The sequence below is a fragment of the Ambystoma mexicanum genome, chromosome 7q, assembly GCF_040938575.1.
Source record: "Ambystoma mexicanum isolate Mex_15411 chromosome 7q, UKY_AmexF1_1, whole genome shotgun sequence".
Classification (NCBI taxonomy): Eukaryota; Metazoa; Chordata; class Amphibia; order Caudata; family Ambystomatidae; genus Ambystoma; species Ambystoma mexicanum.
Genome location: NC_090941.1, coordinates 827,417,316 through 827,705,673, shown reverse-complemented (window position 1 = coordinate 827,705,673; position 288,358 = coordinate 827,417,316).

Here is a 288,358-nt window from a genome sequence, read left to right as displayed (position 1 = left end):
CATCTTCAATTGAATACCGTCCTGGCTCAGTGTCATGATGAACATTTTTGTTCCAGTCATCGTTTTTATTTTGCTATTTTTCTGTGTGTGCTAAATGGACATACGATGTTGGGCAAAATGTATGACCAGTTCAACAATGATGATGGTAATAATGGGCAAATCACAAATGGTAGCAACCATGATAGATGCTCAAATACAAACTGGGGAGTCAAATCCTCCAAAGAATCACCTGTCAGCTGTATATCACCAGCATGGGGACAGAGTAGATAACTTATACCACACAACCATTAAAGAGCCACGTGAATTGCAATGGTACAAGGAGGTGTGGGTGGACCTGGATGGGGATGGGGGAATATACATGACCTGCACACCTGACGAATACGCCAGAAGAGGTCAAAGCTTACGATGTGTTTGCAGGGCTTGGATGCCAATTAAGGGGACACTTGCATGGGATGAAGCAGTGCAAGAAGCAGAGTACTATTGAAATGAAAACAACAGTAAGGATTAGTTTGTTACTTTAGATTTAACGAAAGGGGGGAATGTGTGGGAGTGAGGGGTCGTTTGGGCCGCCCTCACACATTCTGCATGTTATGGACCACTTGCTCGTGTAATAATGGGGGACGCCTCCATTGCCGAATGCTAATATTAGCATAAGTGTGGCTATTGCGGCACACACTTGGCATCCATTTTGTGTGCCCTCGACTCCATCTTTGGACTATGCCTCACTTCGATAGTACGAAAAGGCTTCTCTCCCCTCTGCAGCACCGTGCACGGCACGCTCACGGCCCCCACCTTTTCTGCTCTGTCTGAAAGCTTCACAGCTCCCTTTCTCACAGATGCGCCGGGGATATTTGAAACAAATGACCTAATGTATCATCTCACTCTTCCTCTGTGATCACTGTCCTGTGTGCGAACCGGCTCAAACCATGCCTTGTAGCTCATCCATCTCCACAAAACCTGCCCCTGCTCCTTTGCCCCCGATGTTGGAAAATTACTGCTAATGTAACCCTGTGTCCTTCTATGGTATTCTCTTGATGTATCAGAAGTGTGACCCTGCTATGCAGCCCACCCGACATTGCCCCCAATAAACCCAGAACACTGTCTCAGTATATTGTGCCCTAAAACTAACACATGTCATTACAACTACCCATTTGCCTTGATGTGACAGAACCACCCAGTCACCAAGGTTATCATTGAGCACAAGCCCTTTACGCCTTGTACCCCGTAAAAGTCCCAATGAAAGATGGTATAATCACATGCATGTAATTTATAGGTTTTCTAGATTTATTCAAAGGTATACTAATGATCATTGTTTCAAAAAAGGTAGCTGGAGCTCCTCTCCAGAAACAACAGGGCATGATAACCTGTTCTGAGGTGAGAGTTTGCAGCACACACTTTTTGCTCACTGTGCCTTTCACAGATGGGAAATATCCATTTGCATATCAGTCTTTGTCCCACCCACATGGGCAGTCCAGCACCGAAATGCTATGGCAATTCTTCTCTGAACAAGAGTACCAAAAGCAACCCCATACACGTGTTTCAGCCTTGTTGGGCCTCATCAGTGAGGTGAAGCTTTGCCTCTCTGAGCACAGTGAGCAGGGAGTCCACGTCTGGTTGCCCCCAGGTAACTCAGGGTGACCAACCTCAAGTTCCTTTCAAATATTTCAAAAAAGGTAGCTGGCGCTCCTCTCCAGAAATTGTTTATTGTATGTATAGTGGTAGTTTTTCATGCTAGCTTAGTTAGTGTCTGCCCTATCTCACCGTGACCTAACCTGCACCCCGTAAGGGCACTGGCAGATGGACCTTGTGACGCTCACCCTCCCGCCAACTGAGCAGTTAATCTGGAGAACACAGCACCTAAGGATACATATGTTGCTCTGCTCACCACCAATCCTGAACTATTTTAATCCCTTGGATTAATGATGGCACTGATGATGCTTTTTCCCCTCATAAATTCATAAACAATGATCATTGTACTGTTTGCCAGAGCGATCTCGAGGCAGCAGAGTTCCCTGGATGTCAACTTTATATAAACTTGCTAAATCTTGCAACCTGTTCTGTTATTCTCATTCCCCATTGGGGTGTCTTGTATTGTTTGGATATGCATGTGTAAGTCGGGGAGTGAGCCTTTAAAAGACTGTGGATAGTTATAAAGGCCCATCGATTATTGTATGCTAGAGAAAAGTATTTGGGGCAGAAATTTGTTTCTATCCTTTATATTTTTCTCTAGTATACAATTGTTTATTATTCCCACTAGCATAACACAAAATGCTGATGGAATCTTATTGAGTCTAACTACTTAATTGAGAAAAGTAAAGTAGATGGAGTCTATAAGATTACAATTATTTTGTTCTATTTTTTAACTGTGAAAGGTGGTTCCTAAAGGAACCTTTTCTTGGTGTTTTTTAATGTTTTTTATTTTTTATTTTTGCAGAGGAGAGGTCAGAAAGTAAGGTGGGGAGGGAGATGAGGGAAGAAGCACCAAACACAAATATGAAGTGGCAGGTGGACTGGGGAAGATGTTGTGTGTGTATTACATCTAAGGTATGGGGCAGTGTCTCACATGCTCCTTGATTACAGATTCAAAAACACTTCACAATTGCTCCCCCCTGCAGAGTGGTGTGTTGCACTTTATACAACGTACTGTTGTGTTCGAAAAAGATATGGATCAACAGCGTCATTTATTGCTTGCAAGGTAGCTGTGAGATTTTGTGTCCCACAGAAGTAGGCTGTGTGGTTACAGTATCGGTTGAGGAAGATGAGGGGGAGGAAGACAGCCTAATACTTCCTAAGAAAGGAACAGCCTTTCTGAGAGCATTGAAGTAGTTGGATTTGGTGTGGTGGCACATGGAGGTGGTTCCATAGGAGGTCTGTTCAGGTTGCCCGCGATTGAATGCACTCAATGTATTTCACTTTGGTAGCTTTAGCCTTTGGTACATTCCCAACAGTGGTAAAGAACTGCCGCACCCATGATTCTCTCTGGGTGCTAGAGGTAGGCACTTCCTCTACCTCATCTTATTGGTCCTCTTCATTGTTTTTTGAAGTACTACACTTCTTTTTTTGTGCAGGTCCTCCAGCTGGTGGTGACAGTGGTGGTGGCTCTTGGGGAGGAGGGATGACAATAGCTGATGCCATTTTAAAGTTGAAAAGCAATTTAGCTAATATTGTTCCAAGTATGTGCTGCGTGCTTGATTGTTAATTTATAGTGAGTAAGAATAGGTGTTGGAGCTGTGCAAGGGTACATTGTGAACTTCAAAGTGCCTACATCAGCAGAAAATACAGTTATGAACTGTTCTCCAAGCACAGACCCGTTCGCAAAGTTCAAATATGCTCATGAACGTGTCATCATGCCACCACGTGCGTGTGGTCACGTGACACTGACTGGAAAGTCTGCGATGACGGCATACGTTCGCAGACAAACATAAAACCAGTAGAAAAAGTTGCAAAAAGTGTATAGAAGTGGTCAAAATGATTCTAGAAGGTGGGGAATGGTAGAGTTGTAAGGTCAAACTCTGTACATTGGACAAAATGTTGCTATATTGGGGCAAGTATTATATTAGTGAGTTGTAGGAAATTAGCGTGCACTGGTAAAAAGCCATAAAATTCACTAAACAAACTTAGTTTAAGGGATGTTATGGTTAAGTTGCACTAATAAAAACCGATGAAATTCACTGAACAAGGTATGTTAAAGGGACGTCATAGTTAAGTTGCACTAATAAAAACCTATGAAATTCAATTAAAGAACTTTGTTAAAGGATGTTTACAGAAGTACATACTTTAATGCAATAAGTAGTTCATGATTGGTGTCCCAATCACCCCTAACATCTTGTTTCCAACATTATAAACTCAACCGCTTGTAGGGATTGTTTATTATCATGTATTTAATATGTGATATCATCAGTGATGTCATCAATGGCATGTGTAATGTCATCTTTTAGGTCCTGGGTGTTAGTCTTAGCAGTGCATATTGGCGGTGAAATTTATGGCTGCTTAGCTTAGCATAATTGGCAAATTTCTAGGGGTTTTCGATTTTACTTGCAACCATAATGTCCCTTTAACAAAGTTCATTCATTGAATATATAGTAGTGAACGTGCAGTTATGGCTAAGTTGCTCAGCCGATAGAAAGATCACTTTTGGGTGACTTATAACTTTCAACGAATCCTTGCCAAACCATACAAAAAAGTATATGGCCACCTCAAATTGATTTTGCAAAGTTTGTTCTTGTTTTGTCCAGGGGGAGCAAAGATATAGGTGGGGTTCCAGCATGTTTTAAATTCTCATAGACACAATGGAAAAAAACTGGCTCATGCCTACAGCCACAACCGATGTACTGATTTTCCCCAAACGTGCACGAAGAGCAACTTCTTGGTCCTGAAAGGTCCTGAAAGCATACTTTTGTAAATTTGGTGTACATTTGTTGAGTAGTTTTTAAAAAAATAGCAAAAGGTAGGTAAAAAAAAAGGTGTGATATCTGAGTCCTGTCCACTGACCCATTTTCCAGATTCGGAGTTCGCAGGCACCACTTGACCAATCGAAAGGGTGTCTTGGACGTCAAAGATGCACGCTGATTGGATGTTCAAAAACGTGAGGTGCGTCATAATCTTTGAAACATTTTGGATCTACAGACCGCTGCTGTTGTCCTTGGAACACGCAAAGAGAAAAACGTCTGTACATTTCATTTGGGGTTATTTTGTGGCTGAAAGAGGGCCTGCAAAGGGTGGGGGAGTGGTAAAAAGTTGATTGCAAGATGTTCTTTTAGGTGAAAAAAAGTGGTGCATGTGTCACCGGGTCTGCAGTCACTTTTACTGTTCGCAGACATCATTGGGTGTGGAGAGGTTCTGGATGAGTCTTGTTATTTGAAGGTGTTTTGAACGCACTTGTTATCTGGTTTAATTATATTGTGGTGGTTGTGCGGCCATGCCCCCAAGAATCAGGACACTGGCCACAGCCATAGTAATATGTGCATAGTCATTATAGGTACTGTAGGGGGAGTATATAATATGTATAATATGGTGAACTGATATAATTGAAGTGTATATGGTATTTATGATTGTAGCCCCCACGTCCAGGGGGAACAAAGTTATAAGCCACCCAAAAAGTGTTCTCCCTATGGTTTGAGCAACTTAACCATAACTACAGGACCACTACCTCAGGCCCTGAAATATATATATATATGTATATATATATATATATATATATATATAGGCCCAAATAAATTTGTGATAGCTGAGTTTGGTCCGCATACTCATTTCCATGTTCATTTTGTGGATGGGCTATCAGATTGATCCAGCAGGCAACGTGATGTCCGCAGACATCGGACGCACCCACTGACTGGACAGTGAAAAACATGAGGTGCGTCAGATTTTCTGAAATGCCTGCCATGTTGGATTTGCAGACAGTGTCCGCAAACATCACGGTAGAAACATATTAAAAAACATAACATTGCACTTGTGAAACAATCTCTGTGGAGGTAAGGGGTGATGAGAATGGGATGCAATATGGCCTTTAAAACCCTCAAAATTGGTGTTTTTTTTTAATCTGCAATGTCTGTGAACAGTCTGGATGTCCCGGGCTGTCCTGTGATGTTTGCTAACATCTGAAATGTTCGGGGACATCTATGCCTATTTCTGCACTACAGGGTTGGTGAAAAGCAGTTTTTCGAAGGCTTATGATGTTGGTGCCACTTGTCTCTGAATGGTTCAGCATAGTGGGGTTCTGTTGTCAAGAGGGAGGGGGGTCCAAAATATTTTAAAGGCTTATAAATGTGGTGCCATTTGACGAATCCGGACAGAAGTTTGCAAAAGGATTTTAGACCTAGATATGAATGTTTCTGCAATGTTTGGTGGGATTATGTCAGGAGGGGTCAAAATTAGAGGGGGGTCTCAACATTTTTAGATGGCTTATAACTTTGATGGCGTTTGACGAAAGTGGAGAAAAGTTATCAGAAAGATTATATACCCAACCTTGCATGTTTGTGTGAAGTCTGAATGGATTTTGTCAAGTTGGGGCTACGGTTTATGACTATTCTATGTAGGTACATTTTGCCACTTTTCAAAAAATAAAACATGGGCGGATTTGCAGCAAACCCATGCAAGGAGCATTGGCAAGGACCTGAAAGCATGGTTTTGAAAATGTGTCAGTGTTTTATTTTGTTTTAAATTGTCATAATGTAGGTACAAAAAAAGTGATATACCACTGGTGACTGAGGAATAGCCTGTGGCCATGGGCAGTAGCCAGATTGTCTGGGCCATTATTTATTTAGTTATTTATTTATTTATTTATTTATTTAAATGTATAAAGTGCACAGGCGGCCCTGTGGCATTGCAGCTTGTACAGTACAGCTTACTTAGTTACAGTGGAGATCATACATTATAGGCATCATCATTTTTGGATGGTCCCCTTTTTGGATGCACGGCCTGCTGCCATGAGAATGCAATGAGAGTAAAGTCTGGAAAATTCATTTGGGGTTATTTTGTGGTTGAAATAGGGCCTGCAAAGGGTGGGGAAGTGGTAAAAAGTTGATTACAAGCTTTTTTTAGGTGAAAATAAGCAGTACATGTGCCGCTGAGTCCGCAGTCAATTTTACTGTCCGCGGGCTTCATTGGGTGTGGGGAGGTTCCTGGTGAGTCGTGTTATTTGAAGGTGTTTTGAATGGACTTGTTATATGGTTTAATTCTATTGTGGTTGTTGTGCGGCCATGCCCCCAAGAATCTGGCCACTGGCCATGACCATAGTACTATGTGCATAGTAATTACAGGTACTGTAGGGGCGTATATAGTATTTGTAATATGGTGGACTGATATAAGTGAAGTGTATATGGTATTAATGATTGCAGCAGAATTGAGGATAGTGCTTATGGAATCTGTGTTTGTTTCATTGTGAAGAAAACAAATAGGATAATACTGGGTATGATTACTTAGTTGCATATGGTAATTAAGGTGGACTCACTGGTTCTTTTTCTGTGATAAAATAACATTATAATTTGTTGAACAACCTAGTTTAAAACTGTTAATTGCATACCATTGTAAATATAGATTTTCTTTCAACCCTCATAATTTGTACATTGTATGTACTATGTTTGATACAAAATCAGTGTGTGTTACACTGTTGTATTGACATGAAGTAATCATTGGGTCATTGGGGAAGAAAATCCATAGTGGATGAAAAAAGAACTACTGTAATTGCACACAGTTTTTAGCATTTACATAGTTTTAAAGAATGTACATGTTACAAAACAACTGTGGGTGGCAGCATGGATATATTATGTGAGTGTAAGTGTGATAGGATGTTAGTTTGAAGTGTGTTGTAATTAACGGTATTAGATACCTGTTGGAGTATTCTAACTATTTTGGACTTTACAAAAAGTTTTGCAGTAACAATAACTGTGATGGCATATTTGAAGTGTATTACAATGAATAGTATTTTTAAGTAGTTAGATACATGTTGGCATATTTTAACTGTCTTGGATTTTAAAATTACTTTTGTATGATTATGTATGTTTTTAGATATACCTTGGTCTATTCTAACTGCGTATTGTACTATACTTTAGTGAGTACATTTGGGTTGAAGGCATTTGTTAGATTTGCTGGTAACCAATGTTTTGGAGTAACAAAAGTGTTGTTACATTCAAACCAACCACTTATTTATTTGACATATGCAGTGTAGTGGCCTGAAGTGGTAATGCCACCGGTGTGGTGGATAATGCCTATTGCTGTGCAGGTTTTCTTGCCAAGAGATATTTGGCCATGTGTACAGCTAGCGAGAGTACAGTTTTTGGTACATCTGCATTGTATTTTAGAGGGATTAGTATGACATATTGGCCATGTGAGTCTATTTGTATCCTGCAACGATTACATTTCAAAAAGGGCATACTATGTCATGATTTGCATTCTGCAGAAGCTGTTCAAATGTTCAAAAGAAAGGATTCATAATTTGGTATGGAAACATACACACATCATTCATTAGGAAAGTCCGCTTGTGAAGCATGGTTGCAGAGATTGCATATATGTTTCATGTGTATATGAAATCTGGAAGACTTCATGTATAGGGATGTATTGGTCTATAATACTTCTAATAAGTATATTAGGAATTTTTGTGGATTTTCCTGTGTGTTTATGATGGATTTTACCATTCTTGTAAAGTAGTCTAATTCTTGCCTTATTCATGGAATTAAATAGCGCCGAAAAATGGCCACTTGCGTTCAAAACGCACGCAAGCACCCATTTGTCAATTCATGGAACACAATGCGTGGGGCTTACCCGAGACTTGCGCTGAATCCCCGCAAATCCAAAACATTACTGCGACACCACGAATGCCTTGCGCGAGACTTCCAGCGAAGGTGCATAGCATCTTGCGCAGTCACCTAAAAGGGGGCGGAACACCTGGAATTAGGAACAAGTGAAAATGTGGCTGTATCATGGGAAGTACCACAGTAAAATCCTTGCAACGCCCATATGCACGCTAAGAACACATATTCATGGAATCAAGCAGTGCATAAGTGTCACTGCGCATGGAAAACAATGCATAAAAAGGATGTGCGAAAAACCAATGCACGTAAACAGTTACGATGAATGTACCTTTATCGCAACAGTGATCGTGGGACACTGCAGGAGGAGGATAGCCAGGGCCCACATTTTTTTTACCCAGGACCAGCCTTTTTGGGAAGCCTGATGATCAGGTCTATGGCAGGTATAGGTTTCCACCTCATATCATATTAGACTTGGTCACGGAGTGAGAAGATGACCTCACATCACCCACCCTGTACTCCCAAGCACTGAGCCCCTTTGAGAAGGTGCTCAATGTACTGCATTTATTGGCCACTGGGTCATTTCAGCGGACAACTGTCATAGTCGTGGCATTTCACAGCCAATGCAGTCACGCTGCCTACACCAGGTTTTGGCAATCATAGCTGCACGGCCCTCAGTCCGCAGGCACATATACATGCCAAGAACACCTGCAGAATGGCAGGCCGTGGTCCAGAACTTTTACAGGGTGGTACACTTCCCTAAAGTGCTTGGTGCAATTGATTGCACCCATGTGGCCCTACGTCAACCTAGGGCCACAGAGCACATTCATCGCACTCGCAAGCACTGGCATGCCATCAATCTGCAGGTTGTATGTGATGCCAAGGGAATTATTACCTCTGTATATGCCAACTATCCAGGGTCCACCCATGATAGTTTCATGTTGAGAATATCACCCCTACACCGGGCCCTGGAAGTTAGGATGCATGGCAACATATGGATCATTGGTGAGTACAAATGGCCCTACAAATGCATGCATGTCTCACACAGACAAAACCACACCACTGACAAACCATGTCACCTCCACAGGGGACAGTGCCTACCCTCTGAGCACCTACATGATGACACCAATACGGAACCCCACCACATCACCCCAGGTAAGATACAACGCAACCCATATTGCAATTTGGGCCATAGTGGAGGGCCCATTTGGAGTTCTAACGTCACACTTGCGCTCCCTTGACAACTCTGGTGGTGAGCTACTATATGCACCACCAGTAGTGTGCAGAATCATTGTGGCAGCATGTGTCCTGCACAACATTGCAACACAGTGTGGCATACCGGTGGACATGGTAGTGCCCCCACATCCCCAACCACATGCACGGAGGCTACACATGGGAGGGGAAGGGCACGTGGTGAAGCTGCCTGTACCCAGCTTGTGGCACCACTTTTCACCTAAAATCCAAACCATGTGGAGTGCACACAGCCCTGGCACATTCCAGGTGACAATCGATGATGAAAAAGGGACAATCATCTGTCTCAACCTTACCACCCTAATAATCTGTCATTGGAAGTGCTACATTGTGTGCATCCCTTAGAACTTAAACTAACTGAATCTGGTGTGCACAAAAGGAACACCTGGAAGATGGAGAATTTCACTAACACCATGCCAAAGTACACATCTAAATGCTGGTATGTCACCTAAACCCTCCCACACTTGGTTTCACCTGTTTGATACACCATGCCATGGCATGCAATGTCAAAAGAGACAAAGGGCCTCATTACGAGTAGCCCAGTAAAAGCAGGTTCATTACCGGCATGCCGGAATGAGCGGGTCCGTGCTCGTATGAACCCGCTAATAGCGGGTGATTACGAGTGCGCGAGCACGCCCGTTCCCCCATGCCGGTAATGGCAATACCGCCATGTGGCTAAAGGCCCTCCAACCCCCCTATACAGGCATCGCGGGACCCGCCCATTGCGGTACCGCCTTATACCAACCCCTAAATACCGGCATGGTAATACCACCATGGTAATACCGTGTTCGCAAAAAACAGACCCGGAAATTACATCATCGCTCAGGAATGGGATATGGGCTGGTGGCCGTCTTTAAAAACACAATCCATTGCCATCCTCCCCAACCACCAGTCCATTTGTGTTGTGCTGTGCCAGAAAATACTCAGGATGTCCAAGGCAACCAGGAAGATGACCCCCCGGAAGCGGAAACAGCGTTTCTCTGACGCTGAGCTTAATATGCTGGCAGACACCCTGGCCAGCATGCAGACATCATCAGGTCTAACGACATGAAGCATGCTGCCCAGATGAAAAAGAAGTAAATCTGGCAGGAGGTTGCCCAGAGGGTGTCGGCTGTGGGAACCACCCCACGGACTATGCATGACTGTCGCAAGCGGTGGGACGACCTCCGCCTCAGGGTGAGGAACATCCTCGCAGTCAACAGGAGGGCCGCCATGGCGACATGTGGGGGGCCACACTCAACAGCGAAGATGATGCCATGGGAGGAGACAGCCAGTTCATTCATAGATCCCGAGTCCATAGAGGGATTCGGAGAGATGGAGATGGGCGCCGCATCATCCCCAGAAGAAGGTGAGTGACCCAGCACATCCCTGTAGGGTAAACCATGATGTGGCACAAGTGACGTGGAAGTGAGACTAGGCAAGGCAATGCATGTCCCAGGCCCACATCAACATATCCAGTCAAGAATGCGTGCCACACCCTGCCAAACTCAAATGCATGCTGAGTGCCAATCCCAATCCCAACACACGGGCAATTTGACTCAACCGTGCCCATGTAACTCACCACACAGACACCATATCAATGCCATGCATTTATTGCCCACATGCCCCCTAAGACCACCAAATGCCACACCCTTGTAATAATTGGATGCATGAATGTATGAACATATCACAGCGCTATAGAATATCGCTGCCATGTGACACCATCACTGATGACCTGCATCTCTTCTATCCCCCAGGCACCGATGAAGAAGATGGCAGGCAGGACAGGGGAGCAAGGGCATATACATCACTGCAAGGGACAAGGGCCACTGCCACCCCCCCAGCCCGAGAAACTGCCCAGAACAACAGGCAGCGTGCCAGACCGAGCAGAAAACCAGCAGGAAAAACCTGCAGCCAGTGTGGGCCACACACATGGAGTCGAGCAGCAGCCACCCACAACAGTGGGAGGTGTTTCCGTTCCCACACCGCCAACCACCACTGATGTTGCAGATGCTGATGTGGACAACGAGGGTGACACAGTCGTGTCCCCCACACCCACCCCAAGCCCCATTACCACCCCCCCATACAGGGGCAGACAGCAGCGACAATCCCTGCCTCCACGACTCTGACCTCGGAGAGTCCGACATATGGCCCTTCGAGGAGGACAGTTCCCTGGACGTGGGCCCCACGCAAGCGCCATCCACCACCATGGCTACCACCACCCTAGCTACCACCAACTTGGCTACCACCACCCTGGCTACCACCACCCCGGGTACCATCACCCCGGCCACCAGCACTCCCGCTACCAACTACACCTTTGAGGCTCGCCTGTCGAGGGTGGAGGCACGACAGGAGTCGATGCTAGACCTACTGCGGCAACCTATTGCCGATGGGAAGGACTCCATGAGGGCCATCGCTACATCCATCGCTGCTAACACTGCTGCCGTTGAGGCGTCCACAACTGCCATAAGGGAGTGTCTGGGGGCAGTTACGCAAGCCCTGATGTCCAACCTGCCTCAAATGCAGCGCCCACACCTTGGAGCAGGCCTGGGACCGGTCACTGACACATCCACTGCTACGACCCCTTCGACCTCAGCCCCCTCCAGACCCACGCTGATGACCCGGAGGAGTGCACGGCGCTTGGCATGCCACCCCCGGATCCCAAAAAGGCAAAGAAGTAGAGTGGCCAGACAATGCCGTTGGACAAATGGACGTTGGTCAAGGGAACAATCTTTGGTGTACATTTGGGGACATTTGGGGTTTGTAGGGTGGGTGAGGGAGTTCACTGGGGTATTTTTGGGGTTTGTAGGGTGGGTGAGGGAGATCACTGGGGTTGTAAGGGGAACGTTTACATTATTACGTGTCTGAAAAATACACCCGTTGTGTGCAAGAAAATCAATGGCTGGACATACTTCATTTTGTGCATGTACATTTACTGTGTGATGGTGTACAGTGGCGAACTTCAAACAAAACAAGTGTGCCTATCCCCATTCAGCCAGTGTGTCGCTGGCACATGACTTTCATGGTCCCTGCGTTTCAGAAGTATTCGTGGATTAGTGCTTGGCGTATAGCATGGCCATCCGTGCATCACATACTAGCAGGGGGGCTCCTTCGCCTCCGTCTCCATCCCCTTCACCCTCACCCGGCCCATGCATGTCAATGTCAGGTGGCAGTGGTACATTCCTCCGGATGCACATGTTGTGCAGCATGCGCTGGCCATGGTGATCTTTGCCACCTTCTCAGGCCTGTATAGGAGTGCCCCACCAGACCTGCTGAGGCAGCGGAACCACGCCTTCAACAGGCCAAAGGTCTGCTCAATCACAACACGGGTACAGGTGTGCACACGATTGTACTCCTCCTCATGGCTGTTCTGCGGGTTCCGCACAGGGGTGAGTAACCACGGCCTCAAGGGATATCCTCCATCACCTGCAAGCAGACACAAATAGGCGTGTGTGACCCTGAACTGCCACCTTCAGGGAGCACAGTCATGGCGGAAGCTATTTGGTGTGGGCATGCACATGTCCCTGTACGCATGCAAAGATGTTACCTAGATGCAATATATACTGTCATGAGGTGTGGTAGTCTGGATGGCGTTCAATAGATGATGCAGGGTGTAATCATGCATGCTGAGGCAGATGTGCAGTGCTATTGCAACAATGTTAAGCCACCAATGCATGCTGTTCATTCTCCACTATGCATGGTCACACTGTCAACATTGTCACAGTTGCCATCCTGTTCATTCATGTATTGCTTGCCATCAACATGGTGGCCTGGTTGTGCCTCTTACTTGTTGACATCGATATGCATTATTTGTGATATGTGGCCGAGTGATGTGTCATGTTCCGTTTGAATGGTTCAGGTCAGCAGTGTTTAGCTCTGCATGCATTCTCCAATCACCGGCTATTGCTACCCAGGTGCAGTATTCCCACCCCCCTTTCCCACCCAGGTGCAGTATTCCCCCCCTTTCCCACCCAGGTGTAGTATCCCCCCCCCTTATGCATTCCCACACATCAGTGCCCCGAAGCACTGCCATGGGACGGTTGTGCAACTCACCAAGCAGCCAGGTACGTGGTCCAGCATGTCACTCCATGTGATGGGGTAGCGTGGAGTTACGCAGTGCCATGGCACCATGTGTTGATTCAGGAAATCGGGCACAGCAACGTGTGATGATCCTGCTGGAGTCACATACCATTTGCACATTGATGGAGTGGTATTGCTTGCGATTGCGGTACAACGCCTCTATGGCATGGGGGACAACCAATTCCACATGGGTGCAGTCGAGTGCACCGACACAATTGGGCATGCCTGCCAGTGCACGGAAGCCTACTTTGGTGTCTGCTATCTCCTGGGCAGTCCGTGGTAGGGATATGTGGCTGCTTGCGTGCTTCAGGAAGGCATCCAGCACTTGGTTCAAAATTCGTGAAAATAGTGGCTGTGAAATGCCATGCAGCTGGCCCACTGTGTGTTGATAGGTGCCTGTGGCCAGGAAGTGTAGCACAGACACCACCTTTAGTAGCGGGGGGATGGCAGTGCTTATTTCAATGAGGCTGGCAATGTCGTTTTGTATCACGTCCACTATGGTGGTGATGGTGTCACGGTCCGACCGGTACAGGGTGTGGTTCTGCTCAGGGGTTAGGTTGAAAGGGCTGGGTCTGGTGCGAGGGATTGGTGGTTGCCTACGAGGCACTGCTGCCTGCGCTGGTGGTAATTGCTGAGCCTGTCTCACCCTCCTTCTCCTCCTGCGTCTCCTCTGTGCTGCCTTTTGTTGCTGCTGTAGTTGTTGTTGCTTTGCTGTTGTTGCTGTAGTTGTGGCAGTATGGGCATTTCCTCCAGCACCATGATTGCAACAGCTAGTGGTAGCATTTTGGTGTTGGAAGGGGTGTGGTGTGTGGGTGTGCTCATTTTATACTGGCCCAGCCTCCATTGACTCCACCTGTGGGGATTGTGTGCACCTGTGGCAGTTATCTTGTATCCTGATTGCTGTTTGCGGGTGGTCCGCGATGCCTGTATGGCCGGCATCGTGCAGCCCGTGATTACCGGCTTTCCAATGCCGGGATTTGCATGTTTGCGTGGGTTGGGATTTCCCCCTATTACCGGCATGCAGGTATTTGCTCCCTGAAGGGGCGCGTGTATGCGCCTATGTGCTGCTAATACCGGGTTTGCGGGTCGGAATACAACGGAGCGGTAAACGATGCCGGTATTAGCATATCGGCATCGTTTTTGCCTTACCGCCAACCTCGTAATGAGGCCCAAAGAAATGGCCAACACATAACACTACTGTCACAAAGCACTCAACGATCAATGGAACAAGTTCCAAAATAACTCACTCTCGCACAACAAAATAATAATGTACACAAGAACATCGATTGGCCAGTACAACATACCAGAAACACAGGACCCAAGAGTGAATCTGTCTGACAGTGACCAATCATAATTGCACATGTGCCTCAATGTGTCGTAACTTGCACATGGCACCCTTGTATTTTCATGTGGCACTGCTAACTAAAGGAGGAGGGAAGCGCATACAGCAGGAAGGCTAACAATAATGGAGATAGGCAAGCCAATACATGAAGCTGGAACATGAACAAAGGATGGATCTCAATGTCCAAACAAAAAGGGTTGCTAACCATGCATTGGACAGACAATCATGAATCCCAATAGGGGTATATACACAGGTCGGACTTGAGACTGCCCAAAGATATAATGGAAACCCAATACCTCTGTGTGTAAGTTACTTTTACACGCTGCACTCCTTGCAAGCCCGTGGAAAGGAGAAGCAGGAATGGCATATGTGGATGCCTTCGGATGCCTCACAAACCAACACACTGTCACATAAGTGCACAATAGACAAAAAACAAGTAAAAATAAAATAAAAAATGCCCATGGTGCACTGGGAGGGTGGGTACCCAAGATGGAGGAGATGCAGGGTGCACATATCAATACCCACATGTGTGGATGTTGAGAAGAAAAAAAAGCTCCATGGCTTAATGGGCAGCACAGCTAGCATGGATCAGGAGACCTCTCACTGCTGTCACCACCCCCTGGTGTAGCATCAGAATGTGGTAGTGGTAAGGGAGGATCACCACGCATAGCCTTGGCCTGGTCCTCTATGGCAGTGGCCATGCTGGACTGAGATGATTGCATCTGCAACATGTCTCGGAGGTCCCTATGCAGCACCTCACGGAATGCACAAAGTTCCTACTTGATGGTATGAGTCAACTGTTGAATCTGCTGTTTAGGACCGTCTACTGTGGGCTGCCTCGAGTGCTGCCAGTGTAGTTTTGAGGGACCTATACTCTAACCTCAGGGCATTCCTGTGGGCCCGACCCTCTGCAACCAGGGATACATACAGATCCCTCAGATCCGTCCATGGGCTCCTGTTGCTTGCCTCCATGTGCAGCCTGTGTGAGCGGCATGTGGACTGCAACACCTACAGCTGGTGCTCCATCTGTCTTTCTGAGGGGGGGCATGGAATTGGCCACCCTATCCATGCCCTGAGCCAACATCTCATGTGAAGCACCATGTTGTTGTGCAACAATATACATGGACTGCTGCCACAACCGGGAGTCAATACTGTATAGTGTGACCCTGCAGCCATAATCACCACAGACAGACATACCTACACTGACTGTCCCTATGAGGGGTCGCCCCCCTTCAGATGTTTGAGATACAACAGCACCCACACTCGATGCACTCACCTGCGACAGCACAGAGGAATCAAATTCAAGTTCCCCACCAGAGCCATAGGTATCATCAGAGGCAGACTCATACTGAGTCAGGCCCGGGATGGACTGTAGCGCCAGTGGTTCATCATGGGCTGCCACACCACGTCCTACACTGGCACTTGTTTGCGGATCAGTATCCTGTTCCTCCTCCACCTCCTCATCTGCATCCAGTACCTCATCACCTGCACATGGACAGAAAAATACATGACAACCCATGTAAATAGCATAGCCACACACATAGGCATCACAATGTTGTCATGCAACACATTAACCTGCCATGTCACAAACTCCTGCACGTACACAGTGTCAATGGAAGGGAAGGGTAGCATGAAAGCGGCCATGGACATGGATAGAAGGGCTCACTATCACATGTAGTGCATGGTGCACAGCAACTGCTTCACACACGAGCACCTGACTGGCATAGTTCAGTCACCAACATCACTGATGCAAATACACAGATGCCACATAGCATAGTCATGCCTGAACTGTCTAACTGCATGAGATGGAACTTGCTCACTACTGTCCCAGAGCCATGTACAATGGATGTGACATGACATGACATGTAATTCACAAACTCAAAACACACAAGTGTCACAAGGTGCAATGATGCAAGGGTAGTGGAATAGAGTGAAGCCAGACACACCCATCCCATGAGGCCAGGTCACATTGGCATCACACAAGTGAATAGGCACAGTGAAGGATAGACCTGGGGTTGGAAGTGGGAGTGGGCAGTGCAGTACATGGGAATGGCATCCAAATAAAATCCAACTACGTAATCAGTAATGAAAAAGCGGCGGGCTGGTGGCAGTCGAAGTGTAAGTACAGACATCAGGTGTTAATTCCTGGTGGTGGCTTGTAGGGATACAGCCACCGAGTGCAGGGGATGGCAGGGAGGCAGTGCATGGGTTCAACTGGTGGGTCAGAGGCCCATGTCGGGGATCAGAGTGTGGGCAGGTGACTAGTGCATTCTCTCAGTCATCCCGGACTCCAGCAGGTGGGAGGAGGAGAGAAAGCACAACACATGAGGAAGCATCAGAAGTGCCTCCAGACCCAGAGAAGGTTCACCTCATTTCCATTGAGGCAGGGGGGCTGTACCAGAGGGAGGTCCCAGTCAAAGATAGACATTAACCTCCAACTAATTGCTATGAGAAGCTACTGACCCTGAGGGAGTAGGAAAGGATGATTAAAGACCATGTGAAGGAAGCGTATTTGGAAGATGGAGTTGAAGGAATTGCAGCCCCAGGACCCTTAAGGCCATGTGGACAATGCACAGTGTTTGGAAATTAACAGTCGTAGCCACTGGGAGCCAGTGCCATCATCACAGTCCTAGGGAGATACAATACCTGGCCCCAAGACAAAAGGACAATTCCCACAGTCCAGTTCTGGATGAGTTGCAGAGGGAAGACAGTAGAAGCACAAAAACCTTGGTAGAGGCCGTTGCAGTAGCCGCCCATAAAAATTACCAGTCCGATGGAGACAGTGAGTTGCTTGGGGAAGGAGAGGAAAGGAAGAATACCTCTGAGGAGGTGCAGCTGGCAGGGTGACATCTCAGAGACATCAGAGATTTGAGGAGAGAAGGCGAGTGTGGAGTGGAAGATTATCACGGGCTATTGGCCGTCACAGGTTGGAGCAGGAAGAGGGCCAAGAAAGGCTGGACAGACAGTGACATGGAAAAAGTGAGCCGGTGTGGTGATGAGGATTGTCACGGTGTGCAGCACATCGTTCGTATGCAGTCTGCAGGACAACAAGCATGTGTCAGTCCACTATGACATGGTTCACTTATGGCAGTCATGTAAATGCAGGCAGAACTGGCAGACAATCAATACAGTTCATCCAAGCAACATACACATGTCCTGGACGCACACGCATCACCATTCACTGGACATTCTCTCATGGCAGGTCTCCCATGGCTTGGATCTGCTCCAAATCAATCATTTCACTAATGATCTCTTCATGTGGAGTGAGTTCATCGTCCTCTCGTGGTGACACACCTCCAGTCACCAGAGTAGAGGCGTAGGCGGCACCCAGCTTAGCTTTGGCTCAGCACCAGAGGTCATTCCAATGCTTCACTGCTTCAGGAGCTGTGCGCCTCTCATTGCCCAAGACGTTGATTAGATCTGTGACGTGTTGCCAGTGGGCCATATGCTTGGCAGGTGTATATATGCTCCCTGCCCGCACAAGCATGTCACATTCATGTTCCCGCATGTAGTCCACGAGGATCTGGAGTTCCGCATCACTGAATGTGTGGGTCTCCTGTGCCATGCCTTGGGTTTGAGCCTGTTCCCTACTGCACGCTTTGACTTCTTGCAAGGTCGTGCAGACCCTGAGTTGCTGTGACCACTTGTGTCAGTAGGGGCTGGAGCACTGGTGGACTGGGATATGGCAACAACCACTGTTGCTGGGACAGTAGGTTGCCCTTGCAGGCTTCTGTACCTGGGTGCTGGTGCCAAGACCTTTCACTGCACACCTCTTGCCCTTAGAGACAAATACATCTGCCCTAGGGTCTCTGTGGACCTGGGCCAGGACAACTACAGGCCTGGCTGGGTGACCGTGAGCCTGGGCGGTGGTTGCTGCAGCTGCCACTGAAGCTTCCTTACCATGGCCAGTGTGTACAGCAGATGGCAATGCTGCTTCAGGACCCTGGGAGATGGTGCCAGGACCTTTCACTGCACATCTCATGCCCTTAGAGACAAGGACATCAGCCCTTGGGTCTCTTTCGGCCTCGGCTGGGACCACTACAGGCCTGGCTGGGTGACCCTGAGCCTGGGTGGTGGTTGCTGCAGCTGCCCCTGCAGCTTCCTGATACTGGCCGGTTGCGACAGCAGATGACAATACTGCTCCTGGAACCCGGGTGCTGGGGACGTCAGCATCAGCTGCATCACCCCGACCCTGTTCGGTGGGGGGCATAGCTCTCCCTGAATGGCCTCCAACACCTCAGTGACCTCAGCCACCTTGTCCACCTCAGCACCCTTCCCACTCATGGCACTGATGGAATGGTGCAATGGGAGGTGCAGCTATCAATTGTCCTGGGCAATTTCAGTGAGGGGGCAGTGTACGTGATGTTAACCGATGTTGACGTACCAGTGTGCTCCTGCAATGCTCAAAGTAACCCCTGGGAAAAATAAACAGGCTGCGTAATGCACAGGCACCCTGAGAATGAAAAAAATGTGTATGCAACTCCTCGGTAGCACACGTGAAAAAAACAAACATTACGCAATATGCTGAGGCACCCAGCAACACAAAAAATGTGTACGTGAAGGACACGTAAGGTACTGTGATGTTAAGAAAGGGTGTACACGACACACAGGGACACCCACAGTACACGCGTGTTTGCGGAGGCAAATCCCCTACCAAAACAAAAAGCTTGCACTGTCGCAGTAGTGAAGAGATCACGTGGAAATGAAGTCTGCACGTCCGTCCGCTATAATAACTCGCACTACTTTATCCCGATCCTGAACGCCATGCCCAACATTCACGGTGTGTCATGTAACTTGCGCGCTTAGGCCCTTTCCTCTGATGTCACGCTAATGTGCTGTTTCCAAACGTGCAGAGTCACTCTGTTTCCGGCTACCCACACGAGTAACACTGAAGACCCAACCTCCTGCCATACAGCCCATTTACCTGTCTCCAACTGCCCTTAGTTTCATCCTACGAGCCATCTGCTGCTGCCTGCCCACTGTGTGTGCCTGCCACCCACAAACCCTGCAATTTCATTGCCTGCTATCCAGCCATTGCCAGGGACTCTGTCATCAGAACTGCGACCACCTCTACTGATCCAGAAGACTCCCAACATGCCAGACCACTGCTCCACCGTCCAGCCCCAGGATCAAGTTACTCACCCACACCTGCCTCAGGGGTTGCCATGTCAGAAGCAACATTATCCGGCAAGTGGCAACCCCGCGGCAGTGAGGCAGAAGCCGTCAGCTTCAGTGCCAGAGTTGACATCCTGGTGGAGCAAGTCCTGGGGCAGTATGATGCCCACTTCCACGGACCAAGACAAGTCGGCAAGATCTGGGCCGACTTTGTAGGCACCATGAATGCGGAGGGGGTGGCACCCCAGGACTACCACCATGTCCACAAGGCCAGGACCCACTACAAGGCCTGGCGCTTCCTCCAGGCTGGTGTGAACCAAGGGGGGGCACCGGGGCCCGTTGAACACCACTGACATGCAGCTCCGGGAGCGGTTTTAACCAGCACTGCAAGCCCAGCTCTTGGATTTGCAGCTCCACATGATCCCGGCTGGTAAGTGCATGTTGATGTGTGGTAGGAGTGTGCACCTTGACTATATTGCAGGTATTAATCCTGTATCCCTTTACTCCTTTGCCTTGTACTCAATGGTTCACTGTAATGACCTTCTTGTTGTTGTAACTACTGTCTTGAAGATACGCGCCCAGTTGCCTCCAGGCCTGGCTTGTGCTATACAAATAAAATAAATACTAAATACTAGTATGCCTCTTGTATGGATGTCTGTGTGAATGTACAAGACAGTGCTGCATGTCTGTCCATTGAGGCATGTGTGCTACCAATGGTGTTACTGATGCTATGTATGATGTGATACAGCATGTAACAATGTACATGTGGTTGTTTGCAAGTGTCTGAGACATGGCCGTGTGAGAGGTGTGACACATGGGTGCTATCATCAACATCATAGACATGCATGGTGTACATGTGCATGGGTCTGAGATGTGACTGTGTGACTGGCCACCAGTCCGGGATGGATAGAACTCGAGCATTTGAATGTATGCAGTACTCTTGCTGCCTGATGGACGTTGAGGGGACACTGATGTCATAGCTCCATGCACTGCTTCTGGGCTGTCAGGTGATGTGTGTGATTGACTTGTGTATGTCCCATGGTACAAGTGAGGAGCATGCACAATTTGTATGTGCTCACAGTGCCTTGTCCAAGGATGTGATTGTCTGTTGTGAAGGACAGACATGTAAGTGAATGTATGTACATTGCATGTACCTGTGTGTTGTGAAGGCTGATGATGGTTGTGACCTTTGTCAGTGTACTTCAAGTGCATATGTATTGTGCAAAACACACATAGGGGCAGTACCCTGATGCTCGTCTTCTATGTCTCCTTATCCAGAGTGATGTTGGAAGAACATGGCAGAGAAGGTGCTGTGGAGCAAGGCAAGAGGGATGCCTCCATCAAGCCCAGATGCAAGGCCCAGTCACGCTCCCAGGTAATTACATCTTCGGGGATCGAGGAGACTGGTGCCACGTCAGACACATCAGCCGCAGCTGCTGAGGGGAGGTCCAAGAGGGCAAAGTTGGTCATGAACTCCTCAGCAATGGGAAGGGACAGTTGAGCTTGCACAGGGGCAATCCAGTGCAGAGGACGCTGGGGAGGCATCCAGGTTGGTGGGGGTGGAAAGGAGGAGGAGGCCGCATCAGCCCAGTCCATGGGGCCTGGCGCGGGTGATGAGGTGGGTGTGACTGGTGACTGGTGCAGTCCAGACTCAGGGGCAGGAGGCAGTGTAGGTTGCCATGGAGGTGCCTGTGCCTAATACTGCCACTGGGCCCTGCGCCTGCACCAGTATGCACCTGCAGGCATGCCCCAGGCCGGACCCATCCACAGGTGGTGAATGTTTCCACACAACCGGAACACCAATACCTGCGGATGTCGCCATTCGAGACAGGGTGGAACCGGTGCTAGCTGCTATTGCGAGGCTTAAAGCCACCATTCGTGATGATGTGCAGGCTTACGGTGGAGGGCTTGCACATCAACACAATGAGGTCTGGCGTCTCCTGAACTGGCTAGCTCAGTTCCTGGTCTCAAATTGGGAGCGTGGGCTGGCCACTTCAGTGACCCCCTCCTCATCTTCCTCCTGTGTGAGCCAGTCGTTCTCCCTGATGTCTTCCAGCCCAGATACCACCAGGGCCCCCTGTGCACCTGTCCCACCCCCAGCGGCCCATCTGATGGAGATCACATCCCTGCCAGAGTCAGGAGTCGATCTAGGATCAGCCAAGGTGGTTACCAAGACGATCCAGCCTACGACAGGAGCTGTGGCAATGGAGGGAGAGCAGTCACCAAGTATCAGGGCACGTGCACAACGGCCCCGGGTGTTGTCATCATCCCAGAGGCTGTCCTTAAGGAGCAGGCACCGGGAAATTTGGCAGCAACAGATTAGTGGAGGAGGCTACAAGACTCAGGGCATACCATCTCAGAGATTCAGGTATCGGGCATCAGGCAGGATGCCAATGTGGACTTTCGGCAAAGGATGTCTTCCGTGTTGGAGCGTTTGGGGCAGCAAATCAGGGCAGAGAGGCAGCGGGGACAGGATGTGAGACTCACCATAGAAAGGGCAGAGATTACACTGTGTCGGGCAGAGAGGTGGGCTGAGGTCCTCGAGGATACTTGCAGGGAGTGGGAGGGGATGGAGAGGACCATGTTGGAGTCCATGCAAGCCCTCGCGGAGAGAGCAGAGGCCCACCTAGGGGAGTTGGATCCAGTGTTTGATGATGCCCTGGCTGAAACATTGAGGGAGCATGGTTAAGAGAAGGACAAGCCGGCTGCCTTTGCAAATAGTTCTTTAGAAATAGGTTTCCATTATTTTTTGATAATTTTGAGTTTTTGGACTATACTTCACTTTTTGTTCATAGTTGTTTGTGTTCGATTTCGCTTTTCTTGATTTTATAATTTGGAGTTCTATTTGGACTTTTCTCCATTTTTATTTGTACATAGTTTACTTGTGGTTTGTATTTCTTTTAATTAACATGCCAGAATGGATTATTATTTTGGAACACTTTTATGGACATGGATCTATTTTCGGACTTTTATTTTTTCATGTACATCATTGCAAGTTTTACTTTTGGACAATTGAACATTATTTTCATTTCTTATTTACATATTTTTAATTTTTATTTATTTGCATAATCTAATTTATTTTGATTACTCACTCTAATTGCTTCTCTGACATTTTTTGCACATTTTTCTGATTTGTTACTCAGTTTGGTGTCCCTGGTAAGGACCGTTGTTGGTCTTGTGTGAGCTTACCTGCATGCATGTGTCATGTTTGCTATCCATTTGTGTGGGGCATATACACATGTGGATGACCAGTGGATGTGTGTGAATAGGGAGTTTTTGTGTGCTCTGTGAAGTGTCATTTGCTTTCACATGTGCAGCATCACTGTGTATTGGTCCTCACTGTGTTTTGGGGGGTTCGGAAGGGGTGACTGATTGGAGTGTAACATGTTCACAATATTTGACCAGGATTTGCTTAATGAAGTGTAACGCAATGTTTTGCTTTGACCATCACTAGCATGGGTTTGTGCTGTTATCATTGTCTCTAGTGTTGTTGTGCATCTTGCACATGCAGACAATTTTGCCGTTAATTTGTTTTTACACATCACCAGACCAATGCAGCAGAGTTGGTGGGTAGCGCACTGTCTGATTGCCATGTACTCAATCAAAACTTGAGTCATTCCTCTTTCATTGTGCTTTTAGTACTCCTCTGCTTTGATGAACTCTTGTCTGAATCTGAATTGGTCACCTGGATACCGTCAGAACTTGTCTAAAGGTCACCTCACCCACCACTTGCACGCCAGCACTGCCTCCCTGGCATCCAACAAACTGGACTGCTTTTATGTATGCCACAGACACTTGCCGCCACTTCACAACTGCTGACAACACTTAGGCTTGCACTTGACACCAACTGCCCCCCACCCTTTACTCCTTCCCCAATTCCAATGCCTTGGCGCCATCTCAGTGGCACCTGCCCTAACAAGTTTGTTGTCTCTGTCTTCCCTGTCTTCCCTCTCCACAGACTCTTCGGGCCTTTGGGCACTTGTGTATATGTACATTATGAATGACATGTCATTTGATTACATGTCATGGCATGTAATTCACACATGGGAGGAACAGTGATGTGTTCATTAGGTTATCTGTTCAGGTAATGTCGGCTCATTGAGTCTCAGACCATGACATGCCTGGGCAGCTTCTGTTCATGTGGCAAACATTGAGGGTGCTTACAAATCTGTCACTGTGTGACTATTTCTACATGGGGATTATTGAGATGACTTTGTCACATGAGATGCAGGGCCACACTTTACCATTCACTTGTGTGATGTGTATGTTGGGATATGGTTGCAGACAGCAATTGTGTTTGAGCAGCTGTTACACTCAAGGATGTGGCCCAGGTGTCTGCTTTTGTTTCTGATTGCAGTTTATATTTTGACCAGGAGGTTCAGAGTGGTGTCACTACATGGCAGTCAAGGTGCTCGACACACCATAGATGGAGTTAACATGTGCCACCATGTCAGCATCCAGCATGCAAGTGATGTCCGGTCTGGAGGGGGCTGCCTGCAGGGTGGCCTCATGGTTGATTGTGGCTGGGGTGTCCCATGTGTTGGGGGCTGCCTGCAGGGTGGCATCACGGGTGATGGGGGCTGGGGTGTCCCATGTGGTGGGGGCTGCCTGCAGGGTGGCGTCATGGGTGATGGGGACTGGGGTGTCCCATGTGGTGGGGGCTGCCTGCAGGGTGGTGTCAAGGATGATGGGGGCTGGATGTCCTATGTAGTGGGAGATGCCTGCAGGCTGGTGTGATGGGGGCTGTGGTGTCCCATGTAGTGCGGGCTGCCTACAGGTTGGGGTGATCGGGTCTGGGGTGTCACAGGTGTTGTGGGCTGCTTGCAGGGTGGAGTGATGGGGGCTGAGGAGTCACAGGTGTTGTGGGCTGCCTGCAGGGTGGGGTGATTGGGGCTGGGGTGTCCCATGTAGTGGGGACTGCTTGCAGGCTGTCGTAATGGGGCAAGGGTGTCCCATGTAGTGGGGGCTGCCTGCAGGGTGGCATCACAGGTGATGGGGCTGGGGTGTCCCATGTGGTGGAGTCTGCTGTCATGATCTCTGCTTCCAAAAGATCAGGACTTGCCCGACTCCCTTGGAAGCAGACCCATAACCCCGGTTCCGAGTGCCAGCCAGTCCCAATTGGGACCTTTTGGACCCTGTCCTGGCGCCAGTGGCACCAAGCTCATAAAGATGCCCAGTCCCAGCACTGGAAGCGCCGGGCTCATAATGCTTGGGTGGACTTACCTGCAGCAGACCATGCTGCTTACTTACCTGCCAGTTGAACCTCTGATCCTCTTCTGTTTGGGACTACTTTTCCTGTTGGGTGGGGCAGGAGCCACTCCCTAGGTTCAGAACACTGGAACTCTTCTGGAAAGCAGGAACTCTTTTCTTACCTAGGCGTGGCTGTGGAAGGAGACACCTAAGCACTACAGGAGGCTATTTAAACCACACCCGATGGATGAATCTTGCTTTGCGTTATTCTGCATTCTCTGCAGCAGAACGCTCATCGTGTCTTCTGCTTCTGATCCTGGGCCTAAGGGAACAAAGGCTTACCATCCTGGAATTCAGTCTTCAGCAGCACCTGTAAAGACAAAGAAAGAACAGGTTAGCACAACGGTCTTCAGTGGCAGCGCATCTCTTACCTGGTCCATCGGCTGTCACCAACGCCTCGCGCTGCATTCCGGCATCTGAAAGACAAAGGCTTACCTACTCTTCGCATGCTCCGGAGGTCTTCGCACTGCATTCCGGAATCTGAAAGACACAAGCTTACCAGCTCTTCGCACACTCCGGAGGCCTTCGGCGCTGCATCCCGCATCTGAAAGACAAAAGAAGGTGCGTTTAAAGACATTGGGCAACTTTATTACTCACGTGCCATTACTCCTTCCCACGCCAAATCCAGTGGGTATTCCAGCACCCTTCAGCTTCTCTAAAGCTCCGAATTTGTACCTGCAAGATAAAAGGGACAGTTAGTGCGCATCGTGAAGCAGGCTACAAGCTCTTACTTACGTGCTTCCAGGCGCTTCTATTCCTCACGCGGGTTCGATCCTCAACTCTCATCAGCCCGCCATCCGCCATCGCCGGAACCCTGCAAATCAAGAGATATCATTACAAAAGACTTTTAAGACATTTGAAGTGCCCAGAACTTACCGTTCGTGCAGTTAACGACGGACAGCAGTCCTCTGAGGTCAAGAGGCCTGCACCCTTATCCAGTGAAGAAACTGGTTACGGCACCCTGCCCCGAGGCAGATGGAGAGCTCGGCGTTCACTTACCTAAGGTGAGGGCGTTAACCTTTGGGGTTCTACAGGAGAAGAGAAAGGGAAGAGGAGAGAGGCACCCAATAACCCCAGTTCATTAATCCCATATTTTCTATCTGCAGACATCTTACTCTTCGAGTCAGACATACAGTGCACAGAGGTCCAGCCCAAAGAGCCAACCGTGTGTTACACATCACCTTTGAAGATACGGCATTCACCCAGTCAAGACCGGCGCCTCTGCGGGAATCAGGTGAGCGTTACAGAACGCAAAGCCTACCGCAAAACTCCCACCCAGGCGCTATGGAAACCTCGGATACCGACCAGCTAGCCCAGTTACTTGGGGAACTAAGAGCAGAAGTGCATGCAGCCCGTCAGGAAACGAATGCTCTAAGAAGGGAACTGATTATTTCCAAGGAGCGAACAGACGATCTCGCTAGACAATTGCTACAGTCACAAGTCGGACAAACTCTGTTACCCGCATCAGGGGCAAATCTTCCTTCAACATCCTCTACGAACCCAGTGCAGATCAACCTACCTGGGAATGTACCTCTGGCTCCGCCCGAACGATTTTCTGGTGACCCAAAGAGGTTTGCAGTATTTATTAATCAGTGCCGGTTGCACTTCTTATGCCGGCCAGCAGCCTTTCCAACTGATCAAGCTAAGGTAGCTTTCGTGCTTTCGTACCTTAGTGGCAATGCGGCAGACTGGTTGCTCCCTCTAGTTAATCAAGATGATCCGGTTCTCCATGATTTTCAAGCTTTTCAGCTCAGTATGGAAAAACTGTTTGCAAGACATTCACAGGGGCAGGCCTTGGACAATGAGCTCCTTTCATTGCGACAGGGTAATCAAGACCTTTTGGCTTATATTGCGTCTTTCAACAGACTGATAGTGGAAACTCGATGGCCTGAGGACAAAAGGATTACGCTGTTTTATAGAGGTCTACGTGGAGAGATCAAAGATGTGTTAGCCCAAGTAGTGAATCCCCCGCAAGACTGTTCGGACTATATTGACTTAGTCGTTCAAATTGACCACAGACTGCAGAACAGGAAGGCCGATCGTTCCAAGTTTGATGCTCGAGTATTTTCCAAACCACCAACTCCTACCAAAGGAGTAGACTCCGGGGAACCCATGCAAATAGGGGGCCTGAAAGGACCACTAACACAAAAGGAGCGGGAAAGGAGAAAACAGCTGCAATTATGCCTCTATTGCGGAAACTCGGAGCACTTTCTTCGAGACTGTCCAGTGAAACCAGCCAAGAAGGCAGTAGGAGCTGCAGTTACCAGGGTCACAAACTCTGAGCAGGGAAACGACCTCGCCCGACAAGAATAGAGGTCCTCTTGCCGAGCGTTAAAACCAGTTCCATGACCTCGCATTTCGTGATACCTATGGTCCTCATTAGCCCTGAACATCCGGATCGATTACATGCGATTGAAGCTTACGTCGACAGCGGTGCCATCGGCAATTATGTGGATCATGAAATGGTTTTGAGGATGAATCTGACTCTTTGTCCAAAGGCTGTAAAGGACGTCATTACTACGGTGGATGCTACGGAGATAGCCTCCGGACGAGTAACGCATACCACCCAAGAAGTGACGCTAGTAAGTCAAGATGGACACCATGAGAAGATCGTGTTCGATGTGATCAAGGCCCCTCAGTTCCAGATTATTCTAGGAATTCCTTGGTTAGAGAAGCACAATCCTCAGATCGATTGGCGAGCAAGAACGGTTCAGTTTCCAGAATGTGTCTCTACTTGTCACCCTCGACCTGGTGTTGCACTGGCAGGAATTTCCTCGGAGGCTCCCCAGTTACCTCCTGAATACCTAGAATTCCAAGATGTTTTCCGGAAGGATCAGGCTAACTCTCTACCTCCTCATAGGTCTTATGACTGCCAGATAGACCTGATACCTGGATCTACTCCTCCTTGTAGTAGAATTTATGCCCTCACCGAGCCTGAGAATCTTCACCTCCGACAATACCTGGATCAATACCTAGCGAATGGGTTTATTCGTCCTTCCAAGTCCCCTGCTTCCTCAGCTTTGTTCTTCTTTCCAAAAAAGAAGGGGACCTTAGAACTTGTATAGATTATCGCGCCCTGAACCAGATCACCGTTAAGAATAGATATCCGTTACCTTTGATCCCTGAACTCCTGGACCAAGTCAGAAAAGCATGCATATATACAAAGCTGGATCTTAGAGGAGCCTACCACTTGGTACGAGTAAAAGAGGGCGATGAATGGAAGACGGCCTTCCGCACCAAGTATGGGCTATTTGAATATCAGGTCATGCCCTTCGGACTTTGCAATGCCCCGGCCGCCTTTCAATATTTTATGAACGATGTCCTCAGAGAGCTCATAGATGTGTGTGTTGTTGTTTACATTGACGACATCCTCGTTTATTCTTCATCGGAAACTGAACATCGGAAACACGTGAAAATGGTCCTCGAGAGATTGCGTCAACACAAACGTTTCGCTAAGTTGGAAAAATGTGTTTTCAACGTGACTGAAGTTGAATTCTTGGGATTCATATTATCACCTAGCGGAGTGCGTATGGATTCAAAGAAGGTTGATGCAATTCTCAAATGGCCATCGCCATCCTCCGTAAAAGGTGTTCAAAGCATGTTAGGCTTCGCTAACTTTTACCGCAGGTTTATCCCCGAATTCTCTCGATTAGTCCAGCCCATCACCGCCTTGTTAAAGAAAAACAAACGTTTTGAATGGTCTACCGAGGCGGAACAAGCTTTCCAGAATTTGAAGACTAGATTTATCTCTGCACCGATCTTAAAACATCCTCGCCCAGAACTCCCCTACATCGTTCAAACTGATGCTTCGAGCCTTGCCATGGGGGCAGTTCTATCACAAAAGGACCCAGTAACCAATCAGTTGCATCCCGTGGCATTTTGGTCCCGCAAATTCTCGCCTCCTGAAATCAATTACACTATTACTGATAATGAACTTCTAGCTATCAAGTCCGCCTTTAAGGTATGGCGGCATTATCTTCTGGGGCCCGACACACCGTTACTGTGATTACAGATCACCGAAACCTGCAATATTTGAAAACCGCAAAAGCTCAATCCTCTAGGCAACTCCGTTGGGCACTATTCTTTGCCGAGTTTGACTTCATGATTACCTATCGACCTGGTACAAAAAACGGTAAAGCTGATGCCCTTTCTCGGATGGGAGTGGAAGAACATTTGATCAATCCTAAACCTGTACCTATCATTCCCGAACAAAGAATTCTAGGTGTAATCGCCACACAATCCATAGAGGAAGTTAAGGATAAAGCCAGGCTACTGGTAACTCCAGCAGACATACAGAATTGGCATCTGCAGGGAAAGGACTTTACGGTGAAGGACAACCTATTATATTTCCAAGAACGGTTATACCTGCCCAGCACAGATTTACAGAAAAAGGTAATCTCTTGTTATCACGATTCTTTAATGGAAGGACATCCCGGTATGACCAAGACCTCGGAAAAGATCAAGCGCTACTTCTGGTGGCCGTCTTGGAAAAAAGATATCAGAGACTTTATAATGTCCTGTGGAGTATGCGCCCAAAACAAGAGTCAAAAGGAAAAACCAGCCGGTCTCTTACGCCCTATTGACATCCCGCCTCGCCCTTGGTATACGCTTTCTATGGACTTCATCACCGATCTACCTCCATGCTCCGGATACAATACGATCCTAGTAATCGTGGACCTATTCTCCGAGATGGCGCATTTCATTCCACTCAAAGGCTTACCAACAGCAGCAACTCTGGCCCGAGAATTTCTCAAAAACATTGTCCGACTGCACGGTTTTCCTTCAGTTCTAATTTCGGATCGAGGTAGTCAATTTATTTCTCATTTTTGGCGAAGTTGCTGTCGGTCGGCTCAAATTGATGTGAGACTTTCGACCAGCCACCACCCTCAAACCGATGGACAAACCGAGAGGACCAATCAAACTCTGGAACAGTATTTGCGCTGCATGCTACAACAAACTGAAAAAACTTGGAAAGATATCCTTTGGATAGCCGAATATGCCTACAATAACTCTGTCCACTCGGGAACTGGGAAGACCCTGTTTTTTCTTTTATACGGTAGTCACCCTCGAACCTCGGAGTTGGATCCACTCCAAGATCTTGGAACACCAGCAGTAGACCACCTGCATTCTACAATCACCCAAGCCTTTAAGGAAGCCGTTTCTCACCTTCAAAGGGCTAAAGAACAATACAAGAAAGGAGCAGACCAACATCAGAAGAAAGCCCCCCAATATCAAGTAGGAGATCAAGTCTGGTTATCCACCAAATATCTACCTCTAAAAGGACCACGCACATTCAACCCAAGATATCTTGGTCCCTATTCCATCACTACCATAGTAAATCCAGTAGCGGTCAAGTTGGACTTGCCCCCTCACATGAAGATACATCCGGTCTTCCACGTCTCTCTATTAAAACCCGTGCAACCTCAAACCCGACTAACTACATCTCCAAAACCTATTCTAGTTGATGGAGAACTCGAGTTTGAAGTCAAAAGCATCCTGGATTCCAAGATCTCCAAATCTAAACTATTTTACCTGATTGACTGGAAAGGCTACGGTCCCCAAGAAAGATCCTGGGAACCTGCAGAATATGTCAACGCGCCTCGTCTAATCAAAAGATTTCATTGAACATTTCCTAACAAGCCCAAACCCCCGGAGAAGCCCGGTTTGGCAGGGGCCTTGAAGGGGGGTGCTGTCATGATCTCTGCTTCCAAAAGATCAGGACTTGCCCGACTCCCTTGGAAGCAGACCCATAACCCCGGTTCCGAGTGCCAGCCAGTCCCAATTGGGACCTTTTGGACCCTGTCCTGGCGCCAGTGGCACCAGGCTCATAAAGATGCCCAGTCCCAGCGCTGGAAGCGGCGGGCTCATAATGCTTGAGTGGACTTACCTGCAGCAGACCATGCTGCTTACTTACCTGCCAGTTGAACCCCTGATCCTCTTCTGTTTGGGACTACTTTTCCTGTTGGGTGGGGCAGGAGCCACTCCCTAGGTTCAGAACACTGGAACTCTTCTGGAAAGCAGGAACTCTTTTCTTACCTAGGCGTGGCTGTGGAAGGAGACACCTAAGCACTACAGGAGGCTATTTAAACCACACCCGATGGATGAAAAGTGCTTTGCGTTATTCTGCATTCTCTGCAGCAGAACGCTCATCGTGTCTTCTGCTTCTGATCCTGGGCTTAAGGGAACAAAGGCTTACCATCCTGGAATACAGTCTTCAGCAGCACCTGTAAAGACAAAGAAAGAACAGGTTAGCACTACGGTCTTCAGTGGCAGCGCATCTCTTACCTGGTCCATCGGCTGTCACCAATGCCTCGCGCTGCATTCCGGCATCTGAAAGACAAAGGCTTACCTACTCTTCGCATGCTCCGGAGGCCTTCAGCGCTGCATCCCGCATCTGAAAGACAAAAGAAGGTGCGTTTAAAGACATTGGGCAACTTTATTACTCACGTGCCATTACTCCTTCCCACGCCGAATCCAGTGGGTATTCCAGCACCCTTCAGCTTCCCTAAAGCTCCGAACTTGTACCTGCAAGATAAAAGGGACAGTTAGTGCGCATCGTGAAGCAGGCTACAAGCGCTTACTTACGTGCTTCCAGGCGCTTCTATTCCTCACGCGGGTTCGATCCTCAACTCTCATCAGCACGCCATCCGCCATTGCCGGAACCCTGCAAAACAAGAGATATCATTACAAAAGACTTTTAAGACATTTGAAGTGCCCAGAACTTACCGTTCGTGCAGTTAACGACGGACAGCAGTCCTCTGAGGTCAAGAGGCCTGCACCCTTATCCAGTGAAGAAACTGGTTACGGCACCCTGCCCCGAGGCAGATGGAGAGCTCGGCGTTCACTTACCTAAGGTGAGGGCGTTAACCTTTGGGGTTCTACAGGAGAAGAGAAAGGGAAGAGGAGAGAGGCACCCAATAACCCCAGTTCATTAATCCCATATTTTCTATCTGCAGACATCTTACTCTTCGAGTCAGACATACAGTGCACAGAGGTCCAGCCCAAAGAGCCAACCGTGTGTTTCACATCACCTTTGAAGATACGGCATTCACCCAGTCAAGACCGGCGCCTCTGCGGGAATCAGGTGAGCGTTACATCTGCCTGCAGGGTGGCTTCATGTGTGATTGGGGCTGGGGTTTCCCATGTGGTGGAGGCTGCCTGCAGGGTGGTGTCACACGCAATGGGGGCTGGGGTGTCCCATGTAGTGAGGGCTGCTTGCAGGCTGGGGTGATGGGGGTAGGAGCTGGTGTAGAAAAGGAGCCAAGTACCCCCTCTAACTACCCCAGCCTTATTACCTATAGAGTGGGAACCAACGTATGTGGTGTATGCGGAGCAATTAAACCAGCAAAGAGCAGAGCGTGGACTCTGTGCAGTACCCATAAGAGTACCAGAACCTAAGAGAATCTGGGAGGCAAGGTACCCATTGAGAAAACTGTACCTGCATGCAAGACAATATGATGGCCATTTGAATGAGATTTCTGAAGAAGCAGAGCAAAGGAAAGGCAAGGATGAATGGTGACGTCACATAGAGATGACGCACACAGAAGAGATGCAGAGACTAGAGAATGCAGATATTCCATAAGGCATCAAGAAAGTACCAAGGATAAGTGATATCTTGGGATCAAGGTGAAGAAGCTTATGTCACAGACACAAAATGAAGACATTAAGCCAGTTTAAAGGTGTACAGATGTCACAGAAATGCAAGCAGCAAAGTAACCTTGAAAGCTAGCTTCAAGCTTTATAGTAAATAGATCACAGCAAGTGCCAATATATATATAGATGCATATGGCCAAATAAAAGATTGATGGTTCCACTACGCATTATAAAGCAGTGCTGAACATGAACAAGAAGGCCTCACTTCAGCGTGTCGCAGTTAAAAACATGTTTAATACAAATAAATCTCAGAAGAAGGAGTAGGATGAGCCAAGAAGCCAAAGTCCGATCAAACAGGAATTGGCTGACATTGGATACAAAGGAACAAGAGGCTTGTGTTCAGAAGGCTTGAGCAAAACAAAAGACGTCAGAGGACTATTAAAAAATAATATCAGATCCACGAAAAGGCTCGATTTCATGTTGTCCAGTCCCGTGGAAGGAAGACATTGAACGATCAAGGTGGTCACACCTACGCACAAGGGCAGGCTGTGCCTTCACTCCTTAAAAATTCTCAGAGCACAGTACAAACTCAAGGCCAAACTTCAAAACACTAATTGACAGTTGATCATTGAGGTGATGATGGATTGATATATTAATTGGTGGAAGCTAGTGTTTAGATATGCCCACAAGGACCTGGATGTTCAGTCTGAGTGCTGCTAGACATAGGTGGAAAAGTACTGACGGGGGTTAGAAGCCAACCAATTATAGAGGACCGTGTAATTAAGGGTTCTATAGTTTGTGTAGCCAATGGAACGTTGTGTATTTAGTGACAGTCATAGTGGCCATTTTGAGGGGAGGGCTTAGTTGCCCCACCTGATGTTAAACACCCCATCACTTTCCTTCACGGTTATATACTGATATGGAACTATACTTAGATATCCACTTAGAGCCTATCACTTTCCTTGATAAGTTTTTGTAGTTTTTGCCACGTACGTAATGACGCAGGTTAACATGTCACTGATGACGATTTTATGCAATATAACGTCAGTTTCCACTAAGATGCATTGAGTAAGAGGACCGAAAGAATGCTGATGTTCGTGGACTCACTGTTTTATATACTGGAAGGTAAGCCTTCCATGGGGAAGAGAGAGATAACGCATGTGGTTCTGAGGGAAGCCTTTCTATGGAGAAGGAAATAAGATGGTCAGATTTAAACATGCCTGTATCTAAGGCGTCAGAGCGACTGGCACAGTCAGACCAACCTAGGGGGCAACTCCATGGTCAGAGGGGGAGTTGCCTCCTTATGTAAGCAGGTTAAGATCATTGCCAGTTAGATGGCGATGTGGCAATATTGTCCCTACAGTGGACAGACAAATGATGAGAGAAGAGAATGAGTTTGGGGCATCTCGGTTTCCGTTGTTAGAAAAAGGAGGGGCCATACCACAGTATATACCATGCCCCCAGATGGACAAGGATAATTTGAGTGTAAACTCCCAATTTTAACTTATGGTGCTTGGAAATGGATACATGAATTAGGAAAAATTACTGGAGGAAACACGTTGGCTATAGGGTACATTAAGGGTCTTTTAATCGCCATACTTAGGGAGAGAGCTGATGATGTGTGGACAAGGGAAGGGTACCCTGTTGTGACTACAGTCAGCACTGCTCATGATGGAGCAGCATTCAATAACTATAGAGCAGCAGTCTGGAAAGCGCTTCGAGTACTGTATCCAAACATGTCTGATATGTAATGACAAAAAAGATGAAGGAAGGAGATGCTGGTTTATATTCAAAATTTTCAGGAATCTTGGGATTTGGAAACGCACGAATCTTGGGGAAAATCTATACCCGTGTTCTATCATATATTATGCCAAGGGATACCAGAACCAGTACAAAAGCAGCTCAAGTAGTTAGTGGCGATAGAGGCTAAACCGTGGTCGGAAATTCAACTGACCATTGCGCAATTCTACAGACTCTTGCAAGAAAAGAATTGCAAAAGAAATGATGCTCGCAAAGGCGAGGGGGCAAAGTTAGTGCAGAAAAAACTGTCCAAATATGCCATTGAAGGGGCAATATTGACCAGCGTAGATGGATTGAACTCACAGCAGACAATGAGCATGCCACAAGTGAATAATCAAAGGCAGTTTGATCAAAACAATAGTGGATATACTCCACGAGGAAAGGGATTTTGAGGACGAGGTTGGCAAGGTTATCAAGGGAATTGGCAGAATAATCAGGGAAGCTTTCAGAATAATCAAGGTGGGTTTCAAAATATGCAGAAGGGCAATCAGAGTATGCACAATAGGAAGGTTGGGAGACCACTGCCTATGTGTTGGACCTGTGGAATGACAGGGTACTTTTCTCGCACATGTAGAAGTCAAGGAATGGTGCAAAATAGCCAGTTTCCAAGAGGAGGGCTGTCAAATCCACCTGCATATTTGCAACAGAATGGAGATGGATTTGCTCACAATCAAACCGTGCAACAGCAAGCGCCGAGAGTACAGCAAGGCTTGCAACCACAGCAGGTAGCAGTTGATCTGCCACAAGGAGTCGCAGCAATCACCTATCCAGCTTCAGCAAACCACGAACACAGGACAGTTAATGACTCCTGGAATAGGGGATGTCCCTGCCAATGGAGGGAATCCATTCACGAGTACTGGGATGAGGATATACCCGTAATAGTGCAGCTCACTGGGAGACCTGATATGTTCAATACTATCCGTGATGCTAAACCCTTATGAGGAACCAACAGTGGACGTCAGTATAGAAGGCAAACATTTTTTGTTTTTAGTAGACACGGGTGCAACACGCTCATGTATACAAGAGGGAACATTTTCAATGTGTGGCAATGCCATGAATACTCAGTGGTTCACAGGAGCCACAAGCAGAGTTCCTTTCACTGAAGAATTAACAGTTTCAATAGGAGAATGTGACATGAAGGTGCCACTGCTATATTCGAGGCAAACACCTTTCAATATATTGGGACGAGATCTAATGACTAAGTTGAATATGCTATGCGGACGACACCCAGCTCATTTTCAGGCTACCCTCGGCCTCCTCCTCTCCTTCCCTCATCTCTGACTGTCTGTCTGCCATCCAGGAATGGTGTGCCGCCAATGACCTCTGCCTTAATGCTAGTAAGTCTGAGATTCTACTCATCGGCACACCCACTCCCTCCTTCCCTGTAGCTCTCTGGCCAGCCTCGCTTGGCCCTCTTCCCACTCCTACCTGCAAGGCAAAAAACCTTGGGGTCATCTTCGACTCCACACTCTCCTTCTCTCCTCATATATCGGATGTCTCTAAGAAGTCACACTACCAGCTGCACCTCCTCAGAGGTATTCTTCCCTTCCTCTCCTTCCCCCAGAAGCTCACTGTCTCCCGAGCCCTGGTTCTCTCGAAGCTGGACTACTGTAACAGCCTCTATCTTAATCTGCCTGCCTCCACTCTCCGCCCCCTGCAACTCATCCAGAACAGAACTGCAAGACTTTTCCTTGGCCTCAAGCCCAGGGACCGTATCTCTCCAGGACTGAAATCTCTACACTGGCTCCCAGTGGCTGCGAGGATTAAGTTCAAAACCCTCTGCATTGTCCACAAGGCCTTCAGGGGCCTGGGGCCTAAATACCTTCAACTCTCTCTTCCTAAATATCTTCCTTCCCGAGCCCTTCGCTCATCCATCTCCAACTCCCTCAGGGTCAGCCTCTTCTCAAAGCAATGAGCTGGGGGTCGATCTCTCGCCGTGGCATGGGCCTCCCTCTGGAACAGCCTTCCTGCCTCCCTGAAACTTGAGGAGAACCATCCGGAAGCACCTCAAAACCTTCCTCTTTGCTTCTGCTTTCTCTCTCCCCTGCTAAATTCTCGACTGAATCTGCACCAAATCTGCAACTGGGCCACTCTCACCGACCTAGGTCCTGGGCCCAGCCACTCTCCTCTTGCACTGCCTCCCTGGCAACCTCTGCACTGAGGGACTGTCTCTTTATCCCTACAGCCCCCCCTTTCCCAGCACTTGTCTGCACTTACCTTGCACTTGCCACCAGCTGGCCCTATTTATTTACTTTATTCTACTTACTTGTACTGCACTTCCCCCCTCTCCTTCCCCTTGCCCTTCTCCCGTCCCCCTACCCCTGCACTTGCGCGGTCTGAATGACACCTGGCCTAGTACGATCGTTGTCTGTCTTCCCCTTGTTCCCCCCTCCCTGCCTCGTCGCGCCTTGAAACACTTGTGTATAGGCGCGTTACAAATACCATATCACATCATATCATAATATGACAATCTCGTTCACTGATGAAGGTATAGTGTGTTCAATGCCAGGAATGCATTATGTAAACATGTGCGAAATGATTATGGCATATGCAGGACAACTGGCAATGAGAGCAATTCCATTAGAACCAGAGGTTTTTCAGTATGGGGTACGCATTCTGTTGTCAGGCTTACCAGGCCTAGCAAGCAGACCAATGAGAACTCCAGATTAATTTTTGTTTAGACCAAGAATACCTATGCTCGAAAAAAAAGGGATACGTTTTTGCCTTAGAGATACAAGCAGCCATAGTGCGAGGGGAAATGGCTTTGCTTGATGGACATGATGATGAAGGAAAACAATGGCGCACAGTATTTGCCATTGGGGAGGGTAACAGACTCACTGACGTCACTGATGAAGATCTGTTTGGAGATCATCCATCTGATGAAAATGTAATATTCGAGATGTGAATTACTTATTGGGTAAGAGTAATTAAAAGAGAAGTCCCTCAGAAAATGATGATAGCACAAACACGCCCCAAGTATTTTGATGAAGATATGGCAAAAGTGCCAGTTTCATTGTCAACCACTGGCCCCTATGATGTAGGCCTACTAAGGGGGGTTGGAGAAGTGAAGATTAAATTGAAACCAGGAGCAATTTTACCTTGAGCACTACAATTTCCCATGTATCGAGAGGCAGACGACAACATTTTTAAGACAATTTCTGCCATGATGGATCAGAGTATCTTAGTGACGTCAGAGTCACCTTGTAATTTGTCAGTGTACCCTTTGAAAAAAAGTAAGGGGGGATTGTGCCATCTAGTGCAGGACCTTCACCCAATAAACCAAATAGTAGAGGCCGAGTTCCCTCTAGTTCCAAAACCGTCTATGATCCAATGTAATATACCTGTTGACGCACGATATTTCACTGTGAAAATGCATTTTTCTCAATCCCATTGCATAAAGACTCGCAGGATCTGACGTCATTTACTTTTAGACAAGCTCGCCTGAAAAGCACTTGTTTACCCCAGTGGTATTGTGAGTCCCCAACAATTTTCAATTGAGTCCTTCAGATGGATTAAAGCAATATCGCTTTGGAAAGTGTTGTGTTGCAATACGTGGACAAAAATTTAGTTTGCAGCACCTCAGAAGAAAAGTGCAGACAGATGCGATTCTGTCCAGCCGATGATTATACTTGCTGAAAAAGGATATAAGGTTGACAAAGAAAGGTTACAGTATTGTCAACAAGAAGTGTTGTACATAGGCCAATTGATTTTGCATGAAGTAAAAAAGGTTACTCCTGAAAAATCTGAAGTCATTTTAAAAACAGCCAAGCCACACACGATAAAACAGATGCAGAGATTTTTAGGATAATGTAACTACTTCAGAGCATGGGTCTTTGACTACAGTTCATCCATAAGGCCCCTATTACAGGCCCTAAAGAAAGCCCAGGCAATGCAAGAACATTTTTTGTGGACAGAGGAGATGGAAGAAGGGTTTGTTTGACGAATTGAAAAAAGCAATTTGCACAGCTCCAGTTTTACGGATTACCAAATATTCTGAGGAATTCTTCTTGTTTTCACATAGAGATGGTACTGTTATGACAGCGGTCCTTACACAGAGAACCATGTTGGAGTACAAGCCCCTTGCATATTACAGTACAATCTTAGACCCAGTGATGAGAGGTCATTTTCTGTGTGAAAAAAGTTTAGCAGCCGCCGCGTTCGCCATAGAGAAGGCTGCAAGCATAGTAATGGGATGTTCCATGAAGTTATTTGTTGAGTATGCACTATTTGCCATTTTAGAAAAACCAAAAGGCACACTGACTTCTGAAAGGGCTTCTGGCTATGAGGTAGTCATATCAAATCCAGCGATTAAAATAGTTTGATCTGAAATAGTGAATCCTGCCATGAGCCAATGACAGTGGGAGAGACTGTACATGATTGCGTGAACTATGAAAATGAGCTGCCCAGAATAAAGGAGAATGCATTAGCAGGGGGAGAGATTGTTTTTATTGATGGTTCCTCAAGGATCAATAAAAGTGACGGACAGAGATATACAGGTGTCACTGTGGTAACACACACAGGTAATGGGGAATTTTGGGTGCTTATTAGTACTCAATTGCCATCTCATTATTCAGCACAGGCTGCAGAATCATTAGCGTTGATACTCGCGATCGAGACTCACACAGACCAGGAAGTAACAGTATACAGTGACTCTGCCTATGTGACTTCAACAGTGCACGCAGGATTAGCAAGTTGGAAAAGGAGGGGCTACCTCTGAGCGGATGGCATGCCAGTACAACACGCCGCTTTGTTGGATAGGCTCATTAAGGCACTACAACTCCCAGTAGGCATTGGAGTAGTTAAATGTGCAGCCCATACTAAAGTGGCAGATTTTATCTCATGTGGAAATCAAGCAGCAGACGCTGAAACCAAGCGATTACAGATAAAGAGATGATGAATGTTGAGACTTTTGATGTGAATGAAAACATTATTATTATGATGACTATATCTGAAGGGTACAACCACTTGAAAACACAGTTAGTGGAGGTCCAGGGGGAAGCACCTCAAGAGGAAAAGAATTTGTGGACGCGAAGAGTGTGTTCATTAAACCCCTCTGAAGCATTGTGGCGACAAGACAGCACCGGTAAACCAGTGATGCATGTAGCCTTATTAAGGATGGCGCTGGAACAGCTACACTACCCTGCGCATACAACTAGGGAGAATCTCACTGTAACTATTGCTGAGGAATGGTTTGTGCCAAGTTTTATGGAGTATTTTGCATTTTTTATAGTGAACTGTATTGTGTGTCAACAATTCACGGCTGGGCATACACTGTGCACAGTTAGGGGAGTCATTCCGAGACCTAATGGCCCTTTTCAGCACTTGCATATCAACTATGTCGACATGATACAAGTATGTAATCGATATAGATATCTGATCGTTGTGGTGTGTCCTTTCTCAAGATGGATAGAAGCAGGTCCATGTACACACACAGACTCTACCTGTGCAGCAAAATTCTCAGTGCAGGAAGTATTTCCTAGATGGGCAGTATGTTAAGTAATGAGGTCGGATAATGGTCCTCACTTTGTGGACCAGATATTTGAACAGATCAGCTTGTTGCTTGGTATAAAGCACAAGTTTTCTTCAGCTTATCATCTTATTTAAAGAAATAATAGGCAAGTTGAAGGTTACCTTGAAGAAAGGGTGGTTGCATTGCCTACCACTGGCATTATATGCTTTAAGGAACCAACCATGTTCTGACCATCATCTCACACCCCACAAAATAGTGACAGGGAGATGAATGAGAACCCCCCCAATGCCTCCATCCAGAGGTAGAAGTGATGCTCAGCCAACAGCAGAACTGTTAGGATTGGAATTACATGATTATTTGAACTGTATGACTTCCAGTATCTCTGTCATTTCAGGACGGTTGCAGAGACAAGGGTTTAGAGCAGTACAGAACACAGAAGGAGATGCTTCAACAGACCAATCTGAAAGACTTTGGGTTCCCCAACTATTCCCAGGACATGCGCTTTTAATCCGCAACCATGTAAGGAAAAAGTGGACAAACCCCATTTTTTTGCAGTCCGTTCATTGTGGAAGACATCATGCCGTCTGCTGTCAAAGTGCAGGGCAGGCGTGCTTGGATCATCTTGGGGGACGTTAAAATCTTTGCTGGAGAGACTCCTCTGCATACACCCCTATATGATGAGGCAAGAAGAAGCATTGTGAAAGAAGCACAGCACGTGCAAATGAGATCTATGACAAGGAAGAAGGACGCAGAAGCTGACAAGTAGAAAGACAAAGAATTCATTGGACTGTGGCTTGATTCGGGACACTCCTTTTAAGTCATTTATAAAAGGGTCAAGGAAAACTAGCTCAAACACTCTGTGCTGCCATTTCAGAGTGAAAGAAGCTCTTTTTGTTCTTAAAGCCACAGTATCTTATTGACTTTGGACTCAGGCATGCTTAAGCCTTGTTAAGAAGAAAAGTGATAAGAAGTTATAAACTTTGGACTGAGGCATGCTTAAGCCTTGATAAGAAGCGGATTATGCCAGATGTTGATCATGGACACAGCAATTGGAAAAGGGTACAATACCCAGATTCATTTGACACTGAGTTCCTGTTTGGATTTACCTATGGTGTTACACAGTAATGACCTTTCTAGGCTCATTCTTACCTATTTCAAGTTAATGCTGCACGCTTACCCTTCGCTGCTGGGGAGAACCTCTCACATTCCAGCTTTTTTTACAAACTCCTAAGAATGAAGTAGTTATAAGAAGATTACTCATAGTCATCACTGAACAATTCTTGCAGCTACCTGAGTACAATGAGGAGAGTACAAATGCCCCTATCACACAAAGCAGCCACCCACAGACTAGTTAGTGTGGTGTTCTTTCGTCTGATTGAAGAGTATCCGCACCTTGTTGGGAGGCACACTGATCAGCGCACCTTTCTAAGGGATCCAAGATACACTGCAAATCTGAATGTGATCCTGGAAGGTATCATGATCCAAGTGTGCATCTATTCTGAGTGAAGTCACAGGTCGGTGTAGAAACTTTCCTTTGAGGGACAGATTGGAAGGTTGCTGACAGAGAAAGACTTGTGGTTCCTGCTGAAAGAGAAATTCAACATGTCATTTGGGCTGAGGCAGATTTGAGGCATAGATTGGGAGATAATCTATGTCATTCAGCTTGTTTAGACTTACTGAGGTAAGTTTTCCTCACACTAAAGAGACGTCTACAGCTCGAATGATGAAAGACTGATTCCAGAGACACAGAGAAAGTTGTTTTTGTCATTCAGTAAGCAGACAACTGATCAAGGATGAGTTGCTGAGTCAAGACAGCAGTTTCAAGAAGCAGTTCACAATGCTGATGTATTCAAGTTTTAAGGTTTTCCTTCCTTATGTAGTCAAGATGGGAAACTTAAGAAGCAATATCATTCTACCGCATGAGGAAAGGCGCTCACGTTGTCCAAGAAGTAAATGTTGTAGGCTGACGTATCACTGTATCATCTAGACTTGCATTGTGTTCATAATCGTACTGCTTTCATTGACTGTGCGAACAGCATTGTATATTGGTGCACATGGAGCTAACAGTCCTGTGCATGTTTCTGAGCAGAGAGAAAATGTACGCATGGCAACAACTAGGGAACCCAGAATCTATGTAGTCATTATTGTTACAAAGAAAGATGGCAAATTACCTGAGCTTGAGATGGATGTTACTAACAATCGTTCACAAGTGAAGAGTGTCACAGAGCTTATTTTTGGATGCCAGAGACAAGCTCGGCAAAGCAGGCAAGGTAAAGGGTTGATAAAAGGTAAGCCTACACAAGTAATACATGCAAATACACCTGGTCCAGTGACAATTGACCCAAAAGCAGTTTCAAAAGGAAGATCCCAGATGGAGATTATGTGAGACATTAACATGCCTAAATGGGCTGCTGAGCAAATGAGACATTCTGAACTTTCTCCTACACAGGGAACCCAGACGGATGTTCCTGTGATTAATTCAGTCAGAAGAAGATATGTTGATACACTTCATGATATGATTATGGAAGCTAATATGAAAAGGATGAGACCTAAAAGAAGCACACAGGAAGATAATTATGAATTAAATGATTACCTGGACAGCATGGCCCACTGGAAATAACATATGGTACCACTACATGAAGGAAGTTGGGAGAACAACTTCAAAGAAGGAATGCTTCGTATGCGCACTCCTGCCATACAGCATAGGGAAGTCGAAGATCTTCATAGCTGTTGAAATAGATGTTCACACTGCTCATTGTCTTTCACACGTAGCACTTTGCAAGACCAGAGGCCAGTTCATGGGAAGTGGTGCTTCTCTCAAATGGGCAACTGAATGGACAGATCCAGATGAAGACGATTATATTCAAGATATAAAGACAAGAAACAATGCAAAGACAAGGAGTATTCTTTTCAGATATGAAAAACCTGGAGTAAAAGGAGCTGAAATCAGAAGCGAAGTGAATAAAAAACTGAAGACCGCAGGAAAATCGGCAGACAATATTTGAATTTGGAAGAACAGAGGTCAGATGCAGATCAGTGTTATTGCCAGATAATTGGGGAAAAGGAGTTCTGACCTGCAGAGCCTGGATGGTAACTAATCATCCTGAATCCACTATCTTAAATCTTGGCAGATGATATTTGAATTTGGAAGAACAGAGGTCAGATGCAGATCTGGGGATCAGTGTTATCACCAGATGTATGGGGGAAAGGAGTGCTGATCTGCAGATCCTAGATGATAACTAATCATCCTGAATCCACTATTTTAAATGTACAAGAGGTGTACAAACTGTTGTGGCCAAGTCTTTCTAAACTACTGACATGGGTCAAAGACAGAGGAGGACCCTGCAAATAGTACCTTTGGAGAGCTCAAAGCTGTGTTTCAGAGGGAATGGTACAAGACAAGTTGGAGAAAATCAGAAGTGCGATCATATTTTTGATACATCAGGGATGGTACATGCAATAGCAGTAACCATGGATCATTATTGGGCTTGTGGATCCAAAGTCTACATAAGGCTACCTAAAGACTGGGGAGGAATATTCACACTGGTGAATGTCCATGTTCCAGCATTAGTGATTCCAAAGAGTGATCTGAATTTTGACAGTTTCCCAAAAGCAGATGCTTACCTGAGGAATAAGAGATCTGTGGAGCTGATAAAGAGGATGAAAAGAGATAACTACTTTTCAGTCAAATCAATAGAAGCCTTTGACACTATCCCATATGAACACAGACTGTTCAGCCAGACTTCTACGGTGTTCACTTTGATCTTTATGCCAAGAATCCAAGTTGGAGCAATACCAAGTGGCTTCAGATAACCAAATGGGAATTGCTGCAAACAATTAACACCACTCTAAAGGGATTCAATACAATCAGAGAAGAGATGAGAGCCATAAAACTGATGACTCTCCAGAATAGATACGTCTTGGACATGATCACAGCTATGGATGGAGGTGTTTGTGCAAAAATTGGAGAATCATGTTGCACATTCATACCTTCTAATGACGAGAATGGAACCTTGACAGAGACCATAGACATGCTGACAAAACTCCATGGCCAGATGATAGACAAAGTAGGAGACATGGCTGATGACAGCTGGTTTGGATCGCTCTTCTCTCGGGTTCCACAATGGATGGCAGATATGTTCAAGTTTCTTGGAGCCCTGATCATGTTGGTATTGCTTGGATTTTGTGTGATAAAGATAATAATCTCGCAGTGCAAGAAGACAGCAAAGAAAGATATAGGGATGAAGATTAGGATTGGTGTTGAACCAGGATGAAATCCCAGAGACCTGACAGATGAAGAAATCAGAGACTTTGTGAAGGCCAGTATCCATGCACCTGAGGGAACAAAGTACCCATACCCTAAGAACCATAAGAAATAGGTGGGAAGATGGATCTATTGCAGTCCAAGTGGAGAGTGCATGGTCATGACATGGAACAAGGATGAGCATGTGAAATCAGCAGGTTGTTTGAAAGGAATCATAAAGATATGGATTCCCAACAAACATTTGTAAAACCAGGATGTCTAGAGGTGAAGAAGGATGAGAAAGTGGTTGATGAATCACCCAGAGGGGGGAGTGTAGAGAATTATCCAAGTACCCCCCTCCAACCGCCCCACCCTTATTACCTATAGAGTGGGAACCAACGTATGTGACATATGCGGAGCAGTTGAACCAGCAAAGAGCAGAGGGTGGACTTTGTGCAGTACGCATGAGTGTACCAGTACCTAAGAGAATCTGGGAGGCAAGGTACCCATTGAGAAAACTGTACCTGCATGCAAGACAATATGATGGCCATATGATTGAGATTCCTTAAGAAGCAGAGCAGATGAAAGGCAAGGATGAATCGTGACATCACATAGAAAGAGATGACACTCACAGAAGAGATGCAGAAACCAGAGAATGCAGATATTCTATAAGGCATCAAGAAAGTACCATGGATAAGTGACATCTTGGGATCAAGGTGATGTCACGACCCTCAGCCCTGATCCCCACTGGCAAGCCCATTGGCCAGGTGGAATCAGGGCTCAGATCACTAATAAGGCCTGGCATCCACTTCTCAGGCCCTCTTGAGGCCAGTACTGGTGCCTTTGGTGCCAGGCTCATCAGTAAGGAAAGACATCTGCTTGAGGAACTACTTTATTTAGGCTTTCAGCCAACATGGAGGCATCCACATAGCTTGGGTCCTAGAACCAAGCTATGCGGTCTAGTGTTTTGGGTGTGGTGGCCTAGGGACTACTTTACCTGGAATACTTTACAGTGGCTATTTAAACCACACCCGAACAAGACAACACGCTGCGCGTTACTTTGCTTCTAGCAACTTGACGTTCAATGTGTCCAGCTTTCTCACGAGCGTGGTGAATTCCGAACCTGCATAAAAACCAAGAACATCGTTAGCAGCAGAATCTTACCTGCATTCATCATCCTTCACTGCTCGCAGCTCCTGGGCAGCTCTGTTGGTGGAGTTCACCACCCGGATCGAAGGACCTGAGAAAAGGAGAAAGACATCATTAAAGGAGGTAGTGGAGACATTACAACCACAAAGCGCTTAAAGACTTACCTGGATGGTTGCTTTTCGGCCGGCACAGCTCCGGAACTCCATAAGCGCTCCAAGCGGATACTCCGCGCTCCTAGGGAGATAAAAAAAGAGACTTTTAGAATAGAGAAAAGGCATGCAAGAATTACGACGCCATCAATTGCAATAAGACCTACCTGAAAGACACTACAAGGGCAGCAGTCAGTGAAGTAACTGGACCGCCCGCACCCACAAAAGACAACGCACCCCTGCCCAGAGAGCAGGATGGAGAGCCAACCGATTCCGACAACCAGGCAGAATCCCATCGACACCGAGACCACACAAGGGAATCTTTTGGAAGGGCACCAACGACCAACTGGCTGGGTGGCGTCCCCGTGGATACCAGGTGAGCGTAACAGGTGACAAACCTTATGCCACAGACACAGATGAAGACATTAAGCCAGTTTAAACGTGTACAGATACCACAGAAACGCAAGCAGCAAAGTAACCTTGAAAGCTAGTTTCAAACTTTATAGTAAACAGATTGCGGCAAGTGCCAATATATATTTAAATGCATATGGACAAATAAAAGATACATGGTTCCACTGCACATTATAAAGCAGTGCTGAACATGAACAAGAAGGCCTGACTTCAGTGTGTCATAGTTAAAAGCAATTTGAATTAAAAATAAAGCTCAGCAGAAGGAGTTGGATGAGCCAAGAGCCAAAGTCTTATCAAACAGGAATTGGCTTACGTTGGATACAAATTGTGTGAAGGAACAAGAGGCTCCTGTTCAGAAAGCTTGAGCAAAACAAAAGATGTCAGAGGACTATTAAAAAATAATATAAGATCCACGCAAAGGCTCGATTTCATGGTGTCCAGTCACGTGGATGTAAGAAATTGGATGCTCGAGGTGGTCAAACCTATGCACGCGGGCAGGCTGTGCCTTCACTCCTTAAATATTCTCAGAGCACAGTACAAACTCAAGGACAAACTTCAAAGCACTAATTGACATTGGACCATTGAGGTGATGATGGATTGATATATTAATTGGTGGCAAGTTAGTGTTTAGATATGCCCACTAGCACCTGGATGTTACGTCTGCGTGCTGCTAGACTTAGGTGGAAAAGTACTGAAGCCAACCAATTATAAAGGACCGCATAATTAAGGGTCCTATAGTTTGTGTAGCCAATGGTATTTAGTGATGTTCATAGTAGCCATTATGAGGGGAGGGCTTAGTTGCCCCACCTGATGTTAAACACCCTATCATTTTCCTTTAACCCTTCCTTCACTTTCCTTCACAGTTCTATACTGATATGGAACTATACTTAGATATCCACTTAGAGCCTATCACTTTCTTCAATAGGCTTCTGTAGTTTGCCACGTAGGTAATGACACACGTCAGCACGTCACTGATGACGATTTTATGCAATAAAACCTCAGTTTCTACTAAGATACGTTGAGCAAGAGGACCAAACGAATTATATTGTTTGTTGTACTCCCTGTTTTATATACTTCTTAATTAAACAGACTCCCTTTTTGCCAAATTACGTGAGTCATTTTGATTATTGATGTATGAATAAAATCTGCATCCCCATCCATCTCCAGTGTATTGCTACTCATCTTAAAGAGCTGGGCAACCCAGTTCACTGGGGTATCACTGGTGTTGTGGGCTGCCTGTCGGGTGGGGTGATGGAGCCTGGGCCGTCCCATGTAGTGGGGGCTGCCTGCAGGGTGGGGTGATGGGGGTTGGGGTGTCCCATGTAGTGGGGGCTGTCTGCAGGCTGGGGTGAAGGGGGATGGGTTGTCCCATGTAGTGGGGACAGCCTGCAGGCTGGGGCGATGGCGGCTGGGGTGTCCCATGTAGTGGGGGCTGCCACAAGGCTGGGGTGATTGGGGCTGGAGTGTCCCAGGTAGTGGGGGCTGCCTGCAGGCTGGGGCAATGGGGGCTGTGGTGCCCCATGTAGTGGGGGCTGCCTGCAGGCTGGCGTGATGGGGGCTGTGGTGCCCCATGTAGTGGGGGCTGCCTGTAGGCTGGGACAATGGGGGCTGGGGTGTCACAGGTGTTGTGGGCTACCTGCAGGCTGGGGTGGTGTGGGTGGGGGTGTCTAAGGTGTTGTGGACTGCCTGTAGGCTGGGGTGATGGGGGCTGGGTTGTCCGATCTAGAGGGGACCTGCATGCTTGGGTGATGGGGGCTGGGGTGTCCCATGTAGTGGGGGCTGCCTGCAGGCTGGGATCATGGGGTTTAGGGGGCCCATGTAGTGGGGAATGCCTGCAGCTGGAGTGATGGGGGCTGGGGTGTCCCATGTAGTGGGGGCTGCCTGCAGGCTGGGGTTATGAGGCTGGGGTGTCCCATGTAGTGGGGGCTGCCTGCAGGCTGGGGTGATGGGGGCTGTGGTGTCCCATAAAGTGGGGGCTGCCTGCAGGCTAGGGTGATGGGGGCTGGGGTGTCCCATGTAGTGGGGTCTGACTGCAGGCTGGAGTGATGGGGGCTAGGGTGTCACAGGTGTTGTGGGCTGCCTGCAGGCTGGGGTGATGGGGGCTGGGGTGTCACAGGTGTTGTGGGCTGCCAGTAGGGTGGGTGATGGTGGCTGGGGTGTCCCATGTAGTGGGGGCTGCTTGCAGGGTGGTGTCACGGGTGATGGAGGGTGGGGTGTCCCATGTAGTGGCGGCTGTCTGCAGGCTGGGGTGATGGGGGCTGCGGTGTCCCATGTAGTGGGGGCTGCCTGCAGGCTGGGGTGATGGGGGCTGGGGTGTCCCATGAGTGGGGGCTGCCTGCAGGGTGGGGTGATGGGGGCTAGGGTGTGGGTGTCCAGTCAGGAGGGGTATGTTTCCTGTGGATTTGTGCAGGTATCGCTGGTTGTTTTAGAGCTAATAGGGTGCAGACGATTTGTCTGGGGTGCAGACGGGGTACGCACTGAGTTTTCATGTGATTTGGTTGGGGTGTGGACGGGGTAACTGAAAAAGGTGCTTTTGCAAGCAGTTCATGAATTGCAGGCTAATAAATGTCCTTGCAGTCGAGTGTGGATACTTACTGGGCAGGAGCCCATGGTTTGTAAAGTTTGTATTCTACGGTTTTCTTTTATTTTCACATAGTGATTGAGGAATTGTTATAAAGATTTGAAGGATTGTTGGCGTACAGTACATAATGAGCTGCACGCTCATTTGTACACTGGATGGGTTGTTTGGGCAAAAGTAACATTTGGATGAAAATTTGTTGGGGAGGTTTTTTCTCTAAGGATTTCTTTTCCAAAAATGGTGTCTTCTACAATTTCATACCCTCGGCCATTATTGTCTACGGCAATTGTTTTTCATTGTTCTTGTTTATAAGCATCTTCATTGAAATATGGTTCAGTGCTGCTTGTGTGAATCCATTCACCTTCACAGAATTTTAAAAAGTTATCTATATTAGCATTTTATAAATACTTTTTGTAAAGTATTGAATCATTTAGTTAGTGTTTTCATTCTGTTTAAAATGAATATAAATAATGTTCTCTTTAGTAGGAATCCGCTGTCAATTACAGCTTTGAGGATTTATTATCGGCAGCAGTTTTTAAGGGTAGATTGTGACTTTTTAGCTGTCTTTATGTGATATTTAACACCTCTACAGTGGAATTTTCTTATGTAAAATATTTTTCTGGATTGCTTACTTTGGTAGATATAGTGTTAGGTTCATTAGTAGATCTGCTTTTGTTTGTACAACTTTTTTTAACTTTTAGTTTTGGCAAGAGGGGCCTTACTTTTTTAGTGCTGGCTGGTTTCGTTTTGTTGAGTGAAGTAACCAGCTGTTTGTTTTAATCTTTTCTACAAAGTTGTTTTTAGTAGGCATTCTATTCTGTCTTTTGGGAAAAGAAGAAAGTTTGCTTTTGAAAGTTGTGGAATGTTTATGCATGCATTTTTCATGGTTGTGTGTGATTGTACATATGAATACAGTGTTGTGTGATTGTGCAGTGGGGTGATAGGTGTGCTTGGGAAGGTTGTAAGAGTAAAAGGCTCTACAGGTGTGAAGGGCTTGGGTTAGTGAGGAGTGGTGGTATCATTGAATAAGTAGGGATATTATGATGTTCTGATTTAGTGCATAAGTATGAGGGTTGTGTGGGTGTAATAGAAAAGGGGGGAGGAAGTATAAGTATGCGTCCTAATGTGTGTTAGTGACTTGGAATACTCTAGGCTAATATATAGTGAAAGTACATTTTTACAATTAGAGAGATATACATGCTATATTAAAGTTCTTACTTTGTAGGATGTGAAGAGTGTTCTTTCTTCGTGAGCTGTATTCGTCAATCTTCTTTTTTATTGTAACATTTAAAGAACGTTAGTTTGTTGTTATGGTGAAGTACTTTTAGTAAGAGAGATTATTATTTATCTAGGTATGAGGTGTTGTTGGGAAAAATAGTTCATAAAGTTGTGATATGGTTGGTGTAGTAAAGTATGTTAACTATGTTCTTAGAATAATTGAATTATGACTATTGCAGTTTGCAACATTATTAGGAACATGGAAAAAATGGGTGTGTAAAAAAGATGCATATCTACCTCATTTGTGTGCTGGTGATTTTAATACGAGATTTGCTGTGTTTGTGGGGCAATGTATTTGTAATGTGTTGCAGTGTTTTTAAAGAATAGGGAAACTGTGGCCTAGTGGTAATGCAATGATGGATTGTAGTTGTAGCAGGTTTGGTGTCTTATAGTAGTGGTTGGAAAAGAACATTAGTTTATATGTAAGGTGAAGTTTTGTATATAGATACTTCGGCAGTATATATGTGTGAGCAGGTGAAGAATGGCACCACTATAAGGGATGTAATGGGAAATGTTGGAAAGTATGACATGTATATGGGATAAAAAAAGAACAATGCTGTGCATTTCAAAATGTTTCTTTTTATGAGCATTTTGTTAGAAGTAAAAAGAAATGCATGTGTGCATTCACAGCAGCACTGTGTGTAACTTTTTTTCTAAAAGAGAGGAAAAGCGGATGCAAACAATTTGTAGACACTTTTTAAATGTTACTTGGTGTGTGAAAGTTTAATTTGTTGGCAGTACATGTAAGTAACTGCCACTTGATGCCACTTGATGTGAACAGGTGCATAATGATGCAATACATGGCGTTTGATAGAGTAGTTAAAAAAGAGAATTTGCTTATTGAGAAGCTTATTACAAGGTATGTGGCAGCAACCCTGTATATACATATATTTGTCAAACTGTTGAAAATACATATTTTTATAAATATATGCATACCTGTACTATGTCTTGTTAGTTGCAGATGTTGAATCTGCAAACTGAATTCCTGTAAAGTTTCACAGTAGTTGTTGATGCAGGTGGCTGTGAGCAACAGGAGACATGTACTCTGAGATTTCAAGAGTACACATGTATGTTGAACTGTGATGACAGGTGTAAAGACTGGATGGGGTATCTGTACTTCTGCCTTCTATACGGTAGGGTAAAGACATAGGACAGCCCAGCCAGCACTCACAATTTGGTAGCCGTGAATGAGCAGCCAAGCTTAAGCTTTCAGGAGGTGATGCAGGCAGGTTCCTAAGTACCCAGTCTCCCACAAAGGAATGTCCACACACTATGTTAGGTGATAGCGCAGCTTCTTTATATAAAATAAGATTAAAGAATATATATACATTTAAATAATAACACTTTGTACTTGGACATACATATTCAAAGAATGGCAAATATATACACTCAATGTGTACCACACAACACTTAAATCCAGTAATAGATGCACTAACTGCAGACAGTTTTAAATAGGTATGTGAAGTCTTAAACAAGGTGTATCACACAAAATAGGCAACACATTCAGGTTAGTTTTGAACAGTGGCAGAATGTTTTCTTTAGACTAAATATACAATTCTGTGTGAAGATTCCCACACCTGGGCAACCTGTAATGGAAAGGTTAGGGAGTAACGTATCTTGTTTTTTACAGGCCAGTCCAATAATGTTCAATAACCTTCTGCTTTCTTTAAAAGGTTCTACCACCCCAAATGAATGTAGGCCAATGCCTACCAGCCCAATGCATTGCAAAAAGAGAACACATCTCTGAGGCCAGAAAACAAGCCCACTGACTCCCAATAAAAGAAACAATCTTATTCAAAGCCCTGACACTGACCCACAAGTACATCCACCTCACTGTTCCTGCATACCTATGACAAAGGATACACCCCGTTTCCACTACCAGGCCAACCAGATCACCGTACACCAACATGCTCTCGGTGCCACTAGTAAAAAAAAGTAAAAGCGGGCGGATCCAGCTTCCCTTATCTCGCGCCCTCTCACTGAAATGCCTTACCACCCACTATCTGTGGCGAGGCCTCCCTCACCACCTTCCGCAAAACGCTGAAGACTACACTCTTCACATAAGGCCAGACACGCCAGCACGAATACCTTTCATACTGTATTATATGACCAGAAGCAATATCTGTAACAACAGTATGTTTTCCTGTAACATTCACAATGTGTCAACAACCGATATCATGCCTGTACCATGTAACTAAGTTATTGCAAGTAACAGCGCCTCAATGCCCCTGGGCTGCTTGTGCGCTATATAAATGTAAATAAATAAATAAATCTTTGATGACAGATAGGTAACTATGCTATTTAGGGCCAATGCCCCTCTCTTCTGTCCAACATTGTAAATATTAGGAGTATTGTCTATTGAGCCAGCTAGGCTATTTAAGGCAAGTAAATTGGAAATAGGTAACACTGGAAACACTTATTTAGGGCAACATAGAAGATACAAGTATACTTACATTGCTCACAACATAATTAACACAGAATATATATTACTGACGTAGAATATAGGTTAGTAAAAGACCTTCATTACATTATAGATGGCTGTAGGCCTCAGAAACCCACAAAGGTTTAAAAGTGCTGGAAGAAAAAAACAAGTTATGTTTGCAACTCAAGAAAGAGAGTATCTGGGCAGAAGCTAAGTTACAATGATATGGCAACACCAAATAGCAGAATATGTTATTTCCAATGGTGTGACTCATAAAACGAAACTGGCATACAGTCAGAAAAGGTAAGATAGGAAAATGAACCAATCGAAAATCGGAGAGTTTATTCACGTCTTGAACACAGTGCTAAAAGTCTGAAGACATCATTTCTAGAAACTTGTTTTGTTCAGTTTTAAGGTTTGCGACATATATCTTGTGGTTCAGTGAAATTTGGGAAACTACCCAATCTTGCTAATTTGCATCCAAAGTCATGGCCGTCATTACAACACCGGCGCTAAACCATGGCGCTATTAACAAGGTTGGCGGGGCGGTAATTCCCCATTGAACATTGGACCTTCCCCATTCCCATTTTCGCCCCATAGGGCTCAATGGGACTGGGGAAGGCGGTAGGTACGGTACCACAAATTGCGGTACCGTACTTACCTCGAGAGTCCCTTTGCGGGTCCCTACTTTAACGGCTGGTCTAGACCAGCCGTTCAGGTCAGGTCCGGCAAATGGACCTCGCAGTAAGGCACTAAGTGGTTAACAGCGCCGCAGCCTTTTACGACGCCGTTAACCACTTAGCGCCAGGGTTGTTATGAGGCTCCATGTGTTTAGGATTCAGTTAAGTCCAATAGAAACCAAGCGATGTTTGACCTTTTAGTAAAGAGGGCCATTAAAGCTTACTGAAACATAAGGTTCACATTAGCATGCATGATTGTGCATTTCTTTTCATTGTATAAACCCCTGGTGTGTGCAGTACAAAGTTGAGATGTTCCAAATGTAGTCCCAGCCGGCTTCCCAAATGTCTCTCTTCCTTGCACAAAAGTATATATATTTCAGGGGATGGTTGAATGCAGAGATTTATGGCTGAGAAGTAATCAATTTACAGTACCTGAGAGGCCACAGGAGAACAGGATCCAAGACGAATCTGGGAACCCTGGATGACTCCTGAGGCTAGAAGATGATCTTCCTCATCACAGTACCTTTGGTGCCTTGGCAAGCGAAGTGGTGGTTTCTCGGTTTCAGTCAACATTTCCCTCAAAGGATGGACCCCCCCTTGGAAGAAGAAGCAACTGAGATGCTCAGTCCACGGGAAAAATTGAACCAAAGTTTTTTCTGAATTGCAGCAGTTCTACTCGGTATTAACCAAATTGTTCGAACACAATTGTTCGAATTACCTAATTGACCCGAAAGTCGAGGGTCCGAATTGACCTTTGCACAATTGACCGTATATATATATATATATATATATATATATATATATATATATATATATATATATATATATATATATATACAGATATATATATATATATATATATTTATTTATTTATATATATATATAATGGGGGGCAGCGGGAGGGTTTCACCCCGCATGTATGTAACAATTGACCTTCACAATTCGGTCAATTGTTCTCTCTGGATCAGTCCTTGGAAGAACATGGCAGCTTTTGGATTACATGAAGAAAATGCAGCAACAGAATTCTCCTCCAGCTGGGCTTCAAGGAACAGCTTCTTCTTGCTTCAGCTTCAACTACAGCTTCTGATCAAATTGGTAAGTGATAGGTTCCATGTTATACACATTGGTTACCATTCACTCAGGCTGAGCTGGGCTCAGTCAACCAATCACACAGAAGGGCATTCATGCAGGCAGGCAGCCAATCAGGCGCACAGGTATTCAGGCCATTCACTCCACCCAGACACCCATAACAAAGAATGTGGATTGGGGTAAGTAACCAGCCTTTCAGCACACTACACTGCATTCATGTTAGTTTCAGACATGGCTGTTTCAGTCATTGCATCAAACATAGAAGCCAGAAAACTTCACCTTCACCCCCGACCTCCAGCACACTCTCTCTTCCTGCCTCACGGCCATAAAAAACTGGATGTCATCCCACTTTCTTTCCCTCAATGCTGACAAGACTGAAGTGCTCTTCTTCCCTCCCAACACTCTCTCACCTTCCCCTCCTCTCTTCATCCACTTCCCCCCTTCCAATCTCCCTATCTCTACCCATGCCCGCAACCTTGGCCTCCACATTGACTCTTCTCTCTCCTTCTCCTCCCACATCTCTCTAACGTCTCGCACCTGTCGGCACCACCTCTTCAACATCTGCAAGATCCACCCCTCCCTCACCTTTCATGCTTCTAAACTCCTCATCTCCTCCCTAGTTTTCTCATGTCTCCTCTACTCCTCCTCTCTTCTCTTTGGCCTTCCTATCTCCCACCTGTCCCCCTTAAAATCCATCTACCACTCCTCCATCCGTACTCTATGGCTCCTCGGCCCTCAAGACTTCATGTCTACCTCACTCTCCCATCTAGGCTGACCCCCATTCCTCTCACAACTGAAATTCCATTTCCTCTGCCTTGTCTACAAATCTCACTATGACCTCGCCCCCCCTATCTTTCCTCGCTCCTCTCATTCTACTCACCCTCCCGCTCTCTCAGCTGACCTATATCTTCTCACTGTACCCCCTGCACCTTGTGCCTCCTCACACTTCCGCTCCTTCCAACTGCACTCCACTGGAACTCCCTACCTTTCCCCATCCGCTCTTCACCCACATACCCATCTTTCCGCTCCTCCCTGAAAGCCCTTCTTCTCCACTTTCCCCCCTGACTCTCCTTCCCTACTTCTTTCCCCCATGACCCCTCCCCCTTCAACCCCTTCCCTCCCCCTCCTCCTGATGCCCGTTTATTGGCCGCTGTAACTACCTGTGAGTGTCATACCACCTGGGAACACCCCCGCTCCTTTTGAGTAAATTGTTCTCCCTTTGAGTAAATTGTTCTATGTACTGTACCACTGGCTTGTTTCAAGCGTGTAAATATGCTTCTTTCTCATGTATTGTTGTTGTTATATTGTAAAGCGCTTTGGTGTAAAGCGCTATATAAACCCAATAAACATAAACATAAACATACCCATAACACAGAATGTGAGTACACTTCAAACTCCATTCACACAGGTCCCACACCTAGGGTGTACCCACAGCACACAGCAACTAGGAAGGCTCCAGTGAGTTTGACAGGAGGCAGCACCAGAGCCAAATATGGTATTTCCACCCAACAGCCAGTCAGGGGGAAGGAATAGAGCCAGGGCTCCCCAGGACATTTGGGAATCAAGGTAAAAAGCAATAGAAACCAAGAGGGACGAGACAGGGGAAATCTTGCCTTCTATCTTGAATCCATTGATTCCGATGGCAGGGCCTGATTATCCTAAAAATGGAGGACACTCAGAGCCACTGTTAAGTCAGCATGTAGCTACCACCAGCCCAGACCTTGCTCTGTGGGCAACACACAGGTGCCCAAAAACACACATAAGAGGTACAAGGGTGGATCCCCACTCATGGGCGCCATATGGGTATCCCATGGGCGCTGTTCACCAAAAGGAAAAAATGACGAGCTGCACTCCCAGTGGTTTAGGCTGTACCCAGGTGGAAGAAAACATACACAGAGAAGTGGTAGGACAAGGACTAGGATGTCCTGTCCCTCTGGAGGCTAGAGCAACTGATCTCCCACGAGATTGTTACCCTCATCCAGATAGTCAACATACCGTCGGAAAAGGCCATCTGCATTTTCATGACTCTTGCCTGGCCTAAGCTCAATGGTGAAGCGGTGAAGTCTAGCCCTTGCAGGCTAATGGAACACATGAGCAGTTTGGGGGTGTTCACCCTTCATCTGCATAAGCCACAGCAAGGGATTATGGTCAGTTTGGACCTTAAAGGCAGAATCTGTAATGTAAGGTCTAAAATGCCTAACCTGTTCTCGATCTGAAGTTATCAAGAGGTATTAGACTACTCCTCTCCTGTGGAAAGGCTTGAGCCTGTTGACATGAAATACCTCAGGGGCTACCCCAGGAACACCCATGTCAATGAGATATTTGACTTGAACAATCTTGGAGACTATCCTGAAGGGTCCAGTCTATTTATCTGCCAAAGCTTGAGGCTTGGTAGGCTCCATCACAAGGATCTCCTGATTCTGCAGTCCAATCCACTTGTGCAGCCTTAAGGTCATGCCAGTACTTTTTAAATTATTGCCTTGCCTTAAGCTTTGCTGTTGCCAGGCCCATCATCTGTGCCATCCTCATTCTGAGGCCTAACACAGAGTCCCCCACATGCTTTGCAGGACCTGGAAGGGTGGCTTCCAAACCTGCTCGTACTAAGGCAAGTGGCCCCTCACTGGATATCCTTAGAGGAGCTCAAATGGGCTGAAACCAACACTCTCTTGAGGCACCTCTCTGCAAGCAAACAGCAAGCATGGTAGGAGGGGATCCCATTTCCTCATTAGGGACTCTTCCAAAGCACCCAACATACCCTTGAGAGTCTTATTAAATTTCTCAACCAAACCATTGGTCTGAAGATGGTAGGTGGAGAACGTATAAATTACACCACATTCCTTCCACATAGCTTGCATGTAACTAGACATGATGTTGGTTCATCTGTCAGTCATCACCTCTTTAGGAAATCCTAAAGATAATGCAACAACAGCCAAACCACACAGACCCACAAGCAACAGCACACAACAGACTCGGACCCCAGTAACACACCAATATGCTTGGCGAATGGTGTTAACAGAACCAAAGCTTCCAACAGTACTTCACAGCTCCCGTGCTCTTCTCCAAACATGATCCTACTAACACACCTAACCTACCCCCCTTTGTTACAGATCCACCAGAGCACCAGCGGACCACTTTGGTGGTGATAGTGCATGGTACAAATATCCTTTAACATTAACATTAACAAATTCAACTCTGGTAAATATGTCCAGGAGAGCCCTGGCACCCACCTTGGCTGTTATGGTCCAATGGGGTATAGCCTCAGGGTACCTGGTGGCATGATCTACCAGTACCAGGATGAACATGTTTCCGCTTGATGTGGAAGGGTCTAGGGGACCAACAATGTCAGTGCCCATCCTCTCAAATGGTGTACCAACCAGTGGCAAATGGTGCAGTGGGGAAATGACACTGCATCCAGACCTGCCAGACAACTGACAAGTGGGACAGGTCCTGCAGTGAGTTGCCACTTCTACTCCCATTCTGGCCAATTAAAGTGGGCTGAGAACATTTTACCTGGTTTTCTTGGTGCCAAGATGACCAGCTAAGGGCTCCTCCTGCACCAACTGCAAAATGAAGGGCCTGGATACAATAGGTACAACTAACCTCTTCACTGCACCAGGTTCAGGCTGAGTGGGCTCACCGTAAAGGATCTCACCCTCCCAATAAATCTGGCCTGGGGTCTGGACCAGTTTTCTGAGAGCCCCAAGAGAGTGGCACTCTCTTTTACCCTTACATAAATCCACCCTAGAGGGCCCGTCTTCAGCCAACAAGCACTGGAGGTCCGTGTGATCCTCTGGGATGTGTACCTCTCCATGAGGAGGGTGCTCTGGCTCTTTCCCTCAGGAGTTGAGTCTAGGATCACCACTGGCCGTACCAACAGGTACCAGGAATGCGGGGAACTGAATTGGATCCACTGGGAGCCTACTTTGCAGTGTTTTTGGATGTGATTGTTGGATGGATGTGTGACTCTTTGTAAGCAGCTAAAAAGGGAGTGCTGCATGCGTAAAAGTAAAAAGGGCAGAAGGGCTGCCCTGTGCTATGGTGTCCACAGACATCACAGTAGTCTGCGGATCTGCATGCGAGAATCCAAGGCTTTTAAGATTGCTAGGCAAGGAAAGGGGATTGCGGGAACGGCGGACAGTCATGCATGTCCACAGAAATGTGGGATTAGCCATTTAGGTTTTGTGGGTGTGGTCTACAGGCAAGCAGTACAGTAAGAGTTATCTTTGTTGTGTGCAGTGAAGATGGCTATGGCTTTGAGGAAGCAGAGTGTCTGGATTGTGAGTGATTTTTGGATCCATTGGTTAAAAGTGTACTGTGAGCAGGGTGGATTGTGTGTGAATCTTGGATTTGAAGAAAATTAGGTTTCCTGGTATGGTGTTCAAAAAATGAAGTGGGCGTAATTGCTTCCATTTTGCCAGAGTACGGTTATTTTGAAGAATCCAGACATCATTGTAGTTCACTCTGGAGGGAAAAGTTTGGGCTATGCCATGATAGATTTTCTAAGTTAGTGGAATTGTTTCCACATTCGAAGATTGTTTTTTCTCGGGTAGCTCAAAGCCGAATGTGGAAACATTCAAATTTATGTTGTCCACAAATCGAGAAAGCAAGGCGCAATGTAAACAAAGCTGTATGTTCTTTTTTGCAGGATGTTGGAATGACATCACAATGAAAATATAGCGTTTTCAAACAGATGGAGTGCATTTGACCGATGTTGGAGATCAGATTTTTCTTTTCAATATCCAAAATGCATTGAAAAAGTTTTTGAGAATATGTAGTTGTAGTAAATAAAAATCAAAAACAGAAAAGAAATTAGAAGCTGTTTCTGTAAAAGTTAGAAAAAATAATTAATTTCAGTACAACATTTGTTAGTTCATTATATAAAACCCCAAAAATAAAAAAAATAAAGGGGTAATTGAGTCTCTAATCCAGCCAGGTCAGTGCAGATTTATGCTGGGTAAATCCACACGAATTAACCTCTGCAGGGTCCAGATTGCCCTTGACCGAGCAGCTGACATCTCGGACCAGTTGGCCCTACTTGCGGTCAACTTTGAAAAGGCCTTTGATTCGGTGGGGTTGGACGCCCTATGGGAAATCATGGAACATATGAGATTTGCGCAGCACTTCATGTCATGGGTCAAGCTCCTCTATACCCTCCCCGAAGCATCTGTATGTGTCAATTGGGAATCATCCAGGACGTTCCCGTTGGGCCCAGTGATTAGACAGGGCTGCCCCTTCTCGCCCATGCTATTCCTTCTTGCCATCGAAACCTCTTGCGATCAGGCTACGAACAGATACACAATGGACAGGGTTTGTCTGGCCAAAGGGAGGTGAGGAACGCATCTCATTGTATGCGGATGATCTCCTTATATACCTTAGCAAACCAATAATCTCCTGCCCGATAGTGTCCAGAACCCTCGAGAAATATCAACACTTTGGGGGACTCCGCGTAAACACACAAAAAACAATCTACCTCCCTGTTCTAACGGGGACAAAGTGATTCCAGAACCCTGCTCATACTCTGTCTCGATACTCGGCTTCACCTACCTGGGAATACGGGTTAGTGTAACACTGGATGACTTCCTCAAACTAAACCTGCAACCGGTAATGCAAAAGTTCGAGAATGATGTCTCACACTCTGGCACTCTCTCCCACTTTCACTACTCGGGAGGGCAGCACTGTTTAAGATGTTGGCACTTCCAAGATTCCTGCACGTCTTCCAAAATGTCCCACTCCCTATCCCTGCTGCAACATTCACAGACATTGACAGGAACCTATGCACATTACTCTGGAGAGGGAAACAACCTTGCATTGCACTAAAAACGCTCCACCGTTCGATGTGGGATGGGGGCATAGGACTGCCCAATATCTGTATATATTACTGGGCTGCACAGGCAGGGGTTGCAAACGAGTGGCTACATGGGGACCAAAGGCTTCCTCATACCCAGGTCGAAACAAGAGACACTGACTCTCCTTCCCCCTACATATACTATATGATTACAACAAGAACCTAAGAGGGGTTCCGAGAGGGTCCCTTCATATCCACTGTGTCTGGAAGGAGATACATAGACACATAGGTTGGGACGGCAGATCAACCCTGATCTAGCCCCTACGGCACAATACACACCTCCCCGAAATTCAGAGGATGGGTCACTTTGGAACCTGGGAGAAAAAAGGAATATCCACACAGGCAGATATCATTCACGTGGGGTGATTGATAGATTTTGAAACCTAAAAATGAAATTCGGATTACTACCTATGGACCGTTTTAGACAAATACAACTTACGCATGCTATCAACACCCAATTCCCGGGCCTTACCGACATACCCGCCTGCTCCCCCTGAAGACAAATGTCCTCCCAAACTGTAGTCCTTCCAAGGTTACTTCCACCCTCTACCTGGCAATCAATTCTTTTGGTTCTGGGGAACTCACACTTCAGAGAAAAATGGGAACAGGACCTGGGTGCACTGGAGGCTGAAGCATGGGTGGAGGCACTGATGTCACCACAAGAAATTGGCATTGACGCTAAACTACGACTGATACAGCTTTGAATCCTACACAGGTCATATTGCTACAGAACACAAATGGCCAGATGGGGGGTAATGACACTGAGTGTCTCTGATGCAGAAGGGCGGAGGGCACCTTCTACCACATGATCTGGGAATGTGGGGTGCTACAGGAATTTTGGACAATGTGTTTAATGCACCTCTCTAGAACAATGGGCGCCCCAATTCCAAGAGACCCCAAACTCATTCTATTGGGCATATGGGGAGAAGCTGACTTCACTAAATACGAAAGGACATTTCTGAGAGTGGCACTAGGGGTGCGAAAGAGACTAACGGCCGCCACCTGGAGCTCTGCAGATAAAATAAGCATAGACTGGTGGTCCAATGAAATGAATAGGTGTGCGTCCCTGGAAAGACAAATCTACACCGCAAGGGGGTGCCCCCGGAAGTTTCAGAAAATATGGGGGAAGTGGGAAGAATAAGCATTGAAACCTAGAAACTGGGCGAGCCCAGATATATCGAGCAGCCACCCTGTGTGTCGGACAATTCTTGTGCTCCTATTATGATACTCATTTTCAAAGGTTATTCTATGTGCCGCGATCCCGCTGATAGGACTCATAATGCTAATGTGTACTCCTGTTGTTTTCTTGTTCGGTAAAACAGAACAAAAAGAGTTTAAAAAAAAAGACATCCCATTCCAACACAATTTTGAATCCTGGACTCACGATTAGAAACCTTTCCCGGAATTAAGCGCTTTATAAAAAATAAAAAATAAACTGTTGTAATTGTAGCACCAAAACTATTGGCATTGCCAAAGCTTGTTTGGCATTGTCTAGAAATGTTGCACTGCCTTTCATCATTGGCCGCAAAAGTAGCCAGCCGTCTGTGTGTCAGCACTGGGCGGCAGACACCATAGCCACCCCTCATTGGTTGAAAAAGCTTTAACATGACGTCCAAGTCAGCAATCAAGTAATGTAGCTTTGCTGCGAGGTCGGGTGACAGTCAGCCTTCTAATATGCAGCCCAGAACCTGGTGACAGTGAAACAGATCCCTGCTAGTGACCCGCAGTGGTACTCCCTGAAGATATTGCATGGATGGGGACAATAAAGTAAAGATTGTGGGAAGTTTCCCGGAGATGAGCCAGTAAATTGCAAAGCAAATATCACATTCACCCCCTTCCTGTAGGATGAACTGAAGCAAAAACACAAAGAAAGCAGAGCACATCATGCGGAGAAAGATGGAGGATTAATGGAAGTGATCGGTGTGTCTGCTGATTCGTGCATTAGTCTAATATTCAGTAGGGGTAGGCGGATATAGACACGCAACTGTGATGCTCCCAGACAGCCACTCACACACACTCACCTGGCAACAGTGGCAGACAGCAGCTGCATGCACTAACACTGCAAGGCAGCACTCAGCCAGGCAGTAATCACTGGCATATGGCATTGAGGCAGGCAGCTACAAGGGCCTACGGCATTGAAGGCAGCACAGCAGTGAGGCAGGCCCGGCTTAGGCATGTGTCACAAACTCGGAGGCCTCATCCTCATGGAACAAGAAGAGCACATGGGTTCGCGTGCTGATCTTGACTCTGCTGCCCCCAGCAGTAAGAAGGGAAGAATAAGACACGCCTGGAACAAGTCAGAAGCTGGCAGAGTTCTATTGGCTGACTGGAAGCTGCATGGAAACATGTTTATGTTCCTGGTTGGTTACTGTGTTGTAGGAGGGCAGATCCATGGCAGCACAAGAGACTCATCAATCAAAACAGTGTATTTCTTGTCACCATTGTTCCAGACTCCAACCAGGCACACTGGGGTCAACAGTGATCACGTGTTCTCTGGCCTATGAAAGAAGAGCTGTGATTGGTTTCACTTTTGTAAAAGTTGCTAGGGGCAGAGCTGGGAGCAGAGCCAGAGATTTGCTCAATCAACATTAATTAATAATGCATTTTTTTTCTTGCCACCCCCGAAGCAGGAGGGTATGCGTCTCTTCTTGCCCGTGGCCCCAGGCACATGCCCAAGTAGTTTTTAGACAGTTACAACAAACACATCAACACGTTTTTCTACCCTGCACACTGACTAGCAAACACACCTAAATGAGCCTGTGTCCGCCCCCACTTCAAAGTGAAGGAATTATGCCCTCCCCCAGGATGGTGGCCCGAGGAACATGCCCCTTGTGCCCACCCATAAAGACGTCTCTGACTGGTCATGTGACTCCCCTCGTGTTACTGCCCATACTCATTTACAATGTCTGCACCTCTGTGGCAGCATTCCTACAGTAGTGTACACTGTAAGATGTCGGGAGTTCATTGTTACTGCATCCAGTTGGTATTGCAGGTCTGCTGTTCTGTATGGCAGGCAGTGCGCAGGTAATGACTGACTGAAGACTCAACATAATGTTTTATTTATGAGCTATTGTTTATTTGGCAAAACATGTGAAAAGAATAATATTTTTATAATTTGAATACATTTACGAGGATCAAGACTCACATGTTCATTGTTCCTCCATGCTGTTCAATGATCCTTGAAAACATGTTAACACTTGGCCAATTACCCTGAAGCTGGTGGCAGAGGAAAGTAGCTCTGACATTACATGCATGACACCATCAACAGCTCAGCCGTCTTCTTATAACTGCTGAGCTGTGGCCAGACCATTTTGATTTGATTCAGGTTCAGATATTCAGGAGAAGTACTGACCAACAAAAGATCAAAAAGAAAAATAACTTACTGTGAGACTATTTTTTCCACGTGATTAGAAAAGAAACAAAGATGTGGAATAAGCTTAGCCTTGATAAAGACAGGTGACAAGACAGGTGACAAGACAGGTGACAAGACAGGTGACAAGGTTGAAGCACGTGTTGTCATTTCGGTTATCTCTAAATTCTAACTAACCCATATGGTTTCTTTGGAATCACATGGAATACATAGTCTTGTGGAAATGTTCAAAAACGCTCGAGCCTCAGTAATTTAGAGAAAAGACACAATTTCCGAGACTGCCACCCCACATCTTCAATCCAAGTTAATTTGCAGCTATTGAGCTTCAGTATTTATGTCTATAGGCGGTGGGTAAGCTTATGTACACCTACCAAGGCAGCAGTCCGTACAGCGTTCATCTGTCTTACCGCAGCTGCACTCAGCTTGCCCCACACCTTTTTTGACCTAAGTTGAAAGTCATTTGTGTAAATGCATTGAAATCATTTCACACATTTAAAAAAAATCTTAGTTGGCAGTTTTTGTTTTAAAAATTCAGTTTATCATATCATGTTCAATATGGATGGGTCTTCATACATACTCAAACTGTTCTTCTGTCTTTCCCTTTTCCTTTCCTTTTAATTACTCTTGTTTGACTGCTAGAACTCCAACCCTGTCACACACCATTATTCCCACCCAAACTCTTATCGAAACCTTTGCATTCTTTTTTCTGCTTTTCTTTTGCTTTCCACTCCTCGTCTGTCCCTCAACTAAACCCTAATACTAATCCTAACCTGCCTCTTTTAGTGTTCCCTTTTATATTATTTACCTGTTAATGCTCTCCTGTTGCCTAAAGTCACTTTTCTAGCAAAGCTGAGAGGGAGGCTTTGGAATTTTTGGCCATCTCTTTCTACTGTCCATGATTATAATTCCTCTTTTTGCCATTAGACCCGTTGTGTCAGGACATAGGTCTAGCACCTTCCCAATCCACTGTACCCCTACATTATCACAGTTATCTAACATTATTGCAGATCCATTAACTGCCATGGATAGGCACAAACATGTTGTTCATTGGCATTGTTTTCTTTTCATGTACATCTATTGCCACTTGGCTATTTGTGAAGGATTGCCATCTAGCAAGAACAGGGAAGCCCTAGCTTTTTAAATTTGTATTAAATGATGAGGGTAATTCATCTTATGAAGGTTGTCTGCAAACCAGACACCCCTTACATCAAACTCCATGCTAATAGTATATTGTATCCTGATCTGCAGCCCCTACTTTCCCATGGCACTGGGTAGGTTCAGGGTCATTGTTGCCCTTTTTGACTTTGGCTGTAATAGGAAAGTCACTCCAGTGCAGTGCAGACATTGGATGCAAATATTCACCTCTGTTCCAAAATCACATAATTATGCTTAACTGAGAACCACACAGCACTATAATTTAATATAATATCTATACCTAGGTGTAACATCTCACTGCCATGCCCATTGACCCACAATAGGAGATCCCCAGGGAGCCTGGCTTCAAAGAGGCAATTCCTTAGCAAAGGCATGCCTCATAATAGGTGGGTTGCACACAAAAGGGTCTTTGAAGTGCAGTGATATTGGAGGGGGAAGTGTATGCAGACACATACAGGCAGAGCAAAGCCCACTAGAGAAAAGATGCCTCATTGTGTTGTTCTGTGGGTCTTGTCTTTCCTTGTTATCTCCTAAGCTTCCTGAACATCAAAGCTTTTGGGTATGATGCAAAAGGCACAGGTCACTTGTTATCTTAACCAGGAATGGACTCCTTAAATCAATTGCAGCTTGTTGGCTTTATAAGGAAGCCCTCCAACCCCTTTCTTTCATCCATTCATGAACTGAAAGAAGAATTCATTTGGAACTATTTTGGATGGGGCATATTGGTGATGAACTGCTGTTGGATCAAGACCTGCTGCTTTGCCAGCTACCCTGGCACCAAGGACCACTAAGGACCACATTGGAGGTGTAGGACTGCTGCACGTGTTAGCCAAATTCGCCCAGGTTAGGAGAACGAATACAAGAACTCATCTGTTTCCTGAGCCCCTGGATTGGGACTCAGAGGGCTAGAAGAAGCAAGGTTGCTGGTCTCCTGCATTCTACCATGTCAACCCTCATCAAACCATTGTTAACTTTGTTTGAACATATTTGAACCAACAGGACCAGTGGTGCTGCTTTTCGTCCTTCTTCGAACTGCTTTGAAACTCTGTTGCTTCTCCTTGAACTAGCTTGTTGCAGCTCTCTCCAAGCTGAGCATAAGATTTGCTCCGGCTTGAACAAGAATCCTGGTGCAGTGGAATTCTTCACAGCAGCACATATCGAACAGTACCATGAACCACCGGTATCTTTGCCGTCAACCCGCAGCTCTGTCATAAAACCGACCCTGGTGGCCTCATTTACCCCAATTTTTTGAACCCCACATAGAACCGAAACAAGCTTCATGTCAAAATCAATTCGATGTCTCCTCACTGCCTGGATCACCGTGACTTGCTGCTTCCGAACCTGGTTCAAACCTCTCACCCAATTCTAAGAAGCTGGGTTTGCCAAGAAAGTATCCATGTACTCCTGTGGGCAGTTGTCATTTTGTCAAACTATTGCACTCAAATCTGTAGGTGGACAGGATGGTGACTAAGTGTGGACAAACTTCACCCAAAAAAACCTATTTCACTGTTCAAAGATCTAAACATTCTTACATGTCAGAGGGTGCAACTCCCTCTGTTAATGGCTGGCCAGACATTGGCTTGCATGTAGAAACCTCTTGGGGGGGGTATGTTTCTGCACATTACAACTGTCCTGTCCTTTCACAAATGTTGAGGTTGCACCACCATCCACTCGATTATTCCCCTCGTCCTCAATTAGTGGTATGTCTTAATTGGGGACATATTTCATCATTTCTTCCTGTGCCACATCATCTGTGAATAAGGGGGATTTGACTATTGACATTAACTCTTTCAAAGGTGTGATGACCATGGACAGCCCTACGGCTGAGCAGTGCACCGGCGAATTCTACTCACTAAAAACATAAACATACCCTGGATAACTAAAAAGATGGAGTGAGAATAATTCTAGCCTGAAAAGGGTACAATATGAGTCTGCCCTCATCACCCCTCCCTCGCCCCCTGCGCTTCCACCCACAAAGCCCTATAGATTTGTTTGGTTGAGTGGTACCAAGAGAGAAAATGATCAGCAGGTAGTTGCACTTTTCTAACTCCCTGATATGAAGTTGAACGTTAAGGTTGCATTGCATTGCTTTTTTTACAATCAGGGTCGCATTGGCCCCTCTGCCTTTCAGCCCGTGGCCGGGCCGAAATCATCCCTGGGGCGTGGGGGCCGGTTTCTGGCCATTTCTTTAAAAAAGCTTTTCATCCTTCTTAAGTCGATAAATGAGTACCAACACATGTTGGCTGATATTGTATGTATATTTGTTCTATAAAAAAAGCTTAAGCGTAAGTGCTATACAATAACACATTATCATTTGGCCTTGGACGTCTGCTTGCATTCACAGTAATTTCTCAATATGGATCTATACACACAAATATTAATGATTCAGTAAGAAAAACTTTGTTAAAGGGACGTTATGGTTAAATTGTGCTACTAAAAACCTATGAAATCCAGCAAAAAAACGTTGTTAAAGGGACGCTATGGTTCCAAGTAAAACCGGAAAACCCCTAAAATTCGCCAGTTATGGTAAGCTAAGCAACCATAACTCACGCCACCACCGTGCACTGCTAAGACTAACACCCAGGGCATCAAACATGACATCACAAATGTCATTGATGACATCACTAATGACATCACATGTCTGGCTCCCCCTTTTTTCCTTTACTGACATATCTAGGCCACATGGTTTTGTTCAGTAACAGTCAGGAACTAAAAAATGAAAAGGTACTATATTTGTAGACTTATCTTTCAAGTATGTTCTTACAGTAATTCCCTTAGGGTCTAGTCACATCATATGAAACATATACATAGGGGAAGACACAGGCTTGAAAGACAGCAATCCTTTCTGTGCATGAAGATAATCAGAAGGGTTATCAGCACTTTCTCATAGTTCTGTTTTTTTTTTATTACTGTACTTTCCCTGTATATGCTCATATTTGTATACATTGTACTCACACTACTTTCCTTAGGGTCCAGTCACATTATGTGATGCATATACATAGGGTAAGTAGCAGCTTTGAAACAGAGCAATCATTTCTCTGCATAAAGATAATCAGTTACGTAATGAACACTTTCTGCTACTACTGCTGCTTTTTTCCTTACTTCATTTTCCCTGTATATACTCATATTTGTATGTGTTGTTGTCTCTTTTGTTTTTTTATCTGTAATAATGCAATTATGTAGTAAGTGGGTTTTATTAGCTACCTATTACATGGTTCACAATATGCAAAACTCTAATAGGAAAGCAGTTATCATTTCACTATTCAACATGGCAAAATTATGAATATTGCACCTCCATCATGCATGCTGCACACAATGCCTATGTTTCTACATGAGTAGCTTAGTATACTGGTTAGAACTTCATAATAGAATGCTATTTATATCAATGCATTGCTTAATGCACTAATTAGCTCATGATATTTATTCCAATGATCCTTGTCACTTTTTTGTCAACATTATAATAAGAATCCCTAGTACAGACTTTTCATGAAAAGTAAATGCACATGTGGTGTCATCAGGGATGTCATCAATTATATTTGTGATGTCATCTTTGATGTCCTGGGTGTTAGTCTTAGCAGTGCACGGTGGTGGCGTGAGTTATGGTTGCTAGCTTACCATAACTGGTGAATTTCAGGGGTTTTTGGGTTTTACTTGGAACCATAACATCCCTTTAATAAAGTTTTTTTTACTGAATTTGATAGGTTTTTAGTAGTGCAATTTAACCATAACGTCCCATTAACAAAGTTATTTTACTGAATTTCTTAGGTTTTTAGTAGCACAACTTGTACATGTAACATATTGAACACCCAAATAGTGATTTTGATGTCTGCGGACTGTGCGTATGTCCGCGGACCGGACGCGGACAACAACACTACCCAAAATACTCAGGGGGTATCTTAAATTGTTCTATCAAGTCATATAAACACTGCACAAGTTCAAAAAGCAGCATATAAACACATTATATGTAATAATAAATAAGAAGTGGAACCTATATATGTAACACATCAACCATCTATTTAAATACCATGGGCCTCATTACGACCCTGGCAGTAATTAATGGACATTACCGGCATGGCGCAACTAACGTGTCCGTGCTGGCCAGAAACCGTTAAAAGCGGTACATTACGACCTCTCGGGCACAAGCATTGCGCCCTGCCGGTAATGTAATCTGCGCCATGCTGGTAACGTCCCAAAAACGGCACCTATCGGCATTGCATGCCATGCAAGGTGCACTAGCGCCACCCTACCCACCGATATTAGCGATCACCGCAAATAGCTGTGACCGCTATTAGCGGTGACCGTAAAGAAGCGGATCCGGAAGTTGCGCCATCGCACCGGAATGGGAAAGAGCACGGCGGCCATCTTTAAAAACACAATCCATTGCCATCCTCCACAACCATTGCACATCTGACCCCGAGACCCGCCTCAAACCTTCACCCACATCCACCCATCGTCAGAATACCGAAAGTTGTTAAAAAAAAGTTGCGATCGGCTGCGGCAGGGGCGCTTCACTAGGGAAGAGCTTATCATGTTGGCGGAAACCCTACAGGAAAACGCGGACGTTGTATTCTCAACAGAAATGACCAGACCGGCAATAGCACGGAAGAAGGCCATATGGGACCTAGTCGCACAGCGGGTCAGTGCAGTTTGAACAACACCCCGCACCACAAGACAGTGCTGGAAAAGGTGGGACGACCTCCGGCTCCGTGTAAGGAGTATACTGTCTGCCAACAGAAACCTGGGCATGGCAACTGGTGGAGGAGCAGACTCACCGATAAAATTGCAGCCGTGGGAGGAGATATGTGCCACAACCATTGGCATCAAGAGCATCGAGGAGGTCGGAGAAATGGAGAGAGGAGCCCCCACATCAGGTGACGCAGGTAGGTGCCTCAAATCAAGCCATGCAAAACACTCTGAAGTCCAGTTTCATGGGAAGCACAATGTTGCCTAATAGGGTTAACGCAACACATCAGCAGAAGACTGCCTACAGGCATTATTGACCTATACCCTGTACACATGCAGTATGCACACTCTCACTGTAGGCACCCACATTCCTGCATGCTTCTCCCACCCAAAAGGGAGACAACCTGTATGTCACTGCCTCCAATGTGCACCATCTAGTTATCAAAATGATGGCAGTCATCACAATGCCTGCTTGTCCACAGACCCATCAATAACACTTTCCCTCCTTTGCTCCACACAGGCTCCCATTCGGACCTTGGCGAGGAAGACACTGGCACCACACCTTCCAAGAAGGCCAGGCCCAAAGTGACACCACACCAACCCTCCACCTCTGCTGGACCAAACAAACCCCCACAACAGCCAAAATCGATGGCCACAACACAGGCCAAGGCACCGATAAGCACCAAGGCAAGCAGCACGGTACCACCAGCAACAGACATCCAACAACTGGTGGCCACTGAAGGGACTGCGTCTGCAGGAAGCAGCACGATTGGGGAGACTGCTGCCATTGCAGCTTGCTCGGATAGTGATGTGGGGAATGATGATGTCGTAGAATGTCCCCCCACTGCCCACCCTCATTCCCCCTACCTGTCCCCATGTAGCCTGCATGATGATGGCATACAGGGGCAATCCCCTGATGACTCCTGGCCAGCCACTACATGCCCAGTGGAAGGTGTGGAGGAGGGGAGCAGCCCAATGAACACACCTCTGGCATATCCAATGCCCAAAAAAACCAAGAGTCGCTGGACCAAATCTTAACACTCCAACACCAACTGTCCTCACTCCTGACTCAGCATGTGGCCGAATGTGGAGGTGCAAGTGCGGAAATGCTAACATGTGCTGAGACTGTGAAGGCAGCCATACAATCCTCCACCAAGGATATCTGTGCCGAACTTGCCGCGGTGCGGCACGTGCTCTCGGAGCTTGTACAGACAATGAGGGACATGCATCCTAGTGAGCAGCCAAGTTCCTCCTCCGCTGCCAGTTCTGCCCCAAGCAGCCCCGTCCGCAGGTCGGCCAGGAAACTGCGGAGTACAGGCAGGGGTGCCCCAGGGGCCGGCAGAGGGGCTGACAATAGAGGCCGCCCAGTGGTACAATCCCACATTAGGCACTTCACCACAGGCATCCATGCACTTTTGCGGGGAGTTGAGGGGGAGGAGGGAGTGGGTGTGTTGGAGGGTTGAGGGGGGAGTGGGTGTGTTGGGGGCTTGAGGGGGAGGGGGGAGAGGGTTTGTTGGGGATTTGAGGGGGAGGGGGAGTGGGTGTGTTGGGGAGTTGAGGGGGGAGTGGGTGTGTTAATTGAATTCACATTTACAATACAATTTTTGCTTGAGCACAAATCACATGTGTGGACATTGCTCATTGCGTATGTGTGCTTTATTGGTGAACAGTCCACAGTGTGCATATCCCAGACACACACAGTGCCCCAATTGCCATCTCCATGTGACACCCCCCATCCATGTGTGCTAGAAACATTGGTTGATCAGAGTCTGACGCATGTCACGTCCCTCCTGTGCATCGCTGCCTCCCTGAGGTGCTGCCCCATACCCACCCTCCTCATCCTCATCGTCAGGTGGTTGCAGTTCAGCGTCAGGGGGCAGGGGCACATTCCGTCTGATGCACATATTGTGTAGCATGACACATGCCATGACGATCTTTGCCACCTTCTCATGGCGGTACAGGAGTGCCCCACCAGACCTGCTGAGGCAGCGAAACCGTGCCTTCAATAGGCCAAATATCTGCTCAATCACCACACGGGTTTGTGTATGTTCACAATTGAAGTCCTCCTCGTGCTGGGTCTGTGGGTTCCAGACTGGGGTAAGGAGCCACCTCTTCAGTGGATAGCCTGCATCACCTGTATGTGGGCAACAATGTATGTGCCACCATGGCATGCATTCATCTCTTACTTTGTACCACATTTACATGCACAAATGGAGTCACACTATGTGACCGGTATATCTGTATTCCTCTCATGGACTGTTTTGCATGCCATCAACCAGTGTATGCAGGGGGGTCCAGTGCCTTGTGAGTGCCCATCCACTGTGTAGTCCATGGCGTTTGTTTTGTTGACCTGGCAGGTGTCCAGTGATATCAATGCTCTCATCATGGCATCATTGCTGTCGGCCTCATGAATAACCCACTGAGCACTACTAATGTTGCTAGGCAATTTTTTGGGGCCTCGGTGTCTGCGTAGTGGTGTATTGATGTTTTTGTCCGTCATGTGCCTCCTTTGTGCGCAGTTATGGGGGACTGGCCTTTCAGTTGATGGTGTTTGGTGCCGTGTATTGGCTGAAGTCATTGCATGTAGGTGCATTTCGTTGAGGTCGATGTGGTCCGATTCGGTACAGTGGACTTGCAGATGGTTGTGTCATGGTTGGGACACACCTTCATTCACATGGTAGAGCTGCTTACATCGGGCATTATGTGTTCAGGTGTCAGTTGACGTTTGGGCTGCTTTAGGGTATGAGCTGGCTCCATTGCCTCTGGTACTCGCAGCCAGGTAAGGTATGCATTACTCCCACCCCGTTTCAGCCAGGTAAAGTATGCATATCTCCCCCCCTTTCAGCCAGGTAAAGTATGCATCACTCCCGCCCCCCCCCTTTCAGCCAGGTAAAGTATGCATCTCTCCCCCTCCCCCTTTCAGCCAGGTAAAGTATGCATCCCCCCCTTTCAGCCAGGTAACGTATGCATCTCTCCCCCCTTTCAGCCAGGTAAAGTATGCATCTCCCCCCTCCCCTTTCAGCCAGGTAAAGTATGCATTGATACATCAAACACCTACCCACTTCACATTTCCATGGCCATGACATGAGACTCACCGAGTAGCCAGGATCTTGGCCCTGCATGTCGCTCCATGTAGCGTGGTATTGTGGAGTTACGCAGGACCATTGAATCATGGGTTGATCCGGGGAATCGGGCACAACAATGTGTGATGATCCTGTTGGAGTCACATACCATTTGCACATTGATTGAGTGGAATAGTTTACGGTTGCGGTACGCTACCTCAATGGCATGTGGGACCACCAATTCCACATGGTTGCAATCGATGGCACCAATGCAACCAGGTATGCCGGCTAGTGCATGGAAACCCACTTTGGTGTTTGCGATCTCCTGGGCAGACCATGGTAAGGAAATGTGGTTGTCTGTGTGCTTGAGGAGGGCATCGAGCACTTGGATCAGCGTACGTGAGAATAATGGTTGTGAAATGCCATGCAAGTGCCCCACTGTGTGCTGGTAGGTGCCTGTGGCCAGGAAGTGGAGCACGGACACTACCTTCAGTAGGGGGGGATGGTGGTGGGTGTTTCAATCATGCTGACGATGTTGTTGTGTATCATGTCCACGATGGTGGTGATGGCGTCCCGGTCCAAACGGTACAAGGTGTGGATCTGCTCAGCGGTGAGGTTGAATGGACTGGCTCTGATGCGTGGGATTGGGGGCTGCCTGTGTGGTGGCATTGGCTGTGCTGGTGGGGCTTGCTGGCCCTGCCTTGCCCTCCTTCTCCTCCTGTGTCTCCTCTGTGCTGCCTGTTGCTGTTGTTGTTGTTGTTGTTGTTGTTGTTGTTGTTGTAGCACTTGCATTGCAATCAGGTCCTCCAGCCCCAACATTGCTAGTCCTATTGGAATCATTATGGAGTGTGACTGGGTGTGGGAAGGGGTGGGGTGTGCTCTTTTTGTACTTGGTGAGTCTGTATTGCCTCCACCTGTGCTGATTGTGTGCACCTGTGGCAGCTGGGAACACTGCACCTGGCCATTTACGGTGTGTCCGCGATGGCGGTATTTGCACCATGGTGGTAAGGTACTTTACGGCCTTCGCAAGGGCGTTAAGAGCATGTCCGCTTGACTCGTGATGTTCCCCAAACTGCGCCATGCCGCTATTTCCGGCATGGGGGTTCGCGTGCCCGCGCCCTTGGTGCTGTTAGCGGCACCATTAACTACGGTGCCGCTAATTGCACTTACTCGGATCATAATCGGACCTAACGGTAAGCGATGCCGGTAATCCTTTACCAGCATCGTTTTCCACTTACCGCCAGGGTCGTAATGAGGCCCCATATGTACTAAAATGGAATATACCAAAACAAATAAGATATGCCTCCAACATAATTACCTCACAGAAACTGCACAGCTAGGAGCAACAAAAGACCTACACAACAGTAAGAACACAATTTACCAGAAGCTAGGAAGTCAACTTCATTTTTCTTATATATTTCTAAACTTTCTGCATTAGGTACACTAAAAGTAATATATTTTTTATTTTTACACAGAAATGGGCAGTGCTTTGGAATGGCTTGAGGAAAAGTTTCCACGTGAGGAAAGAACTGAAGATAATGATACTAATGGTAGACACTTCTCTATGTAACCAAATTAATAATCATAACTTTATGTGTACTTAACATTTTTATTTTTCTTCACAGACCATACAAACATTGAGAATAATACACCTAACGACACCTTAGAACATACTCTGCACTGCATGGAAGACAAAATGGACATGCTAATGGAAAATTTCAATCTTTTGAAACATTTTGTGGAAGACCACATAAAAGAAAAAAATAAATATCATTGTCCCACATGTACCTGTTCCCCCTCTCCATGTCCCAGTCAACTATCCCCAAACCTTTCCCATCAAGAAAAACGTTACGATGAGACTTCCATCCCTTCATCTCCTCTCATCCATCCTCTCCAAACCCCTAATTCCCCTGTGTTTGTGTCAGTTTTTCTACCCCTCTCTTTCATAAATGTTATATCTGTATATAATAAAAACAAATATCAGATGTGTTTTAATTCAGTCGTTTGTGTCTTATTTTTTTTTAAAAAGGCAGTTAAGATGTACGCGGACAGCGTGGGTGTCCGGGATTTCCGCAATTAACCAAAATGGGGGTGTCCTACAGACACTACTCCCGTCCGTACTGTCCGCAAGCAAGATAGAACTGTTCTAAGAACACACTCGGTGTCCTAAATGTCAGCAATTAATCAAAATGGAGGTGTCCTAAGGACGCTATACCTGTCCGTACAATCCGCAGGCAAGTTGAAACTGTTCTTAGAACACATTCGGTGTCCGGAATGTCCGTAATTAAACAAAATGGAGGTGTCCTAAGGACACTATGCCTGTCTGTAGTGTCCGCAGGCAAGTTGAAACTGTTCTAAGAACACACTTGGTGTCCTGAATGTCCGCAATTAACCAAATGGAGGTGTCCTAAGGACACTCTACCTGTCCGTACTATCCTCAGGCAAGTTGAAACTGTTCTTAGAACACATTCGGTGTCCGGAATGTCCGTAATTAAACAAAATGGAGGTGTCCCAAGGACACTATGCCTGTCCGTAGTGTGCGCAGGCAAGTTGAAACTGTTCTGAACACACTTGGTGTCCTGAATGTCCACAATTAACCAAAATGGAGGTGTCCTAAGGACACTATACCTGTCCGTAATGTCCGCAGGCAAGTTGAAACTGTTCTTAGAACACATTCGGTGTCCGGAATGTCCGTAATTAAACAAAATGGAGGTGTCCTAAGGACACTATGCCTGTCTGTAGTGTCCGCAGGCAAGTTGAAACTGTTCTAAGAACACACTCGGTGTCCTCAATGTCCGCAATTAACCAAAATGGAGCTGTCCTAAGGACACTATGCCTGTCCGTAATGTCCGCAGGCAAGTTGAAACTGTTCTAAGAACACGCGCGGTGTCTGGGTTGTCTGCAATTAACCAAAATGGAGGCGTCCTAAGGACACTATGCCTGTCAGTACGGTACGCAAGCAAAATGGAACTATTCTTAGAACACCCGCGGTGTCTGTGTTGTCCGCAATTAACCAAAATTAAGGTGTCCTAAGGACACTATTCCTGTCCGAACTGCCTGTAGAGCATCTACGCACATGCGCACCACACCCATAAGTCTTACGAACATCCTGCCTGTCCGTAATTGTTCGTCTCACTTGTGTCGCATTTTTTATTAGTTTGAGGACCCGAAAACTGTACACAGAACAAACACGCGCATGCGCACAACCGTTACTGTACATTTGGTGTCCTGCGGACACCCGTTCCCTTCGTGGAGGTGTTTGCAACGTCATCATGTGACCGCACCCACGCTGAGCGTTTGTCCTGAATTGCAGACACTGTCTGGGTCCCCGAACATTTTTAAAGTACCTTTTCAGGCAATCCACAGTATTTTATAGTAACAATTCACCATAGCACATGTCCCACACAATGACCCTGACTTTCTACATACTTTTCAGGACCTTTTCAGCCTTTCTGGGGTGTTTTATCTGTCCGCGGACATCGCGGGTGTCCGTGAAGCACGCACCAGCACCCCTACAAAAGGCCACACCCCAGAGCTGATCTTCATTGTGCTTCTGGCTATCTTACAGAGCATTATCTACTTTGCCTTGCAATCTTCCAGATTTTGCTGCCTTTGCTGAAACCTGATGGCATCCATGGCTGCTCTTCTTCCACCTGGTCCTACGTCTGGATGAGCACCACCCCCACCCCCTCCACCACCACCACTTCCTCAAGGGCCTAAAGAGGGGAACAGGCGTGAGGATGTTGAAGAGGATGAAGAGGATGAATAGGTTGAGGTAGTAGAAATCCTACTACCAGCACTCGCAGTGAGTCTTGGGTGTGGTGGTTATTTACCATTCATGGTGACGTACCCAAAGCATGTGCGAACACGGTCACCTGCAACCAGTGCAAAATGGTGCTGAGTCGCGGGAGGCCTGGTTCGTACAGCTTTGGTACGACATTTATGAAGCGACACCTAAGGTGGTTACACGGCGGGTCCATTTGCAAGGTTGTACATTGTGATCAACGTAGTAGGTTGAGTTCCTCTACTACATCCTACGTTTCTGCTACTCTCACCACAAGAGACACTCCTGTGGGAGAGCGCATCCCTCCAGCTGCCTCACAGGCCATTCACAATGCTGATGATCCTTACCTTTCAAGGGTCACAGTTTTGTGTATGTACTGCGACGTAGTACTCTGCAGGGGGGAGAGACTTTGAAGCGCTTTCCGGACTGCGGTCAAGGAGCACAAGCAGACCTGCTACCTACCTAAGTGAGGCCCACCCTACATCTTCCTCTCTCCACCTGCCCTTTCTTATCCCTGTGGTTGGTGTCCCCTCCTTTACCCTCCTTTCCCCTCCTCTCCTAGTGTATCTTGTGTAAAAAAACAAAAAAATATAAAACAACATAAATCCCCCCCCAAAAAAGGCTCTTTTCAGAGCCACCTTTCACAGTCTAAAAATAGAATTGACAAATAAATGTAACAGGGCACTGGGCATTTTCAAGTCCGCGGACATCTACAATTTTGGGTGCTGCCCTATCAAAACCATTGCACTTTTCTCTGGGAGGAAGTGGTGGCTCTGAAAAGAGCCTTTTGGTGGTGTTTTTTGTGTTTGAAAAACTTGAAATAGTCAACACCTACTGCAACATGGATGGCTGTAATTCCACAAAAGGACTCAAGGCATTTTGTAAATTTTTCAGAAAAATCTGATTACCAGCATAAGTAAGATTGACTCCATCTCTGCGAAAAATGTATGTGCTATGAAACATAATGTTTTCATTGTGGAAAGAGGACATGCCAACATCTCTAAGAAAGGCACAAACAACCTTATTAACATTCCGCCTCACTTTCTCCATTTGTGGACCAAATGAAGAAGAACGCAGCCACATTTGTCTCTGAGCAATACGAGAAAAAATTACTTGGGAATTTGGAAACATGTCCATGACCTTCCCAAGTCCTTCTTTCATCGCAAATTGCAAAGAAATTCCTGACACATGTCCTAAACTGTTCCCTCCAAAATGAATTATATTTATGTCTGGATGAAGCTCTGTCTCCAAACTAGCACAGAGTGGTACCAAGTCCAACCACTTCATTCCACGCACTCCATGCCAGCGCACTTCCACATGAGGGCATCCAAGATCTGCAGCTACTCCACAGCGTTCTGCATGCACCTCCAACCAATGTATCCATGAGTCTCTCAAAATCCAGATAATCTGTTTTCTGAAACACACCGCCATAGCTAACTGTTCTTCTCTCAGGAAAAAGACTTTCTGACAAACTCTCTCCTTACACAACACACCCATTAAACTTTACTGTCCCATCCCTTGCTCAGCTCATTCTCATTTGCATGCCTCTCCACCCCAAAATCCCTGTGTGTAATACGCGGTATCTGCGGACAACACCCATGTCCGCGGACATATCGTAACTTGGACAGCACTTCTACCATTTCCATTTCACTCTCTGTTCCATTCCCTCATTCGATACAGCTAACCAGTCACATAGCAATCCACCAATCACATCCAAGACCTCTACATCTAACTCCATCATCAGAGTTCAGCACTTCAAATGTACTGTTGATCACTCTGAGTACAAGTCTCATATGATTGGAAAGCACCTACTACAAAAACTACTCTTCAAGTCTCCAACATTTCTACTTGCAGCTGCATGCATATGCAAATGCATGAATACAAACTACAGATGTTCATATTTTCTGCACAGTACATGTACAACTCTTATAAATGCATATAAACTGAGTAACTGCCACTTAACCTGTGTAGCCTCTAGAATGAATGTACTGTCATTTTTTCCATCTGCTATAAAAACTGCCACTTGCAAACCTTTTACACATACACATATCTAAAAAATGTAATATTAGAAGATGGAAGAAATAATAATATAATTGTGGAAAAACACTGAAGTGTGTCATAGAATTACACACAGCCAGTAAAAGGTAATGCATCTTCACACACTGACACACATAGACACTATAATTGAAAAGCTCCCAGCTGCAATAACACCACTACCTGTAAACCACATCCTACTGCTTTATTACCCATACCTTCATAAATGCATATATTCCATGCTTTTCTATACAGTTTCTGCCATTTACCTTATAAAAATTGCAAAATAAATATATCATTATTTCTTCTTTCTCCTAACATTCTATAACACAGCTTTAAAAAACCAAGTGCATTTCATACACTTAATATTCTACTCATTTGCAAAGCAAGTTGAAGTAACATAATGTAAATAAAATATAAAGTCTGCCCATAGTCAAATGAAACTGCATGCATACACTGTGTTCAGAAATCAAACAAGAATAGTACTACAAAGACATAAAAATGAACCTCTCAATTAACATCACTGCTATAAACATACAAAATTACTAACTTCTTTCTTTTACAATTGCAGTGAAGACCACTCTCCTGGAAAACAGCAACATCTGAACTGCAAACACCAACTCCAAAGAAACCTGCTCATTCCACAAAAAAAGCGTAAGTTCAATACTACCTTAGTTTCTCTGCCTAGTCTTTAAATCTCTCCACGATCTTGCTCCCCCTTATCTCTCCTCTCTTTCTACACTCCCACCCACTCCCTTCGCTCTACTGACCACTTTCTTCTCACTGTTCCTCCTTCCCCTTGTGCCACACCCCATTTCCGCTCCTTCCATCTCCGAGCCCCCCTGCACTGGACCTCCTTACCTCTCTCACTCAGCTCTATTTCTACCTTTTCCTCATTCCACACTTTCCTCAAATCTCTCCTTCTCCATTCCCCACCATGAAACCCCCTTCTTGCCCAATCCCCCTTGCCTTAACTCCTTAATCATCTCCCTCCCCTCTCCCCTCCTCCCATTCTCACCCTTCATCCCATCCATTTCCCTCCTCCTCCTCTTCCCCCAACCCTCCCTCTCCCTCACTTCTACTGCACTACTCTCCTTCTCCCCTTCAGTTTAATTGCTCTACTTACTGTTTTGTTGGTCTGATTCTCAATTGTAAATTGCTTCCACTGTTATTGTTATAATGTTAATTGTTATATGTATCCTGTTGTTGTTAAAATGTGCAGCTCTTTGGTGTAAAGCACTATATAAACTAAATAAATACAAATACAAATACAAATATTCTTCCTGTTACTCAAACACACTGTGTGGGTGATTCATGTAATGTGTGCTCCAAAAAAACAAAGATTTGTGCACCATTCTGCCCACAAATCACCATTTATCCATTTATTAAACAGGGATTAGCACACAGAATGGCACACAAATCTCAGTTTTTCGGAGCACAAATAACATAACTCAGCCCCTAGAATGTTAGTATTACAAAACAAAGAATTGTTTTAATTTTATACCATTTGATTTACTATTAGTGCTTATCCTCACTGCTAGCTCACTTTCTACTGTCATCTGAACTGCAGTATAGTAACACACAAATAGAAGAATAGCCGTCCCAACTAATTGTAGCTGCCCAATGCACAATCACACACCACCAGATACATCTTTACCATCATAGTCAGACACATACATTGCAAAACAGCCCAACACATACCTTCTTTTTTTTGTTTCAACAGACCCCACAGAATGCCTACCAGAAAGCAAGTCCGTAGAAAGCAACACAGAAATAGAGCAAATGAAAATAAAACATGTCCAAAATAGGCATCCATCTCTAGCAGAGTTTGTACAAAAAGTTCAAACAAAACAGCTAATACAGCCATTTAGCAAAACAAAACACTCTTCCAGTACAGAAAATGTGCCTCCTCTATCAAAATGTAAAAGAAAACAGAAAATGATTAACAAGAATGCAGCTACCACTACTGCTAAAACTGCTCCTATAAATCCTGATATACTAGTAAGTAACCATACCAAAAAAAGTATTTTAGCAAAAATGTTTCTTCACAGAGTCCTTCAGACTCTTATAAAAACAGGAGATAAATCATGCACAACCCTTAAAAACTACCGTAGAAAATGAATTTTATAAGATTTGATAGACAGTGCAATCCTTCTCAAAAGAAAGTTATTTATTTTAGTGTTAAACAAAATGAAACCACTAACAAAGCTAAGTACTAAATTATACTAAATTATAATAAACCGAATGTCAACAAAAATAACTGTGGAGGTGAAAGGAGTCACACCACAAGCACAGAACCATATTTTAATGAAGAAGCATACAAACAAAATCAAAAAAACACAATTGCCATACATAGCAGTGGACGAGGTTATGAACAACTTAATAATACCATAATGCAACAAGAAATACTGCTTACAAAAATATCCCCAGAAAACTCAGTATCAATTCTTCATTCGACTGAACCAGAACGTCCAGTATACAAATGGCCATGCACGTCAATGTGTAACATGGCCAAAAAATCTTTAAAATCTTCATGCCAGTTCCTCAATCAATATGTGAAAAGCAAAGACAAAATCAAAATAAAACTGCTATAAAATATGGACACCTGTCCAGTGTGCAAATACACAGGACTGCAAGGGCATTCATTGGCCTGCATTTCAGGACCTGTTTGCAAAAGCACCATCCATCATATCAAAATTATATCAACACATCATTCAACTATAAGAAATCTAGTCTATAAACTGTACTATGCTAAGAGTCCTGCTTTAGCACTAGCCAATTTAAATAACATTCTCCTACATGGTACAGCAAAAGACCTACTTGAAGAAATCGACTATATCCCTTAAAATCAGGAACCCACTTTCAAAATATGTCAGCTACGCAATTACTGCAAAAAGTGCAAGAAAAAGATGAGGTTTTACAATCAAGCATTCCAAATCTATTAGCAAACATGCGTGGTACTAAAGAGTACTCGTTCTGACGTCACAGAGATGTACGTTGTATGATAAAAAACCTTGGCCCACCCACTTAGTTTGTTACATTAAGTTGTGCAGAATATGCATGGGAAGATTTACATGATTTCCTACGCATATCAAACAAAAACGAAACATAGATATACTAACACCTGGAGAACTTTGCTCTCTAGATCCTGTTAATGTTTAAAGATATTTCCATCATCGCCTCATTGCTATGCTACACTTTATTTGTAATAAAAATGTTCCTCCCCTCAGAGAAGTGCAACACTTCTTTTGGAGAAAAGAATACCAAGCCAGAGGAGCACCAGATATCCACATGCTTTTATAGATTAAAGATGCTCCTAAATTTGGTCAAGACAGTGATGCCACTGTTTTACAGTTTATTGAAAAATATGCCACTTGTGAAATTCCATCAGAAGCCACAAATAGTGATCTTCATGCACAAATTGTACAATTTCAAAGACACAAATGTGGCAAATATTGTTGTTGCAAATACAAAAACAAAGGGAAATACTACAACAAATGCTGCTTTGGTTTCCGTAGACCAGTTACAGAAACAGGTAAAGTGAACAACTTCATGTCTTCAGTTAGACATAGTGTTAAAGGTAAATCACCTAAAAATACATATTACATAAAAAGAACCGAAGAAACAAAATATATCAATGATTACAATGCAATCATTGCCCTATTATTGAATGCAAACATAAATGTGCAGTACATTGCAGACAATTCCACTGCAGTTGCACGATATGTTACAGCCTACTTATCCAAAGCAGAAAAAATAGAGCTTCAAGACCTCTGGAATGACCTGTCATCAGACAAAACACTGTCTCAGAAATTGTACAGTTTGGGCATAAAAATGCTCTCCCATAGAGAATTTGGCTGCTATGACGCTGCAGATCGTTTAACTGGTACTGCTTTGTATGGAAAATCTGAAAATATAGTATGGCTAAGTTTAGGTCCTGCTAAATCTGGAAAAAGATTTCTCAAATCATATGACAACATAGAAACAATAGCCAAAAATGATCCCAACAGCCAAGACATTTTGAAAAACAATTTACTAGACACATACTACCCAAACAGAAGTACCACTTTAGAAACCACGTGTCTATACCACATAGCCCAAAACTTCACATACAAAAATAATATAAAACCTGATGAAAAAAAAGGTAGATACAGAGTGACAAATTCTGAAGGCAGCTTAGTAAAACTTACCAAACCAAGTTTAATCAAGCATATCACATTGGCCCTCATTACGACCCTTGCGGAAATCGGAAAACGATGGCGGAAATGCAATACCGCCATCGAATAGCGCTCGGTGCGACTATGACCCGTCACCGCAAAGTACGAAGCCATTAGCGACACCGTAGTGAACGCCAACGCTAACTGCACCAAGCACGCGCGCGCGCGCCATGCGAAACCGCAAACACCACCATGGCGCAAGGGTACGCCAATTCCGACCCTAGCGGACATGTACCTAACGCCATCAGGCATGGCGTAATGTACCATACCGCCATGGTGAGAAGTACGGCATCGCGAATCAACCGTAAACGGCCCCACTGAGTGCCTGTACACCGCTCCCTGCCCACAAAGTACAACTCCCCGTAGGTGCAATGAAGTCACAATGCAACCATTGAAATGTACAAGTCACCCATGCATGGCAACGAACAAAAGAAACACAAGAGGGGCCAATGGGAGCTGCAGGGCACAGATGGCACGAATACAGAAGCCATCCCAATGGACATGACCACAGTCCCCCACCAAGAAACGCACGCAAACACAGGCACCTGTGACCAGCAATATTCCGAGAATCACATCATTCCACCAGTCCACCTGGCTGACCGGCATCTGTTACACAAAACCCAATCCCCCGCCCCTGAGCATGACAACATTCAAACTGTCATATAGGCAGCCCCCATCCCTGACCTCACGGGCTTAGTAGGCAAACGCGCCCAGTACAGTACCACGCAACTAAACCCCGAAGCTGGAACCCAATGCAGATCTCCTCACAATACATCGCCCCCCAAATAGGCATATGCCACATCACTTGCAAAGAAAAACGCTACACGGGCCAAATCAGAATAGAAATTTTATGCACATCAAAGTCACCAAGCCCATACAGCCATCAGGCCATGAACTCCAAAACACTAATCACCATTGTGGGCTGCATCCGCAAGAAATGACCAGCCACTACTTGTGTGTCGCCCTGTTCCCCCATGGTACACAGAGCCACATTCACGTACGAAAAGGCAACATGGAAGCGCACAGAACCGCAGGGCCGTCCCAATGGGGAGGCACTAGTCCAGCTGAAAGGCCGAAATGTTGCTCCGAGCCACCAGTACTGCGTAAGGGCATGTGGGCCATTGGCGATCGTCCCATAAGATCGTAATGCTGCTCCACTGATTAACACGAAGCAGCAGGTGTCGGGAGTAAAACCCATCTGCAGGAGTGGCATACAGATGGCAGTGGCAAAAGGGGAGGAGATACCTGTCAACCAAAAGAAAAGAAAAAGAACAGAATGGCCATCAGAACTACATTCCAACAACTCACTTCAATGATCACACGAAATCCACAGCCATATGCATGCTAGCCCACTCCAAAGGATCATCACCACCCCAAAACCACTTGCGACTCATAACCATCTATATCGAGGTGCAAACACCATCACAAACGAGTGTACCTGTGCATGCGTCTGTCAAAACAGAATCCATCAGATGGGAATATTAACGTGCATGGACACAAGTGTCTGAGGGCGCGTCGAGACAGGGAGGGCTCAACAAGGCCAGATAGACGATGGTCCCACTATGGCAGCCCTGCATCACATAGCGTAGGGGAGGCGGATAGATCCCAAGAAGCCCTGTACATGGCAAACTCTGTATCAAATCACCTGCCCATGCATCCATTCATCATTCCCTCATCCCGGGATCAAAACGCCTGAATAATTACTCACATAACATTAGAAACATCCATTGAGTCTGTGCGTTATGCAGCCTGCAAAATCCACAGTGCCCCAGCCCGTAATTCCAGTGTTGTGAAGTAACATGTATTTGTGAACGGCCGGCCTCATCGCCCACGTAGCTATTGCGCATCCCAAACTATTCATATCAATCATTGCTTCCTCGCCATGGGCCCTGTCTCAAGGACATTGAACAATAGAACGTTATATTTGCAGTCAGACCTGTGGGCATCTCCTCGCCGCTAGCTGGAAACCGAAAGCGCCGCCCTTCGAATTCCTCATTTGCAACATCACGTCGAAAAGGCATCTGTGGCCGTTTGAAATCACTAATTATTCCATCGAGTGCGGCTGTGTGTGAAAATGGCAACTGCCTTCACCCACAAATGGGACGCCCCGCCCGTCGTTGCAACTCGGTACAGTGATGCATGAGGGCCCACCGTTACTCGAGTACTACGTTCCACTGACCCTTCACAAGTCTGTTCGCGACTGCACAGATAGTATGTGAAACAATGGGACCACAGCAGAATGAACATATCAACCAATCTTACACGGCCATCGGGTACAAATACATGATTGCAATAGCAAGATACCATTCCCCGAATTGCAGCGTTGTGCGCGGGACGTGCTCGGCCAAAGGGGAGAGCAGTTTGCACAGGTGGAATTAATCACCACAGGTGGAGGCCATACAGCCTGAAAACACATAAATTGCACAGCCAGTCTCCTCCCACAACCACACCGAAATGCTACCGGCAGGACTCGCGATGTTGGCCCTGGGGGACCTGATAGCACTGCAAGTGCTCCAACTCCAAGAAGAAGACGAACACCAACTACAACCAGCCGCACGGAGGAGACGCAGGAGGAGGAGGAGGCCAAGGCAGGGCCAGCAAGGCCCACCAGCACAGCCACTACCACCACGCAGGCAGCCCGCAATCCCACGCCTCTGAGCACATCCGTTCAACCTCACTGATGAGCAGATCCACACCCTCTACCGTCTGGACCGGGACACCATAGCCGCCATTGTGGACATGACACAGGCTGACCTTGTCAGCATGATAGATAGCCCAACCGCCATCCCACCCCTACTGAAGGTGGTGTCTGTACTCCACTTCCTGGCCACAGGCACCTACCAGCACACAGTCGGACAGTTGCATGGCATTTCTCAGCCACTGTTCTCACGGACACTATTGCAAGTGCTCGATGCCCTCCTGCAGCACGCAGACGACTACATCTCTCTACCACGCTCGGAGCAGGAAATTACCAACACAAAAGTGGGATTCCATGCACTTGCCGGCATACCGGGTTGCATTGGTGCCATCGACTGCACCCATGTTGAATTGGTCGTCCCACATGCCATGGAGGCCCAGTACCGCAACCGAAAACAATTTAATTCCCTGAATGTACAAATGGTGTGTGACTCCAACAGGATCATTACACATTGTTGTGCCAGATTCCCTGGATCAACCCATGATTCTATGGTCTTGAGGAACTCTACAATACCACGCTACATGGAGCGACACGCAGGGAACAGATCCTGGCTACTCGGTGAGTCTCATTACATGCATGATTATGTGGGGTATGTGAATTGGCAATGACCTGGCAGGAAGGGGGGGGGTGTCCGTACGTATCAATGGCATTCCACATCATACGTTTCTCGTCCACATACAGGTGATGCTGGATATCCACTGAAGAGATGGCTCCTCACACCAGTCCGGAACCCACGGGACCAGCATGAGGAGGACTACAACCATGCCCACTCACGTACCCGTGTAGTCATTGAACAGGCATTCGGCCTACTGAAGACTCGTTTCCGCTGCCTCAGCAGGTCTGGCGGGGCACTCCTGTACCGCCATGAGAAGGTTGCAAAGATGGTCATGGCATGTGTCATGCTCCACAACATGTGCGTACGTAGAAATGTGCCCATGCCCCCTGACGCAGAACTGCAAGCACCTGATGATGGTCATGATGAGGGTGGGGATGTGGCAGCACCTCATGGAGTCTGCGAGGCACCGGAGGCCCGTGACATTCGTCAGCATCTCATTGATGTATGCTTCTAGCACTCACGCCTGGTGGCTGATACATGGACACGGGACTCGTGGCACTGCGTGTGTCTGGGACATGCACAATATAGACTGTACGCCTATGATGGCCTAGTACACAAAGATCAATGTCCACACATCTCATTGGTTGATCGTGCACTTTTTATGGCATATGTGATGTCATGTTGAACACCCTATCGACCCGCCACCCAAGTGAGCCCAACACACCCCCTCCACCCTCCTACCTCCCCCCCGAACACCAGTGTCCAAAGATGCTCATCGTCAGTGGGCTGTCGCTATTGCAAGCCCCCTCTGCGGGTATCAGGGGCACCCCTGCCTGTGGAGCGCAGGTTCCTTCCAGATCTACGTTGGGGGCTGCCCTGGACGGAACTTGCAACGGATGATGTGTCTGCCTGCTCACGTCCATGCATGTCCCTAAGGGTTTGCGAGAGCTCAGTGAGCACACGGCGCACTGCGGCAAGTTCGGCACATACGTCTTTGGACGTCGCATGCAGTTCCCCCCTCAGGCTCTCGGTGCTTCTCTCCATTTGGACTCTCAGGCTCTCGGTGCTACTCTCCATTTGTGCCCTTAGTGTCTCTGTACCTCTCTCCATTTCTGCCCTAAGTGTCTCAGTTGATGTTTCTATGTCTGCCTTAGTGCCCCCACATTCATCGGCATGGTCCTTGAGGAGTGTGGCCAGTTGCTGCTGTTGTACGATTACCTGGTCGAGGGACTGTTGCCTCTGCTGGGCCATGGCCATTTGCGGGGGTGTCACAGAGGGGCTGTTGTCCTCATGTTGCCTTGCCACAGGGCTTGTGGGGGATGGCCAGTCGTCGTCTTGTGGGTGCCCCTGCGTGGTATCCTCATGTTGTACGGGATGGGACAGACAGGGGGATTGGGACAGGTCATGGATGGATCTGACTTCGACATCCCCGTTTTCTGTGTCCGAGCATGCTGCCATCAATGGGGTGTCACCTATGGTGCTGCTGCCACCAGAGGCAGTGTCTTCTGTGGCATCCATTGGGGGGACCTGTGGTGGTGGTGTTGTGGGCATGCTGGCTGCTGGGGTGCCTGTTGATGTTCCCTCCTCTGTGCTGCCACCTGATTTGTGCTGCTGCCGTGTCTTGATGCGTGCAGCTGAGGTGGAGGGTCTCTGGCCGTTGGTCTTGGCCCTCTTTGCAGGTGTGATGGTAGGGGTGTCCTGTAGCTCGTCGTTTGGATCGGACCCTGTGGTGGAGTAAAGGAGGGCGAGGGTTATTGATGGGTCTGTGGGAATTGGAATGGCATTGTATCACATGCTTTGGGGTGGTACCTGAGGGTGATTTGGGTCGGGGCCTTGGAGGTGCTTTAATTTGTGTGTGGAGTGAGGGTGCAGTTGTTTGGCAGCCTGCAGTTAGGGTGTGCCTGCTGCACGTGTAGTGCGTGTATTAGGGGTTTTTAATTATTTATGTATTTATTGTGGGTTTTAACGTGCGCTATCAGGCCGATGTGTGTGGACGTTCTCCTGGACATGTGTTTCTGTTGCACTATGTGGACGCATGGTACTTCACATGGATGGACTGTGTGGATTTGGCATTGTTTTATCTGGCCCACCTACCTGAATCTTCGGATGTCTGCACTCCTTTCTCCATCCCTCCGACTCCCTCTATGCTCTCCATTCCGATGGTGGAGGCACAGATTTCTTCCCAGGGGGTCAACTTGATGGGTGATTCAGGACCTCCCCCGGTGGCTGTGGCAATGTTGCGGTTGGCAGAGAGTATGCTGCGGACGCGTATCCGCAGGTCGTCCCATCGCTTGCGGCATTGCTGTGGGGTGCGGGGTGCGGTCCCCACCGCACTTACCCGCTGTGCCACCAGAGCCCATATGGTCTTCTTGTTTGCAAGTGCCGTTCTGGTCATTTGCGTGGAGAAGACGACGGCAGCATTCTCCTGGAGGGTCTCTGTTAGCACGGTGAGTGGACCTGCCGCTTGCGGTCGCACGCTTTCTTCGCTACTTTTCGCTACTTTTCCCATTTTTCTTGGTTTCGCTAGGGTGGGTGACGGGTTGGGGTGTGTTTCAGGGTAGTGATTTTAGTGGTTGTGTGGTTTTAGTGGTTTTATAGGTGTACGGCGGGATGTTTCCCGTTCCGGGCCCATGTTTTTACTTCCGTTTCCGTATATTTCCGGTCACCGTACTTTCCGGTAGGCGCACACTGCGGTGACCGCTAAGAGGGGTGGCGGTATTGCACCTAGGGTGCCGTACGGCGGCGGTGTGGCCCGTTTTGGGGTCATTTCCGCCATCGCGGACTTTGCACTTCCGCCGTGGCGTGGTGCTCGTGCCCGATGGGTCGGAATGGGCCGCACTTTGCTCCTTCGTGCAATGGCGGAAACGCTATTTACGCTGTGGCGCTCCGGTCAGTCACTTTCCGCCAGGGTCGTAATGAGGGCCATTGTCATTAATAACTCCTCAATATAAAGAACTATATTTCATGTCCCTGCTACAACTCTTTAAACCACAGAGCAAAGAAGAAGAGATACTAGATAATTATGACTCCTATGAAGATGCTTTCAAAGCAAATGAAAGCACTATAACTGATGTAAACGTTACACAGTACAAAAGAATATTGCACAATGAACAGCAACATGAAGAAGAACTCCAGGCCCAACTGGATAAGGACACTCCCGACAGTAGTCAACCTTCTGTAACAGGAAGCCAAGAACCACTGGGACAGCCAGTAATAGCAAATGAGGCAGAATTAGCTATGACAGAAGTAGAAAACACCATGTGTCAGTATGAAGATACAGAAGAATTAACTGTACTACAATCAAAACTAAACAATGAGTAGCGTAGCATTTTTCAAGAAGAAACAAAAGAAATAGCACATGGTGTACACCGTGAAAATAAAGAATGTATCTGCCAAAAATACAAACCTATGCTACTATACGTCAGTGGTGAAGCCGGTTCAGGCAAAACATTCTTAATCAAAATCATCAGCAAATTCCTTCAACAATTGACAAACAACAAACTGTCAGCTGTTGTAACTGCCCCCACAGGTTTAGCTGCCTACAACATAGGTGGTGTCACTTTACACAGATTAATACTCCTTCCAGTAGAACACCAAAACAAATTAGAATATTACAAACTTTCTACAGAAGCTGCAATTGAACTACGCAGAGTGTTAAAACAAATGAAAATGCTACTAATAGATGTGAGCATGGTCTCCAACCTAATGTTGGCTTTGATTAACCTCAGATTACAAAAAGTACTTAAAACAAAGTACGAAGAGCTTTTTGGAGGAAAACACATTATTGTTTTCGAGATCTTCAATTGACACCAGTGAAAGGTGAACCTATTTTTAAAACCTTAGGACACAAACTCTGCCGTAAAACTGTTGGCAGCATAGGAAATCTCAACCTTTGGCAACATTTCCAATACAGAGAATTAACAGAAACAATGCGACAGTCTGCAGACCTCACCTACGCCAACATTTTAAAAAGTATTAGAGTTGGTGTACTATCTCAAGAAGCAGAAGCAATATTAAAAACCTGGCACACCCATGCACTTTATGGCCATAACTCATGTGCTACTGATGTCATGGAACAATTAGCACACAAACATGTCAATTGTATATCCTTGATGCCAACTCTAGCAAGCTGTTCCAAATTCAATGAAACAATGTTGAAAAAAGAAATGCAACCAATAATTGAAATTTCTGCAACAGACAAACTGAACGTACATGGTATGACACTACCCATGTGTCAACAAGCCACAACAAGACTAAATACCTTAGAAAATTCACTCTCCAAAGCAGCTGGTTAGGAGAAAATATTAAAATTATCTTTAAACTGTAGAGTAATGCTTAAACGTAACCTTGACGTGGAGCAAGGACTAGTTAATGGAGCACTGGGTACAGTTGTTGGCTTTCAAACATACCCAGGTGACAACAACATTCAGTTTGTCAATATTCTCTTTGACAAACTTTCAGAAGTAAAAAGGATTGGGTGCTCAACAGCTCGATTCCTTCTTTTCAAAGACATGTATGTACGCAGAGAACAATTTTCTCTAACTCTAGCATACGCAGTCCCCATTCACAAATCACAAGGTCTTACCTTAGAGAAAGCATTGATAGATATTGGGAACATAGTCTTCAAAGAATGCATGAGCTACGTAGCACTATCACCCTTACGTACACTTGACGGTCTATTTCTAATCAACTTTGATGCAAGTATAGTAAACGCTGATATTCCTTGCATTTTAGAATACAATAGACTACGTTCACTATACACCCCATCTAAAAACATATCCTGTTCCACAAAAAGCAAAACATTGTAAAAGAAAACTACTTCAAACAGAAATGCAACATGATGTCACTACAAATCCTCCAAAGAGAGTAAAAGAAACAAATACTTCATTAATTAGTACAACCAAAGAAGAATCTGTTACTCAAAGTAACTCAGGTACTTCTTCAAAGAAGCAACACACACTCCAAAAAAATGACTTGGACACAGAACTAGCTGGTCCATTCAAATTTTCAAATATAACTGGTGTAAGTTGCTATGCAAATGTAGCAATGAATATTCTATTTCAATTGCCACCAATTATTGACAACATTTTCTTACACAGTACAGACCAATTGTGTTTGCAAATGTTAGTCCTTCATAGAAATGCAACCAACAATCCTGACAACACCTACAGTGTTCATGGAATAAGTCAGGAATTGGACTACTGGGCTGGAATGGTGAAATTAGTAAGTATATTCTAATAGAACACATAAATACTGCTGCATAACTGAACCATTGAAGCAAACATCTAACCATACACCACAATACAAAATGTTCACTTCCACGGATATGTTATACTACAGTGCTTGTTACCAAACTCTACAATCTTAATAACATGACGTAGCAAAAACTTCACATAAAAACTATACAAATGAAACAGTACAGAAACTGTAGATTTCAAACATTTGATAGATATTCAATTCTATGGGTGTGATCTATGGGTGTGATATGCTGCGTTGGTTGTGCCCAGGGCCTAGAGTCTTGGGTGTATGGCCTATGGCCTGCGGCCATGCACCTAAGACTCTAGGCCCTGCCCACAACCACTGCAGCATATCACACCCATGCTGGCTAATAACTTCAATGCTTATAACTTTGGTGGCCACAACCACCTCAGCATATCACACCCATGGTGGCTTATAACTTCAGTGCTTATAACTTCGGTTTTGGGTGTGTGGCCTTAGGCCACGCACCCAAGAGTCTAGGTCCTGGCCACAACCACCGCAGCATATCATACCCATGGTGGCTTATAACTTAATTATTTATAACTTTGGTCTTGGGTGCATGGCCTTAGGCCATGCACCTAAGACTCTAGGTTCTGGCCACAACCACCGCAGCATATCACACCCATGGTGGATTATAACTTCAGTACTTATAACTTCGGTCTTGGTATGGCCTACACCCTATGGCCAGTGGCTATGCACCCAAGACTCTAGGCCCTGACCACAACCACCGCAGCAGCATATCACACCCATGGTAGCTTATAACTCAGTATCACAACCATAGAATCAAACATTTTAACTATGGCATATAGTCAGTTTTAATGTCCGCTGACACCATGCGTGTCCTTACAACAGTTTCAACTTGCCTGCGCACAGCACGGATGGGAATACTATCCTTAGGACACCCCTCATTTTCACTAATTACGAACATCCCGGACAGCGCAGGCATGGCAAATACATCAGTAGCACCTGCCACCTAAACAAATACAGTATTTCACCCATCTCTTACTCCCCAAACCTCCCCAAGCACTCTTGCACACCAAAACACTCACCAAAACTGCATTTCACCTCTGTTCGCCGCCGTGCTGTCGGCGAATCCAAGATGGCAGGCTCATCGGAACAATCTGACACACATCACGCCTCACTCCAGCCAATCGGCGGACACATTGCGTGTCTGCGGACATGGCGTGAGCCGATTAACCAATCAGTGTCCTGCCCACGGAGCGAACAGGGAAGTGTTTTAGCGGAGCGGACATAGATATCACCCATTTTTTTAGACCTACTTTTTGATAGTTTAACAAAAAACTACTGTACGGATTTCACCAAATTTACAAAAGCACGCTTTCGGGACCAAGTTGATGCTCCTGCCGCAAATGTGGTGAAAATCTGTCCAGCTGTTTGAGCTATAGGCGTGCACAAAGTTTTTCCCCATTCAGTCTATGGGAAAAAAATAAATGTTGGCACCCCTCCTATAACTTTTCCCCCCCTGGACCAAACCTCACCAAACTTTGCAAAAAATTCAGAGTGGGCCATATACTTGTTTTGCAAAGTTTGGTGAGGATTCGTCCAGGGAGCACAAAGTTATAAGCCACCCAAAAAGTGCTCTTCCTATGGAAACAGCAACTTAACATAACTACACGGCCACTACCGTGGCGGTGTAATACATATGGTGATCCATTGTTGAATGAAATGTAGATCACATTAGTGAAATCATAAGCATATTTTACGTAGTGTCCTTAGTGACAATGCCATTTGATGCCACTTCCTGTTTTGTCAAGGGGTGAAAGGTTGTGTTTAATTGCTTCCCGGGATGGGATGTCACTTTGGGATGGGGTCATCACTTCCGGTGATGTCATCAGAGGTCAAGGGTTGTGAGGCGAGGGGAGTGCCACTTTTTTTTGGGTGACCGGGCCTATTTCTTGTCTCAGTCCGACCATGTTTCCAATAATGACTAAGCACAGTGAAGTATGGATGCCACGAAGATGGCTAATTTCCTTTACCTACTGAGTCCCTCAGCAGCTTTGATGGATTTCTAGGATTTATTTTTTCACCTGGTAAGATTGCGTGCCTTTTTCCCATTCTTACATGTGTTTTGCTGTGTGTGTTTAACATTTTTGTGTTCATAGACTGTGGAGCCTCACCTACTCCACAGGCATCATCTTTTTACTGTGTGTTACACAGCACCTTCAGTGCAGTGACACAGGGTTGTCTTTTAGACTTCCCAACTAAGACTCAATTTTCTGGGACTGACTACTGTCTCCCAGAACATATAAAGTTGCCATTAACTTTATTAGCCTCTGTAAAACCACAGACCCAGTACACCCTATCTTACATAGAGTACTGGTAAGGGTTAATACTTATCCCTTTTTGTCAGTTTCTCATGGAGAGTTGTTTCGCTCTCTTTTCATCAAGACTTGTCTGGTGGCAGTGGTAACTACCCTATTTTTCCTACCGCGGTTACCTGCTGGACCATATATGTTTTATTTCGGTTCTGGCTGGGTTTATTTGCCATTTCTTTTTGAAAATGTCTTTCTCGTGTTTTACTCTGTGCGCCAAACCAGGTTTGGTTCCTTTGTTCACCGTCTTTTTGCGGGCTTCTACGCAGAACCCCTCCTTAGGCGCCTGTATGTCTGGGTGGGACAGGATGTGAGCCAGGGTTTTAGGGCTCCCTGCACAGGGTCTCCTTGGAGACCCATGTCCCACTCTGATCTGATTGGCTGTGGTGACTGTCCCGGCAGGACAGCCACCCTGCTATGTGATTGACACCCTGGCTGTGTGAATGGGGGAAAACTGCATAAAAAGCAGGTGTCTGGGTCTGGAAAGGCAGAGTCGCCACTGAAACGAAAGAACCAATGAGGAGCTGACGGAAGAGGACCCCTACCATGACTGAACCACCCGGTGAAGCCCTGCTGCAGGTCCGAATCCGCAAACTCCAATGACAGAGAATATCCTCCAGGAATCTTCTTCCCCTGAGCTGGTGGGACCAACCAGTTCACCCAAACTACAAGCCAGGACTCCCTCCTCTGGTCGAATTCGCTGTACAGATCTACAGTGGGCCGGATAGCCAGGAAGGTCGGACCCTGCTTGGGTTTTAAGGAGCACACCTTTTATTTGTTGCTTTGCTCTGCTGCTGGTTTCTTCCCTAGGCAGTGCAGGACCCTCCATTCTTCCTACTTCATGACAGTCCGACAGTCACTTCAGGAACCGTGAGCCTGTAGGAACTGCCAGAAACATCTGCCTTAGCTACAGCTTCTTCTCCATTTAAAGGTACTGTGCAAATTCTGGTTGTTTGGTTTGTTCAGACATGGTGAAAGTGTGTGAAATCTTTCTCCAATCTGAGGGCTTGTCCTTCTCTACTCTCTAAACTAACTTTTCTGCCGACCAACTTCATCCGGAACTCTTGGCAAAGACTTAACCGCAAACTACCCTGAGCTGTGTGATCTTGAGCAAAAGACTTTTTTCCTATTGACTTTGGCCCTAAGCCGTTTTGAATTGATTCCATCACTGTAGTTCCTCTTTCTAGATTGCCCTGCTTACTTACCTGTTGGTGCTGTTCAATTTCTGCCTAACTTTGTCTTTCCCTCCCGTTTACATTTCTGGAGTGCCATTTAGCTCCCACTTCATTTGTGAGCTTAACTTGTCTGGAACCTATTGGGAGTGGTGTGGGGTATTAAGAGTGTGATTTTTAAACTGCTTTACTTTAGTGAACTGTTATACAATTGATTTATAAATAAATGTATATTCTTTTACTCAGAAACCGTGAGTCCGTGTTTGTTTGAATGATAGTAATTGCTGTCCTTTGTGTAACTATTGATACTGCTCACTTGCTCTTGAGATAAGTCTGGCTGCTCAGCCATCGCTACCACTTTTACTGTGTAATACAGGCTTGTACCAAAGGTGAATTTATACTGTCACTTGTAGTCTTAATTTTATGTGGTGTTCCCAAAGGGTACTGCATATAATTCTGCCTAACACCACATATGTCCACAATTGAGATTGTGTAATAGAGTGTAATAGATCCATGCTCTCAACGTTGTCTGTTTAATTCTAACTATACATGATAGGGAGATACAAACTACCACTTCAACATCCAATTGCCCCAGCCCTTGTCATGTTAACATTCGACCTGCCCGCACCCATTGAGAGTATTGATGAAGAAGCCCCCCCCTCTAAGAATAGGTAAATCACATGAAAAGTCCCCCTTTCTGAACGTTGATGTTGTTCTGGGAATCATAAGCATGCAATAAATTAATACAACAATAGGAAAAAAAGAGTGAGGAAGTCAGTAACTATTAGTCGTCTCTAAATAAACGTTCTATTTTTTTTGTAAATCTGTATAGCAAAGCTGTGAATGGAAGTATGATTAAATACATTCTTGTTGAACTTAGAGAACGTTGACCTCTAACTGCATTTCAAGTGGAGTGTGGACTTTTGTGTACGGCATGGCAGTTAAAAAAAAGATGGTTTAAAGAGCAGAAGTTACCATTGTCATGTATCGGGGGATTTAATTGACATTATGAACTGTGTGAAAAGAGATCAATACTAATTTATGAACATTGTCTGCATTGCCCAGGAAACATTTGCTGCATTGCTGGGAACTGACTCTATATGTCACAAATAATTTGAATTTATTGTTACCAGTTTTTAAATGTATCAGTTTTAATATTCTCATTAGCAAGGGCATTAATCCAAATTAAAGACAGATGGTAAAGTGCAGTCATTGCATGCAAGGTCACCTTCGGGAACGAATGAGGCAACCCGTTTGCCTACTTATTCAGGTTGTAAGGTCTAAAGGGAATAAAACAATCACGTTCTGAACTGGAGATAGAAAGTTAAAATTCAAGGAGGAGAGAAATAGTAGACGAAAATGAGGAATAAAGATAGGCACAGGGGAAGTATTTGATAAAAGGATTAAGCAGTTTTAAGAAAGAAAGAAAGAAAGAAAGAAAGAAAGAAAGAAAGAAAGAAAGAAAGAAAGGAGAGAGACAGGGATGAAGATATGACAGATCTGTAAATATAGAGTATGAAGAGATTAAGTGCAGCAGGGAGGAAGGAAGGAGGGATGGAAGGAAGGAAGGAAGGAAGGAAGGAAGGAAGGTAGGAAGGAAGGAAGGAAGGAAGGAAGGAAGGAAGGAAGGAAGGAAGGAAGGAAGGAAGGAAGGAAGGAAGGAAGGAAGGAAGGAAGGAAGGAGGGAGGGAGGGAGGGAGGGAGGGAGGGGGAGGGAGGGAGGGAGGAAGGAGGGAGTGAGAGAGGGAGGGAGTAGGAAAGACAGGAATGATGGGACAATGAAGGCACATATCTCTCACATCACTCAGACTTCACTGGAACAATACTGTGCTTCATATCAATCAAGTTATATTGGAACCATATCTTGCAAAGAAGTGTTTCACATAAAGTGCCTGATAGGGCAAAAAGGGTTAAAACTATGATTATTAGAAGATATATCAACAGATTTTGAGCTGTGAAAAGATACTAATACGTTAATTGAAGCAAAATAGACACAAGATATTTTACTAACCGAACAGCAGCCCATATATATGTATGCTACCTTTAGACTGAAAAGACCAAAAGCAGCCCATATACATTTATGTTGCCTTTAGACTGAACAGATGACAAAGATGGCCTATACAATTTATGATGACTTAATAGTTGATACAAACAGATGTGAGACTAATTGACCATGCCAGTTTGCCCTGAGGTGGTACATGGCATGATATATGTGTTGGTAAAATATTTGTCCATTGTAACTTGATTGATAAGAAGAAAGTAATGCGATTGAAATGACAGTGTTATATTGATAGCAGGTGCAATTGTCAGTGCTCTAATTTACATTGGACAGGATATAGATTGAATGTAGTCTGAATTTTGTAATAGTATTCCATTGTAATTAGGTACAAGTAAGGCAGTGGCCTATTGACATGATATAATACCATCACATTCACATAAGCAGTATTTTATCATTTAATGATTACCTGCCACACTAATACCATTAATAATGAACGTTTGTGAACACTTCTATAATATGAATGAAGGCATTGTAGACATTTTTCACCTTAGGCTTACCTCCTTAACACGTATGGTTTTCTTGGGCACAAGGGCAAATTGCCTTTATTGTACATTAGTCAGGCAGCATGGACCCATCAGTTGAATATCATCAGGATATTACAGAGAGCCTACGTTCTTCATCTGGACTGTCGATTGTACTCTCCTGCCCCCAAAGAATTCCCTTATTTTGTCTCATCACAAACATCTTTACACTCAGTTACAGACACTGACAGTCTACTCATGCCTCCAAAGAATCCTAAGTTGTATTTTTTGCAACTATTGTCTATCATCCATCACACGATCTTTACACACCCACTAAAACTTTTGAATGTACTATCCTGTCTCTGAACAATTCTATAGGGCCTCATTATGGGTCCGGCGATAACCCTGCCGTTGTTACCGGCGGGTTGCTGCTGGACCTGTAAACAAATTACCGACGCCTGACTTCCCGGTGCCAGCAGGCTTTTCCAAGTCTGGCATCCAGGAAGTCAGGCACCTGTAATTCCGTTAGTTCCCATTCCCATAGAGTGCCCTAGGACTCTATGGGAACGGGGACATGGGAGCACCGGTACCGGTGCTCCAGTGAAAACTCTGCAGGCGGGTGCTATCCTGCCAGGCACCCTCCCCATTAAATGGGAATGGGGAGGGTGCTAACAACAGGCCAGTTAATAATGGGCCCGTTGTTAGCACCCTGGTTTGCTGGCGAGACCCGCAAGCAGACTCGTAATGAGGCGGTAAGGGGTTGACGGCTCCAGCACCTTTACCGATGCCATTAACCCCTTACCACCTCACTTGTAATGACCCCCATTGTGCCATGAACATTCCAGAAGAGTTAAGTGAACTACTCAGCCGAAATGCGGATGTACCTTTTTTGTCAAAGACAACCACAGATAAGATATGCAAAGAATCGGTCATTACGAGTTTGGAGGTAGCCAAAGTCATGTCCGAGTCCGGGTTCTTTGAATGGGAACTTACTGGGTCATTCCAAACTTGGAGGACCCAGTAAGTCCCCATTCAAAATATCCTTCCCCATTCCCATTCGAGCCCCCATAGGGCTCAATGGGAATGGGGAGGGAGCTAATAACGGGCCGTAAATAATGGGCCTGTTATTAGCTCCCTGGTCCCTTAGCGGCTCCCGCTAAGGACGGCTGGTTTTACCAGCCGGCCTTAGTGGGACCTGCTAAGGGACCTCGGAATGCGGCGGTAAGTGGTTAACAACACCGGCATCCTTACTGGCGTCCTTAATCCCTTACCACTGCACTCGTAATGAGGCCCAATGTCTCCTTGCACTGGGAACAGGGTGAACCACGCTGCTCTGAGAACAGTAAATTATACAGACATGACGTAGAGTGAGGACCCATGTGTTTTCGCATACGTTACACAGGTCATAAACTATCTGTAATGCAACAACCGGAGCAGACCAAAAGTATATTTAAGGCCAACTGGCTGTCATATAAATTGCCCAATTTCTCTTCCACAGATAGTTGAACCTGAGACCGCTTGAAGCGAAATAAGCTCTTGTTAATGTTTGAATCGTGACTGGTGTTCTTTATTTATTTGCAGTAACTCAGATTCAGATTTACAAATAGCGCCCGGAACGTGCGGCCCATCTCGAATATGACCCATCGCTTTCTGAGGACAAAGTGGAGGGCTTGGACCAGTGCTGGTCTGATAACAACGGTGCCAGTAGGCTTACCATCGCCGCTCTTACCGGACTGGCACACTTGCAATGAGGCCCATAGACTTGTTATTCCCTGTCATCTTATCGGCATATTTGTGGAAACAGGTTAGAACCGTAGATGATGTACATGCAATTGGAGATACATGGGCTGCACTTGAGCTGTCAGACATAACAAGGAAGGCAGGAGAGAAACCTCCTCATAGCATACTGACATTACCTGACCATATTGTGAACAAATGGTTTTTGTCTCTGGTGCCCGAAAAAAGGATCATTTGGGATAAATTGACCGCCTGCATGCAAGCGAAGACAGAAGGAGCCACATAGGATTTTAACAGGTTCGAGCAAGTGTTTTTGGATTTCAGTGGCCATGTTTTGAGTACTGAACCAGGGAAGAGATTGTTTGTTGATATATTTGTATGTTGGATATTGGTTGACATTCAGTCTCAAATCACTGCCTCTGAAAGTGTATGGCAGACTAAGTCACTATCTGAAATTCTGCATATGGCCCAGTGTTATGAGAATAGAGTGAACAATGAGAAGGAAAAGATTGAAATCAATAAGGTTGACTTAAAGACTAGCACACTCGTGCAGCAAATTGTGAGAGGACCATAGGGGGGGAACGCCCAGCCGAGAGTACAGTTTACCCCAAATAAGGGGACTGTGAATGTGAACCAATGTGCCTATTGTAAGCAAGAAGGCACTGGAGGGAACAGTGTCCGATCCTCCAGCAGAAGGCAAATGGAATGTCCGGTAGAAGGTCGAGAGCATGTAGCAAAGTAAAGCAGGGGCCAAATAGAAATCAGTTCTCCCAGAACCAGAAAAATTATAGCAATAAGGGAAATCAAGATGGGCAACAGAATACCAGGGGCGCAAACATTTTTGACAACACTACTCACACTTATTTTGCTGAAGATTTTACATCCGACAGCATTTTATTTCACTAGGACAGCCCAAAGCAGGATCTGGAATCCACCCCTATCCCCATGGACCTGAAAGACCCAATGTAGAAATAAAGGTTGGGGATAGGGCACATACTTTTCTGGTGGACACAGGAGCTCAAGCATGCTCTATTGACCACTTAAAGGATCTAGATATACCCCTGTCAGGGCAACAACATGTATCAGAAGGGTTCTCTGGTACCCCAGTGGTAAGTCTGGTCTCAAAACCGGTGCCTATTTCTTTTGGTCCTTTCACTGACTCATGTCCAGTCTTGTTGACAACCAACTGCGGTGAAAATCGGCTGGGAATGAATTTATTGAAAAAATTGCACGCAGTGATTTACTGCTCTCCAGATCGAGTATACTTGACCATTTCTCCACAGCAGAATTCCACCTGCCAATTCATGGCTTTGCCTTTACCAAGTGAGTTGCACCAGCTACCTACACATCTATGGCCAGTGAATGATAATGATGTTGGAATTCTAGATGTTGTACCAGTGCACGTTGTTTTGAAAACAAGTGTTACATTGCCTCGCATTCCACAATATAAAGTTTCAGTTGATGGTGAGCAAGCACTTAAAAGTATTGTCTCTGATTTAATGCATCAAGGTGTGATGAAAGAAATCTCTGGTAGCACATGTAATAGCCCTGTTTTGCCTGTTCATAAAACAGGTGACAATGCTTTACCCTATCGTTTTGTTATTGATGTAAGAGCCATTAATAAGGTTGTAGCACCTGAGTTTCCCATTGTTCCTGACATCACTACCATTCTGACTATGATTAGTGCAATGGCTATGCATTTTTCAGTCATTTTTAGCATCCCCATCCCCATAGCATCCCCATGCACCCAGATAGCAGGTATTTGTTTGCTTTTTCCCATGGAGGACGTTCCTTTACTTTCACCCGAATACTGCAAGGGTACACTAAAAGTCCTAGCATTTACAGTAGGGCCCTCAAGTAACAGCTAGATATGCTTGAATTGCCTTTGTGTTGCACTCTCATACAATATATAGATGACTTGCTTATCGCGCCATATTCAGAAAGCGCTCGTAAAGAGGGTACCATTTTGTTACAGAAACACGTAGCTGACAATGGTAATAAAGCATCTTTGAAGAAATGTCAGTATTGTCAACAGGAGGTTGCCTATTTAGGCCATCTCCTGTTGAAGGATGGAAGGCCCCTCGTGCCTGAAAGGATACAAAGCATCTCTGACATGATGAAATAAACAGAAAGAGGTTAGGGCTTTCATCGGGATGGCTTCCTATTGCAGACAATGGATTCCAAATGTTTCCTTCTTGATTAAGCCTTTGTTGACACCAACAAGAAAAGATGTAGCTTAACCTCTACCTTGGGATACAGTTTGTCAGGACGCTTTTGAGCTGCTCAGAAATGCGCTATGTTTCGCACCAGTATTGGGCACACCAAATTATGTCAAAGAATTTATATAATTTGAGCACGAAAGAGCTGGTTGTGTTTTGGCACAGGAACATGGAGGAAAGCACATGCCATGTGGCTATTTGTCCTCCATGTTGGACCCTGTAGCATGCAATTTGCCAAAGTACATCAATGCTGCGCCTGCTACCTCAGTAAAAAGAAATGAAAGCATAGTTTCGGGTCACTCCTTAACCGTGATGGTGCCTCATTCGGTAGATACACTACTGAATAGAATGCAAACTCAGCCTCTCACATCTGTCCAGCTCACGAGATACGAGCTCATTCTATTTGCACCCCACATCAAAATTAAGAGAAGCAGTTTTTTTAATCCAGCCAAACTTTTACCTCCTCTAAACGAACACAGTACTAATGACACCGACCATGATTGACTCTATGTCACTGAACAAGGCACAAAAGGGAGGATTGATTTGAGCGACACAATGTTGCCATCCCCGGACGGGCAAATATTTTGAGATGGTTCTTGTTTTAAACTCCCAGACAGCACTTCTACTGCTGCCTATGCAATCACCACCTTAGACACTATTAACGAAAGCAGGAGAGTTCCTCACAATTCTGCCTATGCTGCATAAATGATTGCTTTGATTAGAACGTGTGAGATATCCCAGGGGCTCAGAGTCAATATTTAAACTGACAGCCAGTATGCCTTTGGAGTAGCTCACAACTTTGAGAGACTATGGGCTGAGGGGGGATTTTTAACATGTCAAGATTCAACATGGTCCCTTGATAGTGCAACTTTTATTAGCATTAGGTCTCCCTGAACAACTGGCCATAATGAAATGTGCAGCACACTAGAGAGTAACTGACGATATTGGGAAAGGGAATGCATTTGCAAACAAAATAACCAAGCAAACAGCCACAGACCCACATTCAGGAATGTATGTATTAAACTCTGCCAGGTGGGTCACTGAGAGTGAGAAGATGGAAGAGTGCATTAGTAGCGTGAAATAAATTCAAGCTGAAGCCACAGCAGAAGAAATTGAACCATGGGGTTTTGGACCAGCAGCTGTAGTTACCATGGCACATGCGCCAGCTCACATTAGTGTGAAAGGTATTTGTAAACATTTAGGGGGTCATTATGAGTTGGGCGGTAAGAGTTAACGTCACCGGTAATGATGCCGGTGCCGGTAAACCCTTACCGCCCGATTCTGAGGTCCCTTAGAGGGTCCGAGCAGGAACGGCCTGTCTGACCAGCGGTTCTCTGTGGGTCCCGTTAAGGGACCTTGGAGCTAATAATGTGCCTGCAATTTGCGGGCCCGTTATTAGCGCCTTCCTCATTCCCATTGAGTACTATGTGGGCTCAAATGGGAATGGGGAATAGTAAACTGAATGGGGATTACCGGGTCCGCATAGGTCGGAATGTCCCAGTAAGTCCCCATTCAGCCAGACCGGACCCGGACCCGGGTTTCGAGGCAGCCATGGCGCTAATAGAGCCATGGCTACCTCCAAACTCGTAATGACCCCCTTAGACCCGGTGTGGAGAAATGACAACATTCCCAAAATTGCAGAGCGACTAGTTCAGAACTGTATGATCTGTCTATAACATAACATTGGGAAGGGAACAACAGCACCTAAGGGTAGTTTTGGACCTCCTTCCATGCCATTTGAAGTTATTCATTTCCACTTCATTGAAATGGAACAATTGCTAGGCCATAAACACTGCATATGGAAACTAAGGCACAATAACCATATACACTAGTGACACGACCGACTTCGATTTCCAAACAAGTCTGGTTTACTTCAAAGTATCTCAGTCGGCCGACTGGGTCTCAACGTCTCACAACGTGTGTTCCCGACCTCGTGAGATGCAAGAGGCGAACAACGCTCAAGCAGCAATATATATACATAACATACAATCTTTTCGAAGTCAATTCGATCCATCCATAAACATATAATTCAGGCTAGGGTTTGGTGATCGACAGTAGTGACAAATATGACACGTTATGACAAGTCTTCATTCAGTCTAAAGATAGTTATTCTAGCAATGGCAGCAAAGACATGTTTCTTGTTATGGGGAACATAGAGCTCTTAGTTCGGCAAAGATATCATGTTCATAGCATAGAAACATTCCTTAACACATTATCTGTGTGTCTCGGTTCATAAACTAAGGGTCAGACAGTTCTGAAGCAGAAAATACCACTCCCCGCGAAGGAGTACCGCTAGAAGAATATAATTCCTGCTTTAACTGCCTTTTACTACAGCGTTTGCAAGACAGGCTGCTACCTGGACTACTGATTAGATGCAGCTTCTGCTCGACTTCAAGGACTTAGTGGGAGAGAAAAACAATGTATCTCTGTATAGTTTGACATTCTTGTCTGTGTCAGTATTTCAGCATTCAGACCGTGGCCTTGCACGGTGTGTGAGTTTGAAGCATAGAATACATTTGCAAAGCATTTTGACAGAAAGGAAAAAAGCAAATGGCCGGCATTACACAAAATGGACGCCCTCTGGTTACATTGACGATTCTGCGATTGCGATGTTTGTCACGTGATGCGATTGGTTTCTGGCCAACATACTATACATATTATACATACTATAGGGTCGTTTCGGGTCTAACAAACCGTCCTTTTGGCCGTAAGCCAAGAGCATCATCCATACATCGCGTCTTCATTGGACCACCTGTCCGGTTCTGGACTTCCCATACTGCTGTAATCGTCATCAGAAATATGAATTGCCATAAATTCTTTAATAATTTCATTTTCATGTTGTGCACCTTCACTTAGTATGCGAGGAGTATTAGTTTTGATCGCATGTACACATTAATTTGTAATTTGAGAGCAGAGGATTGGCAGGCATTGTATGCAACAACAGCAGAACATGAGGATTCTAAATATCATGACCAAAATTGCAATTCATTTCCATCCCCATGATCGCAGCAGTTCCCAAAACCAAGAACTTATATTCAGATTCCAACCACCTGTAGGGACATGAATTTCAGAACTTAGGACATGTAATTTCTTGATCGCTTCAAATATATGGGGGAGGAGTCACTTACGAATACACAGCACGCTGACCCCACCAATTTGCATACCCCTCCACGATCAGCCAAGATTATATCAAGGACCATTCTATTCTGAAGTGCAATTAATCTGATTGCTTTTTGTTCTGATGTCATATTACAGAGTATATCTGTAGTTCCATGTTTCCTTATTTTCTAACACTCTGGACAGTTTCATAATATTCCATGAATTTATTGCTTGCCCCCAAAATGGTGTGAATGATTTCGCTATATCCCCTACTATTTGTCCTGCCGTATTCTCTCGACGTGGCCGAGATCTATATAGTTTTGCTATCTCAGAAATTTTGGAAAGAAATACACCAGGCAGAAGTATACCTAAATAACAGGTCCCTTCCCAAGTTCTAGGCAGCCATGGGTAGGCCTGATTTTCACATACAAAATAGACAGAATCTCCTATATATAAAGGTTTCTCTTCTTGCTCAAGTACGGCAGTATTCATGCATCTAGTAAACGTTCCCACTGGATAGGAACCCTTTTTCTGTAGGCAAATAGGACAGAGCGTGGACTGTGATTAATAGTATAGGAGAGAGGCACAGCATATTTGTTTCCTACTGGGGCGATTTTAAAAGTGATTAGGGATTTCTAATGCCTAGAGAGCCTTTTTACTGGGCTCGTTGTTACTGTGTTTATTTTGCTTCGTTTGTAAATACGGAACAACCCAACGGTTCCAATAAAACTCTTTCAAACTCATTTATGTTTGTTCCATCAAGCTGACCAGTAGCACTATCGATCCATCTTCCGTAAAACAACGCTCTCAATGATGCATAACAGGCAGTATTAAGTGGCAAAGGATGTACATACCAACCCATTCCTCTTTCACCATGCTGGGGTAAATGGGAACAGACCAAACAATTGGACCTATTCAAAAATAGCATGAGTCATATTCATAATCAATAGCAATGTGTTATTGTCATAACCTTTTCTATGTTTCACTTCTTGTGAGGGGATAGTATAAGAGAGCACATGTACTGGGCTGTTCATAGTAGGAGCATTGGCTGCAGTCAAAAGAGAGTTCAAAGTATGTACAGTTTCTAAATACCAAAATATTGGGATCAGTGTAATCAAAATGCAAAGCGGTATCATAATCATTAGCATATTATTCTTTCCGAACCAAGTTTTTCTAAGAGCAGGCTCAGTTTCTGTTTCTAGAATATCAACATAATTGGTGCAGGAGGGAGCAGGAGCGAATATAGACATTGTCTTGCAATGTTTATCCCAGGAAAAGTTTTCAATGTTCGTCAGGGAAAGTTCTCCACAGCAACACACGTTAACAGCAAAGCATTCAAGTAGCAGCAACGCGTTCAGACCAGTTCAGGCTAGCCCGCTTAACAAATGACAGCAAGCTGATGTGAACTTGCACAGAGCTCCAAAAAGGCAGGAAAAAGCATCAATTGTGTCAGTACCATATGCCCCCGCTTGTTCACGCAAGGTTGCACAGGTGTTACGCTCACCTGGTATCCACGGGGATGCCACTCAGCCCAGGTTGGTTGCCGGAACCTTCTCCCATTTTCCGGATGGTGTCTTCGGAGGAGGTCTAGCCTGAGGATACAGGAGGGCTATGTTCAAAACTGGCCGACTCAGGTAGGTATCCCCCACCACACCCTTTTGGTTTCAGCACCTTAGGCCCTCTCCTCACCTTGTTGTTGTATTAGGCGTGCTCTCCATCCTGCCTTCTTAGCAGTGGTGCGTAGTCTTCAGTGGATGTGGGCGACCGGGTTACTTCACTGGCGCGTGCCCGTTCAAGTGTCTTTAAGGTGGGTCTTATTGTAGCAGTTTCTGTATAGCGCTGATTGTTCTTGCCTACCTTTCTTTTGTGATTAACAGTGTCCTTTCTTTCTCCCTAGGTGTGCGGGAGATTCAGAGTGCTGTACTGGTTGGTTTGAACACTGCAGGTAATGACGGCACGGGATGTGCGCTGTAATGCGATAAGTAATGTGCTGCGCTGTGCTGCTTTTGTCTTGCCTTGCTAACCTCTGTGTCCTCTCTTCCTTACAGGTCGCGGTCCTTTTCCAGCAGGTGAGGAACTCCTGAGCAATGCCGGCCGTAAGGTGAAAAGCCAGGTAAGCTTCCTATAATATTTGGGGCTTAAGCGATGCTGGAGTATGTCTTTTCTAATGTTGTCTTTCTCCTTTTCAAGTCGCTTCGTTCCGGTAGGTGTGCGGAGCCCAGAAGAAGCTGTTCACTGGAGAGCGGATGACAGGAAGGAGATTGCAGGTAAGATTCGATTAAAGATGTTCCTTTTGTCTCCTCGGCAGGCTCGTTGCTCTGAGACTCGTGGGTATCACAGGACACAGTGAGCGTCACGTTGCAGTGTGCAAAGTAACGCAAAGCATGCTCTTTCGCTTGGGTTTGGTTTAGATAGCCTCCCAACAGTAGTCCAGGTAAAGCAGTCCCAGGCCACCACACCCAAAACACTATTGCGCATAGCTTAGTTCTTAGGAACCAAGCTATGCGAATGCCTCCATGTTAACTGCAGGCTTAATGAAAAGTAGTCCCCCTTCAAACATGTTCTCCATAATGAATATCAGCTTGGCGCCAGAGGCGCCAGGACTAACTCCAAGAGAGTCTTGGGAGTGGATGCAAGGCCTCCAAGGCCTTGATGGAGTCCTGAACCCTGACCTTACCTGGCAAGTGGGCTTGCCCATGGGGGTCTGGGGTAAGGGTCGTGACAACTGGTCCTTCACTTTCCAATGGTTTCACCGGGAAACCGCGTTTCAGAGCTTTCAATTTGATGCAGCTTGATACAGCTCATACGCTCCTTTTCCCTAGGCCTCCGTTCCCACTTCATCCATGCTGGGAACAAAGGCAAAACAAAATGCAGATCATTTCTGATTTTGTGAACGTAGATTGTACCTTATGGGTCCAGGTACAGTATGATCTATAAACAATGCACTCTCATTTCCAGAGGAAGGATCAGTGCCAGCCTGCGATGCAATGCATGGTGATAAAGCAGCGTTCGAACAAAGCTGAGGCACCTTTGGCCTTTCGATCTTCATTGCAATCCCCCCAGGCCCTTTCGTGGGCTTAGGTAGCACTTCTGGCAGAGAGCTAGCGATGGTATCTTTGTGATCAGGTGCAGCTGTATTTCTTTCGATGTCAGGATCAAGCAGAACTTTCAAAGGAAGCGGAATTTGTTTTGTGTGTGTTGCATGGATCCAGTGCTTGCGGCCATACACTCGGATTGCAGTCTGCATAGCCAGCATTACTGGACGGGCCCCTTCCATCGTGGTGCGAGTAAGGTTTTTCTCTCAAAATCTTTAATCAATGTCCAGTCCCCAGGTTGCAGACAATGTCCTGGATCAGTATATCTGACAGGAAGAGCCTCCTGCACCTGCTTATGAATTAAACGCAAGTTTTGAGTCAACTTTTTGCAATAATTAATAAGAAACGGGTATTCTATGTCCCTCAGCCGTTTCGGCTGCCGAGCATTCCAAACATTTGTTGCTCTCCCCATTACGATTTCATAAGGGGAGAGACCAGTCCTCACCTGTACAGTTGCGCGCATGCACAATAAAGCTAGCGGTAATGCATCGGGCCATTTCAAATTGCTCCCTGCACAGATCTTACTCAATTTATTTTTCAAGATACCGTTCTGACGTTCCACCAAACCGGCACTCATCGGTTGTCTGGCCGAATGGAATCGTTTCTCAATTTGGAGCCCTGCACAAATTTGTAATATCATGGCTGCAATAAAGTGTGGACCGTTATCTGACCATATGACACGGGGTAGGCGAAAACAGGGAAAGTATTCTTTTAGCATGACTTTAGCTGTGGACGTAGCTGTACAATCTTTCAGCGGATAGGCCTCTACCCATTTTCTGAATGCGCAGACCACTACGAGGACATATTTATAGTTTTGGCACCTTTCCATTGCTATGAAATCAAAATGCATGACTTCAAATGGCATAGAGGGGGGCCAAAAATGTCTAATGGCGTCGCTGTTCCTTTTCCAATGTTATGTTGTAAACAAGTCATGCAATTTTTAACCAATCTGTCGGCAGTTTTTCTAATGTGGGGATTCTGACATACAGAATCTAGGTGTTGCATCATTTTCCTAGCACATATGTGTTTTGGACTGTGGGCCATTGTGACCATTGCCATTACATAGGCATTTGGCAACATCCATCTTTTATTCTGTTTGTCCACCAGCAACCTTTAGAATCTCATTCTGCTAGACCCTCAGACCAGGTTTTTACTTCATCTGCAGTAGCTTCTGCGTGCAGTTCCTTAACTGTGGCAATCCCATTTTCTATCATGAAGGGTATTTCTTTCATTTTTTCAACATACATTTTTTGTGTGTAAAACAGTGGCAGTTTGTTTCGCAATTTTGTCTGCAAATGCATTTCCCTTTCCAACATCACATGATACTTTTTTATGTGCTTCGCATTTCCTTATTGCTAATCGTTTGGGACGCGCAAGTGCTGACAACAGTCTCACTATCAAAGTGCCATTTTGGATTTTGGTTCCATGTGATGTCAGGAAACTCCGTTCAGTCATTATTATCCAAAATTGTATGCCACTCCAAAGGCATACAGACTGTCAGTGTATATGTTTACATTGAGGTTTGCAGAGATTTAACATGCTCTTGTTAACGCTATTATTTCTGCAGCTTGTGCTGAGCTGTATGGGATTCTTTTGCTCTCTACAATCCTTTACAGTGTAGCGATGGCATATGCAGCAGTTGATGTACCATCGGGTAATTTAAAACAAAAACCGTCACAAAACAGTTCTCCATCTGGCTCTTTCTGTGGGGTGTCAGTTAGGTCAATTCTTCCTTTTGTCTCTTGTTCAGTAACCATTAAGCAATCATGGGGGAATTATTTTTCACCCCCTTTTTCGTTGGGAGGGGGCATTAACTCGGCTGTATTTAAAGCACAACACCTCATAATTTGATAAGTGGTGCAAATTGGACAATTTCGTATCTTGTTAATCTAGCTGATGTAAGGTGTTGCGTCTGCGTTCTATGTAAAAGAACATCCACTGAATGGGGCACCATAACGGTTAAAGCGTGACCTAAAACCATTCCCTTGGTTTGTTTTACTGACACAGCAGCTGCAGCAACAGCTCACAAGCAGCGCGGCAAAGCACATGCAACACGATCCATCTTGGAAGAGAAGTAGCCGCATGGTCTATTTCTCCCTCCTTGTTCCTTAGTCAAAATAGCGAAAGCACATCCATTATTTTCATGCACAAATAACTTAAAATTCTTGTCATAATTTGGCGTGCCCAAAACTGTAGCTGAACATAATGCAGCTTTGAGCAGGTCAAATGCTTCTTGACATTCCATGCTCCATGGTAAAGGTAAGGTAACATCTTTCCTTGTCAGTGCCACAATTGGTTTCACGATCATAGAGAAATTCGCTATCCACTGCCTACAATACGAAGCCATGCCAATTAAACCCCTGACTTCTTTCTGCGTCTTTGGAATAGGCATATCAGAGATGCTTTCTATTCTTTCTGGTATCAATCTTCTTCCCTCCTTCGAAAGGAGGTAGCCCAAGTCGGCCACTTCCTTTCGACAATACTGGAATTTCTTTAGTGAAGCTTTGTGTCCATGTGCTGCTAAATGTTTCAATAATGTAACTGTACTTTCTTTACAAATTTCTTCTGTGTCTGCTGCTATCAATAAATCGCCTATATATTGTAACAAAACACAACCTGGTAGTTCTAGCATATCTAGTTGTTCCTTTAATGCTATACTGTAAATACTCAGACTCTCAGTGTAGCCGTGTGTATTTCGTGTGAATGTAAATTAACGTCCTCCTAAAGTAAAAGCAAACAAATATCTGCTATGTGGATGTACTGGGATACTAAAAAAAACATTCTTCAGATCAATAACGCTAAACTATGAAGCATAAGTTGGAATCATAGTCAAAATTGTAGTCACATCCGGGACTAAAGGAAATTGCAGATCAACAACTTTATTCACTACGAGCAAATCAATTATAAAACAGTAAGGTATCTCATAGACCGGAAGAATCAGACTATTGCTAGTACTACTAGAAGTTTCTTCAATTACGTTTCTTTTAATCAAATCTAACACAATGCATTTCAATGCTTTTTCTCCTTCGGCCTAAATTCTATATTGTGGAATATGTGGCAATGTAATTCCTTCTTTCAAATCAATTTTCACTGGCTCTACTTTCAAACAACCAACATCATTGTCATTCACTGCCCATATACAAGCTGGTACTTTACTCAATTCAGTCGGTAATGGCTTAGATAAAAATTGTGATACAGGAGTCTTTTGTGGCAATATCGTCAAATACACTCCATCATGGGAACAATAAATAACAGCATTCAATTTCTGCAACAAATTTAATCCCAGCAAATTTTCACCGCAATTTGTCATCAAATGAAATGGGCACGATTCAGTGAATGGACCTAGTGTTATAGGTACTGGTTGTGACACTGGACTAATTACTGGTGTACCTGAGAACACTACTGAGACATTCTTATGCCCTGACAGTGGTATATCTGGAACCCGTTGATGGTCAAACGAACATTTTTGTGCACCTGTGTCCACTAGAAAAATGTGTTCCCTATTCCCAACCTTCATTTCTACGGAGGGCTCTTTCTGGTCTACGGCAATAAATACTGGTTCCAACCACTGTCTCGGGTTGTCCTAGTAGAACGTTACATCGTCAGATGTAAAGTCGCTAGAGTAATATGCATTGGACTGATTGTCAAAAATATTCCCATCACTTGTACTGTTTCGCTGTTGGTTCTTATTCTGGTTCTGATTCTGGTTCTGATTATCCTGATTATTCTAAAATTGTGGCACTCTTTGGTTTCTATTCTGTCCTTGTATCCCCGGACGACCTCTATTCTGTCTTCTTGATAGGTCCCATTTCTATTCTGTATATGCGGGCACTGGGCTCGCCAAAGGCCTTCTTGTCTACAATAGGCACATTGATTAATTCCTATTGGACCTCCTTGCATGTTGGACGCTAATGCAAATTGGACTCCGGACGGTGCGTTCCCACCTCCTCTATTATTGTTTGCTACTTGCTGCAACAATACTCTTGTTTTCATATTCCCTTTGTCCCTCAGTTCTTTGTCCTTCTCTGAATTTACTCAATTTTAGAATACTGGGCCATGTGTAATACTTCACTTTGTGTTTTTAGCTTGCCATGCACTTTCAGATTTCATTATTAAACTTTGAATTTTCGGTAACAATCCTCGCACACACTTATCAACAAACAATCTATTCCCGGGTTCAGTGCATAGATCTTGACAACTAAATTCTGCAAATACTTCATCAAATCGATTAAAATAATCCATTGCTCCTTCCTCTTTGCTCTGCAAACAAGCAGTTCATTTATCCCAAACTATTCTCTTTTCAGGTACCAAAGTTTTCAATTTCTCTACTATTCGCGATGGTAAAGCCAACATAACTTGCGGCGGTTTTTCACCAGCCTTTCTCTCACTGTCAATTCTAGTCAAATTCTCCCATGTTTCACCTAATATCGGCGCGCCATTTTTTATTTCTAACCTGCTTTCATATGTCTACAGGAAGAATCACAGGAAACAATAGATCAATGTCACTCAATGTAAAAACAGATTAACTCAAAACAGATTCAATTTCTTTATAGAATCCTGACAGGTTTTTCCTAATATCAGGGATTGTCTGCTTGATAGTATTCACATGTTGCCTAGAAAAAGAGACATGTACAAACTGAGCAATATAATGGGCTTCTATCGTTCGCACTGGAGTTCCTCCAGAGGCAGCACTTCTACTTTTGGGACAAACGTGGGAGGCACTTCCCTCATGGGTAATTTCAAACTAGGTGTTTCTACATTTCTTCGTTTATTAAGCAACAGAGCTAAATCAAGAGAAAAAAGCGGTTGTTCCAGTTTCAGGCGAAAATGCTCTCTATAAATCGTCATTAAATCAGCGGGACAACATATCTTATTCTTCATACATTCATCTTGTAAATACTCTACCATGACCTGTAATACCTTTCTCTGCATTTCTGGTGTATACTGACTAAACGTATCATGCACTTCCATTGGGGAAATGGCGGCATCTGTGATCCATATAAGCGCATCTCGCGTACAAATTCTCATCTCTTCACTAACAGGTTTCAACGTGGCAAAAATCGCTGTTAGACATATGACATATGCTGTTTATCTTCTTTAAATAGCTCTTTATGCAATCGACCAAGTTCTCACTTAAACACAAATATTCGGTTTACGTGATCTCATACTTTCATTGCATTATCTTGTAAATTCGAAAGAACAACCAAATCACGCAACTCTTGCGGTGCCAATCTATCGGTCAAAGCACTTCCATATTTTCACAAGATAATTCCCCATGCATTCTAACAATACCTGCTGTTCACCAAGGCCCCTATGATCAGATATGGAACTTTGCAAAGCTGCTTCATCATCACCGCCAACATATGTTTCTGCCCACTCTCTCAGTTCTTCTTTCCTGTCTTCGCTAACCATACTATGAGTCTGTCTACTGCTTCATTGCACAGGTCCCATCTCTGTATAACTGCCTACTAAAGTGGCTAACTCATGCTCTGGTGGCGGTGGAGGAAATGATGTCACAAGCACAGGAGGAGAGGATCAGTTTACTGCAGCTGCAGATGGAATAACGGGAATGGGAGGTACATAAGGAGGAGGTGCAACTGGGTCAGTATTTTGATGATCATTTCTATTGCTCATTCAATATTTTGTTTATTAACTCATCTGATGTATGCAAATCTTGCTGAGGATATATTTTCTGTACATCTAATTGGAAAGCCCTATACACGTTCCTAATGGCTTCTGTCTGCTCATGTTGATCATGCTCTAGTGCTTTCTCTACATTTGTTTTATGTCTGCTCGCATATTTCTCTCTACTTCTCAAATGGAGATTAGCTTCCTTCCTCCAGTCTCTCACAACGTCGAATGCTGCTGGGCGGGCTTTCTTGCGTAGCAATACTGATTCTAGGTGTTCTATACGTGCTAATTCAAAGCTCCCATTATTAGGCCACTGTAGGCCTGATACACGTCTGGTCTGCCTATGCCAAATCACATTAAACATTATTGCCCCTATACCGTATTTTACGTACATTTCATGTGCCGGCGACCCCTCGGGTGGCGCGACCTGGCCAGTTTCCAAAGATTATCTACCGCAGTGGAAAAATCTCACTAGACAGGAAGACAATTTCCCAGGCATGTTTAATCCTTACCCTTTTCTTACCCTGGCGGTTTGATCTTGCAAGAGCAACACTCAACCAATATCAGGACTTTTAAGAACTTGGCACAACTCATCTGATCAACCAGTTTGTAACTTAGTACACAACCAAGAATCATTGTGACTGCGTGTCTGGCTCAATCTGCCTCGTTCCAGGACCCTCGCCTCGATGCTCTCTGGGCTCTGCTCGTCGATCAGGGATCGGCTGTATACAGATCTGCAGAGAAGTCTCTCATTACTTCTACAGGGGCAACCCGAACACCTTTCAATCCCGGCTCGACAGCTTTGTCCTCGACTCATTTTTGCCTTCTTCAAACTCAACTTATACGATGGAGCATAAGTGGGAGGGTCCCTGTTCAGGCGCCATATTTGCTAAGCCATAAAGACCACATATGGAAACTAAGGCACAATAACCATATACACTAGTGACATGACAGGAACGAGGTTAGATTTCCAAACAAGCCTGGTTTATTTCAAATTATCTCAGTTGGCCGACTGGGTCTCAACGTCTAGCAACGTGTGTTCCCAGACCTCGTGAGATGCAAGAGAGCGAGCAATGCTTAAGCAGTACAGCAATATAAATATACATAACGTACAATCATTTTGAAGGCAATTCGATCTGCCCATAAACGTATCATTCAGGCTAGGGTTTGGTGATCGAAAGTAGTGACAAATATGACATGTTATGACAAGTCTTCATTCAGTCTAAACATAGTTATTCTAGCAATGCAGCAGGGACAGGTTTCTTGTTATGGAGAACATAGAGCTCTTAGTTCGGCAAAGATATCATGTTCGTAGCAGAGAAACATTCCTTAACACGTTATATATGTGTCTCGGTTCATTAGCTAAGGATCAGACAGTTCTGAAGCAGAAAATACCCCTCTCCGCGTAGGAGTACCACTATAAGAATATAATTCATGCTTTAACTGCCTTTTACTACAGCGTTTGCAAGACAGGCTGGTACCTGGACTACTGATTAGATGTGGCTTCTGCTCGACTTCAAGGACTTAGTGGGAGAGAAAAACAATGCATCTCTGTATAGTTTGACATGCTTGGCTGTGTTAGTATTTCAGCATTCAGGCCATGGCCTTGCACCTTGTGTGAGTTTGAAGCATAGAATACATTTGCATGGACGCCCTCTGGTTACATTGACGATTCTGTGATTGCGGTATTTGTCACATGATACGATTGGTTTCTGGCCAACATACTATACATATTATACATACTATAGGGTAGTTTCGGATCTAACACAATACCAAAATTACAAATATGTGTTAGTAGTGATATGTGCATTCAGCAAATGGGTTGAGGCTTTCCTTTTGAAATATAATACTGCTATGTCCACCGCAAAAAAAAGTCATGCTAAAAGAGTACTTCCTAGATTTGGGTTACCTAGAGTAATATGGTCAGACAATGGACCTCGTTTAATGCCTCTTTCTTACTACATGTATGTGAGGGGCTACAGATTAAGAAGTGATTCGACTCCTGCAAACATCCCCAGAGTGCCAGAAAAATTGAACGCCACAACAACATCCTTAATAACAAGCTAGCAAAGATGTGTGCACACAGCAAACTGAAATGGCCCGATGCCCTACCACTGGCACTGTTATCCATGAGAACCACTGCTCAGGCAAAAACAGGACTTTCTCCCCATGAGATAGTAATGGGGAGACCTGCTAATGTATGGAACGCAACCAGGCCTAAGAAACTATCTGACATTGAATACCCATTATTGATTTATTACTCTGACCTGTTGACTCAAAATGTGTGCTTGATTCACCAACAGGTTTGTGCAGCACTACCTGATAAATATGATAGTCCTGGTCACCGCATTCAACCAGGAGATTATGTCATTGTGAAGGACTTTGAAAGGAATTCCAGTCTTGCAGCATGCTGGAAAGGGCCCTATCTGGTTCTACTGGCCACTCAGATGGCTGTTTGAGTGGATGGGAAGAGGCACTGGATCCATACAGCACACCTAAAATGAGTGCCCCTACCTTTGCCCTATGACAAACGGGAGAAGGGGGGGTAGGAGATTCTGAAACCAAGTGCATGCCTTTCAGTGAAGGCACATGTTCTGATCCTGAGCCTAAACAGCCCGATTGTTCACCACTTCCTCCGGATACTGACCCTTTGTTTACAAGTCACTCTGTGCCCGGAGTGTCCAGATATAACCTTCAACCATGGAAATAGCTAGGGAATTATATTTTGCAGGTAGGAAAGTGTGATAAAATACTGCACCTTCAAGAAACCAACTATATTCCTTCCATTCCCCCAAAGACGCCTGGAGGTAGGGGAAGCAGGGAAAGGAAGTCTATAAGCAAGATTGGCCACATGCTCTGGTGTGTGAGGCTTCTTAACCGACACTGACAGACTATGCCTGTGTTTGGGGCACATAGAAGCGAGGACATGGAAAGTATTGCCACTGGAGGGACCGGCTCTAAAGGGCTGTGGTCAACTAGGGATACATATGTAATGTTAACTATTGTAGCATGTATTGTGCTTATATTGACACCTGTGTTATGGCTTTTAGAAATCTCCCATCCCCTTAGTTCACTGTTACCTACGGTCAGCTCCACTACCCTTTCTCCTTTCTATATGCACTCACATACCCTTTGCCCCCTTGATCTTGAGCACAGAGAAGGGTATTTCAACAACACCCTCATAAAAATCATGAATGAAACTCATGCAATGCTAAACAGGATAAATAGCTGGGTATGTTCTCATCTCCCACAACCAGGGTGAGAAAGGTTTAGGTTGGTACATATATCCCCTCCCATTATGAACTGCTTGCTATGCTTTTTCTAGGGCTCTGTTTTTTGGTAAAGGGAATGATAGTATGGTAGCTTTGATGGGACAGACATCAATGAATTTGATCAATAGGTATTGCTGCCCCTAGGATGCTCTGTCTTTGCTAATAAAAGCACTACCAATGTCACCTCTACCAAACATAAATATAAAAGATCTAGGCCCTACCAATCAATTATATCATTTTGAATGTCCCCAGTAGGAAATAGGTAAGTAACTCCCCCATCTTACACCATCAACCGTAATCCTGATACTGTACCATGTTGCTTTGGGATTCTGTTGCTAGGGGTTTACTTAACTTCAACTGCAGAAATATTTAAACATCACCCCAGGAGGGGGATCGATGTCAACACCCCTCTCCAAATATTAGGGTATATGGCAAAATCCAAGGTTCCCTTTTTGGGCGAAGTGATAAACTCTTGAGATATCAGAAGGTTGGCCCAAGTACTGGAGAAAACCACTAATGAAACTACTGACATATTGTTTAATATGACATTAGAACAAAGAGCTATTAAACAGGTTGCTCTTCAGAATAGACTGGTGTTAGACGTCATGTTAACTGAAAGAGGAGGAGTTTGCAAAATGGTCGGGTCAGCGTGTTGCATGTATTTAGCTGACTCCTCCCCTACTGTGTTTCAGGCTATCAAAAGATTACATACACTGGGTTCCAAAATCCACGTTGATGAAGGTGGTTGGGACCTTGGGACCTGGGCTTGGAATTTGTTTAGAGCCTGTGGTTGTAAGAAATTCTCTGCGCTTGCAATATTCTTTGGAATAATTTTATTTTGTTGCTGCTGTATACAGTGTTGAGCAGTTTTAGTTTCTATACAAGGTAACTGCTGCTCTAGGGCTATGGAAAGATTGAAACCTGGACCTTGCCCTCCTGTTAATGTGATCATGCAGGATGTTGCGATGAGAGAATTTATGTCCATTGATATACATGATTATGATGATGTTTTACTTGGAATGTGTTAGCTTAGGCTAAAAGTAGGGTTTGTGAAAAGGCATCCATTCTGTGTTAGCATATGCTATCTCATTTGAAACTCACTTTTAGATTCCATTTTGTTTCTTTGCCCATTTTAATGGGTTTTCATTTTCATGTATAAATTTCTCACAGCCTGAAGGGCTGGAAAACGTGTCTCTGCAAGGAATGTTTAGCTCAGATGTTTTTACGAGCTTCGAACCTTGAACAGGCAGGCATGGACGGAGACAAAGGTTAGTTTATGTGTCTTCCTGTCTCCTGCTTTACGAAGCTAATTGCGTGACCAATGTTTAGAAAACATAATGTGCCATGAACATTCTAGGAAGAAGAGTTAAGTGAACTACCAAGCCAAAATACGGATCAACCTTTTTGGGAAAAGACAAACACAAATAACATATGCAAAGAATGTCTCTTTGCAATGGGAACATGGTGAACCGAGCTGCTCTGAAAACAGTAAATTGTACTGACATGACATAGAGTGAGGACCCATGTGTTTTCACAGAAAATGCATACATTACGCAGGTCATAAACTATCTGTAATGCAACAACTGGAGCAGACCAAAATTATATTTAAGGTCACCTGACCATTATGTAAATTGCTCAATTTCTCTTTCACTGTCCGCAGTAATAGTTGAACCAGAGACCGCTTGAAGCGAAATAACTCTTGTCAATGTTTGAATTGTGACTGGTGTTCTTTATTTATTTGCGGTAACTCAGATTGATATTTACAGTGTAACAAGTATTTTCTCTTTTCCATCACCAACAGGTTGCTACACACATTGCAAACACTGCAAAAACTATCATGCTGCCAAAGAATTCTAAGTCTTCCTTTTTGCAATTCTGTTAGTGTTGTAAGTGGTTTCAACCCAGCACTCCACCTAAGTTAATGCCTTGCGTGAGATGCCCAGCTGGAACCCTTATTATATATTTTTATGTCAAAAGTTATTTTATTTCTGGATGATGTACCCTTACATCACGCCCCTCTCTTCGAATCCCCCTGGTCTCACTGAACCAAGAAGTAGGTTGTTTTGCAAAGTTAAAAGATTTATTTGATATTTGATGAATTGAACCATATATATATATATATATATATATATATATATATATATATATATATATATATATATATATATATATATATATATATATATATATCACACTTTTATGAATATGAACAATATCTAGATATCACACTTATTAATATTTATACACTGATCAGCAGTGGGTGATATCACAACAATCAACAATCTCGTTAATCAATAGGAGTATGGGTGATAAGATTAATGTAGCAGAGAATAACTTTGTTTGGGTTCAGTGAAATGCAATGATATGAAATTAATGCAGCACAGAAATAAAATTTGATATGAATTCAATCAAAGACAATGTAATCACTCTTTCCCCTGTTACTACTCAATCCACCCTAATATGCAATATGAAGAGATGGAATGAGGGCACCCAGGTTTCAGGAATATACAATCAACAATGCAGTTCTATCCCAATTCCCCAGCAAGCTTAGAGAAGAGGAATGATTTTAAACAGGTCAAATGCTTTTGAATGTGATTTGAAATGAATGAAAAAAAAGGCTAAAATGACTTTAATTTGCTAGATGGGATTCAGAACTAGTGAGAGACACTTTGGATAGGTTCAAGTAGACACTAGCAATGATGCTAAATAGAATGACTAATAGATAGGAAGCTGAATTCCGAGATTGCATTCAAGAAATAGCAATTTTATATGGAATGAAATTGAGCCAAATGCAGAATCACGGCAAACTTTTCAGCGCGCGAGAAATTCGATTACAGAAAAACTATAAGGAAGTGGAATGCGATTCTTAGTTTGTTTGAAAACTGAGGAGGTTAGCTTCAATTTTACATTTAAATTCTGTTCCTACAGTTCAAAAGTTACAGATGTTTTAGTAAAGGTCGATTTTTCAGAAAAGAGTCAAGATTTCAAATGAGAGACGCGCTTTTTGAGGATTACAAACAAGGATTTCTTTACACTAAGGGAGGCTATGAAGATGCGAGATACCAACGGTACAGCCACCAGTCCAGAGGCGCCTCTGTATGATCTTTGTCCGCTGCAACACTCTTTGTCCGCTGCAACACTTGCCTTCTTCAGCAAAAATATTAGTGCAAAGATGATTATCACTACAATTATCACAGGATTATATGGATGACAGAAGGATTCAGGATAGACAAAACAGATTCTATAATGCAGTTCTGGATATGTCGGAATGGGTTGGATAGGATTACCTAAAACTGAGAGATGGCTATGGACAGTTCTATGCTAAATACTCACAACTATGGCTTTGGTATGTAATAGGCCTGTCAGGAACTGGTCAAGCGTTTGGACTGGAATTCGCTCGCCACCCGACAGGTCTCAGGCACTTGGTTCTGCTCTCAGCAAGGCACTCTGGTCTGCACAGCCTCCTGGACTGGATCTGATGGGTTGGTTCTGGGTACAGCTCTGCTCTACTGGTTTGGATCGCTGGGTTCTTGCAAGGGTTCTTGGCAAGAAGCAGCCAAAACAGCACAGCCAGACTGTTGAATTGGTTGGGCCCCGTGGAAGTTTGGGGTTAAAATCAGGTTACAAGATTCTAAAGGCCAGCTGAGAAGGGTTCAGCTTTTTAGATTGGGCCTTCTGCATCAGCGTTCCGGAGTCTGGATAGTTCTGGAGTCTGGATAGTTCTGGATCTGGATTCTCCTTCAGAGCGCTTTGCCAGTAGATCAGTGATGGGTGAATGTGTCTGTCTCTATGCCCTCAACAGTCCCTATTTATGTATTTCCCAAAGGGGTTGGGAGGCTTATTATACTAAGCCCACCGTCTAGGAAACTGATTGGTCAGAGGGTTCCCTCTCTCCTGATTTGAGAAGGAAACAGTGTGTCATGATGTGTCATGGTGTGTTATGTTTATGGTCCAGGGAGAAAACCCTCCCCTTTGTTTCTGTACAGTATATCGTATTTTTCACAAAAAGCATATTTATAATATCACTAATTTACTAATACTACATATTTACATCCCAAATTAAATAAGGCAGGCATCCGTCAAAGTCCCATCTTCTGGAGAGCTTCGGTTCACAAATGACAGTTTTTCTCGCTTTTGGTCGGTTACTCAGTGCCAGTTCTGTACCAATTTTTCACATACATGCACATACCATCTGGGCATATTCCTGTAAAGTTTCATATTTTTAACATTATCACAACTGCTACAAAGTCCACATTTTGATAATTCTGTCTCTGAATATCGCACAAGTTCCAGAGTAGTTTCTACTTGTGAGCAACATTTTCATTTTAATAACCTCTAAATTCCATATTTTTACCAGTTCGGCACAATTTTCTATAAGTCTTTTTTAAAAGAAATATTGTCTGTGCTTTCTGAATAAACAAAACTGCTTGTCTCCACCCCCAAGGCCTTGGCTGGGCTAGAGAGCAGTCCCAGGCCTCTCTGACTTTGGCATCTGGTTTCAGCCTACACCCGAATTAGCATTTCCTTTGAGTCAAAGGGAGTCTTTTGTCTCCTAGCAGAGCAACAGCCAAAGTGCTCCTCCCTTTTCCTTTCACACCTCCCTACCAGTTTCTTAGCAGAGAGCAGGGGAAAAGATTCCTTTGATTGGGAGAAGGTGTGGAATGTCTTTGAAGCTCAGTGTGGCTGGCTTTAACTTTAAACCCACTGTTTAAAATAGTCTTGTCCTAAAATACAAATTACATTTTTAACAAATATTTCCACCAATCTCTTAATTCCAGCCTTTTTAAAATATAGTTTTGAATTGTATCCACCTCTATTGCTTCTGATAGCAAGTCTTTCCTTTTCATACTTTTATGTTTATGTATCAGTTTAAATTGACAGGTTAAGTAATCTCCAGCTTCTGACAAAGGTGAGTAGCGGTACTGCGCCCATTTTTGACATATTCTTCCAAGCAAGCATCTTTAAAAGTGGATTTTCTTCTGATCAAATATGTTTCTGCTGACATTGTGCTTAGGTGAATTATTTATATACAGTGATATTTAACACCCAACAGAGATGTTGGATCTTTTGTGATGTTTGAGAACCATGATTTTTGCACTTTCCACAGTCAAGGAAAAACTGATTTTTAAACAGCTGTGTTTCTCTTGCAATGCAGGACTGCTTTTTCAAATAGTTTCATTTTCATCTGTGGGCAGCCAAATGATGGGTTTTGGCAGTGGTCTCCTGTGTTACCACTGACATAGGCGAAAGTGGATTGGCGGCCTATTTTTCAGATTTTCCTTGCGCACTTCTGGGTGATTTTAGCGCGCATAATGCTTTCCAGCAGCCATTCTGAGGTTTCTGATGCAAGCAGTGCACAGTAATGTTGCAGGGCATGGACTAGTGGGTTAAAACATCCCACAAGCCCCCCCTCTTGCGATTTGTCATTGACGTCCATCAATGGGAATTCGCAAGACTGGGATGTCTCATCTCTTTTGGTTCCAAAAATGGCAAATTTCATCATCTTTTCCTCCATCAGGGGTGGATCGACCGGTTCTCCTCGCCCAGTCCTGATGTGAGTATGGACAATACCCCGGCCTCTCGAATCTTTGCTCCCGGTCCCTGGGTAGTCCTCCTTGGTTTGATTATCCATGGTTTCCAATGACTATGGGTTACAAAGCAAAAACATATTTGTAGACATTTCCCCACCACTATTAATGTAGTGGGGCAGACACATACATTTTGATAAATCAGGACACATTTCTTTTGTTGTAAGTTATGGACTATATATGGAATATTTTATAGTTGGAATTCTAAGGTGCTGGAGTCACCCCCTCTGGGGTTCCAGGAGACTCCTCCAGTTGCTGCAGAGTGTGCCTAGGATGGCAACACTTTAGTTGGTTAATATGGACCCACTTATCTTCCCCCTCTGCCAAACTGCCTTTGGGGATGCAGATTTTGTAGGCGACTGGTGAGATTGTGTCTACAATTATAAAAGGACCCCTTCAGGAAAGCAAAAAATGTGCGCTGTTTGGCCTGGTTCCTTTGGAAATGTATAAGTAGACCCGGTCTCCTACATTGTATTCTTTTCTGGTAGTCTTTAAGTCATAGTGGGTCTTCATGCTGTCTGCAGATCTCTCTAGATTTAGCTGGGCATAGGCAAAAGCATGTTGAAGGTGTTTTCTCAGATTTTCAACATACTCATGAGTTGTGGAGGCATTGATCAATGTCTGCTCTTGGGTTCTGTAGAGCAGATGCTGGGGTAGCATCATCCTGCGTCCAGTCATCAGCTCAAATGGTGACATTTTAGTTGCAGATGAAGGGTTAGATCTGATGGCCATTAGGACAAGAGGTAATCGAATATCCCAACTTGGCCCAGAATCTGCCACCCATTTTTTCATATGCTCACAATTGTTTTATTGTATCTCTCTACTACACCACTAGAGGCTGCCTTTAAGCAATGTGTAGCTTCCTTTTGACCCCAAGTATCTCCTACATCTTTGTTATTACTTCGCTGGTGAAGTGGGTAACTCGGTCTGACTCAATCCTTTGGGGTAGTCCAAAACGGGAAAAGATGTGGTTGATCATCAGGGCAGCTGCTGTTTCTGCCTTGCAGTTTGGGCCCGGGAGTCATTCCACCCATTTAGTAAACAAGCATGTCACTGTCAACATGTACTTGTTTCCCCTAGAGGAGCGAATCACGGGCACAATAAAATCAACTTGTAAATCTGACCATGGCAGTGTCATCCCCCTCTTTTGGAGAGGCACACGGTGTGTGAGGGATGTTGGCTGAAATTGTGCACACACAAGACACCCCTTCAAGTATTGGTTGAGGTCCTGCCCCATGTGTGGCCAGTATGCAACCTTTCTTAAGATTTCAAGTGTTGTGTGAAACCCCCTATGACCGTCTGTGGCCGCATCATGGGTGTGACTTAACATCAGGCTTCAGAATGAGGTAGGGACCACCCACTGATCATGGCCAGCTAGGGATCTCCTTACCAACAAACCGGCTTAGATTCGGAACATTTTTGGACATTTCATCAACGCTCTGAGGTCCTCTTTCCCAATGTAATCGGTATCCGGCAGGGGAAAGTACTCAGGTTCCTCAATGTGTTGATAAAACTTACCAATTATTGGAACCCCTTTCTGAGCCGTAATCAAATCAGCATCTGGGGTCTCCTTACTCCATTGTGCAGTTGAGAGGTCATTGTGAGCATCTGTCTGGGACCTACTGATAGCAGTGACCTGGATTTCCCACAACAGGGACTCAGTCTCAAGTAGATCCCCTTGGATGGCTCCGGTTTTGGCCAGCTGATCAGCTAGGTAATTTCCAGTTTTGTCTGGTCCCTCTACTTTGGAAGGACCTTTAATCTCTTTCCAGTAGATGGTCATCCCATTCGAGGTGACCAGATCATCAATGTTTTGAATTAATTTCCCGAGTTTCAAGGGTTTTTTATTAGCACCTAACATGCCTCTAGTTTTCCAATTAACCAGGTGCTCCACAAACCCGTTCCGTACATAATGCAAATCTGTGATTGTGACCAGTTCGTGGAGTTGATGTTGGACAGCAGTGCGGATGGCTTGATGCACAGCCATCCACTCTGCCACTTGACTACTTCGAGGACCAATCTTGTACCCAGCAGAGGGTTCTGGAGTCTCATTCACCCATGCATTCCCTACACCGGCCACAAGTTCTTTTTCCCTGTTGTTGTCAACATGGTAAGAGCATCCATCCACATAGACAGTGGGCATTCGCTCACACTTGTCTTCTTCAAAGACTTTGTGTGGGGAATTGAGGTATGCCTCCATGTTGTCCTTGATTTTTAGACTTTCGTCCTCGATTCAGTTTTCTCTGGCACAATCATGCAAGTCAGCCAGACCTTGCGCGAGGGGACTCTTCTTGTTTTGGCAATATCTGACCTCCACAGGAAAGCCTTGCATTGACAGAATCCAGGAATTAATTCGGGAATTACTCACATTTCCGGCCCAGATTCTGTCACTTTGGAGATATTGCAGATGGTGGTGTGGAGTCTCCACTATGATGTGTTCCACCTGGATAAACGGGCGGTAATTCTTCAATGCCCACACCATTGCAGGAGTGCCTTCTCACAATCGTTGAATTTTTCCTCTACAGATGATAAAGTTTTACTCGCATAGGAAATTACTACCTTGTCATGCTTTTGATATAACACTGCAGTCAAGCATGTATTAGAGAACCCTGTCTCCAAGAAGAACTCCTTGTTTTTGACAGGGTAAGCTAGGCAAGGCGCTTGTGAGAGGCTTCTTTTGAGTTGTCTTACTGCCTTGGCTTGTTCCAGACCCCACTCCCACTTGACCCCCCTTCAAAAGATGAATCAGGGGTCTTGTGATCTCTGCGTAGTCCTCAATGAACTTTCTACTATAATTAGTCAGTCAAAGGAGGCTCTTTAGTTCCCACAGAGTGGTGGGGTCTTTCCATTTCTGGAGTGCTTCCACTTTCTTTTCCTGGGGACAGAGACCCTGAGAAGTAATCTCATGCCCCAAGAAATGTACACAGGTTCTACACCACTGTGCCTTTTGAAAGGAAGGTTTTGCTCCGGCTACCCTCAACTGCGTCAGCACATAACGAATCTCCGCTATGTGTTCCTCCACAGTTGAGCTTTTGATGAGGACATCATCTAGCTAAGCCAGATTACCCCTTTCATCTAGGTCAGGCATCGCCTTATGTAGAAAAATGTTGAATTCATTGCTGGAGTAGATGTATCCGAAGGGAGTCCGGGTCCATGTCTATTGCTGCACCCCAAAAGTGAAGGCCAGCTTGCATTGGTCCTCCCTACTGACAGACACAGTCCAGTATCCATTGGTCAGGTCTACTGCAGTGAATACCTGTGACCCCTGAATCTGGGCCAGCCCTTGGTCAATGTAGGGAAGAGGCCATTGGGAAGTATGGACACGTTTGTTGAGCTCCCGAAAGTCGGCGCAGAGTCTCCATTGGCCATTTGGCTTCAATATCCCCAGCACCGGATTATTGAAGGTGTTGTGGACTGGACGGATTATTCCACGGGACTCCAGGTTCTTAATGATTTCAATAAGGGACTCCACTGATGCGAGAGGCAAGCGATATTGCTTCACAAACACTGGAGTCATGCCAGGGTCCATGGAAATTGTTGTTGTGTGGATGTCAGTGCGACCACAGTCCTGTAAATCCACCGCAAATAGATCTCGAAAATCCCAGAAAACTTGTTTCAATGTTTGCTTCTGCTCCAGAGTGTCACAGGCATCAGCTAGGTTACCTCTCTCTTCAACCATCTGCCTGAAGCCTGGAAAGACTTCTGGTTTTGCTATCTCAGTGGCCTCCTCCAGCTGGGTGGAGAAGTCCCTGGTCACAGTGCTGATTCGGACTGGTGGCTTCAGGTGGGAAAGGCAGCCCTCATGGACCTGGAAAATCACCTCATCCCTCCTGAAGTCACAGGTCACATCTTCCTTACCATAAGGGCAGGAAGTGTACACCAGAAAGTTCGCCCCATGCTGGGTAAAGGTCCTGTCTGGTGTTGTGTTGTCATCACTATCACTGTCAAAACAGTCCTTGGGGATAGGTCCTAACAGTTCATTGCCTAAATCAATGGAAAAATGTCAGTCATCAACCGCCATTCCAATAATGGTGCCTGTGGCTAGAGTGATACTCTTTATCCTCCTCTATTGGAATGGTGTCATGTTCTATATTGACTAGTGGTGTTGGGTTTACCCCTAAACCTTGCTGTTGGAGAGAAGCTTTTAGATAAATATAGGCATCAGGGTTTTTCCATTTCTGTCCTCTTTTAACTTTCACTTCCAGGGAGAATTGTCAAGTCCTTTCTGGGATGGTGACTTCCTCTCCAATCTGAATTTCAACTGCATAAGGCAGCAGTTGAGCTGACCTAAATGCTTTCTCTGGATCATCAAAGCCCATGGGATTATCCGCTAATCGGGACCAAGCTTTGAAGTTTATTAGGTCCAAACTAATGGCAAAGCGATTGAGAATGTCACTGCCTAAGTAAAAGGCGGCAGTGACGTCTCGCACGACCCAACAATTATGGACTATGCTCTTGTTGCCTATGGAGATTTTGAGCATACACCTGCTTGGCAGGAGATGTTTGGAATTGGGTGTTTCCATTTCCATTTCCCATTTGTCTATCAGTTTTAATGTGGGAATGGCTGGATCTTTTGGGAGTTTGCGGAACATGGCTTCGCTGATGAAGCTCTTACCGTTGTTCACACACACTCGAGCGAGAACAGAGTCCTTCCCTTCATTTAACTGAACAGGGATGAACAACTGCTCTCCAATTTGCTGAATATCAGCCAGGCTCTGAGCTGATTTGATATCTTTCTGGACTATAGGAGTGGGAATGTCTGATTGTGGATTGGTAAAGAATTTCAGAGTGTTTCCTTCCAGTGTGGAATGCCACCTTAAACTGGAAGGAAGGTTGATTTTCAGAAATAGAGAGGACCCCCCATCACCAGTCTGTTGTCCTACTGCTATTACCGTCACGTCTGGAATTTGGTTGTTCCGGAAGTGAAATTCTACTTGGTCAGATTTTTGTTCAACCATGTGACATGTGCCGTTTAAACTAACATGGTTGACACTCTGTTTTAATTTTATCGGTCGGCTAGTCTGGGTCCAGAGGACCTTGTTTACATAGTCTATTAGGGATGACAACCTTCGCAGGAGGTCATTCCCTAGTAAACAAGGGGTGCCCTCTGGAGTTACAACTCTGACCGGGTGCTTCACCTTGTGTCGCCCAATTTTAATGTCCAAATCCGCAGTCCCCTCGATGGGAATTTCCTTCCCGTCAAAGTTCTGAAGTTGTCCAGGAAAAAGGGTGAGAGGAATTTTGGTAATTCTCCCCTCTTCCTGAATTCAGTTTATCAAAGGCCTTTTTGGACAGAAGGGTAGCTTGGGATCCAATGTCCACCAGTGCCGAAATTGTACCCTGCCCCTGTATTTGTACCAGGGCATAGAAACTTCCCTCCTTCACCGCAAGGGGGCACAGATAATGTAAATTTTTGGACAACTGGTGGGTTAGTTTTCTAGTTTTGGACACTGATAGGGAAGAGATTTGGGCAGAATTATGTTTGGAGTCTAGGGAATCTGAAAATAAAAGGTGGCAACTAGAGATGGGAGAAGTTGTGGGTTCCCCTGGTTCTGGTGCTGGGCTCCCCCACCCTTTTTTGAGGCAGTCATCAGGATGGGTTTGAACCAGGGTATTTTCATGTTGTTTTTTCTGGGGTTGGATGATGGGCGGCGCTAGCTCAGTCCCCACATCTACCCAGTCTGGATTTGAATCCTTTGGGACCCATTTTTCTTTGGGAGGAGTTCCCCCTTCTCTGAAGGAGAAGATCCTTTTCCAAGGATCCTCTGAGGATCCCTCTCCTTCAAATTGGAAGATGTGTACCTCCTCCACAAAATGGGTCTGTTTGGGTTATTTGTTTCTCCTACCCCCCCTCTGCTCCTTGGGTGGCAGACTTTTAGGGGCAGAAGATTTTGGTTCTGGTTCCTGGGTTTCCAGGGGTTTTTTACAAGTGGGGAAGGAAGCTTCCTCCAAGGCTTTACACCCCCTCTTCCCCTTGTGCCTCCTCCCTGGGAACCGGTGGGTTGTCAGGGTTCTGCCCCCTTCATTGTTCTGGAGCACCAGGACTGGAGTTGGAGGCATTCTGTGCCGGCATCCTCATCTGAGTGTTCTGTTGAGCCCTCAGCATGCGACCCAGATCCTGTGCCATGGTTTGGACCTTGTGCTCTAGCTGTGATACCCACTCAGGCTGATACAGGGTTCTCATTTCTCCCCTTGGTAGTAATCCTTTCTCTGGAAATATCCCGGGTTTCGAAAATTTGGGTACCCCTCCACCCTTGGCCTCCCCTCTCCTGGATTGGGTTGTCTGGGCTCAGGAAATTGGGGAAAGAAGGATGGATTGTTCTGGGGCTTAAAGTTTTGTGGGTACCTGGGGAAAAAGTTCTGTCCAGGATTTGGGGAATTTCTGCCCTCCTGGGTGAAGTATGAGGGAAGTTCCCTGGGTTAGATGCTGCTTGGTCCACACATAACCCAGGATGGGTCTATTCCCCTTGTAGCAGGGATTTACATAGTCAGAGGAGTGAGGGATCCTGTTTGTGGTACTACCTCCTTGGCTCCCTGTCTATGACTGGCCCAAGGGGCTTCTGGGCTTGGGATTATTCTGAGTTTGTGCAGGCGGGTTTTTAGGCCCCCCCATCTCCAAATCTGAAATGGGGGCAACCTTCACCTCTGACACCTTCGCAGCAGCAGGGTGTTGGTTGGTTTGGGGATTTTAGGATTATTCTTGCTTTCTATCGGCTTTTGCACCTCATACATTCTGGTGGCCTGTTCAATGACCCAGTCTAGTGATCTTTTCTCATGAAAATCTCTCACTAGCTGGGTCATGATGTACTTTGGTAGAGCATGGAAAAAAGTATTGACAAATTCTTTGCTGTCCGTGTGCACCCTTCTTGTAGTCTGCGCAAAGGCACGCTTTAATTCCTGCACACAATCTTGTGGGGCCTGATTCTCCCCACATTGTAAGTTATAGGTTGCCTTGCGAGCCTCTTGAAGATTTCTGTGAACAGAAAAATGCTTCAAGATGGCCGCCCTATAGGTGGACCATCTAGAATGATGTTGGTCCTACAGCCCCGCAAAGAAACTGGAGTATTCTGGTGAGAAGGTCCATTTCACATACTGAATACAGCTACTGGTGTCTTTCAAATGGAAAGTTTCCATCATCTGCTCAAAGATCTCTAAGTGCTCCCAAACAGAATATGTGGCGTTCTTATGATAAGGCGTGATGACGCTCCTTATTGCCTTGATTTGTTTAAAGGGGTCCTTAAGCAAGGCCCTTTTTTGCCTTATTGGCCTTCTTGGTTCGGGTAACCCTGGTCCAATCCTCCTCTCACTCAGAGGCACTGCTCCCAGAGGTGCCCGTCTGGTCTTCTAGGTTCTCCCAGATTCTGCAAACCTGGGAATGTGGGGACCGAGTCTCCTGTGTCCTGGGGTGCTCAGCGGAGTCTTCTGATTCCGCCTTGCCCCCAGGATTTGATGGGTACCCCCCACTGTCCTAGCTGGGCAGAGGTTTTCAGGATGCCCGTAGTGGGCCTACTCTCATGGAGTTCCCCACTAAACTTCACAGTACTTGGGTACCCATACCCAGATGACCCCCCATCCATTCCTGGGAGGTGCTGGTCTATGAGTCCCATACTTCTGATTGTATTGAAATGTGCCATCCCTGTGGCCCTGGGCTCATATGCGCCAGTGGACATGGGGTGGCAGAGTCCAGGGATTGGGAGAGATGAAGGCCTCTGGTACTAGGGTTCCTGAGGTTATGCTCAGGTGTCCCCCTTTCCCAGCGAACCTCATCTCTATCAGCCCCTGCTCCCTGTTGCCATGCAAGAACCTGAGCTTTCTATTAATCAATTAAAGCCTTATTAGTCTCTATCAGTCTCTCTTGCATGGCTACCTGCCTGTGGAGCCTGTCATTGTTCTCACAGAGAGCCTCATTTTCTCTCTGTGCTCCCTGGGTTGTTTTTGAGTACTGGGCCCGTCTTTGCTGCAGGAGGGTTACCTCCTGAGTCATGTCCAGACTGGCCTGGTCCTTCCTTGCTAGAGCCTCTTCCACCCTTCTGGTGTGCTCTAACAATTTTTGATGGTCTTTTTGGAGGTCACCCAGTCCCTGGAGGGCCAGGTGATTTTCTTCCAGTTTCTCTTTTAAATAACAGACTTCCTGGCCTAAGGTGTCCCTTTCCTGAGCAAGAGCTTGCCTCTGTGCCGCCAGGTCTTCCCTCAGTCTTTGAAGCGGCCCAGCTTTCTGGCACTCTTCATCAAACTCTGCCTGGGTAGCCAGGTCTTTCAAAATCAATGAATTGCTCTCTGCCTTCTCTCTATCTAGGTGGCCTTGCAGGGTGACTACCTGCTCTGCGCATGCCCGGTTAAAGTTTATTTGTTGCTCCAGCTTTTTCTGGGTCTGCAGTAGAGATTCCAAGCTTTCTTGGTACTCCTTCTGCAAGGCCAGAATTCTGGTGTCCTGTTCCGCCTTTTCCTGCTGCAGGATACCCAGATCCTCTTTTATTTTGACTATATAGTGCCTGCTTAGAAGATTCCAGATCAGTTTGGGCCTTTTCTAATGCCTGCAGTTGCCTACTTGCCAGATCTTGGCCTTCAGCATATTTATCCTTTATGGCTCCACTAGATAAATATAGATATGCCGCTATCTTTGCAATCTTATTTTGTTCTTCCTTGGCCTTAGTGGCCATATATAGTTTGCTCAGGGCCACATGTAAGGGACCCTGGTCTTTCCATATATCTAACCCCGTTGCAGTGATCTGTTGTGTGATTGCCTGCATTCTGATCCTGCTCTGTCCATTCACCTCTCACAAATAACGTATGCAAAAGGTGTTCTCTGGCCATATTGATGTCTACCAATGTCGCCATTCTGGAAATATTAATTTCCTTCCTGACTTACAGAAGTTTATTTTATTTTTGCAAAACAGACCGTTTCCTTAAAGTGTTCCCTTTTTCAGGGGTGCTTTTACGATGTAACACAGCGTGGTAGCCCAAAAAGTTTTATGTATCCTATTAGTTAGCACACTGTGTTAAGCTGTCATGAGTGGTATGTCTAATCCAGAAATCCTGTGGCGAGCCCCCAATCTGTAAGTGGTTTCAACCCAGCACTCCACCTAAATCAATGCCTAGCGTGAGATGCCCAGCTGGAACCCTTATTATATATTTTTATGTCAAAAGTTCTTTTATTTCTGGATGATGTACCCTTATATCACGCCCCTCTCTTTGAATGCCCCCGGTCTCACTGAACCAAGAAGTAGGTTGTTTTGCAAAGTTAAAAAATGTATTTGATGAATTGAACCATATATATATGTCACACTTTTATGAATATGAACAATATCTAGATATCACACCTATTAATACACTGATCAGCAATGGGTGATATCACAACAATCAACAATCTCTTTAATCAATAGGAGTATGGGTGATAAAAATAAAGTAGGAGAGAATAACTTTGTGTGGGTTCAATGAAATGCAATGATATGAAATTAATGCAGCACAGAAATAAAACTTGACATGAATTCAATCAAAGATAATGTAATCACTCTTTCCCCCTGTTACTACTCAATCCACCCTAATATGCAATATGAAGAGATGGAATGAGGGCACACAGGTTTCAGGAATATACAATCAACAATGCAGTTCAATCCCGATTCCCCAGCAAGCTTAGAGAACAGGAATGATTTTAAACAGGTCAAATGCTTAAGAATGTGATTTGAAATGAATGAAAAAAAATGCTAAAATGACTTTAATTCACTAGATGGGATTCAGAACTAGTGAGAGTCGCTTTGGATAGGTTAGATAGACACTAGCGATGATGTTGGAATGACTAATAGATAGGAAGCTGAATACCGAGATTGCATGCAAGAAATAGCAATTTTATATGGAATGAAATTGAGCCAAATGCACAACTGCAGCAAACATTTTAGCGTGTGAGAAATGTGATTACAGAATAACTATACGGAATTGGAGAGTTAGTTCGTTTGGAAGACGAGGATGTCAGCTTCGATTTGACATTTAAATTTCGTTCCTAGCATGTACAGTTCAAAAGTTACAGAGGTATTAGTAAAGGTCGATTTTTCAGAAAAGAGTCAAGATTTCAAATGAGAGATGCGCTTTTTGAAGATTACAAACAAGGATTTCTTAACACAAAGGGAGTCTATGAAGATGCGAGATACCAACGGTACAGCCAACAGTCCAGAGGTGCCTCTATCTGATCTTTGTCCGCTGCGACACTTGCCTTCTTCAGCAAAAATATCAGCGCAAAGATGATTATCACTACAATTATCACAGGATGATATGGATGAGAGAGTCAGGATAGACAAACAAGATTATATAATGCAGTTCTGGATATGTTGGAATGGGTTGGATAGGATTACTTAAAACTAAGAGATGGCTATGGACAGTTCTGTGCTAAATCCTCACAACTATGGCTTTGGAATGGAATAGGCCCATCAGGATCTGGTCAAGGGTTTGGACTGGAATTCGCTCGCCACCGGACAGGTCTCAGGCGCTTGGTTCTGCTCTCAGCAAGGCACTCTGGTCTGCACGGCCTCCTGGACTGGATCTGACGGGTTGGTTCTGGCTACATCTCTGCTCTACTGGTTTGGATCACTGGGTTCTAGCAAGGGTTCTTGGCAAGAAGCAGCCAAAACAGCACAGCCAGGCTGTTGAATTGGTTGGGCCGCGTGGATGTTTGGGGTTAAAATCAGGTTGCAAGATTCTAAAGGCCAGCTGAGAAGGGTTCAGCTTTTTAGATTGGGCCTTCTGCTTCAGGGTTCGGGACTCTGGATAGTTCTGGAGTATGAATAGTTCTGGATCTGGATTCTCCTACAGAGCGCTTTGCCAGTAGATCAATGATGGGTGAATGTGTCTGTCTCTGTGCCCTGACCAGTCCCTATTTATGTATTTCCAAAAGGGGTGGGGAGGCTGATTATACTAAGCCCACCCTCTAGGAAACTGATTGGTCAGAGGGTTCCCTCTCTCCTGATTTGAGAAGCAAACAGTGTGTCATGATGTGTCATGATGTGTCATGTTTATGGTCCAGGGAGAAAACCCTCCCCTTTGTTTCTGTACAGTATATCTTATTTTTCACAAAAAGCATATTTATAACATCACTAATTTTCTAATACTACATATTTGCATCCAAAATTAAATAAGGCACTCATCTGTCAAAGTCCCATCTTCTGGAGAGCTTTGTTTCACAAATGACAGTTTTTCATGCTTTTGGTCGGTTACTCATTGTCAGTTCTGTACCAATTTTTTCACATACATGCACATTCCATCTGGGCATATTCCTGTAAAGTTTCATATTTTTAACATTATCACAACTGCTACAAAGTCCACATTTTGATAATTCTGTCTCTGAATATTGCACAAGTTCCAGAGTAGTTTCTACTTGTGAGCAACATTTTCATTTTAATAACCTCTAAATTCCATATTTTTACCAATTCGGCACAATTTTCTATAAGTCTTTTTAAAAAAAAAATATTGTCTGTGCTTTCTGAATAAACCAAACTGCTTGGGCCTCATTACAGGTCGGGTGGTCCGGAAATAAAGTGGCGGTAAACCCGCCGCCACTGTTAATTCCGGACCGCCCGATCCCAACTCCTGCAGGTGCGAGGTGATGTTCCCGCCAGGTCTGACCCGGCGGGTTTAACACCGCCCGCCTGCAGGCGGACGTGGAATCACCAGCACCATCACGAGATGGTGCCGGTGTTTCCACTTCCCCATTTCCATTGAGTCCTATGGGACTCAATGGGAATGGGGATTAACCGAATTCCGCCTCCGGAATTCCCGGGACACCAGGGTCGTAATGCCCTGGTATTTCCGGGAGTCATGGAGGCGGAATGGTAATACGAGTCTGGCAGTAACCAGGTGGTTTTACCGCCTCGGTTACTGCCGGACACGTAATGAGGCCCCTTGATTGGGAGAAGGTGTGAAATGTCTTTGAAGCTCAGTGTAGCTGGCTTTAACTTTTAACACAATGTTTAAAATAGTCTTGTCCTAAAATACAAATTACATTTTTAACAAATATATCCACCAATCTCTTAATTCCAGCCTTTTTAAAATATAGTTTTGAATTGTATCCACCTCTATTGCTTCTGATAGCAAGTCTTTCCTTTTCATACTTTGATGTTTATGTATCAGTTTAAATTGACAGGTTAAGCAATCGCCAGCTTCTGACACAGGCGAGTAGCAGTACTGCGCCCATTTTTGACATATTCTTTCAAGCAAGCATCTTTAAATGTGGATTTTCTTCTGATCAAATATGTTTCTGCTGACATTGTGCTTAGGTGAATCCTTTATATAAAATGATATTTAACACCCAACAGGGATGTTGGATCTTTTGTGATGTTTGAGAACCATGATTTTTGCACTTTCCAGAGTCAGGGAAAAACAGATTTTTAAACAGCTCTGTGTTTTTCTTGAAATGCAGGACTGCTTTTTCAAATAGTTTCATTTTCCTCTGTGGGCAGCCAAATGATGGGTTTTGGCAGTGGTCTCCTGTGTTACCACTGACATAGGTGAAAGTGGATTGCCGGCCTATGTTTCAGGTTTTCCTTGCACACTTCTGGGTGATTTTAGCACGCATAATGCTTTCCAGCGGCCATTCTGAGGTTTCTGATGCAAGCAGTGCACAGTAATGTTGCAGGGCATGGACTAGTGGGTTAAAATATCCCACAGTTTTTTTTTTTCTGTCATAAAGATGACCCACGCAGCTAGAGGTACTGCATATAATCTCCTCCTGCCACCAAAACATTCTAAGACTTTTTTGAAGCTAGCACTTTGTCTCATCACAAAGAGATGACACACTCATGTACTTCAAAGGAATGTAATATCATCCTGTCAGTGATAGGAGGCAGAGAGTGATTAGGGATCATGGAGTAGAAGAGTAGCTAGCAACAAATGACAAACAAATCAGTAGGCTGGTGGTGACCAGGACAATTAAACAAGGTAATAAACCAGCTACAAAATAAGAAATGGGTCAGTTGCAATTTAAACAATTAAATAATGGGTCAGTAGTGAGCAGGGCAATTAATAAATGGCGTACAGGCAATAAACATACTTAAATGGTTGGTAATTGGTGACATAAACAGTAAAGTAGGTCAGTGATGACTAAAACAATTCAATAATGGGTTTTCAGTGACCAAAACATTGAAATAATTGGTAGGTGGTCACCAAAACACTTAAGTAATAGCTCACTGTTGACAGAAACATTTAAATATTGAATCAGTGGGAACCAATCTGGTTAAAAATTGGATCTGTGAAGATTAGTATGAAGAGTTAGCAAATGAGTTAAAACCTGTGTGATTTCCCCTTCTGTTTTTGTATGATATTTTAGTGGTCTTCCCTATATCCGCTGTAGAAATCACCTAAAGGAAGGAGACTAATAGGTCGCTCACCTGCTAGACATGCATACTCCAAAAATAGATTATGTGCCCACCAATATATAGTATACAGGTGGGGTAGCTTTGTGCCTCCCTTTGCATTGCAGTGTCTGCAGGTAGAGTTTTGCGCAGACCATCTGCAAACTGGCTTCAATTCCTCAGGCTAGTCCTTTACACTCACACTAGATATAGAGGTTCCTTCACAGATTTACATTGCCTCTCTTACCAGTCTTCACTGAAAGTAGCTAATCCCATTCTTCCTAATCACTGGGGGAACTGAGTCAAACAATGAAAGACACACCTCTCATGCAAGCTGACAGACTCAAAGTGAACTGACAGGTCCAATGCTACTGAGCACTTCCCTCCAACTCTGCACAATAGCCAGGAGCTGCCATATTGTTTTAACCATTTGCCCATAGACAACTGTTATCAACTACTTGTCGGTGCATTCTATTTCCTCCCTGGAAAGCAGGGCCTGCAGTCTTAGCTCTGCTTCCTACTTCCATTTGGCTGTGCTGGCATCAGATTCGATTTCTTTGAGGAGATTCATTCAATTTCATGTTGCTCTGCCATCGAACCATTAACTGGACATCTTGACACCAGGGATAGCCTTGCAGTTAAAATAAGAGAAGTGCAGACTCACAGAAGCTGATAATACCAGTGATGATAAAGTTAATTCAGATCGCAGAGCTGGAATCAGATTCACTAACCCTCTGTCTTCCCACTGAGTATGTTTACACTGGTTTTCAGTGCTGTGGGCCCAGATATTTTTGCTTGAGAGGTGTGACACCAAGTGGCAATCATGACCAGAATCCCACATTTATGGTGGATCCTCCTCATATTTTTACTGGTAGATAGTTTGCTCAGGCATTATTCAACTAAGCAACATTGAGAACACATTTAGAATAATATCTTGGAATACAAACACCTTAATGTTAAAAGACACTCACCTGGAAATGGAGAATAAATGCAAGGTGTAATGTTCTTCTGCCTTCATTTCCCACTCTTCCTAATTTTGGAGCAGTAACAAGCCAGAGTAGGAGCTAGAACAGAGATAAGATCTCTGCCATAGTGACTACCACCATCTTGTCAGTACCTTTCATTTTACATCTATAAGCCATTTTCAAGATGATACAAAACAAATGTATTCCAATAGAATTAGCCCTGGTTTTGCACCTGCTTAAGAGCAGACGGATTCCATAGTACTACATTAGTAAATGTCCTTGGCAAAGTTCAATTTGTAGGCACCATTAACTTTTTCACAAGACAGAGAGGAAAATAAAAGAATCAATGGTGCTCCACCTAGACACCCTTCAAACACTGCTGCTCTGAATATAAGCTTGCCATAGGCAGTGCCAAAGCTGTCCACCAAATTCAAGAGGTCCAATCTGCCCCCATCCGTGCACAGAATGTTTTTGAAATCATCAAATCCGTCTCCAAACCACATGGCACCACTACCCCCGCCCCATCCCTCTCAGTAGGCAACTCCCTCATGGACCACTTCAATCACAACATATACATCACGCAAGTCCTCACTTCCATAGTTCCTCTTCAAACCCTCACTACCAAACCCACAACCAATGGGATAAATCCCACCCCATCAACCAAGACACCCATGTCACCCTAACAGCCAAAACTAAACCTGCACACTTTCTGGATGATGCATTCCCAGCTCAAGCTGTATTAAATAGCCTCGTCACACTAACCCCACACTGGGTCAACATCATCAACTCATGCTTCACACATGGCATAATCCTGTTTGCATACAAAACAAGTCAAATCTCCCCCCTCCTCAAGAAACCATCCCTCAAACCAACACTCCCTAATAATGGCAGTCCCATGACAATCCTGTCATACCTTGTCAGAATCATGGAACACTTGGTAACACGCCAACTCCAACAGCACATCACCACAATTAGCCTTCTATCCCCCCTTTCAAGCAGGTTTGTGACCTGGTCACAGTACTGAGACTGCCACAATCCACATCCTGGATGACCTCCATAACATCACTGACAAAGGACACACATCACTTCTAGTCCTCCTGGATCTCTCCGCTCTTTCTACACTATCAACCACACTATCCTTCTAACCATCCTATCTCACTGGATTAAACTTGTAGGAACTGTTGTCGACTAGTTTTCTTCCTTCCTCAACGACAGGACACACTTTGTCTCCATGCCCCCCATCAACAATTTTCAACCCAGATCAAATATTGTACACCACATAGATCCTCCGTATAACCCCTCCTCATGACCTACATGTTGAATATCTCAGATAGAAGCTTAGCAACTACAGAATCCACTTCCACCAATATGCGGATAACACACAAGTATACTTCCTATGCTCCTTCCCTCACAATTCTCAACTTTCAAAAATTGTATCTCCACCATCAGCATATGACTGGTCACCCTATTACTCAAACTCATCCCATCCAAAACAGAATACCACTGTATCTGCTCTGTGCACAAACTTGACACCACATGCCAGATGAAAGTACTCACCACGAGTAACTTGCTTTCAACACCATACATATCACAAGGCTTCACTATCAACCCCCACCTATCTTTCACAGACCACATAGCCACCACCACCAGAAATGCAACCTATGCAAGATAAACCACACCCTTTCCCCAGACGACTTATGTACCCTAGTCCAGGCATTAGTTCTCGCCAGGCTATATTATGGAAACACCATCCTCATTAGATTCCCCAACAACACTCAGGCACTCCTACACGCCGTACCAAATACAGGAGCATGCCCCATTCTGTGCCTACCCAAACATGCACACATTACCTGATGTCTCTCCCAGCTCCACTGGCTACCAATAGCGCAAATAAATGCTTTCAGTTGTCTACAAGGCCCTCCACCTCCAATCCCCATCCGACCTTCACAATAAACGTTGTTGTCACTCATGCACTTCCCAACCTGGGCCTGCCCTTATGGCAAACCTGCCCTGGTCTGTACAAACCCCATGTGATACAATGGGCCTCATTATAACTTGTGCGGAATGGGTTTGTGCCGGCGCTGTTAAACCCACTCCGCACTATTACTAGGTCCCCTCGCAGGACACGCTCTGGACGTCTGGTTTTTCCAGACGTCCATAGTGGGTCCCGCGAGGGGACCAGGGAGCTAACAACGGGCCCGTTCATAATGGGCCCATTGTTAGCTCCCTCCCCATTCCCATTGAGCCCTATGAGGGCTCCAATGGGAATGGGGAAGGACTGGGCCCGGGTTCCCTGAAGGAGGAAATACCGGGCCCTCCATACTCGGAATGGCCTGGTATTTTCCCATTCAGGGAACCCGGACCCGGACACGATTTTGGCTGCCTCCAAAGTTGTAATGAGGCCCAATGAGTCTCAAATCAGCACAAGGGTAACAGGTACTATTGAACTCCATCCATCAACACCACAGGTTGCCATTGCTGCTGTCCAACTAACACATCTTTCCCACCTTTCTTACAAAGCTTTGTGAAGCGAGGCCAAACATACTGGCAGAATTGTGTTCTCTAAGACCACTTTCCATTACATTACAAACTGAAACCCACCACCTACACAAACACCAGACACGCCACCTACACAAACACCAGACACGCCAACCAAAACCTTCTACACATTGTACTAGGCAAGCTAATCTGAACACAAAAACAAGACGTTGCACAATAGGCACCCAGAGCCTGGATTCCTTCCACCCCACATGCATGCTGTACTTTCCATCATCATGTTCCTCAAAAGCCTCAAAACATGCCTCTTTCCTTGCACCTAACTGGCCAGGCCACCTCCACTGCTAACTGTTGCCTGTCCTAATCTTCCTATTCGGTTCGGAAAACCATGCAACTTCTTCTTCACCTCCTCCCTCTTGAACTTGGTAAGGTGCTCCAAGGCCCTCTGTGACCAGCACTACATACACGTGTAAATAAAATCCAATAAATAGAGTAAAAGCGTGTTTGCCCTGCTTTACTCTTTCCTATTCTCTTCCGCCTTGTGAATGTTCCAAATTGTATGTAGGGGACACAACCCCACGTACGTGTTAACTTGGGTGGCCCCTCAGATGCAATTAACATTTATTCCACAATGAGGCTGGATGTATTTATTCTTAGCATGCTGACCATTCAGTAAACCCCAATTATTTTGATTGCATAGCTCCTTTCACCCCCGCCTGTCAAAAAAGTATATTTTAAAGTTACAGGTGGTTCCTCCGATATGGAGACTGTATTGAGTATGGCTGCCCATGCGCAAAATACTTCAAAATGAAAGGTATGACTGACCGAAATGTACTGACGTTCTTCCACTTGCTTTTGTTTCTGTGGAGAAAGCAGGCATGAATACTTCTCCATTGAAGCCTCCTGCTCGACTGTGAAAAGTAGCTAGGGTAGCAGCCGATAAGACACAAGGATAACACATACGTCAAGTCATAGATATTCGTATGTATCATATTTTTTTTTATTTTAGTTTAAACTTTATACAAAATACTGTACAGTAAATAAACACATAATATACAATTCAAAACAAATGTATAACAGAATCCAATGTTACCTCCCTCCCACAAGCCAGAGTCCACATATGCAATCAAACTGTACAGTATAACGAAAGGAATTTCCCCCAAATGTTCTCAAATAACACAGTTTTCTTCTCTCTGCGGTAAAGTACCTTCTCAATCTCTGCCAAATCATGCATCTCATTAAGCCATACTGCAATAGATCCAGGTTCCGCTGTTTTCCAACCTCTGAGAATCAAACTTTTCCCTATCATTGCGCCCCAGAAGATACATTTTTTCTGGCAAGTACACCGGTCATCCAACATCAAATCACTCCCCAACATCAATGTTTTGATATTGTATCATAATTAATGCAAATTATTATTATTATTTTTGTGATTGGGTTTTAGCAAACCTTACACAAGAAAGAAAGACAGAAGCAGAACATATACAACTCTACAGAAAGCAATAAGGAAAGCAAACATATACAAAGAAAATCTCATTTTTTCATACAGTACATACAAGGTGATAATTTCCAGTAACAAAATGGCCCAGCAACACCTTAATCACCATTCATAAAATGGAAGAGAGTTATAATGTATACAGTACTTATAATATCCATCGTAAAGTGCATGTTATAACAGTAGATCTGGAAATTAATGCACATGCAAAAGGGGCTGCTCTATGGTAGCCATGAAGCAAGAAGAACACGGATCCCACTATTTGTTATTTGATCATCTGGTTTCATTAGTGGGAATATATACAGTAGAGTGCAAACTATAGCTATAACATTAACGACATGTGTAGCAAATATGCAGCAGCCTATGCTGCTGTCCTCATAGCAGCACTTTACCCTCATAGATTTCAAGCATGGTTATCCTAAAATGCGAAAAGGATGCAATCTGTCGGTGCTCCCAGGGAAAACAGATGGTCAGCTTCATTACAAGAATGCCCTCCTGCTTATCAGTAAACAACTGTGCACCTCCAGCAGATTAATCTCACCAAGCAAGTACACCCTTCTCCGTCCATAAGATGAATACACTCCTTGCGTTCTTCTTGTTTGACTAATTAGCCATGGCAAAAACGTGTGAAGCAAAGAAACAGTTGACCAACAAATACCACAATGATTAATTTGCAAAGGGCTCCTGGAGCTCACTCGTCTAGCGCGCCAGATGCAATGTGATGCGGCGCAAGTGGAGGAGATTAAGTCCCCATTGAGTTGTCCACGTTCGACTCATCCGCGATGGGTACCAGCGGGATCCTGGTGTCACGGGCCGAGTGTTTGGAAATAGCTGTGAGTCGATATACGATGCAGTGTGAAAGGTAACGCTCTGGGGTGGCTGAACGTTCAAAGTCGGGTGTAGGATGCGTGACAAACCATCCACGTATGCTCTCGTGAGTACAATTTCAGGGGGTTGTGGGGGTATTACTGAAACTTTGCATCAATCTAAGTGAAATTAGCATTAGGACAAATCTTGCTTTAGTGAAAAAATAGAATACGTGTTTGCACCAGGGACATAGTTGTCCTTGTACCAGTTCTTTTGTTGGCTGCAAAAATGCACAGAAAGTATATGTTTGTTGTTAAATGTTACATGTTAAAGGTATTTTATACGCCACACCATCACCAACGGAATTGGTCTGCAGGCGCTCAGGCGGATCTGCAAACCAGAAGGCGTGGTGGGTTAGTAAGGTGAAGAGGGAGGGTGATGTCCCGTTGGCAGCTTCAGTTCGGTTTTCAATGTGCACTGAGCTTGGGTGCGAGTATCGGATTGATGTCAGTCCTCATGTGCTGTTGGTGTGGCTTGTGTGTTGTTGCGGTTTGTTGTACAAAATGTTTTCCCAAGTGCAGCTTGTGCTTGCACCTAGGGCAAAGTTTCTGTATTATTGCCCAATAGGAGGACTAATACAAGTGGAATTTGAACTAGGACACACATATCCATTGTGCAAAAAACATATTTTTAGATACATTTTTGCACCAGAGAAATGTTTGACCTAGTCCTATTCCTTTGCACTGATGCAAAAACAATTATTGATATGTGGGGCCCGTTTTGCAAATGTTTTTATAATGGTATACCCATTGGAAAATGCTTTGTAAATCAGGACCAATATGATGTTTGTTTTACGGCAATTTGTGGCCTGGCGCTAATTACACTTGAACTGGTGCAACGTTTCTGTAATACTACTCCGTACCTCGTGGCTGATTTGCAAAAACGTTTTTCTGTGGGTAAATCCAATTGAAAAACGATTTGTAAATCAGGCCTGCAAGAGTGCATTACTGCAGAGGGCAATCGGCGTGTTAGACTCTGCTTGTTGATGGAGGTGAGGTTTTGGAAAGGGGCTTGATTCGGACGTCATGTTTTCATCTTCATTGTTTAAAGGTATGGAGGTGTAATATCTGCACACTGGTGCACTGCACACCACCTGCCAGATATCCCCCTGCCACAGTCTCAATACATCAACTTAATGGGAGCTAGTAGAGTTCAGAATATGAACACAAGCTTCTTTATGGGCATCTGAAATATGCCCAAACACCCATTTTAAATGTATTGTAATTATAGTCTACGTTCAGTTTCATGATATGACAAGTTATTTATAACGCACTTAAAACCCAGAGGAGGTTTATCAGCGAGGACCAGGGGATCGAACCTGTGTTGTTCCGTGTCCTCTCAATTCTCACGCGAGCATTTTGGCCCTGACCTATCCTCCCGAGAGGCCATTGAAGGAATTGTTTCCCCTCTTTATTTACGCATGTTGTTGCTTATAAGAAAAAGGATGTACCATGTCATTTTAAAAGCTTCTGCAATGCCACCTTCTGGAATCTGCAGAGAGTGCAATGGGACAAAGTCAACCTTTTAATGCTTTGTTTCGATGAGATTTTCCACTCAATAGTTATACTCTTGAACCATGCTGCCCAGTACTAAGGTTGGGCTAATAGTCCCTAAGCGTGACCTGTGGGTAGTCACGTATTCACCGATACAAAGGGTTGGGGACCTCTTAAAATTCATGGGGAACTTCTGGGAGTGTGAAACAGCTCCTACCACCCACCAAAGCAACCGTGTTTTTCCCACTGCACCCCATGTCCTCTCTTTTTCAGAGCACCCAAATAATGTTTAAGGTTTTCTTTCTATTGCAATTTATTTTTTAAAAGAATTGAGAAAAGAAAGTGTAGCCATTCCCATTGAGCTGCATTGAACATTGAAGTTCCCATCAGCTGAATTTGTATTTTCGTACTTGAATGTGGGTTTATCTAGTGGCAAGCTAGCAAAGAAGCAACTGAGTCATTTGAGGTGAGCAGAACTATCTTAGAAATCCCGTACTACAGGGATGGTTTACAACAAGATGAATCAGGTCCTAAGTGACTTATAGCTATTCTCTGAAGAACAGGGTCATGAGTTCTTTCCTGAACTGCAGGAGCGTTGGCATTGTCCTAATTGGGAAGGTTGAATTTCAATAGGACGGGGCATAGCAAGAAAAGGTGTGTTTCATGGATCACTCTTTGAGTGCCAGTTTAACCGCAGATCTTTTTTTTTTTTTTTATTTTTTTATTTATTTGTTTTTGGTTTTACAAGAAAACCTTTACAAAAGCATAGTGCATTTCCTTAGATAAAATTACCGCAGATCTAGCAATTCTGTAACTCCTAGAGGATCACATACCACTTGAGCCCACAGGTTTTGTGGTTAGCTAGGCTACTATTAGGGCAGTCGTTGGCTTACATGTGATGCAGGCAATTGCGAACAGATTGCAGTCATGGACACCCAGTGTAATTCTCTTGGGATGGGAGAGAGGTGGTCAAATGTCTCAGTTCCAATTATGAGGTGTGAACCACTGTGCTGAACAGCTGTAAGGAGGGCTAGATGTCTGGCTCACATGCAGGTGAGGAGGGTGTTCCCTGCATTGAGGCATGACATGTGCCTGGACCATGGCTCTGAAACCCTCTGGTGGGATGAAGGATTTTATCTCTAGTTGATACCTGGTGATTTGGGCATTTTTGTCGATATCTGGGTGGAAGGAGACAACTGTGAAGCGCGATTGAGTGATGATTTGGTCGTTAGACTCACGAGTCAGCCCAACTTGTCCAAGTGATTTGGGCCTTGGAAGGAAATGTTCTTTCATTTTGTTTTCCTCCCTCAGGGTGGTCCATGCTGCTTGCTCATATATCAAGGGGTCCAGTTCAAGCACGTGTTCTGAAATGCTAAACTCATACAGTGGCAGTTGACCCCAGCAAGACCCTTTCGTGAAGAGCATTCGACAAAGGCCATGAACACATCTGTGGTCTGCTATTTCTGGACTTTTCATTGCTGTCCTACTCAGAGAATACCTGTCCTAAGAGCCCAGAACATTCTCCTCACTGAAGCAAAATCTGTGAGATTGGCAGACAGATTTGAAAACATCAATAAGTACATGTATCTTTCTTCGGAGAAAAAGAAATCTGTATAAAAGTACATGTATTCATAGACATATCCTTCATAGTTCTTAAACAGGAAACAGTACATAATAACCGACATGAGCAATTTTCCAACTTTGTAAATTCATTATATTAATATAAAAACAGACTTAAAAATCATTTTTCGGAGTTATGAACTATTATTTATTTCATTTAATTTGTTATATGCACCCAGGACCCGAAGGTATCACAGAGATAGATTACATACAGCAAAGCTTAGGTAGTTACAGTACAGTCCAGTCAACAGTAGTGACATAGGCAATGATGCATATTTGTTAAAAAGTGCGGATTTGACTTGTTTTCGAAATGCAAGGTATGAAGGTTCGTTCCTGATGGTGGTAGGGAGCGTGTTCATGGAGGAAGTTGAACATAGGGTTCATGGATTGGCTTTCTTGAGTTTATAGAAAGCAATTTAACATATGTACTTAAAAATTAGTTCTTGATAGGCGTGATCTATTATACTGGCGGAAGTAAGCCCAGCCATACACATTTTGATGATCTACACCACTATTATACTGAGAAAGAGTGATCTTTCAAATAAAAAACACACCACTTCCAGAAAAGTACAAACACATCCTAAATCCCAGGCTATTAAAGGAGTCTCCACGTTTAGCAGGTACTTAAGCGCCTGGCGATTTTGCTCAAATCTTTTGTTTTTAAAAGCCGGAACCAATAATCTTGTTCGTAGAGGTGTGTATGGTCGGCAGAAAAAAAGGAAATGTGCCAGATCCTCTACCTCTGAATGGCACTTGGGCAAAGAGCCTCCACATCCTGCACCTTTCCTTTAGTGCAAAGCTAAAACGCCTATTTGCAAGTTTTCCAAACACTGAGATCTCCATTTACACCCTCACTCAATACTTCATCCCATGCTTCAAAGCGCGACTCTCTACAGGATCCAATTGTGGTATGAAATTAAAATATTGACTTGCATTGATTTTATGTAAGATGTATTTTACATGCATGAGACATTTTATGTGTTCTGCCCCTTTCTTAGCAGATATTGGGTGAGCGATGCATGTGGATTTTGCAAAATTCGAATCCAAAGGAGTATAGATTTCAGTGCTAAATCGTCCTGTATAAAATGAAGCCCCAGCTGATGTGGGTTGAAAAATTGGGAGGTGAACAAGCTTTTCAGAAAATGATTTATTCCCTTGGGATTATTGGGTAACTGGAAAACCCCCAAATTGCAGCCTCATATTTCACTACACCTATGGTCCTTACAGTATAAATATTTGGAATAATATTGAGGGGTTGTTTGTGTTGTTTAGAAAATTAAGAGATACTCCCTATTGATTGCCTCATTCCAACACTTGCTTCTCCATGTGTGCATCAGGAGAAAACATTTTTGGGAAGTGAATACCCAGATAATCGAAGTGGTCTACACTCGGGATATGTTTCGAGTTTCACCACGATGGGAAGATTCACCGTCCTTCTCCCATTGACACAAACCATTACCGCTGATTTGTTTGAATTAACTTGTAGGTCCAGGGAATTCATAAAATGTGTTTATCTATTAATCAAGGTCTGGCGAACTTTTGGCGTACAAGCTATGAGTACAGATTCATCTGCATACACAAGTACTGGCACCAATGTTTCCCTTAATTTTGGGACATCAGTTTTAAAATCTAGGAGTTTCCCCTGAAGCTTGTTTATGCATAGAGAAAATAATAGGGGGGCAAGGACACACCCTTGCTTCACCTGAGGATATAGCAAACCAAGGTGTACAATCTCATTCCATGCAACTTCTTGCACACGCTTCTTTGTTAGTATGCAAAACCCTTAGTATGTCCAACATTGGTTTCAGGCAATCATAGGACCCAGGCACCTGCCATAATGTTTTCCTGTTAACCTTATCGAAGGTGGTGCTTCGGTCCATGAATGCCAGCTATACAGTGTAGGATAACTCCTCAACAACCAGACATAAAAAAAAACAACCCGCTAGGGAAAAAGACTAGTGCACAGTTTTTCCAGAAGAACAAGAACTTTATTTTGTATTCAAAATGGAAAATGGCGACATAGGTATTATAGGTCCACTGCCAGAGAGCTCTCTTTCCTCATCAAAACAGAGTCTGCTTTATAAACACAAACATGGTTATTCATGATGCATTTGATATACATTATTACTGCCCCACCCTCATTGGTTGGCGCCTATAAACATGCTATTGATTACATACAACCCTGTATCGATTGGTTGTGTCATCTTCTTCGCCATCTTCTCCCCACGTGGGTAACAAGCACTTTACCTTGGATCACTGCAAAGTAATTGGTTAAACTTAAAAAGACAACATCCTGTCTTCACTCCAAACCACGTGATGTGCACCTGGTTGTCAAGAGGCACTCAGCAGATAACTTCGAGGTCAGTCTGGTCCTTGAGAACAAGTCAACTCTTTTCTCATCCCAGACACACAGGCAACCCCATCATGCCTCCCTGTAGTAATTTTATAACTTGGCATAACCCTTTGCTCTCCCTGGCACAAGTCTTTTGTGCTCAGCTCCCCTTGTATCTGCTACCCATCATTGGGGATGGAACGGAGGTCATGCTAATCCATCCAATACATAAAGGATTTAAGAGCATCTGGTAGTTCAAACAGAATGACCATTCTTCTGGGGGGCGCTAGTGTCCTAAATCTCAGTTCCTGTTTTGGCAGCTCAAAACCTCTGCCCCTGCTCCCAAAAATGTGGCCTTTGTACTGGGCCGAAGCCTGTCTCCCATTCGAATTCTGACATTCCTACCTAATTGTTCAAAGGGCTAACTTAATACAGTTTTATGTGGGTGTAGGTGCATGTTTCTTTCCGTGCCTGGGAATTGGAATGGGATAATAAAGGAAGAGATTAGGCCTTGTTATTCTGTGTCCCTGACATGGCCTCTGAGGACTCAGGCCCATTCTCGAATGCAGTCCTAGTTCATGTTGTGAATGTCGCACACATGCAATGTATTCTAAGTGATACTGTCACAAAGCAATGGTTAGTATTCCCCTACATAAATTCCTAAAATACATGTGTTCCCCATCGACTACTTTGACCCATAGATTCCCCCCTCTCCCCTACACTGTCCTCTAAGTATTCCCTGAAGTTTAATATATTTTCTGCAATCTAATTCGTTTGGGAGGGGTGGTGGTCTGAACGTGCACCCCTACAACAGCTTTCTTTTTCAATAAATGAGTATGCTACCACTAGGTATACATTTAACACTTGTCCATCATTCCAGAAAAATTGACAACAACCCAGTTGTATAGGTGCCAGAATAGAGTTAGCAGTGACCCTGTATAAAAGGCACCTTCCAAATATTTTGGAGTTGGTATTTAAAAGGGAAATTGGTTTATATGACTGTGGGCTCCCTCCATTGTCCTTTTTGAAGATTGGAATAATTACTGCTCTGAGCCAAGTGGCCCGGATCAATTTAATCTTTAGTATCGCATTGAAAAGTTCTATTAGTAGAGGCCCCCAGACTTCTATTAAATCTTGAAAGTAGTCTGGCGGGATTGCATCTGTCCCTGGTGACTTATTGTGTGCCTATGACATAATGGCCTTCTTGACCTCTTTGATTCTAAATGATAATGAATCCCCCAGGGAGGGCCTGATCGAATTCGCAGTACCCAACTGGTTCTGCTGTTTATTTTCCCCAACACTTCTTTCATGGACATCAGGCAATTTATAAAGATTTTGGGAATGATACACCCAAAGTTGGTCCGGGATCATAGTTCCCAAGCCTGTCAATTTTTCTTTGTATAGAGACCCTCTATTGACAGCTTCCCAGAAATTCTTTGATTTATTTTCTGAGCCAGCCACTTCCAATCAATTCCAAGCAATACTGTTTAGTTCCAATTTCCTCTTTTTAATGGTGTATTTGTGTCTGGTTCGCGCAGATCTAATCTTGCATTTTGTAGCATCGTGTCTTTTTAGATGACGTAATAGATCCTTTTTAGCCACTCTACAATGCGTGTTGAACCACTGCTGGCCCATTGCTCTCTTCTGGTGGGATGATCGCGTAACCATAAAGGCTTCAGATAGCCTTGCTAATATTGCCAATAAAGTTGATAGAATTACCTCTGGATGCTCATCTTTATTCAAAGGAGTCAAGAAAAAATGCAGGTTTGGTTTAATTATTTCTGCGTGAATCGTTTGTTTGTTCACTACATCCCATCTCAATCTCTTTGCGGATGCCGACTTACAAGTGACGCTTGCCACAAGTGAAAATATAGGTTTCACACCCTGCCAGGAGGGCGGACATGGCCTTTAACGGCCCGCCACCCTGAGCTAAAACAGGCCCGAGTGAAGCTCGTGCCACAGCTCGGGCAATGGGCCATTAAAGGCCATGTCCACCCTACCGGTAGGGCTTGAAAGCCATTCACATCCTGGAGTTCATCCGCGGTGCAAATGGCTTTCACAGTTTTTTCATAGGGTGATCCGCACTGCTAGCACAGCCGATATCCCGATAAAAAATGAAAGAAAAAAAAGATTGCTATCGCCATATAGCAAAGGGACTCGAGGTAAATCTGCCAACTTTCCACCCATTTTCGGCACATTTACCCTGGCGCAATTTTCCCCACATTAAATGGGCTGAAAATATAGAGTCCTATGGACTCTGAATAAAATGGGGATATACAGCCTTGCCACAACTTTGGATCCAGTGCTAATAGCGCCAGTCCAAATTGCGGTACCACTATTTGCATTGGGCGGTATCCCGGTGGATTTACCGCTGGGATAATGCCCAACTTGTGATGACCCCTAAAGTGCCTTTTCCATGTCTATGGTGGTAGCCAGACAGGAGGGCCCTGGGACCGGAGTGCAATGCTCCGGTCCCGCAGGTGAGCTGAGTGGGTGATGAGGAGACAGGGAGAGAGTCCCTGTTGCCTCCGTAATGAAAACAAGTTTTTAGAAAAAGCACCACCAGGAGAGGGCCTCGGGTGGCTGGGACAGTGGCCAGTGATTGTGTATTCTCGCCCGCTGTTCCAGCCACCTGACTGGCTGAGTGCCCTTCCCCGGGTGCAAATATATTATCGGTTTGTTTTCCGCCATTCGGTTGAATTGATAAAGTGATGGCATGATGGTCACTGAAAAGACTTTGATGTATTTCAAAATGCACAATCTCTTCCCAGAAATTAATGGCGACCATAAAGTAATCGATCATTGAACTCCCTCTCTGGCTCCTAAAAGTTAAGGAGCCAGGGCAATCATACTTTGTCCTCCCATTTAGTTGTTCACATTCTCATATCAAACAACTGGTGCCATCCTTTTAAGACCTTACTACAGACTCTTGGATCAAACGTTTGAGGTTGGATTATCCCCGACACTATGTTATCCTCTTAGTCAAACATACCTTCTGGTTCTCCATTTACTAGTCTTATATTTAAATCCCCACTCCTAATACCAATGGATCAGTGTGGGGCTAATCCTTGATACATTATTGTATGGGGTGATGTGGGGCGATTGTACATATTTAACAGACACATAGGTTTTCGCTGGAGATCTATGCTGATTTTATTATTGGATAATCTCGGTTTCAAGGGTGGACATTCATTCAGAGTAGCCAATTCATGTTTGGCCCCCAACATGGTTGGCTCCAACAGTCAATCAATTTCCTATAATGATGATAGGGCTTCAAACCTATTCTCCACATCTACTCTCCCATTTAGTAGTTCCTTGGGTGTGTTAACCTTTACAATATTCCACCCAGATTGATCCCCTGATGCCTGGTCAGGGGACCCCTCACTAGAGGCTGTAGGAAAGCTCGATATCCATGATCTATACTGTGGTCTCTAAATGGGGCTGTATTAGAGATGTGGTATGCCAATCAAAACCCAGCAATTTCTGGGTAGGCTTGTTTCCACTACGAAAGATCAAGCTAACTTACAGTATTATCTGTGGGTTTCATTTGGCCTTATGAATAGTTCTGTACACTGTAACCTCAGAAAATGTAGTTTTGATAGCTGTTATGGCCTTTGGCAGTCTTGTTATGTGCATCTAGCAGGTTTTAGTGGCTGTTGATGCCCATTTGCTCCCTTTTGTCTGTTTGAGTGTTTTTAAGCTACCTTTCTCATCTTTCATTTTTTTCCTTTGACTTCCCTTAGTAAAAAGCTTACAAGAACAAAAGGCATTTCCCTGTCCTTTCTCCTTACCTTTTTCCCATTTATGCTGCCCCAAAACCTATTAAACCTCATCATTTTCTAGAACCTGTTCATTCTTTAGACCTACAAAGTTTATAAAAGCAGAAAAAAGCTATTTCTTTCTGATTGTCCTGTGTCTTTCTTTGTTTGTTTGCCTTCCCTTCCCTTTTAGCCAAAATAATACAAACATGAATAACTTGTAACACATTTGTGTATGGCCTCTTATTTGTGAAACCGAAAACAATATACATTCAAGTGGGAATCAGAGAATCCTTCCTTTGTTCTGTCGCCTTCATTTATTTGTTCAAGAACCCTTTCTAAATGTGAATAAGTCACATATGAATTTCAGTTGCAGCTCCACTACAGGACTTTATTGGGAAATGCCTCTGAGCTGTTTGATCTTGGAGATGGATTGAGGTGATGGTTACTCAGCGGGCAGTGTGTGCAACAGATGTGTGGGAAGTGTTGGGCACCCCAGAAAAGGATGAGGAGGGAGTGCAGATGCGGGTGTTCCAGGAGACCAAAGACCAAGAAGTGTAACATGCAACATGCATCCTCCAGTAGACAGGTCAGAAGGAGGAAGACACTGCAGTCTCTGCAACTATGTCTGCTCTTGCAGTGGAGACAAGGTAAGCGAAGGTGTCTCCTCTCAAGTTTCAGGTAGGACAGTGACATTCCCCATGAATGCACCTACTTCATCAGCTGCAATGGTATATTATTCAGTTTATGAGGACACACTGGCACAATCTATCAAAATGCCCATGTCATCTGTACCTGTCCAAGCAACCCTGCCACTTGTGCATACTGTGCCAAAGTCAACATCCACCAGCAGGTCTGTGTTGCCACCACTATGACAGCAGCTTGTTGGTGGTAATGGCAGCATTGTGAGTGTGTTTCTATGTGGGCTGTCAGGTTGGTACTGATTTAGGGGATGCACAGTGGAGAGACAACCCTTTAACTCCAAGGGATGGCCCCAGAATATTTGAGGACTAGCTCTGTGTTGTGGGGGAGGCACTGCAATTGTAGGAGTTGGTCACAATCTGTTTTAGTTGTAGGGATGTCTTATTGCTTTGTGAACACAGATCATTGATTCTGGAAATTGTACAACTGTCTGGCGAGTTGAAAAATGAGTTAAATGGTTTAAAAATGTGTTAATCACAATTTATTTTAATAGATCACACTTCACAGAATCCTACTGTTGTCCCATGATAGTACATGCATTGCAGAACTATGCCTGGAAGTCAACCTTTTAATTATATTTCTGTTATGGATGGAGTACAGTACGTGTATAAGGTAGCACTTTGATCAGGATGCAAGGTGGTAATTACCCCAGATAGACTACTACGTCTGCTTGAACATCCAACTTTACTAGTCGTATGAATTTGTGATCTTGTCAATGAGGATTATATGATTTCTATAAGTGTACACGACAGTGGTTAATGCTTTAGAACATGATAATACAACAAAGCAAATCGTTGCAGATGAGACTTGCTGAAATATAAAATTCGATGGGATAACATACTCAATGTCTTGTTCACCAAAGACAACACCACAACCATTGTCAAAATTTATATCCAAGCTACAGGATGTGAGGAGTGGAAGATGAAAGTGTGGTGTCCCATTCTGTGATGGGGCTCTGGTGGAACATTGCCTAATAACACCTTTTTTTGATGACTGATTATGCATTTCTCTGTATGTTGGAAAGTGTTATTTTATTCTTTGTGGGCTGGTCCATACGTTAGTTTCAATCATTTGGAGGATGCTGCTTCCTATGGCATCACATGGATTAAGATGCCAACCTGGTTCCTGGCTATCCATAGGACACATTCTTCTGATTAAGTTATTTGATCTGTTGTTATGTCTCAATTGTCTTATGTATCCTTTTGTGTGCTGCTGTTACTGTACGTTGTCTTCATTATCTGATTTAATCAGTGTCCTAGATATGTGCCCTTTGCAACTCAGATTACATGATGGAATATACTTATTTGTATTTCTTTGGCATATTTCTCCTGAGCACGGGGTGTTGTGTCTTTCCATAATATAATGAACTTACAATTTAGAAAGCGTTGGAGCCTTGAGTTAATGTAGGACTCACAGATTACAATTATATGGAGCTACTATATTGATAAATGCATTAAAACATTTTATTCTGTGCAATACCCACAAGTGGCATTAAATACTATATGATTAACAAATTGTTTACCTTTTACTTATCTACATTATTTCAAGTAATTTGTATTTTTATGATTTGAAGGAAGCACCATCATTGTTGGTTGGCAGGCTCTTAAAACCCATTGATGATGCTCCTAGTTCTTAAAGGTATTTTCAAACTTCTGTTGGAGAGCAAAATTATATGAATTTGGTCTTTAGGAATCGACATTCATACATGTTCTAGGAGTTGAGATGTTAAGTTACATGTTTAACGTGCATTAAATGTTCAGGATAAGTTGCCCCTTACACATTAATCTTAAGATATGTCCAGAGATACACATTCTGTGTTCATCTAAGTTGCATTACCCATGCTATGTTACATGAAATATGATAAGCATTACCTGTTGATGCTTCTGAGCTTTGAATGGTTTGTCCAATTGCAGAATATATGATCTTGATGGATACTAGCTCTGCAACAAAGTCAATGTTCAAACATTTGGAGAAAAAAAACATTATTTAAGAAAAACAATTGGGGTGTCTCCTTCCGATTTATCTTATTGAGGTCCTGCAGGCTGTTTTAGCAGCTGTACGGTCTTTCACTTGTTTTGAAAGAAGATCAGGGATCAGGTCACTGAAATCCATCTTTCCTCTCTACCTTCTACCCCTTGCAAACTATTGGCAGAGTATACAGTACTGATGGGAATTTAATTAAATGTTTTATTGAACACTGCTATGAAAGTATTTATCATCAGTTTCTTAGAAATCAGCTTGTACATTTTTCTGTCCAGTGTCCTAGTCTCTCATGTTAACCCCTCCAGGAGTTCTATCCTGTATTGCCCTTTTCAATATAATGAGCAAATCATTTTCATTTTTTAAGTAACCCATTATTGAAAGATGGCTGTATTGTCCTGTGTGATGAGTGTGGGTGGCATGGCCTCAGGTCTGCAGTCCATTACTGGGGCCCTGGTTCTTTTTTGCTGAAGCACTGTTCTATATCTTTTGAATCCAGGAATCACATCAATTGTGATTCATCAAAATCCAGGTGGGGCTGGGTACAAGGATAGTTTGTAATTATTTTTTATTTGTGTATCACTGTGATGGAGGTCAATTTATTTTGTCACTGGTATCTCTTTTCCAACCCTTTTTCGCATAAAGGTCCATTTGGATATCTTATGGGACCCTGTATTTAATGAACTGCCACTCGGACATCTGCCTTACACTGCTAACTGTCATGAAAGAGGATTTTCTTGCTGCACATAATTAAGGTGCCGCTGGGGAAATGTCAGGAACCAGGAATCCCTACTGCATCTTTTGATAGACTCCTAGCCACCCAGGTTCTGAATTATGCAACAACATCAACACTCTTACATGATTTACATAATCGTGTTTTCCTGAGTGTTTTCCTTCATTTATTCTGTTTTGATTTGTGAAGTCTGGTGCACATTCTATTTAGTTGTTTGTGTTGTTTTACGTTCAGAGACCCTGGTGTGTCTGACTTCAAAATGAGGAACTGGTCAGACTAAACTCTCCCCACTGTCCTTCCTTTGTACTAATTATTAGCCTTAGGGGATTGCCCAATTGATGTAAGCAGGCCCCAGGTTCCGGAAGTCTATCTGACGGTGGAGTGATTGAACACACAAATGTCCAATCATCTGTGGACTTCAGGGTCTCTTGCCTAGCATCCCTCACTATTCTGATTCCAGGCATACTTCTTTGCCATTGTGTCAGGTTCTTATTCATCCACTCATACACACCATGTACGCATTGGATTTGTTGCAGCCTCACTCTCAGTCGTTCCAACTATTTCCCTGCCTCCTCCTCCCAATATTATCTATTCAACTCATCCTCCTTTCCTTTGCACCAACTCCACCTCAAATCTGCCAGCTTCTTCAATACCTTCAATACCTTTTCCCTGGCTCCCATTGCCGCCCCCTAGCTTGTCGACTGCTCCTTGACTTCCCTTCCCTATTGGCTCCCACGTCCTCTCTTTTCCATGCTGTGTGGGTGATACTTACATCAATACCCTGGGTGTCACTCTCTCCAGCCTTCCAAGTCTTCTTTAAGATAGCCTCATGGGTTTTTCTCTTTCCAGCCCACTGGTCCAATCTATTCCAGGCCCACTGGGTGTCCCTGTTCCCACTTTACGCGATTTTAGTCTCCCTGGTCCCCTGAGCCACTCTCTTCCTAGCATGTTTGGTCTTACTCTTGTCACCCCTCTGTGTCTATTCTGCACCCCCCTATCTCTTCCTTACCAAAACCTCCCAGGTCCTTCTCTTCCAATCCTACTTTGCCTCTCCTGTTATCTCCAACCTCATGCTCCAGACCTCTGCGTTCCTCTGGCTCTAACTGTCTGTGTGTCAACTGCTTCTCTAAACAGAGAGCTGGTGGCCGATCTCTTTCCTCAGCTTGCTCCCTCCTCTGGAACAACCTCCCCCTCCCTCTCCATCTTAAGCCAGATCTCCTCAAATTCCAGAAGCACCTCAAGGCTCTTCACCTCCTCCTTCCCTCTCTCCCTCCATAGCTAAACCCTTCAGTCACTAAGATTGGTGGCCCGGGCCCTTATGTGTCCTTCTGGGTCCTGGCTTTCCTCCCAATTGCCTTCAGACTCCTCCCGCCCCTAGTGGCCCTTGGGCACCCATTGGCCTGTGGTCCCTCACAGGATTTCATTTAATTTTATTGGCAGGCAACCACTCTTTACTATGTGGCCTCTGCCAGGCACTTACCGGCTCCCGGCAACACACTCCCTGGCCCTTCCCCCCATCTGTGGAATTCCCAGCACTTCCCCCTTCCCTTATCTTTTCTCTCTCAAGGCACTTGCACAATTTGAATGCTCAGGAAGCCTCCATCCTGTCCATCATTGTATTCAATTGCTTTGTCCATGTTCCCTCCCGTTGCCCTGTGGGTGCTTTGAAACTGTTGGGTATTTTGTGTAGATTTGGGGCCTGGCAGTATTTTCTTACTGCCGAAAAATAATTTAGCAACAATCACTCCTTGTATTCAGATTGGGCCATGTACAACAATAATACAGTGGACATGCATTATTTCAGCACACAGACATGCGTGGTTGGTATTCGTGATTGGTGGTATTTTGGTGAGCATAATTCCTTTGTTTTATTTGTGGCCCCAATATCCAGAACCCCTTATTTTTGTTCAGATTTTTCGTGTAATCACTAGAGAGACCTCAGGCTTGCATTTCAGGAACACCACATTTTCATTTTTAGTGTGCCACCATGGGCAATTTCTCTCTGTCTTATCTAAGGCAGCGAGCTATCATGTGGTATTTTTCACTATCTTATATACGGTAGTGAACTATGTCCCGGGCCTCCCTTTCTGCCGACTCATAGACCTCCGGCAGACTACAACACACACAGTTAGTTATAATTGCTCATACTGAATGACATTGTGCACACAGCTGCAGCCAAATCTTATGTTTAGCTACCTTGAAAATGACAATTGCACTGTCTAAACATCTCCCCACATCATCAGCACTGTATTGGTAAATATAAAACACACCACCCGTCTGCTTTCAGATATTTTTGTGTATTATAAAAGTTGCATTTAAACACGATCTCACTCTTTACAGAAATAAATGAAATAGCACAGTAACAGCATTATCTGTGATACAGTGAAAAGAGAGTGGGGGAGACAAGAACTCAATTTGCAACATTAAATACGTGAGTAAAGCACAGGAATCATCTTTCCTACACTGACTGAATATTCTCGTACACACTCAGCCCCCACACCTCAGCGAGATAATTACCAGGCTTATTCAGCATGTAACTTCTTTGGCTGTTTGCCTTCTGGAGGGGTTCACCCAGCAAGGACAAGCATCTGCTGTCACTCGAACTGGGACTTGTTGACTGGAAAAGCCAGTCTCTGCAACCAAGTTGAATCTGCTTTAGGAATCAGGCATCCCCAGCTGTCAACCCCGTCCTTCTTCGAGCTGTGTCAAGATGTCTCTGCCCTTCTTCCCCCAGATTCTGCAGCAAAGCACTAGTCACAGCCTCTAACATGATGCTTGATGTGACGTGCTCCAATCAGAATCAATCATGTTCTATCCTCCTACTTTTTAGTTGCAACTGTAACAATCTGATTTCCTGCTTATTCAAAGTCTTTGCTTCCTGCAGTTACTGTGGACAGAGCACAGAAAGGCAAAGAAAAAAAAAAAAAAACTTGAACGTGTGTTTAAAACTGATTTTCAGAGTCTGCCTCTTTTTGCAGTGAAGACACATTCTTTTATTAATGAGTTATAATTATTAGTCTTGTAAGTGAGATTAGTTTGTTAATTACCAAATGTGTCTCTTGCAACATAGGCATTTCAGGTGAGAAATGGTGTGCATTTTGAAGGTACAGATGTGTGCTTTTAACTGTGAAAAATGTATTTGCATTTTATATGTAAAAATCGTTTTTGACTGAATAACCTGCCCTTACTTATATGTCCATGTTACACTAGCAACACATAGCTTGAAACAACTGCATCATAGCAATGCACCAAACCCATGCAGTGGTGCTGCATAAAAAAAACATGCTACACATTTATCCTGTGCAGTAGTGCTGTACTCTGTGCTAGACTCTGTGCTGTAACATGCTAAATAACCTTACAAAACACAATTTCTTGCTGTAAAAGCGCCTTACAAATGCAAAGAAAAATAAATATATTTTTTTTCCAGCAACGCCAAATTAGCTCCTTCTGCAACCACTCACATGTCTGCTCTAAAACGCCTAAAATCTCTAAATCCAACCCCCTAGCAGGGCCTTCCAAGTGTAAGGTTCAGGAATGGAAAACTGAGGATTGGTTTGCCATGACTCATAGGCAGTATATCCTCTCATGCTCTTCTTCTAGCTTCATCAATGGACAGGATTTCACTTTAGTCCAGCACATCTGTGCATAATCTGAATATGGCTCTCGGGATTGGAGGCTTCTTATGTTGGAGTTGTTCTTTTTTATTTATTTATAGAGCATTTGTATAGCGCCTATATATCAGAAAGTGTCTCTTTTACTTAGGCTACACTGACTGAGGGACCACAGATTGAGCTTTTTAGTATTTATAAGTAGATGTATAAGGAATTTTTTTAAGAGGATGCATGTATGGGACGATTTCTGTATGTGAGGGAGAGAATGGTGCTGCCTTCTCTGGTTCTCTATCTGTGCAAGCATTCAGTGAGTTGGAAAGTCCTTATTATTCACACAGAATACCTAACCAAATCTGTCCTCTTGCACACTTTGTCAGAAAACACTGTAGAGAGGAAAGTCGGGGACCAGCTTGGGTACTACAACTATGCAGCCTCATATATTACAGCACCATTTTCTCTGATGGGAAGAAGTGAAATGTTCTTAGGTGCACCCCTCCCAAAGCATCAGATAAGCACACACAAGTATGCGCAATTACCGCTGAAATTCTGCAGCTGTGTCAGTTCTTGTTGGGAGACAAAGGCCTAACCATACCACAACTATGGTGCATAGCAGTGATCCCCAATGAGTCAGGTACATCCCATAGGATTGTTTGGGCTTGGATAAAAATATCACAAGTCACATGACAGACAGAGTCTGCTCATTGGAAATATGCCTCTTGTCCAATTCTTTTGTGGATAATGGGCACATTTGATCACAGCTGAGAAATTCTCAGCTGCAATGTTGTGTTACTCGAATTGGACAATGAGGTTAGAGCCACTGTGTGATGTAGACCAAAAACTACACCTTCACCTATTCATGGACATGTGGACCAGTGGACAGAACATTGACTACATGGCCTTCAAAGTGCACTGGGTTAACTCTCCTTCCTCTAACCACCATATGGGTCCCCAGAGTAATGCAAGGGAGCAGTACATGTATGCAGTTTGGGCCCGGACAACATTATTTATGCAGATTTTAGGGAAGAAGCCAAAGGGGACCAACATCTGGAAGAAAGTGAAGAAAGTGGAGGCACAGTGGCTAAGGCCTTGTAAAGAGCATTTGGGCTTTGTTGCAGCAGACAATGGATGGAATGTCCTTTATGGGTTATGAAGTGGCAAGACAATTCACGTTTCCTGTGTTGCACATGTCTTTAAGCTACTTATCAAACACTTTCTCAGTGATTGACAGCCTTTGAAAGAAATTATCAATGCAGTCCAAAAGATCAGCTTACATTCCAGCAAGGCTTACCATGCCAAAAAAGATACTGCACCAATTGTAGGTGCACCATGAGTTGTCACTTCACAACCTCAAGGTCTCAGTGTCCTCCCATGGAAACTGTAATTAGCACATGTTGGGCACGTTTTCTGAGACATTCAATGCCATCAAAGGTTACTGCAATACCCAAAGCAGGGTTCTAGATGGGTCATTTCTTACATTGGCAGCTGCTGCATATTGCCTTTTCTGCACTAGAATCTTTCAAGGTGGCTACCAAGCATATTAGCAGTAAAAATGCATCCTTAGGTGAGGTTTTTCCTCTGATGTACCTGCATGGGCTGAACCGGCCCAACATTGTGAGTGCCCATGCTTTGGCAGCTGATACAGATGTGGCAAATCAGGTAACGGGCCTGCTTTCAACCTTGCATAGTGATCCACAGGTAGTAGGGGCCATAGCTAACATTGAATGACTGTTGTCCTCCTTTTTGAAATCAGGTTTCAAGGTAAATGTTACCGCTTTCCGTATGCGTGTGTCACTGTCGAGGTGTAGCACTTACAACAAAGATCACAAGGAGGTGACACTGTGTAAATGTATAATGATGCTTGCCTGCAACACTTGAGTTCAGTTGGTTCAAAATAGCAAGCAGCATGGGGAACATCAACCAGCCCAAATCTTGTCAAGTATACTAGAAATAGCACCCTGAATACTGACAGCGTGAGCAGGAAGTAGATCTTTGTAAGCAGAGCTAGCAGCCTAGAAGGGGGAGATGTTGCGGGACACCCTACTCAGTATCTCCGACATCTAGAATAGGTACATGTCTGCATCAAGGACATACTATGGACCATAAACTGCATAGATGCTTGATGTCTGTCTACAGGGCAATTAACCCGTGGAGGAGATGATGATGATGATCCAGGACTGATCTAAGCTTCCCCCTCCTAGCAGGTTTGCAGTTGGGGTTTTTAGTGCAGCTGGGATAGTGCTTCTAAGTTCAGAAGAAGTCTCTCATTGCTGCATGTTGAACAATTCACATTTATAAAACAGTCACTTTATTTCAGAGGACTATTGCATGGCATCTATCCCGGGCAAGCACACCAGCTGGAATGATGATGGTGATTAATTGTTTTGCGGTATATGTCAGGCACTGACTAGTGGAATGGGGTTATTTCTTTGTGTGTGTGGTTGGGAAATGGATAGCTGTATTAGTGACCTAAATGTCCTGACCATTTGCTAACTTGCTGATGACAACACAGCATTGTCTTTTGTGCCAGTATGGTTTTTGAGTCCTGCTACCGTTATGATCAAAACAATGATTTTGCAAAAGTTTGTAAGTTCTTCCACTGAGTTCTGCCACCCCTTATGGCCAGTGTCATGGGGCTCTTATTTTTGGAGAGGCTGACCTTCTTGTTCGGGCCTCATAAGAAAAATGGGGTTCCACGAGTTTATCACTTTGAGAAGTGACGCTAAATTAGAAAGAATAAGAATAACACATCATTTGTCTTTCTGGAATTCTAATCAATATTTCCTAGACTCACAAAGATTTATTTCCAGGCACACTTCAGGTAGCAAGTCACTGATTTAGTCTGTTCTTAAACACCTCAACTCAGCCTTTCACCCTTCGGAGGTCGATAAATGAGTACCAACACAGGTTGAGTGATATTGTATGTAAGTCTTTTCTATGTAAAACGGTTAAGTGTAAGTGCTATATAATAACATATCATTATCATTTGGCCTTGGAAGTCTGCTTGCATTCACAGTAATTTTGTAATATGGGCCTATACACACCGATATTAACGATACATGTGCTGATCCATTCATGTATTAAATGTATATAACATTATTTAATTTTAATTTAATTTATTATTAATGTGTTACAGCTTATTATAAGCTTTTCACATGACATAAGAAACTACATTTAGTTAACAATTAATAATTAAAAATAGATACTAACATATTGAATAAATAGAGGAAATAATAGCATAAAAGGCACAGATAAGCAGAAAAGGATTCATAAATCCACCAATGAATAAATATTAGTTTTTTTTTTTTTTTTTCTTTTTCCTAAGAGTAACGTTCTCAAAGAGAACATCCCCGAGTTGGCAATTTGCTATATGTTTATGCCCAATGATTTCTCAGCAATCGTCCAAACATTATACATAGCAATAATTTCATTCCTTTTCCCTTTGCATTAACGGCTCTTTGCCAGAATTCGTTACTGCCAACATATTCCAAGTTATGGACAAAGTCTGTATAAAATATTGTATAGACCTTTGCCATAGCGACACATCTAGTAAGGACATGTTTGCCCGTTTCAGATTCCATTTTGTCCTTGCACAGCCTGCAATAAAATATATAACATTATAGTGTTATCGCAACCATATTTTTTGTAGTATACTTAAGAACAACATGTGATGTCCCTTCCTGTTTTGTCAAGGGGGTGAAAGGTTGTGGTCCATTGTTTCCTGTGATGTCACTTCAAGGTGGGGTGTCAAATGACATCACATCATGTGATGTCATCAGAGGTCATAGGTCATGTGATGTCACTTTCGCTACCCCTGGCATTTTGGTGAAATGACATCCCTGGTGCGGCTCCGAGGAGAGTGCAGGTCGACGTTGTTGGAACCCTGTGACACAGGGTATAGCCTTGCAAATGATAACAAGTAGGGGACAGATTTATGGGAGACTGTGAAAGGCGTGACTGCACAGAGAGAGAAATTGTTGCTGTGGGTGTGGTTTGTTTTATTTTTTGGTATTATTAATGTTTTAAGGAGAATAGCAAGGAAAGAAAAATTAAATGGTATGGTGCGTCCCCGAGAAAGGGAAGAAGATGGTACTACAAGCATCGTATAACAGAGGAAAAAAGGAAATACATAGGAGCCCCATGTAATTAGTGGGCTTGGAAATAGTAGTCATTCTTATTTTAGCTTGCTATGTTTGTGTTTGATTGTATTTGGCCACAAAGGGGCATTTTTTGTAATTGCTGGTGTGAGTTGAGTGTGTGGAGTGTGAGAGTAGGGGTGTTTGGCGAGGTGGGAGAAATAGTTCTTTGACTTATTGTAGGGAGGGAGGAGACAACTAACTGATGAATAGTAGCAGTGTGTGTGGTGTGTTAACATAGGTGTAGAGACTGTGAGGTGCACAGAATATTACAATGGGTGCAGAGACACCCATATGTTAAACGTATAAGGCCCTGCCATTGTATCAGGACAACATTGAGAAATACCATAAACAGTAGGTGACAGAGACAAGAGGAGAGGGGATGCCCCGCTCATGGACAGAGCAAGTATCCCATAACAAGGGAATCTGAGAACACATGTCTAAATTTTTAACAGCTACGCATAAGGGGAAACAGTTACAAAAAAGGAAAGAGATATTAGATCTGTGGAAGATGTTTGAAGATACAGAAGATCTTGGGGGAGGATAAGCGCAATGTGAAAGCACTGATGACTGTACAAGAAAGGAGGGCAGGGCGCCAGCAGAGCTTGGGGGAATATATCCATCGACAGCTCACCCTGCAGTAGGTTACACCAATCCAACATTTGTGGCCAATGCAGCAACAGCCCCACCACCCTCTTATGCATCCCCTCTGGAAGTCCAAGCACATGCCGTCAATAAAAGAGACCTAGATGTGGCACTTGCAGCAGCATCAACAGAATTGAATAGATTATGAGCAACACAGGTTGAAGCAAAGCCTGATAGTCCAGCAGAGCAAAGGTCTGATGGGTGGAAAGCAGGGGACTTTTGTTCTGGGTAGATAGCACAGCTATAAAAAGCGTGCAAATAGAGAAGCAAGGGGAAAGAGACGAGAGGGTAGACAGCCTGGGGTTTAAGAATGTTGGGTCCCTTCGAGGAGAGGAGAACAGGTGGAGCACATTTGATGAGTAGGAAGACGATGAGGATGAGGAGGCGGAACAAACACATGAGCACACACCTTGGGTGGAGAGTTTGCGGGAGGGCAGGTTAAGGAACAGGTTTGGCTGGATGGCAGTGTTAAGAAAGAGAGGAAGTGGGAAAAGCACTGATGGCAGTAGGCCAGTTATTGCAGATGCCCCTTATACATAAGGGTACCAGCAGACCGCAGTAGCACCAAGGGCACAGATGGACAAGAATAATTTGATAAAGGCACGCCCGCCCCTTACAGTGGGTGCGGACAAGTGGATTTGTGCATTTGAAAAGCAGACCACTGGGGTGGCCCTGGCGGTCTGTGACATAAAGGGCTTATTGGTGGCAACGATTGGAGATCAGGCTGGGGAGGTGTGGGTGAAATTGGGGTGCCCGGGAGTGACTCTGGGAAATGATGCACCTTTTGGAGCATCCTTTGAAAAGATCTGAGCAAAGGTATGGGATGCGCTATGGCGGGCATTCCCTGACAAACCCGATTTACAGTCTATCAAGCAATGTACTAAAGGCGATGATGAAGACCCCACCCAATTCATTTGTAAGGTTCAAGAGATGTGGAGAGCAGAAACAGGTAATTCATGGCATCAATCAATACCCTTTTTCTACTTCATTGTTTAAAAGGACCTACCCAAAGAAGTTCAAAAAGCATTAGACAAAATTGTGGGTATTGAGCAAAGGGGTGGCCTGAAATACAGAGCATAATAGTACACCATTGCAGAAGAATAAATTAGCGTGAAAAGGAAAAGGCTCTGAGGCAGCAGGCAGAGGAAGCAAAACTAGTACAAAACAAATTATTTAAGGTCACTGTGGAGGCGTAAGTATCAACGCCAGCACAGACAGAAGTGGCAGGATACACCCCAAATTTCATAAACACTAGAATAGCTGTGTTGTGGTTGGAAGGACAGTGGGGCAGGAATACACACTACACCACCCCACAGTGGCAAGGAGGACCTGCAGCGAGGAACAGGTGGGTTCCGAGGATCGAGGGGAGGAGGATTTTGAGGGATGGGACTCAGAGGGGGAGGAATGGGGCCTTCACAATGTTTAAACTGTGGAAAATGGGGGCAAGAGAGTGTGGGAGAAGACAAGGAATGGGGTACAGTTACAGTCAACAGAATTATCGTACACCACCTCAGGGGGCCCCCCACAGGCCGATGCCCAGAATGTACTCCATACCCCACAAAATACACCAGGCTTACACACAGTTGGCCCCGCAGATCCCAGGCCCACCCATGCAGCAGCAGCAACAGTAAGCAATGCAACAATATGTACCCCAGAACACTTGCCAACAGGCAACCCCATTTAATGCAATGCCGAATGGTACGGTCACCCTGTTTCAAGGCGCTGCCGTGGTGGGGGGGGGACCCCTTTTCATTTCCCAGGACAAATACATATCCTGACTAGGACAGCCCACATAGAACGTGTGCGTGTCTGGTCCTGTCAATGACCCTTAACCCTGAAAAGGAACCCTTGGTGGGGGCAGAGATATGAAATAAGCAATTCATTTTTATGTTTGATTCGGGTGCTGAGAAATCATGCATCAATGAAGGGGACTTCCCATTATCTGGGAAAACTCTCAACATGCAGGGCTTCTCTGGGGCTTTTTCTATGGTTCTGATCACAAAAGATGTGGATGTAAAAGTAGGGGGGGTTGTGCGTGCTCCCCTATTATACTCCGAGACTTCTCCTGTCAGAGACCAGCTCAGTAAGTTGAACATGACAACCTCATTCACTGATCAGGGCATTGTTTGCACCATGCTAGGAATGTGTGCAATGAGGGCCATGGTAATAATACATGCAATGGCAGGAGAGGTGGTGGTCTGAGGGATACGTCTAGACCCAGACATGTGTGTATATGGGAGAACAGTACTTGTGGAGGCAGTAACATAAATTGCTAAGGGCTGTTGGAGAGTGCCAAAGGGTTTCATTTTTGCCCTATGCTGTCCCCAAAATTGGTGGTGGATACAATATTGTCTCTAGAACTACAAGGTTATTGGTATCTGTGAAAAGTGTGGTTGTACTAGGAACAGACATGCAAGGGTGTGAGTACAGTACAATGCTTTGCATAGATCCCACCTTACCCCTCAAGTAGGTAACCGATTCATAGCTTTTTGAAAACAATGACAGTGATGGAGAGATAATGTCAGAGATGTGTATACCCTGTGAAATCATGGTGCAGTACAGAAGTGTGCAGTGCCCCCTGATGGCCATTGTGGCATCACCTCCCTTCAATGAGGCAGACTTCAGGTATGTCTAAATGGTCTCAATCCTCATCTGAAATTTATGATGACGTCCAGCAATGAGTTTACTAATTTTTTGGACCTCACCATCTACCACCGAAATGGCATTCTGAAAATAAAACCTTACCATAAACCCACAGACAGGAATTCCCTTCTAGATTATTCTAGCCATCACATAAAACATTTACGTGATAACCTCCCTTTTGGCCAGTTCCTTCGTCTTAAAAGGAATAGTTCTGATAAAGAAACTTATGAAGTTGAAGCCTCCACACTCAGTAACAAACTCAGACAAAGAGGTTACCCTAAAAAGTTAATTAAAAAATCAGCCAAAAGGGCATTTAATAATAACCGGGAAGCTCTACTTGAACCCAAGCCAACTAAATCTAAAGATGATCGTATTGTCTGTGTGACTACCTTTACGGACCAGAGTTTTGAAATCACCAACATCATAAAGAAAAACTGGAAAATTTTTAGAACCATGACTCAACCCCTCGCTATGCCCATCTTTGCTTACAAAAGAAGCACCACCATTGGCAATCTAGTTAGTAATAGCAGACTCAAATCGGTCAACACTCCGGAACCTAAACTAATCACCCTTTGGGGTCTCCCTGAAGCCACCGGTCACTATCCCTGTGGAACATGTGGAGTTTGTAATTTAACAACCAGATCCAAAGAAGTTGATGTTAGTCTCTCAAAACTCTGGACCCAAAAGAACCTCACCAATTGCAACACTGATTACGTGGTATATATGATTACATGTATATGTGGATTGCATTATGTTGGAAAAACTGTCTGAAAAGTAAAAACACGCATAATGGAACATTGGAGTTGTTTGAAGAACAGAACAGAGAATGCTCCCCTTGTGAAACACTTCAACCTCCTGAAACACAAATACGAGGACTTCACATGGACGGTCCACCTGGCCTTGAAAGGAACGAACAACACAACACGTGAAAAGAAACTGTTGAAAATGCAACAAAAGATGATCTTCACCCTTCATAGTGATGTGACGGGGCTCAACGAGTCAATCGATTGGCATAACATCTAGTTTTCTTTTGTTATACCTCTTCTGACTGTTCTGATTTATGGAAGATCGAATTTCATTCTACCGCCTATCAGTGTCCTAACTTTAGTTTCATCATCTTTTAGCTTTTTGATCCACCTAAGTGTCTCCCATTCCCTCCCTACCTTTCCTCACACCCTTAGCCCTGTCGAGGTCTGGTGTTTCCCCTGCACATCGTTAGTGCCCTGCTTGCATTTAGGGCTTTTGAACGCCCGCACCCGAGGAGTCTTTTTTGGCCAGTTTCTAATGTTATCCTCTGGTCCACTCCAATATGGCCGCCGTTCTCCTGCCATCCTCGGCACCTAGTTTTGGGATCATCGACATAGTAGTAGGACTCACGGGGTTGCCTTGACTACCTGTCAGCATCGGCCGCTTTGCGCAGTCACTAGTTTCTTTTTGCTGGTCGTTACGGAAGACCTGCATCCCGTGCACCCCTCCGCACAGGGTAAGTCACTCGTCAGGCGCCTAGCTCCACGCATCCCTCTGCTTTACTAGGTCCTTATTTGAGGTAGCGTGCACTATGTAACGTTGTCCACACCATTTCTGTCCCCCCTTTATAGTACGGACCGCAGAGATTCGTTCCCGCTTACTAACCCGTGGACGCATTTAGGTAAAGTTATATGCATTGTTTTTCTTAATACTAGTCACCGCGGGTGTGCACGAAGCGGGACTCTTTGCACTTCTCGACCAACATCTTACTGCACACAGACGCAGGGAGCCTCACCACGGATACGCCCCCACCTGGTGTCCATGTATCCTTCTAGCTTGGGCCATTTGTTCATATGGGCGGCAGTGCATTTTAGACCCGCGCCCCTACGGTCAACCACTCACGTTTCCTCGTCCTCTCGACATTTAGGCGTAACACACTGCTATCGGCTCCTCCACCTACTATGAGGTGCATCTACCTTTTGATACCCACCTGGGTGTCACACTCCCGTTATCTGCTGTAATGTTGTATGTGCTAGTAGGCTGTTTTTTGTATCATCAACCGTAGTGTCCTCTACATTTCTCGTAGGGTTGCGATGGTTGCCTCCCTACACCTACTAATCTAAGTAGAGAGCCCCCACTGGCACCACTATAGGTAATTATACCCCTATTTTGTTGCCTAGTTCATTTTTTGAACCTACCTAAGTATATAGTTATTTAGTAACTAATTCTTTGATGTCTGTTGTTGTTTTTATCGTTTATAGGTGCTATGAGGCTTTAACTCATTTGTGAACTACCCCATTTGTAAAATAGGCTATACTGTATAATACTTACCTCCTGATGAATGTTCCACACTTTGTCCTATGGAACAGAAACATGTCGAGACACATCTCTGGACTGTAAACAGGGATTATATTTCATGACATATTGATCCATATGTGGATGGGTACCACACTTTTTGCTTGACAAGTACCCACAGTGGTCGTATTTTTCTTGTAACATTTCTGTAAAATGGCCATATAAGCCTGTTACGTATTCCCTATTGTTGTTTTTGCACATTGGAAGTTATATATATTTTTTCTCACTTGGACCAATCTATTTAATTGGATGTTTTAAACTTGACGAATTCTTCGTTATTATTAAAATTTGACACTATTTTTTAACTATATCTGGTCCCTCCTATTGTTTTGCTTAGAGTGTTAATGCAAGGCACCTCCAGTACCTGATTTTTAATTTTGATTTTTAACTTTGTCTCTAAAGGCTAGAGCAGTATTACCCTGGGTGAAATATGTCCATTATCAGGAGAAGTGAAGGAGGGAATAAAAGACACAATACAGGCCTTGCTCAATCAAGGGATAATACTGCTGTCCACCTCACTGTGCAACACAGCGATCTACCTTGTCAAGAATGCAACATGGGGGTAGTTGGAGAATGATTCAGGATGTATGCCTCCTAAATGATGTAGTACAGAATGAGTTTTCTGGTGGTTCCGAAACGCAGCCACCATTTTGTGTAGCATCCCAAAAGAAGTGACCCACTTTACAGTAGTGGACCTGAAAAATTCCTTCTTTTCAATACCCCTGCACCCTCACTAATAGTACCTCACCATCTTTACCCTTTAGCCATGGTGGAAAGCGTTACGAGAACAATTGTTTGCCCCAATGGTATGGCGAAACCCTAAGCATCTTTAACAGAATATGACTTGCTGACCTAGGAAAGATCGAAGTGCCCTGCATGGTCATCCAGGACATGGACAACTTGCTTGTGTATAGCGACAGTGAGCAGAACTGCCAAAGAGACTCTATCACTCTTCTACAACTCCTAGCCCACAAGCAGTACAAGGTTGACAGGGCCAAACTCCAATATTGCCAGCAGAAAGTGCTGCACTTGGGCCAATTAATATCAGCAAACAGCAAAAGAATAATACCAGACAGAGTCGCAATCCGTGCGTGGCCTGCCCAGACCTATGCCACTGAAGGACACACAAAAGTTCCTAGGGTTATGCAATTACTGCAGAGCCTGGATTCTAGACTATGCAGCATACACAAGGCCATTCCTGCAGGGCATCAATGAAACACAGAAAGGCAATCAAAAACTTGAATGGACAGCAGACATGATACAACATTTAAATGATTTGAATGAAGTAATATCCACAGCGCAAGTTCTTCCCACCCCAGATGACACCCAGGAATTTTACATATTCATTCTCACAATCAAACGGTAAACCTATGACTGCTGCGCTAACCCAGAAAAGTACAATGTGCCACTAGCCATTAGCCTATTACAGTGGTACACTCGACTCAAGTTATGCAATAGAAAAAGGTTCCACAATCGTAATTAGATGCTCAGTCACTTTGTACGTGGATCATTCACTATTTGCCATTTTAGAAAGATTGAAATCTATCCTGACAACACAGAGAGCATCAGCATACAAAATTATCTCCTCGAGTCCAAACATTCATGTGTGATCAAAAACGATTAACCCTGCCAGTTTCCTGACAGAAGTCGGTACAGACGAAGACTTGGAAATACATGACTGTGCTACATTTGAAGGGGAGGAGGATGACATTCCTAAAGCAAAGGATAGCCCATTGGAGGAGGGGGAGGTGCTCTTTGCTGATGGGTCATCAACAATTGATCAAGAGATAGGACAAAGGCATTCAGGCACGGTAATAGTGAACCTCGAGGAAGGTGAATATTAAATACTATTGATGAAAAGACTACCCATGCATTATTCTGCCCAAGTAGCAGAGCATGCGGCGCTCATCAAAGAGCTATGAGTGCCACAAGGTTGCCACATGACCATCTATTCAGAGTCAGCATACGTCATTATAACAGTGCATGCTGGGTTGTCACGAGGAAAAGAAGGGTATTCCACGCAGTAGACGTTTCCCCATTACAACATGTGCACTACTAGATACATTAATTTCCATGTTGTCACTACCCACATTTGAAATTTCACTGGGAAAAGCTGCTGCGGATGCTGTGTCCAAAATGGCGTTCTATCTTCCTGTCCCGGTAATTTCCGAATGTGTCCTAACAACAGCAACACATGATCATCAAAACACACCGTATACAGCATTGCCTGTTTCACAGTTTATAGAGCTGCAAAGCAAAGCGCCAAGTGAAGAAAAGGAAATGTGGTCCAACACAGGGTGCAAACAGTACCTCACAGCTTTGTTATGGCACCAAGAATGCTGTGGCAAAGCAGTAATGCCATATGAACTACTGACAATAGCTTTTGACTAACTCCACCACCCCACCTAGAACTCAAAGCAACACATTGCATTAGACATACAGGAGGATTGGTTTATGCCCTTTATTCAGGAACATCTAACAAACCTGATCATACATTGCACCACATGCCAAAGTTTTAGTACAGGCATGATGCTCCAGACTATACAAGGCACCTTCCCCCACCCTATTGGCCATTCCGCAAGCTACAGATAGATCATGACAACATGGGAGAAAAAAGCAATGGGTTGCGGTACTTGATTGGTGTGGTCTACCCCTTCTCACTGTGGGTCGAGGCATGTCCTTTTTCACACCTGATTGCCAAATGTACTGCAAAACCTCTTGTCCAAGATATTTTCCCCCAATGGGGTGTGTTTGACGTGTTAAGGTCCAATAACGGCACACATTTTTTCAATTAACTCTTTAAAGAGATCACAGAGCTACTTGGCATTAAAAACTGGATGTGTCCAATTTATCAACCCCAGACCAACAGTTTTGTGGAGAGGATCAACGGTCTGCCCAAGAGCAAACTATAACTATAAATGGGTGTACTTCTTGCCCTCGGCCCTCTTCAGTTTACCCCCACAAACCCCATGGACCACCATCTATCACCCCATGTGATGGTAACTCGTCGCCGCATAGACACACCCTTATCCCCTGACAGGAGAGCATCAGGTGCCCATAAGGCAGAAGCAGTCCTACGTGAGGAATTTAAAGAGTATCTGACAAACCTAGCACATGCCATTAAGTGCATCTCACAACAAATTGCACTGCCCTGGACAGAGGACACACAAGGTACTGCACACACAACAGTAGCAAGCTCCCAGCCTGCCCAACTGCTCCTTTCTGGAGAAATGATTTACATGCATAGCTTTGTCACAAAGTGGACCAAACCCAGATTTCATGGCCCATACAAGGTAATTGTCTCAACCCTTCTTGCTGTAAAGTTAAAGGGGCTCTGCTATTGGATTAATCTTTCAGATATATGTAGGGCACCAACAACCAGTACACAACCACCTTGAGTCCCCAGATCCCTGCCCTCCCGTCTCATTTCCAACAATCAAATCAGCTAGCTCCTTTAATAAAGTAAAAAACTCGAACATATTCTCCAGTATATCATAAAATTAGAAGAATACAAGCCCATTATTAAATGAAACATTTATATAATGATCTCTCTTTTTGTCTCTCTCCTTTTTCTTTTCTCTCCTACTCTCCCCTACTATCTCCCTCCCCTTTTCTCTCTAACTTACTCTCCCCTTTCTCCTTCCTGCCCTCCTTTTCTGCCATTTTGTGTGCATTTTCTTTGCTTTCAGAAAGAAGACAAAGCAACCAGCATTATCAGATACATCTATATATATATATTAAAAATAAAAATGTTAGCTATCAAACTGTCCTTAGATGTTCCTATCCATACACATGTGGATTGCATTTGAGTGCAGCACTGTTTGGTATTTTGATGTTTCAATAGGAATTTACTGGGGAGCTTCTTTTATATGGGGGGCTCATATAAAAGAGCTGAGAGCAAATATACAAACACCACAAACAGAACAGTAAATATATATAATAATAGTAACAAGCTTATTAACAGCTATACCAAATCAACAAGTGCACATGCATATTCTAATAAGAAAATTAGCATAATATTAGAACGCTTTTTTAAATTTATTTTTTAAAATGTCTTGCAAAACATAAGCATTTCTGATAACATTAGTACAGGAAGTGTTGTTAGAAAATCCCTAGAATTGCATATAAGAAGGAAACAGCAAGCATGAAGGGCGGAATCTGATGCCTACCATAGGCTTGGCCTCATTGCCATTGAGGATGTATGACATCTGGAAATGTCAAATAGCTGGTACACAGACATGAGTGTGGTAGGGAGACAAACAGCAAATGGCAGCTGATACGTCTGTTCACTAATCGCACACATGCCAGGGACACCCAAGGTATTAGTACCACAGGAAGTACCAATTATATAGGCATAGTGCCTGGTTCATCTTGCATTGTGTAGGGTTAAAGGCACCTTCCAGGGAGACAGAATACGACTAGAGCTTGTTGATCCAGACCCTCTGCAATGTAACAACAACCCAAGAGACATTAAATGCCTGCAGCAGCCATACTTGGTCATTGAAGGAATTAAACATACAAACAGCAAGTGGTAAGAAACCACACTTACTTGCCTGGCAGAAGGACTCTTAGGATACAAGGAGGAACTCATGGCTTGAGTGGAAGCAATATGCGCACAAATTTGACAAGGGCACATCGCATAATTGACCCGAATTGCAATGATAGAAAAAGAAACATATGAACTTTGCTTCCACGGTGAAGGAACTTTACTTTATCGGTTTGAATGAGAAGTGCAATAGGACCCTCTTCATCCCAGACCTAATGAGGGGCCTGGCAGCTGTGACAGATTACTATTGGGTCTGTGGCCAACAAGTGTACTTGCCTCTCCCACCATCATGAGTGGGCTACTGTTCGCTGGCCACAGTGCACTCAGCGCAACTAGTAATCCCAGAAGAACACTTGAAATGGAAGCCAATACCTGACATAGCCCCAACAGTTCTCCTGCGTTCTAGGAACAGAACCCAGTGCCGCCACCAGCATTTCACATCCTCCCTGGAAAAAAGCCAGTGTGAGAACCTGCGAAGGAAGAAGAGATCATCAAACTATCTATCAAAAAACTTAGCCGCATTGCTTGGGGAAATCCCTGAAAAATACAGATTGTTTAACTCATCTGAGACTTTCTTTGCCTCGCTCTTGCTACCCATGTACAGGAAGCAGCTAATGTAAAATTGTGTCACGATCCATGCCCCTGATGCCCTCAGGTATAGCAGCCCCCTGGAAGCAGTGGGGCTAAAGCCCTTCACATTGGCCCCAAGGGCCTTAAAACTCCATCAGAAACATACTTGGAGTCAGTCGTGGCACCTTTGGTGCCAGGCTTATTATCAGGATTAAAACAATACCAGTTTTGGACCTTAATCCAACATGGAGGCCTATTACACAGCTCAGTTCTTTAGAACCAAGCCATGCAGTCTAGTGTTTTGGGTGTGACTGGGCCTGGAACTACTTGGCCTGGAACTACTTTACCTGGGCTATTTAAACCACACCCAAACAGCAGAACACACTTTGTGTTATTCTGTACTCCAGCAGCGTAATGCTCACCATGTCCAGCTCCTGTTCATCTGCTTCTCTGGCGGCCCGATCCTGAAGCCCTAGATCCAGATTCCATTAATAACCTGGAAGAACAAGAACAGCATTAGCAAGCAAAAACACTTACCTGTGAAGTAACCGGTCTTGAATCCATCCTGCTCTTCGCTTACCTCGCCCATCTCTGGAGTTCGCCGCAACCTGCAAAGGTAAAGAAACAAGGACAGCATTAATAACAATTCTTACCTGGGCAAGCAGCGAGTCCTGGCAGCACCCTGCACTTCTCTTACCTTATCCATCTCTGGGTTTTGCCGCAACCTGCAAGGGAGAAGGAACAAGGCCAGCATTAACAAAGCACTTACCTAGGCAAGCAGCGCTTCGATCGCTCATCACTCCGGAACATCACTGCAACTTGTACAAAGAAGAGAAGAGAACACAGGTTAGCAATTAACACCAATAAACAGTGCAGCGCTCCATGAATCAATAACTCACTGTGGTCTTCGCAATCGAAGCGGCAACTCCGAGATCGCAACCATCCCTGTGAAAACAAAAAGAAACATTGGGCCTCATTACACGGTAGGTGGTAGGGATTTACCGTTACCGGTAAGGGATTACCGGTATCGGTAAATCCCCTCCCCAATTTCGACCTGGACATACCACTATTAGCGGCACCGCTAAGTACGGTGGCAGTATTAGCGGCAAGTCTGTGAGCGCGCGCCCCCTCAGTCCGGAAATAGCGGCATAGCGCTAATATCACGCCATCACGAGCCATGCGGACATGGCAATACCGGCATGTAGTAGACCCAAAAACCCCTTACCGGCAAGGCGCTAATACCGGCATCGCGAACCACACGTTAAGAGAGCACAGCAGTGTTCCTACCTGCCACAGGTTGACAAAATCAGCACAGGTGGAGGCAATGGAGACTGGCAGCACAAAAGAGCACACCACACCCCTTCCCACACCCATTCCCACACCAAGATGGATGCAATACTAGCAGCATTACATGGGCTAGAGGACATGATTGCAGTGCAGCAGCTACAAAAACAGGCAGCACAGAGGAGACGCAGGAGGAGGAGGAGGAGGAGGAGGGCAAGACAGGCGCAGCAAGCACCACCAGTGCACCTAGTGATACCACAGAGGCAGCCACCAATTCCCAGGATCAGAGCCAGTCCAGTCAACCTAACCCCTGAGCAGATACACACCCTGTACCGTCTGGACCGGGATACCATCACCACCATTGTAGACATGATATACAACGACATTGTGAGTCTCATTGACATCCGTACTGCCATCCCCCCTCTACTGAAGGTGGTAACTGTGCTCCACTTCTTGGCCACAGGCACCTACCAGCATACGGTAGGTCAGATGCATGGCATATCACAACCAGTATTCTCACGCACACTGAACCAGGTGCTCGATGCCCTCCTGAAGCACACAAGTCAACACATATACATGCCACGGACTGCCCAGGAGATCTCCAACACCAAAGTTGGCTTCCATTTACTGGCAGGCATCCCAAGTTGCATCGGGGCCATCGACTGTACCCATGTAGAACTGGTGGTCCCACATGCCAATGAGGTAGTGTACCGTAACAGAAAGCAATACCACTCCATCAACGTCCAAATGGTATGTGACTCCAATAAGATCATCACACATTGCTGTGCCCGATATCCCGGTTCAACCCATGATGCAATGGTCCTGCGGAACTCGACAATACCACGATACATGGAGCGACATGCTGGACAACGTTCGTGGCTACTTGGTGAGTAGCAGGCCAACCACATGGCAGTGTGATGTGATTGTGAGTGGGGGGGTAGATGCATACTCCAACTGGGCGTGATTGGGGGGGGAGATGCATACTCCAACTGGGCGTGATTGGGGGGGGAGATGCATACTCCAACTGGGCGTGATTGGGGGGGGGGAGATGCATACTCCAACTGGGCGTGAACTGGCGTCAGGAGAAGAATGGACATACATATTTGCATCACTGTACAGTGAGGCAGCCCACAATGGACCAGACACAAAACCACATGCTAGAAGTGAGTGCCACGACAAACATATCTATCCATTACGCCAAACGGGCCATTCCAAACAACATGCACACCGCACAACACACCATTCCCCCCATTACACAAATCAGCAACATGCATATAAAAATCACATCTGAAATGTACGCTGAACAACATCAGAAATTATCCGCGCACATGAGTGCATACAAATGGATCTCCTGTAGCCATTGTAGTGAGCCACACCCGTACCCCACCACTGAATTGCCATTGAACAGCATGGGGACAGCAACTAAGGAATGGCAGTGTACTAGCAGTGTGGCACTAACGTTGCCAGGGCCAGGAAACACAAATTACTTAAACTCAGGCGGGACATGGCAATCCCTGACGTATGCATGCATGGTGCATGTCCACTTGCAAGGACCACCTCACCTTCCCACATTGCAGTTACCCTGATTGCCATGCGTGCTTGGATCAGTGGATGTCGTTGAAAATGCTATGTTTGTTTGTGTGATATGTGCAGGCTACACTTTATGTAGACACTTACACATACCAATTGTTCCACCCATGCAGGTGATGCAGGTTATCCCCTGAAGAGGGGACTCCTTTCCCCTGTGCGGAACCCACAGAACAGGCACGAAGAGGACTACAATCATGCACACACCCGTACCCGCGTGGTGATCGAGCAGACATTCGGCCTATTGAAGGAACGCTTCCGGTGCCTCAGCAGGTCGGGCGGGGCACTCCTGTACGGGCATGAGAAGGTGGCCAAGATCACCATGGCATGTGTCATGCTGCACAATATGTGTATCAGACGGAATGTGCCAATGCCCCCTGACATTGAACTGTATCCACCGTCTGAGGATGATGACGGGGATGAGGATGGAGGAGAGGGGGCTGCAGGTCATGCAGGTGACGATGCCCATGAGGGACATGCTGTGCGGCAGCACCTGATAGACCATTGTTTCTGATGCACATGGATTAGGAGGGTGCAATTGATGTGGAGCTCAGGGCACGGGGTGTATGGAGGATATTAACACAGTGAACCCTTCAACAATAAAGCACACATACACAATAATCAATGTCCAGTCATGTGATTATCCATGCCATTACGTGTGTATTGAGCATTATGTCATTCAAACGTGCATGTACCCTCCACCCCAAACACCCTCACCCCCCTGCCCCCACAACTCCACCAAACACCCTCACCCCCCTCCCCCCACAACTCCACCAAACACCCCCACCCCCCTCCCCCCACAACTCCACCAAACATGGTGTGCACATCAGTGCTGCATTAGTCTCCAAGTGTCAACAGTGACAGGCTGGCCCTACTTCCCTTCTCCACCACCACCATTGGGGGGTTGTGAGTCTGACCGCCGCAAGGACCGGCTGGACCTGCGCAGGATGGTTGTTTGGTCAGAGCTAGTAGACGAGGGGGTGGCTGGTTGATCTGCTCCCTGTGTGTGACGCATGCTCTCCATCGCCTCAGCAATGCGCGTTAGGACCTGCCTCACAGCGGCCATCTCGTCACATAGGCGCGTCGTGTTGCTGTCCAAGGCAGCTTTCATGTCCCTTGATAACCCCCGGATCTCCTCCCTGGTCGAGGCAGCCTCGCTCACTTGCGGGGCAACCAGGGCATTGAGCTCCTCCTGGCGCTGTCGTATCAGGCTCATGCTGTCGTCTGCGGCCCTGCCCCTGTTACTCCTCGGCGCAGCTTGCTGCATGTGGCCGACATCAGGTGAGCTTGCCACGGGACTGAATGACCCATCCATTGAATCTCCGGCATGCACCTCATGGATGCTGCCATTGAATGTGTTGCATGGGCTGTGGTGTGGGGACAGCTGGGTGCTGGGTGTACGCTGCCCTTCCGGTGTCAGACATGGGTCGTCCACATCACTAATGGGTGCCGTGGCTGCTGCTTCCCCGACGGTGCTATTGGCTGTGGACGGCGTGCCTTCTGGCACTGGCTCCTGAGTGGTGGGGGTGGGTGGTGTGGGTGCTACCACAGTGTCGGATGGCATTTCGACCCTTGGTGTGGTCGGTGCGTGTGTGGCTTGTGAACCCTGGGCCACTCCAGGTTTCCCAGTGCCCCTCGATGTACTGGGCCTGGTGCCTGATCCTTTCCCTTGGCCTGCTTTTTGGGTGGTGGGGTGTCCAGCTCCTCACTGTCAGAATGTGACCCTGTGGGGGAGCAAGACAGGGATAGCATCAGTGATGGGTCAACGTGCATCATGCATATGTTGTTGTTGCTGCAGTCCTTTGTATTTGGACATCTAGTTTGGACATGCAGGTTGTTGGCCAGATGGGTGGGTCATCCGGACATGAGTCAGGGTGACACGTGTGTGAGGTGCTGCATGCATGTGGTTGTGTGGGAATATGCACAGCATATATGCAGGGTTGTGTACATGTGTGTGATGACCCCATCCATTAGCTAATTCCCATTTCACATTTGGGGGAGGAACTCATGCTTTGCATTGCAGTGTTTTGCGTGGACACTCACCTCCATCTGACGTTGTTGCCACACCGGGGATGGCAATGGATTGTGTTTTTAAAGATGGCCGCCGGGCTCTTTCCCGTTCCTGTGTGATGACGCTATTTCCGGTTCCGGTGTTTTACGGTGACCGCTAATAGCAGTGACCGCTAATAGCGGTGACCGCTAATAGCATGCAGCATGAGGGCGGAGGTGCTATCAGCACTTTGGTCGGAGCCGGAAAGGTGCTTTTGCGCCAGGGTGGTAGGGTCATTTACCGGCATGGCCCTATGCGCGTGTCCGCTTACTCGTAATGGAACACTATTAGCGGTCTCCTGCGAGGGCGGACACGCTAATAGCGCCATGCCGGTAATTCGCATTTTTTACCGCCTACTGTGTAATGAGGCCCATTGTTAGGGAACAGCATAGTGGAGCAAGATGCCGAGAAGATAGAGAAAATAGAGGGAAAGAAAGAAACAGAATAAAGACGGAAAGGACATTATAACTCACCTGGAAGACAGCAAGTAGAGTCGGAGTCACAGCCGGTTTGGACCCGACATAAGGGCACATGGACCAGTGAAGCAACTAGGTCCACGGTATGCCCACACCAACCACGCTCCTCTGCACAGAGACGCAGGACGGAGAGTTCAACACACAAAAACCTAAGGTGAGCAATAACCCCAAGGAGGGGATTTGGACCAGGGGGAGGTGGGAGTCCACCCATCACAGAAACAGTATCTTAACCCTTGATTTTCCTTCTATAGGTGCTACCCAATGCCTGGCACATAACCAAGCAGATAGGGGTGCTGGATAGCACTTAAACCTCCATCCAGTATTGTGTGGCGCCCCGTGGATACCAGGTGAGCGTAAAAGATGGCCACAGATAGTACGCTGGGAACTGGTGCAGTTGTCAAAAGACACCGAGCATGGGTTCAACACTATAAAGGTTGAGCTGCGTGCTGTAAGGTTGATGACGATGCAGAACAGCTACGTCCTCGATATGCTGATGGCAATGGAAGGAGGTATGTGCTGAAAAATCAGGGATTTATGTTGCACATTTGCGCTTTACGAAGATGCAGAGAATGGATCATTTCCTCACATAATAGAAGCAGTACACAGTCTTGGAGTGTGCATGAAAAAAGGATCTGGAATCCAAGGGGATGATTGGTTTGATGTTGCATTCGATTGGGCTCCATCCTGGCTAGGCACCATTGTGAAGATGCTGCTACCTGTCTTCATGTTCATCTTGATTTTGGTCATCTTCTGCACCTGCCAGATGGGACTGCGCTGTTGTGCCAAAGCAGTGCCTAGTAGCTCAATGATGATAGTTTCAATTGGGTTTTCCGGAGCACATCACAATACAAAGTATACTGAAATACAAACTGACCATGCCATTCCTCAAATGCTCCCTATTCCGTATGGAGACGAAGCAGACCACTTATACCACACCATAATTTACCCACCCCTTGACCCTGAACATTTTGAGGAAGTATGGGTTCATCTAGCAGGAGCTGGGGGATGTATTTATATGACATGCACACCCAAAGAATATGCGCGATCAGGAGAATGTTTGCGGTCAGTAATAGGGCCTGGATGCCAATTAAGGGAAGTCCACCGTATGAGGCTGCAGTGAGAAGGGAGAACAAACATATGCATGGGGGGAGTTTGTTACTGTAGAAGTAATGAAAGGGGGGAATGTTGGGAAGGAAATGTACCTATCCCACCCTCTAGGCGCTTTAGGGTGAGGCAAATCCCAAGAGGAGACCTTCAATGTGCCGGGGGGGTGTATTAAGGGATCCTGAATGTCCACAATATTATGCAAATTGTAGATGCGCGCACATAAACAGACGCCAATTTGTAACTATTGCAGAAACATAGGGCCTGCATGGCAGCGTGTTAGACACAGGCTGCAAACCTAATACAGAAACCTGAATAGACCCAAGCACTGATGAGAGAGAGACCCGCACTGCTGATGTCCACAGAAACCCTCCTTTGTTCTAAAACGATTGCCAATACGCTTATTCCGAGAAATAATTTATCCTGCAAGGCCATGTGCTAGGTTCCTTGCTGTATGTGTTATCACAACTAGACCAGAGCTAAGCTCCAACCCCCACCTAGTCAACTACAAGTTATAGCCCCTACAACTGTCCGAGTCCCAAGACACCTGAATTCCGAGATACCAGCTGAACCCAGGCCACCAACCATGAACTATAATGGTCACCCTATCCTTACTATACATGATTTATAATGCAAGGTGCAGGGAGGTATACATTATTGATGCAACTGGGATGAGTGAAAAGTGTGCAGATCACAGTGACCATGAGCCTCCCCCTGTACCAGTCCATGGTCATGCAAGGTGCCCTGTGTAGTGATAGAGCAGCACTGTTAGAATAATGCAACTAAGGGGCCAATTCATAGAATTCGGCGCACAAGTGGCGCACGCGGCTGGCGCACAGTGTGCGCGTGCGGTAGGCTGCGCCAGCCGCGTGCGCCGAAACACATTCAGGCGCACAGCGTATTCATGGATTCCAACATCCACAACCAGCCGTGGCGCAGAGTGGCGCAGCGACCCTGCAGCAGCGTCAGTTACGCCCCCAAGAACGCCCCTTGCGCAGGAAAAAGCCATCAAAATCCCCAATCCAGCGCAAAGGGCAGCAGCAAACGCAGTGCGGGGAGCGTGTATTTCAGGGGTGTGCGGGTGTCCCCACACGCGATAGGCCTGGGTACGTGTATTACAGGGGTGCGCGAGAAAATCTACACGCGATTGGCCTGGGTACGTGGATTTCAGGGGTGCGCGAGAAATTCTACACGCGATTAGCCTGGGTACGTGTATTACAGGGGTGCGCGAGAAAATCTACACGCGATTGGCCTGGGTACGTGGATTTCAGGGGTGCGCGAGAAAATCTACACGCGATTGGCCTGGGTACGTGGATTTCAGGGGTGCGCGAGAAATTCTACACGCGATTGGCCTGGGTACGTGTATTACAGGGGTGCGCGAGAAATTCTACACGCGATTAGCCTGGGTACGTGTATTACAGGGGTGCGCGAGAAAATCTACACGCGATTGGCCTGGGTACGTGGATTTCAGGGGTGCGCGAGAAATTCTACACGCGATTGGCCTGGGTACGTGTTTCGGGGTGCGCGGGAGGTTCCACACGCGATTGGCCTGGGTACGTGTTTCGGGGTGCGCGGGAGGTTCCACACGCGATTGGCCTGGGTACGTGTGTTTCGGGGTGCGCGGGTATTTCCACACGCGATTGGCCTGGATACGTGTGTTTCGGGGTGCGCGGGAAGTTCCACACGCGATTGGCCGGGGTACGTGTGTTTCGGGGTCCCGTGAACTTTCACACGCGATTGGTTGGGATCCACGTGTGTACTGTCATCACGTGCAATGAGGGATACTCCCTCGCACGTCACGTCACAGACGCGCTCACGCGCTGAGGGCCTTTGGTCCAATGAAAATGCGTATGCGTGCAGACGCGCTTACGCGCTAAGGGCCTTTCCTCGAATTACACGCTGACGTGCAGAATTTTCACGTGCCTAATCACTCCGTATCAAGCTGGCCACGCGTAAGCACACGGAAGACCACGCTCCTGCCCAGAAGGCCGAACTACTGCCCCCCAGAGCCCCGAGCACGCTCCCACCTGCCATCTGCTGCTGCCTGACTGCCTGCTGCCCACGTGCCCTGCCATTTGCTGCCTGCACATCAGCCAGGGGTGCTGTTGGTGTGACCACCCCTGCTGGAACCAAAGACTCCCGACTGGGATTCCATCGCTCCACAGCCCAGCCCCAGGACCCAGTTGCCCACCCACTCCTGCCTCTGGGGTTGTCATGTCGGGGCCAACTCCATCTGTGACCACTGACAACCCCCGGCCAGAGAGGCAGAGGGGCACCAGCTTCAGTGCCACCGAAGTTGGTGTCCTGGTGGAGCAAGTCCTGGGCCAGTATGATGCCCTCTTCGGAAGTTGCCGCGCCGACAAGGAAGGACGGACTCGGATCTGGACTGACATCGTGACTGCCATCAACGCGGAGGGGGTGGCAGTCCGCGACTTCCAACATGTCAAGAAGCGCTGGGAGGACTTCAGGTCCAGGACCCTGACCAAGGCCCGGCGCCTCTTGAAGGCAGCGGATGCCAAGGGGCGCCGGGGCCACTTGTCGGAAGAACAGATGAGGGTCCTGGAACACATATCCCCAGCGCTCCACGTCCAGGTCCTTGAGAGGCAGACCCGTCTGGAGTCGAGCGGTGAGTGTACATGCATCCTGATTGTGAGCAGTGCGTGTGGTGATTGTTCAGTAGTGTGCAGGTTGCACATCTGTTTGTATGGGGTCGAATATGGGTGCGGGTGTACAGGGCCGTGGGGCTGACACATGCGAGGGCTGTAATGTGTGAGACATGGATGGTGCCTGTGTGTGTGGGCTTGCATGCCAAATGCAGTTGTGTGGGCACACAAGTCTGTATGAATGTGTATGTGAGTAGACATGTCCGTGATGTCACGCATGTATGTTGTTTTCAGCTGATTGTATCAGCGCTGTGTACATGTGCATGTGTGTGTATTTGACAAGGGTGCAACAGTGATGCAACATGGATGCATGTGACAGCGGTATGTGGAAGCCTGATTGGCAGATGTGACATGGATGCCCGTCTGAACACTGCGACACTTAGCAGAGGTGTACACATGCATGCAAGTGTGGTGGTGTGTGTACATGTGTGGTGCACTTCCTGTGTTGCATGTGATGTCTGGCTCACCTTTGCCTGCTGATGCTGTTGTATGTGTATGGATGGTGTTGGCAGTTGCAACATGGCTGTGGTATGGCTCGTGTGTGCAAGTTGTAATGACATGTGTGTTGGGGATTGTGATGACATGTCAGAGGTTTGCCAATGCCACTCATGTACAACTGTCATGTGTGTATGTGTACATTGTACAGTGCCCTGATGCCTGTGTTTTGTTTCTCCCTGTCTGCAGCGTCAACTGATGAAGAGGGCGGAGAAGGTGCTGTGGAGCACAGCGGCGGGGATCCGACCGCCAGCCGGAGACGCAAGGCCCGGCTCCCCTCCCAGGTTGTCATCTCGTCGGGGAGTGAGGAGTCCGGTGCCGCGTCCCAGGCCGCAGCTGCCGGGGGGAGGTCCAAGAGGCGGAGGTTGCAGTTGGACTCCTCGGCAGCAGAAGGGGCAGCTGGGACCCCACAGGGCCCAACGGGGGAAGATGGCACAGAGTCATCCAGGTTGGTGGGGGGTTTGGTGGAGGAGGAGGCCGTGCAAGCACCGGAGACGGGGTCTGGGGGTGGGGATCCCACTGGTGCTAGTGGTGCAGTGCAGGACCAGGGACAGGAGGCAGCACAGGCCGCCGCGGAGGTGCCTGTGTGCAATCCTGTCTCTGATCCTGTCCCTGCATCATCTTGCACCAGCAGGGATGCCCATGTCCAGACCAGTTTTCAGGCAGGGGATGAGCTGACGTCAACTGGCCTTCCCCTGCCTGCGGACGTGGCTATCCAGGCCCGGGTTGAGCCTGTCCTGGCTGGAGTGGCGTTGCGTCAACGGGCCATGCGAGGCGACCTGCAGTCTTTTCATGAAGAGACTGCAGGTCATCTCGAATGGCTCGTTGACCACGTCAGCCTGCTGGGACAGGTCACCCAGGCCGGATTCCTCCGTCTGATGGGGCTTGCCACGACCCCCTCCTCAGCTGGACCCCCTACGCGCCAGTCGTCCTCTGTGCCATCTTCCCACCCATCAGTCACCTGGGTGCCCTGTGGAGCTGCCTCTGACGGTGCGGCCAGGCTGGTGGAGGAGGCATCCCTGCCACAGTCGGGAGTCGGACGTCCAGCAGGGGTGGCCACGTCAACGACTGCACCCCAGCCGGCGGAGGATGTGCAGGCAGCAGGAGGCAGTGCAGGGGCAGAGGCACAGCAGCAGCAGCTCCATGGTGGGAGCCATGAAGGCTCGGGGCCTTCGACATCGGAGGGGCAGGCATCGGCCGGAGGGCAGGAGGACCCAGGACAAAAAGTGTCTTCCGTGTGGCAGCGGTTGGGCCACGCCATAGATGCGGAGCGGCAGCGGGCGGAAGAGGCACGGCTCTCAATGGTCAGGGCGGAGAACTCCATGCAGAGGGCCCTGAGGCGGGTCGAGTGCCTCGAGGCAATCCGCAGGGCTTTGGAGGTGGACACGTCGACGGCCCTGCGGACCCTCGGGGCCATGGAGGTGGACCGCCTCCGGGACATAGAGGAGGAGTTCGATGATGCCCTGGCCCGGCACATCCAGAAGTGAGCCGTGGAACTAGCCCGCTGCCCTTGTACATAGTTATGTAGGTAGTGTTAAGTTTCATTTTTGTTTTTATTTCATTTGGACCTTTTGGACATTGGCCACATTTTTGTATATAGTTTTTTTTATTAGTTAGTGTAGTTAGTTAGGTTTCCTTTATTTTGTTGGGATGATGGACCCTGGCTTCTTGCTTTGTACATAGTTGTGGACTTGTACATATTTTTTTTTTTGATTTATCCATGGATCAATGGCTTATGTTTTTTTTTCACATTGGATTTTGTTTGGTGGACATTGACTTTGTAGTACATTACTTTGGATTTCTATATTCTTTGATTTTTTCTTTTTTTTGGACGGACATGCTTCTTTTCATTTTTTTTCCATTCACATTTCAGTTTCATCTTTTTTGTTTCTATTCATCTTTCCTTTAATACATTATTTATTTGTTGCACTTCAATGTGTGGTGTCTCATTGTTTTCATGCATTTCATGTTATGTGTTTTGAGATTCACTGACACCCATTGGGTGTATGTGAGGGACATGTGTTTGTTTTGGGACTTGCAATTGGTGTTCTGTGATGTAATTGCAGAATATGAGTGGGTGGATGCAATACTCGGGTGGGTGTTTTGCATTTGGGGGCTGACCATAGAGACCAGGGATCTGGACTGTGATGACATGTTGGGTGGGGAACATGAGTTGGACATGGGTGGGGGCCTGCTGGCAGGTGCCCCACAGTGCTGGGGGGTGGGAGACATGAGTGGGTGCCAGGTGGAGGGTGCCCCTGGTGGCTGGGGGGTGGGGGTGGTGGGAGACATGAGTGGGGGCCTGGTGGAGGGTGCCCCTGGTGGCTGGGGAGTGGGGGTGATGGGAGACATGAGTGGGTGCCAGGTGGAGGGTGCCCCTGGATGCTAGGGGGTGGGGGTGCTGGGAGACATGTGTGGGGGCCTGGTGGAGGGTGCCCCTGGATGCTGGGGGGGTGGGGGTGGTGGGAGACATGAGTGGGGGCCTGGTGGAGGGTGCCCCTGGATGCTAGGGGGTGGGGGTGCTGGGAGACATGTGTGGGGGCCTGGTGGAGGGTGCCCCTGGATGCTGGGGGGGTGGGGGTGGTGGGAGACATGAGTGGGGGCCTGGTGGAGGGTGCCCCTGGTGGCTGGGGGGTGGGGGTGGTGGGAGACATGTGTGGGGGCCTGGTGGAGGGTGCCCCTGGATGCTGGGGGGGTGGGGGTGGTGGGAGACATGAGTGGGGGCCTGGTGGAGGGTGCCCCTGGTGGCTGGGGGGTGGGGGTGGTGGGAGACATGTGTGGGGGCCTGGTGGAGGGTGCCCCTGGATGCTGGGGGGGTGGGGGTGGTGGGAGACATGAGTGGGGGCCTGGTGGAGGGTGCCCCTGGTGGCTGGGGGGTGGGGGTGGTGGGAGACATGAGTGGGGGCCTGGTGGAGGGTGCCCCTGGATGCTAGGGGGTGGGGGTGCTGGGAGACATGTGTGGGGGCCTGGTGGAGGGTGCCCCTGGATGCTGGGGGGGTGGGGGTGGTGGGAGACATGGGTGGGGGCCTGCTGGCAGGTGCCCCTGGTGGCTGGGGGTGCAGGGGGACATGCGTTGGTGGGCAGTAGTGCTAGTTGATATGTGGGTTGGCTGGTGGGCATGGCCATGGTGGATGGGGTGCCTGCAGGACATGTGCTGGGTAGGCCCCTGTGGTGTGAGCCACCTGCAGGGGCCGTGGAGGGTGTAGAGGGTACACCTGGGAGGACCCACACGTGCAATTCACGTGTGCTGCTCCCCGCGCACCCCCGAAATACACGTACCCCGCTCAATCGCGTGTGGAACTTCCCGCGCACCCCTGAAATCCACGTACCCGGCCAAATCGCGTGTGGAACTTCCCGCGCACCCCTGATATCCACGTACCCGGCCAAATCGCGTGTGGAACTTCCCGCACACCCCCGAAATACACGTACCCCGCTCATTCGCGTGTAGAACTTCCCGCGCACCCCTGAAATCCACGTACCCGGCCAAATCGCGTGTGGAACTTCCCGCGCACCCCCGAAATCCACGTACCAGGCCGAATCGCGTGTGGAACTTCCCGCGCACCCCCGAAATCCACGTACCAGGCCGAATCGCGTGTGGAACTTCCCGCGCACCCCCGAAATACACGTACCCCGCTCAATCGCGTGTGGAACTTCCCGCGCACCCCTGAAATCCACGTACCCGGCCAAATCGCGTGTGGAACTTCCCGCGCACCCCTGATATCCACGTACCAGGCCGATTCGCGTGTGGAACTTCCCGCGCACCCCCGAAATACACGTACCCCGCTCAATCGCGTGTGGAACTTCCCGCGCACCCCTGATATCCACGTACCCGGCCAAATCGCGTGTGTCACTTCCCGCGCACCCCCGAAATACACGTACCCCGCTCAATCGCGTGTGGAACTTCCCGCGCACCCCTGAAATCCACGTACCCGGCCAAATCGCGTGTGTCACTTCCCGCGCACCCCCGAAATACACGTACCCCGCTCAATCGCGTGTGGAACTTCCCGCGCACCCCTGAAATCCACGTACCCGGCCAAATCGCGTGTGGAACTTCCCGCGCACCCCTGATATCCACGTACCCGGCCAAATCGCGTGTGGAACTTCCCGCGCACCCCCGAAATCCACGTACCCGGCCAAATCGCGTGTGGAACTTCCCGCGCACCCCCGAAATCCACGTACCCGGCCAAATCGCGTGTGGAACTTCCCGCGCACCCCTGATATCCACGTACCCGGCCAAATCGCGTGTGGAACTTCCCGCACACCCCCGAAATACACGTACCCCGCTCATTCGCGTGTGGAACTTCCCGCGCACCCCTGAAATCCACGTACCCGGCCAAATCGCGTGTGGAACTTCCCGCGCACCCCCGAAATCCACGTACCAGGCCGAATCGCGTGTGGAACTTCCCGCGCACCCCCGAAATCCACGTACCAGGCCGAATCGCGTGTGGAACTTCCCGCACACCCCCGAAATACACGTACCCCGCTCAATCGCGTGTGGAACTTCCCGCGCACCCATGTAATCCACGTACCCGGCCAAATCGCGTGTGGAACTTCCCGCGCACCCCCGAAATACACGTACCCCGCTCAATCGCGTGTGTCACTTCCCGCGCACCCCCGGAATACACGTAGCCCGCTCATTCGCGTGTGTAACTTCCCGCGCACCCCCGGAATACACGTACCCCGCTCAATCGCGTATTTTACTTCCCGCGGCGCCACTTTTTTGATGCGCTGGGACTCTACCGCCTGCCTTCGTGTGGCGGACGTGTTTCAGCTTGTGCGCGGCTTTGGCTGTGCGTGGGTTTGCCCTATTCCATTCCATGAATACGTGTGGTTCGTGTGCGTGTGGGCGTTACCTCTGCTTCCGTGCAGTGCATCCCCAGTTACGCCCTTATTTTCGCGTGTTGTTCCCCATTCCGCGCGTTACGCCCCATGTCCCGCCCACTTTCTGCTGTGTGCGCTGAGGTTGTGCGCTTTCACTGTGCGCGTCGCGCACCGTCGCGCACGCCTTTCGCGATGTTGCAGTGACTTGTGCGCCATGCACGGGTTTGGCGCACATCGCGCGGTGAACACGCGCAGGGACTTCCATGAATCGCGCGCGTGCGCGTGCGCCTGTTTTTTTCCGCTTGCGCCTGCTTGCGCCTACTTGCGCGTAGATTTTCGGCGCACGTTTGTTCCATGAATCGGCCCCTAATTGTCTTTTCGAACTTGGTTTCCAGGAGACCCCACATGATGGAAGACGGATGGACGGGGCTGGGTCCATTGGCCTGGCATCCCTTATGGAGTAGGCCGTCCATACATAGGGTCACACCAACCACCCGTGCATGTTTTTACTGTATATGAATGATGCTGTGCCCACTTTTAAGCTTTTGCCTGCACCCTTTGTGATCAGAACATTCCTGGGCGGTAGAGTCCTTTGCTGGCACACCTATTTTGTGTGTAATTAAAACGTGTTATCCTTGCAAGAATCTATTGAGCGTTGGTGGGGAAAAAACTGATTTTGAGAAACTGGAAAACGTCTGCTCCTGTTACAATTGAGATGTGGGTGGCCGAAATGCATGATCTGGCGGAAATAGAGAGTGTTGTATCATAGGGAGAAGAAAAGTGCTTTATTCAACAATATTTGGAGTACATTTCTTTTATTGTACTGAACTTGATCTTTTGGATATGTTGTGACTCTGTGAGGGGTAAGGTGGGGTATCTTTCACTGTACTTAGTTTGTTGTTCCTTACTGTGTTTGATGGATATTGTTTTGCAATTGTATATGTATCTTGTTATTGTTTACATTTTTGAAAATAAAAATGTAAAAAAAAATTTTTTAAAAAAGAATCTATTGACCGTTTTCCCTAGTGGGTTGTATTTTTTCTGGTGTGAGCATTTAGGGGTGTGGCTTCACTTTGTTCAAGCTTAATACTCAAGTTAATGAAATGAAGTCCTCAGGGTACTACCGAGGACCTGAACTGGGCTTGCAAAGTTTAATTGATAGGAGACAAGGCTTGTACTCTTCGAAACATCTTGTCAGACACGTAATAAATCTTTAGTGCTTTTCTCTGTTCAAGTGACTCTAAAATTCGCTCCAGTTAATTTTTTTAAACAGGGACTGAACTGGTATAATTTGACAGTTTGACTATAGCCACAGAATAACTCCAGATGTGAGCTTTGTTGGACATTTGGGTCACTACATTTAAAGGGTCAAAGCACAGACAAAACAACATGCTGAATATAATGATAGACATATTCATTTTGATCCATTTCCTAACTAAGCATATACTTGACTTTGGGTGTCTGTTGGCAATACAAGATTCCCCAATCTTTCATTGTGAACATGTATAATGGAATAACGTTTGTGTCTCCCTCTCAATTTTAGTTATGCCGAAAAATGAAGCAAAGCACATTGAACTTCACAACTGCATCTGTCTACCACCCTGCACAAAGCCAACATTTTTCATCCATCAGAATAAGAATTGGGCTCATTTTTGAAGTCCTTGTAATTTGGCGGCGTAGACCTGTTATGTTTACACTTTTGTGTAAACAGATGTCCGCTGCTGAAATGTCCTTGTTTCCATACTCACGATAATGATGGAGTATTTGTATGGAAGAGAGGACGAGGCAGCAGAATCGTAATCTATATCTCTCTGCAATACAAATGTATGAAAATGAGCCGTAACATAAAGGAAACGCTTAAAAAGTCTAATGCAAAGCTTTTGCACATTTTGTTTACATTACAGCTCATGGAAAATGAGCTCCAATGTTAGTAAAAACACCCCATGGTTATAGCAATAGCCACTGTATACAGAATACTCTAAATATTATTGTGCCCCTATTAGTAAGGGATTGTGTAGTAATAGTTCCACTTGGTTCACTAGGTTGTTTGAATCTAAGAGGAGATTGTAATGCACAGGGTCATGACTGTTGGCCAGCAAAACAGCCCATCACGTTGACAAAGATTGATTTTACTGCTGTTTTAGCATTATCAGTGTCCATGGATCTCAAAACCAGGGATATAAGCACATATGTTTGAAGGTAGCTGAAGAAGAGAAGCATTATGGTAGCCACATGATTCAGTTTCTAGACAAACGTTTCTAGACAAAGGTAGCAAACCTTCTTATCCCAAAAATGTGAAACATATTTCAAATAAAGTACCCCATGGTTAGTGAATTATGAATCTAGTAAGGAACTATATCAATAGGCAGCACAGTTTGGGATGTTACTACTCATGTGAGCTCTTTGGTAGTCAGTGGATGTAGATGTTGAGATGCAAGCCCTATTCATAGAATAACATTTCTATACTTATATGTACTTGTTGCCTCATTATGCAGTGTGCACCAGCTGCACAAATGATGTATTGTGTTGTGCATTATATACCCACTTCCAAGGGTGAATATTGGGTTTAAATAACCACTATTTGAACAAGCATGCATTAAAAAGGCTGCAAATTCCAAGCAATGCACAGGTGAATGTGGCCCTGGGATGGGACCCACATTGTTATTTGTCTTTATTTTTAATGTATTTATTAAAAGTTAAAAGTGTACCAAGAAGTGTACCAAGAGGTGCTGTACAAAAGTGAATATGTACTGCTGGTACAATCACATTTCTTTGTGATTTATATAGTCATGCTATGTAGTTAAAACAATAAAGCAGGTAGTGGTGGGAAGGAAGCTGGACAAATTAAACTGTGAAAAAACTAGACATGCATTAAAAGAAGCATTATTTAAAACTATATCCATATGTGGTCCACTGCTGATGGTGGTTGGGGTTTCTAAGAGGTTTTCAAAGAATTCACAAATTAAGACTCTGGAGCACCGTCCTGGGAAATAAGGCAATTCTGAAAATTGATCTTTTGAATGTCCTTACTTTCTGAGGGTACTTACAGTAATGGGGTGGCAAGTAGGATTAGAAGCAGAAGGTAGGAAATTGAGACGGGAGAGGTTAGGTTGATGAGAACCTGTCCATAGAGCGCATGGGGCAAGTAGGAAACAAGAGATTCAGCAAAGTTGAGGAGGAAGCAGGAGAGCCCATGGTTAGATGTAAACATAAGGAGGAGTTTGAGTAGGGAATTATTTTTCATTGATAGGCACCCCATGTGAAGGTAATGGAAATGGATGTGGGTGAGGATTGATTGTGGGAGTAAAGTGTACAGGTAGCAAAGTTAAATACCTTGTTACAAGGAGCAAAATATCAGCTAAACTGTTGGTATTGTAAAAGGAAAGCTAAGGGGCGAAAGAGGGAAAAGGTTAGCATATCATTGTCAAATAGATGATGTAGGGATGCAAATGAGAAGATTCATTTGTTGGAATTGTGGCTGTAGAGTGTGAAGAGGAGGGGACCAAATAAAACATTTTTTAGGACCAGTTCTGTAATGGGATGGCAAATGAGGTCCCAGTATTATAGGAAATAGGCAAGGAACAATCATCCAGATAGGAAGCGTGAGAGGGTCTGAAGGGTGAAGGGATAATCACTTGTGTCAAAGGCATCAGAGAAATAAAAAAGTGAATACTAATGACAGATGATAAGACCATAGTAAAGGAGTTCACAACATCTGTGGACATGCCTCTGTGAATATGTTTATGGTTGACCTCAGGTTGGAAGTGATTACTGTGTCCATTGGCCATGAGGTAGTCAGTAATGGAGTTGAGGACTACATATTCAAGAACTTTGAAGACTGAGAATGGAGATGGTCTGGTCCATTTTTACCTGGGTTGTTGGGATTAGTAGTGTGTTTCCTCAGGATTGTTTTAACAATGGTAACCTTGAAATAGACTGGGAAGTTATGTTAGTAAAGTGAAAGGCAGAGGAGAGTGGTAGAGGCATGTCAGATATGAGAGTGGGACAGTGGTCGAAGTGTACGAAAATAAGTAGTGGAACTATGTTCCCTATTGGACTGCCCCCGCTCTTCACAAACCCCATCACCATGCCACCTCCCATGCACAATACAAACCGCCAAATGCATGCACCTGCTGTTTAAGGAAACGTTCAGTGCAGTGCACTGAGAGAGCAAGTTTCAACTTCTTCCTACACTTTTATGTAAAATGAAACCATTCCGGAACGGTTTTCGTTTTAAAAACAGTAAAACATAATTTTAAAAAAGTATAGGAGCTCTGCTCCCTACTGCCCCCTCCCCTTTGGCCACTGTAGTGGGATGTTTGAGGTATCATCAAGAGTAGAAGTGGTGTTGGCATCCCAAATAAGCTCAAAAGCGATGGTAGGTGAGAGGTTTAATAGTGAGAAGAGGATGAGAGTGGGGGAGTGAAGGAAGGTAGTGCAGAGGAAAATAGATGACAGCCATGGTGCAATTTATCTTAGAGATTCCAGAGGAGAGGTAGTTGGCTGAGTCATCAGCTAAGTGTAAGTATGAGAAAGGGGGGGAGGGCCATGCATTGAATGCAGGTTCTTGAATAGCTTGCAAGGATCAGTGCTGACAACGAAGATGATGAAGATGAAGATTTATTTACTATTTGGACTTCAGAGAGTCTGGTGCAGTAGAGAACCCACTGAGCAATTCCTTGTAGGAATCAAGCAGAAAGGCGAGCAGGTTTTGCCACAAAGGTACAGGTTGAGGCTCATATTGGTCCTCAATGGTTGGGTGACGCAGGATATGTGTTTTCAAGGGTGAAAGTGAGTGAAGGTATGAGTACAGTAATGATACTCAATGGGAAATGCCAGTGCCAAGCTTAACTCCAGAAATGACAATTCAGTACACTTGACTAGAGGTGAAGAGAGAGCTTGAAGGGAAGACAGGAGGCAGAAGTGAGAGGGGAGGGAGGCAGTGAGATGCTTACAGCATGGATAAATGGTGATCACTCAAAAGAGGGGTAAGTGGACTGAGTGAGTAGGAGAGGAGGATGAAATTGAATGAATTTCATCATTATCACCAAGCAAAGAATGATCAGAGAACGGTGTAAAGATGGAATATATTTGTCTTGGTCATGTTTGGCATGAGTTATGTCCCTTATGACTATGCCTGGGACTTTAGTGGGAAGAGTTTCAAGGATGGTATACATATGGAAACAGGCTGAGTGGGCCAGGGGGCTAGTAAATTTGGACAAAAGTAAAAGGGGTTGGTGTGATAATTGAAATCTTGTTTTTTTTTTAGAAAGAAAAGGAGACAAGGTTAGAGGAGACAATCGATTGTGTTAATAATGAGGTCAGCACCACTGAATTCCTTAGATAGGCAACAGAAGTGCGAAAATAGAAATCCCAGTCAGTATGTACAACTGCAGGAGAAGCAGTGTCATGTGCAGGCATCTTTATTTCAGTGACTGCCACCCCAGTAGTATGGGGTGGTGGAAGTCTAAGTGGCCAGTAGTAATTTCTTTTTTTTTTTACAGAGAAATATGGCATTCCATATTCCCAGACTAAGCTCAGTGGAGCAGCATGAAGTATCAATGTATTTATTTATGTGCATTTATTAAGCACAAAAAACCCAGAGTCATCAAGGCACTGGTTACAGTGTTACAGAATGAAACATAAAAGGTTACAGGTAGGTCAAATATTTAGTGTTGATCAGTCAATTTAGTTGGTAAATAGTAAGGTCTTGAGACATTTTCTGAAGGTCCAGTAGGATTGTTCAGATCTGAGACGAGGGGGGAGAGCGTTCCATTTCTTAGCAGCCGAAACTGGGAAGCTGGCACACACTGATTTAGCTCTTCTGAATCTTGGAATGAACAGTAGATTTGAGTATGCTAGGCACGTAGGTCTGGTCGAGTGGGATTTGGAGAGTTTACGTGACAGATTGTTGGGTTTGGAGTTAGAGAGGCACTTGTGTGTGATGGCTAGTGACTTAAAGATGATACAGCATCTTTCCTTACTGCTGAGATGTGGTCATGCTTGGAGATGTTGAGAGTTGCTCTAAAGGCATTGTTCTGAATAGTTTGTAGTTTTTTTCTGTTGTGAGACAAGGTGCCAGCAAAAAGGGCATTACAGTATTCTAAACTGGATCCTATCAGGGCTCTGGCAATGGAGATGGAATTTTCAGCAGTCAATAATGGTCTGCAAGCATTGACTAATTTGGTGGTGTGGGCAGCAGATGAAGTGATAGCATTAACATGTCTAGTGAGAGAGAGGGTGGTGTCCAGGTGAACACCCAAGGTTTTCACACTGCTAGATCCTTGGATGAATATACCCTCGATGGAGAAAGCTTTATAGGCAGGGCAGAGTTTCCTGAGCATGGCGTGTGATCCAAGCAACAAAATATCTGTATTTTCATCATTAATACAGAGATGGTGGGAGGCCATCCAGGTCTGGATGGTATGGTAAATGGTGCAGAGATTGTGAGAGTCAATTTCATAATCCCCAGTGAAGGGGACCAGGACCTGCGTATCATCTACGTAGTTAATATAGGTGATTCCTTTGCCATCAAGCAGGTTGAATAGTGGCTTGGTAAATATATTGTAAAGTGCTGGGGACACACAGGGGATTTGCGGGCGCCACATGTGACTGAGGCTGGCAAGGCTGCTGCACTGGTTGAGAACTCCCTCGTGGTTCTCTCAGAGAGGTAGGAAGCTATCCATTTGATGGCATCAGGTGTGAATTGTGCTGCTGAGGTCAGATGTTGGCAGAAATGTGGTGATCCACCACATCAAAGGCTGCAGACAGGCCAAGTAGCAAGAGGAGTGCTGACTTTCCGGCATTCTTGATATCATCTAGTTGAATCTTTAAGTCCAGAAAGGCTTATTCTGTGATGTGGCCTTTATGAAAGCCAGGTTGTCATAAATCCCAGTTGTTTGTGTAATTCCAAGAAGCTTTGGATCTGGAGATATGCAGCACTATCAAGAATTTTAAGCAAGAAGGGTAGGTAGATTCAAGTAAACGCAAGATGCTGAATAATTCTCTTCAACTGGACTTAGCTTTCTCAATCCTGTAGTTGTAGGTCATATTTTTCTCCACAATAACTGCGTTTTGTAGGCTGTGTCTGCCAAGGTGAAGTTTGCTTTGTTCAGTGGGTTGCTGGTCCCACTTGACTTCAGCCTGACGTTCGAGGAGTCACAGAGTTCTGAGTTCAGGTGAGAACCAGGAGTTGTGATGCAGGATCGCTTTCGATTTCCTCTGAGTAAGGGGAGCTACCATATTGATAGCATGAGTGAGAGGTGAGTTTCACCTATCCACTAAAATGGTGGGGTCAAGATCGCCAGTCGGGGCATGGACTAGCTTGTCCAGCAAAGGCAGGATGCAAGCTTTAATAATGTTTTTTGAGTTACGCGTCTCTGAGGAGGGTAGACACGCAGGGCTGTGGGAGGAGAGTTTGTGATAGGTAGGGAAAATTAGTTCATATTGTGGTCAGTCCACTGGCAGGGCTGATTGGCTTTTACTGTTGTGTTGCAGTTCAGGTCAGCTAACCAGTCCAGGATTTGGCCTTTGGTATGTGGACAGTGGGGCATAAGGTGTACACTGCTAAGTTCTGCCAGTGAGTTAGCAAGAGCTTGCGCACTTGTGTCATCTAGGTCATTGAGACCACGGATAAAGTCACCCTTTAGCAGTATTTTGGAGGTAGATTTGGAGGTAGTATTATTTATTTTATTTTATTTTTTTTATTTATTTATAACGCGCACCCACATGCATCATCAGGGCGCAAAATATGAAATAATTTACATACATAGATAACATCGTTACATACATGTATTTGCAATGGAAGTTAAGAAGGTGAGACATAGTGGCAGAAATATGTACATACGAGCACAGAGCATAGGGATCAGAGAGAGCATGACCTAGAAATAATGAAACGGTCATCATGGTATTAACACAAGTTCAGCGGGTAGAATATGCCATAAATTCTATTCTAAATGTTATTATAAGTAAAAGAGGTTGTACCTTGAGTGATCCAAGGGAACTGTTTAGTGTGTGTCTAGGTTATGTGGCCACAGCATAATTGAAGTGAGGGTGGAAGAATCAACATCTGATATGATATGATATGATCTTTTATTTGTATCGCACTCATACACAAGTGTTTCAGAGCGTGAAAAGGCAAGGGAGGGTAACAGGGGAGAACAAAACAACGATCTTACTAGGCCCAGTGACATTGAGATTGTGCAAGTGCATGGGAAAGGGAAAGGGAAAAGTGCATGGAAGGGGGAGAGTGGAAAGTGCAGAGCAGAGGATAAACAGATAAATAATAATAAATACAAATAACATATATAATAGAGTAATAAACAGGGGTAGTGCAGCCAGCAAGTGGCAAGTGCTGTGTTTATCGAAGAATATCTGGGTAAGTCTGATAAGTGCATAACAAGAAGAAAGTGGGGGGCATGGGGACTGTATGGGTACAGATAGAGTCCCCAGTGTAAGGGGTGGCCAAGAGGCAGTGCAGAAGGGTGGCAGGGTGAGCAGGTAACTGGGACAAGGGGACGGAGGGTGGCCAGATGCACAGTGCTAATAGGAAGAGAAAGGTGTTAGGAGCAGTGGGTTGTGGGGAGTCTTCAGGAGAGTGGAGTCTATCACAAGGTGATGGATAGGCAGTTGATTCAGGCAGTCACAGAAGAGCAGTTTAGAGAAGTGGAGAACAGAACAAGGCAAACACTTGGACCCTGATGCCAAGAGATGGCCAGAAAACCAGAAGCCATTTGAAAATGGCTCTGCTGCAGCAATGCCCTTCATCCTTCCCCTGACCCTGAACCTCTGGATGTTTACAAAATGGATTGCCTTGAACTTTGTTTGCTTGCCTCCATGGCCTTTGAACATACTGGACCTAACACATTATATTAGGAAGAGCACTGGAGTGTGGGCGTGACTTAAAACTGTTGTTTTCTGTTTCTACAGGTTGATTTTACCATATTCCCACTACTGCTGTACTAATGCTGGCCCTCCCGAGTTTGTTTGTTTGCTGTACAGGCATGGGAGATCTGGTGCACTGAAGTTATTGAGGAATATATCTCAGTGGTTTAATAACTGCTTCTTGTTTTTTATTTTTGATATTAATGTAAAAGTCATTGATCATTATTCTATGAGCATTGATGAGGAAATACAGACCTGCATAACAGGTCATTTTGGGAAATGCACATGATAGGCAAGAGCAGCTTGGTAATGTGGTTTCAGGTGTATCCTTGGAGCGTGACCTGACTTTGTTTTTCAAAGCTTGGGTGAAGATGCAATTCATGGGACAAATGATCTAGGTGAATATGCTCCATCAAATCTTGAACTCTGCTCCTTTGTCGCTCTTGGCTTTACATCTGTTCCTGAAATCCTTAGCCAAGCTTAATGACAGAATAGATGAGGAAGTTAAAAATCAATGGTTCATCTTAGAAAACATTGATATAATTTATGTTAGACTAGAGTTGATCAAATGCATTACTACCATCAGATGAAGTTTGCTCTTAAATGGGATTTTTAGGTTTGTAAAGATTCCAATCATCTTGAAATCTCTTTAAGATATTTAGTGATGGCAGAATATGATAGGTTACGGAATAAAAACATGGAAACTCGTAAAAGTAGTAATTTATGGGACTTAGAAACACTTAAGGAGTTTACAAAGGGAAATAAGATGAAGAAGAAATGAAAGGTTACCCTTAATAAATCTGATAAGTGGATAACAGAAGGTATACATCAAAAGATCATCTGCACATAAGAAGCAGCTCCAATTTGAACCAGATTAGAATGGACAATGCCAGCCCTCAGGTTTAATCATGAATCCAAAACAAGGCACATGACCTATAGACAGGAGAAAGAGAAGAAATAAAAAAATGAATAAACGGGGTTACTAGAGTCTATGAAGCTGGTTGTGATTTAAGACAGCAGTCCAGACTGATTAGTGCCGTTGCCACAACAAACATGTAGGTGGGATGGGGGATGGGGTTGGGAAAAGGACACAAGGAAAGGAGAATGTGGGAGAAGATGGCGGCCCACAGCAGGGGAGGCAGCCAGCGGGTTATGGGCTGAGATTAGCAGTTTCAGCCAGCATTTTATCGAACCTGATTGGTTGCTCCCCCTGCACCGGGTGCTAATGGAAAACAATTGTGCCTGTTGCTTTTCTGTATCTTCTGTGTTCCTCTAATAAAGGACATTATATGTCTCTGCTGGCCAAGCTGGATGGTGTTTTTTGCTCTAGGTCGCTACTGCTCCCTGATTTAACCTCTGAGGATGAAGGTGAAGGGATTACTTCAGGGTGTATAGGTTCTCTTGTCAACTCTGTTCTAATTGGTATTCTTATGTTTTTTCTGAAAAGTTTAAATCCTCTTATTTCTGTAGTGATTTTTATCTCTGATCATTTTTCTGTTTTTTCAGTGTAAGTTCTGCCGTACATTTTGATTTATATTCATTCATAGTTTGATCATTTTTAAAGGTGGTTACTGGTATATTCATAAATTCTATCTCGTGTTTAACTCTATTGATTCCTGGTCATGTACAAACATGTACTTTAGTTGATTGATCTATTACTCGTATTATTATTTCTTTTGTTAGATTGGTCATTAATTGTTGCCACTCATTTAGTGCAATTGTATCTTCATCCTCAAACATTGGTATTCTGAGGCCTCTTGGTATACATCCCACCTCTAAATACATCTTGAGGGTTTTCATTTCCCAAGATTTAGATAATACTTATTCAAACTATTTTTTTATCGATGGAGTTAATGGGTCTGTTGCTGGTTGGCTACAACCTTATGTCTATAAAATAGCTCTTCTGCTTCGGCATCCCTAGATTCAAACCCTGTAGACATTGTCACAAAATATTATTAAGAATATTGAAGTTCAGTTCAAAATTATAATTCACCCAACAAATAACTAGTGAATTTATTAATACTGAAAATGTTCCAGACATACACTATTTTGTCACGATAATCTTTAAATTATAATGTTCATGTTGCATGTCACAATCTGACGAATTGTGTCTGCCCAAAACTGATGAATATAATGCAAAATGCTGGGGTTGACAATTGTTCCTGGCACATTCAATTGTTTAAGAGCCTCTGCACCATAGTCACAGATGTCCATCAATACTTTGCTCCCCCTAACTAAACCAGAGTGTGGGAAAGGTCTGCACCCAGAGAGAAGGCAGAAGTCAATCAAGTTCTTTATAATACGAGCTGAATCTCTTGATACGAGCCCATGTTCATTCCTGTGGCCAGCACCTTCCACCCGAGTCCTCTGAAATCCTCTATGTCCCTTTGTCCTGTGATCCATCCCCACTACCATCTCCACCCGCTCCCAGCCTGCGCACACCTAAATAGTCAACATCCTCAGTTACCTTCACCAGCCTTCCTCTGCTACACTTCATGCCTGGTCTGGTCTCTGCCTCGCAGAAATGGAAGCCACCTTTAATTTCTATAACCGGCTGCACAGAGATCCACACCCACAATGCTGGTCACCTCTCTTTATAGAAATATGCTATTAGCATGTTGGAGCTTAGCACTGGAGTGGTAATAACAATAACACTCATCGCGGCAAGCTTGATCGGCCGATAACAGCAGAGGGCCTGATGTTAAGGCAAGCCTGATGGACCTTGGACCAATAATGACCAATCCAGCTGGCTGCTGTTGGTGTTATTACTTACCCCTCAGGTATAGTAAAAACCAAGGAAGTATCAAATAGTGTTAATATGATTCTAAAGAAATGCAATGCTGGGAATCCTACAGGTCCAGTCATTTTACCAGGAGATTGGAATGTCTCAAGAAACAAATGTCTCTGGGAGATGAACAATATGTCGGCATATTTTTAATTAGAGAAGCAATATTTAAGCAACACAAGGTGAATAATGCGTGCTGGATCTTGTCAGAGCGGTTAAGATATTGGGACTGGCCATGGTAATGGCTGTTTAAAGGGAGCATACCTGGTGACGATACAAGGGCTGGTCATGGAAGAAAAACTATGTAGGACTATATATTTACATCATCTTCCTTTTATTGTTTAATATAGAAGTTAGAAACAAAAGCAATTGAGGCTAGTGGACATTCTACCCCAACTCCAATGTTGAATTTTGAGAAAAGTGGATGGTTATACAGAAGGGAATTATTTGGGAAATAGGATTCCATGGTCTAAAAAGAATATGGGAAGGTGGGTAAGTTGAATGTCTATTTGTATAATATTGTTTTTGACAACTTTAAGGTTTTATGGAAGCTGAATCCTTTTGAGGATCCCAGGACTTTCTCAGAGTATGTAATTATTGTGAACAGCAATTGGGCATATATTCCTGTAAAAATAGTTTTAAAAGTAGAAACTTCCATAAAGTAGAAAATTACATAATTCTCACACTGAAGAAATTGCAAAGCATAAACATCAACTCCGAAAATGTATAAAGTATATTCACTTGTCTGGCGTGTAGGCTATTTCTCTGAAACAAGAATAGATAAGGAAGTGAACACATAAACATAAGAATTGTAATAAAACATATATAAAGATGATTTTCAGAAAGCAATTGCAGGTCAAAAAACATTAGTCTTTGATGAATAATTGGAATTTTTAAACCAAAATAGCTATAACAAATGTTGTTGGTGGAACGATGAGGGAAAACTAAAGTGGACACATGTTTGACCTAATTACCAAATATGACAGCAATTTCTTGGTATCTGATGTAAAGTGCAACATATTGACCTTGAAGCCATCACAAGCTCCTGTATCATACAGGCTATCTAATGATGTTAATAAGGGAGCCCTATATGTTTTATTTAGAAATATTATGATCACCTCTAGGCTTCTGGTCACTTGGGCTGGGCAATTTGAACATTATTTGAATGGGCCAAGAGGCTATCTAGGCACATTCCAAATTATGGTTATGTGATATGTCTGAGACACATTTAAATTGTTCACCTGAATACCACAATGCACAACAAATTAGCACAACTGTTAGACTCACAACCGTGCAGACTGGCCGGGGCGTTGGCTCAGGACTAGATGAGAGCTGTTCAATGAGTCCAGAATCTTCAGTCACTGCTGGTGTTATTCCCAGAAGGGAAATACCCAGACCAGACACCCTCTCACTGAGGGAACTCTTTTTGGTAATGGACCTTCCCGCTGTTGATCTGCTGATAGGACTAATTCCTGAAATACAGGTGATAGGTGATTGGTAGTATCTATGAGAAAGAGAATGGAGAATTATATTAGCCAGGGCCAGGGAGAAACGCTTTCAGAGGAACAATAAGGTAATTGCCTATTCTTACCCTCTGTATCCTAAAGTAATGTTCTAGATATTGCTAAACAACGGAAGGAGAAAATAAGAAAGAGGAAGGTTAATATGGGGAACTCCTCGGGCAGAATGAGGGCCGGTACTAGGTACGGGTTGGTACAATCTTTTCAGCATAGCGTTCAAATTATTGTCCTGATCTTCAGGTAAGTTTCCAACATAGAAAAGAAATGAGGATGGTATGTATTGTCCAAGTATGTTGATGGTGAACGATCGCCAAGTATGGTATTGAAAGTAAGTCGATACAGCGGACACAGGGTGTGGAGAATTCTCAGAGAGAAAAGATACAGTTTCAATCTTACCAGGTGAGGAGAAGTCTTAGCCAATCAGGATCGTTGATCGGGCAGGGTTATGACTTTCTGTGAGTATGCTGGGTACACGGGACTGGTTAGCTCGAAGACGTGATTTGTGCTGGGCAGGGAGGATGGCGGGCAGGAGGTCGCCTTGAAGAACTCCAGGAGTGGAGCGCTGAATCGTAGTCGAAACAGTCTGGGTCTGAAGCCAACGAGTCAAAAGCCAGGGAACAAAGGAGAGACAAGAAGAGTAGTCAAAAAGAATATCCAAGGTCAGTTTCACAAAGGAGTTTGGCAGTAAAGGTATGGAAGTAGTAACGCTAATCAGAAGCATCTAGTCTGGCGTTACGGACACCTTTATGGGAAGGTGAACGGGAACTGAAAGGGCGTGTCGTGCTACCGGCTGGCAACATAGCAGTCAACTGATCAGTCACGTGACTACGTGACAACAACCTTAATTTCCCTAGCAACCTCCAGCGTTGCCAGTAGGGAGCCGTTCTCCGCCGTCTTTGCTCCTGCATAGAAGGATAAAGCAAGGGGCGAATTGCGGATTGTACTGCAGGTGTGACAGCATCCGCCCCCAAAGATAACAGCAATGCCCTGGAGGCATTAAAGGAACGGAGAAGGTGGGGAGCGTGGTTATTAGTCAATGGTTCCCATGTGCGATATTCAGGACCAAAACCAGGTAATACAAAGTACCCCTAGAGAGCTTAACATCCAGAATGCGCGCAACCTCAAATTCTTCTTCCCCTCAACCTGAACAGGGTCAGGGCGCACAGGTAACCGGGAATCTGGAGGACAGGGTTTCAACAGGCAGATGTGGAAAACTGGATGGACCCGCCAATTGGAGGGCAAAGAAAGACGAATGGCAGCAGGGTTAATAACCGCCTCCACTTTATAAGGACCCATGAAACGGGACAGCAGTTTTTTGCATCCAGGAATGCGCAGATGGCGCGTGGACAGCCAAACTTTCATACCCGTGCTGTACGCAGGAGGCGGGGCATGATGGAGATCTGCATATTTTATTGCTCGCACCTGAGCACGTAGAAGGTGAGATCGCACATCTCGCCGAAGATGATCCAGATCCCTCACGCACGCACTGGCAGCCGGATTAGAATTTGGCAATTAGAGGTCCAAGGGTAATGAGCATGGATGAAACCATAAAGAGTAAAACGGGGATGAATTGGTGGCCGAGTGCAATGAATTATTGTATGCAAACTCAGCCGAGGCAGAGCTTGTAACCATGTATGTTGGAACTGGAGGTACAAACAGCGTAAATATTGCTCCATCGTGGCATTGGTACGCTCTGTTTGACCACCCGTTTGAGGATGATAAAACGAACAAAAATGATTGTTGATGAGCAACGTGGCTGTCAAAGTTTTCCAAAAGCGAGCAGCGAATTGGGAACCTCTGTCGGTGATAATAACCGATGGAAGACCAAACCTCTGGAAAATGTGCGACACAAACAGATTGGCCAACACAGGAGCGGTGGGAATACCCGCACATGATATGAAGACTGCATATTTGGTGAAGTAATCAACCACAACAAGGATTGTGTCAAAACCTTTGGTTTTGGGTAAGTCCACCACAAAGTCCATCAATATCATGTGCCATGGCTTATAAGTTACCGGAAGGGGTTACAGCAAACCCATTGGTTTAGATTTGGATGACTTACACTGAGCACAGATTGCACATGATGGCAGATCATCAATAACATCTCTAGACATAGAAGGCCACCAAGACCACCTCATCTATCGACCACCAGGCCCCCTAGGAGACTTCCAGGCCTCCATCACACACCTCCTGGCGGACAACCTCAAAAAGTCATCCAAAGCCATTCCCCTTGGAGACATCAACCTTGGCCTGAATGACGCCAAAGACCCTACAGCCAAAGCACTTGACACAGCTCTAGCCACCCTAGGATTCGTCAACACCATCAACAACCCCACACACGCCCTAGGCAGATCACTAGACTGGATCGCCCACCACAATTGCCCCATCACAGTCACGGGCAACACCCCCACCCCATGGTCCGACCACCACACCATCACCTTTAACATCCCCACCACTACAACCACATCCCACCCCCCTCCTCCCTTGCCTCCTGCCCTTACAAGGAGTGCCGTCAACTGACCAAAGAAAGACTCCTACCCTTCTTACAGGGACCCGCCTTCACAGCCCCATTCTCCAACGACCCGGAAACTCTGGCAAAAAATTATGATACGGCCATCACAGCAGCAATCAATACCATCGCCCCACTTAAACTTCGGAAAACCAAACCCACTAGACACGCTAATGCGTGGTTCACCCAAGACCTTCTAAAACTACGCTCCGACAAACGGGCAGCATTAGTTCTTTGGCAAACATCACGGGATGAGAAAGACAAACTCAACTTCAAATCCCTTGCAATTAATTACAAGAAAGCCATCATTAAAGCCAAAGCTAAATCCTTCGAAGAGAGAATTGCTGAGGCCAAGTCGAACACCAAGGAAATGTTTGCCATTTTCAGGGAACTTGAGAACCCCACACCCACCCCCCAAAACTTCACTAAGGACAAAGAATGGTGTGACAACATCCAAACAGCCATGCGCAATAAGATCAGCTCTCTCCAAGCCAAAATCTTGAACACCAAACTAACACTCTCCACCCACACTACACCCTCCCCACCACCACTGCCCCCATCACCCACTGAGGCCCCACCCACCTTCTTGTTTAAAACCGTCCAAGAAAACGACATGATCAACATTATGAAAAACATAAAACCCTCCAATTGCAAAGGCGACCCCTGTCCTGCCTCCATCATCAAAGACTGCGCAGACACCTTGGCCCCTTTTCTAACAGCCTTCGTCAACGCCTCCTTCACCACGGGGAGAGTCCCCGCCTGCCTAAAGGAAGCATGGGTCCGACCCCTCATAAAGAAACCCACACTTGACCCCACCTCCCCTAATAACTACCGCCCCATCACCACTGTCCCTTTCCTCCTCAAGATTCTAGACAAAGCAGCCTACCTGCAGGTCCAGCACTTCCTCGAAGAACAGAACCTCCTTGGACTGAGACAATCCGGCTTTCGCCCTAGGCATGGGACAGAGACCGCCCTACTCGACCTAAAAAACCAAATGGACGACGCAAGGGACCAAGGCAAACCTGCCTTGCTCCTTCTCCTGGATCTGTCGGCAGCCTTTGATCTTGTAGACCACGACATCCTCTGCCACCACCTCTCCTCCACAGCCAACTTCTCTCAAGAAGCCATTACATGGATCGCCTCCTTCCTCCAAGGCAGGACCATGCAGGTCTTCTCCGACCTAGCCACTGCATCACCCTCTATCATGCTATGTGGGGTGCCCCAAGGCTCCTGCCTCTCCCCCACCCTCTACAACATCTTCACCCGCCCCCTCTTCCTCATCCTTGACACCATGGGCATCTCTTACACCAACTACGCCGACGACACACAGATCCTTCTCACTCTGACAGGCAACTATGACACGGACTCTGCTACCCTCAACAACATCTACAACACAATTCAAATGTGGATGGCTATCAATGGCCTCTGCCTTAACTCCGACAAAACTGAGCTCCTACTCGTAGGCTCCCCTGACACCATCAAGAAACTTGATGCTCAGTTCAGCCATTTCACCATTGACTCAATCACGATCCCAGTACTTGACACGGTAAAAACACTAGGCGTCTACTTAGACTCCAATCTATCCATGACCAGACAAGTAAACGCCATTGCCTCCTCTGCCGCTTACCATGCAAAACTCCTTAACGCAATCAGACCTTATCTGTCAAAAGACACCTGCACTAACATAGCCAGGGCCATAACCGGCTCGCGACTTGACTACTGCAATATTCTTTTCCTTGGGACCTCCAACAAAAATCTTGAGAAGCTCCAAGTAATACAGAACAGTGCCCTACGCGCTGCACAAGGCATTGCCAAGAGAGAGCACATCACCGCTGCCAGAAAAGCTTCCCACTGGCTCCCCATAAAGGAGAGGATCCTATTCAAGGCTCTAAGCATCACCCACAAATGTGTCCATCTTGCCGCCCCAATGTACCTTTCGCAGAGGATCCACCTGGTCTCCTCCACAAGACCCACTAGATCACCCTATGCCAGCATGCTCTCAGTACCCAGGGTAAAAAGGACCAGAGCAGGGGGCTCCAGTTTCCCGTACCTCGCTGCCGTACACTGGAACACCCTCCCTAGCTCCCTGCGCTCTGAACCCTCACTGACCGCCTTTCGGAAAACCCTGAAAACGACCCTGTTCATCTAACAACTACATGGCCTAGCCCTCATAATTGTATTGTATGATGTATTATGTGATATATCTGATCACAGGTCACTGCCTTACTGTAACCCAAGGCACAACCTGCTCACATTGTAACTAAGTCTTCCTGCAAGTAACAGTGCCACAATGCCCCTGGGCTGCCTGCGCGCTATATAAATTTAATAAATAAATAAATAAATAAATAACGTTGAAGAGATTCAATATTTTTTTGCTGGCCAGGATGTGCAGCATTAATGGAATCATGAGCCCATTGTAGGTCAAGAAGATGAGCCGGTCCAGGTGGGATAAAAACCCTCCCTTGGATGAAGGGCAGACCGTCCACGATGTCTAAATTGAGGTCTGCAACTTCGGAGGGTTTCGAGGATACCCATTCTTCCAGGAGAGTTCGCAGTGAAGATTGGACTGAACAACCACAGACCACATTGCTGTGTAACACAGGAATAGGTTCAGTACAGGTCGGGGACTGCTCCGTGTGTAGGCGAGAGAGAGCATCTGTCGAAGCTTGCATCCGAGCAGGTCTGTAGGGAATTGTAAAACGGAATTGAGAAAAGAACAGATGCCACCAGCTTGACGAGCGGTAAGACATTTCATCGATCGGAAAGCCAAAAGACTCTGATGATCCGAGTAAACAGTGACACTATGTTTAGCTCCCAGGAGGTGGTGTCTCCACTCAACAAAGGCTTCCTTTATTGCCAACAATTCTCTCTCTGTAATGGCATAGTTCCGCTCATAAGCGGTAAGCTTGCAGGAGAAATAAGCTACGGGGTGTATGGTCCCTTAATTTTAACAGGTGTGGGACAATACTGCTCCCACAGCAAAACCAGAGGCAAAAGCCTCAACAAATAATGGGTGATCAGGATGCTGTAGCACCGGTGCCGTGGTGAAGGCTATCTTGAGTTGTTCAAAAGCCTTCTGGGCTTCTTTGGACCATATGAAGGGTCGTTTGGCACGTTTTAGAGCAGTGAGTGGTGTGGCCAATGAGGAAAACAAGTGTATAAAGCAGCAGTAAAAGCTTGTGAAACCCAGAAAGGTCTGCAAAGTTTTAATCGATGTGGGAGTAGGCCAATCCAGGACCGCTTTTACTTTAGAAGAGCACATCTGTATCCCATGATCAGTGAGATCAAAACCCAGGAACTCGACCTGCATAGCATGAAAGACGCACCTCTCAGCCTTAATATACAAGTGATTGTCTCGGAGGCGTTGAAGGACTGTGGAAACATGTTGGAGGTGTTCAGACCTTGATGATGAGTAAATCAAGATGTCATCCAAATAGATCACTACATATTGATCCATTATGTCACGGAATATGTCATTCATAAATGCCTGGAAAGTGGCAGGGGCATTACAGAGGCCAAATGGCATTACTAAATATTCAAACAGTCCAAACCGCATCATAAAAGCGGTTTTCCACACATCTCCACTCCTCATACGTACCAAATTATATGCCCCACGGAGGTCTAGTTTGGTAAATATCTTGGATTGCCCTAACTGATCCAGCAAAACTGAGATTAGTGGGAGGGGGTACTGGTTTCTGACTGTCACTGCATTGAGAGCCCTGTAGTCAACACGGGCCTGAGGTCCCCTTCCTTCTAGGGCACAAAGAAAAGGGAGAGGCAGCGGGCGATGTGGGGGCCGAATGAAACCCATGGACAATGCCTTTTTCGGAATATTCCTTGAGTGCAGCATCCTCCTTAAGGGATAACAAATATATCCTGCCTGAAGGAATCTTGGCCCCTGGGACCAGCTCAATTGGGCAGTCATAGGTTTGATGCGGTGGAAGGGTTTCTGCCATCTTTTTATCAAATACATCGGAGAAATCTGAATACTCTGGAGGTATCACTGCACTAGGTTCTGTGGAGATGGCCCCTATAGACAGAGTGATAGTGGCCAAAGCATGACCCGGAGTAGGCACTGATATACTATGAATAAGTAGACACAGGCCGTTAGAGAACGGAGAAGGGAACTGAATAGTACCCAGAGCCCAATCAATCAAAGGGTTATGAAGCTGCAGCCAGGGTATCCCCAAAATTATTCTGTAGGCTGGAGCCTTGATTACGTCAAAAGTGATCTCCTCAGTATGCCCATCAGTAGTACACATTGTGAGTGGCACTATATGTTGAGTAACCAGACCCGATAGTAAAGCGGAACCATCCACTGCACTGACCATCTCACGCTGAGATTTGTTGATGAGGGCAATGCCCAAGGATGTTGCAAACTTTTGATTGATGTAATTTCCTGTGGCTCCGGAATCGATAATGGCCAAGCCAGGAAAAGACACCCCATCTGCTGTCGAAAAGTTTACCTGAAGACTGAATAAGGATGGTGGGCTGGCTATGATAGAGTCCAAAACAGGTTTTTTCCGACAAAGGGACTCTTTCTATTGTCGGGATTTGGCTTTTCCCACCTTCTTTTTTGGTTTCTTATTGCAATCAGGTACCAAATGATCCGAGGACCCACAGTACATACAAAGATTGTTTTTCCTGCGGTGTTCTCATTTAGTTGGGGTAAGGGGTCCTATAATGGTCCCAATTTGCATCGGTTCAGGTGCTGGGGAAGAGACTGCGGGATTATCTGCAACCATGGGAGGAAGAGCCGGGAGTTTCTCACCCTTCCTTTCTGCCCTACAGGCATCAGTTTGGAGTACCAAATACAAAAGTTCACTGTAGTCCATGGGTACTACAGGGACCGTGGATAAAGTGTCTTTTAGCTCTTCTGAAAGACCTTGGTAGAAGACTGCTGTTTTTTTGTCCTCAGGCCAATCTGTTTCAGCGGCAAGCTGATTGAAACGGGCTAGGTAGGAGATCAAGGAGGAAGTACCTTGTCTGAGTTTAAGGAGCTCTAGATCAGAGGCCTGAGTAGTGTATCAAGTATCAAAGACTCGACTCATGGTGGAAAGAAGGGTGTCAGAATCATATAGCACATTGCTATTGGACTCCAACAGAGGATTGGCCCAAGCGGCAGCAGTACCTCCCAAATGTGGTAAAACAAAAGCAGCGTTGGTGGTGGAAGTCGGAAAGGACGCAGGTTGACACAAAAAGTGTAGTTTGCACTGATTAACAAACGTGCGATAGTGCTTAGGATCCCCCGTAAACCATTCAGAAGGCGCCAAAGGGAATTGGGTAGAGACCACTATCGGAACCGGTTCTTGCCCAGGAGTGGGAAACCCAGGATTTGAGGCAGAAGCACCTGCTACGCCAGAGACTTGTGGCTTATGGGGATTCGCCATTTGCTGGAGGGTATTGATTCTTTGTCTAAGGTTTTTTTGTGCAGAGATCATGTCTGACCTGAGTTCAGTAAACATCTGCATAAGCTGTGCCAATGATTCAGTGGGATCCATTGGCTTTCTTTCAAGGCTTCTGATTCTGTTAGACTCACCACCGTGCAGACTGGCCGGGGCGTTGGCTCAGGACCAGACGAGAGCTGTTCAATGAGTCGAGAATCTTCAGTCACTGCTGGTGTTATTCCCAGAAGGGAAAATACCCAGACCGGACCCCCTCTCATTGAGGGACCTCTTTTTGGTAATGGATTTCCCGCTGTTTTAGATAAAAGCCATGATGATAAATTACCCAAAAGAGTGGGGATACCCACACCGCTTTACCAAGCTGCAAAGAAAGGACAAAATATTAGAACCAAAAAAGGAAGAAGGAATGTAATACAGATCTACTGATAGGACTAATACCTGAAATACAGGTGATAGGTGATTGGTAGTATCTATGAGAAAGAGAATGGAGAATTATATTAGCCTGGGCCAGGGAGAAAAGCTTTCAGAGGAACAATAAGGGAATTGCCTATTCTTACCCTCTGTATCCTAAAGTAATGTTCTAGATATTGCTAAACAACGGAAGGATAAAATAAGAAAGAGGAAGGTTAGTATGGGTAACTCCCCAGGCAGAACAATAGCCGATACTAGGTACGGGTTGGTGCAATGTTTTCAGCAGAGCGTTCAAATTATTGCACTGATCTTCAGGTAAGTTTCCAACGTAGAAATGAAATGAGGATGGTATGTATTGTCCAAGTATGTTTATGGTGGACGATCGCCAAGTATGGTATTGAAAGTAAGTGGATACAGCGGACACAGGGTGTGGAGAATTCTCAGAGAGAAAAGATACAGTTTCAATCTTACCAGGTGAGGAGAAGTCTTAACCAATCAGGATCGTTGATCGGGCGGGGTTATGACTTTCCGTGAGTATGCTGGGTACACAGGACTGCTTAGCTCGAAGACGGGATTCTTGCTGGGCAGGGAAGATGGCGGGCAGGAGGTCGCCTTGAAGAACTCCAGGAGTGGAGCACTGAATCGTTGTCACAACGGTCCAGGTCTAAAGCCAATGAGTCAAAAGCCAGGTAACAAAGGAGAGACGAGAAGAGTAGTCAAAAAGGATATCCGAGGTCAGTTTCACAAAGGAGTTCGGCAGTAAAGGTATGGAAATAGTAATGCTAAACAGAAGCATCTAGTCTGGCGTTACGGATGCCTTTATGGGAAGGTGAACGGGAACTGGGAAGGTGAACGGGAACTGAAAGGGCGTGTCGTACTACCGGCTGGCAATGTAGCGATCAGCTGATCAGTCACGTGACTACGTGACAACAACCTTTGTTTCCCTAGCAACCTCCCCCGTTGCCAGAAGGGAGCCATTCTCTGCCGTCTTTGCTCCTGCATAGAAGGATAAAGCAGGGGGTATAGCGTGGATTGTACCGCAGGTGTGGCAACAACTATAATTTTGATACGTCAAGATTCTATCAAAAATGGGAAAAAAATAGAATGATATATTGTATATTCGGATACTGAAATGTGAACATCAGACAGTAAAATGATGCAATAAAAAACTCACCTGATTGCATACTGTCTATGTGTTTTTCCATGTGGAATCAACATTGGGATTACAAAATATCCTATAGTTGGTGCTAAGTCAGCAACAACTGCAATAACCAAATATATACAAACTTAACTCTTTGGGAGACAAAAGAGCAGCAGCTGAATGACAAGCGACCCTCAACCTCATATCCAATGGGGACATTGCCCTGGATACAAGTGAATGTCTGCATCTAAATAATTGGACCATGTTCTCATACTGTACTGGACACAGAGGCTGAGTTTTGACTAAAGAATGGGTTGCTTTGTGTGGTACTCGGTTTTAGTAGTTCTTAGGTGAAATTGATAATATTGTTGTCTTTCAATCTTCACTTTTAGTTTTTCTGCTTGGAAGTTCTGTTTAATGGTACATAAAGAAAGAGATATAGAGTTGGTTAATAGTAGAAGAGTCGAAGACTATATTAAATATCTCCTCTAGATGCAATTGTTACACTTTTCTAGGGTAGGCTCTTATTTTATGTTAATGAATTCAGGGACAGCTGTAGTTTGTCTGTGTTTATCAACCCACCTAAAAGTCTTTTAGATCTCTTCTTCTGAAGTGGTATCTATGATGTCCAAGCGTCTCTGATCTGTCTCATTCAATAGGATATAGATGAAGCTTAGAGGTTTTATGAAATGAAACGTTGGTCATCAGTAACTTGGTAACAGTTTCTGTCATGTATTGTATCTTATGCTAAATCCATACGCCAATATCAATAATCCATAAAAGATGATCCTCTGGGAGGGTATCTACATGTGGAAACATCATTTGCCTTGTTTAATGAAATAAATGTGCACTGTCTCAAGGAAATGTGCAGACTGAGTGGGATAACAACTCCAATTGAATTTATTTGGGTGGGATGTTTTCCATTTGGAAACAGTTCAAATTTAGAGTCTTCAAACTCAGGAGACGATAACACTAAAATAAACCTCAGTACGATATTCTGTTGAATCCATAAAACAGTAATAACTTTCCGATCCAACATCACTGGGAATCTAATGAGGCTTGATAAGCAAATGTACTGGGTCACTGAATGCTGGTTATGTTGTTGGAAGAGCAGGAAAACTGAGAAAACAAGCTGGATTATTCATCATTTAAACTTTGTTATCCAGAATGTTTTATTACCTTAACCATATATTTACGGGCAATGGTTGATCTGGATTAATAGAGCATTCTAGTAAATATGGTGCACAAAAATGAAGGGTTCATTAGCTTACATTTGGAACAAGTTACTCTTACATATATCTGGGTACGATATTTCACTTTAAACATAAGGAGCAGATTATCTGTGAATATACTGTTATGAAGGCTCTGACCAAATTTTGTGTGCTTATAAAATTGACACTAAGTTTTGGGGGTGTTTGCCTAAAAGGCATTATCCACATGTATGTCTCCATTTTGGTTTGCACAGTATTATAAGGTAAATCTGCAGGTTTGGAACATGTTAGAGCCACTCTTGACACTCTTGCGGGCATTATACGGACAAAGATCATTGGACTTTATAATTCTGTCCCTGAACCCGTTGTCAGGTTGGAGCTACCTCTCCATTCCCTCTTTGTGTTGGCCACGATGAATGAAACCACTATCTTCATGAAAAAATGAGGAAATATAGCATTCACCCAAGCATCCGGGGGCATACAGGCATACAGCGCTGGTTCAGGGCCATTACCGGCCAAGTATGAAGCCTTACCGGGGCAATTGGAGTGAAAGCTTTTTGCACCCTGCAGTTTCACCTCTCTACGGGAGATGGATTCTACGCTTATTGCACAAGCCCAATCTCCCATAAGAATTAACAAAAAGAAGATGGCTGATGCCATAGGAAATGGAAAAGGGAGCAAATACCTTTTCTATTTCGTCCAATTGGAAGGAGCTGTGGTGCTGGGAGCCGCAGCATGTAAGTGAGGTGGGGGTCGCGGGATGAAATGGCAGGGAAGGGAGATGGCCAGGGAGGTGCAGAGGTAAAGGGCTGGGGGAGGGGTTTGGTTGCTGAAAAAAATGGTGGCACTCTGGGAAGGGCGTTGTGTGGCTGGAAATGTGGGCGGCACATTGGCAGTTCTCACCTTCATTTCCAGCCAACTGATTGGCTGACCACTCTTCCCTGGGTGTGAATAAAGCTTATACTATATCAAGTTTAAAATAATGTACACAGTAGGCACAGAAAACAGTCATACTTATTAGTAGTCATGTAAATTATGGATGTATTTCTTTATGTTGAAGTGTTCACAAGTTAAACATTGACTGCATAAATCACGAGCAAAGTGCATGTCTGAGTCAAGACAAGGTGATGGCTAAAACATGTCATGCATGTCACATTCATTGCGTATTTGTACTGTTTGACTTGCATGCCTGACTTACCACACTGTTGTATTCTGTGAAATAGTACATTTAAAGAAAACATTGGGAAATGCGTCAATCACAGTGCGCCCTCCAGTTTTTGGAACACTAACAAATAATGAGCGTCAAGTGTTCCCACATTCCTTGGTAGCACGTATAACACACAAGATTTCAAAGCTATCTACTTAAACAGGTAATGAAGAGAAATTTTACAGAATCTGTGGAAAAGTACTACAAATCAATGATATAGGGTCTCATTACGAGCATGGTGGTCTGGGAACTACGGTACCGGTAAGCATGCCGGTACTGTAGTTCCCGGACCGCCATACTGCGAGCTCTGCTCGCGGGTGCCATCTCACCTGCCAGGTTTTTCCTAGCTGGTGTAATGGCAGCCACAAGCAGAGCACATCAGAGGCACCGGCACAACTCTGAATGTGCCGGTGCATCCAACGTCCCCATCCCCATTCAGCCCTATGGGCAGAATGGGGATCGGTAGGCCTTTGATTCTGGCACCCGCAAATGGGCAATTACCAGGTCCGCCGAGCTCGGCATGACCCAGTTCTTGCCCATTCATGGGTGCTGGAAAAATGCAACCCCATTGGCAGCCATGCCGTTTTTAACGGTACGGCTACCGCCAGAGTTGTAAAGATGCCCATAATCTTAGGTTTGCGGAAAGAGTGGCCATCTCTAGGAGGTTTACTGATAATTTAAGCACCCTGGGTGTTCATCTCTGCATCTTTACAGTATTACAGATAAAGGAACTCTTTGCATCGTTGCATGTTTTTAAGATACAACCACATTATGAGTTGGCCTGGCATGAGATATTCATGGCCAGTAGGTACACGGATAGAACTTCTGGTGCTACCTATGTGTTATTTACCACATTCAGTACTTTGTACATACCTCATACTATAAATATGTCAAGTGAACCCGAATCATAAGTAGGAGTTGATTAAAAAATAAATGGATGTATTTAAAATAGTTATTCATTTAGTAGCATACTGAGGACAAAGGAAAACAAGAGATGCTGCATGAAAGGTAAGGGTTTCACTAGGAAATTATGATCTTAGGGCTAATTGCTTCTGTAATAGGGCCCTATATCTCATTCATTAATTCATTAATTCTTAACTTTTTCAGATATCGGTACCCTAATGTTACACAGTTATATGCTACAAAAATCACAACATTCAAAATTATAATACGAGTATGCTTATAACAAAAATTCATAAATCTTATTACCATGTTTATACAATATCTATTGCACAGTATGTCACCAATACAATACCAGATACAAATCATGAAACATAAAACATGGCAACACTATTGTAAGAGCATTATTTGCTACATAGTAATTCACAACAGTAAATAATACAGCAGCACAATAATCCATAATTAGTGTCCCTTCACCGTAGGCATTGATTGAACCCTTACATATCCTATTCCTTCTGCTGTAAGCCATTGAAACACATATGACTGCTGCTTAAAATAGGTGTGGGTTCCCAAATAATTATAATAATAATAGAGCAGGTCTATTCTGCTGCATGCCTGTTTCCCTTAAATGAAAGCCCACGACAATGCTTCCTTATGTCACCTCAATATAGGCACACAAATCGGCAGTGGGTAGACGTGTCAGATTGACCACATTGACACAGGGCAGTGTTCTCCTCCTCCGAAGGACCACCCCAATTTAATGTTACTGATCATAATGGTCAAATACTAAGGACCTGATTTACAAAAGGCATTTTCAACTGGGAAGACCCATGCAAAAACATTTTGTAAATCAAGTCCTAAGTCTCAAGTAGATAGAAGAACAAAATGTCTCTTGTTCGTAAACATAATCAGTTACTATGCTCTGCCAGTTAGGAATGTGATTGGAAAATAGATCTCCAAAAATCTCATTCTCAACATTTCATTTTCCTGATGATCTTTAAAAAACCTAAATATAGCATTCCTAATCTGATTGTGTGCTGGACTGGGTATTGTTTCTTGATGATCAAATCAAGACCCCAAAACTACTGATTATAAATCTAATTTCATGTGCCACAATTATGAGATGTTTTATTACATCCATATTTTCCAGTATGTTGTAGAAAGATAACCTTGCAACTGCACATTTGTTGTTACTCTAAGCAACCTGCTACAGTAAACTTGGTTAAATTGCTAAATTGATAGATAGATTGACACTGTACTCCCAAATTGTCATGAACAAAATCAGATTTAGCCAATCAGGAAGCACACAACTGGCATGGAAGAGAATTGTGTATCCTGGTACTGGTGCTGTCTTCATATAACCCCATAGTTCCTACATTAAGAGACAAACTGGGATGTTTCTGCTCCATATGCTTTTTAAATATGATGGACTGAGTGGTTATGCTAATTCTTCCACAACTATATGTGTTCCCATTAACCTGGGTCAGTTTTAAACTTTGTTGCGGTTCAAGATCCTTCCAATTTAACTTCTAGGTTAAGCCTAATCCCTAGATAGTCATAGAAACACACAATTGCAATTTTGGACCTGTTGAATACATGCATATAATCTTCTTTTTCGGAGAAGAGACACACAGAAAACTGGACTTTTTGTACTGTCGCTTTTAGTTCTCTTTGCTAAATAGAAGAAGTGCAGGCATCAACTATTTTCTCTATTGCTTTTAGGGTTTTTGCCAGCAATATGCAATCCGACTAACTGGGTACTGGTATTCTTGTACATCATGAGTATAGAACATCGGGTGTATTATCTTAATTGTAAGAGACAAGGAAGGTAGTCTACAAATTAAACAAGTGGTGTTATCATACAATCTTGCCAAGCTCCCCTCTTCACTCCAATCCACCCTGTCAACTCAACACCCACCCTGTATCTCAACCGATAAATGTATGCGCAGGTAAATCGCTTAATACGGACAGTAATTTCACCCATGCACACTGCTGGAGTTTCCCACATCAGTATCATTGATATTGATCATGATCACTCTTATCCCACAATGGCACCTCAATGTCCAACATTGAAGCCCATTGGACCACAGGGACAAGACAATGGTCTACAGTACTCTTATACCTATTATAGTCAAAGGTATTGTTCTGAGGATTATCAGGGGACCCTCCCATCTAATGTCCTAAAACGTGATTCCAAATGAATCTTCCGAAAAAAGAGAGCACTGTCACAGGTCAATTATTCGACCAATGTTTGCCCTGATACATTATACACCTCATCCTACTCACAACCAAAAAATGTTCCTCTCCTCTACTCAAATGCATACTAAAATCCCTGCCGGCATCCCATCTAGGTTTACAACCTTGTCTGGGACTCTCCCTGTCATTAGAATGTCCCTCAAAGCTTCCACATCTATTGTCATAATAGTTCACAAAACACATTCTGCTTATCTTTCAGCTTTTACATTAAAAAAAAGGAGGTGTTTTTTTCTTCATAAAAGTTAAATCAAATCTCAGCTGCCCACTGTTGAAGCTACTGGGCGATTCTGTATGTTTAGGGGAAACATACTCCCAGTTAGTGATCAAGACCTTTGAAGCAATAGTCTGTGAGCCTGAATGGGACCAACATGTTTTCTCACTGGCAGATAAATATGTGCTTAAATTGGAGAGATGGGATTGGTCTCAGAATTATGAACACATGGCACAACTCAGTAGCTATGAAATGTTCAAAATTGTTTGTTTGTTTTGTTGATTTATAAAGCGCATCACACCCTGACATATCTGGGCGCATGATAAATATAGGCAACAACAGGTTTACCTTATGCTGTGTCCTTCGTCTACGTTGCAGACATTTTTATTGCTACTAAGTATAAACAAATTACTAGCGTTATCGTACATAGGTAGCTGTTTCTCTATTGAAAAGAAAGGATAGAAATGACGTATATGTAAGCTGGAAGACAATGAAGAAAATATTCGACATATTCTGACTGAGTGTTGCTCAAACAGCCCACTATATATGACAAGATTGGCTCCTTTGTGAGCAACTGCAGAGCATAACGAGCGACTCCCTTGGGCATATTGCTTGAACACTCATAGTACATCTCTGCACATGCCACTTTATTCTGAAAGGAAGCATTGGGAGTCTTTGTTGAAGATTGGGTAATTGATGTCTATCAATTATTAATGATGTGTGGTAGTGTGGTTTTAGTGTTGCCTCACTATTTAACAAACATCCTGTGATTTTATAGTGTTGATATGAGGCTTTTATGTATATTCATTGATTTTTTGTGTGTATTTATCAAACTGATTTTAGTATACCAGTCTGAATCTACACTACGAAATTGTGCTTTTAAAAATATATATATATATACTATGTTAATGGTGGATTATTTATTTATTGTTTTTTATATGTGCATTAATGTGAACAGTTCAACAAACTCAAACACATTATAATAAAATTAAAAAAAGAGAGAAATATTCTGCCCATCCCTATTTTGAGAACATAGAAACTGTACATGTCCATGCATTTCCATATGCTTTAAAAGCCTTAAATCCAATTGAACATATTGTTGTTATCCCCAGACGGATGCCCTCTGGCATACCTTTTGGATATGTGTGCTATATATCTCATATAACCCACTAAATCCAAAGGCTGATGTGCCCAAGTGTCTTTCAGTAGGATAATTAAATGTATATTAACACATTCCAACTAGTCTTTATTTCCATTTTTAGAATTTAAACCAGTAATATTCCATACCAATACGCTTAGTCACCTGTTCCTAGTCCAACAGTCCAACTTAAGTTACTTCATCCTTGCTATACCCTCTGTCAGCCTATCAGATTCCCGATGTGTACTCTTGTTGAACCTTCATCAAAACCTAGACGATTCTCAATGACCCTTTCTTGGAACACTGCATAGCCTTATTTGCCACCCTCATCTCTCACTTCTCAGTTCTTAGTTAGCAAATGTGTTTGCAAGGGTGAAGCAGCAAAATGTGGCTTAGTGTCATCATGCCTCACATCAATATATTGTATGTCCCTCAGTGGCCCCAGAACATACTATGTGTGTTAAATTCATGTCTTTCCGGGCCCCTACTATACTAGGGGTCCATAGAGAGAGCCCAATGACTGGGGCACATTTCTATGGAGAAGTTGTGCTCCTTCTTACCCGTTCTCAAAGGTTCTTCCAATGAGTGTGTCTGATTGAAAGGCAGTGTGATGAAAACCCCTGGTATTGCTTTCTTAGTGTCTCCTACCCACTCTGAATGCTTAGCCACCAGAGGATCTCCCATTGTCTGCAGATTAAATTGCACACCCTCTAGATAGAATGGGTAGTTTTTTTCCACATTGAGTGCATATCTTCCTTCTCCAAGTTACCAAGGCACCCTAGTCAGCACCACTTAGAATCAACAACAAGGACCAAGACTGAAGGGCTAAACTGTGTAATAGGCCAATGCACATTCACAGCCTGTCTGTCCTTATTTTGGCCTAAAAGTTCACACGTCCTCCCTTCGATTTCATTCATTCCCCGCCTATGACCTAATGCCTTCCCATCTATAATAGCATTTACCTTGAGCTTTGCAACATCCATTGATGCGGGACCACATACAATGGGAGGTGAATTTGCCCCATATACTTGTTCCTGCTAAATCTTACCACACTCCTTGTTAGGGAGAATTCTCCAGAATGGCTAATTTCCCTTACCTACTGAGTCCCTCAGAAGCTTTGCTGGATTTCTAGGATTTTTTTTTTCACCTGTTAAGAGTGTGAGCCTTTTTTCCCACTCTTACATGTGTTTTGCTGTGTGTTTTATATTTGCGTGTTCATAGACTGTGGAGTCTCACCTACTCCATAGGCATCATCCTGTTACTGTGTGTCGCACAGCACCTTATGTGCAGTGACACAGGGTTGTCTTTTTAGACTTCCCACTTTAAACTCCATTTTCTGGCACTGACTACAGTCTCCCAGAACATGTAAAGTTGCCATTGACTTTTACTAGTCTTTTTAAATTTACAGACCCCATACAAACTATCTTCCTTAAAGTCCTGAAAGGGTTAATATTAATCCCTTTTTGTCTGTTTATCATGGAACATTATTTTCTTCCCCTTTCTCTAAGATTTGGCTGGTGGCAGTGGTATCTACCATTTTTATTTTACACCGCGCTATGAAAATAGCCTCGGACTTTAATCAGCTGGACCCCTTTTAATTTTATTTGGTTCCGGTTGGTTTTATTCACCATTTCTTTTTGTAAAGGTCTTTCTCATGTTTTACTCTGCATGCCAAACCAGGTGTGGTTCCTTTGTTTGCTGTCCTTTGGCAGGCTTCTGCACAGAAGCCCTCCTTAGGCGCCTGAGTGTCTGGGAGGACAGGATGTGAGGGAGGGGTTTGAGGCCACCTGCACAGGGTCTCCTTGGAGACCCAAGTCGCACTCTAGTTTGATTGGCTAGTTGGCTGTCCTGCAAGGACAACCACCATGCTGTGTGAGCCAGGCTGTGTGAATGGGGGAAATCTGCAAAAAAAGCAGGTCTCTGGGACTTGGAAGGCAGAGTTGTCACTGGATCAAGAGAACCAAAGAGAAACTACAGGAAGAGGACTACTGCAACTACTGAACCTCCCGGTGGAGCCCTGCTGCGGGTCCAAATCGCCTGAAACTTCAACATCAGGGAGGATCTGCAAGGAATCTTGTCCCCTTGAGCTGGTGGGACCAACCAGTTCGCCAAATGCCAAGCAAGGCCTCCGTCTCCTGGTCGAATTTACTGTGCATCGCTGCAGTGAACCCGACAGCCAGGAGGACCGGACCCTGTTCGGGTTTTAAGGAGTGCACCTTTTATTTGTTGCTTTGGTCTGCTGCTGGTTTCTTCCCTGGGCAGTGCAGGACCCTCCAGTCTTCCTCCTTCTCATCAGTCCGACAGTCGCTTCAGGAACCGTGAGCCTGCAGGACCTGCCAGGCACTTCTGCCTCAGCTACAGCATTCTTCTTCTACTAAGTTACTGTGCAAATCCGGTCGTTCGTTCTGTCCGACCATGGTGAAAGTGTTTGAAATCTTTCACCAGTCCGATGGCTTGTCCTTCTCTACTCTTTTGAATAACTTTTCCGTCAACCAACTTCGTTTTGAACTCTTGGCAAAGACTTAACTGCAAACTACTCTGAACTGTGTGATCCTCTGCAAATACTCTGAACCAATAACATTGACCCAGGCCCATTGATTTGAATCTTAGTTGTAGTAAGCCTTGTTCTCAATTGCCCTGCCTTGTCTTTCCTCCTCTTTTACATTACTGGATTGCCATTTTGCTCACACTTCATTTTGAGCTTAACTTGTCCAGAATTGATTGGGTGTTGTGTGGTATATTAAGATTGTGATTTTCTGCTGCTTTATATTAGTGAACTGTTTTATAACTGATGGTGTACATAAATGTATATTCTTTCACTCAGAAACCTTGAATGAGTGTTTTTTTGAACCAAAGTAATTGTTGTCCTTTGTGTAACTTCTGATACTGCTCACTTTACTCTTGAGATAAGTCTGGCTGGTCAGCCATCGCTACCACTTGACTGTGTAGTACAGGCTTATACCAAAGGTGAATTTGTACTTACACTTGTAGTCTTAATTGTGTGTGGTGTTCCCAAAGGGTACTGCATATGATTCTGCCTAACACTCCACATTTACCTCATAACCACGATCCACCGGCTTTCCGGTTCACAGTACCAAAGTCTCCGCCAACGTGCCTTAGGTACTTAAGTATGCTAAAAGACTTTTATTTTAATTAGACTTATTTGCAGCAGAAGTTGCAAGCTTCTGTTACCAAAGCATTTCTGTGGAATGGACTCACTTCAGACTAATTCTGAAATGCATAGGCGTTTAGGATAGTCGTCAGGCTATTCTGCATTAGGAGCTGTAACAAATCACCATATAACATACAAAATTAAAAATAAATGTTAATTCCACACTAATTAACATTTGTGAAGTGTTTTGTGGGAAATTGTATGATACATTCCACTCAAAATGGTAGGTTAATGGGGATATTTATCATTAATGAAGTAACGTTTCTTTTTCAATTGACGCCATAGGTGGAATGGCAGATGGTGTTCGATTGAAAAGGGAGAAACCTGTGATTAAAGCAGAGAGAAAGCTAATTGGTAAATATGTTAGTCTTGCACGTATTAACATTTACGTGCCATCTCCTGTATGTTGCACTAAAGGTTTTAGGAACCGTGTTAAATAAATAAATAAATAAATAAATAAACAAACATTGGTCACTTTTCAAGATAAGTGTGAAAAATTGCACACACATACGAAAAACAGATGGTCCTTGTTCTATGTATGAAGAGAGTCGTGCACTGATCCACTCTGTACTATAAAATACCCACACAAGGATCTTTCATCCGAAATGGATGTCAGCAGCACATTAAAATATGATGCACCATATTGCGCAACACCCCTCCCAAAAAACATTTTGCATAAAAAGTGCAAATGCGCTTTAAGAACGGAGCACAACTTCATTGTTTGAAATTAGGAAAGACTTGTGACTTATTCAAGAATAGGGAAAACCTTCTTTAGAAACTGCAACCAACTTTTAGCAGAATTTCTAAAAGATCGGAATGTATTTGGCAGATGCAAATTCCTACTACTGGGTCAGATGCATTGAATAGCAGGCAGTGGCAAGGCCATTCTTAATTGCCCACTTTGCTGGCCGCACAAGCTACAGTGTTGTCCCGTTCATACATGTAATCCTTGGATACCGGTGCCCCAAACAGCACAGTGCTCTCGGTGTTAGCAGCCAAACACCCCTTATGTCATTCCAACTCAGCCATAGGTGAATCGAGTTTGCCTCACACTCTCGGGGACATAAAGGGGTTGCACATTCTACTGAACCCTTGGGAAAAGGGAGCTATGGGGTGTTCAACCCCAGGCCAAATTATATGATGTGCCAATGGTATATCATTCAGGAAACCAGAATTCAGCCGTAGTAGAAAACCGTTTGCCGCCTGTTACAGCTCAATAACGTGATTCCGCTGCCAGCAATAACAACTATGAAGCCACAACCACAGTCGTGTTTCCTTCCTTCAAAAGAATAGACCTATGACTATTTCCTTACAGCAATAAGACAATTAGGTTGGGAGTCCTATTCATCAAACAAACTCAACCTCTCCCCTGTCATGTATTCCCACTCCCCTTTGTCCACCAAGACCTTTGCTAACCATTGAAAAAAAGAAACGTATTGTTCTTCAAGACGGCAACAAAAAAAGAAAAAGACACCCTCTTGAAGCCACATACTTATGGTAACACAAATCTTAGACATGACTCGGAAATCCAGGAAAGGTTCCAAACTCCTCATATAGTCAATCGAAAAGGTAGCAATTCACAACAGGCAGATTGTGAGCAGGTGCAAGTGGATCTACGTCCCGGCCTAAGCCCCACCCATGTGGCCCTTTCCTGGTTGCAACTCTTTTTCCCCACTTAGCAAGCCCTGCACACCTGGTGTCTTCCTGGATGCTGCTCTTTTTCCCTACTTAAGGAGCCCTCCAGTCTCTTTTCCTTTGCAGATGGGGGGCCGGAGCAAGTGGATCTATATCACCTGGCCTAAGCCCCACCCACCTGGCACCTTCCAGGTAGCTGCTATTTTTCCCAATATAGCAAGCCCCGGTCATCTGGTGCCTTCCTAGTTGCTGCTCTTTTTCCCTACTTAAGGATCCCTCCAGCCTCTTTTTCCTTTGCAGATGGGGAGCAGGTGCAAGTGGATCTACGTCACCTGGCCTAAGCCCTGCCCACCCGGTGCCTTCCAGGTTGCTGCTCTTTTTCTCCACTTAGAAAGCCCTGTCCCCCTGGTGTCTTCCTGGTTGCTGCTCTGTTTCCCAATTTAGCAAGCCCCGCCCACCTGGTGCCTTCCCAGTTGACACTCTTTATCCCCACTTAGCAAGCCCCACCCACCTGGTGCCTTCCTGGTTGCAGCTCTTTTTTACCATTTATCAAGCTCCGCCCACCTGGCTCCTTCAAGGTTGCCACTCTTTTTCCATACTTAAGGAGCCCTCCAGACTCTTTTCCTTTGCAGATGGGCAGCAGGTGCAGCTGGATCTAGGTCACCTGGTCTAAGACATGCCCACCTGGCACCTTCCAGATAGCTGCTCTTTTTCACCACTTAGCAAGCCCCACCAACCTGGTGCCTTCCGGGTTGCTGCTCTTTTTCCCCACTTAGCAAGCCCCGCCCACCTGGCACCTTCCAGGTTGCCACTCTTTTTCCATACTTAAGGAGCCCTCCAGCCTCATTTCCTTTGCAGATGAGGAACAGGTGCAAGTGCATTTAGGTCACCTGGCCTAAGCCCCACCCGCCTGGTGCTTTCTAGGTTGCCGCTCGATTTCCCCACTTAGCAAACTATGCCCACCTGGCGCCTTCCCGGTTGCGGCTCTTTTTCCTCACTTTGCAAGTCCCACCCACCTGGTGCCATTTGGGTTGCCGCTCTGTTTCCCCACTTAGCAAGCCCGCCCACCACACGCCTTCCAGGTTGCTGCTCTTTTTCCCTACTTAAGGAAGCCTCCATCCTCTTTTGCTTTGCAGATGGGCAGCAGGAACAACTGGATCTAGGTCACCTGGTCGAAGACCTGCCCACCTGCCACCTTCCAGGTACCTGCTCTTTTTCACCACTTAGCAAGCCCCGCCCACCTGGTGCTTCCTAGATGTCACTCTTTTTCCCTACTTAATGAGCCCTCCAGCCTCTTTCCTTTGCAGATGGGGAACAGCTGCAAGTGCATCTAGGTCACCTGACCTAAGCCCCACCCACCTGGTGCCTTCCGGGTTACCGCTTTTTCCCCACTTATCAAGCCCCACCCACCTGGCGCCTTCCAGGTTGTCACTCTTTTTCCCTACTTAAGGAGCCCTCCAGCCTCTTTTCCTTTGCAGATGGGCAGCAGGTGCAACTGGATCTAGGCCACCTGGTCTAAGACCCGCCCACCTGGCACCTTCCAGGTAGCCACTCTTTTTCACCACTTAGCAAGCCCCACCCACCTGGTGCCTTCGGGTTGCCGCTCTTTTTCCCCAATTAGCAAGCCCTCCCACCTGGCACCTTCCAGGTTGTCACTCTTTTTTCCTACTTAAGGAGCACTCCAGCCTCATTTTCTTTGCCGATAAGGAACAGGTGCAAGAGCATTTAGGTCACCTGGCCTAAGCCCCACCCACCTGGTGCCTTCCAGGTTCCCACTTTATTTCCCCACTTAGCAAGCCACGCCCACCTGGTGCCTTCCCGGTTGCGGTTCTTTTTCCTCACTTAGCAAGTCCCACCCACCTGGTGCCATCCGGGTTGCTGCTCTTTTTCCCTACTTAAGGAGGCCTCCACCCTCTTTTCATTTGCAGATGGGCAGCAGTAACAACTGGATCTAGGTCACCTGGTCCAAGACCCACCCACCTGGCACCTTCCAGGTAGCTTCTCTTTTTCACCACTTAGCAAGCCACGCCCACCTGGTGCTTTCTAGATGCCACTCTTTTTCCCTACTTAAGGAGCCCTCCAGCCTCTTTCCTTTGCAGATGGGAAACAGGTGCAAGTGCATCTAGGTCACCTGGCCTAAGCCCCACCCACCTGGTGCCTTCCAGGTTGCCGCTCGATTTCCCGATTTAGCAAGCACCGCCCATCTGGTGCCTTCCTGGTTGCCACTCGTTTTCCCCACTTAGCAAGCCACGCCCACCTGCTGCCTTCCCGGTTGCAGCTCTTTTTGCCAATTTGGCAAGCCCCGCCTACCTGGTGCTTCCTGGTTTCTGCTCTTTTTCCCCACTTAGCAGGCCCCGCCCACCTGGTGCCATCCTGGTTGCCGCTCTTTTTCCCCACTTAGCAAGCCCCACCCACCTGGTGTCTTCTGGGGTGCCTCCTTTTTTCCCTAATTAAGGAGCCCTCCAGCCTCTTTTCCTTTGCAGATGGGGACAGGTGCAGGTGGATCTAGGTCAGCTTGATTAAGCCCCCCCTACCTGCTGCCTTCCTGGTTGCCACTCTTTTTCCCCACTAAGCAAGGCCCGCCTACCTGGTGCCTTCCTGGTTGCTGCTCTTTTTGCCCATTTAGGAACCCCCTCTCACCTGGCGCATTCCTGTTCGCCACTCTTTTTCCCTACTTAAGGAGCCCTCCAGCTTCTTTTCCTTTCCAGAGGGGGAGCAGGTTGAAGTAGATCTAGGTCACCTGGCCTAAGCACCACCCACCTGGTGCCTTCCAGGTTGCGGCTCTTTTTCCCCACTTAGCAAGCCCCGCCCACCTGGTGCCTTCCAGGTAGTCACTATTTTTCCCCACTTAGCAAGCCCTGCCCACCTGGTGCCTTCCTAGTTGCTGCTCTTTTTCCCTACTTAAGGAGCCCTGCAGCCTCTTTTCCTTTGCAGATGGGGAGCAGATGCAAGTGGATCTAGGTCTCCTGGCCTAAGCCCTGCGACCTAGTGCCTTCCAGGTTGCTGCTCTTTATCTCCACTTAGAAAGCCCTGTCCACCTGGTGCCTTCCTGGTTGCTGCTCTGCTTCCCAATTTAGCAAGCCCGACAACCTGGTGCCTTCCCGGTTGCCACTCTTTTCCCCCACTTAGCAAGCCCCACCTACCTGGTGCCTTCTGAGTTGCTGGTCTTTTTCCCAATTTAGCAAGCCCTGCCCACCTGGCGACTTCGAGGTTGCCGCGCTTTTTCCCTACTTAATGAGTCCTCCAGCCTCTTTTCCTCTGCAGATGGGCAGGATGTGCAACTGGATCTAGGTCACCTGGCCTAAAATGCGCCCACTTCGCACCTTCCTGGTAGCTGCTCCTTTTCACCACTTAGGAAGCCCCGCCCACCTGGTACCTTCCTAGTTGCCACTCTTTTTCCCCAGTTAAGGAGACCTCCAGCCTCTTTTGCTTTGCAGATGGGGAACAGGTGCAAGTGCATCTAGGTCACCTGGCCTAAGCCACGCCCACCTGGTAACTTCCAGGTTGCCGCTCGTTTTCCCCACTTAGCAAGCCCCGCCCACCTGCTACCTTCCCGGTTGCAGCTCTTTTTGCCCACTTAGCCAGCCCCGCCTACCCGGTGCCCTCCTGGTTGGTGCTCTTTTCCCCCACTTAGCAAGCCCGCCCTCCTGACGCTTTCCAGGTTGCTGCTCTTTTTCCCCACTTAGCAAGCTCCACCAACCTGGTGCCAATCTGGTTGCTGCTCATTTTCCCCACTTAGCAAACCCCGCCCACCTGGTGCCTTCCCGGTTGCCGCTCTTTTTCCCCACTTAGCAATCCCTGCCTACTTGGTGCCTTCCTGGTTACTGCTCTTTTTCCCCACTTAGGAAGCCACACCAACCTGGTGCCTTCCTGGTTTCCACTCTTTTTCCCTACTTAAGGAGCCCTCCAGTCGCTTTTCCTTTGCAGATGGGGAGCAGGTGCAAGTGGATCTAGGTCACACGTCCTAAGCCCTGCCAACTTGGTGCCTTTCAGGTTGCCACTATTTTTCCCCACTTAGCAAGCCCAACCCACCTGGTGCCTTCCTGTTTGCTGCTCTTTTTCCCCACTAAGTAATCTCCACCTATCTGGTGCCTTCCTGGTTGCTGCTCTTTTTCCCCACTTAGCAAGCCACGCCCACCTTTACATTTTGCAACTCTTTTCCCCACTTAGGAAGCCACACCAACCTGGTGCCTTCCTGGTTTCCACTCTTTTTCCCTACTTAAGGAGCCCTCCAGCAGCTTTTCCTTTGCAGATGGGGAGCAGGTGCAAGTGGATCTAGGTCACCTCTCCTAAGCCCCGCCAACCTGGTGCCTTCCAGGTTGCCACTATTTTTCCCCACTTAGCAAGCCCAACCCACCTGGTGCCTTCCTGTTTGCTGCTCTTTTTCCCCACTAAGCAATCTCCACCTATCTGGTGCCTTCCTGGTTGCTGCTCTTTTTCCCCACTTAGCAAGCCACGCCCACCTTTACATTTTGCAACTCTTTTTCACTACTTATGGAGCCCTCCCGCCTCTTTTGCTTTGCAGATGGTGAGCAGGTGCAAGTGAATATAGGTCACCTGGCCTAAGCCCCACCCACCTGAATCCTTCCAGGTAGCCGCTTTTTTACCCCACTTAGCGAGACCCGCCCACCTGGTGCCTTCCTGGTTGGCGCTCTTTTTCCCTACATAAGGAGCACTCCAGCCTCTTTCCATTTGCAAATGGGGAGCAGGTGCAAGTGGTCTAGGTCACCTGTCTTAAGCCCTGCCCACCTGGTGCCTTCCAGGTTACCGCTCTTTTTCCCCACTTAGCAAGCCCCACCAATTTGGTGCCTTTCTGGTTGCTGCTATTTTTCCCCACTTAGCAAGTCCCCCCTACCTGCTGCCTTCCCGGTTGCCACTCTTTTTCCCCACTAAGCAAGGCCTGTCTAGCTGGGGCCTTCCTGGTTGCTTTTCTTTTTCCCCACTTAGGTAGCCCCTCTCACCTGGCGCCTTCCTGTTCGCCGCTCTTTTTCCCTACTTACGGAGCCCTCCAGCTTCTTTTCCTTTGCAGATGGGGAGCAGGTGCAAGTGGATCTAGGTCACCTGGCCTAAGCCCCTCCCACCTGGTGCCTTCCCAGTTGCTGCTCTTTTTCCCCACCAAGCAAGCCCCCCCTACATGCTGCCTTCCAGGTAGCCGCTCTTTTTCCCCATTTAGCAAGACCCGCCCACCTGGTGCCGTCCAGGTTGCCGCTCTTTTTCCCTACTTAAGGAGCCCTCCACCCTCTTTTCCTTTGCAGATGGGGAGCAGGTGCAAGTAGATCTAGGTCACCTGTCTTAAGGCCCGCACACCTGGTGCCTTCCAGGTTGCCACTCTTTTTCCCCACTTAGCAAGCCCCATCCACCTGGTGCCTTCCTGGTTGCTGCTCTTTTTCCTCACTTAGCAAACCCCGCCCACCTGGTGCCTTCCAGGTTACCGCTCTTTTCCCCCACTTAGCAAGCCCCGACCACCTGGTGCCTTCCTGGTTGCTGCTCTTTTTAACCACTTAGCAAGCACCACCCACCTGGTGCCTTCCCGGTTGATGCTCTTTTTTCCCGCTTAGCAGGCACGCCTACCTGGTGCCTTCCTGGTTGCTGCTCTTTTTCCCCACTTAGCAAGCCCCACCCACTCTGGCACCTTCCTGGTTGCTGCTCTTTTTCCCTACTTAAGGAGCCCTCCAACCTCTTTTCCTTTGCATATGGCGAGCAGGTGCAAGTGGATCTTAGTCACCTGGCTTAAGCCCTGATCACCTGGCACCTTCCAGGTAGCCACTCTTTTACCCCACTTAGCAAGGCCCGCCCACATGGTGCTTTCCTGGTTGCTGCTCTTTTTCACCACTTACCAAGCCCCGCCCACCTGGTGCCTTTCTGGTTGCCACTCTTTTTCCTACTTAAGGAGCCCTCCAGCCTCTTTTGCTTTGCAGATGGGGGGTAGGTGCAAGTGGATCTTGGTCAACTGGCCTAAGCCCTGCCCACCTGGCACCTTCCAGGTAGCCACTCTTTTTCCCCACTTACCAAGGCCCGCCCACATGGTGCCTTCCTGGTTGCTGCTATTTATCCCCACTTAGCAAGCTCCCCCTACATGCTGCCTTCCCGGTTGTCGCTCTTTTTCCCCACTAAGCAAGGCCCGCCTACCTGGTGCCTTCCTGGTTGCTGCTCTTTTTCCCCACTTAGGAAGCCCCTCTCACCTGGAGCCTTCCTGTTCGCAGCTCTATTTCCCTACTTAAGGAGCCCTCCAGCTTCTTTTCCTTTGCAGATGGGGTGCAAGTGCAAGTGGATCTAGGTCACCTGGCCTATGCCCCTGCCCACCTAGTGCCTTCCAGGATGGCGCTCTTTTCCCCCACTTAGCAAGCCCCGCCCACCTGGTGCCTTCCTGGTTGCTGCTCTTTTTCCCCACTTAGCAAGCCCCACCCACTCTGTCACCTTCCTGGTTGCTGCTCTTTTTGCCAATTTGGCAAGCCCTGACTACCTGGTGCCTTCCTGGTTGCCACTCTTTTTCACCACTTAGCAAGCCCCACCCACCTAGTGCCATCCTGGTTGGGGCTCTTTTTCCCCACATAGCAAGCCCCACCCACCTGGTGTCTTCTGGGTTGCCACTCTTTTTCCCTACTTAAGGAGCCCTCCAGCCTCTTTTCCTTTGCTGATGGGGACAGGTGCAGGTGGATCTAGGTCACCTTGATTAAGCCCTCCTACCTGCTGCCTTCCCGGTTGCCACTCTTTTTCCCCACTAAGCAAGGCCCACCCACCTGGTCCTTTCCAGGTTGCGGCTCTTTTTCCCCACTTAGCAAGCTCGCCCACCTGGTGCCTTCCAGGTAGCCACTATTTTTCCCCACTTAGCAAGCCCCGCCCACGTGGTGCCTTCCTAGTTGCTGCTTTTTTTCCCTACTTAAGGAGCCCTGCAGCCTCTTTTCCTTTGCAGATGGGGAGCAGATGCAAGTGGATCTAGTTCACCTGGCCTAAGCCCTGCCCACCTGGTGCCTTCCAGGTTGATGCTCTTTTTCTACACTTAGAAAGCCCTGTGCACCCGGTACCTTCCTAGTTGCTGCTCTGCTTCCCAATTTAGCAATCCCGACCAGATGGGGAACAGGTGCAAGTGCATCTAGGTCACCTGGCCTAAGCCACGCCCACCCGGTACCTTCCCGGTTGCCATTCTTTTCCCCCACTTAGCAAGCCCCACCTTCCTGGTGTCTTCCGGGTTGCAGATCTTTTTCCCAATTTAGCAAGCCCCGACCACCTGGCGCCTTCCAGGTTGCCCGCTTTTTCCCTACTTAAGGAGTCCTCCAGCCTCTTTTGATTTGCAGATGGGCAGGCGGTGCAACTGGATCTAGGTCACCTGTCCTAAGCCCCGCCTACCTGGTGCCTTCCTGGTTTCCGCTCTTTTTCCTCACTTAGCAAACCCCGCCCACCTGGTGCCTTCCCGGTTGCCGCTGTTTTTCCCCACTAAGCAATCCCCGCCTACCTGGTGCCTTCCTGGTTGCTGCTCCTTTTCCCCACTTAGCAAGCCACACCCACCTTTACATTTTGCCACTCTTTTTCCCTACTTATGGAGCCCTCCAGCCTCTTTTGCTTTGCAGATGGGGAGCAGGTGCAAGTGAATATAGGTCACGTGGCCTGAGCCCCGCACACCTGAAACCTTCCAGGTAGCCGATCTTTTACCCATCTTAGCGAGACTTGCCCACCTGGTGCCTCCCTGGTTGGTGCTCTTTTTCCCTACACAAAGTGCACTCCAGCCTCTTTTCCATTGCAGATGGGGAGCAGGTGCAAGTGGATCTAGGTCACCTGGCCTAAGCCGCGCCCACCTGGTGCCTTCCAGGTTACCGCTCATTTTCCCTCACTTAGCAAGCCCCCACTACCTGCTGCCTTCCCGGTTGGCGCTATTTTTCCCCACTAAGCAAGGCCTGCATACCTGGTGCCTTCCTGGTTGCTGCTCTTTTTCCCCACTTAGGAAGCCCCTCTCACCTGGCGCCTTCATGTTTGCCGCTCTTTTTCCCTACTTAAGGAGTCTTCCAGCCTCTTTTGCTTAACAGATGGGCAGGTGGTGCAACTGGATCTAGGTAACCTGGCCTAAAACCACCCACTTGGCACCTTCCATGTAGCTGCTCCTTTTCACCTCTTAACAAGCCCCGCCCACCTGGTGCCTTCCTAGTTGCCACTCTTTTCCCTTAGTTAAGGAGCCCTCCAGCCTCTTTTCCTTTGCAGATGGGGAACAGGTGCAAGTGCATCTAGGTCACCTGGCTAAGCCACGCCCACTTGGTACCTTCCAGGTTGCCCCTCGTTTTCCCTACTTAGCAAGCCCCGCCCACCTGCTGCCTTCCCGGTTGGTGTTCTTTTTCCCCACTAAGCAAGGCCTGCATACCTGGTGCCTTCCTGGTTGCTTCTCTATTTCCCCACTTAGGAAGCCCCTCTCACCTGGCGCCTTCGTGTTTGCCGCTCTTCTTCCCTACTTAAGGAGCCCTACAGCTTCTTTTCCTTTGCAGTTGGGGAGCAGGTGCAAGTGGATATAGGTCACCTGGCCTAAGCCCCACCCACCTGGTGCCTTCCAGGTTGTGGCTCTTTTTCCCCACTTAGCAAGCCCCGCCCACCTGGTGCCTTCCTGGTTGCTGCTCTTTTTCCCCATTTAGCAAGCCCCACCCACATGGTGCCTTCCCAGTTGCCGCTCTTTTTCCCCACTAAGCAAGCCCCGCCTACCTGGTGCCTTCCTGGTTTCTGCTCTTTTTCCCCACTTAGCAAGCCCTGTACACCTACTGCCTTCCCGGTTGCAGATCTTTTTGCCCGCTTAGTAAGCCCCACCCACCTGGTGCCTTCCTGGTTGCCGCTCTTTTTCCCTACTCATGGAGCCCTCCAGCCTCTTTTCCTTTGCAGATGGGGAGGAGGTGCAAGTGGATCTTGGTCACCTGTCTTAAGCCCTGCACACCTGGTGCCTTCCAGGTTGCCACTTTTTTCCCCACTAAGCAAGGCCTGCCCACCTGGTGCCTTCCTGGTTGCTGCTCTTTTTCACCACTTATCAAGCCCCGCCCACCTGATGCCTTCCTGGTTGCAACTCTTTTTGTCTACTTAGCAAGCCCCGCCCACCAGGTGCCTTCCTGGTTGCAACTCTTTTTCCCTACTTAAGGAGCCCTCCAGCCTCTTTTGCTTTGGAGATGGGGAGCAGGTGCAAGTGGATCTTGGTCACCTGGCCTAAGCCCTGCCCACCAAGCACCTTCCAGTAGCTGCTCTTTTTCCCCATTTAGCAAGCCCTGCCCACCTGGCACCTTCCAGGTAGCCACTCTTTTTCCCCACTTAGCAAGGCCCGCCCACCTGGTGCCTTCCTGGTTGCTGCTCTTTTGCACCAATTAGCAAACCCTTCCCACCAGGCACCTTCCAGTAGCAGCTCTTTTCCCCATTTAGCAAGCCCCGGCCCCATGGTGCCTTCCGGGTTGCCTCTCTTTTTCCCTACTTAAGGAGCCCTCCAGCCTCTTTTCCTGTGCAGATGGGGAGCAGGTGCAAGTGGATCTAGGTCTCCTGTCTTAAGCCCCGCACACCTGGTGCCTTCCTGGTTGCTGCTCTTTTTCCCCACTTAGCAAACCCTGGCCACTTGGTGCCTTCCTGGTTGCCTCTCTTTTTCCCCACTAAGCAATCCCTGCCTACCTGGTGCATTCCTGGTTGCTGCTCTCTTTCTTCACTTAGCAAGCCACGCCCACCTTTCCAGGTTGCCACTCTTTTTCCCTACTCATGGAGCCCTCCAGCCTCTTTTCCTTTGCAGATGCGGAGCAGGTGCAATTGGATCTAGGTCACCTGGCTTAACCCCCGCCCACCGGGTGCCTTCCAGGTTACCATTCTTTTTCCCCACTTAGCAAGCCCGTCCAACTTGGTGCCTTCCTGGTTGCTACTATTTATCCCCACTTAGCAAGCCCCACCTACATGCTGCCTTCCCGGTTGCCGCTCTTTTTCCCCACTGAGCAAGGCCCGCCTACCTGGTGCCTTCCTGGTTGCTGCTCTTTTTCCTCACTTAGGAAGCCCCTCTCACCTGGAGCCTTCCTGTTCACAGCTCTTTTTCCCTACTTAAGGAGCCCTCCAGCTTCTTTTCCTTTGCAGATGGGGAGCAGGTGCAAGTGGATCTAGGTCACCTGGCCTAAGCCCCGCCTACCTAGTGCCTTCCAGGTTGCCGCTCTTTTCCCCGACTCAGCAAGCCCCGCCCACCTGGTGCCTTCCTGGTTGCTGCTCTTTTTCCCCACTAAGCAGGCCCCGCCAACCTGGTGCCTTCCTGGTTGCTGCTCTTTTTCCCCACTTAGCAAGCCCCACCCACTCTGGCACCTTCCTGGTTGCCGCTCTTTTTCCCTACTTAAGGAGCCCTCCAACCTCTTTTCCTTTGCATATGGCGAGCAGGTGCAAGTGGATCTTGGTCACCTGGCCTAAGCCCTGCCCACCTGGCACCTTCCAGGTAGCCACTCTTTTACCCCACTTAGCAAGGCCTGCCCACCTGGTGCCTTCCTGGTTGCTGCTCTTTTTCACCACTTATCAAGCCCCGCCCACCTGATGCCTTCCCGGTTGCAACTCTTTTTGTCCACTTAGCAAGCCCTGCCCACCAGGTACCTTCCTGGTGCAACTCTTTTTCCCTACTTAAGGAGCCCTCCAGCCTCTTTTGCTTTGCAGATGGGGAGCAGGTGCAAGTGGATCTTGGTCACCTGGCCTAAGCCCTGCCCACCTGGCACCTTCAGGTAGCCACTCTTTTTCTCCACTTAGCAAGGCCCGCCCACCTGGTGCCTTCCTGGTTGCTGCTCTTTTGCACCACTTAGCAAGCACTGCCCACCAGGCACCTTCCAGTAGCCGCTCTTTTTCCCCATTTAGCAAGCCCTGCCCACCTGGCATCTTCCAGGTAGCCACTCTTTTTCCCCACATAGCAAGGCCCACCCACCTGGTGCCTTCCTGGTTGCTGCTCTTTTGCATCCCTTAGCAAGCCCTGCCCACCAGGCACCTTCCAGTAGAAGCTCTTTTCCCCATTTAGCAAGCCCTGGCCCCCTGGTGCCTTCCGGGTTGCCAGTCTTTTTCCCTACATAAGGAGACCTCCATGCTCTTTTCCTGTGCAGATGGGGAGCAGGTGCAAGTGGATCTAGGTCTCCTGTCTTAAGCCCTGCACACCTGGTGCCTTCCTGGTTGCTGCTCTTTTTCCCCACTTAGCAAACCCCGGCCACTTGGTGCATTCCCGGTGCCTCTCTTTTTCCCCACTAAGCAATCCCTGCCTACCTGGTGCCTTCCTGGTTGCTGATCTCTTTCTCCACTTAGCAAGCCACGCCCACCTTTCCAGGTTGCCACTCTTTTTCCCTACTTAAGGAGACCTCCAACCTCTTTTCCTTTGCATATGGGGAGCAGGTGCAAGTGGATCTTGGACACCTGGCCTAAGCCCTGCCCACCTGGCACCTTCCAGGTAGCCACACTTTTTCCCCACTTAGCAAGGCCTGCCCACCTGGTGCCTTCCTGGTTGCTGCTCTTTTTCACCACTTATCAAGCCCCGTCCACCTGATGCCTTCCCGGTTGCAACTCTTTTTGTCCACTTAGCAACCCCTGCCCACCAGGTGCCTTCCTGGTTGCAACTCTTTTTCCCTAATTAAGGAGCCCTCCAGCCTCTTTTGCTTTGCAGATGGGGAGCAGGTGCAAGTGGATCTTGGTCACCTGGCCTAAGCCCTGCCCACCTGGCACCTTCAGGTAGCCACCCTTTTTCTCCACTTAGCAAGGCCCGCCCACCTGGTGCCTTCCTGGTTGCTGCTCTTTTGCACCACTTAGCAAGCACTGCCCACCAGGCACCTTCCAGTAGCCGCTCTTTTTCCCCATTTAGCAAGCCCTGCCCACCTGGCATCTTCCAGGTAGCCACTCTTTTTCCCCACATAGCAAGGCCCACCCACCTGGTGCCTTCCTGGTTGCTGCTCTTTTGCATTCCTTAGCAAGCCCTGCCCACCAGGCACCTTCCAGTAGAAGCTCTTTTTCCCCATTTAGCAAGCCCTGGCCCCCTGGTGCCTTCCGGGTTGCCAGTCTTTTTCCCTACTTAAGGAGCCCTCCATGCTCTTTTCCTGTGCAGATGGGGAGCAGGTGCAAGTGGATCTAGGTCTCCTGTCTTAAGCCCTGCACACCTGGTGCCTTCCTGGTTGCTGCTCTTTTTCCCCACTTAGCAAACCCCGGCCACTTGGTGCCTTCCCGGTTGCCTCTCTTTTTCCCCACTAAGCAATCCCTGCCTACCTGGTGCCTTCCTGGTTGCTGATCTCTTTCTCCACTTAGCAAGCCACGCCCACCTTTCCAGGTTGCCACTCTTTTTCCCTACTTAAGGAGACCTCCAACCTCTTTTCCTTTGCATATGGGGAGCAGGTGCAAGTGGATCTTGGACACCTGGCCTAAGCCCTGCCCACCTGGCACCTTCCAGGTAGCCACTCTTTTTCCCCACTTAGCAAGGCCTGCCCACCTGGTGCCTTCCTGGTTGCTGCTCTTTTTCACCACTTATCAAGCCCCTTCCACCTGATGCCTACCCGGTTGCAACTCTTTTTGTGCACTTAGCAACCCCTGCCCACCAGGTGCCTTCCTGGTTGCAACTCTTTTTCCCTACTTAAGGAGCCCTCCAGCCTCTTTTGCTTTGCAGATGGGGAGCAGGTGCAAGTGGATCTTGGTCACCTGGCCTAAACCCTGCCCACCTGGCACCTTCCAGGTAGCCACTCTTTTTCCCCACTTAGCAAGGCCCGCCCACTTGGCGCCTTCCTGGTTGCTGCTCTTTTGCACCACTTAGCAAGCCCTGCCCACCAGGCACCTTCCAGTAGCCGCTCTTTTTCCCCATTTAGCAAGCCCTGCCCACCTGGCACTTTCCAGGTAGCCACTCTTTTTCCCCACTTAGCAAGGCCCGCCCTCCTGGTGCCTTCCTGGTTGCTGCTCTTTTGCACCACTTAGCAAGGTCCCGCCCACCAGGCACCTTCCAGTAGCTGCTCTTTTCCCCATTTAGCAAGCCCCGGCCCCCTGGTGCCTTCCGGGTTGCTGCTCTTTTTCCCTACTTAAGGAGCCCTCCAGCCTCTTTTCCTGTTCAGATGGGGAGCAGGTGCAAGTGGATCTAGGTCTCCTGTCTTAAGCCCTGCACACCTGGTGCCTTCCTGGTTGATGCTCTTTTTCCCCACTTAGCAAACCCCGGCCACTTGGTGCCTTCCCGATTGCCTCTCTTTTTCCCCAATAAGCAATCCCTGCCTACCTGGTGCCTTCCTGGTTGCTGCTCTCTTTCTCCACTTAGCAAGCCATGCCCACCTTTCCAGGTTGCCACTCTTTTTCCCTACTCATGGAGCCCTCCAGCCTCTTTTCCTTTGCAGATGGGGAGCAGGTGCAAGTGGATCTAGGTCACCTGGCCTAAGCCCCACCCACCTGGTGCCTTCCAGGTTACCGTTCTTTTTCCCCACTTAGCAAGCCCCGCCAACTTGGTGCCTTCCTGGTTGTTGCTATTTCCCCACTTAGCAAGCCCCCCCTACATGCTGCCTTCCCGGTTGCCGCTCTTTTTCCCCACTAAGCAAGGCAGCCTACCTGGTGCCTTCCTGGTTGCTGCTCTTTTTCCTCAATTAGGAAGCCCCACTCACCTGGAGCCTTCCTGTTCGCAGCTCTTTTTCCCTACTTAAGGAGCCCTCCAGCCTCTTTTCCTTTGCAGATGGGGAGCAGGTGCAAGTGGATCTAGGTCACCTGGCCTAAGCCCCACCCACCTGGTGCCTTCCAGGTTGCCGCTCTTTTCCCCCACTCATCAAGCCCCGCCCACCTGGTGCCTTCCTGGTTGCTGCTCTTTTTAAACACTTAGCAAGCCCCACCCACCTGGTGCCTTCCTGGTTGCTTCTCTTTTTCACCACTAAGCAGGCCCTGCCAACCTGGTGCCTTCCTGGTTGCTGCTCTTTTTCCCCACTTAGCAAGCCCCACCCACTCAGGCAGCTTCCTGGTTGCCGCTCTTTTTCCCTACTTAAGGAGCCCTCCAACCTCTTTTCCTTTGCATATGGTGAGCAGGTGCAAGTGGATCTAGGTGTCCTGTCTTAAGCCCTGCACACCTGGTGCCTTCCTGGTTGCTGCTCTTTTTCCTCAATTAGGAAGCCCCTCTCACCTGGAGCCTTCCTGTTCGCAGCTCTTTTTCCCTACTTAAGGAGCCCTCCAGCCTCTTTTCCTTTGCAAATGGGGAGCAGGTGCAAGTGGATCTAGGTCACCTGGCCTAAGCCCCACCCACCTGGTGCCTTCCAGGTTGCCGCTCTTTTCCCCCACTCATCAAGCCCCGCCCACCTGGTGCCTTCCTGGTTGCTGCTCTTTTTAACCACTTAGCAAGCCCCACCCACCTGGTGCCTTCCTGGTTGCTTCTCTTTTTCACCACTAAGCAGGCCCTGCCAACCTGGTGCCTTCCTAGTTGCTGCTCTTTTTCCCCACTTAGCAAGCCCCACCCACTCAGGCAGCTTCCTGGTTGCCGCTCTTTTTCCCTACTTAAGGAGCCCTCCAGCCTCTTTTCCTTTGCAGATTGGGAGCAGTTGCAAATGGATCTAGGTCACCTGGCCTGAGCCCCGCTAACCTGGTGCCTTCCAGGTTGCTGCTCTTTTTCCCCACTTAGCAAGGCCCACCCACCTGGTGCCTTCCTTGTTGCTGCTCTTTTGCACCACTTAGCAAGCCCCGCCCACAAGGCACCTTCCAGTAGCCGCTCTTTTTCCCCATTTAGCAAGCCCCAGCCCCCAGGTGCCTTCCGGGTTGCCTCTCTTTTCCCTATGTAAGGAGCCCTCCAGCCTCTTTTCCTTTGCAGATGGGGAGCAAGTGCAAGTGGATCTGGGTGTCCTGTCTTAAGCCCTGTACACCTGGTGCCTTCCTGGTTGCTGCTCTTTTTTCCTACTTAAGGAGCCCTCCAGCTTGTTTTCCTTTGCAGATGGGGAGCAGGTGCAAGTGGATCTAGGTCACCTGGCCTAAGCCCCGCCTACCTAGTGCCTTCCAGGTTGACGCTCTTTTCCCCCATTCAGCAAGCCCCACCCACCCGGTGCCTTCCAGGTTGCTCCTCTTTTTCCCTACTTAAGGAGCCCTCCAGCCTCTTTTCCTTTGCATATGGGGAGCAGGTGCAAGTGGATCTTGGTCACCTGGCCTAAGCCCTGCCCACCTGGCACCTTCCAGGTAGCCACTCTTTTTCCCCACTTAGCAAGGCCCGCCCACCTGGTGCCTTCCTGGTTTATGCTCTTTTTCCCCACTTAGCAAGCCCTGTCCACCTGTTGTCTTCCCGGTTGCAGCTCTTTTTCCCCACTTAGCAAGCCCCGCCCACCTGGTGCCTTCCTGGTTTCTGCTCTTTTTCCCTACTTAAGGAGCCCTCCAGCCTCTTTTCCTTTGCAGATTGGGAGCAGTTGCAAATGGATCTAGGTCACCTGGCCTGAGCCCCGCTAACCTGGTGCCTTCCAGGTTGCTGCTCTTTTTCCCCACTTAGCAAGCCCCGCCTACCTGGTGCCTTCCGGTTTGCTGCTCTTTTTCCCCACTTAACAAGCCCTACCTACCTGGTGCCTTCCTGGTTGCTGCTCTTTTTCCCCACTTAGCAAGCCCCGCCCACCTGCCGCCTTCCTGTTTGCCGCTCTTTTTCCCTATTTAAGGAGCCTGCCAGCCTCTTTTCGTTTGCAGATAGGGAGCAGGTGCAAGTGGATCTAGGTCACCTGGCATAAGACCCACCAAGCTAGTGTCTTCCAGGTTGCTGCTCTTTTTCCCCACTTAGCAAGCCTTGCCCATCTGGTGCCTTCCGGTTTGCCGCTCTTTTTCCCCACTTAACAAGCCCCACCTACCTGGTGCCTTCCTGGTTTCCTCTCTTTTTCCCCACTTAGCAAACCCCGCCCACCTGTGCCTTCCAGGTTACCGCTCTTTTTCCCCACTTAGCAAGCCCTGCCAACTTGGTGCCTTCCTGGTTGCTGCTATTTATCCCCACTTAGCAAGCCCCCCCTACATGCTGCCTTCCCAGTTGCCACTCTTTTTCCCCACTAAGCAAGCCCCGCCTACCTGGTGCCTTCCTGGTTGCTGCTCTTTTTCCCTACTTAAGGAGCCCTCCAGCCTCTTTTCCATTGCATATGGGGAGCAGGTGCAAGTGGATTTTGGTCACCTGGCCTAACCCTGCCCACCTGGCACCTTCCAGGTAGCCACTCATTTTCCCCAGTTAGCAAGGCCCGCCCACCTGGTGTCTTCCTGGTTGCTGCTCTTTTTCCCCACTTAGCAAGCCCTGTCCACCTGCTGCCTTCCTGGTTGCAGCTCTTTTTCCCCACTTAGCAAACCCCGCCCAGCTAGTGCCTTCCTGGTTGCTGCTCTTTTTCCCTACTTAAGGAGCCCTCCAGCCTCTTTTCCTTTGCAGATTGGGAGCAGGTGCAAATGGATCCAGGTCACCTGGCCTGAGCCCCGCTAACCTGGTGCCTTCCAGGTTGCTGCTCTTTTTCCCCACTTAGCAAGCCCCGCCTACCTGGTGCCTTCCGGTTTGCTGCTCTTTTTCCCCACTTAACAAGCCCCACCTACCTGGTGCCTTCCTGGTTGCTGCTCTTTTTCCCCACTTAGCAAGCCCCGCCCACCTGTCGCCTTCCTGTTTGCCGCTCTTTTTCCCTATTTAAGGAGCCTTCCAGCCTCTTTTCGTTTGCAGATAGGGAGCAGGTGCAAGTGGATCTAGGTCACCTGGCATAAGACCCACCAAGCTAGTGTCTTCCAGGTTGCTGCTCTTTTTCCCCACTTAGCAAGCCTTGCCCACCTGGTGCCTTCCGGTTTGCCGCTCTTTTTCCCCACTTAACAAGCCCCACCTGCCTGGTGCCTTCCTGGTTTCCTCTCTTTTTCCCCACTTAGAAAACCCCGCCCACCTGTGCCTTCCAGGTTACCGCTCTTTTTCCCCACTTAGCAAGCCCTGCCAACTTGGTGCCTTCCTGGTTGCTGCTATTTATCCCCTCTTAGCAAGCCCCCCCTACATGCTGCCTTCCCAGTTGCCACTCTTTTTCCCCACTAAGCAAGCCCCGCCTACCTGGTGCCTTCCTGGTTGCTGCTCTTTTTCCCTACTTAAGGAGCCCTCCAGCCTGTTTTCCATTGCATATGGGGAGCAGCTGCAAGTGGATTTTGGTCACCTGGCCTAAGCCCTGCCCACCTGGCACCTTCCAGGTAGCCACTCATTTTCCACAGTTAGCAAGGCCCGCCCACCTGGTGTCTTCCTGGTTGCTGCTCTTTTTCCCCACTTAGCAAGCCCTGTCCACCTGCTGCCTTCCTGGTTGCAGCTCTTTTTCCCCACTTAGCAAACCCCGCCCAGCTAGTGCCTTCCTGGTTGCTGCTCTTTTTCCCTACTTAAGGAGCCCTCCAGCCTCTTTTCCTTTGCAGATTGGGAGCAGGTGCAAGTGGATCTAGGTCACGTGGCCTAAGCCCCGAACCACCTGGTGCCTTCCAGGTTGCTGCTCTTTTTACCCACTTAGCAAGCCCCGCCTACCTGGTGCCTTCCAGTTTGCTGCTCTTTTTACCCACTTAACAAGCCCCACCTACCTGGTGTGGCCTTCCTGGTTGCCGCTCTTTTTCCCCACTTTGCAAGCCCCGCCCACCTGCGCCTTCCTGTTTGCCGCTTTTTTATTCCTATTTAAGGAGCCTTCCAGCCTCTTTTCCTTTGCAGATAGGGAGCAGGTGCAAGTGGATCTAGGTAACCTGGCATAAGCCCCACCAAGCTGGTGTCTTCCAGGTTGCTTCTCTTTTTCCCCACTTAACAAGCCCCACCTACCTGGTGCCTTCCTGGTTTCCTCTCTTTTTCCACACTTAGCAAGCCCTGCCCACCTGCCGCCTTCATCGTTGCCGCTCTTTTTCCCTATTTAAGTAGCCTTCCGGCCTCTTTTCCTATGCAGATAGGGAGCAGGTGCAAGTGGATCTAGGTCACCTGGCATAAATCCCACCGAGCTGGTGTATTCCAGGCTGCTGCTCTTTTTCCCCACTTAGCAAGCCCCGCCCACCTGGTGCTTTCCAGGTTACTGCTCTTTTTCCCCACTTAGCAAGCCCTGCCAACTTGGTGCCTTCCTGGTTACTGCTATTTATCCCCACTAAGCAAGCCCCCCCCCTACATGCTGCCTTCCCAGTTGCCGCTCTTTTTCCCCACTAAGCAAGCCCCCCCTACCTTGTGCCTTCCTGGTTGCTGCTCTTTTTCCCTGCTTAAGGAGCCCTCCAGCCTCTTTTCCTTTGCAGATTGGGAGCAGGTGCAAGTGGATCTAGGTCACCTGGCCTAAGCCCCGCCAACATGGTGCCTTCCAGGTTGCTGCTCTTTTTCCCCACTTAGCAAGCCCCGCCTACCTGGTGCCTTCCGTTTGCTGCTCTTTTTCCCCACTTAACAAGCCCCACCTACCTGGTGTCTTCCTGGTTGCCTCTCTTTTTCCCCACTTAGCAAGCCCCGCCCACCTGCCGCCTTCCTGTTTGCCGCTTTTTTATTCCTATTTAAGGAGCCTTCCAGCCTCTTTTCCTTTGCAGATAGGGAGCAGGTGCAAGTGGATCTAGGTCACCTGGCATAAGCCCCAAAAAGCTGGTGTCTTCCAGGTTGCATCTCTTTTTCCCCACTTAGCAAGCTGTGCCCACCTGGTGCCTTCCGGTTTGCCGCTCTTTTTCCCCACTTAACAAGCCCCACCTACCTGGTGCCTTCCTGGTTTCCTCTCTTTTTCCACACTTAGCAAGCCCTGCACACCTGCCGCCTTCCTCGTTGCCACTCTTTTTCCCTATTTAAGAAGTCTTCCAGCCTCTTTTTCTTTGCAGATAGGGAGCAGTTGCAAGTGGATCTAGGTCACCTGGCATAAGTCCCACCAAGCTGATGTATTCCAGGCTGCTGCTCTTTTTCCCCACTTAGCAAGCCCCGCCCACCTGGTGCCTTCCAGGTTACTGCTCTTTTTCCCCACTTAGCAAGCCCTGCCAACTTGGTGCCTTCCTGGTTACTGCTATTTATCCCCACTTAGCAAGCCCCCCCTACATGGTGCCTTCCCATTTGCCGCTCTTTTTCCCCACTAAGCAAGCCCCGCCTACCTGGTGCCTTCCTGGTTGCTGCTATTTTTCCCTACTTAAGGAGCCCTCCAGCCTCTTTTGCTTTGGAGATGGGGAGCAGGTGCAAGTGGATCTTGGTCACCGGGCCTAAGCCCTGCCCACCAAGCACCTTCCAGTAGCTGCTCTTTTTCCCCATTTAGCAAGCCCTGCCCACCTGGCACCTTCCAGGTAGCCACTCTTTTTCCCCACTTAGCAAGGCCCGCCCACCTGGTGCCTTCCTGGTTGCTGCTCTTTTGCACCAATTAGCAAACCCTTCCCACCAGGCACCTTCCAGTAGCAGCTCTTTTCCCCATTTAGCAAGCCCCGGCCCCATGGTGCCTTCCAGGTTGCCTCTCTTTTTCCCTACTTAAGGAGCCCTCCAGCCTCTTTTCCTGTGCAGATGGGGAGCAGGTGCAAGTGGATCTAGGTCTCCTGTCTTAAGCCCCGCACACCTGGTGCCTTCCTGGTTGCTGCTCATTTTCCACACTTAGCAAACCCTGGCCACTTGGTGCCTTCCTGGTTGCCTCTCTTTTTCCCCACTAAGCAATCCCTGCCTACCTGGTGCATTCCTGGTTGCTGCTCTCTTTCTCCACTTAGCAAGCCACGCCCACCTTTCCAGGTTGCCACTCTTTTTCCCTACTCATGGAGCCCTCCAGCCTCTTTTCCTTTGCAGATGGGGAGCAGGTGCAATTGGATCTAGGTCACCTGGCCTAAGCCCCGCCCACCGGGTGCCTTCCAGGTTACCATTCTTTTTCCCCACTTAGCAAGCCCGTCCAACTTGGTGCCTTCCTGGTTGCTACTATTTATCCCCACTTAGCAAGCCCCACCTACATGCTGCCTTCCCGGTTGCCGCTCTTTTTCCCCACTGAGCAAGGCCCGCCTACCTGGTGCCTTCCTGGTTGCTGCTCTTTTTCCTCACTTAGGAAGCCCCTCTCAGCTGGAGCCTTCCTGTTCACAGCTCTTTTTCCCTACTTAAGGAGCCCTCCAGCTTCTTTTCCTTTGCCGATGGGGAGCAGGTGCAAGTGGATCTAGGTCACCTGGCCTAAGCCCCGCCTACCTAGTGCCTTCCAGTTTGCCGCTCTTTTCCCCGACTCAGCAAGCCCCGCCCACCTGGTGCCTTCCTGGTTGCTGCTCTTTTTCCCCACTAAGCAGGCCCCGCCAACCTGGTGCCTTCCTGGTTGCTGCTCTTTTTCCCCACTTAGCAAGCCCCACTCACTCTAGCACCTTCCTGGTTGCCGCTCTTTTTCCCTACTTAAGGAGCCCTCCAACCTCTTTTCCTTTGCATATGGCGAGCAGGTGCAAGTGGATCTTGGTCACCTGGCCTAAGCCCTGCCCACCTGGCACCTTCCAGGTAGCCACTCTTTTACCCCATTTAGCAAGGCCTGCCCACCTGGTGCCTTCCTGGTTGCTGCTCTTTTTCACCACTTATCAAGCCCCGCCCACCTGATGCCTTCCCGGTTGCAACTCTTTTTGTCCACTTAGCAAGCCCTGCCCACCAGGTGCCTTCCTGGTGCAACTCTTTTTCCCTACTTAAGGAGCCCTCCAGCCTCTGTTGCTTTGCAGATGGGGAGCAGGTGCAAGTGGATCTTGGTCACCTGGCCTAAGCCCTGCCCACCTGGCACCTTCAGGTAGCCACTCTTTTTCTCCACTTAGCAAGGCCCGCCCACCTGGTGCCTTCCTGGTTGCTGCTCTTTTGCACCACTTAGCAAGCACTGCCCACCAGGCACCTTCCAGTAGCCGCTCTTTTTCCCCATTTAGCAAGCCCTGCCCACCTGGCATCTTCCAGGTGGCCACTCTTTTTCCCCACATAGCAAGGCCCACCCACCTGGTGCCTTCCTGGTTGCTGCTCTTTTGCATCCCTTAGCAAGCCCTGCCCACCAGGCACCTTCCAGTAGAAGCTCTTTTTCCCCATTTAGCAAGCCCTGGCCCCCTGGTGCCTTCCAGGTTGCCAGTCTTTTTCCCTACTTAAGGAGCCCTCCATGCTCTTTTCCTGTGCAGATGGGGAGCAGGTGCAAGTGGATCTAGGTCTCCTGTCTTAAGCCCTGCACACCTGGTGCCTTCCTGGTTGCTGCTCTTTTTCCCCACTTAGCAAACCCCGGCCACTTGGTGCCTTCCCGGTTGCCTCTCTTTTTCCCCACTAAGCAATCCCTGCCTACCTGGTGCCTTCCTGGTTGCTGATCTCTTTCTCCACTTAGCAAGCCACGCCCACCTTTCCAGGTTGCCACTCTTTTTCCCTACTTAAGGAGACCTCCAACCTCTTTTCCTTTGCATATGGGGAGCAGGTGCAAGTGGATCTTGGACACCTGGCCTAAGCCCTGCCCACCTGGCACCTTCTAGGTAGCCACTCTTTTTCCCCACTTAGCAAGGCCTGCCCACCTGGTGCCTTCCTGGTTGCTGCTCTTTTTCACCACTTATCAAGCCCCGTCCACCTGATGCCTTCCCCGTTGCAACTCTTTTTGTCCACTTAGCAACCCCTGCCCACCAGGTGCCTTCCTGGTTGCAACTCTTTTTCCCTACTTAAGGAGCCCTCCAGCCTCTTTTGCTTTGCAGAGGGGGAGCAGGTGCAAGTGGATCTTGGTCACCTGGCCTAAACCCTGCCCACCTGGCACCTTCCAGGTAGCCACTCTTTTTCCCCACTTAGCAAGGCCCGCCCACTTGGCGCCTTCCTGGTTGCTGCTCTTTTGCACCACTTAGCAAGCCCTGCCCACCAGGCACCTTCCAGTAGTCGCTCTTTTTCCCCATTTAGCAAGCCCTGCCCACCTGGCACTTTCCAGGTAGCCACTCTTTTTCCCCACTTAGCAAGGCCCGCCCTCCTGGTGCCTTCCTGGTTGCTGCTCTTTTGCACCACTTAGCAAGCCCCGCCCACCAGGCACGTTCCAGTAGCTGCTCTTTTCCCCATTTAGCAAGCCCCGGCCCCCTGGTGCCTTCCGGGTTGCTGCTCTTTTTCCCTACTTAAGGAGCCCTCCAGCCTCTTTTCCTGTTCAGATGGGGAGCAGGTGCAATTGGATCTAGGTCTCCTGTCTTAAGCCCTGCACACCTGGTGCCTTCCTGGTTGATGCTCTTTTTCCCCACTTAGCAAACCCCGGCCACTTGGTGCCTTCCCGATTGCCTCTCTTTTTCCCCAATAAGCAATCCCTGCCTACCTGGTGCCTTCCTGGTTGCTGCTCTCTTTCTCCACTTAGCAAGCCATGCCCACCTTTCCAGGTTGCCACTCTTTTTCCCTACTCATGGAGCCCTCCAGCCTCTTTTCCTTTGCAGATGGGGAGCAGGTGCAAGTGGATCTAGGTGTCCTGTCTTAAGCCCCGCACACCTGGTGACTTCCAGGTTGCCGTTCTTTTTACCCACTTAGCAAGCCCCGCCAACTTGGTGCCTTCCTGGTTGTTGCTATTTATCCCCACTTAGCAAGCCCCCCCTACATGCTGCCTTCCCAGTTGCCACTCTTTTTCCCCACTAAGCAAGCCCCGCCTACCTGGTGCCTTCCTGGTTGCTGCTCTTTTTCCCTACTTAAGGAGCCCTCCAGCCTGTTTTCCATTGCATATGGGGAGCAGGTGCAAGTGGATTTTGGTCACCTGGCCTAAGCCCTCCCCACCTGGCACCTTCCAGGTAGACACTCATTTTCCCCAGTTAGCAAGGCCCGCCCACCTGGTGTCTTCCTGGTTGCTGCTCTTTTTCCCCACTTAGCAAGCCCTGTCCACCTGCTGCCTTCCTGGTTGCAGCTCTTTTTCCCCACTTAGCAAACCCCGCCCAGCTAGTGCCTTCCTGGTTGCTGCTCTTTTTCCCTACTTAAGGAGCCCTCCAGCCTCTTTTCCTTTGCAGATTGGGAGCAGGTGCAAGTGGATCTAGGTCACGTGGCCTAAGCCCCGAACCACCTGGTGCCTTCCAGGTTGCCGCTCTTTTTCCCAACATAGCAAGCCCCGCCCAACTTGTGCCTTCCTGGTTGCTTCTCTTTTTCCCTGCTTAAGGAGCCCTCCAGCCTCTTTTCATTTGCAGATTGGGAGCAGGTGCAAGTGGATCTAGGTCACCTGGCCTAAGCCCCGCCAACCTGGTGCCTTCCAGGTTGCTGCTCTTTTTCCCCACTTAGCAAGCCCCGCCTACCTGGTGCCTTCCAGTTTGCTGCTCTTTTTACCCACTTAACAAGCCCCACCTACCTGGTGTGGCCTTCCTGGTTGCCGCTCTTTTTCCCCACTTTGCAAGCCCCGCCCACCTGCCGCCTTCCTGTTTGCCGCTTTTTTATTCCTATTTAAGGAGCCTTCCAGCCTCTTTTCGTTTGCAGATAGGGAGCAGGTGCAAGTGGATCTAGGTCACCTGGCATAAGCCCCACCACGCTGGTGTCTTCCAGGTTGCTTCTCTTTTTCCCCACTTAGCAAGCTGTGCCCACCTGGTGCCTTCCGGTTTGCTGCTCTTTTTCCCCACTTAACAAGCCCCACCTACCTGGTGCCTTCCTGGTTTCCTCTCTTTTTCCACACTTAGCAAGCCCTGCCCACCTGCCGCCTTCCTCGTTGCCGCTCTTTTTCCCTATTTAAGTAGCCTTCCAGCCTCTTTTCCTATGCAGATAGGGAGCAGGTGCAAGTGGATCTAGGTCACCTGGCATAAGTCCCACTGAGCTGGTGTATTCCAGGCTGCTGCTCTTTTTCCCCACTTAGCAAGGCCCGCCCACCTGGTGCCTTCCAGGTTACTGCTCTTTTTCCCCACTTAGCAAGCCCTGCCAACTTGGTGCCTTCCTGGTTACTGCTATTTATCCCCACTTAGCAAGCCCCCCCTATATGCTGCCTTCCCAGTTGCCGCTCTTTTTCCCCACTAAGCAAGCCCCACCTACCTGGTGCCTTCCTGGTTGCTGCTCTTTTTATCTACTTAAGCAGCCCTCCATCCTCTTTTCCTTTGCAGATTGGGAGCAGGTGCAAGTGGATCTAGGTCACGTGGCCTAAGCCCCGCCAACCTGGTGCCTTCCAGGTTGCCGCTCTTTTTCCCAACATAGCAAGCCCCGCCCACTTTGTGCCTTCCTGGTTGCCGCTCTTTTTCCCCACTTAACAAGCCCCACCTACCTGGTGCCTTCCTGGTTTCCTCTCTTTTTCCACACTTAGCAAGCCCTGCACACCTGCCGCCTTCCTCGTTGCCACTCTTTTTCCCTATTTAAGAAGCCTTCCAGCCTCTTTTTCTTTGCAGATAGGGAGCAGGTGCAAGTGGATCTAGGTCACCTGGCATAAGTCCCACCAAGCTGGTGTATTCCAGGCTGCTGCTCTTTTTCCCCACTTAGCAAGCCTCGCCCACCTGGTGCCTTCCAGGTTACTGCTCTTTTTCCCCACTTAGCAAGCCCTGCCAACTTGGAGCCTTCCTGGTTACTGCTATTTATCCCCACTTAGCAAGCCCCCCCTACATGGTGCCTTCCCAGTTGCGGCTCTTTTTCCCCACTAAGCAAGCCCCGCCTACCTGGTGCCTTCCTGGTTGCTGCTATTTTTCCCTACTTAAGGAGCCCTCCAGCCTCTTTTCCTTTGCATATGGGGAGCAGGTGCAAGTGGATCTTGGTCACCTGGCCTAAGCCCTGCCCACCTGGCACCTTCCAGGTAGCCACTCTTTTTCCCCACTTAGCAAGACCCGCCCACCTGGTGCCTTCCTGGTTGCTGCTTTTTTTCTCCACTTAGCAAGCCCTGTCCACCTGCTGCCTTCCCGGTTGCAGCTCTTTTTCCCCACTTAGCAAGCCCTGCCCACCTAGTGCCTTCCTGGTTGCTGCTCTTTTTCCCTACTTAAGGAGCCCTCCAGCCTCTTTTCCTTTGCAGATTGGGAGCAGGTGCAAGTTGATCTAGGTCACCTGGCCAAAGCCCCGACAACCTGGTGTCTTTCAGGTTGCTGCTTTTTTTCCCCACTTAGCAAGCCATGCCCACCTGGTGCCTTCCGGTTTGCCGCTCTTTTTCCCCAATTAACAAGCCCCACCTACCTGGTGCCTTCCTGGTTTCCTCTCTTTTTCCATACTTAGCAAGCCCCGCCCACCTGCCGCCTTCCTCGTTGCCGCTCTTTTTCCCGATTTAAGGAGCCTTCCAGCCTCTTTTCCTTTGCAGATAGGGAGCAGGTGCAAGTGGATCTAGGTCACCTGGCATAAGTCCCACCAAGCTGGTGTCTTCCAGGTTGCTGCTCTTTCTCCCCACTTAGCAAGCCCCGCCCACCAGGTGCCTTCCAGGTTACCACTCTTTTTCCCCACTTAGCAAGCCCCACCCACCTGCCGCCTCCCTGGTTGCCACTCTTTTTCCCTATTTAAGGAGCCCTCCAGCCTCTTTTGTTTTGCAGATAGGGAGCAGGTACAAGTAAATATAGTTCACCTTGCCTAAGCCCCGCCACCTGGTGCTTTCCGAGTTACCATTCTTTTTCCCCACTACTTAGCAAGCCCCACCCACCTGGTGCCTTCCTGGTTGCCACTCTTTTTCTCTACTTAAGGAGCACTCCAGCCTCTTTTCCTTTGCGGATGGGGCGTAGGTGCAAGTGGATCTAGGTCAACTGTCATAAGCCCCGTCCACCTGGTTCCTTCCAGGTTGCTGCTCTTTTTCCCCACTTAGCAAGCCCCACCTACCTGGTGCCTTCTTGGTTGCTGCTCTTTTTCCTAACTTAGCAAACCCCACCCACCTGGTGCCTTCCCGGTTGCCGCTGTTTTTCCCACTAAGCAAACCCTGCCTACCTGGTGCCTTCAGGTTGCCGCTCTTTTCCCCACTTAGCAAGCCCCGCCCACCTGGTGCCTTCCTGGTTGCTGCTCTTTTTCCCCACTTAGCAAGCCCCACCCACCTGGTGCCTTCCCGGTTTCTGCCCTTTTCCCCACTAAGCAGGCCCCACCCACCTGGTGCCTTCCTGGTTGCTGCTCTTTTTCCCCACTTAGCAAGCCCCACCAACTCTGTCACCTTCCTGGTTGCCGCTCTTTTTCCCTACTTAAGGAGCCCTCCAACCTCTTTTCCTTTGCATATGGGGAGCAGGTGCAAGTGGATCTTGGTCACCTGGCCTAAGCCCCGCCCACCTGACACCTTCCAGGTAGAAGCTCTTTTACCCCACTTAGCAAGACCCGCCCACCTGATGCCTTCCTGGTTGCCGCTCTTTTTCCCCACTTAGCAAGCCCCGCCAACTTGGTGCCTTCCTGGTTGCTGCTATTTTTCCCCACTTAGCAAGCCCCCCCTACATGCTGCCTTCCCGGTTGCCGCTCTTTTTCCCCACTAAGCAAGGCCTGCCTACCTGGTGCCTTCCTGGTTTCTGTTCTTTTTCCTCACTTAGGAAGCCCCTCGCACCTGGCGCCTTCCTGTTCGCTGCTCTTTTTTCCTAATTAAGGAACCTTCCAGATTCTTTTCCTTTGCAGATGGGCAGCAGGTGCAAGTGAATCTAGGTCACCTGGCATAAGACCCGGCCACCTGGTGCCTTCAGGTTGCCGCTCTTTTCCCCCACTTAGCAAGCCCCGCCCACCTGGTGACTTCCTGGTTGCTGCTCTTTTTCCCCACTTAGCAAGCCCCACCCACCTGGTGCCTTCCCGGTTGCTGTCCTTTTCCCCCCTAAGTAGGCCCCGCCTACCTGGTGACTTCCTAGTTACCACTCTTTTTCCCTACTTAAGGAGCCCTCCAGCCTCTTTTCCTTTGCATATGGGGAGCAGGTGAAAGTGGATCTTGGTCACCTGGCCTAAGCCCTGCCCACCTGGCACCTTCCACGTAGCCACTCTTTTTCCCCACTTAGCAAGGCCCGCCCACCTGGTGCCTTCATGGTTGATGCTCTTTTTCCCCACTTAGCAAGCCCTGTCCACCTGCTGTCTTCCCGGTTGCAGCTCTTTTTCCCCACTTAGCAAGCCCCGCCCACCTGGTGCCTTCCTGGTTGCTGCTCTTTTTCCCTATTTAAGGAGCTCTCCAGCCTCTTTTCCTTTGCAGATTGGGAGCAGGTGCAAGTGGATCTAGGTCACCTGGCCTGAGCCCTGCCTACCTGGTGCCTTCGGGTTGCTGCTCTTTTTCCCCACTTAACAAGCCCCACCTACCTGGTGCCTTCCTGGTTGCCGCTCTTTTTCCCCACTTAGCAAGCCCCGCCCAACTGCCGCCTTCCTGTTTACTGCTCTTTTTCCCTATTCAAGGAGCCTTCCAGCCTCTTTTCCATTGCAGATAGGGAGCAGGTGCAAGTGGATCTAGGTCACCTGGCATAAGCCCCACCAAGCTAGTGTCTGCCAGGTTGCTGCTCTTTTTCCCCACTTAGCAAGCCATGCCCACCTGGTGCCTTCCGGTTTGCTGCTCTTTTTCCCCACTTAACAAGCCCCACCTACCTGGTGCCTTCCTGGTTTCCTCTCTTTTTCCACACTTAGCAAGCCCCGCCCACCTGCTGCCTTCCTCGTTGCTTCTCTTTTTCCCTATTTAAGGAGCCTTCCAGCCTCTTTTCCTATGCAGATAGGGAGCAGGTGCAAGTGGATCTAGGTCACCTGGCATAAGTCCCACCAAGCTGGTGTATTCCAGGCTGCTGCTCTTTTTCCCCACTTAGCAAGCCCCGCCCACCTGGTGCCTTCCAGGTTACCGCTCTTTTTCCCCACTTAGCAAGCCCTGCCAACTTGGTGCCTTCCTGGTTGCTGCTATTTATCCCCACTTAGCAAGCCCCCCCTATATGCTGCCTTCCCAGTTGCCGCTCTTTTTCCCCACTAAGCAAGCCCCGCCTACCTGGTGCCTTCCTGGTTGCTGATCTTTTTCCCTACTTAAGGAGCCCTCCAGCCTCTTTTCCATTGCATATGGGGAGCAGGTGCAAGTGGATTTTGGTCACCTGGCCTAAGCCCTGCCAGGTAGCCACTCTTTTTCCCCAGTTAGCAAGGCCCGCCCACCTGGTGCCTTCCTGGTTGCTGCTCTTTTTCCCCACTTAGCAAGCCCTGTCCACCTGCTGCCTTCCTGGTTGCAGCTCTTTTTCCCCACTTAGCAAGCCCCGCCCACCTAGTGCCTTCCTGGTTGCTGCTCTTTTTCCCTACTTAAGGAGCCCTCCAGCCTCTTTAACTTTGCAGATTGGGAGCAGGTGCAAGTGGATCTAGGTCACGTGGCCAAATCCCCGCCAACCTGGTGCCTTCCAGGTTGCCGCTCTTTTTCCCAACATAGCAAGCCCCGCCCACCGTGTGCCTTCCTGGTTGCTGCTCTTTTTCCCTGCTTACGGAGCCCTCCAGCCTCTTTTCCTTTGCAGATTGTGAGCAGGTGCAAGTGGATCTAGGTCACCTGGCCTAAGCCCCGCCAACCTGGTGACTTCCAGGTTGCTGCTCTTTTTCCCCACTTAGCAAGCCCTGCCTACCTGGTGCCTTCCGGTTTGCTGCTCTTTTTCCCCACTTAACAAGCCCCACCTACCTGGTGCCTTCCTGGTTTCCTCTCTTTTTCCCCACTTAGCAAGCCCTGCCCACCTGCCGCCTTCCTCGTTGCCGCTCTTTTTCCCTATTTAAGGATCCTTCCAGCCTCTTTTCCTTTGCAGATAGGGAGCAGGTGCAAGTGGATCTAGGTCACCTGGCATAAGTCCCACCAAGCTGTTGTATTCCAGGCTGCTGCTCTTTTTCCCCACTTAGCAAGCCCCGCCCACCTGGTGCCTTCCAGGTTACTGCTCTTTTTCCCCACTTAGCAAGCCCTGCCAACTTCGTGCCTTCCTGGTTGCTGCTATTTATCCCCACTTAGCAAGCCCCCCCTATATGCTGCCTTCCCAGTTGCCGCTCTTTTTCCCCACTAAGCAAGCCCCGCCTACCTGGTGCCTTCCTGGTTGCTGATCTTTTTCCCTACTTAAGGAGCCCTCCAGCCTCTTTTCCTTTGCATATGGGGAGCAGGTGCAAGTGGATCTTGGTCACCTGGCCTAAGCCCTGCCCACCTGGCACCTTCCAGGTAGCCACTCTTTTTCCCCACTTAGCAAGGCCCGCACACCTGGTGCCTTCCTGGTTACTGCTTTTTTTCCCCACTTAGCAAGCCCTGTCCACCTGCTGCCTTCCCGGTTGCAGCTCTTTTTCCCCACTTATCAAGCTCCGCCCACCTAGTGCCTTCCTGGTTGCTGCTCTTTTTCCCTACTTAAGGAGCCCTCCAGCTTCTTTTCCTTTGGAGATTGGGAGCAGGTGCAAGTGGATTTTGGTCACCTGGCCTAAGCCCTGCCCACCTGGCACCTTCCAGGTAGCCACTCTTTTTCCCCAGTTAGCAAGGCCCGCCCACCTGGTGCCTCCCTGGTTGCTGCTCTTTTTCCCCACTTAGCAAGCCCTGTCCACCTGCTGCCTTCCTGGTTGCAGCTCTTTTTCCCCACTTAGCAAGCCCCGCCCACCTGGTGCCTTCCTGGTTGCTGCTCTTTTTCCCTACTTAAGGAGACCTCCAGCCTCTTTTCCTTTGCAGATTGGGAGCAGGTGAAAGTGGATCTAGGTCACCTGGCCTAAGCCCCGACAACCTGGTGCCTTCCAGGTTGCTGCTCTTTTTCCCCACTTAGCAAGCCCCGCCTACCTGGTGCCTTCCGGTTTGCTGCTCTTTCTCCCCACTTAACAAGCCCCACCTACCTGGTGCCATCCTGGTTGCCGCTCTTTTTCCCCACTTAGCAAGCCCCGCCCACCTGCCGCCTTCCTGTTTGCCACTCTTTTTCCATATTTAAGGAGACTTCCAGCCTCTTTTCCTTTGCAGATAGGGAGCAGGTGCAAGTGGATCTAGGTCACCTGGCATAAGCCCCACAAAGCTGGTGTCTTCCAGGTTGCTGCTCTTTTTCCCCACTTAGCAAGCTGTGACCACCTGGTGCCTTCTGGTTTGCCGCTCTTTTTCCCCAATTAACAAGCACCACCTACCAGGTGCCTTCCTGATTTCCTCTCTTTTTCCACACTTAGCAAGCCCCGCCCACCTGCCGCCTTCCTCGTTGCTGCTCTTTTTCCCGATTTAAGGAGCCTTCCAGCCTCTTTTCCTTTGCAGATAGGGAGCAGGTGCAAGTGGATCTAGGTCACCTGGCATAAGTCCCATCAAGCTGGTGTCTTCCTGGTTGCTGCTCTTTCTCCCCACTTAGCAAGCCCCGCCCACCAGGTGCCTTCCAGGTTACCGCTCTTTTTCCCCACTTAGCAAGCCCCACCCACCTGCCGCCTCCCTGGTTGCCACTCTTTTTCCCTATTTAAGGAGCCCTCAAGCCTCTTTTGTTTTGCGGATAGGGAGCAGGTGCAAGTGAATATAGGTCACCTTGCCTAAGCCCCGCCACCTGGTGCTTTCCAGGTTACCGTTCTTTTTCCCCACTTAGCAAGCCCCGCCCACCTGGTGCCTTCCTGGTTGCCACTCTTTTCCTCTACATAAGGAGCCCTCCAGCCTCTTTTCCTTTGCGGATGGGGAGTAGGTGCAAGTGGATCTAGGTCAAATGTCCTAAGCCCCGCCCACCTGGTTCCTTCAAGGTTGCCGCTCTTTTTCCCCACTTAGCAAGCCCCACCTACCTTGTGCCTTCTTGGTTGCTGCTCTTTTTCCTAACTTAGCAAACCCCACCCACCTGGTGCCTTCCCGGTTGCCGCTGTATTTCCCAACTAAGCAACCCCTTCCTACCTGGTGCATTCCTGGTTGCTGCTCTTTTTCCCCACTTAGCAAGCCACGCCCACCTTTCCAGGTTGCCACTCTTTTTCCCTACTCATAGAGCCCTCCAGCCTCTTTTACTTTGCAGATGGGGAGCAGGTGCAAGTGGATATAGGTCACCTGGCCTAAGCCTGCCCACCTGGTGCCTTCCAGGTTACCGCTCTTTTTCCCCACTTAGCAAGCCCCGCCAACTTGGTGCCTTCCTGGTTGCTGCTATTTTTCCCCACTTAGCAAGCCCCTCCTAAATGCTGCCTTCCCGGTTGCTGCTCTTTTTCCCCACTAAGCAAGGCCTGCCTACCTGGTGCCTTCCTGGTTTCTGTTCTTTTTCCTCACTTAGGAAGCCCCTCTCACCTGGCGCCTTCCTGTTCGCTGCACTTTTTCCCTACTTAAGGAGCCCTCCAGATTCTTTTCCTTTGCAGATGGGCAGCAGGTGCAAGTGAATCTAGGTCACCTGGCCTTAGACCCGGCCCCCTGGTGCCTTCAGGTTGCCGCTCTTTTCCCCCACTTAGCAAGCCCCGCCCACCTGGTGACTTCCTGGTTGCTGCTCTTTTTCCCCACTTAGCAAGCCCCACCCACCTGGTGCCTTCCTGGTTTCTGCCCTTTTCCCCACTAAACAGGCCCCACCCACCTCGTGCCTTCATGGTTGCTGCTCTTTTGCCCCACTTAGCAAGCCCCACCCACTCTGTCACCTTCCTTGTTGCCACTCTTTTTCCCTACTTAAGGAGCCCTACAACCTCTTTTCCTTTGCATATGGGGAGCAGATGCAAGTGGATCTTGGTCACCTGGCCTAAGCCCTGCCCACCTGGCACCTTCCAGGTAGCCACTCTTTTTCCCCACTTAGCAAGGCCTGCCCACCTGGTGCCTTCCTGGTTGCTGCTCTTTTTCACCACTTATCAAGCCCCGCCTACCTGATACCTTCCCGTTTGCAACTCTTTTTGTCCACTTACCAAGCCCAGTCCACCAGGTGCCTTCCTGTTTGCATCTCTTTTTTCCTACTTAAGGAGCGCTCCAGCCTCCTGTGCTTTGCAGATGGGGAGCAGGTGCAAGTTGATCTTGGTCACCTGGCCTAAGCCCTGCCCACCTGGCACCTTCAATGTAGCCACTCTTTTTCCCCACTTAGCAAGGCCCACCCACCTGGTGCCTTCCTGGTTGCTGCTCTTTTGCACCACTTTGCAAGCACTGCCCACCAGGCACCTTAAAGTAGCCGCTCTTTTTCCCCATTTAGCAAGCCCTGCCCACCTGGCACCTTCCAGGTAGCCACTCTTTTTCCCCACTTAGCAAGGCCCGCCACCCTGGTGCATTCCTGGTTGCTGCTCTTTTGCACCACTTAGCAAGCCCCGCCCACCAGGCACCTTCCAGTAGCCGCTCTTTTTCCCCATTTAGCAAGCCCTGGCCCCCTGGTGCCTTCTGGGTTGCCGCTATTGTTCCCTTCTTAAGGAGCCCTCCAGCCTCTTTTCCTTTGCAGATGGGGAGCAGGTGCAAGTGGATCTAGGTCTCCTGTCTTAAGCCCCGCACACCTGCTGCCTTCCCGGTTGCCTCTCTTTTTCCCCTCTAAGCAATCCCTGCCTACCTGGTGCCTTCCTGGTTGCGGCTCTTTTTCCCCACTTAGCAAGCCACGCCCACCTTTCCAGGTTGCTGCTCTTTTTCCCTACTTATGGAGCCCTCCAGCCGCTTTTGATTTGCAGATGGGAAGAAGGTGCAAGTGGATATAGGTCACCTGGCCTAAGCCCCGCCCACCTGACACCTTCCAGGTAGCTGCTCTTTTACCCCACTTAGCAATACCCACCCACCTGGTGACTTCCTGGTTACTGCTCTTTTTCTCTACATAAGGAGCACCAGCCTCTTTTCCAGGAGCAGGTGCAAGTGGATCTAGGTCAGCTGTCCTAAGCCCCGCCCAACTGGTGCCTTCCAGGTTGCCACTCTTTTTCCCTACTGAAGGAGCCCTCCAGCCTCTTTTGCTTTGCAGATGGGGAGCAGGTGCAAGTGGATCTAGATCACCTGGCCTAAGCCCCGCCCACCAGGCACCTTCCAGGTAGCTGCTCTTTTTCCCCATTTAGCAAGCCCCGCCCACCTGGTGCCTTTCTGGTTGCCGCTCTTTTTCCCTACTTAAGGAGTCCTCCAGTCTCTTTTGCTTTGCAGATGGGGAGGAGGTGCAAGTGGATCTAGGTCACCTGTTTTAAGCCCCGCACACCTGGTGCCTTCCAGGTTGCCACTCTTTTTTCCTACTTAAGGAGCCCTCCAGCCTCTTTTGCTTTGCAGATGAGGAGCAGGTGCAAGTGGATCGAGATCACCTGGCCTAAGCCCCTCCCAAAAGGCACCTTCCAGGTAGCCGCTCTTTTGCCCCATTTAGCAAGCCCCGACCACCTGGTGCCTTCCAGGTTGCCGCTCTTTTCCCCCACTTAGCAAGGCCCGCCCACCTGGTGACTTCCTGGTTGCTGCTCTTTTTCCCCACTTAGTAAGCCCCACCCACCTGGTGCCTTCCCAGTTGCTGCCCTTTTCCCCACTAAGCAGGCCCCACCCACCTGGTGCCTTCCTGGTTGCTGCTCTTTTTCCACACTTAGCAAGCCCCACCCACTCTGTCACCTCCCTGGTTACCGCTCTTTTTCCCTACTTAAGGAGCACTCCAACCCAACCTCTTTTCCTTTGCATATGGGGAACAGGTGCAAGTGGATCTTGGTCACCTGGCCTAAGCCCTGCCCACCTGGCACCTTCCAGGTAGCCACTCTTTTTCCCCACTTAGCAAGGCCTGCCCACCTGGTGCCTTCCTGGTTGCTGCTCTTTTTCACCACTTATCAAGCCCCGCCCACCTGATGCCTTCCCGGTTGCAACTCTTTTTGTCCACTTACCAAGCCCAGTCCACGAGGTGCCCTCCTGGTTGCAACTCTTTTTCCCTACTTAAGGAGCCCTCCAGCCTCTTTTGCTTTGCAGATGGGGAGCAGGTGCATGTTGATCTTGGTCACCTGGCCTAAGCCCTGCCCACCTGGCACGTTCAATGTAGCCACTCTTTTTCCCCACTTAGCAAGGCCCGCCCACCTGGTGCCTTCCTGGTTCTGCTCTTTTGCACCACTTAGCAAGCACCGCCCACGAGGCACCTTCCAGTAGCCGCTCTTTTTCCCCATTAAGCAAGCCCTGCCCACCTGGCACCTTCCAGGTAGCCACTCTTTTTCCCCACTTAGCAAGGCCCGTCCACTTGGTGCCTTCCTGGTTGCTGCTCTTTTGCACCACTTAGCAATCCTACCTCACCAGGCACCTTCCAGTAGCCGCTCTTTTTCCCCATTTAGCAAGCCCCGGCCCCCTGGTGCCTTCCGGGTTGCCGCTCTTTTTCCCTTCTTAAGGAGCCCTCCAGCCTCTTTTCCTTTGCAGATGGGGAGCAGGTGCTAGTGGATCTAGGTCTCCTGTCTTAAGCCCCGCACACCTGCTGCCTTCCCGGTTGCCTCTCTTTTTCCCCTCTAAGCAATCCCTGCCTACCTGGTGCCTTCCTGGTTGCTGCTCTTTTTCCCCACTTAGCAAGCCACGCCCACCTTTCCAGGTTGCTGCTCTTCTTCCCTACTTATGGAGCCCTCCAGTCGCTTTTGATTTGCAGACGGGGAGAAGGTGCAAGTGGCTATAGGTCACCTGGCCTAAGCCCCGCCCACCTGACACCTTCCAGGTAGCTGCTCTTTTACCCCACTTAGCAATACCCACCCACCTGGTGACTTCCTGGTTGCTGCTCTTTTTCTCTACATAAGGAGCACTCCAGCCTCATTTCCGGGAGCAGGTGCAAGTGGATGTAGGTCAGCTGTCCTAAGGCCCGCCCACCTGGTGCCTTCCAGGTTGCCACTCTTTTTCCCTACTTAAGGAGCCCTCCAGCCTCTTTTGCTTTGCAGATGGGGAGCAGGTGCAAGTGGATCTAGATCACCTGGCCTAAGCCCCGCCCACCAGGCACCTTCCAGGTAGCCGCTCTTTTGCCCCATTTAGCAAGCCCCGACCACCTGGTGCCTTCCAGGTTGCTGCTCTTTTTCCCCACTTAGCAAGGCCTGCCCGCCTGGTGCCTTCCTGGTTGCTGCTCTTTTTCACCACTTATCAAGCCCCGCCCACCTGATGCCTTCCCGGTTGCAACTCTTTTTCCCTACTTAAGGAGCCCTCCAGCCTCTTTTGCTTTGCAGATGGGGAGCCGGTGCAAGTTGATCTTGGTCACGTGGCCTAAGCCCTGCCCACCTGGCAGGTTCAATGTAGCTACTCTTTTTCCCCTCTTAGCAAGGCCCGCACACCTGGTGCCTTCCTGGTTCTGCTCTTTTGCACCACTTAGCAAGCACCGCCCACCAGGCACCTTCCAGTAGCCGCTCTTTTTCCCCATTTAGCAAGCCCTGCCCACCTGACACCTTCCAGGTAGCCACTCTTTTTCCCCATTTAGCAAGCCCCAGCCCCCTGGTGCCTTCCGGGTTGCCACTCTTTTTCCCTTCTTAAGGAGCCCGCCAGCCTCTTTTCCTTTGAAGAGGGGGAGCAGGTGCAACTGGATCTAGGTCTCCTGTCTTAAGCCCCGCACACCTGGTGCCTTCCTGGTTGCTGCTCTTTTTCTCCACTTAGCAAACTCCGCCCACTTGGTGCCTTCCCGGTTGCCGCTCTTTTCCCCCACTTAGCAAGCCCCACCCACCTGGTGACTTCCTGGTTGCTGCTATTTTTCCCCACTTAGTAAGCCCCACCCACCTGGTACCTTCCCGGTTGCTGCCCTTTTCCCCACTAAGCAGGCCTCTCCCACTCTGTCACCTCCCTGGTTACCGCTCTTTTTCCCTACTTAAGGAGCCCTCCAACCTCTTTTCCTTTGCATATGGGGAGCAGGTGCAAGTGGATCTTGGTCACCTAGCCTAAGCCCTGCCCACCTGGCACCTTCCAGGTAGCCACTCTTTTTCCCCACTTAGCAAGGCCTGCCCGCCTGGTGCCTTCCTGGTTGCTGCTCTTTATCACCACTTATCAAGCCCTGCCCACCTGATGCCTTCCCGGTTGCAACTCTTTTTCCCTACTTAAGGAGCCCTCCAGCCTCTTTTGCTTTGCAGATGGGGAGCAGGTGCAAGTTGATCTTGGTCACCTGGCCTAAGCCCTGCCCACCTGGCACGTTCAATGTAGCTACTCTTTTTCCCCTCTTAGCAAGGCCCGCACACCTGGTGCCTTCCTGGTTCTGCTCTTTTGCACCACTTAGCAAGCACCGCCCACCAGGCACCTTCCAGTAGCCGCTCTTTTTCCCCATTTAGCAAGCCCTGCCCACCTGACACCTTCCAGGTAGCCACTCCTTTTCCCCACTTAGCAAGGCCCGTCCACCTGGTGCCTTCCTGTTTGCTGCTCTTTTGCACCACTTAGCAAGCCCCGCCCACCAGGCACCTTCCAGTAGCCGCTCTTTTTCCCCATTTAGCAAGCCCCAGCCCCCTGGTGCCGTCCGGGTTGCCACTCTTTTTCCCTTCTTAAGGAGCCCGCCAGCCTCTTTTCCTTTGAAGAGGGGGAGCAGGTGCAACTGGATCTAGGTCTCCTGTCTTAAGCCCGGCACACCTGGTGCCTTCCTGGTTGCTGCTCTTTTTCTCCACTTAGCAAACTCTGCCCACTTGGTGCCTTCCCGGTTGCCTCTCTTTTTCCATACTAAGCAATCCCTGCCTACCTGGTGCCTTCCTTGTTGCTGCTCTTTTTCCCCATTTAGCAAGCCACACCCACCTTTCCAGGTTGGGCTGCTCTTTTTCCCTAATTATGGAGCCCTCCAGCCTCTTTTGCTTTGCAGATGGGGAGCAGGTGCAAGTGGATATAGGTCACCTGGCCTAAGCCACGCCCACCTGACACCTTCCAGGTAGCCGCTCTTTTACCCCACTTAGCAATACCCGCCCACCTGGTGACTTCCTTGTTGCCGCTCTTTTTCCCTACATAAGGAGCACTCCAGCCTCTTTTCCTTTGCAGATGGGGAGCAGGTGCAAGTGGATCTAGGTCACCTGTCCAAAGCCCCGGCCACCTGGTGCCTTCCAGGTTGCCACTCTTTTTACCTACTTAAGGAGCCCTCCAGCCTCTTTTACTTTGCAGATGGGAGGAGGTGCAAGTGGATCTAGGTCACCTGTCTTAAGCCCCGCACACCTGGTGCCTTCCAGGTAGCCGCTCTTTTTGCCCACTTAGCAAGCACCGCCCACCTGGCGCCTTCCTGGTTGCCAATCTTTTTCCCTACTTAAGGAGCCCTCCAGCCTCTTTTTGCTTTGCAGACGGGGAGCAGGTGCAAGTGGATCTAGATCACCTGGCCTAAACCCCGCCCACCAGGCACCTTCCAGGTAGCCGCTCTTTTTCCCCATTTAGCAAGCCCGGCCCACAGGGTGCCTTTCGGGTTGCCACTCTTTTTCCCTACTTAAGGAGCACTCCAGCCTCTTTTCCTTTGCAGATCGGGAGGAGGTGCAAGTGGATCTAGGTCACCTGTCTTAAGCCCCGCACACCTGGTGCCTTCCAGGTTGCCACTTTTTTTCCCCACTTAGCAAGCCCCATCCACCTGGTGCCTTCCTGGTTGCTGCTCTTTTTCCTCACTTAGCAAACCCCGCCCACCTGGTGCCTTCCGAGTTGCCGCTCTTTTTCCCCATTTAGCAATCCACGCCCACCTGGTGCCTTCCTGGTTGCTGCTCTTTTTCCCCACTTATGGAGCCCTCCAGCCTCTTTTTTTTTGCGGATGGGGAGCATTTGCAAGTGAATACAGGTCTCCTTGCCTAAGCCCCGCCCAGCTTGTGCCTTCCAGGTTGCCGTTCTTTTTCCCCACTTAGCAAGCCCCGCCCACCTGGTGCCTTCCTGGTTGCCACTCTTTTTCCCTACTTATGGAGCCCTCCAGCCCCTTTTCCTTTGCAGATGGGGAGCAGAGGAAAGTGGATCTAGGTCACCTGTCCTAAGCTGCCCATCTGGTGCCTTCCAGGTTGCCGCTCTTTTTCCCCACTTAGCAAGCCCCACCCACCTGGTGCCTTCGTGATTGCTGCTCTTTTGCCTAATTTAGCAAACCCCTCCCACCTGGTGCCTTCCCGTTTGCCGCTCTTTTTCCCCACTAAGAAATCCCTGCCTACCTGGTGCATTCCTAGTAGCTGCTCTTTTTCCCCACTTCGCAAACCATGCCCACCTTTCCAGGTTGCCGCTCTTTTTCCCTACTCATAGAGCCCTCCAGCCTCTTTTGCTTTGGAGATGGGGAGCAGGTGCAAGTGGGTATAGGTCACCTGGCCTAAGCCCCGCCCACCTGACACCTTCCAGGTAGCAGCTCTTTTACCCCACTTAGCAAGGGCTGCCTACCTGTTGCCTTCCTGGTTGCTGCTCTTCTTCCCCACTTAGGAAGCCCCTCTCACCTGGCGCCTTCCTGTTTGCTACTCTTTTTCCCTACTTAAAGAGCCCTCCTGCTTCTTTTCATTTGCAGATGGGGATCAGGTGCAAGTGAATCTAGGTCACCTGGCCTAAGACCCGCCCACCTGGTGCCTTCCACGTTGCTGCTCTTTTCCCCCACTTAGCAAGCCCTGCCCACTTCGTGACTTCCTGGTTGCTGCTCTTTTTCCCCACTTAGCAAGCCTCACCAACCTGGTGCCTTCCACGTTGCCGCTCTTTTCCCCCACTTAGCAAGCCCTGTCCACCTGGTGACTTCCTGGTTGCTGCTCTTTTTCCCCACTTAGCAAGCCCCACCCACCTGGTGAATTCCCGGTTGCTGCCCTTTTCCCCACTATTCAAGCCCCACCCACCTGGTGCCTTCCTGGTTGCTGCCCTTTTCCCCACTACGCAGGCCCCTCCAACATGCTGCCTTCCCAGTTGCCGCTCTTTTTCCCCACTAAGCAAGGCCATCCTACCTGGTGCCTTCCTGGTTGCTGCTCTTTTTCCCCACTTAGGAAGCCCCTCTCACCTGGCGCCTTCCTGTTTGCCGCTCTTTTTCCCTACTTAAGGAGCCCTCCAGCTTCTTTTCCTTTGCAGATGGGGAGCAGGTGCAAGTGAATCTAGGTCACCTGGCCTAAGACCCGCCCACCTGGTGCCTTCCACGTTGCCGCTCTTTTCCCCCACTTAGCAAGCCCTGCCCACGTGGTGACTTCCTGGTTGCTGCTCTTTTCCCACACTTAGCAAGCACTGTTCACCTGGTGACTTCCTGGTTGCTGCTCTTTTTCCCCACTTAGCAAGCCCCACCCACCTGGTGCCTTCCAGGATGCTGTCCTTTTCCCCACTAAGCAAGCCACACCCACCTGGTGCCTTCCCGGTTGCTGCCCTTTTCCCCACTAAGTAGGCCCCGCCTACCTGGTACCTGGTGCCTTCCTAGTTGCCACTCTTTTTCCCTACTTAAAGAGCCCTCCAGCTTATTTTCCTTTGCAGATGGGGAGCAGGTGCAAGTGAATCTAGGTCACCTGGCCTAAGACCCGCCCACCTGGTGCCTTCCACGTTGCTGCTCTTTTCCCCCACTTAGCAAGCCCTGCCCACCTGGTGACTTCCTGGTTACCGATCTTTTTCCCCACTTAGAAAGACCCGCCCACCTGGTGCCTTCCAGGTTACCGATCTTTTTCCCCACTTAGCAAGCCCTGCCAACTTGGTGGCTTCCTGGTTGCTGCTATTTTTCCCCACTTAGCTAGCCCCCCCTACATGCTGCCTTCCCGGTTGCTGCTCTTTTTCCCCAGTAAGCAAGGCCCGCCTACCTGTTGCCTTCCTGGTTGCTGCTCTTTTTCCCCACTTAGGAAGCCCCTCTCACCTGGCGCCTTCCTGTTTGCCACTCTTTTTCCCTACTTAAAGAGCCCTCCAGCTTCTTTTCCTTTGCAGATGGGGAGCAGGTGCAAGTGAATCTAGGTCACCTGGCCTAAGACCCGCCCACCTGGTTTCTTCCACGTTGCCGCTCTTTTCCCCCACTTAGCAAGCCCTGCCCACCTTGTGACTTCCTGGTTGCTGCTCTTTTTCCCCACTTAGCAACCCCGACCAACCTGGTACCTTCCACGTTGCCGCTCTTTTCCCCCACTTGGCAAACCCTGTCCACCTGGTGACTTCCTGGTTGCTGCTCTTTTCCCCACTTAGCAAGCCCCACCCACCTGGTGACTTCCCGGTTGCTGCCCCTTTCCCCACTATTTAAGCCCCACCCACCTGGTGCCTTACCGGTTGCTGCCCTTTTCCCCACTAAGCAGGCCCCTCCTACATGCTGCCTTCCCGGTTGCCGCTCTTTTTCCCCACTAAGCAAGGCCAGCCTACCTGGTGCCTTCCTGGTTGCTGCTCTTTTTCCCCACTTAGGAAGCCCCTCTCACCTGGCGCCTTCCTGTTTGCCGCTCTTTTTCCCTACTTAAGGAGCCCTCCAGCTTCTTTTCCTTTGCAGATGGGGAGCAGGTGCAAGTGAATCTAGGTCACCTGGCCTAAGACCCGCCCACGTGGTGCCTTCCACGTTGCCGCTCTTTTCCCCCACTTAGCAAGCCCTGCCCACCTGGTGACTTCCTGGTTGCTGCTCTTTTTCCCCACTTAGCAAGCCCCACCCACCTGGTGCCTTCCACGTTGCCGCTCTTTTCCCCCACTTAGCAAGCCCCGTTCACCTGGTGACTTCCTGGTTGCTGCTCTTTTTCCCAACTTAGCAAGCCCCACCCACCTGGTGCCTTCCCGGATGCTGCCCTTTTCCCCACTAAGCAAGCCACACCCACCTGGTGCCTTCCCGGTTGCTGTCCTTTTCCCCCCTAAGTAGGCCCCGCCTACCTGGTGACTTCCTAGTTGCCACTCTTTTTCCCTACTTAAAGAGCCCTCCAGCTTCTTTTCCTTTGCAGATGGGGAGCAGGTGCAAGTGAATCTAGGTCACCTGCCTAAGACCCGCCCACCTGGTGCCTTCCACATTGCCGCTCTTTTCCCCCACTTAGCAAGCCCTGCCCACTGGTGACTTCCTGGTTGCTTCTCTTTTTCCCCACTTAGAAAGCCCCACCCACCTGGTGCCTTCCACGTTGCCGCTCTTTTCCCCCACTTAGCAAGCCACACCCACCTGGTGCCTTTCCGGATGCTGCCCTTTTCCCCATTAAGCAAGCCCCACCCCCCTGGTGCCTTCCCGGTTGCTGCCCTTTTCCCCACTAAGTAGGCCCCGCCTACCTGGTGCCTTCCTAGTTACCACTCTTTTTCCCTACTTAAAGAGCCCTCCAGCTTCTTTTTCTTTGCAGATGGGGAGCAGGTGCAAGTGAATCTCGGTCACCTGGCCTGAGACCCGCCCACCTGGTGCCTTCCATGTTGCCGCTCTTTTACCCCACTTAGCAAGCCCTGCCCACCTCGTGACCTCCTGGTTGCTGCTCTTTTCCCCACTTAGCAAGCCCCACCAACTGTAACGCTCACCTGATTCTCGCAGAGGCGCCGGTCTTGACTGGGCGACTACCGTATCTTGAAAGGTGATGCGCAGCACCCGGTTGGCTCTTTGGGCTGGACCTCTGTGCCCTGTATGCCTGACGTGCAGAGTAAGATGTCTGCAGATAGAAAATACGGGGTTAATGAACTGGGGTTATTGGGGTGTCCCTATCTCTTTCCTCTTCTCCTCTCCTGTAGACCCCCACAGGTTAACGCTCTCACCTTAGGTAAGTGAATGCCGAGCTCTCCATCTGCCTCGGGGCAGGGTGCTGTAACCAGTTTCTTCACTGGATAGGTAGCGCAGGCCTCTTGACTTCAGAGGACTGCTGTCCGTCGTTTACTGCACAAACGGTAAGTTTCGAGTAACTCAAATGTCTTTAAAGTCTTTAATAATGATGTCTCTTGTTTTGCAGGGTTCCGGCGATGGCGGATGACGGGCTGAAGTGAGTTGAAGATGGAGCCCGTGTGATGAATAGAAGCGCCTGGAAGCACGTAAGTAAGCGCTTGTTGCCAGCTTCACGAAGCGCTCTAACTGTCTTTTTATTTTGCAGGTACAAGTTCGGAGCGGCTGCAGGGTGCCGGGATACCCACTGGGTTAGATGTGGAAAGGAGTAATGGCACGTGAGTATTAAAGTTCCCCAATGTCTTTAAACGCACCTTGTTTTGTCTTTCAGATGCGAGATGCAGCGACGGCCTCCGGAGCGTGAAAAGAGTTGGTAAGCTTTTGTCTTTCAGATGCCGGAATGCAGTGTGAAGACCTCCGGAGCGCACGAAGAGTAGGTAAGCCTTTGCCTTTCAGATGCCGGAATGCTAACCTGTTCTTTCTTGTCTTTATAGGTGTTGCTGAAGACTGGATTCAGGATGGTAAGCCTTTTTCCTTAGGCCCAGGACCGGATGCAGAAGACACGATGAGCGTTCTGCTGCAGAGGGTGCAGAATAACGCAAAGCAAGATTCATCCACCGGGTGTGGTTTAAATAGCCTCCTGTAGTGCTTAGATGTCTCCTTCCACAGCCACGCCTAAGTAAGAAAAGAGTTCCTGGTAAAAAAAGAGTTCCTGCCTTCCAGAAGAGTTCCAGTGTTCTGAATCTAGGGAGTGGCTCCAGCCCCACCCAACAGGAAAAGTAGTTCCAAACAGAAGAGGATCAGAGGCTTAACTGGCAGGCAAGTAAGCAGCATGGTCTGCTGCAGGTAAGTCCACCCAAGCATTATGAGCCCGGCGCTTCCAGCGCTGGGACTGGGCATATTTATGAGCCTGGTGCCACTGGCGCCAGGACTGGGTCCAAAAGGTCCCAATTGGGACTGGTTGGCACTCGGAACCTGGGTTATGGATCTGCTTCCAAGGGAGTTGGGAAAACCCTGACCTTTTAGAAGCAGAGATCATGACAGTACTCCCCCTCAAGGCCCCTCCCAAACCGGGCTTCTCCGGGGGTTTTGGCTTGTCAGGAAATGTTCGGTGAAATCTTTTGATTAGGCGAGGAGCGTGGACATATTCAGCAGGTTCCCAGGATCTCTCTTGGGGGCCGTAGCCTTTCCAGTCAATTAGGTAGAATAGTTTAGATTTGGAGATCTTGGAGTCCAGAATGCTTTTGACTTCAAACTCGAGTTCTCCATCAACTAGGATAGGTTTTGGAGATTTGGTTAGTCGGGTTTGAAGTTGCACGGGTTTTAATAGAGAGACGTGGAAGACCGGATGTATCTTCATGTGCGGGGGCAAGTCCAACTTGACCGCTACTGGGTTTACTATGGTAGTGATGGAATAGGGACCAAGGTATCTTGGGTTGAATGTGCGTGGCCCTTTTAGAGATAGATATTTGGTGGATAACCAGACTTGATCCCCTACTTGATAGTGGGGGGCTTCCTTCCGATGTTGATCTGCTCCTTTCTTGTATTGTTCTTTAGCCCTTTGAAGGTGAGAAACAGCTTCCTTAAAGGCTTGGGTGATTGTAGAATGCAGGTAGTCTACTGCTGGTGTTTCAAGATCTTGGAGGGGATCCAACTCCGAGGTTCGAGGGTGACTGCCGTACAAAAGAAAAAATGGGGTTTTCCCAGTTCCTGAATGGACAGAGTTATTGTAGGCATACTCGGCTATCCAAAGGATATCTTTCCAAGTTTTTTCAGTTTGTTGCAGCATGCAGCGTAAATACTGTTCCAGAGTTTGATTGGTCCTCTCGGTTTGTCCGTCGGTCTGAGGGTGGTGACTGGTCGATAGTCTCACATCAATTTGAGCCGACCGACAGCAACTTCGCCAAAAATGAGAAATAAATTGACTACCTCGATCCGAAATTAGAACCGAAGGAAAACCGTGCAGTCGGACGATGTTTTCGAGAAATTCTCGGGCCAGAGTTGCTGCTGTTGGCAAGCCTTTGAGCGGAATGAAATGCGCCATCTTGGAGAATAAGTCCACGATTACTAGAATCGTATTGTATCCGGAGCATGGAGGTAGATCGGTGATGAAGTCCATAGAAAGCGTATGCCAAGGGCGAGGTGGGATGTCAATAGGGCGTAAGAGGCCTGCTGGTCTTTCCTTTTGACTCTTGTTTTGGGCGCATACTCCACAGGACATTATAAAGTCTCTGATATCTTTTTTCCAAGACGGCCACCAGAAGTAGCGCTTGATCTTTTCTGAGGTCTTGGCTATACCGGGATGACCTTCCATTAAAGAGTCGTGATAACAAGAGATTACCTTTTTCTGTAAATCTGTGCTGGGTAGGTATAATCGTTCTTGGAAATACAATAAGTTGTCCTTTACTGCAAAGTCCTTTCCCTGCAGATGCCAATTCTGTATGTCTGCTGGAGTTACAAGTTGCCTGGCTTTATCCTTAACTTCCTCTAGGGATTCTGTGGTGATTACACCCAGAATTCTTTGTTCGGGAATGATTGGTACAGGTTTAGGGTTGATCAAGTGTTCTTCCACTCCCATCCGAGAAAGGGCATCGGCTTTACCGTTCTTTGTACCAGGTCGATAGGTAATTATGAAGTCAAACTCGGCAAAGAATAATGCCCAACGGAGTTGTCTAGAGGATTGGGCTTTTGCGGTTTTCAAATATTGCAGGTTTCGGTGATCCGTAATCACAGTAACGGTGTGTCGGGCCCCCAGCAGATAATGCCGCCAAGCCTTAAAGGCAGACTTGATAGCCAGAAGTTCCTTGTCAGTAATCGTGTAATTGACTTCAGGAGGCGAGAATTTGCGGGACCAAAATGCCACGGGATGCAACTGATTGGTTACCGGGTCCTTTTGTGATAGAACTGCCCCCATGGCAAGGCTTGAAGCATCAGTTTCCACGATATAGGGGAGTTCGGGGCGAGGGTGTTTAAGATTGGTGCAGAGATAAATTTAGTCTTCAAATCCTGGAAAGCTTGTTCCGCCTCGGTAGACCATTCAAAACGTTTGTTTTTCTTTAACAAGGCAGTGATGGGCTGGACTATTCGAGAGAACTCGGGGATAAACCTGCGGTAAAAGTTAGCGAAGCCTAACATGCTTTGCACACCTTTTACGGAGGATGGTGATGGCCATTTGAGAACTGCATCGACCTTCTTTGAATCCATACGCACTCCGCCAGGTGATAATATGAATCCCAAGAATTCAACTTCAGTCACGTTGAAAGCACATTTTTCCAACTTAGCGAAAAGTTTGTGTTGACGCAATCTTTCGAGGACCATTTTCACGTGTTTCCGATGTTCAGATTCCGATGAAGAATAAACGAGAATGTCGTCGATGTAAACAACAACACACACATCTATGAGCTCTCTGAGGACATCGTTCATAAAATATTGAAAGGCGGCCGGGGCATTGCAAAGTCCGAAGGGCATGACCTGATATTCAAATAGCCCATACTTGGTGCGGAAGGCCGTCTTCCATTCATCGCCCTCTTTTACTCGTACCAAGTGGTAAGCTCCTCTAAGATCCAGCTTTGTATATATGCATGCTTTTCTGACTTGGTCCAGGAGTTCAGGGATCAAAGGTAACGGATATCTATTCTTAACGGTGATCTGGTTCAGGGAGCGATAATCGATACAAGTTCTAAGGTCTCCTTCCTTTTTTGGAACGAAGAACAAAGCTGAAGAGGCAGGGGACTTGGAGGGACGAATAAACCCATTTGCCAGGTATTGATCCAGGTATTGTCGAAGGTGAAGGTTCTCAGGCTCGGTGAGGGCATAAATTCTACTACAAGGAGGAGTAGATCCAGGTATCAGGTCTATCTGGCAGTCATAAGACCTATGAGGAGGTAGAGAGTTAGCCTGCTCCTTCCGGAAAACATCTTGGTATTCTAGGTATTCGGGAGGTAACTGGGGAGTCTCTGAAGAAATTGCTGCCAGTGCAACACCAGAAGGAGGGTGACACGTAGAGACACATTCTGGAAACTGGACCGTTCTTGCTCGCCAATCGATCAGAGGATTGTGTTTCTCTAACCAAGGTATTCCTAGAATAATCTGGAACTGAGGGGCCTTGATCACATCGAACACGATCTTCTCATGGTGTCCATCTTGACTTACTAGCGTCACCTCTTGAGTGGTATGCGTTACTGGCCCGGAGGCTATCTCCGTACCATCCACCGTAGTAATGACGTCCTTTACAGCCCTGGGACAAAGAGTTAGATTCATCCTCAAAACCATTTCATGATCCACATAATTGCCGATGGCACCGCTGTCGACGTAAGCTTCAATTGCATGTAATCGACCCGGATTATCAGGGCTAATGAGGACCATAGGTATCACGAAATGCGAGGTCACGGAACTGGTTTTCACGCTCGGCAAGAGGACCTCTATTCTTGTCGGGCGAGGTCGTTTCCCTGCTCAGAGTTTGTAACTGTGGTAACTGCAGCTCCTACTGCCTTCTTGGCAGGTTTCACCGGACAGTCTCGAAGAAAGTGCCCTGAGTTTCCGCAATATAGGCATAATTGCAACTGTTTTCTCCTTTCCCGCTCCCTTTGTGTTAGAGGACCTTTCAGACCCCCTATTTGCATGGGTTCCCCGGAGTCTACTCCTTTGGAAGGAGTTGGCGGTTTGGAAAATACTCGAGCATCAAACTTGGAACGATCGGCCTTCCTGTTCTGCAGTCTGTGATCTATTTGAACGACCAAGTCTATATAATCCGAACAGTCTTGTGGGGGATTCACTACTTGGGCTAAAACGTCTTTGAGCTCTCCACATAGACCTCTATAAAACAGCGTAATCCTTTTGTCCTCAGGCCATTGAGTTTCCACTATTAGTCTATTGAAAGATGCAATATAAGCCAAAAGGTCTTGATTACCCTGTCGCAACGAAAGAAGCTCATTGTCCAAGGCCTGCCCCTGTGCATGTCTTGCGAACAGTTTTTCCATACTAAGCTGAAATGCTTGAAAATCATGGAGAACCGGATCATCTTGATTAACTAGAGGGATCGACCAGTCTGCCGCATTGCCACTAAGGTACGAAAGTACAAAAGCTACTTTAGCTTGATCAGTTGGAAAGGCTGCTGGCCGGCATAAGAAGTGCAACCGGCACTGATTGATAAATACCGCAAACCTCTTTGGGTCACCAGAAAATCGTTCGGGCGGAGCCAGAGGTACATTCCCAGGTAGGTTGATCTGCACTGGATTCATAGAGGATGTTGAAGGAAGATTTGCCCCTGATGCGGGTAGCGGGGTCTGTCCGGCTTGTGACTGTAGCAATTGTCTAGCAAGATCATCTGTTCTCTCCTTGGAAATAATTAGTTCCCTTCTTAGAGCGTTCGTTTCCTGACGAGCTGCATGCACTTCTGCCCTTAGTTCCCCAAGTAACCGGGCTAGGTGGTCAGTATCCGAGGTTTCCATAGCGCCTGGGCGAGAGTTTTGCGGTAGGCTTTGCGTTCTGCAACGCTCACCTGATTCTCGCAGAGGCGCCGGTCTTGACTGGGCGACTACCGTATCTTGAAAGGTGATGCGCAGCACCCGGTTGGCTCTTTGGGCTGGACCTCTGTGCCCTGTATGCCTGACGTGCAGAGTAAGATGTCTGCAGATAGAAAATACGGGGTTAATGAACTGGGGTTATTGGGGTGTCCCTATATCTTTCCTCTTCTCCTCTCCTGTAGACCCCCACAGGTTAACGCTCTCACCTTAGGTAAGTGAATGCCGAGCTCTCCATCTGCCTCGGGGCAGGGTGCTGTAACCAGTTTCTTCACTGGATAGGTAGCGCAGGCCTCTTGACTTCAGAGGACTGCTGTCCGTCGTTTACTGCACAAACGGTAAGTTTCGAGTAACTCAAATGTCTTTAAAGTCTTTAATAATGATGTCTCTTGTTTTGCAGGGTTCCGGCGATGGCGGATGACGGGCTGAAGTGAGTTGAAGATGGAGCCCGTGTGATGAATAGAAGCGCCTGGAAGCACGTAAGTAAGCGCTTGTTGCCAGCTTCACGAAGCGCTCTAACTGTCTTTTTATTTTGCAGGTACAAGTTCGGAGCGGCTGCAGGGTGCCGGGATACCCACTGGGTTAGATGTGGAAAGGAGTAATGGCACGTGAGTATTAAAGTTCCCCAATGTCTTTAAACGCACCTTGTTTTGTCTTTCAGATGCGAGATGCAGCGCCGACGGCCTCCGGAGCGTGAAAAGAGTTGGTAAGCTTTTGTCTTTCAGATGCCGGAATGCAGTGTGAAGACCTCCGGAGCGCACGAAGAGTAGGTAAGCCTTTGTCTTTCAGATGCCGGAATGCTAACCTGTTCTTTCTTGTCTTTATAGGTGTTGCTGAAGACTGGATTCAGGATGGTAAGCCTTTTTCCTTAGGCCCAGGACCGGATGCAGAACACACGATGAGCGTTCTGCTGCAGAGGGTGCAGAATAACGCAAAGCAAGATTCATCCACCGGGTGTGGTTTAAATAGCCTCCTGTAGTGCTTAGGTGTCTCCTTCCACAGCCACGCCTAAGTAAGAAAAGAGTTCCTGGTAAAAAAAGAGTTCCTGCCTTCCAGAAGAGTTCCAGTGTTCTGAATCTAGGGAGTGGCTCCAGCCCCACCCAACAGGAAAAGTAGTTCCAAACAGAAGAGGATCAGAGGCTTAACTGGCAGGCAAGTAAGCAGCATGGTCTGCTGCAGGTAAGTCCACCCAAGCATTATGAGCCCGGCGCTTCCAGCGCTGGGACTGGGCATATTTATGAGCCTGGTGCCACTGGCGCCAGGACTGGGTCCAAAAGGTCCCAATTGGGACTGGTTGGCACTCGGAACCTGGGTTATGGATCTGCTTCCAAGGGAGTTGGGAAAACCCTGACCTTTTAGAAGCAGAGATCATGACACCAACCTGGTGCCTTCCACGTTGCCGCTCTTTTCCCCCACTTAGCAAGCCCTGTCCACCGGGTGACTTTCTAGTTGCCACTCTTTTTCCCTAGTTAAGGAGCCCTCGAGCCTCTTTTCCTTTGCAGATGGGGAACAGGTGCAAGTGCATCTAGATCACCTGGCCTAAGCCATGCCCACCAAGTACGTTCCAGGTTGCTGCTCGTTTTCCCCACTTAGCAAGCCCCGCCCACCTGCTGCCTTCCCGGTTGCAGCTCTTTTGGCCCACATAGCAAGCTTCCTGGTTGGTGCTCTTTTACCCCACTTAGCAAGCCCACCCTCCTGACTCTTTCCAGGTTGCTGCTCTTTTTCCCCACTTAGCAAGACCCGCCCACCTGGTGCCTTCCAGGTTGCTGCTCTTTACCCCCACTTAGCAAGCCCAACCCACCCGGTGCCTTCCTGGTTGCTGCTCTTTTTCCTCACTTAGCAAACCCGGCCCACCTGGTGCCTTCCCGGTTGCCGCTCTTTTTCCCCAATAAGCAATCCCCACCTACCTGGTGCCTCCTTGGTTGCTGCTTTTTTTTCCCACTTAGCAAGCCATGCCCACCTTTACATTTTGCCGCTCTTTTTCCCTACTTATGGAGCCCTCCAGCCTCTTTTGCTTTAAAGATGGGGAGCAGGTGCAAGTGAATATTGGTCACCTGGCCTAAGCCCCGCCCACCTGACACCTTCCAGGAAGCCGCTCTTTTATGCCAAATAACGAGACCCGCCCACCTGGTGCCTTCCTGGTTGGTGCTCTTTTTCCCTACATAAGGAGCACTCCAGCCTCTTTTCCATTGCAGATGGGGAGCAGGTGCAAGTTGATCTAGGTCACCTTGCCTTAGCCCCGCCCACCTGGTGCCTTCCAGGTTGCTGCTCGTTTTCCCTACTTAAGGAGCCCTCCAGCCTCTTTTCCTTTGCATTTGGGGAGCAGGTGCAAGTGGATCTTGGTCACCTGGCCTAAACCCTGCCCACCTGGCACCTTCCAGGTAGCCACTCTTTTTCCCCACTTAGCAATGCCCGCCCACCTGGTGCCTTCCTGGTTGATGCTCTTTTTCCCCACTTAGCAACCCCCACCCACCTGGTGCCTTCCACGTTGCCGCTCTTTTCCCCCACTTAGCAAGCCCCGTTCACCTGGTGACTTCCTGGTTGCTGCTCTTTTTCCCCACTTAGCAAGCCCCACCCACCTGGTGCCTTCCCGGATGCTGCCCTTTTCCCCACTAAGCAAGCCACACCCACCTGGTGCCTTCCCGGTTGCTGTCCTTTTCCCCCCTAAGTAGGCCCCGCCTACCTGGTGACTTCCTAGTTGCCACTCTTTTTCCCTACTTTAAGAGCCCTCCAGCTTCTTTTCCTTTGCAGATAGGGAGCAGGTGCAAGTAAATCTAGGTCACCTGCCTAAGACCCGCCCACCTGGTGCCTTCCACATTGCCGCTCTTTTCCCCCACTTAGCAAGCCCTGCCCACCTGGTGACTTCCTGGTTGCTGCTCTTTTTCCCCACTTAGAAAGCCCCACCCACCTGGTGCCTTCCACGTTGCCGCTCTTTTCCCCCACTTAGCAAGCCCCGTTCACCTGGTGACTTCCTGGTTGCTGCTCTTTTTCCCCACTTAGCAAGCCACACCCACCTGGTGCCTTTCCGGATGCTGCCCTTTTCCCCATTAAGCAAGCCCCACCCCCCTGGTGCCTTCCCGGTTGCTGCCCTTTTCCCCACTAAGTAGGCCCCGCCTACCTGGTGCCTTCCTAGTTGCCACTCTTTTTCCCTACTTAAAGAGCGCTCCAGCTTCTTTTCCTTTGCAGATGGGGAGCAGGTGCAAGTGAATCTAGGTCACCTGGCCTAAGACCCGCCCACCTGGTGCCTTCCACGTTGCCGCTCTTTTCCCCCACTTAGCAAGCCCTGCCCACCTCGTGACATCCTGGTTGCTGCTCTTTTTCCCCACTTAGCAAGCCCCACCAACCTGGTGCCTTCCACGTTGCCGCTCTTTTCCCCCACTTAGCAAGCCCTGTCCACCGGGTGACTTTCTAGTTGCCACTCTTTTTCCCTAGTTAAGGAGCCCTCGAGCCTCTTTTCCTTTGCAGATGGGGAACAGGTGCAAGTGCATCTAGATCACCTGGCCTAAGCCATGCCCACCAAGTACGTTCCAGGTTGCTGCTCGTTTTCCCCACTTAGCAAGCCCTGCCCACCTGCTGCCTTCCCGGTTGCAGCTCTTTTGGCCCACATAGCAAACTTCCTGGTTGGTGCTCTTTTACCCCACTTAGCAAGCCCACCCTCCTGACTCTTTCCAGGTTGCTGCTCTTTTTCCCCACTTAGCAAGCTCCACCCACCTGGTGTCATCCTGGTTGCTGCTCTTTTTCCCCACTTAGCAAGACCCGCCCACCTGGTGCCTTCCAGGTTGCTGCTCTTTACCCCCACTTAGCAAGCCCAACCCACCCGGTGCCTTCCTGGTTGCTGCTCTTTTTCCTCACTTAGCAAACCCGGCCCACCTGGTGCCTTCCCGGTTGCCGCTCTTTTTCCCCAATAAGCAATCCCCACCTACTTGGTGCCTCCTTGGTTGCTGCTCTTTTTTCCCACTTAGCAAGCCATGCCCACCTTTACATTTTGCCGCTCTTTTTCCCTACTTTTGGAGCCCTCCAGCCTCTTTTGCTTTAGAGATGGGGAGCAGGTGCAAGTGAATATAGGTCACCTGGCCTAAGCCCCGCCCACCTGACACCTTCCAGGAAGCCGCTCTTTTATGCCAAATAACGAGACCCGCCCACCTGGTGCCTTCCTGGTTGGTGCTCTTTTTCCCTACATAAGGAGCACTCCAGCCTCTTTTCCATTGCAGATGGGGAGCAGGTGCAAGTTGATCTAGGTCACCTTGCCTTAGCCCCGCCCACCTGGTGCCTTCCAGGTTACTGCTCTTTTTCCCCACTTAGCAAGCCCCCTCTACCTGCTGCCTTCCCGATTGGCGCTCTTTTTCCCCACTAAGCAAGGCCTGCATACCTGGTGCCTTCCTGGTTGCTGCTTTTTTTCCCCACTTAGGATGCCTCTCTCACCTGGCGCCTTCCTGTTCGAAGCTCTTTTTCCCTACTTAAGGAGCTCTCCAGCTTCTTTTCCTTTGCAGATGGGGAGCAGGTGCAATTGGATCTAGGTCACCTGGCCTAAGCCCCACCCACCTGGTGCCTTCCAGGTTGTGGCTCTTTTTCCCCACTTAGCAAGCCCCACCCACCTGGTGCCTTCCCAGTTGCCACTCTTTTTCCCCACTAAGCAAGCCCAGCCTACCTGGTGCCTTCCAGGTTGCTGCTCTTTTTCCCTACTTAAGGAGCCCTCCAGCCTCTTTTCCTTTGCATTTGGGGAGCAGGTGCAAGTGGATCTTGGTCACCTGGCCTAAACCCTGCCCACCTGGCACCTTCCAGGTAGCTACTCTTTTTCCCCACTTAGCAATACCCGCCCACCTGGTGCCTTCCTGGTTGATGCTCTTTTTCCCCACTTAGCAAGCCCTGTCCACCTGCTGTCTTCCGGTTGCAGCTCTTTTTCCCCACTTAGCAAGCCCCGCCCACCTGGTGCCTTCCTGGTTGCTGCTCTTTTTCCCTATTTAAGGAGCTCTCCAGCCTCTTTTCCTTTGCAGATTGGGAGCAGGTGCAAGTGGATCTAGGTCACCTGGCCTCAGCCCCGCCAACCTGGTGCCTTCCAGGTTGCTGCTCTTTTTCCCCACTTAGCAAGCCCCGCCTACCTGGTGCCTTCCGGTTTGCTGCTCTTTTTCCCCAATTAACAAGCCCCACCTACCTGGTACCTTCCTGGTTGCCGCTCTTTTTCCCCACTTAGCAAGCCCCGCCCACCTGCCACCTTCCTGTTTGCTGCTCTTTTTCCCTATTTAAGGAGCCTTCCAGCCTCTTTTCCTTTGCAGATAGGGAGCAGGTGCAAGTGGATCTAGGTCACCTGGCATAAGTCCCACCAAGCTGGTGTATTCAGGCTGCTGCTCTTTTTCCCCACTTAGCAAGCCCCGCCCACCTGGTGCCTTCCAGGTTACCGCTCTTTTTCCCCACTTAGCAAGCCCTGCCTACCTGGTGCCTTCCTGGTTGCTGCTCTTTTTCCCTACTTAAGGAGCCCTCCAGCCTCTTTTCCATTGCATATGGGGAGCAGGTGCAAGTGGATTTTGGTCACCTGGCCTAAGCCCTGCCCACCTGGCACCTTCCAGGTAGCCACTCTTTTTCCCCAGTTAGCAAGGCCCGCCCACCTGGTGCCTTCCTGGTTGCTGCTCTTTTTCCCCACTTAGCAAGCCCTGTCCACCTGCTGCCTTCCTGGTTGCAGCTCTTTTTCCCTACTTAGCAAGCCCCGCCCACCTAGTGCCTTCCTGGTTGCTGCTCTTTTTCCCTACTTAAGGAGCCCTCCAGCCTCTTTTCCATTGCATATGGGGAGCAGGTGCAAGTGGATTTTGGTCACCTGGCCTAAGCCCTGCCCACCTGGCACCTTCAGTGTAGCCACTCTTTTTCCCCACTTAGCAAGGCCTGCCCACCTGGTGCCTTCCTGGTTGCTGCTCTTTTTCACCACTTATCAAGCTCTGCCCACATGGTGCCTTCCCGGTTGCAACTCTTTTTGTCCACTTACCACGCCCAGTCCACGAGGTGCCTTCCTGGTTGCAACTCTTTTTCCCTACTTAAGGAGCCCTCCAGCCTCTTTTGCTTTGCAGATGGGGAGCAGGTGCAAGTTGATCTCGGTCACCTGGCCTAACCCCTGCCCACCTGGCACATTCAATGTAGCCACTCTTTTTCCCCACTTAGCAAGGCCTGCACACCTGGTGCCTTCCTGGTTCTGCTCTTTTGCACCACTTAGCAAGCACCGCCCACCAGGCACCTTCCAGTAGCCGCTCTTTTTCCCCATTTAGCAAGCCCTGCCCACCTGGCACCTTCCAGGTAGCCACTCTTTTTCCCCACTTAGCAAGGCCCGTCCACCTGGTGCCTTACTGGTTGCTGCTCTTTTGCACCACTTAGCAAGCCCCGCCCACCAGGCACCTTCCAGTAGCCGCTCTTTTTCCCCATTTAGCAAGCCCCAGCCCCCTGGTGCCTTCCGGGTTGCCACTCTTTTTCCCTTCTTAAGGAGCCTGCCAGCCTCTTTTCCTTTGCAGATGGGGAGCAGGTGCAAGTGGATCTAGGTCTCCTGTCTTAAGCCCCGCACACCTGCTGCCTTCCCGGTTGCCTCTCTTTTTCCCCTCTAAGCAATCCCTGCCTACCTGGTGCCTTCCTGGTTGCTGCTCTTTTTACCCACTTAGCAAGCCACGCCCACCTTTCCAGGTTGCTGCTCTTTTTCCCTACTTATGGAGCCCTCCAGCCGCTTTTGATTTGCAGATGGGGAGAAGGTGCAAGTGGATATAGGTCACCTGGCCTAAGGCCCGCCCACCTGACACCTTCCAGGCAGCTGCTCTTTTACCCCACTTAGCAATACCCACCCACCTGGTGACTTCCTGGTTGCTGCTCTTTTTCTCTACATAAGGAGCACTCCAGCCTCTTTTCCAGGAGCAGGTGCAAGTGGATCTAGGTCAGCTGTCCTAAGCCCCGCCCAACTGGTGCCTTCCAGGTTGCCACTCTTTTTCCCTACTTAAGGAGCCCTCCAGCCTCTTTTGCTTTGCAGATGGGGAGCAGGTGCAAGTGGATCTAGATCACCTGGCCTAAGCCCCGCCCAACAGGCACCTTCCAGGTAGCTGCTCTTTTTCCCCATTTAGCAAGCCCCACCCACCTGGTGCCTTTCTGGTTGCCGCTCTTTTTCCCTACTTAACGAGTCCTCCAGCCTCTTTTGCTTTGCAGATGGGGAGGAGGTGCAAGTGGATCTAGGTCACCTGTTTTAAGCCCCGCACACCTGGTGCCTTCCAGGTTGCCACTCTTTTTTCCTACTTAAGGAGCCCTCCAGCCTCTTTTGGTTTGCAGATGAGGAGCAGGTGCAAGTGGATCGAGATCACCTGGCCTAAGCCCCTCCCACCAGGCACCTTCCAGGTAGCCGCTCTTTTGCCCCATTTAGCAAGCCCCGACCAACTGGTGCCTTCCAGGTTGCCGGTCTTTTCCCCCACTTAGCAAAGCCCACCCACCTGGTGCCTTCCCAGTTGCTGCCCTTTTCCCCACTAAGCAGGCCCCACCCACCTGGTGCCTTCCTGGTTGCTGCTCTTTTTCCCCACTTAGCAAGCCCCACCCACTCTGTCACCTCCCTGGTTACCGCTCTTTTTCCCTACTTAAGGAGCCCTCCAACCTCTTTTCCTTTGCATATGGGGAGCAGGTGCAAGTGGATCTTGGTCACCTGGCCTAAGCCCTGCCCACCTGGCACCTTCCACGTAGCCACTCTTTTTCCCCACTTAGCAAGGCCTGCCCACCTGGTGCCTTCCTGGTTGCTGCTCTTTTTCACCTCTTATCAAGCCCCGCCCACCTGATGCCTTCCCGGTTGCAACTCTTTTTGTCCACTTACCAAGCCCAGTCCACGAGGTGCCTTCCTGGTTGCAACTCTTTTTCCCTACTTAAGGAGCCCTCCAGCCTCTTTTGCTTTGCAGATGGGGAGCAGGTGCAAGTTGATCTTGGTCACCTGGCCTAAGCCCTGCCCACCTGGCACGTTCAATGTAGCCACTCTTTTTCCCCACTTAGCAAGGCCCGCCCACCTGGTGCCTTCCTGGTTCTGCTCTTTTGCACCACTTAGCAAGCACCGCCCATGAGGCACCTTCCAGTAGCCGCTCTTTTTCCCCATTTAGCAAGCCCTGCCCACCTGGCACCTTCCAGGTAGCCACTCTTTTTCCGCACTTAGCAAGGCCCGTCCACTTGGTGCCTTCCTGGTTGCTGCTCTTTTGCACCACTTAGCAATCCCACCTCACCAGGCACCTTCCAGTAGCCGCTCTTTTTCCCCATTTAGCAAGCCCCGGCCCCCTGGTGCCTTCCGGGTTGCCGCTCTTTTTCCCTTCTTAAGGAGCCCTCCAGCCTCTTTTCCTTTGCAGATGGGGAGCAGGTGCAAGTGGATCTAGGTCTCCTGTCTTAAGCCCCGCACACCTGCTGCCTTCCCGGTTGCCTCTCTTTTTCCCCTCTAAGCAATCCCTGCCTACCTGGTGCCTTCCTGGTTGCTGCTCTTTTTCCCCACTTAGCAAGCCACGCCCACCTTTCCAGGTTGCTGCTCTTTTTCCCTACTTATGGAGCCCTCCAGCCGCTTTTGATTTGCAGACGGGGAGAAGGTGCAAGTGGCTATAGGTCACCTGGCCTAAGCCCCGCCCACCTGACACCTTACAGGTAGCTGCTGTTTTACCCCACTTAGCAATACCCACCCACCTGGTGACTTCCAGGTTGCTGCTCTTTTTCTCTACATAAGGACCACTCCAGCCTCTTTTCCGGGAGCAGGTGCAAGTGGATCTAGGTCAGCTGTCCTAAGGCCGGCCCACCTGGTGCCTTCCAGGTTGCCACTCTTTTTCCCTACTTAAGGAGCCCTCCAGCCTCTTTTGCTTTGCAGATGGGGAGGAGGTGCAAGTGGATCTAGGTCACCTGTTTTAAGCCCCGCACACCTGGTGCCTTCCAGGTTGCCACTCTTTTTTCCTACTTAAGGAGCCCTCCAGCCTCTTTTGCTTTGCAGATGAGGAGCAGGTGCAAGTGGATCGAGATCACCTGGCCTAAGCCCCTCCCACCAGGCACCTTCCAGGTAGCCACTCTTTTTCCCCACTTAGCAAGGCCTGCCCACCTGGTGCCTTCCTGGTTGCTGCTCTTTTTCACCACTTATCAAGCTCTGCCCACCTGGTGCCTTCCCGGTTGCAACTCTTTTTGTCCACTTACCACGCCCAGTCCACGAGGTGCCTTCCTGGTTGCAACTCTTTTTCCCTACTTAAGGAGCCCTCCAGCCTCTTTTGCTTTGCAGATGGGGAGCAGGTGCAAGTTGATCTTGTTCACCTGGCCTAACCCCTGCCCACCTGGCACATTCAATGTAGCCACTCTTTTTCCCCACTTAGCAAGGCCCGCACACCTGGTGCCTTCCTGGTTCTGCTCTTTTGCACCACTTAGCAAGCATCGCCCACCAGGCACCTTCCAGTAGCCGCTCTTTTTCCCCATTTAGCAAGCCCTGCCCACCTGGCACCTTCCAGGTAGCCACTCTTTTTCCCCACTTAGCAGGGCCCGTCCACCTGGTGCCTTACTGGTTGCTGCTCTTTCGCACCACTTAGCAAGCCCCGCCCACCAGGCACCTTCCAGTAGCCGCTCTTTTTCCCCATTTAGCAAGCCCCAGCCCCCTGGTGCCTTCCGGGTTGCCACTCTTTTTCCCTTCTTAAGGAGCCCGCCAGCCTCTTTTCCTTTGAAGATGGGGAGCAGGTGCAAGTGGATCTAGGTCTCCTGTCTTATGCCCCGCACACCTGGTGCCTTCCTGGTTGCTGCTCTTTTTCGCCACTTAGCAAACCCCGCCCACTTGGTGCCTTCCCGGTTGCCTCTCTTTTTCCCCACTAAGCAATTCCTGCCTACCTGGTGCCTTCCTTGTTGCTGCTCTTTTTCCCCATTTAGCAAGCCACGCCCACCTTTCCTTTTTCCCTAATTATGGAGCCCTCCAGCCTCTTTTGCTTTGCAGATGGGGAGCAGGTGCAAGTGGATATAGGTCACCTGGCCTAAGCCCCACCCACCTGACACCTTCCAGGTAGCCGCTCTTTTACCCCAGTTAGCAATACCCGCCCACCTGGTGACTTCCTGGTTGCCGCTCTTTTTCCCTACATAAGGAGCCCTCCAGCCTCTTTTACTTTGCAGATGGGGAGCAAGTGCAAGTGGATCTAGATCACCTGGCCTAAGCCCCACCCACCAGGCACCTTCCAGGTAGCCGCTCTTTTTCCCCTTTTAGCAAGCCCCGCCCACCTGGTGCCTTTTGGGTTACCGCTATTTTCCCCTACTTAAGGAGCCCTCCAGCCTCTTTTCATTTGCAGATGGGAGAAGGTGCAAGTGGATCTAGGGCACCTGTCTTAAGCCCCGCACACCTGGTGCCTTCCAGGTAGCCGCTCTTTTTGCCCACTTAGCAAGCACCGCCCACCTGGTGCCTTCCTGGTTGCCACTCTTTTTCCCTACTTAAGGAGCTCTCCAGCCTCTTTTTGCTTTGCAGACGGGGAGCAGGTGCAAGTGGATCTAGATCACCTGGCCTAAGCCCCGCCCACCAGGCACCTTCCAGGTAGCCGCTCTTTTTCCCCATTTAGCAAGCCCCGCCCACCTGGTGCCTTCCTGGTTGCTGCTCTTTTTCCTCACTTAGCAAACCCCGCCCACCTGGTGCCTTCCGAGTTGCCGCTCTTTTTCCCCACTAAGCAATCCCCGCCCACCTGGTGCCTTTCTGGTTGCTGCTCTTTTTCCCCACTTAGCAAGCCACGCCCACCTTTCCAGGTCGCTGCTCTTTTTCCCTACTTATGGAGCCCTCCAGCCTCTTTTTTTTTTGCGGATGGGGAGCAGGTGCAAGTGAATATAGGTCACCTTGCCTAAGCCCCGCCCAGCTTGTGCCTTCCAGGTTGCCGTTCTTTTTCCTCACTTAGCAAGCCCCGCCCACCTGGTGCCTTCCTGGCTGTCACTCTTTTTCCCTACTTAAGGAGCCCTCCAGCCCCTTTTCCTTTGCAGATGGGTAGCAGGTGCAAGTGGATCTAGGTCACCTGCCTAAGACCCGCCCACCTGGTGCCTTCCACGTTGCCGCTCTTTTCCCCCACTTAGCAAGCCCTGCCCACCTCGTGACTTCCTGGTTGCTGCTCTTTTTCCTCACTTAGCAAGCCCCACCAGCCTGGTGCCTTCCACGTTGCCGCTCTTTTTCCCCACTTAGCAAGCCCTGTCCACCTGGTGATTTCCTAGTTGCCACTCTTTTTCCCTAGTTAAGGAGCCCTCGAGCCTCTTTTCCTTTGCAGATGGGAACAGGAGCAAGTGCATCTAGATCACCTGGCCTAAGCCATGCCCACCAAGTACGTTCCAGGTTGCTGCTCGTTTTCCCCACTTAGCAAGCCCCGCCCACCTGCTGCCTTCCCGGTTGCAGCTCTTTTGGCCCACATAGCAAGCCCCGCCTACCTGGTGCCTTCCTGGTTGGTGCTCTTTTACCCCACTTAGCAAGCCCGCCCTCCTGACGCTTTCCAGGTTGCTGTTTTTTTCCCCACTTAGCAAGCTCCACCACCTGCTGCCATCATGGTTGCTGCTCTTTTTCCCCACTTAGCAAGACCCGCCCACCTGGTGCCTTCCAGGTTGCTGCTCTTTACCCCCACTTAGCAAGCCCAACCCACCCGGTGCCTTCCTGGTTGATGCTCTTTTTCCTCACTTAGCAAACCCCGCCCACCTGGTGCCTTCCCGGTTGCCGCTCTTTTTCCCCAATAAGCAATCCCCACCTACCTGGTGCCTACTTGGTTGCTGCTCTTTTTTCCCACTTAGCAAGCCATGCCCACCTTTACATTTTGCCGCTCTTTTTCCCTACTTATGGAGCCCTCCAGCCTCTTTTGCTTTAGAGATGGGGAGCAGGTGCAAGTGAATATAGGTCACCTGGCCTAAGCCCTGCCCACTTGACACCTTCCAGGAAGCCGCTCTTTTATGCCAAATAACGAGACCCGCCCACCTGGTGCCTTCCTGGTTGGTGCTCTTTTTTCCCTACATAAGGAGCACTCCAGCCTCTTTTCCATTGCAGATGGGGAGCAGGTGCAAGTTGATCTAGGTCACCTGGCTTTAGCCCAACCCACCTCGTGCCTTCCAGGTTACCGCTCTTTTTCCCCACTTAGCAAGCCCCCTCTACCTGCTGCCTTCCCGGTTCGCACTCTTTTTCCCCACTAAGCAAGGCCTGCATACCTGGTGCCTTCCTGGTTGCTGCTCTTTTTCCCCACTTAGGATGCTTCTCTCACCTGGCGCCTTCCTGTTCGCAGCTCTTTTTCCCTACTTAAAGAGCTCTCCAGCTTCTTTTCCTTTGCAGATGGGGAGCAGGTGCAATTGGATCTAGGTCACCTGGCCTAAGCCCCAACCCACCTGGTGCCTTCCAGGTTGTGGCTCTTTTTCCCCACTTAGCAAGCCCCGTCCACCTGGTGCCTTCCTGCTTGCTGCTCTTTTTCCCCACTTAGCAAGCCCCACCCACCTGGTGCCTTCCCAGTTGCCACTCTTTTTCCCCACTAAGCAAGCCCCGCCTACCTGGTGCCTTCCAGGTTGCTGCTCTTTTTCCCTACTTAAGGAGCCCTCCAGCCTCTTTTCCTTTGCATATGGGGAGCAAGTGCAAGTGGATCTTGGTCACCTGGCCTAAGCCCTGCCCACCTGGCACCTTCCAGGTAGCCACTCTTTTTAACCACTTAGCAATGCCCGCCCACCTGGTGCCTTCCTGGTTGACGCTCTTTTTCCCCACTTAGCAAGCCCTGTCCACCTGCTGTCTTCCGGTTGCAGCTCTTTTTCTCCACTTAGCAAGCCCCCCCCACCTCGTGCCTTCCTGGTTGCTGCTCTTTTTCCCTATTTAAGGAGCTCTCCAGCCTCTTTTCCTTTTCAGATTGGGAGCAGTTGCAAGTGGATCTAGGTCACCTGGCCTCAGCCCCGGCAACCTGGTGCCTTCCAGGTTGCTGCTCTTTTTCCCCACTTAGCAAGCCCCGCCTACCTGGTGCCTTCTGGTTTGCTGCTCTTTTTCCCCACTTAACAAGCCCCACCTACCTGGTGCCTTCCTGGTTGCCGCTCTTTTTCCCCACTTAGCAAGCCCCGCCCACCTGCCGCCTTCCTGTTTGCTGCTCTTTTTCCCTATTTAAAGAGCCTTCCAGCCTCTTTTCCTTTGCAGATAGGGAGCAGGTGCAAGTGGATCTAGGTCACCTGGCATAAGTCCCACCAAGCTGGTGTATTCAGGCTGCTGCTCTTTTTCCCCACTTATCAAGCCCCGTCCACCTGGTGCCTTCCAGGTTACCGCTCTTTTTCCCCACTTAGCAAGCCCTGCCAACTTGGTGCCTTCCTGGTTGCTGCTATTTATCCCCACTTAGCAAGCCCCACCTATATGCTGCCTTCCCAGTTGCTGCTCTTTTTCCCCACTAAGCAAGCCCCGCCTACCTGGTGCCTTCCTGGTTGCTGCTCTTTTTCCCTACTTAAGGAGCCCTCCAGCCTCTTTTCCATTGCATATGGGGAGCAGGTGCAAGTGGATTTTGGTCACCTGGCCTAAGCCCTGCCCACCTGGCACCTTCCAGGTAGCCACTTTTTTTCCCCAGTTAGCAAGGCCCGCCCACCTGGTGCCTTCCTGGTTTCTGCTCTTTTTCCCCACTTAGCAAGCCCTGTCCACCTGCTGCCTTCCTGGTTGCAGCTCTTTTTCCCCACTTAGCAAGCCCCGCCCACCTAGTGCCTTCCTGGTTGCTGCTCTTTTTCCCTACTTAAGGAGCCCTCCAGCCTCTTTTCCTTTGCAGATTGGGAGCAGGTGCAAGTGGATCTAGGTCACGTGGCCAAAGCACCGCCAACCTGGTGCCTTCCAGGTTGCCGCTCTTTTTCCCAACATAGCAAGCCCCGCCCACCTTGTGCCTTCCTGGTTGCTGCTCTTTTTCCCTGCTTAAGGAGCCCTCCAGCCTCTTTTCCTTTGCTGATTGGGAGCAGGTGCAAGTGGATCTAGGTCACCTGGCCTAAGCCCCGCCAACCTGGTGCCTTCCAGGTTGCTGCTCTTTGTCCCCACTTAGCAAGCCCCACCTACCTGGTGATTTCCGGTTTGCTGCTCTTTTTCCCCACTAAGCAAGCCCCACCAACCTGGTGCCTTCCACGTTGCCGCTCTTTTCCCCCACTTAGCAAGCCCTGTCCACCTGGTGACTTCCTGGTTGCTGCTCTTTTTCCCCACTTAGCAAGCCCCACCCACCTGGTGACTTCCCGGTTGCTGCCCTTTTCCCCACTATTCAAGCCCCACCCACCTGGTGCCTTACCGGTTGCTGCCCTTTTCCCCACTAAGCAGGCCCCTCCTACATGCTGCCTTCCCAGTTGTCGCTCTTTTTCCCCACTAAGCAAGGCCAGCCTACCTGGTGCCTTCCTTGATGCTGCTCTTTTTCCCCACTTAGGAAGCCCCTCTCACCTGGCGCCTTCCTGTTTGCTGCTCTTTTTCCCTACTTAAGGAGCCCTCCAGCTTCTTTTCCTTTGCAGATGGGGAGCAGGTGCAAGTGAATCTAGGTCACCTGGCCTAAGACCCGCCCACCTGGTACCTTGCACGTTGCCGCTCTTTTCCCCCACTTAGCAAGCCCTGCCCACCTGGTGACTTCCTGGTTGCTGCTCTTTTTCCCCACTTAGCAAGCCCCACCTACCTGGTGCCTTCCACGTTGCCGCTCTTTTCCCCCACTTAGCAAGTGCCTTCCAGGTTGCTGCTCTTTGTCCCCACTTAGCAAGCCCCACCTACCTGGTGATTTCCGGTTTGCTGCTCTTTTTCCCCACTAAGCAAGCCCCACCAACCTGGTGCCTTCCATGTTGCCGCTCTTTTCCCCCACTTAGCAAGCCCTGTCCACCTGGTGACTTCCTGGTTGATGCTCTTTTTCCCCACTTAGCAAGCCCCACCCACCTGGTGACTTCCCGGTTGCTGCCCTTTTCCCCACTATTCAAGCCCCACCCACCTGGTGCCTTACCGGTTGCTGCCCTTTTCCCCACTAAGCAGGCCCCTCCTACATGCAGCCTTCCCAGTTGCCGCTCTTTTTCCCCACTAAGCAAGGCCAGCCTACCTGGTGCCTTCCAGGATGCTGCTCTTTTTCCCCACTTAGGAAGCCCCTCTCACCTGGCGCCTTCCTGTTTGCTGCTCTTTTTCCCTACTTAAGGAGCCCTCCAGCTTCTTTTCCTTTGCAGATGGGGAGCAGGTGCAAGTGAATCTAGGTCACCTGGCCTAAGACCCGCCCACCTGGTACCTTGCACGTTGCTGCTCTTTTCCCCCACTTAGCAAGCCCTGCCCACCTGGTGACTTCCTGGTTGCTGCTCTTTTTCCCCACTTAGCAAGCCCCACCTACCTGGTGCCTTCCACGTTGCCGCTCTTTTACCCCACTTAGCAAGCCCCGTTCACCTGGTGACTTCCTGGTTGCTGCTCTTTTTCCCCACTTAGCAAGCCCCACCCACCTGGTGCCTTCCCGGATGCTGCCCTTTTCCCCACTAAGCAAGCTACACCCACCTGGTGCCTTCCCGGTTGCTGCCCTTTTCCCCACTAAGTAGGCCCCGCCTACCTGGTGGCTTCCTAGTTGCCACTCTTTTTCCCTACTTAAAGAGCCCTCCAGCTTCTTTTCCTTTGCAGATGGGGAGCAGGTGCAAGTGAATATAGGTCACTCTTTTTCCCTACTTAAAGAGCCCTCCAGCTTCTTTTCCTTTGCAGATGGGGAGCAGGTGCAAGTGAATATAGGTCACCTGGCCTAAGCCCTGCCCACTTGACACCTTCCAGGAAGCCGCTCTTTTATGCCAAATAACGAGACCCGCCCACCTGGTGCCTTCCTGGTTGGTGCTCTTTTTCCCTACATAAGGAGCACTCCAGCCTCTTTTCCATTGCAGATGGGGAGCAGGTGCAAGTTGATCTAGGTCACCTGGCTTTAGCCCAACCCACCTCGTGCCTTCCAGGTTACCGCTCTTTTTCCCCACTTAGCAAGCCCCCTCTACCTGCTGCCTTCCCGGTTCGCGCTCTTTTTCCCCACTAAGCAAGGCCTGCATACCTGGTGCCTTCCTGGTTGCTGCTCTTTTTCCCCACTTAGGATGCTTCTCTCACCTGGCGCCTTCCTGTTCGCAGCTCTTTTTCCCTACTTAAAGAGCTCTCCAGCTTCTTTTCCTTTGCAGATGGGGAGCAGGTGCAATTGGATCTAGGTCACCTGGCCTAAGCCCCAACCCACCTGGTGCCTTCCAGGTTGTGGCTCTTTTTCCCCACTTAGCAAGCCCCGTCCACCTGGTGCCTTCCTGCTTGCTGCTCTTTTTCCCCACTTAGCAAGCCCCACCCACCTGGTGCCTTCCCAGTTGCCACTCTTTTTCCCCACTAAGCAAGCCCCGCCTACCTGGTGCCTTCCAGGTTGCTGCTCTTTTTCCCTACTTAAGGAGCCCTCCAGCCTCTTTTCCTTTGCATATGGGGAGCAAGTGCAAGTGGATCTTGGTCACCTGGCCTAAGCCCTGCCCACCTGGCACCTTCCAGGTAGCCACTCTTTTTCCCCACTCAGCAATGCCCGCCCACCTGGTGCCTTCCTGGTTGATGCTCTTTTTCCCCACTTAGCAAGCCCTGTCCACCTGCTGTCTTCCGGTTGCAGCTCTTTTTCCCCACTTAGCAAGCCCCGCCCACCTGGTGCCTTCCTGGTTGCTGCTCTTTTTCCCTATTTAAGGAGCTCTCCAGCCTCTTTTCCTTTTCAGATTGGGAGCAGTTGCAAGTGGATCTAGGTCACCTGGCCTCAGCCCCGGCAACCTGGTGCCTTCCAGGTTGCTGCTCTTTTTCCCCACTTAGCAAGCCCCGCCTACCTGGTGCCTTCTGGTTTGCTGCTCTTTTTCCCCACTTAACAAGCCCCACCTACCTGGTGCCTTCCTGGTTGCCGCTCTTTTTCCCCACTTAGCAAGCCCCGCCCACCTGCCGCCTTCCTGTTTGCTGCTCTTTTTCCCTATTTAAGGAGCCTTCCAGCCTCTTTTCCTTTGCAGATAGGGAGCAGGTGCAAGTGGATCTAGGTCACCTGGCATAAGTCCCACCAAGCTGGTGTATTCAGGCTGCTGCTCTTTTTCCCCACTTATCAAGCCCCGTCCACCTGGTGCCTTCCAGGTTACCGCTCTTTTTCCCCACTTAGCAAACCCTGCCAATTTGGTGCCTTCCGGGTTGCTGCTATTTATCCCCACTTAGCAAGCCCCACCTATATCCTGCCTTCCCAGTTGCTGCTCTTTTTCCCCACTAAGCAAGCCCCCCCTACCTGGTGCCTTCCTGGTTGCTGCTCTTTTTCCCTACTTAAGGAGCCCTCCAGCCTCTTTTCCATTGCATATGGGGAGCAGGTGCAAGTGGATTTTGGTCACCTGGCCTAAGCCCTGCCCACCTGGCACCTTCCAGGTAGCCACTTTTTTCCCCAGTTAGCAAGGCCCGCCCACCTGGTGCCTTCCTGGTTGCTGCTCTTTTTCCCCACTTAGCAAGCCCTGTCCACCTGCTGCCTTCCTGGTTGCAGCTCTTTTTCCCCACTTAGCAAGCCCCGCCCACCTAGTGCCTTCCTGGTTGCTGCTCTTTTTCCCTACTTAAGGAGCCCTCCAGCCTCTTTTCCTTTGCAGATTGGGAGCAGGTGCAAGTGGATCTAGGTCACGTGGCCAAAGCACCGCCAACCTGGTGCCTTCCAGGTTGCCGCTCTTTTTCCCAACATAGCAAGCCCCGCCCACCTTGTGCCTTCCTGGTTGCTGCTCTTTTTCCCTGCTTAAGGAGCCCTCCAGCCTCTTTTCCTTTGCTGATTGGGAGCAGGTGCAAGTGGATCTAGGTCACCCGGCCTAAGCCCCGCCAACCTGGTGCCTTCCAGGTTGCTGCTCTTTGTCCCCACTTAGCAAGCCCCGCCTACCTGGTGCCTTCCTGGTTGCTGCTCTTTTTCCCTACTTAAGGAGCCCTCCAGCCTCTTTTCCATTGCATATGGGGAGCAGGTGCAAGTGGATTTTGGTCACCTGGCCTAAGCCCTGCCCACCTGGCACCTTCCAGGTAGCCACTTTTTTCCCCAGTTAGCAAGGCCCGCCCACCTGGTGCCTTCCTGGTTGCTGCTCTTTTTCCCCACTTAGCAAGCCCTGTCCACCTGCTGCCTTCCTGGTTGCAGCTCTTTTTCCCCACTTAGCAAGCCCCGCCCACCTAGTGCCTTCCTGGTTGCTGCTCTTTTTCCCTACTTAAGGAGCCCTCCAGCCTCTTTTCCTTTGCAGATTGGGAGCAGGTGCAAGTGGATCTAGGTCACGTGGCCAAAGCACCGCCAACCTGGTGCCTTCCAGGTTGCCGCTCTTTTTCCCAACATAGCAAGCCCCGCCCACCTTGTGCCTTCCTGGTTGCTGCTCTTTTTCCCTGCTTAAGGAGCCCTCCAGCCTCTTTTCCTCTGCTGATTGGGAGCAGGTGCAAGTGGATCTAGGTCACCCGGCCTAAGCCCCGCCAACCTGGTGCCTTCCAGGTTGCTGCTCTTTTCCCCCACTTAGCAAGCCCTGTCCACCTGGTGACTTCCTGGTTGCTGCTCTTTTTCCCCACTTAGCAAGCCCCACCCACCTGGTGACTTCCCGGTTGCTGCCCTTTTCCCCACTATTCAAGCCCCACCCACCTGGTGCCTTACCGGTTGCTGCCCTTTTCCCCACTAAGCAGGCCCCTCCTACATGCTGCCTTCCCAGTTGCCGCTCTTTTCCCCCACTAAGCAAGGCCAGCCTACCTGGTGCCTTCCTGGATGCTGCTCTTTTTCCCCACTTAGGAAGCCCCTCTCACCTGGCGCCTTCCTGTTTGCTGCTCTTTTTCCCTACTTAAGGAGCCCTCCAGCTTCTTTTCCTTTGCAGATGGGGAGCAGGTGCAAGTGAATCTAGGTCACCTGGCCTAAGACCCGCCCACCTGGTACCTTGCACGTTGCCGCTCTTTTCCCCCACTTAGCAAGCCCTGCCCACCTGGTGACTTCCTGGTTGCTGCTCTTTTTCCCCACTTAGCAAGCCCCACCTACCTGGTGCCTTCCACGTTGCCGCTCTTTTCCCCCACTTAGCAAGCCCCGTTCACCTGGTGACTTCCTGGTTGCTGCTCTTTTTCCCCACTTAGCAAGCCCCACCCACCTGGTGCCTTCCCGGATGCTGCCCTTTTCCCCACTAAGCAAGCTACACCCACCTGGTGCCTTCCCGGTTGCTGCCCTTTTCCCCACTAAGTAGGCCCCGCCTACCTGGTGGCTTCCTAGTTGCCACTCTTTTTCCCTACTTAAAGAGCCCTCCAGCTTCTTTTCCTTTGCAGATGGGGAGCAGGTGCAAGTGAATCTATGTCACCTGCCTAAGACCCGCCCACCTGGTGCCTTCCACATTGCCGCTCTTTTCCCTCACTTAGCAAGCCCTGCCCACCTGGTGAGTTCCTGGTTGCTGCTCTTTTTCCCCACTTAGAAAGCCCCACCCACCTGGTGCCTTCCACATTGCTGCTCTTTTCCCCATTAAGCAAGCCCCACCCACCTGGTGCCTTCCCGGTTGCTGCCCTTTTCCCCACTAAATAGGCCCCGCTTACCTGGTGCCTTCCTAGTTGCCACTCTTTTTCCCTACTTAAAGAGCCCTCCAGCTTCTTTTCCTTTGCAGATGGGGTGCAGGTGCAAGTGAATCTAGGTCACCTGGCCTAAGACCCGCCCACCTGGTGCCTTCCACATTGCCGCTCTTTTCCCCCACTTAGCAAGCCCTGTCCACCTGGTGACTTCCTAGTTGCCACTCTTTTTCCCTAGTTAAGGAGCCCTCGAGCCTCTTTTCCTTTGCAGATGGGGAACAGGTGCAAGTGAATCTAGATCACCTGGCCTAAGCCATGCCCACCAAGTACGTTCCAGGTTGCCCCGCGTTTTCCCCACTTAGCAAGCCCCGCCCACCTGCTGCCTTCCCGGTTGCAGCTCTTTTGGCCCACATAGCAGGCCCCGCCTACCTGGTGCCTTCCTGGTTGGTGCTCTTTTACCCCACTTAGCAAGCCCGCCCTCCTGACGCTTTCCAGGTTGCTGCTCTTTTTCCCCACTTAGCAAGCTCCACCCACCTGGTGCCATTCTGGTTGCTGCTCTTTTTACCCACTTAGCAAGACCCGCCCACCTGGTGCCTTCCAGGTTGCTGCTCTTTACCCCCACTTAGCAAGCCCAACCCACCCGGTGCCTTCCTGGTTGCTGCTCTTTTTCCTCACTTAGCAAACCCCGCCCACCTAGTGCCTTCCAGGTTGCTGCTCTTTACCCCCACTTAGCAAGCCCAACCCACCTGGTGCCATTCTGGTTGCTGCTATTTTTACCCACTTAGCAAGACCCGCCCACCTGGTGCCTTCCAGGTTGCTGCTCTTTTTCCCCACTTAGCAAGCTCCACCCACCTGGTGCCATTCTGGTTGCTGCTCTTTTTTCCCACTTAGCAAGCCATGCCCACCTTTACATTTTGCCGCTCTTTTTCCCTACATAAGGAGCACTCCAGCCTCTTTTCCATTGCAGATGGGGAGCAGGTGCAAGTTGATCTAGGTCACCTGGCCTTAGCCCCGCCCACCTGGTGCCTTCCAGGTTACTGCTCCTTTTCCCCACTTAGCAAGCCCCCTCTACCTGCTGCCTTCCCGGTTTGCGCTCTTTTTCCCCACTAAGCAAGGCCTGCATACCTTGTGCCTTCCTGGTTGCTGCTCTTTTTCCCCACTTAGGATGCCTCTCTCAACTGGCGCCTTCCTGTTCGCAGCTCTTTTTCCCTACTTAAGGAGCTCTCCAGCTTCTTTTCCTTTGCAGATGGGGAGCAAGTGCAATTGGATCTAGGTCACCTGGCCTAAGCCCCACCCACCTGGTGCCTTCCAGGTTGTGGCTCTTTTTCCCCACTTAGCAAGCCCCGTCCACCTGGTGCCTTCCTGGTTGCTGCTCTTTTTCCCCAATTAGCAAGCCCCACCCACCTGGTGCCTTCCCAGTTGCCACTCTTTTTCCCCACTAAGCAAGCCCCGCCTACCTGGTGCCTTCCAGGTTGCTGCTCTTTTTCCCTACTTAAGGAGCCCTCCAGCCTCTTTTCCTTTGCATATGGGGAGCAGGTGCAAGTGGATCTTGGTCACCTGGCCTAAGCCCTGCCCACCTGGAACCTTCCAGGTAGCCACTCTTTTTCCCCACTTAGCAATGCCCGCCCACCTGGTGCCTTCCTGGTTGATGCTCTTTTTCCCCACTTAGCAAGCCCTGTCCACCTGCTGTCTTCCGGTTGCAGCTCTTTTTCCC